The sequence below is a fragment of the Python bivittatus genome, unplaced genomic scaffold (genome assembly GCF_059951505.1).
Source record: "Python bivittatus isolate LINGU-HERP-01145 unplaced genomic scaffold, Pbiv_v1 ctg000700_np1212, whole genome shotgun sequence".
Taxonomy (NCBI): Eukaryota; Metazoa; Chordata; class Lepidosauria; order Squamata; family Pythonidae; genus Python; species Python bivittatus.
The window spans coordinates 17,747,696-18,004,908 of NW_028277098.1; the positions used below are offsets into that span (position 1 = coordinate 17,747,696).

General features: G+C 38.0%; 1 protein-coding gene across 1 annotated transcript; it reads left to right on the plus strand.

The window, feature by feature from the left end:
• The first annotated feature begins 49,589 nt into the window (after positions 1–49,589).
• Positions 49,590–242,016, plus strand: VAV3 (vav guanine nucleotide exchange factor 3). The gene is made up of 27 exons (XM_088153533.1): positions 49,590–49,961; positions 93,965–94,081; positions 121,235–121,293; positions 122,246–122,311; positions 124,253–124,361; positions 125,235–125,327; positions 127,774–127,842; positions 131,810–131,913; positions 133,158–133,257; positions 134,869–134,964; positions 137,064–137,132; positions 137,966–138,052; positions 142,449–142,534; positions 145,755–145,887; positions 146,354–146,463; positions 166,851–166,952; positions 169,617–169,717; positions 177,225–177,247; positions 181,703–181,748; positions 201,191–201,327; positions 205,492–205,557; positions 212,513–212,547; positions 215,638–215,754; positions 216,899–216,986; positions 222,216–222,345; positions 237,053–237,204; positions 238,524–242,016. Exons 1-27 carry the CDS (start codon positions 49,755–49,757, stop codon positions 238,563–238,565), a joined length of 2,544 nt encoding a protein of 847 aa, XP_088009659.1. The 5' UTR covers positions 49,590–49,754; the 3' UTR covers positions 238,566–242,016.
• The last annotated feature ends 15,197 nt before the right edge of the window (positions 242,017–257,213 follow it).

The following is a 257,213-nucleotide window of genomic DNA, read 5'->3' on the forward strand; positions in this document are numbered from 1 at the left end:
GGTGGTAAAAAGAAAGTGCAGAGCGGTAATGAATGTGACAAGGACGTGGAGAACGGTAATGAAGGTGACAAGAATGTGCAGAGCAATAATGAAGGTAACAAGAAAGTGCAGTTTTGTGGTAAGAAGAAAGTTTTGAAGAAAATAATGTTTTGAAATAAAGTTTTGAAGAAAAATAAAAAAAAGAAAATAATTGAAGAAGGAAATTGTAGAAAAGCATGAGCATAGTATTCGTGTGACTGATCTGGCCTCAGAGTACAAGATGGCAAATAAAGATGGTTAAAAAAAAATACATATGGTTCAGAACAGATTAACCTTATTTACATTGAACCTTATGGGGAAATTTGATTTGGTTCGCGACCAGAATCGTGGAACGAATTAAGTTCGTGAACCGAGGTACCACTGTAATTGACTTAAAGTGTGCATTCCAATTTCCAATAGAACATTTTGCCCCCTATTTTTAGAGTAGAGTTTTTTCATAAATATTAATGAACCTCAACATCAAAATTCAATCTAAGAGCCAACAAGGCCCAAATATGTCTGACTGCTTGTTAATCCAGGAACAAAATACCTTTCTGCTATATATCGAGCCTACCAATTGCCATGACATTAATGGGAATACATGACAAACTTTCCAACAGACCCCGCAAAGGTTGGTGGCATTAATTCTACAAAAATGGTATAAATCCTTTATAGATATACTGGCTTCTATATTGTTAGAAGTGCATAATGGTAATCTATACTGTTAGAGACCCAGTTTGGTGTAGTGGTTAAGCTGCTGGCCTAGAAACCAGGAGATTGTGAGTTCTAGGCCTCCCTTCAGCATGAAAACCATTTGGGTGACTTTGGGCCAGTCACTCTCTCTCAGCCTAATCCACCTCACAGGGTTGTTGTTGTGGGGAAAATAGTTTTTAGTTTTTAAACTTATTATTACTTGGGTAATTAATGTATTAATATGGTTATAGAGGAGTGAATGTAATATTATTATGTGATCTGTCTTTTAGTATATTATTCTATCAATTTATTTTACCCTGTCATTGTTCTCTGAAATTTGCTGGTCATTGACCGAATAAAGATATCTTCTGCTTTGTTCTGGAGAAAATAGGAGACAACATACAGCAACAGTGATTTTAAAACCTGGTAAAACACCCAAATTTTGCACAAATTAGAGCCCTAATTCATTACTTAATGTAATACAAAATTATTAACTTTTTTATTGGCTAGGTGATTGCAAAAGCTTCTTCTAGATATAATTCATCCCTCTTAGTCTGGATTTATTAAAATGAGAAAAGCATCAGATAATTTAGGTTTATTCATTGATATTTAAGATGCAGCTCGAGAGAATTGGTTCTGTGGTACTGTTATCTTTAAGTGCTGAAAAAGCTTTTGATATGGTCCAAATTAATTTTTTTAAGTGAGTGATGAGGCGGTATGGATATCCATTCTGTTTTATTAAATGGGGATGGAAATTTATTACCAACACACCTGTGTGCAAGTTATAACAAACTAATTTATTTCAGAGCCATTTAAGTTACGCTGCAGTCCCTGTCAGGGGTATCTATTTTCTCTGCTGCTTTTTGATTTAGTCTTGGAATGCTTAGCAATTTTAATTAGGCAATCTAACAATATTACTGGTGTTACACTGTTGAGTTTTGATTATAAACTATTTTTATATGCTAAAATAGATATTTTAGCAATTGGAGATAACATGCTAATTCATTGCCAAATGTCATACAGGTAATTCAACATTTTGGTAAGTATTCAGGATGTAAGATTAACTGGATAATTTTTTAAAATTTCCTTTAAGTTCTGAAGTCAGTGAGAACATAAGCTTACATTAAATTTTAAAAAGTATTCATTTTCAGTTTGCCTCCAACCTAGGCAACAGTTTATAGGTATAAACTGTAAAACAAATGATGTCAAAGGAGATACAGGGATCTTTATGAGAAATCTGTTTCTCTGCATTTTTCTAATAAATTTAATAGATTAACAACTTGAAGATTTTGACAGATTCAAAATCTTAAAATAAGAACATTTGGCTTGAGCAGCTGGCTTAAATTTGGATGTGAAATTAGATGTGATCAATCATTTTAATTTCCCTTTCAATGTGTTTGTATCTTGAAAGTTACTGCTGTGTCATATTTCACTGAGTGGACAGAAGGGATGGCAGTTGTATTCCTAACAAGGCACATGGACCCCCTCTTTGATTTAAGTTACACTAGCAATAGATGACTCCAAGGTCTATAAATCAAAACATACTGTGTAGCAATCTCCATTCCTGTGATCAGGAAAATGTTTGAAAAAAGTGATTGGGAAATAGGGACATTGCAATTGGAAATGGAAGATATAATGGCCAACTGAATTAGACATAGTGGTTGTACAATAAAAACCTCAGCTGGGGTGCCCATCAAGTTTAATATTTTTTTTCAGTGCAACCAAATGACTTTCTTTGACTGAAGCAAAAATGCATGTGTTTTTTAAAGAATGTTTATTCTGATATATCTCATAAAACCTCTCATCTGAGGTTCGATCAGATGTATTCTGACAGGACATGAGGGTGTAACTACTTTTTGCTGAATGTGTGTAGAGTGCTTTGTGGGATCTGGAAGGTGTGATTGCGTAAGATTCCCAGTCCTATGAAAAACTGCAATCACAACTTCCAGCTGACAGCCATGATGAGCTAAATGTCCCTTTTTGCAGCGGAACAGTGTTACAATGGAGATTGGCATGGCATGCAGGATCCTGGCTGCTGAAATGCTCTCTGGATTAAGAGAGATCTTTGAGATAGCCCATGTGACTCTGCACAGCTGCTTCTCATAAGTAAACTGCAGGAATAGTCATTTCGCAGTTTTATGAGTCAAGCAGCTGGAGTTGAGGGAGGAATCATCTTTGTTCACGTCTGTTAATGCAGCCTTTTAAAAGGACATTAAGCTTGACCAGGCCTCACTTCTTAATCACTTCGGATTTGCTTGTTGTTTTTTCCTTTCTGCTGCTTTAAAAGGATTAAGACCCTTTGGAATGGCAAGTTATATTGTATTGGCTAGGTGAGTCACCTTCTCCTTAGAGGAAGAACTTTTAAATACAATTTTTATAACCTTTTGAAAAATATTACTTTTTGGATTAATCAGCAAAAGGGTGCTCAGAATATGGACTTTAGAAAGTTTAACAATGGATTAAGGGCTCAGATGGATTTGGAATTATAATTTTAAACGCCCACAAAGAACTTTGAATTAAGTAGAAGAAATTTTCTCATGGGAAAAATGGCGATTGTTTTGAGTTTTTTCATATTTTTCATGATAAGAGGATTTTAAACGTTGGATACTAGAGGGAGCTAGAGGATAAACAAAACTGAGTAGAAATCTATAACACAAATTTGGGAATATTTGTCTGCCAAGTTTCTTGACAAAACAGATGAATTTCTTGACAAGATTGACAGAGCATGTCGTAACAAAACTACAGAACAAGAACAAGTTGCAATGGATGATTTTGAAATTATTTTGAAGGGTGACTTAAATGTAACAAGTAATGAGAAAGATATGAAGAAAGATATGGGCACACAAATGGAACTGACGGATGACTTATTCCCAAAAGGAGATTTACAAATATTGAACCAGTAAACTGACTTGGATAATTTTTGATACTGGATATACAAAAGAGTTCTGTTAAGGTTTTGAAGGACTTTATTAGAAATGACAAATAAAAGGACAAATTTTACTTATTGGATATTCAAAAGAAATCTGCTAAAGTTCTGAAAGTCTATAGCTATTAGATATCACTCATCAGAAGCTATCAATATTAATTTAAGCAATAATCTTCTGACCATCAGTGTTTGTTTGAAGAAACATCTTTAGCTAGTAACTGAATAAAAAACCTAAAGGAAAGAAATAACCTAACACTTTGATGACCAGAATATCAAAATGTAGACTTGTGCATATAATTACTTTATTGCCCAAGAATCGTTCCTGATATTGGGAGGAAGGGGTTTGTGTCTGAAGCATGTACCGCAAACTTTTTTCTTTAAAAGAAGTGGGACAGATGACCAAAGATGGGAAGCACTAAGAAGAGATGGCTGATTTATAAACCCTTGGGGGCAGAAAGCACACCTGGCCATTAGCCTAAACATCTCTTGGTGGCAAAAAATAGACAAATTCCAGCTATTAAAAATGAATTTGATGTGTTTCTACTCATAAAATTTCTTTTGAATATGTTTTCCACTTGCAATATTAATGGAATACTGCATTTTCCACAAAGTGTTGTTTGAATTATTTAGTAATTTCTCTTCTCACACACCACATTTTGGTCCAATAGCAACGGTAGAACACCATCTTTATTTATGCTTTTGCTTGTAATCAGTCAGATGAAATATACAGTCCTGGTTCTTCATTTTTTGTCTGTGCACAAGGGAGCTGATGCCCAAATAAAAATATAACATTTCCAGTAAGATTAACTATTTGTGTTAATCTTACTGGAAATGTTACATTTTTATTTAGGCAACAGTTCCCTTGTGCCCAAATGAAAAATGAAGAACCAGGACTGTATATTTCAAGCCAATTCTGGAAAGCCAAACAGCTTCATTTTGAGTTGCTGCATAAGTTGCTTAAAGCTCTAAACAATTATAGTTCACGGAAGCAGAGGACAAAGCAAGACGATATAACCAAACGTCTTCCATTTTTATTTTTAAAAGGTTGACAATAAATGCACGCAGAGAGGCTTCAAGCAACAACATAAAGAATGCCGCAAATTTTGTGAGTGGTCCCTTTTTTCCCCCTCTCACAGCAGAAATTCTACAACAATTTTAAAAATGGATTAATGTATAATACCCAACAATTTAATAAATCATTTCTAGTTTGTTCTAGTTGGGGGGGATTGGCTGTCACAGCACTACACCTTTCCTAGATTCCTAGTGTTCAATTAAGCTCCTGCTAACTGGGTTTCAAAACAGCCTTTGAAGCCACGTACTAAACAAGAAAGCAGTCCACATTAATCACCCACTGTCTACCAAGGCATATAAAAGAATGACCTTTACTGGTCCAAGCCTTCCTGAAAAGGGTAAGACTCTTCTGTTGCTTTCTTGAGAGTAAATTCTGATAGTGTTCCAGGTACTTCCAGACAGTCAGGAGCTATACAAAAGGAAATACTGGTGTAATCCATAATTCATGTCTGACCTTTTCAGAATGCCACTGTCACCTTCAATAGGCCTTTTGAGTGTGTGCATTTTGGAAAGAGGTAGCACCACCAACACCAGGAATTGATTGATCGTGAAGCTAGACAGATATAATAAAGATCCAGTGATGGAGATGTTTGCTCCCTGTTTATTCTTAGCAGATAATATTTAAAATTATACTCCTTCTTGATATGAAGATTGAATTTAGCACAGAATCACTGAAAAGGAAGAAAGATAAAAAACAAGGGAGCAGGGATAGGAAATGGAATAGAATATCCTGGAAGATAGCTTTGAACATTTCAACTATTATGTCAAGTCTTCATCAAACTGGAAATGAATCAGGGTCATCCAAAAATCCCTTTAAAACATTTCTACAGTATCAGGGATTCCCTATGTGAACAACAGTATATACATCTGTAAAATAGAATAAAACTGCTTTTTCGGGAAATACCCAAGCTGATTGACAAAAATCTATGAGGGATATAGTGTTGGGGGGGTGGGAAGTTAAACCCAGAAAGAGAGAATCTCTAAAGAAATGTCTATATATATTTAAATGATTGTTGTAACTCAGATACATTAAATGAAAAAGTGGCACATTACAAAGCAAAATTCTTATTTCCATATATGTGTCCCATTGGCATTTCTAGATAATGGTGATGGTGATTTTATTAGTACACTCCCTAGAGCAGTAAAAATAAAAATAATGGATGGCTCTAGTCTACTACTTCATTTAGAAGAGTGCCTTCGGTTCAGAAGAAAGAGAAAGTAAAATGATGGGATGCCTGGGGAGCATTTGTATGACTTTGCCTTCAGATAAATTAAAAAGAACAATCTGGTCATGCCTATCATTGCAGCTAAATGAACAAGCCCTCATTATAATAGCCATTTTGTGAGAGTGTTCATAACAAGCTCTCAAAATGCAACATATGTCCATTGCCCCCAAATTTTGGGAACTCCTGTATTAAAGACTGGAGAGAATGTATATACAATGTACCAGTGTCTTTCTGTCTGTCTGTCCATCCATCCATCTTTCTTTCTATCAACTGGTTATATGCATCAACTGTTATGTATTGAGGGCATAGGGAATGGCTTTGAAGGACAGGAGGAACAGCCACTGCCTAGGCAACAATCACACAAGTTGTAATGGTATGTAGGAATGACCTTGGGAGGCAAGAGGAAGAGCCACAGACTAGACAACTGTCGTGCAAAAGGTATTTCAGCCCACAGAAGGAAAAGAGGCATGAAAAGCATCTCAGAAGGGACCCTCCCTATTCTCTGGAAAGTAAAAGTAAGGGAGAAGAGAAATGCTTTCAGACTTGCAGGATTCTGTTACTGTAACCTTACAATAAAGGTAGTGTTAGTACTCATGGTTTGTGCTTTTTGTCTAGACTACCTCAAAGGGTTGACACAAGTGGGGCTTGAGCCCACTCCAAGAAACTAGTTTGAATAAACATCTCAGACAAACCCCTTCCTAGTTCTCTTGAAGATGAAGGGAGGGAGGGGAAAGCACATTCACACTTGCAAGATTCTGTTACTATAACTGTATAATAAAAGTAATCCTGATCTGTGGCATTGGTTTCTTGGTCTGGACTACCTTATAGGGCTGACATCATGTGAGGGAAAGACCACAGTTTATATGCATATATTGTATGCATATAAAAACTCAAGTTTCTGGCATCTTTACATAAATCTGGGAAAAAACTCCAGCCTTAAACCCTGGAATATTGCTGTCAAGACACCATATTCAACTGGGAACTTATGGAAGCTGAAGACCAACCCCTCTGAAAGATACAAGCACTAGACAGAGCAAGAATCTGGTAAAAGGCAGTGCCGTACATCAATGTGAGCCATTCATGGATATCACCCCTACTTGTAATTCAGGGGATCTGTGAGTCCCAAACTCCCGTTCTTTCTTCTAAGTGACACGGATTAGTGATGGCTTTTAGAGCTCCTGTAGTATGGGTAAGGCTATCTGATTGAGGCTGCAAAAATCCAGACAACTACCAGATGTCGGTGAAGAGAGGCAGGAAATCCTAATTCTTTGCTGCCATCTAGTAGCCATCTGGATGTTTGCAGCCCAGACCTGATAGCCCTAAGAGAAAAGGAAAAGAACAGAGAGTTCCCAAAAGAAGGCCCTCAGCCCTGAAAGATGCACATCAATATGAGAAGGTTTGTTCAATAAAACCCACATACTGTTTCACGGAGGAGAAAAACTTTGGCTTAGCTTTGTGGTTGTTGATGTCAGTAATTCAGTATGTAATTTTAGACTCTGAATTTAATGGTTTTAGGGAGGGAGGAGAGAGCGGCTTTTTGGACAGTGATGTGTACTATTTCACTTACCTCAAAATGTGGTAGGGCAGCGCTGCTGTATTCAGAGGGCCCCTTCGGCTTCCCCTGAGACAGACACTTTGAACTTTTGCTCTGACGCTCAGCTTGGACAAGTCTGCTGCTTAGGAAGCAGGGTTAATATTTTAATTGGCAAACAGCGTAGGAAGTCATTGTAAAAGTCAGAGGCCATAAATAAGTTGATTTCTGAAAGGGGGGGGAACTGGTCTGTGTGATCCTATGTGTATAGGGGGTTATTATACTTTGGGAAAATTGCATAGAAATGACAATGCTGTATCTAGGAACTGACTCTGCTGATCAAATGGGGGATCCTCCCAATCAGGAAACAGTGTGCAAGAATGATGATGTTTCCTCAGTAAAACCTATTGTTTTCTTTTTGGGTCAGGCAGAAATGAAAAGGGGAAAGTCAGCAACAATTCAGAGCATCGGCCTTCCGTTCTTTCACACAGCACAAGTCTACTATCCTGGAAGTTTCCTATTAAAAAAAATCGATTGTATCTCTGCCCAGCTTCTGGAAGAAAAGTTTCAAGAGGTGAATTTATTTGTTAGATTTTTAGGATATAATAATAATGATAATTTTATTCATTACCATTATAGCCTGCTATAGGAGCTGAAGGCACTACACAAATAACACTCCCTCCGCCCATCCCTACAACTGTGTGAGGCGGCCTGGGCTGAGAGGGAGAGGCCCAAAGTCACCCATGGAAACTCCACAGCAGGGGGTAGATTTGAATCTGGGTCTCACCACCCCACTCCAATGTCTTAACCACTATACCACACTGATCCCATATTTGAAAGGAAAAAGGATGCGTAGGTAAATATGCATTTGATTGTGTGGGAGCAAAGGTCACATATATGGCCAGGAGAATTGATACACCAAGTAAAATGCCCAAGATTAACGTAGCCACCTTCAGAGGCAGGGCTCCCCCATTGCACCCCAGAACCCTGTTTGTCACATGGCCTGTCTTGAGCCCTTTAGCAAATCTGCTATCCTTAGGTGTGGGGTAGGATATATCTCCATCCTAAACACAGAATTTGCCAGTCTGGTTCAGTCCTGTCCATTTCATCTATGTACATGGAAAGTTGGAGCGGGCACCATCCTGCAGTTTGTCTCAAGCAATAAAATGTCTTGAAGCAGCTCTGGAACGGTCCCTAAGAGATGCATGAAATGGAGTTGGTTTTGTTTATTTCCCAGCTTCAGCTAATTTCACCAACAGATCCAGATTTTTAATGAAAACGTTAAGGCAGAAAGAAAGATAATCCAAGAGAGACAAATACAACCTATAATTTAGTTGGCATGTTATCTTATCTCTCCCTCCTCCTTCACAGACATGCACTTCGCTAATGTAGCCGGAAAGGCTTCCTGCTTCCTTCTTGGCCTATATGCCCATTGCCATGTCTCATGGTCCAGAAGCTGGCTATGTACTGCAAAAAAAAGGCTGCCTTCATTCACCAGGGTTGCCTTCTGGATTTAACCCACTAGCAGAACCAGCCAGCCCAGCCTCAATGTGTCGACAGACTTATTAATTCCTCCAGGATAGGAAAAGAAGAAATGACCTGGCATAGACACATTGTTCCTGAAGCTCAGTGTGGGAGGTTAAGTTTCAAACTGTTTAACTTCCTGGGTTGTTGCTCAGGAATATATAATCACAATAATGTCGGTAACGAAATACCAACATTTCCAGCCCCTCACAATGTCGCACTTTGCCAAAACAAAGACAGCTGTTCTCCTTTTTTGCAAAATCATCCATTCATTCCTCAGCCAATGCTTTGCTGTGACCAGTTACTGGTATGTTTTGGAGAAACCCAGAAGGGCGGAAGTAGAAGCCGCTGCATTCAAATGCTCCTGTCAACTAAAGGGCTACAATAGGGGCGCAGATGCCTGACATACAGATCATAGTCAACCTTTTGATCATCTGTCATTTTGTTATAAGAAAGCAAGCCATCCTTTACCACTGTTTAAAATAGCTCCGGAGGAAGTTAAGTATTAATCTTAACCTCAAACACATTGAGCCTTGCATTTCCTTTCAGGCGCTAGAATGTGCTATCTAGTTTCCTACACCTCAGCCATGCTAAGTTTAGTTCCTTCAGGCCAGCTGCTGAGGAAGGAGAATAGATGGGAAGCGGGGGAAGGTAGGGAAATAATGCTTCCAATGCTTCCAGTGGATATAGCATTGCATTGCCCAAACCAGCCTCCTGTGTTTCTTTTTTCCTCAGAAAGAAAGAATACCCAGAAGAGAGATCTATATATGCAGATTTAGCTGTTTAAACAGCATGAGGGAAAAATGGAGCATTTTGTAAAAATATGCATCCTAATTTATTTATTTGATTTAATTTCCTGCATGAAGGTCTGTGGTTCTTTAGGTGTAAAAATAAGTAATTGGACATTCAAAGTTAGTTCAGTGGTTGATCCTCTGTTGTAAGGACTGCTTGTTAGGTACAGCATATAAAAGTCATGTGTTATAACTAACTCTATTGTAGTATGGTGAACAATCACAATTTCTCCCTTGAATTACTTTGGTGCTGCATTAATAGTCAGTACAACATACTTGCAGGAGGAGATCCCATTCCTCCTACATCCTTAATTCCATATATTGATTCCATATACAGGTATAGATTCTAACGTGCAATAAAACCTATCATGTGATATGTATGGCGCATTCTTCCTGTACTAGTAGATAAACTGATAAGTAGAGTTTTATGCTTATGCTGCTATGAGGTAATGATCATATGTTGGGGTGCAGTTGTGATTTATTCTATACATTTGTTAGATGTAGAGGACTATGTATCTGTCAGGGTTGAGGTTAGCAAAGTGGGAAGAGGGAAAGGTGGGAATAGAGAACTTCATTATGAAAATATTATGCAGAAGAGGGCAGCTGCGAAAGCTTTCCAATGTAGAGGCAGGAGAAAAAAAAAGAATAATCAAGATTGAACCCTTTATGCCTTATGCTTTATGCCTTTATTCATGTATAACTGGACTCTGGCTTGGTAGAAACTGCTGCCTTATTTAGGTTGCCATTACTTTGCATTTCCAACTCAAGTCTTAGATTTCCTATGAATGAACTGTGTTCCAAAGAGAATGATTACTCTGTGATCAGAACAGTTTTGTGGTCACTTTTGGTTGCACCCAAAAAGGGTGTCAACCAAAATGATTGGGGGCTTGAGCACCTTTCCTTGGGAAAAAACCTAGAACATGCGGGACTCTTTAGGACAAAAGTCAGCTAAGAAGGAATATGGACAAGTGTATAAGAATAGTATGGAAAAAGTACAGAAGAAGGTTTTGTCTCTCAAAACACTTGGACTCGAGCTCATCCAATGAAACTGACTGGGAAGGTTTCAGGTGAAAATATTCACATAGCACATAATTAATCTGTGGAACTGATTACCCCAATAACCTGTGGGGCTTTAAAAGGTGGATTGGATAAATTCATGGAGGACAGTCTAGCAAAGGCATTTATTTATTTATTATACCATTTGTATACAATTAATTCCATATGGACTCTCAGTGGTTTGCACAATATCCATCAACAAAAACATTAGTCATGTCATCTCAGTGTGACCTCTGGCTTGAGAGTGTCATTCTTCCAAATACCAGTTGCAGCGGAACAATGACAGGAGAGAGATATATCTCCATTCCCAGGCAAGGATGGATAAATGTAAAAACAGAGTCATGAAGTTGTGAGGTAGCTGCCCTCTTTGTACATGTGTTTTGTTGCATACATATACAAAAGGGGTGAAACTTGTATCAGGATGCATGATGCTGCCTTGTCATTTTGATGGAAGTATTGGATCCTGCAGACATCTCTGTCTGGTTGGCCCTGAGGGTAAACAAAATACTGGACTAAGACGGATCTTTGCTGATTCAGCTGAGCTATTCTTATGTGCTTACATACAAAGGCACAGGATAAATAAAGACATTTCATGCCTTTGTGAGTGGATGAATCCTTCAAACTTTTTCACCAGTCTCAGAAGCAGAAGGGGTCATTAGGAAGTTGAGAAAGGTAACATTGTGCTGGAAGGAACCTGTGAACTGTGATATAAATATAATGAAAGTAGAGGAGGCAGCTGCCTTGGGGCCCACATGCACAGGGAGCCCACTGAGCTCCCATTCCCTACCTGCACATTCAACAAAGCTGATCATGTAAGGTATGATGACTACCATGTTTGGGCTGCTAATATGTAGACATCTACTACATTTGTATGTGTTTCTTTGCTTCCATGCCTAGCGGTCATCTGGATTTTTGCAGCCCAGACAGGGTAGTCCAAGCAGGGTCCCTATAGGAAATGTAGCAGAGGTATGACAAAGAAAGGAGTGAAGGAGTGGGAGAAGAGCCATTACTGCCACTGCTGCTACTACCACTTCTTCTATTGTGACTCCCAAGTGAGCTGTTGTGACAGCAGCATGTATTGGCAGCTTCTGACTGGTCTCCTTGTAAAATCCACCACTGCTCCTTCCTAATTATGAAGGAACAAGGGGAGAGAGAACAGTCATATCACACCTGGGCTGCAAAAATCCAAATCACCACTTGATGGCAACAAACAAAGAGCAGCAGGTTTGCTGCCATCTCATGGTCTTTCTGCAGCACAGATGTGAGCTATGCTTTAGCATCTGCTTGTGACTTTCAATCTGATATAGAGATTCACTAAATGACACACTTCATTTAGTGAATAGGAAGAGCAGGAATTGTAATCTAACAATCCTTACTCATTGTTCTCCTTCTTACCTTTACAACTGAAAGTGCTGAGCTACATTGGGCAACACTGAGCATGTTGCTGGTTTCAAATATCTGAATAATAATAATAATAATAATAATAATAATAATAATAATAATATTAAAAAATCTATATAACTTGTGGTCCTCTCAGTGTTTCTGAATTACAACTTCCAGCATATCCACTTAGCATGGCCAATCTTGAAGGATGTTGGAAGTTATATTGTTAGTTATAGTTCAGTAACATCAGGAGTCCATGGGGTCTCCATTACTAATAAATAAACTTATCAATATGTTACCTAGTCTCATGGTTTTTCCCTCCTCTTAAAGCTCTGAATGGCTTATTTTACTATTGGACAATGAACCATTATTAGAAAAGGAACTGACCTTGAGTTTCTTCCTACTAAATAAATTCAAACAGTAATATGTGTAGTGCCCCCAAACTTCCTTTAGGGTAAGGAAAATTCTCCCATCCTTGCCCCAATTCTAATAACATGTAGGCCAAACTACTACTTTCTGTCAACACATATATTTAATACTATAGGCCATGACCAATCCCCCTTTCTCTTTGAGGAGACAATTTTCTGTATGGTACAACATAATTAGATGAAGCTAGGCTACACAGGTGATTTGACAGGTGCAGTGATTTAGCCTAGATATATGTTCACTTATATAGCAAGGCATCCCATAGGAGATATAAGTGTTGTCTTTGGAGAGAAAGATGTTGAAATTGGTTTTGTAACTGGAAATAATTTTTGCAACCAAAGTTTTTTGTTGCAACTATAAAATCTGTTCCAAAGACCCAAAACAATTGTTTTTGCATTTCTTTGGTATTCATGTTACGCTACACCTATCTAAAATTGTTCCATGACTGTTGTTAAATTTATTTTTTTTCTCCCCGTGTGGGTTTATTGCCATCTTGTCCTGGGGAAGAGCTACTGGAATCTCAAAAGTTGACACCCTGTTGTGTAAGCCCTGATTTAACCTGATAAGGGCATTCTTCTGAATAACTTTGGATATGAATCAGAGAATGAGAGAGTTGGAGGGGGGGTATCCAGGCCTGTTTTCTGAAATTCTTGTGTTGCTGGATAATTTAGAATTTACAGGAGGCTACTGAAGCAGGAGGACATTAAAGGAGGTGCCAGGACTGAAACACACAACATCATGTGTTTTTAAATTGTCCCCATTAATTACTTACAGCACCAGGGGTTCTTCCCCAATCTGCCAGTGGTAACCCCAAGTGGCAGGGATGCTCTCCAGAATTTGACTCACAAGGGGTTGCTTTTGTTGGGTGCGTTTCATAGCCCAGCAATTCCTCTTTCCCCTCTACCCCCAGAGTTGCTCAAGTTGAGGCATCAGCAAAGGAAGGTTACATATTAATCAGGATTAAGTATCTTGCTATTGCAAAAGAGGGAAATAACTATCTGATTGAGGATAGAGCAGAAAGTTTGTTACCTCACAGCTCGCAAGAGTAAATAGGAACAGCTAGCTTGTCTAAGTAGCCTCTCTTCCAGGTATTAATTAAAAAATGCAAGTCAATCACAGGACAAGGTCACTGAGTTCAGCACCCTGTTCAGTGCAAGATGGTTGCCCAGCCTCTGTACACATGCCGTGAAGGGAACTCACAACTTCCGTCACTTGCTGTTCTGCTATTGAACTGCTCTTAGAGTTATAAAGTTTTTCATATCTTCCAGCTGGAATCTGCCTTCCTATAACTTAAAACCATTATTTCTTGTTCTGCACTCTGAGAAGATAAGGAAAAAGCCCAGAACTTTCTGTGTGACATCCCTTCAGGTACTTGAAAAGTATTATCATATTTCCTCTGTCATCTTTTTTGAAGGTTAAAAACTTCTAATTCCTAATAACTTAATAAAGTTCTCATAACATTTTTCTAATTCCTTCATGTTCTGTATATAAACATTCAGTTCCCAATCCCCCAATCATCCTTTTTGTGGCACATGTTCCAGTTTCTCTGTAACAGTGGTACCTAGAACTCGACAAAATCTACCGATGTGTCTGACCAATTAGGAATATAATGGAGGTCTTATTTCCTATGATTTGTATTTCTACTGATGCAGTCTAAAAGTGCATTTGCCTTTTTAGTAGCCATATTACAGGGTTGACCCATATTCAGCTTGTGACAATTCCAAAATCTTTTCTACACATGCACTTAACAAGGGCATTATCCTCCATCCTATAGCTGCATTTGATTTTTTTCTTTCTTATTACTTATAATGAATCATGTTTGATAAGGGAAGGCAGGATCCCCCAAATGGTTCAATCAGATTAATTAGAGTGAGTTTTTTTGTTATAGAGCAATTTCATTCATATACCTAGATTGAATTCAAGTTGCCTATAACTAGAAGGTGTCATTTCATTCACTATGTCCTAGAAAGCTATGATGACCCATTTGAACTGAAGTATATTTTGGTGACACAGAAATGTTTTCTTAAATTATCCATGTAACTTTGCATAACCTGTCTTATCCTCATATAACATGCACAGAATTGTCCTCTTAAGAGTCAGGTTTTTAGATTTGAGGAACAGGCAGATACAGGTGTAAGTATCTCTAGAATATTTACAGAGAACCAGTTTGGTGTAGTGGTTAAGGCATCAGGCTAGAAACCAGAAGACTGTGAGTTCTAGTCCCACCGTAGGCACAAACCCAGCCAGGTGATCTTGGGCCAGTCACTCTCTCTCAGCCCTAGGAAGGAGACAATGGTAAACCACTTCTGAAAAATCTTGCCAAGAAAAGTGCAAGCAGTTGCTAGGAGTCAAAACTGACTCAAAGGCACAATGTATATTTTTTGGAGTATTTACAAGACTGAAAGGCTACTCCTGGTTATATGTAATAACAACACTGCAGTTTTATCTCCTCTAATTTGTAAGCCTGCTGGAATCAATAAAAGCTACTCCTGAGGAGACATGTATAAGCTTGCTTTACTTTTGCTTTTTTAACTATTATATTTCGAACAGAATTGTTTTGTGAATGCAGGCAAACTAATACCCCATTACAAATGAAAGGGATTTATCTATTTGACTCCAACAGTCATAGGCTATCCCACCACATCCCTCTAGTTTAGCCTCATATGTTCATTTAACCCTATACAGTAGTCTCCCCATATAACTGGAACCCTTATGTACAATTTCATATAGGTTGAAACAGATGAATTGGGGTGGGGGGTAGGGACTACCACAATGCCAGTACTTAAATGTTTAAGAGAATAAAATTGCTTTCCACAGCCTGATGTCCTACAAGTATGTTGGTTCAGAACTCCCAGGTTTAATCCAATTCTTCTAAAGGGCACGGCAAAAAATGGGTATAAAACATATTGGTCCCCACCTGCCCACTCCAAATTAATAAATGATGGTGCCAAAGAAGGAAATGCTATTTTTGATACAGCATACTTTATAAGCTTGCCTGGAACACATAAGAGGCCTTTTAACCTTCAAATCAAAGACAATCTTGTTACACACTATTGACAGAGTTCTCTTGACTCGCTGAAGTAAGAGATGAGACTTCAGTGATCACAGCATTAAAACATTATGGTTAAAATAGATTTTGTATAAACAGAGATTTGTTCATTTTCCAAGCATGTCAGGGTGTATGTTGCTGCTGCCAAAAGGCATTCTTGATTTCTATTAAATAATCTACACATTGATTAAACAGCTTAATGTGGAACATGTTTTATCTGTTTTTTATAAGTCTAATACATTATAGCTGCTGAAAAACTCTATATATTGTCTGAAAAGGATATACTTGATATCCCAGGTTCCTCCCTCCCAGGTATTAGGCCTGCATATAACCTAAATCAGGTGAGAATAAAAGAAGCACAGAGCATTATAGGATGTATTTTGTAGCACTAATCATTACTTTATATGCTTTCAGGATTCTTCAGAATTAGAATTTTGAAATGCTTTAAGCTCCATCTTCAGAACTGTTTAATCTCTTATTTCCCAATATTGGTTTTCTTGGGAGTTTTGACATCTGTTCTGGCCATTCCATGCAGCCTGAGGATAAGTGGGAAGAAATCAATTTCACATCTATTTTGGGTCATTTCTCCATAGGTAGAGGTCTCCAGCATACTCATCCCCATGAACCTGTCACAGTAACTTATTTGATCTGCAGTGGGTGAGGACAATGTGGAGAAGAAGCAGAGGAATGGTTTGTAGAATGAATGGGTTGAACCCTGGCAGAGCTCAGTCACTTAATGGAGTTTTAGATTTGGGGTCCAGGCATAGTTTCAGGTTTGAAGAGGCCATAGACAAAATCTCTTTTGATGGCAACTTTGAACATGAGTGGGTTCCTCATATACAAGGCAAGCAAATCTCGACAGCAATGGGAAGATCTAATGGGGACAAAAACAGCACTCCTTTGTTTTATATTAATACATCAATTTATTAAAAGTTTTAAAAGACTACAGTGTACCAAGAACCATGGGTTTTTGCAAATTTTGTATGTGGGCCAAAGAGAAAATTTCTCCTTGGAAGCTTATTTGCCATGATGGTACAAAAGTTCACAATTGTTGGGCAAAATCTGTTGATTGAAAGATCTGTAGTTCACCCCATATCTCTCAGGTTTAGGGGGAAGATTTTGCAAACTGGAGCTGGTATAATATATTTCAGAGCTTTGGGAGGGAAAAGTTATTGTTGTTGCTGTTTTTTAAAAGCTCAAAGAAAAACACTAAACTATACTTGAAGCCCCATGGTGAATGCTCGGCAGAGCTTTTATCCTACACAAATAAAGTTGCAATGTAATCCAATGATTCTGTATCTTCTAATAATTCATCTGTTAAAAGAAATATTAAAGCATTTAATAAGAAAAAAGCAGTGCTCAGATTTACAGTAAAAAAGCTTGCAGTTTTTCCTACTATTGAGAAATAGCCAAGTGTGCATAATGAGTGAAAGATAATAAAACCATAATTTGCAATGAATGAGGGTCATCTTTATTATAACAGAATTATATTGGGGAGGGTAGAGACACTGTGGAAAATTGAAGTGGCAATTCCCAGATCCCATTGCTTTGTGCTGATCAGAGCACTGGAATGCAGAGGACGAATAACATCAGGACAGATGTTCACAGTGGGTACTGCAGGGACACTATGTTCTCAGCAGCTTAACTGGGGTGACATATGCAGATGGTGGACTCATTGGCACTACTGGATTTAGAGCCACTTCTGTAGCCTTGGGGTCTCATTCTGGTCCTATTGTACCTGACTTTCAGTCATGAATTTGGAGTAATGCTCTTATATCCCTGCACTTTAGAATGCAAAGTGTATTACTTCCCTTCCTTTTATACATAATAGGTCAGCCCTGCTGCAACTGGAAAACATCCTGGGCTTGTGTGCCATGGTTTGTCCTGAGTGTTGCATTGCTGACTCCAACAATCTGTTTCTTTGGGCCTGAGTTCTGGTCTTTGTTGGGGTGATCCTCTAACTTCTGGTCCTGTTTTGCCTCTCCTGAATTCATCTAACCCTCATAGATCAGACCACTGTGTTTTATTCTGCAGATACAGCAGCACTGCACAGAATCAGGCCAACATTTATTCTGACATTATGGAGTCCTTTATACAATTTCATTTTTTCATCAGATCAAGGGAACATCTATAAATAACTTTACCACTATGCAGTGATTTTTTTTTTTAACAGTGCCTGACCTGAAATGTTGAAATCAGTAGAGCTCAACATTATATTTGCTGAAGCAATTACAGTCACTAGAGCACAGAGTAGCTCTTCATGGCAGAGACGCCAGCAATGACAATGGCATTTACTTTCCTACAGTAGCTGGACCAGCAGCATGAGGGTAGGGGGGAAATAGAGGGCGAATATAGGGCAATTCACAACCTTGTGATAACCTCTCTAAGCTTGCTGACTCGGGTTCTTCTATTACCTCAGAAAAGTTTAGAAATTACCCAAGCTCATCATAATGGAAGTTTTCAAAGAAACTTTGATATAAACTACAGTCATGGTCAAATCTCCTTCAAGTCAAGCTCAAAAGCTGATGACTTTATGAAAACATCCATGTTGGTTTTTTTTCAGAGCAGTACACAAGTGGTTTGCCATTGCCTTCTGGGATTTTTTTTTCTTTTTTCTTTTTGTCTTCCCAGTCTAGCCTACAGCTCAGTTTAATTGCCATTGCATCCTGTGAGATGGGGTGAAAGATAGGAACTGGCCCTCGATCAGATGGTAACCTTGTCAGATGAAGCTGAGCATATGGATGTGCCAGTGAGTCACAGAGAGTTAAACTCAGTTTGAAGACAAGTCCTTCTGTCCCCCAGTCTGAGTCTAACGTTATAATTATTTCTTTTTTATAATTTTTATTCAAGAAATTTGGATAGGTTTTGCATGTTGCTGGATGGCTGGCAAACTGGGAGGTGAATTTCATAGCACCTGGGTCTGCCCCATCCACTGTACATTTTTTAGTAGCATACCTGGGCCTGATGGCCTCCAAATGCATTGGATTATAATTACCATAATCCCATATTTCTCAGTTACTTTGCTATGTAGAACCTATGGCCCAAATGCATGACAGATTCCAGCTGAGCTAGTTAAAAGGCACGCTAAAAACCAGAGTTCAGAAGCATGGGATTTGCAAAAACCACATGTATTCATGATTTCCCATATTTCCTGATTTAATTAGATTAGAAAGAGTAGAGTAAGAGCATCTCATACTAAAGTTTCTGTTTTCGCCCTCTGTATCATTAAATGTTCACATAAAAAATTCACAGACAAATTAGATCTCACTTACAGGGTAAAGTATTTTTTTTTTTTTGGATGGGAGCTAAGCCAGCATCTGGAGTTAGATGCCAGGTTGCTCATCAGATCTGAAGTAGAGAAAGCAAGTACGCCTTGTAGTCTAGTTTGTTAATTATAAGCAGAAGAGGCATATTGCTATGTATGAGATGATTTGGGGATTTTCCTAGTTAACAGGAGGATTCCTCGGTGCCTCACTTCAAATGTATACTAGTTTTCTACTGAAACTGAATAAAAACTCGTTTTCAAAAAATTTTGTGAAGTCTTAAGGATCTGATAATTATAAAAAGAAGCAAAGTTCTTAATATACAGAGCTGTGGACAAAATATAACTTATGAACTGTATTAATAAGTTTCAAAACTAAGAAATTAATTAAAATAAAGATTTATGTTTTAAAAACAGCAAATGGATAAAAGTATGAGGCTGCGAATATCATTTAAAAACAAAAACAAAAAACAGCCAGTCTGCCTGAGTGTGGCAGGTAGGCTAAGATTGACAGCTGAGCCACAGTTCAATTTCCTGGTATGCACATTTTTCATCTTTTGCAAGGCCAAATTCACACAGCCGCTGAAGAATTTGCTGTGACCTCTCTTTTTGTGTTAACACTGCCTTCATTCTCATGAGTGACTAAGTCCTGTTGCATTTGTTTCAGTGACACTTAACTGCAATTTAATTTTACCTGGGCTGGGCCAGATACCTTTCACAGTTCAGTATTAAGACCACAACACACTTTTAAATAATATTAATTCATTCTGTATCTATGCCATAAAATGACAAACGCAGGTTCCTGTCTGGGGACTGTGTGAACTCTAGTTGTTTCTGTTCTCTAAATTAGGTCATGACCAATACAATTGAATCTCTGGGATCATAAAAGCACTGATTTATTGACTTTATTTCCTTTCTATATATATATTTTATAGTGAAATGCAAAGTATATGTACTTCAGTGATTAAACCATGAACAGTTATGAAATTGTAGCTGGAAAGCTGTTCCTTATGGCAAGAACAAGAGGGAAAAAGCAGGCCTTTGCATTTTGGTGCGGCTAATTTTTTGCTTTATTTCTTTTTGTTTTCCTAGGCTCATGTAATGTAATAGGACTAGGACTGGCAAGGTAGCTAGCCACCATTTTAGTGCAACTCTGTATTTCTAAATAGCAGCAGGCGGGAGTTTTCTCCTACAGAGTAAATCCAACCTGCTTTGTAGAAACCCCCCTGTGGTTGGCTAATATGCAAAGCCTGGAACGCTGATGTATGACAAATCTGTGATTGAAAATTTTGGATAAAGCGCCCCTCCTTAACCACATTTGAATCGGAAGACAATCTAGAATATGGCTTAATGAACATGGCTCCTACTTATAGTAGTGGACCTTAAAATAGATGAGGGACATAATGAGAATCAATATCCCTTAATGTGTTCAGAATCTTTACTAGAGGGTGAATCCTCTAACAGAAAGGCAGGATCTAAAAGTTTAGATGGACAAAAGACTGGTTATCAAACTCCTAGAATGAGGAATGAGGCCTCTAGTTTGGTAAGTGTATCTAAATAAAATGCAGGCATTTTCCTCACATGTATGAAAGGCTGTGTTCTGGTGTCATGTTTGTGATTTTTCCTAGGAAGATGCCATGTCCTCATCTGAAAATGAATTTCAGGATGTTTACTGGCTCTGAATGCCTCTCAAGCATGTGCAGGTGTTTCCTGAGAACTAGAAAGTGAAAAGACTTGTGTAACTCTAACATGTTTATATCACGAACAGTATTTCGTAGGTCAGCCATGCATAGAATACTGTATGCTTCTGTTACCTTCAGGATCCATAGCATGCCTACGGGTTCCTAGGTACAGGTTGCAGGCATAATTTGCCCACCTGTTCGCTTAACTAAAGGAACACAACTTCATGTTTATTTCTGTAGGAACGCTGAGCTTCTTATCTGATTAAACTGAAAAGAGAATCGTGTATAATCGTGTATATAGATCTCCATATTTAGTACAGTTTACATTACGCTCTAGACTGGGATGAATGAATACAACTAAATGTAAACTTTAATGCCATTGAAATGGCTGGAAGCCATAACTAGGATGGTCTGATTTAAATACTTATTTAGTAGAGATGGAAAAGTCAGTGCTTTCCTTTTTGCTTCAGAGACAGAATTCTGATTCAAATTAAACATCGCTACCCACCCAAACAGTTAAAAAATAAACGATCACTGCAACTGAAATGGAAATACTGAGTAAAAGATATTCTGAAATTTTCCATTGGTTAGCTATATAGTGCCAATTAGACAACCATAAAACTTCTGTTGAAACCCACAGTGCTGTTGTTTAGGGCAATAGTGCTACGTACAGGGACTAAACTCACTCGAATGCAATACATTACAGAGGTATTTTCTGTGTCAATTCCAAAGGAAACCGGATTCAAAATAACTTTTCATTATAGTATAGCAATCAGTGAAAAGGTCAAGAATGGGTTATACACTTCAAAAGATTTACTGTTCACCGTATCAGTATGGTATAATCTGAACAAGTTTGATGAGATGAAAGATATTCTTAGGTTTGTATTTTGTTTTCTGGAAATTGTTCAGAACCACATAAGTTTGGTTTTAAAATGTTGATGTTTAAAATAATAATTTATACTGATTGCTAGGGATGAAGTCCTTGTTTCTGAAATAATTACAAACAGTGTAGGTGACAGGGCAATCAAAGATGGATAGTGGGTTCAGGAATTATCCTGAATTTGTTTAATTATAGTTTATTGATTAATCCACAATTGACATGGTTCAAAAACATAGATTACCATAAACTGTTTATAGTGGCTAGATTTGCAGAAAACCCCTGAGTGAAAACAAAACCAGCAATCTAAATTGAAGCAGTTAAACTTACCAAGGCTATGCTGTTTCCAGATCATTTTCCACTCTGCAATGGAAAAGGAAATGATGCTTGGAGTTTGCTCATCATAGTTGGCTATAATCTGATTTACTTGGTGTGGCACAATATATGAGACTAGCTATAATGGTTTGTTAACCATAGTTTACAGCTTAGCTATTTTATGGGTATGCAGCTAATGGCAGTGTTATCAATAAACCATAGTGAATAGCTTAGCAGTAGGTGTGAACCAGATTAGTGCATTTGGAATTGCTTAGATGTGATTGAATCTGGTTCCTTTCTTTGTCACACTTCTACTCTAACCCTTTTTAAATTAAATTGACAAATCGCTTTAGCAGGCAAAAGGGGAGAAGTGTCTTGTGTCTCCTTTTCATTTTTTCCTGTTAATGCTTTTTTTTTTAAATGAAGATTTGCCCTGAATCAGCACAGATTATTCTTGCTAACACTCAAGCCACACCGGGATAGGAAAAACTCTATCTTGTTTTCCTAAAAGTAGGAAAACTTCAGAAATTATTTGAATTAAGACTCATGATTTGAAAGCTAAATTGGGAGCATCCTGTCCAGGGAAATTTTTCTTAAAAAGAAAATACATTGAATAAATAAGGGGGAGATGGGCGGCATATAAATTTAATAACTAAATAAATAAATAAAGTTCTGAAGTTTGTTCTGAGACCTTTGAATCTCTAGTTTCTGCTCTTTACAGTTGATTCCTAGATTACATGTATAACTGCTGGGAGAGTACCTGGAATATTTCAAAATATCAAGGGAGAATACCACTATTTACTGAATATGGTGCCCTTCTGATGAGATGGACTACAATTCTATTAATCCCCAGTTATTATGGTTACTGTCACCTTGGCTAGTGTACATCATGAGGCCTGTTACTGAGCAAGGCTCTTATTGCTTATAGAACTAATAAGACAAGATGAATATTTTGAGCAGGAATAGAGTTACTCAAAAAGCATATATAATTAGAATAATTTTGTTGTTGCAGCATTTGGAGGAAAGCAGGAAGGGGAAGAATTGTTAATTATTCATTAGTTTGAAGATCCACAACCTGCTTCAGACTGACATTTTCGCCATCTGCTATAACTTTCCTTGAATGAAAACAGAAATTAAAATACTTCCACAATGTAGGTACTCTGTGACTAACAATAATGCATTAAACACTACCATTAATGTCAACCCTATGTGTGTAAGTGTGTGTGTGTGTGTGTCTGTGCATGATTAACAGTCTAATCAAAGAGGAATATTTGATATTCCAGAGTACCTCCAAGTCCTCTTTGTAAATAACACCGAGCAAAATCTATTTGCCGAAATGGATACTGACAGTGTCCTATCAACTTTAGCTAAGTCTAAAGTTTTTTCCATGAGGATTTGCCATGTTTATGAAGAGTTAAACATTAAGCATATCAGTCTTAAACACATGTGCCATTATTGGTATAGTTAAGTGACAATGAAGTTGGTATCTCATGCAGTCCATGGAAGATAAGGAAGAGAAAGACACGTTTTATGATGAAAGTGTTTGTAATGAGGGTGGAACAATTAGAAACCAACAATCAATCATTTCCAGTCATTCATTCATTCATTCATTCATTTATTCATTCATTCATTCATTCATTCATTCAATTTAGGTGCCGCCTGCCATCCAACTACAGACTGACTCTGGGCAGCTCACAGCCCTTCCTTTGTATGGATGAGACAATGGTTCAACAAGCATAAAGTTGATAGAAGTACAGCATGGATAAGAACAAGTACTGCTCACTAGAGTTAATATTTTTGGAGGAGGCAGAGACAGCAAAGAGACCACAAATAATTACCATGGACATAAGAAGGTGGTGACATGTGGTTCTCCAGTTATTACCAAACTAAAGCTACCACGATCCCTCACCACAGTTGGAGCTGAATATTACATCCTATTAGATCTGGTAACTGCTCTTTTGTTAGCTTCCTTTCCTAGAGTTTTTTCCAGTCTTTCCCTCCATGTGAGTTTATGGAAGTTGAGATGCAATGTAACTGGAAGTCACTAGCATAAAGAGGGCTGTCTGATTTAGAAAGAAAGAAAATGGTATCAGTGTTCTGAGCTACTGTCCTGCTTGATTAGAAAATGAGGGCAAAAGCAAACTACAAAGAGACAAGTTATAATCTATTCTTAGGATATGTGTCAGTGACTATCTTTTTAAAATCATCATGAACATCTACATTTAAACATTAACCGCATGTTTAATATATTTAAATCAGGAATCTTACTTATTTATTCAAAGCATTTATATGTTGCCAGGTGATAAAGTTCTATAGACGTCTTACCGATAATAAGAACATAAAAATGCGAGAATATTGCCAAAGCAATGTTAAGGAATCAGCATAAGCATTCTGTGATAAGCATTCATCACTATTTTAAACAGGTATATTTCTAAATGGATTATCTCAACTCAAAATGCATATTTCTGAATGCATTTTGATATATTCTATAAATAGATACTTATGTGAAACGTAATGAACAACTATGCTATGAGCCACACATTAGTCTGCAACTAGGTAGCAATGAAAACCATACTTTGAAACAAATTAAAAACACAGTCATAAAAAAAACAACCCTCCCAACAGCTCTCCAACTTCAGCAGTCAAACCTGTTTACTCATCCAACGTTTTCCTGAATAAAAAAAAATGTTATAACAAAAAACCAGAGAGCTACCAGGGAATTCCACATCTTGGGAGCACCACTCAGGCACCTGTACAGGAGAATCTAAGATAAGCTTGTCCTCTAGCAGGTTAAGTTGGACACCTAAAGGAGTCTTGCACTCATGCTGCTACTACTTCCTTTTCTGCATTAATTCTGAGAAAGAGAAAGTGATGTCATGCTTCTCAACTGTCATATTTCCAAGCATTGAGATTTCACCATTACTTTTTTTTCCATTAAGAATGAAGAAGTACACAATTCTTCAACTTCCTCATCTTATTCATGCATTTAAGAAAAAGTACCCCACTTATAACATTTGGGATGATTAGGAAGCACTGGCCAACGTAATGGACAATGTCACTCATGATGTCCTCTCTTGCCCTCTCTATGATGAGATCGAGGGAGAAACACTGATATAGATAAACGTAAGGGGTTGGGTGCAGAATGATTGAATTACCTTCTTGGGGATGTGGACCTATTTAGTCAGCAATCTAGTTGAATGCTTTTGCCATTCTGTCTTTTAAACTCAGAAATACGTTTTTATGACTAAATTGTAGCATTGGTTTTAGTTCAGCTTAGTATGTTACATTTCTGTGTTCTGTCAGAACCTGCAATCACAATAATAAACTGATTACTTATTGTGATGATCAGGATGCTTATTTATAACATCCCCTAAAACAGCAAGGGTCTATATTTGCTGCCCACACAAGGAGAGTGTATAACAGATGGGAAGGTGCTGAAACTTTTTAAAAAATTATTATTAGCCCTGCTGATAAAAGATGCAGCATCCAAAAAAAGCAATATGGCTTAACAGTAGGTTAATCTGGCTTTGCTTTGACTATTCCTCCGCAGCCTGCAAGGGGATGGGGGATGGTACCATCTCTCTGGGGAATCTGCTCATGAAAAAAAAAAGCACAATCTGATGTGACATCTGTTAAGATGCCTGTATAAATTAGCATAATGGATAGGCTTATATTCAAGACTAAGAGGAGGTTAGAGGAAGAACACATGCTGCATTTCAAAAGATCTGTTTTTATTTAACCTGAAAGGGTTCTTCAGCGTGGAACATCTTGTAATCAGTCCCAAATTACTGGGTTTTATCAAATCCTGTGAATCATATTAAGAGCAGCATTCCAGAGCAATAAATGTAATCCTGAGGTTTAAATCTGAACCACATGTAATCTGATTTGAAACTTTGCCTGAGGTGGCATGAGGAACCCCAGATTCATGACTTCTCAGAAAACAAAGGCACCAGGTTCTTCAAATGAGAAACAAAACAAATCAAAACAAAACCAAAGCAAAGCAATTACCATAATAATAAGAAAATTTAAGCCTAGCAATAAATGATTAAAGTTGAAACATTCCATTACAAACGTTATGCATGATTTTGAGGTCTGGAACCTGCTCAGATTCAGCAAGGAAGCTAATGGTGCCCGTCATGGCCTGGTGGTTGTTCACCAGTATGCTGGCAGGCTTCTTTCTTTCCTTGTTTGTCTGTCTCACACAAAGCACACACAGAGGTTTAAATAGTTATTTTTCAGCCATTTTCTCACCCTGTACTGATGAAATGGTGGTAAGACCCAGTGGTATTTTAACTTCTCCAAAAGGGGGAGAGTTGAGGAGGTGGGAGGTAGGATGAAGGCAAGCATTCTTGGCAATTGGAATAGGCCTGCCTTGCAGCTCCTGAGTTAGGTCTGCAAAACAATATCCAGTTCAGTTCCCAATGAACTATGAAATCATGATATGTCAGCCCCGACAAGTAGACTAGGCCGAGAATCAACTCCTTTATTATATCAACTCAATTATACAAAGGTTACGTATAATGGTATGTGGGAATGACCTTGAGAGGCAAGGGGAAGAAATACTGTCTAGGGAACAATCAGATAAAAGGTGGAGGAGCCCGCAGCTGAATAATGGGCACAGAAAGAAAGTTAGAAAGGATCCACCCTAACTTCTCAAGCTGTAAAAAGAGATGGCGGGAGATTTGTACATTCAGACTTGCAAGATTCTGTTAACATAGCCTTACAATAAAGTAGAATTAGTTCATCTTGTCATGTTTCTGTCTGGTTGACCTGGGAGGCTGAGATCAATCTTGCAAGTCTGAAAGTACAAATCTCCCACTGTCTCTTGTTGGAGAAGCTCTCTTTTCTCGAAGCAGAATACATATAGCCATGCCATAGCATGAAAAAAGAGAAATGAGATTGTTCAGAAATTGGAGAAAAACTGAAATGAGATGTTAAGCCCAATTCAGTTATACCTGCTTTAAAAGAAGTGGATTCTGTCTGAAAAGATGTCTAATGACCCACCTCCTCATTTATGAATTAGGTCAAGAGCCATGCTCACTTAATTTTATTTATATTTGCCATTATATTGAATTGTTTGTTAGAAAATACAGTACAGTCTGTTTTGAAGAGCTTTATAGGTGATGACCAGTGCCTTAAATCATACTACAGCTGACTGGAAACCAGTGCAACTTGTGCAGCAGTGATGACACATGGGTGTAGTGAGGAGCATCTGTTACTGCCTGCACCATTGTATTTTGGACCAGCTGTAGCTTCTGGATGGTCTTCAAGGGTAGCCCCAGGTAGAGTGCATTGCAATAGTCCAACTGTAAGGTGTCTGGAGCATGAGTGACCATCTGAAGGGCCTCCTAGTTGAGGAAAGGGAGCAACTGGCACACAAGGTGAACCTATGCAAAGGCCCTTCTGACCACAGCTGCCACCTGCTCTTCAAGCAGTAGCTGCAAGTCCAGGACAACTCCCAAGTTGCATGCTAATCTTGAATGGGAAAGTACAGCCCCATCAAGACCAAAAGTAAAAATGTCCCTGACCCACGGTACCCAAAAATCCACAGCCACTCAGTCTTGTGAGGATTGAGCCAAACTCTGTTCCTCCCCACCCAGACCAAACAGCCTCCAGACACTGGGACAGTACAGTACATTCATGGCTTCACCTGTGCAACCTGGGGTTGAGATGTACAATTGGGTATCATCAGCATGATATGTCTCACCCAATGATTTCATTTAGATGTTAAAAAGTATAGGTGAGAGTGTAGAAACCCCCACAAGTGAGGGGCCATGAGTGCGATCTCTCCCTTTGTGTCAATACAGACAGAGGCTGACCACTGAGGAAGGCTGCAAACCACTGCAGCACAATGCCCCCACTTCTAACCCCCGCAACCAGTCCAGAAGGATACCATGGTTGATGGTACCAAAAGCTGCTGAGAGATCAAGGAACACAAGGATGGATGCATCACCCCCATCCTGGCTCTGCCAAAGGTCATCTCCCCGTCCTATATCCCAGTCTGAAAACCAGCTGGAATGGGTTCCGATATGGTTAGTAATTCCTTGTGCAAGAGACAATTTACATAAAATCTTTGTCACATTTTTTTTTCCTTTGTGCCAATAATACTTGAAAAAATAAATAGCACAGGGATGCAGGTCTTGCAACTGGCACAGAGAGATGGGTGGTGATTCTCTTTCTTCTTGCTGTTGCCCTGGTTAGATTCATCTATTGTTTGCACTGGATAGAAAGTTCCCTTTAGCACCAGTTAGAGCTTCCTTTCCACTACAAATAGAAGGTACTGTGGAGAATGCAGAGTACCAATTGGCTGTCCCACTCTGATTATTTATTTTAAAATAAGCAGTGATGGAAGGGAGGCGGTATGTGACAATGCCACATTTAATTTGGCCGTAGCAGATGGAATATTACTATTTTATAGGAATATACTTCTAGGAAAAGCACTGTTCTTGGTTTTATCAGTCCATTCAGTAAGTCGTTCTTCTGTGTTACAGGAAATAGCTCTATTGAGCAAGAATCATTATGATGCTGATTTAATGAGAAATTGAAGTAGCCAGAAAGTAAAAAGTTCTAAAGGGCAAGAAAGAAAAAGGCTCTAAAAATTGTACAGTTTATTGTGATCCATTTCATATTTTTGTTTTTAGAAAAATAGAAAATGATCTGGCATTTACATGTTTCATAAACAAAGTCCTTATATAAGTATTGTGGCACTGTCATCTTACAGTTCCTCCAATGTGGACATTTTGTATGGTGTTACCAGCTCTTTGGAATATGCTTTTCCTTGATATGGTGGACACCATTGAGTCTGATCTCTATCTTTATCATCATTTTTTAAAAAGTGCCAAAGGAAAAAAAGTTTCTAAGAGAAGGCAGTTCATATGGTAATGAAAGAGTCAGAAAGATCTTGAAACATACTTCAGACACATGATCCAGCTACTGGGCAGTCAGTTTCCACACTTAAAGCATTCCATACAGTTATGCTTTCTGTAAAGAGGTTTTCAGCTTGGATACAAATACTACAACTGAAGTTAGAAACTCATTAGAGAACTCAGCAGAAGGATGCGTTGCAGCAGTGTTAAAATAATTAAGAAGAATTAGAAATAATCTCAGTGTGAAGACGGCATCCAAGAGGCACACCTGTCCTGAACGATCCTTAGAAATGTATTTAATCCTCAAAGCAAAATTTAGTAGAGTAACTTGCAGGCAAGGAAAGAAGCGTCTTAGAAGTTTGGATCAATTGGTCAATTACTTCTGCTTCAGCCCTTGTTAGCTATAATTAATTACTTAGATATATATCTTGGGTCAGGATTAGATAGTGCCAAATACTGCTTCAGTCTTAGTTACTTATTTTGTAGGATCTATCCCTTTAGGGTTGAGAGACCAAATGAGTGCTGGGGAAATAAATAAATAAAAGCAAATGTTTGACATGCTATGTACCGTGCATTGCACAAATCATGCCTGCTGGGAGGTATGTACACTTGTAATTTAATATTGCTTTTACCTATTTTCATGCTGCATGCCAACTGAAAATTCTATATACATTGATTACATAAATAATAATAAATCACATTTGCCCAAAATTATCTATGCAGTTGTATTTGCCAGTCAATTTTTTGAAACCCCATCGATGGGGTATCCACTGGGTATAGTCAAAAAAGTCAAGATGGTGGCCATGGTGGTGCAATTGAGGCTCTACCTGATTTTTAATGTGTAGAACTTTTTATTCAACACACATTTTTATAAGAGCTGCTATCTTGACTTTTTTACCATACCTGGAGACACTCTTGTCCACACAGGAGTTCTCCCAAAGCAATCCAGATGTTACCAGCTTTTGTAAGGGCTGCAATAGCTTCTTAAAACACCCATTCAAGAGTCTTAGCAGGTATCCTACTAAATTAAACTTTAAATGTAGAAGGTTAAAGGTTCAGTTTCAGGCATCTCCAGGTAAAGATATTTATGCAACATGCAAGGAAAAACCTCTGCCTAGGCTCATGGGGCATCAGTGTCAATCAAGGTGGTCAGCATTAAGAAACATGGAACAAGTATAGGTTCAGATGAAAACAAACATCTTTGCTCAACAACTTCCTTTTGGACTATTGCAACTGTTACTTACTTACTCAGTGCCAGCCAGTGTATCATTGAACTCAATCCACATTTAAGAGCTAGTTCTCACTGAGGTGGTAGCAACTGTGACTGGCCTGAACCACTTCGAAGCATGTATTGAGGTTCACCTGATGGGATCCTCTGCCCCACAGAAACATAGAGCGCTGCATCTCAAGTGGAGAGCTAGACAAGGACTTCCTCTTCACAGTTTTCTATATTTTGCATGGAAGGGCGTTCAATCAACCTTTGCCATAGCAGCAAAGGTACACTAGGCAGAGGTAGTGATACTGAATGGACAGACGGCACATTCTCCATAGCATTAGCAGCTCCATTGGACAGATCACAATGACAGCATGATGAGCTTTTTCTGGATACTTCCCCTTTATATAGGAAAAAAGAGGAACGTGAGTGAAGCATATTGCCACATCGTTGTGGATCAATTCCAAACAACGTTAGAGCTGTACTTATATAAGGCAAGCGCTTCATAATCACAATTACTGCAGAAAAGAAAACCATCTTCCTTTGGGCTTTTTAATATTTGGAGAGGTAGAAGTGTGTAATCGGCAGGTTTTCTCTAGTCTGCTCTGTGCAGCAAATGCCAAAAGTGGGTGGAGAATATTTTTCCTCTTCTCCTTTCTTGCCCTTCTCTTTGTCTTTTTATCTTCTCTTCTGCTCCCATTTTCTCCTTTCTCTATCCTTTTCTTTTCTTCTCTCACTTTCAGCTGAAGGAGAGCTGGCAGTGTAAGGAAACACATGAGCTCTTCCTGTGCTGCCAGTTCATTTGCCAAACAGCAGGCAGAGTAGGGATAAAGCAGAGCTTGAAGGATCAGATGCAGGGCAAGGCTGAAGGACGTGGGTGTTCAGTCTAGGGCAGGAACAATGGGAAAGAAGTTCCTCACTGCTGGTGTATGGCAGGCACATGGGCCCCGGAGCTGGTTTTTATGCAACATGCGAGGCAAGTAGGAAAGACAGTGACATTTCTGGTGCCAGGTGCCAGGAAGCTGGCCATATTAATACATCGTTCATATAGAATATGTTGAAGCGCGCATACATTTCACTGTTTAAGTTTGGCTGCTTCCCAGTTCTATAGTGGTCCTAATACAGGGGTGCCCTGTTACCCAAGCTCTTCTGGCATTTTTTTTTAAAGCCAGTTCTGCAAATTGGTAATATCATTGTTTTATGGAGTGAAAATAGTAGCAGTGCATGGGGTATTCTCGTTTGTCTCAATGGCCGGGTTTCCCTGCGATTATCTGTGTCTTGAAAATCAGTCCAGCTGGAGACAACGGAATGTATCGTTGACATTGATACTACTGCACCTTCTCCCAAAAGGATCTCAAGAAAGAAGGACTGGACTCTGAGAGTAAACATTGGGCTGCCAAATTTTAATTTGCAACAGGTTGCTAATTTAAGAATAAAATATTAGACTCAGCCTGTATCTGTGGGCCAATTGCTTCCTTTCCTTCGAAGAGAATCTAGCTGTAAAACATGCTCTGCATTACATTCAGTCCTCATTGACTTTCCAATGTTAATTTGCTTGGCTCAGCAGTTTTATTGTCTTTCATATGTAAAGCATCTTTAAATGGATCTCTGGGGAATCTTTGATAGCAATATGGATTCTTCCTTGTACTTACTTTTCACAAAACCCTTTCATACTGGCATTGAACAGAAGGCAGTAGCCAAGGGCAGCCATCCTAACAATAAACCTACTCTATTTCTGTCATGTTTTTAAATCCCACGTGTAATTGTTCTTCTGTGATCCACCTTTCCAGTAAATCAGCTATCATATCTTTCTAATAGTACTTACAGCATGAGATTTTTCCTGGTGGGTCTTTCTTTCTGTGGCAAGTGAATGGCTATAATGCCATTTTATGGTTTTAACTTTGTAATTTTGTATGGGTTTATTTGTTTGTTTTACTGTATCACAGTTCAGGATTTCTTTGAATGAAAAAAAAAAGATAAAATCCTTCTAAATAAAGGGACAAATAAATACTTCTTGTTTGAAAAGATTCCTTCTTTTGAGTTAGCAATTTTCTTGTGCATTTAAAGACGTTTCTTATTAAAAGCTAAAGGTCTGTAGGTCAGCTGTCTGAAAAACATGTTTAATAATCAGTGGTTTTACAAGTTGAATATATGCTGTCAGAAATGAACACTATCAAAATCAATGGTCTGAAATCATGCTAATCTTAAATGATGTCTACAGACACATAGATACCGAATTCTTACGCTTCAGATGTTAACATACACCATAGTATCTATTTAAAAAAAAAACTCACAGAGGAAGCATCATTTAGTATTGTTAGTTGTTACAGTCAGTATGTCATGGCAAGTTGCCTGCAAGTGCCATTTGTATATCTTACCTCCTATTATTAGGCACCATCCTTGTGTTGATTTCACACTGTTGGTTACTATGCAGATAAGCAGATAACATACTTCCTCTGAGTAAAGGTAATTTATTTGGGACTTTAAAATAGTCTCACATCTAGGAGAGTTTGCAAAGGCACACAACCAACAGTTCTGTTCTGCATTCTGTACTTCCAACCTTTAGATATTCCTCCAAAATGCTGCAAAGGGAATTATTAGGATTTTACCCATTTGAAAACGGCAAGGTGCCCACTGAACTGTTGTAATATGTGTGAATGATGGTGTATGACTGAGGGACGTTTTGGCGATAAGAATGGACACGAACATCTCGGTATTCAGGGATTTCTACATTTAGGTGCCTGCTTCTGAAACCATAGAAGGCCTGTATCAATGTATGCATATGGGAAGAGTTCGTTGTTATAAGTGTGAATGTACTAGAAATGGCTGTGTGTAAGGTTGAGAATGACATGTGGCTGTATGTGAATGGAATGAAACATATGATTGTATCAGTTTAATAAGAGAGACCATCAGTTTAAGGGTCAGGGTAGGAACAAACTGAATGAAACCAAGCATGTGAATGGAATACAGTGTATGTTTATGAAAAGCGATAGAGATATGTAACAAAGAATGGTGTAACAATCAGAAATAAATGCTTAGTTACCACTGAGTGCAAAGCATACTAAGATTATTGATCTATGTTGATGGAGCAGTGACAAGAGCTGGGTGATATGGGAATGCAGACTTAACTTCTAAAATGTATATATCTGGTTGTTTTTTGTAGATATTTTTTTCTTAATTTTTTCCTTGCCTTGTAACACAGAGTGAGAATTTATTTGCTCTATCCTTATTAAGGTAACACAGGAGAGATTCAGATTCAGCTACTTTCACAGAAGGGTTATTTATTATATAACGCATGAGAAAATTCTGTCTTTAGAGGGGCCAAATTGCATATTCTCTTAGCTTGGCTCGGTCAACAGTATCTCTAGGTTTTACACTTAATCTCCTTTGAATAAAAAATAAACACTGTTACATTCATGAAGCTGAAGAATATATTCAAGTGGAATGCCTCAAATTTATATATCCTTGCCATTCTTCAAAAGAAAGCACAGAGATTGTAAGTAGCTTTCAAATTATGGTGGTTGTAAGTTAGCCAGATGTTTAGACTGGATTTGGCATTTTTGTCCATCTATCAAGTCCTTCCCAAGGAACTGGGATAGGCAGATGCTGTTGTTTAATAATATTTAAGGTATCATCGCAGGATGTAAGCTGTTCCAAGTAAAGCCACCTTTTGCAATTGACGGATGGTGATTTTGTCAGTGCAGGTGGTGTTCAAGTCGTATTCCAGATGTTTTGGAATTGCACCCAAGGCACCTATTGGTACTATCTTTGTTTTCTTTTGCCACAGTCTTTCTACTTCTATTTGCAGGCCTTTGTATTTTGTGATTTTCTCCAGTTCTTTCTGTTCTATTCTGCTGTCTCCAGGCATTGCAATGTCCACTATCCAGACTTTTTTGTCTTTCTTATGAACAATTGTTAAGCCTGGGGTGTTGTGTGGCAGGTGCTTGTCTGTCTGAATTCTAAAGTGCCAGAGCACTTTAGCTTCTTCATTTTCTGTTGCTTTGTCTGTTTTGTGGTTCCACCAGTTCTTGCTTGCAGGTGAATGGTATATCTTGCAGATATTCCAGTGCACCATTGTTGCTACTTTGTCACGCCGATGTTTGTAGTCAGTCTGTGCGATCTTCTTGCAGCAGCTAACTAGGCGGTCCACTATTTCTTCAGCTTCTTTGCAGAGGCGGCATTTGCTGACTGTTGCTGTCTCCTCAATTCTGGCTTTGTATGCATTTGCTCTTAAGGCTTGGTCTTGTGCAGCCAGAATTAGCCCCTCTGTCTCTTTGTTCAACTTTCCTACTCTTAGCCATTGCCAGGTCTTGTTGTTATCTGCTTTGCCTGCTAGTTTTTTTGTGTACTGGCCATGTAATACTTTGCCTTGCCATGTCTCATTTAGCCTTTTGTGTAGGCCAGTTTGGTCTCTTCAGGATTCAGTAAACCTTCATGGTGTATCTTCTTCACTGTCCTTCAAATATTCTTCTAATGCCCTTTTTTCTTCTTCAGCTGTCTGGTGTACTTGCAGCATTCCACATCCACCTATGCTCCTTGGTGAGTAGAGTCTGTTAACATCACTGTGTGGCTATTCAATTACTACCACTACTACTACTAACAAATAGTAATTCATAATTACTATTATTACTATTATTATTATTTTATCCTACCTTTATAGTTGGTCAACTCTGGCATATCATGTGCTCAGGAAGATTAGCTAGACAAGTGTATCGTGTTAGGAAAATGATTTACTCCAATGTGCTTTCTCAAGAAAAGTAAATGGTTTTCATAAACTTTGTAAGCTTCCTACCGAGTTTATTTTAAGAAACTCCAAAATATGTAAGAAATGCATAACTTTTCCAACTAGGCTGTTTTGGTGCTGAAGCCAGAGATGGAAAGGCTAATTTTCCTGGAATATTCAGTATAGTTTTACCTTAGTTTAACATATAGGCTATTAAAAATGCTACTGTTACCTCATATAAGGTTATAAAAAATTAACCTTTTAAAGTTAAGTTAATTTTAAGCTAAACCTACTCAGGAAATCAAACCTTTCACTATGTAATATATTCCTGAAACCATTTATTCCTAGGATTTAAAAATATTCCTGTAGTCTGTTCTCATTGTGAAGATGGAAGTCCGAGGCATTTGAAGAAATAGGGGAACCACATTTTGTGCAATGGTTGCAGGGCAGAGGGAGATATAAAAACAATTGGTCCTTCTTTGCCAAGGAGGCAATCGTAGGATGTGCCAGCCTTGGATGCAACCCCCTATTTGATTACCCATTAGTGCAGCTCGGTAGCAAATTTAGCTTGTCCCACAGAAAGTAAATCTGCATTCCCATTCCTAAAGTGGTAGAGGCAAATGGTTTGGGTTCTGCTTACCTGAAAGGCACCTACACCTGTCCACTCTATTGCACACTCCTAGGTCTTCAGTGGGATGACTTTTGCAGATCCTAACATGGAAGTGCCTAACATCATTTTCTAATTCTGCTTTTTCTGATACCCCGGCTATGGAATATTTTGTTGCTAGAGCTAAAGCTGGCATCTGTCTTGTTAAACTTTAAGAGATGGTTAAATGATTTATTTTACCCAGCCCTTTTAAAGTGGTTTTGAACTGAGTTTACTGCATATATGTATTTATATTTGTATAGGACTTGGCGGTATATCCATTTTCATGATAAATAAACCAATGCTCCCATTAATGAAAACATGGCATTATCTTTTACAGCTACCTCCTCATGCATTAGATTAAATGCAAAAGGCTTTGTGATCATAGAGGATCACATTCTTCAAATAGGTTCATTTATATTTAATAGAATTATGTAGTGCAGATTTAATTTTGGCCTGTGCTGTTCAGAACACTGTGATATTGATTGAGAAATATTTGAAATGATATTTTAATTTTTTTCTCCCCAATTTTTTTTGTTTTCATCATTCTCTTCCATTGTCTTTACTGTTGACAGTTTTAGGCTGTTGCAAACGTAAAGCTAAAATTTGCTATTAAAATAATATTTTGCAAAGTCAGGTTCAGATTTTAGAGCTGCTTCAATGTTTCTTTGGTTAAGAAATAGGGCAAAACTCACTTTATAATTCACAATAGTTTAAACAGTTAAAAACTGTGTTATCTGAGTGCAGTGGGGTGAAGGTATTGTCTGTCTGTCTATCTGATTAATTTCTTTTTTACTCTTACACAGGAGGGAATCTCCTTTGTAAAATGGCACTTGTAAACGAAAGACAGTATAGTAAATTCAAGAGACACGGTCTAAGCAGTTCAAGACAGAAGTACACACACACAGTCTTTAAGACCCAAGGGTTGCAGTAATACAAAAGAACTTTACAGGAAAATTATAAAAGGGAGGGGATCCAAAAACAGTCCAATGAGGACTGATAATGCTCAGTGTCCATGAAATATTAGTACTGATAGTAGTGGTGGAGAAACAGGAAACCATGGGGAGGAGAATGGAATGAAGTAACTTGGAAGAGGACATGCCTGCCTGGCAGAACCTGAACAGGAACACTTTGCACAACAACATTTTGTTGCAAGCCCTATTTATGTGCAAGTCCTGTTTTGTATTATTCATTTTGGCTGAAGATTTTTTTTTTCTCTCTCTCCAAAAGTATATCTCCCAGCAAACAAAAGCAAAGACCGTATTTTAGCCCAAGGCTTGAATTAAATCTGGGTAAGCATTTCACTAATCACATACCAGTATTGGGTGGGGCTATAACCCATAACAGTGCAGAGACATCCCCTGTGGGCATGCAGCTCCCTGTCCTAATGTGCTTCCTCCTACATGCTCCATTCATTCACTCATTCATGCAGAGACAGATACTGTAAGTGCGTTCTGTTAATTTATTAAGTGTCGTTGAACTAGCTTAAATACACAGTGAGTACAGAAGGGAAGAGATTGAGTTGTTCTGTAACATTCACGCAGTTACAGCGGGCCTCTCACGAGTGAGGGGAAAGAAGACACCAAACTGATTCTCCTTTGAGGGGGATGAGAGCGCCCAGACCGGAGTCTGGAAACCTCTTTTATTGAGTACATCAGAGGGCTGGGTTAGTACATCAGAGGGCTGGGTTAATACATCAGAGGGCTGGGTTAAGCATATATACGTCACACTACCTAATACAAGCCCATAACCATATATGATAATACATGAAACACAAGGGATCATGTGCTTCGATTGAGCATGTGACAAGCTGCGGGGGCTTGCCTCCTGAAATTTGAGGCTTTTCCCCAGGTTGTTGCTGGTACTTTTCCATGCTAGCTTCCTTGTTAGCGTACAACTGATTTTACTAGTCTGCACTAACAGAAATGCCTAGCATGTGATGGGGTGTTATAATGCAACATCTCCTCTGTTTTTATTATTTTAAAGAGCAGCTTCCTCCTCATCACTGATAAAGGTGAGTTGAGGTTTGCAAAAAAGCTGTTCAGGTGCCACTGGTTCCGTGGTTGGGAGAGGCAGGTATTTATGAGTGCAGACCATGTTGACCTGTGCTTCTATGGTACCCAGTCTGTCCTGAAAAAACCTTATAAGCCTATTAAGGACACAAGGACCAACTGTACATGCTATAATCACAGTCCAGCGAGAGTGCTAACCAAGGTTGTGAGCCACGGGGAGAGATTAAACCATCCCTCAAACCATCCTTGTTGGTCTTCGCGCTCTCGCCTGCGAGCATTCAGGCCCTCTCTCAGTTTGGTCATGGATTCTTGAACAATTCCAGAATGGTCAGCATAGAAGCAGCACTCTTCCTTCAAGGCCACACACACACACTTACCCACGTCCTTCCCAACCAGGCTGCCAGGCACTAGCTAGAGGGACGGAAGCCACCAAGTCTGACCTATTCCTCCCCTTGGCATCGAGTTAAACAGGAGATGCCACAAAATGGGGTTCACTCATCACCCACTCAGAGCATTACAGGTTTTTTTAGGTATTCTTGCCAATAGGTTTGCTGTCCAGTTGACATGGAAATACAATATTTCCAGAAAACAATTTTAACACATTAAAAGATTGAAGAAATTAATATAAAAACAAATAATACAAACAACAAGGTCTGAACAATTTTCCTTCCCCAAGATCCAAAGTCTGGTAACCAAGATGTGAGCCATGACCAGCTCCATCCCTCTGGATCTTGGGAAATGTGAGAGGCTAGAATTTTTAAGCTTGGCTAGTTTTGTCTCAATGTAAGACTTCTGATGAATAGCAAATGTAGTTTGATCAAGACACAGCTGGGTGACCCCAATCAACACATTAACAAAAAATGTTGATGGAATCACACCTCACAACACAAACATCAGAGGCTTTATAGACATTTAAATCTATAATCAGATAATACATCCCCTCATACAAGGGATTTTTGGGACGGTCTGAACAAGTGAAAGGTGGTTCTTAGGAAGGTGAACTTAAATGTAACTTTTTCTTCTGGTTACCAAGGGAATGGCATACAAGATTTTTCTTATCTCTCTCTGGAATGCAGGGTCTCACAACTGTTGCGAAAAGCTTGATACAACATTGAGCTTGTACTCGGCTAATTGCTTATTAGAAGACAATCGGGCATTCAGCAAAGAGATAAGGGGGTTCGGAAGAAACCAGTGCTCTTTACAAAGCAAAAGCAAGTTAACCCTTTAGAAATAAAATAGAGTGCACTGTTACAGGTATGGTTATACATTATGTGAAGCATATATAAAATATATAAAATTGTGTATATATAGAGTATGAAATTGTGTATCAAAATAATGCCCTACAAGGTTAAAACAACAAAAACATTGAAAGGATTTGCAGCCTTGTCCTGCTCTTAGTCAATAGCTACACGGTTTTGGAGGACTAATATCAGTCACTTCTTCATTGGTTACACCTGAAAGATTCAGGGTCATTCTCCTCTAGTTTGTCCATGGTTCAGGTTCTGGAGAAGATCCAAAGTGAAAAAACATTCCCTCCCACAAGTCATTAGTGAAATTCTTTAAAACAGTAACATCTCTTAATGTCTCTAGGCTGGAGGGTATTCCAAAGAAACAGGTAGATGTGATTCCTCCCACTGCCAAAAGTCACCCTACGCAAAAGCTGAGCTGTTCATAGCTGTTTGTGCCAGTTCTACAAAAAAAATTGTTGTTAGAACTGTGCTGCAGAGCTTCTAGGCATTGTCCCAGCAGGAGAATTTGGATGTACTGTAGATCGTCATGCTTGGATCCTGTGGATAAAATCAAAAGGGTGGGGGGACAAAAACAAACAAACAAACAAAAAGCAAAGGAAAACAAAGAAAGGGGGGAACAAAAAAAGGGAATAGAAAAGAAAAATAACCTAGCCTATTTACACAAGTTACACAGGCTTAACTTGGGAACGGTGCCACCATCTGTTTGTGTCCAGGTACACTAGATGGGGTGAAATTACATCAAGGACTGTATGTGGTCCCTTCCATCGTGGTCCCAGGGCTCCTCCTGGTTTTCCTTTTTTCACCATAACTTGATCCCCTGGTTTAATGTAATTGTGGATTCTTTGGAAACAGCATCAGTTTGTTCTAAGGCTTTAGCTATATCTGTTCTTAGTTCTGCTAGGTTTTTTAAGCCATTCGGGATTCCAATTCACATATCCTCCCCTTCCAGCTTCAGTTCCTGCTGGAGCAGAAAAAAAACTGCTCTTTCTCCTTAACTTTCCCTACATCTTCCTCTTCTGATCCATGCTTTCCTCCCTGACTTCTCTATAACTGCTTCACCCGCTCCTACAAGCTTCTAGTAGGAGCCCCATCCCATCTCTCCATGTTTTCTTTCAGCTTTCGCCACACTTGCACACGCTCCTCTCCATACCCTACTCTCTGCCCCTGATTACTCCACAAATTCCTATTCCTGCTGTCTCCCCCACTTCTTTTCCACCTATCTCTTATTATTCGCACCTCCCCCACAGTCTTTATTTTACTTTCCTCTCCAACATTTCCAACAGCTTTCCTTGCTTCTCGCAGATCTGTTTCCAAAGTGGCCAAGTCTAATGGGTATGTTACAGACGCTGCTCCCAGGTTCAGCCTATGGTCACTCACACACACACTCACAGCCTGTTGAGGCACGCGGATCTTGTCAGCCCCCTTTGCTTTCTACCTGGATTTCCAGATAGGTGCGGCTGGAGCAGACAGACACACAGCCCTGGTCAACAGCGTGGAAATAATTGGGGAAACACACAAATCACTTCCAACCGAGCACTGAGGCACGAGAGGTTCTTTGTAATACACAGAGACCCAGACAATCAGCATTTGCATTTTCATAGGCTAGTTTTAATAACAATTCATTACGAGCGTCCTCATTATCAATCTGACGCTCAATGGCTAATTGGAAACGGCTAAGAAATTCAGAATAATTTTCAGTAGATCCCTGCATGATTTTTGAAAAGGATTGTGTGGGGGTGGCTGAGGAATCATCAACTTTCCACAATGCAGATACAGCTGCTTGTGAAACCAAGGGAAATGAAGCCCTTCGAGAGTTGATTTGAGCGGCAGCAGTTGTAAAAATTCCTTGTCCCAGCAAGTGATCATTGGTTACATTTGCAGGGAAACCATCCTGCACAATAAGGGCAATTTGTTTTTGATATTCTGACCACCACACAACATACTGAGCAGGAGTTAAAATCATATTACACAGCATTTGCCAATCAAAAATCATCATGTCAGAAGAATTTGCAAGTGTTAGAAACAAGCCCATAGAATAGCGAGATTGTAAGCCATAAGTAGTTACAGCAGTTTTAATATCCTTTACAACTTTATAAGACAAAGGAGCAAACACTTGGGTAGGAGGGTTATTGGGGTTGTTGGGATCAGGAATATATGAGACAGGGAAGGCAGCACAAGATTGCATATCCTCCAAATCTAATTCCCCTCTAGCACGAGCCTCTATCATGGCGCGTACTAGGGGTCCGGCAGTTGAAGTTACCGGAGGAGGGAAAAGTTCCTCATCCCTTTCCTTTGTTGTTAGAGGGAGAGGGGGGGGCCGATGGCAAATGGCCCTAAATTCCTCATCCCTTTCCTTTTGATGTTAGAGGGAGAGGGGGGGCCGATGGTGAATGGCCCTCGTAAAGAGAAGGCGCTGTGATTTCAGCAGCAGCCATCCTCGGCTCCTCATCGTAAACTTCCAGAGCTTCTAAAAGAATACGGCAGGAGACAATAATTTGCTGTGGAGCTTTTGGCGGCTCATTTAAATACTTCAAAATCTTTCTCCACAATGTGGCTTTTGTTGACCCGGTCTCAGGATAGACCGGACATTTGAGCCAGACATATTTTAGCAGTTCAGCTAGCCTTTTTTTCTTAATTGGAGGCAATGGGGTGCCTCGATTAGAAAGAATAATGTTAGAGGCCTTGAGAAGGTTTCCAAGTTCGTGGAGGTGCACAATCTGAGACTTGGACAACCCACCTCCCATACTTACGAGGGGGCCGGCAGGCGGCTGGGATGCGTTGAGCCCGTTCTCGGGCGTAAGCACCAGAGGTCTCAGGCGGAGGGAGAAGGGGCCTTGAGAAGGTTTCCAAGTTTGTGGAGGTACGCAACCTGGGGCTTGGACAACCCGCCTCCGATACCTACGAGAGAGCCGGCAGGCGGCTGGGACGCATCGAGCCCTTTTCCCGGGCGTGAGTATCGGAGGTCTCAGGCGGAGGGCGATGGACGATTACCCAGTTATTGGGGATCACGTCGGGGTCACCAGTTGTAACATTCACGCAGTTACAGCGGGCCTCTCACGAGTGAGGGGAAAGAAGACACCAAACTGATTCTCCTTTGAGGGGGATGAGAGCGCCCAGACCGGAGTCTGGAAACCTCTTTTATTGAGTACATCAGAGGGCTGGGTTAGTACATCAGAGGGCTGGGTTAATACATCAGAGGGCTGGGTTAAGCATATATACGTCACACTACCTAATACAAGCCCATAACCATATATGGTAATACATGAAACACAAGGGATCATGTGCTTCGATTGAGCACGTGACAAGCTGCGGGGGCTTGCCTCCTGAAATTTGAGGCTTTTCCCCAGGTTGTTGCTGGTACTTTTCCATGCTAGCTTCCTTGTTAGCGTACAACTGATTTTACTAGTCTGCACTAACAGAAATGCCTAGCATGTGATGGGGTGTTATAATGCAACATTGTTCTTCATTTCTTTTCCTTTGACATCCTTGCCTTCTGCCAGCCCTCCCGAATAAACCAGATAGGAAACACAACCAGATGAGCTACTTCTATTTTATTGTTAGGTATATTAACAGAATCTTGCAAGTCTGGAAGTACAAATCTCCCACCGCCCCTTTTTAACCACCTGATCAGTTAGGATGGGTGTCTCAGTTTCTTTCTCGGCCCTTTACTCAGTTGTGGGTTCCTCCCCCTTTTCTCTGATTGTTCCCTTGGTAGCATCTCAACCCCCCTCATCTTCCAAAGTCTCTCTCACATTCTATTACACCTTCTCTGTACATTCCAGAAAGTTTTCTGAAAAGCTTAAGAATGAATTTAATAGAGAAATCATGGGGTTGAAAGAAGCAATGCACAGATAGAAAACATTGCACTGAAAACCTCAATAAAGGAAGTAGAAAAAGAAGGTTAAACAAATGACTCCTCGCAACAGCTGCATTTAAGGGAAATTTGAGCTTAGGATATAACACCTATAGCTTAGGTGCAACAGTTTGCAGGTCAGTATGAAAGTGCCAGGTTTTAAATACAATCTACTATATTTAGGGAAAAAAAATTAAAAAGCACTTTTATATAATTCAAAAATAAGCAAATCTGCTTATTATCCCCCCTGAAGGAAAAGAAGCAATGTCAAGTTCCTTTTAACTGTGTCTATAGATTCAAAATTTGTCCTCAATTATCCTCCTTACTCTATATGAAATGGTAGAATTGTACCAAACAATACATTCCAATGGTTACGTGGAACCCTAAGTTATTTAAAGTTTCACAATTCATGAGTATGCTCCAGTGAAGTCTGTTGGTAAACGGACTGATAAATAGCCATGTTAAGTCCTTGCTTTGTTTTCAGGAATGTCCTTAAAAAAAAATCTAAGAGGGACTTCTTGGGGTTGGGGCTCGCCAAAGATGGAGCTGCAAATAATGCCCCCCCCCCTTTCCACTTAAAGTGAGTTTACCCCAAGGCTGATTAAATTAGTTTGGCACTTGATGCAGAAAATAACAATAAATGGCTCTCTTCACATTTTACAGCAGTGTTGTCCAAACTTGGCCACTTTAAGATGAGTGGACTTCAACTCCCAGAATTCCCCAGCCAGCATGGCTGGCTGGGGAATTCTGGGAGTTGAAGTCCACTCATCTTAAAGTGGCCAAGTTTGGACAACACTGTTCTACAGTAATATTCTATTCCATATGCAGACCAGATCACTAAGGCACCCATCCTAAATACACATTTTACAGACTAAGTTCTACTCTATTAAGTGATTTTCTTTCAGTTATAGGTGTGTATAGAGTTGTAGCCTAAGGTATCGAAATACTACATAGGTTGTAAATACCGAAGCTGGTGAGGATGATTTTGCATATTTATGATAACAGCATAAAATATGTTTCAAACAAAATGCCGTCTCTCCCTCAACATCTTTTTGCATTTTAATCACTTGAAGGATTTTTTTTCCAGAATAAATAAATGAATAGAATAGGTGAAGAAGTCACTTCAGCCACTGAAAGAGTGGAAATTTCCTTAGTCTGTGATATATGTAAAACTGTTTTCATGTAGGAAATATTGAAAGATGTAAGTAAGGACAGCAAAACCTTGAGTTAAATCCAGAAGTGAAGAGGCAGCCAGTGTAGTTACCTCAAAATTGCATGGCTATTTTATTATCTTTTTGCATCTACCAAGAGGCGGGCAGCTGCTTTTTGTAACATTTGGAATGGTATAGATATTGCACATGAAATTATTAAAAGACAAAGTAACAATGCTGTTGCAGACCATTAGAAAGAGAACTATCTGCACAATGGATGGGTTCAGCTTACATAACTTGGTACCCACCAAGTCAACTGCAGTCAACTCTAGTTAAGTTACTGGGGCCTGGCAGATGTTTGACAACTTCCTTGCCTTTCAACCAGATATGTAGACTATTTTCTACTATAGTAAATTTTATAGTAATTTTCTTGACATAAGAAAATTTAAGAAGCAAAATAGCTACTCCACACCTCCGTAACAAGTGACATCAGTCCAAATTGTTTGTGCCAGGAGCAATGTATACAACGGCTGAGACTGTGACATAAACCACAGGAAGTCTAAGCAGGAAAAAAAAAAAAAAGAGCAAACTACTTACTCAGTATTTTCCAGTGTAATAACATCACATTGAAAAATCTGCTGAAATAAAACTTCCAGAAGCTCCATTACTAATGGAGACAGCAGGGGTTCCCACAAATGTTCATCAGGGTACTCAGAAGGGCTCAGATTTCCTCTTACATTTAATAGTTACAAGGTCTAATAGAAAAAGTAAGAATCATTTCTTCAGTCTTCATATTACCAGTTTGATTTCTAAAGAGAGAGGTCTGAATCTTTTAAAATTATTTTTGTTAATTTTCATTAACATTTTCCACTGTATACTAATTAAGAACCAAAATGACAATAGGAAAAAAAACAGTTTTTGAAGGACTGTTTTAATCATTAAGTTGAGGTGAGCTTTTCACAAGGTTGGAAACTCTGGCTTCCACCTTAAACAAACATTCACAACAATATGCTGCACTGAAATCACAGTGTTTCAATAGTCTAACTTTTGAATATTTGGTTTTTAAAAATTGCATGTCTGTGTGTGCGTGCCTTTGAGTCAGTGTTGACTCCTGGCGACTGCCTGGGCTAGTCCCTGGACTTTTCTTGGCAAGACTTCAGAAGGGGTTTGCCCTTGCCTGCTTCCCAGGGCTGAGAGAGAGTGACTGGCCCAAGGTCACCCAGCTGGCTTTGTGCCCAAGGCAGGACTAGAACTCACAGTCTCCCAGTTTCTAGCCTGCTGCCTTAACCACTGCACCAAACTGGCTCTCTTTTTATTTTTTAAAATTATTCTTATAGTAATTCTATTTATTTGTGACATTGAAATGGTGCCATAAATAAATATCAGACAATGCATCTGGATATCCCTTAAATATTTCTCTACTTTCACATTTAAAAAATAGCCTTACTTCTGCTTTCGACATAATAATCTGATTTAAAAAGATGCTAGCAGTACTCATATACATGTACATCATTTTAACTTTTAAGTTAAAAAAAGAGGCAAACTGAGTGGAGAAAAGATTTGGTCATTCATCATTTTTGTCTTTCAATGAATTTTCTGAAATATAGTAACCTTATTAAGTTCAGCATGTACTTCTATTCGCTTTCAAGTTGTGAAGTTCTAGCAATGTGATGAAGTGGCATTAATTTAAATATATTGAGCAACAGTTTTACTGTTGTCCTTTATTCACAGAACACTTATGTTTAAGAAAGTGAAATTGCAGCTTACAGAACCTTTTTACATTTACAATTGATTATGTGCCATCAAATTGGTCTTGACTCTTAGCAATAACACAGATAGACCTTCTGTAGGATAATCTGTTCCCACCCTGGGTCTTCAGGCCTTCCAATGCTGCACCTATCGCCACTGTAACTGAGTCAATTCACCTTGCTGCTGGTCATCCTCTTTTTCTCTTTTCTTCTACTTTTCCCAGCATTTTAGATTTCTCAAGAAAGCTAGGTCTTTGCATAATGTGTTCAAAATCTGATAATTTTAACCTGGTCCTTTGTGCCTTAATTGAGAATTCTGGATTGATTTGTTCTATCATCCATTTGTTTGTTTTCTTGGCTATCCTTGATGTTCTCAGGATTCTTCACCAATAGAAAAATTCAAAAGTGTCTTATCCTATCTTATCCTATTCTGGTTGCACTCTCTCTGGTTTTTGTCTCAAGGCAGTTGTGATGTGATTTGGCATTGGGGGATATTGTCATCAGTATTTTGCTATGGACAGATCACTTTCTAATTGTCCTTCAGCTCCCTGGTGTCACCTGTCCACACAAGGGAAGCCAGGGCCTGATCAGTCTGCCTCAGGTGACTTATGGACCCAGAGGGGTTCCAAAGGGAACTTGGGGTTGTTCCTAAGAATCTGGTGGACAGTTTGGCCAAGGACTTAGTCACAGCCTGGAAGGGGTGGGTGCTGTGGACCACAATGCCCCTGTGTGGCCTTTCCTTGCACACCGATTGTGGGTGCACTTTGGTTTACCAAGGAACTCCACAAGATGAAGCGCTAGAAGAGATGCCTGGAGTGCCATTGGAGGAAAATGCGGAGCAAGTCTGATTAAACATGAGGGATGAATTTGAGGCTATGACTCCTAATGAGGTGGCCAGGATTCTCTAAAGTGTGAGTTTGGCCACCTGCCTATTAGATTCAGGCCCCTCCTCGGTTGTCAAGGCTGCCTGGGAGGGGAGCTGTAGCTGAGTCTACACAATGACGTCACCTTCCTTGAGAGGTGCCTTTGGCCTTGAAGGAAGCAGTGGTGCACCCCTTTCCCAGTGTGATACTTATATTACATCAATGTCCCTATGGACATCTCGTTTACTAGCTATGCTGCACCTACTTTCTGTGATTTTAAAAAAAACACTTCTAATTTTAAAAACAGAAGCTAGAATGAAGGAAATCAAAGTATTAGCTTCTAGCACAGTTTCCAAAAATGTCTCTTCTCTCCCAGTGCAAATCTCCATAGAAAATAAAAATGGTGAATGGTTGGAGCCCACTTTGGAATTATGCTCATTATGAGAAAAAAAAAACCTCACAAAGATAAGTAAGAATGGTCAGTAGTATTCTGTGCCAGCAGATACAAGATTTCTAGAAAGTCTCCATTTTCACAGGACCTCTCTAGGATGTCATCTCAGTCTTTAGTGAGGAGAACCAACTAACTATCCAGTAAATAGGTCACATGGCATAGGGGAATTAGTAGATCAGAATGGAAGTAACTATAAGGAAAGGGGGCAGCATTTGGTATCTTGGTGCCCTGTCCCACTGTAGCCATTTAAAATGGGCAAAACATTGACGACGACATTTTATGTTCCCAGTATTCCAAAACATTCAGGACTTCTGTTTAGAAGCTATCAATGTTTTAGTAGAGGGATTGTAAAAACAGCTTTAAATATAAAACACTCAGATAGCAAACCTCAACATATTTATTTGAAATACTTTTAAGAAAAAAATCTATAAATATAGTATAGTATAAATCCTATATTTGTATAAGATATATATAGTATAGTATAGTATATAGCATAGTATAAATCCTATACTTGTTTGAAAATAACACCCTCTGAACTCAAGGAATTATGTACTATATACAATTAATAAATTTGCATTGCAGCTTTGCAGCTTTGCAAACTTAAGCAATATGAAATAAGCCTGACTGAATTTAATGTGGCTGATTGCTGAAAAAAAGATCCAGGAGGCAGAACTTATAACTGTAAGCTTTAAATATAAAACACTCAGATAGCAAGCCTCAAAATATTTATTTGAAATACTTTTAAGAAAAATACTATAAATATAGTATAGTATAAATCTTACTATATAAGATTTAAGAACTGTGTATCTTAAAAGCTAATCCTGTAAGCCATATATACATTCTGTTAAAGCAGTAATTAGGTAGGGTGTTACCTTTTTCTGGCAGCACTCCTGTAATCTCAGTAAAGTGCAGTAGTGAAACTTATTCATACTTCATGCCCTGTTGAAAATCTTCCTGGGATACAGAAGTCCTGCCAGAAAGAAAGTTAGTGGCTGAAATTCTCAACTTTGAATTGCAGTTCAGCTTTGGGATGAATTTAGTTTGTGAAGATAAATGGGTGGGAGGGTTATGATGCAGAAGAACTATGTACCAATCCCCAGGTCTGTGTATGAGATATAAATGAAATGAACAGAGAGATTGTGAAGATTCAGCTTCAAGTTCACTCTTAGCCATAGAAACCCACTGGTTGATTCTGGGCAAATTATTCAGTTTCTCACAGGTTTGTTGTTGGGAAAAATGAAGGTGAATCTCAGTGTAAGCCGCTTTGAGCTCTTCAAGGAAAGATAGGATATAAATCTAACAAATAATACAAAAACCCTGTTCATATAGGCTGCTTAACTGCTGGTGATATTTATGGGGGTAAGTTTTATTTGTAACTGAACTGCCCTGATCAACTAATTCCCCTATGCCATGTGGCCTATTTACTGGGTAGTTAGTTGGTTCTCCTCACTAGAGACTGAGATGACATCCTAGAGAGGCCCTGCGAAAATGGAGACTTTCTAGGAATCTTGTCTGTGCGGGCACACAAAAATGAATTTATTGACAGTGGGAGGAGGTGGCTCAATTGTTTTTGTCATGTGAACACAAAAAATGGCTTTTTCTTTGGATGCAGAGCATGTAAATATAACATACAAACATTAATATTAATGAATACATCATAGAATATATTTTAAAGTTTGGTAACCACATGTTTGATAACTACATGAGGTATGTGCTTCCTGCATGTAATGTCACTGGAAGCCACAGGCAATTTGCGACATAGCAGAAAGAAGAGAAAGAAATGTATGTGTAGGTTGCCCATCGTTTCTTACACTCAAGTTTTTTTGTCCTAAAAAACAGGATACCAAAATAAGCTAGACATGTCATGTTTAGGCTGCATAAATCTGGATGGCCACAGGATGGCAGCAAAGATATGTTATCTAGAGAACATACTGGTTTCTGTGATCCAAATATGATCGACCTAATATAAGTAGAGAACTCTCAAATTATTCATGGGTTCCTGTCTACTCTCACTGCAATAATTGTAATATCAAGTAGTAACTTACATATAACCCATCACCGTTGAATTTTGTTGCATTATGCGCACGGGCTGTTTCACCCAAATGAGCTAATTTATTGCAGATCTATCATAGTTTATTAAATTTGTGTTGGGACAAACAAACAAAACATTTTTGCTGCCTCACTTAAAGAGCAAGATGGCAATTTCCCCTCCATGGAAGCAGACCAATTTGAGAAGCGCAGCAGCAGGAACACGCACGTTTTATCTTCCACGCTTCACTGTTCCTCAACATCTGCTGCCTGAAAGAGCTGCGTTTTGCCAACGGAACCAGCCTGAGGATAGAGGATTTAAACCTGCTGACACCATCTCTCGCTTCGTGTATACAGCCAAACGTCTGACGCGCGTTTAAGTTCCAGTGCTCAGTTAGGGTCTGAAGTGCCTGCAATCAGAGGTTGAGGGTTGCCAGAATCCTTCCCTTCCCTGTGTTTTTTTTAAATTCAGATAAACAAACTTGTCTTTGAGGGCAAGCCCGTGCAAAGCAACTGTACATAAATAGCATGAAACTTATTTCCATAAAATACATCCAAGTGTCTCAGCGAATTCTTTGTGGAAACAGCTGAAGTGTACAATTACCATGTTTCACGAAAAGTGATGTCCCCGCCCTACTAGTCGAGGGAGTGTGATTGTTTTGTTTTGTTTTGTTTACAGAGGTGTGATTTAGCATTCCTTCTTCTCTTTTTCGGCCTAACGCTCGAGCTCAGCCAGGCCCACCCCCAGGGTGTCGTCGACGACCCACCAGGCGCCTGAGCGAGGAGAGCGCGCCTCGAGATTTCCGAAAGGGGCCCCGGACCGCTGCAGAGCGCGCGGGTGGGCGCACGCGCTCTTGTTTTCTCTCGCCGCCTCTCCCCGGCGGTGTGTCTGCGCCGGGAGGGAGGGGCCGGAGGGGAACTGCACGCGCAGCCTCTTGGGCTGCCTTTCAGCGGCTGCTCTTCGCAGTCTGCGCGAGGGCTGGAGGAGGCGAGTCGCTGCGGCAGGAAGAAAGGAAGGAAGGAAGGAAAGGAGAACGAGCGCAGCAGCAACAGCAGTTTTGTGAAGCCTTGCGCTCTTGGCGAGTTTTCGTGCTCTGGGCAAGCGCCTTGACGGGCGCGCATGATGGAGCCTTGGAAGCAGTGTGCTCACTGGCTCATCCAGTGCCGGGTGTTGCCGGTCAATCACCGGGTGACTTGGGACACGGCGCAGGTGTTCGACCTGGCCCAGACCCTTCGCGATGGAGTCTTGCTTTGCCAGCTGCTCAACAACTTGCGCTCTCACGCCCTTAATCTCAAGGAGATCAACCTGAGACCTCAGATGTCCCAGGTAAAGAGATGCGAATGCCTTTGCCCAGGTTTCTTCCGGGTCTCCGCGTGCCTTATTGTGCTTCGAACCACTTCCCTTCTCCACTTCCCACCCCGTGTGGGCTGCTTAATGTCTTTGTTTCAATGCAGGGAGTCTCCAGGATGTCCCTTTGGGTTATGTTGGGCTTTCACCGTGTTAGCCAGCAACCTTAGCAAGAGTTGTTTGAATTTGGTAAAGAGTTTTGAGATGCTTTTTGGGAGCGGTATGGAAAGCTGTTTTGCCAGATGATGTGCGGGGATGGGGATAAAGAAACAAAAGTATGGGTCCTTGCGGGGTTCCAGAAAGCTGGCAATACGTTTAGAAATAAGGAGCTCAGTTGTACATCCATAATTGGGGGGATGTATAATAACAGTCTCATTTATCTCAGCTACTTACATGCTTAATGTTGTTCGGTGTATTTTTCTCTTTGGTGATGTTACTTTTCATGTGAGGACACTGGAGGGATGGGGGAGATAATACAGGGCAGTATTAAAATACATAGTTTTGCTATCAAAACTGGATTAAACAAACAAACCCAAACCTCATTTTCCTGAATTCTGCCTGAATTCACTTGGATCAGCAAGTAGAAGAAAATGAAAGAGGAACTATGTCATGTAAAATGAGGCATATAGGAAGTTGACTGTTTCCATTACCGTTAATCTGCAATTATAATAGATGGTAGGGGGATTGCGGAAAAGCCATGAACTATTGTTACTTCCTTCTAAAAGTCTAAATTGAGAGATTAAACATTTATTAACTTCTCTCTTGATACATTGCATATATAGGAAATCATCTAACTGGAAGCAGCTTCAGTCAGAAAAAAAAAGTGAGAACTGTTGCTGTACATTGGAATACTGCTTTGGCATCTTTAATGATAGAATTTATTTAGAGTTGCAGATAGGATGACCTGCTATGGCATTTCAGACAAAGTAATGTCTAAGCCCCATTGATTGCAAAGGGATTGTTAAATGGAAGCTCAGAAGGTTTGGCTGTGTGATATTTGAAGAAACAGTCTTCAAGGTATCATTAGATTCCAAGTTCCATCAAGCTCAGGCATCATGGGAAATGGTCAGGATTGATGGGAATTGATCCATCTGCACAAAATATCTTTTTTAAACAAAACATTTGGAAAGCAAATAAATAAATAGGGGGGAGACAATGTAATTGCCTTTAGATATAAGGTATTGTAAAAATGAAGAAAGTCCTCTAGATTTCGGTGGGTTCAGGACCTGCACTATTAGAGTCAGCTGAAGCAAAAATAATGGAAGGCAGTGAAGTGTTGTAGAACAGAGCTGGGAATGCTCCATGGCTTGTCTTGCACTTTGTAGCTGTACGTGCTACTTCTGGAGCAGTGAGAATGCTGACTTTTACTGGTTATAAATTGCTAATTTAGCCTGACTCTGTATTTAGAAAGGAAGGATGGAAATCTTATTGCTTGTACTGGATGCAAACGGAACTTATTTTCAAGTAAGTAACCCAAGACTGTCAGTTTACCCAGGCAGAGTGGGAACAACTTCTGACAGTGATCCAGCTTGTCTAACTCACAGCTTGACCAGGCAGAGTAGGAGTGAGTTTTAACATCAGTTCAGCTGCATGCAGAAACAAGAGTTCTATCAGAACTCACTGCTACTCTGTCTGGACAAGCTGTTGATTAGCTTGTCCAAGCAAAATGGCCAGGAAGGTCTGGAGCACGCTCTGACATACTCCAGGTTTGCATGCACGAGCCTTGTGGCATATGCACACGAAGTTGGATTACTGTCAGAACTTACTCCTACTCTGTTCAGATAAACCAGCAGCCATAAAAGCTAGATTGTTCTTAGAACTCTTTCCCATTATGCCACGGATAGCTGGCTTGTCCAAATACAGCAGGACTCCAACTTTGCCTGAACATTTGTGCACCCAAAGCCAGAAACCTGTCAGAACTTGGAACTCTGTCAGAACTGGACAGCCAGCTTGTTCAAGAAAAGTATGGAGTGAATTCCGGCAGGATGCTGCTTTCTGTGTAGAAGCCTCGTGGACACCTGTCAGAATTTGTTCCTGCTATGCCTGAATAAGCTGCAAAGTCAGTATTTTCCACACTTTCTTTTGTAAAGAAGAACTAAGGAGCCAAAATAAATTTGGAACAAGAAATGAGAGTCTCCCTCCCCTGCCAAAGATTTTAGGAATTATACAAAACTACATTTTTAATTTTTTAAAATCTCTTTTAAAAACTTGGCTTCAAATTGGATTAATTATATATTTCTAATAAAAAGTTTACTTAGCAGAGTTGTAAAAATCTATTGTTTTAAAATTTAATTATTTAAAATGATACATTTATTTATTGCCCAACTCTAAGCCCAATTAAATCATGAGTTGTATTCATAGTGGAAAGGGTGGCATAATGGAATGAGTGTCATGAAAACTCATCTTTTTATCCTGTCACACTACTGCAAATTTGAATGCCTTAACTTATTTTATTACTATTAACATTTATTTCCACTGAAGTAGACAAGAAGTGGTCTAGTTCAGGTATACCACTTAAATTGACTTGCGGATCAGTCTGTTTGTCATTACAAAACATCTGTCCGCAAAGTCTTCTGATATTTTTCTGATTTCCAAGATCAGCATTTAGTTTTTAAGTTGCTGATTCGCAAGTCAGCTCTGCTGAAAATGGCTGCATGACGTTCATTCTTATAGTGTTGTTGAGTGCTTTATGTTCATTATCTCCGTACTGTAATGCTTGCAACCATACTTTACAGTAGGATAGTATCGACAATGTATTTCTGATAAGGAATTAAGGGGTTACGTAGTTTAAGGTTTAGATAACTGTCCATTTTGACCCTGAGGGCTAGACAGGTTACTAGTGCATTTATCTATGAGACCCTTCACTTCATAGACATCCCAACTTCTCCTTCCTTTGTGTCTTTGTTTCATACAAGAAAGGGGAAACAGTAAGGCTTCCTTCCAGTGACACTGCACAGATTGCTCAGTCTGTGAACTGATTAGATGATCAGCTGGCTGATGTGGATCAGATTGCATGATTTTCTACCATTAATGGCACCAGGAAACCATAGATCTATTTCTTGATGGCCAGGACATCATCCTAAGCAGCAGGCCAGTGGGAAGTCAAAAGCTCTGAAGCTGAACATTTTGTGACAAGGGTTGCATGTAGCTAGAAGTTGTTTACTCATGGCTGAAGGCCATCTACAGTAGTTTTATTCATCTTATTTATTTTTTTCTCTTAACCACTTCTCTAGCTCTTCATACTACATACAGGTAGTCCTCTCTTAATGACCATTTAATGATGGTTCAAAGTTATGACGGCCTCTGAAAGGGCGCTTTACAGCCCATAAAGCACTTCCGGCCATCGTAAAATATTGTGTCTCCCCCCCACGGTCACGTGGCCGCATTTCGGGTGCTGAGCTGAAATCCTTCAGCAGACAGCTCCTTCGCTCTGTCCACTTAATGACCTGGGAGATTGCTTAATGACTGCAACTGAGAGTGCTCGGATTGCAGTTGTTGAGCGAAGCAGTCAGGTGAGCATCTTGCTTAATGACCGCTTTGCTAAACAACTGAGATTCCGGTCCCAATTGTGGTTGTTAGGCAAGGACGACCTGTGTAATACATGTATTCACCCTATATAATTCCTTCATTTTAATTTATTGTTGCATGGTCTACTATTAGGACACATCAAGCTTCCTTATGTACCATTTAAATTACCATAATATCCCTGTGACTTATAATTAGTGTATCTATGTTGCCCATTGCAAATAAAAAAATATGAAAAGCAAAAGAAGTTGCATTGACATTTTAGTTGAAAAATGCAAGGCTTAACTGTAGCCTTGTTTATCAGAAGCCTTCTCTGGGATGGCTTTGTAAAGCATTTTTCATACTGATTCATTTGGAGATATTAACTGCTGAAGATATGTCACCAAACGTGTCATATTCTTGACAATGGGCCACTTTTTTTTTACAATAGTTTGCATATTAATTTCCAATTATGTCCAATGTAACCATACATTTCTGGGTAAAGTGTATCTTTGGACTGCTGTTTTATGCAACAATTTTGTTCTATATGAGAGTAAGTAAGTCCCAATGAAATCAGTTGGACTCCTAAATAAACATGAATAGAATTATGCTGCTACTCCACCTTCCATTTCTAAATAGCAGAAGATCTACAGAAGATTCCTGTGCATTCAGTTGTCAAACTTGTGAAACATTTTAGGAAGGTTCTTATATATTTAGAACTTTCTGTGGGATTTGTTTTATATTCCTATAAGCAAAGAGTTATAACAGGACAAACTCTTTATGTTTGTTAATTGCTACTATTTTTCAGAGCTATAATCATGAGTCTAGTTGTACGTGATATTTTTAAAACTCTGATTATTAAAACAAACCATTTATTTTATTGGGACCTATGTAAATGGCTTAGTGTTACAGTCTGGAGTTTTCTAGTTTTATTTACCAAAAAAACCCAACGCCTTGTATGTAGTTATCAACATTGACTATATTTGAATTGTTTTAGAAAGCCTGTTGAAATATTTAAGTGCTATTATATGGCTTACCAGGTAGAAAGGCAACATTTTAAACTATTGGATTGATAAGTAATATTTCAATCTTTTCTTCGATAGCTGCTGATTAATACTAGATATCCAGGCTAATAAAAAATTATTTGAGCCATCCTCATTAAGAAATGATTGTAGCTTTTTTAAAGAAACTACACTGAAAGACACACTGGCATAGTTTTTGCTCAAAGGCAGTTTGCTTAAATAGTTGCAATTGTTTTGATTTGTACAGGTATGTTGTGCTTTATTTGCAATTTCAGTTAAGATACTGTTCCATATTTTTATAGGCTATGATTGCAAAAAAATTAGCAATATGTTTTTTGAGAATTGGTTAATATACTGTATTGGTTTAAAATGATAGTTTAATTAACCTGGTTTTATAAGATAAACCCAAACTGTCTGGGTTTGTGAAATATGCTTCAACTAAAATCAAACAGATCTCATGGCTTATTGTAATGTGTAAATTGTAAGATTTTATATCAAGTAGGTATGCCATATACTTGGTAGTAAATTTCATCGAACTGAGAAGAACTTCCTCTGATAAAACTTGCAGAGGATCAAGCTGCTAATATGTAAACTAATGGTAATCTTTATTGTTCCACAAGAGTGATTCACATTTAGTATCAATTCACTTTTAGTACCAATTTTTGAGAATCATCCTATTTTTAAATCATTGGTTTCTAGGAAAACTGGTGCCTCTTGTGTCCTGATTTTGCAGATTGCAATGTGCTGTCTAGTTAGAACCAGAGTGCCTAAACTCAGTAGTAAATAGATTCAGTGATCATTCATTTTATCCATATGGAAAAACAATATGGGGGTTGCATCTCATTTGGTTTTAAAGCCGATCATATGGGCCAAATATTAAAATCATTAGGTAAATATTGTATTGTGTCCATAGCTTCTCAAAAAGAGTTCATAACTCTTCCAGTTTATTTCTGTAAATATAGAAGACAGGCAACTTCCTGTGAATATGCTCTGCATTAAATGGACTTGCTTTCTTCATATTATGCATCAGACTTGCATTTGAGTCAACTTGTCTATAGAAGAAGCTTGAAGAAATATATTCTTCTAGGTATCCTCTAAATAAACATCCATAAATAAAGGCTTGTTCCACTCTGCTCAAGGATGGAGATCTTCTTGAATATAACTCAGTCTAAATTCCAGTAAAGCAAATATTGTTTAGTTCCCCAGTCTGTTAGGTTGTGGTAATCTAATTTTATCTTAGTTCAGCCTGGCTGTTTGTCTGAAGAGCCAAACTATGAAGAAATATTGTCTTTTATTTATTTATTATTAAATTTATATGCCACCCGTCTCCCCCAGAGGGTGACTCTGGGTGGCTTACAATTAAAAACCAAGACAATAGAAACAATAAAAATATAAATACCCCCCAATTAAAACACAAATAACAAATCTATAAAAGCAATATACAAATCAAGAAGATGGGGGAAGCAGTATCAATCATTCCATGAGCCAGTTCCAGCAATTTGAGCCCCCATCAGGCCCCCAGGCCATCTGGCGTAGCCATATTTTTAGACCTTTTCGGAAGGCCAGGAGAGTGGGGGCAGCCTGCACCTCAGCTGGCAAGCTGTTCCACAGGGCGGGGGCCATGGCAGGAAAGGCCCTCTTCCTAGACCCCGCCAGCCGAAATTCCTTGATTGGAGGGGTCTGCAACATGCTCCTTCTGCTGGACCAAGTGGGGGAGGCAGATATAATGGGGACAAGACAGCTCATCAGATAACCTGATCCTGTGCCATGAAGGGCTTTAAAGGTGATGACCAACACCTTGAATTGGACCTGGCAGCAAACCGGCAACCAATGCAGCTCACTTTACAGAGGTGTTCTATGTGCTGCCCTAGGGGCGTTCAAGATTGTCCGCGCCACTGCATTTTGTGCCAGCTGTAGCTTCTGAATACTCTTCAAGGATTCATAGATTACTGCTATGCCCCATGTAGAGCGCATAGCAGTAATCCAAACGGGAGGTGACCAGGACATGAGTGACCGCTCAGAGGGCCTCCAGGAAGGGGACTAACTGATGCATAACACGAAGCTGCGTGAAGGCCCTCCTAGCCACGACTGCCACCTGCTCCTCGAACAGGAGTCATGAGTCTAGGAGGACCCCCAAATTACGCACCAGGTCTGTCTGGGGTAGTGCTACCCCATCTAGAACCAGAGACGATAAGCTCCTAGATCTTGAGGCTCCCCATATCCACAGCCACTCTCATTCATAGCAATGGGTGCTAGGGTTGGCTAAGTTTAGTATTATAACCGAGCTTGTGTGCTTAGTTTACAGTTTAATGTATTGTATGAATAGGAATTGTATCGATTCCATATATTATAAAAAATCTCACATAGTGCAAGGGAGAATGAGTAATTTTTTTAAGAAGGCAATTCCCCACTGAACTTAAATTATAAAGAGGGAGATTCCTTATCAGCCCTGATCACCTGATGACAATTTATATTTTTTACAGACTCAGGGAGCCAGGTTAATGATCACTTGTAGCTAGTCTGTTTTTTAGAGCAGGCTTCTCCAATGTAGTGATTTCTAGATGTGTTGGGCCACAGCTCCCATTATCTGGCATGGTATGGCTTTTGAGGATGGCAGTGGACTGAAGAAGACTTCTTTATAATATGAATTAAAATCACTTCATTTTTTTCAACATTCTGAGGCAACTGTTTTCTGAACTTACTTTGAACCTCTTTCCTTAAAGAGCTCTGTTAGATTATTGTGTTTCTTATCACAGAGCTACCACATCTGCTCTCAAAAATACAGATGAGCGCTAGATGGCAGCAAAAAGACATATATAGCCCTAACTTTTTGCTGCCATCTAATGATTGTCCACAGTTTTGCTGCCCAAGTCAGGTGGTTCTACTTAACAGGAATCTTCAGGTTTCTTAAGATTGTGCAGCCAGTATTGAAATGGAGACATTTATTTTTACTCTGCATAATTAAAAGCAAACTTTGGATTCAATGAATGTCCTTTGATGTCCTTTGACATTAATTCTGAGGAGTGGGGAAAATCCACCTGCCAAAGTATTTACTTTGAGGATTTAAGCACAAGAAATTAAAGAAAAAAAAATCTTCCTGAGGGGGGAAAAATGCCTGACCATATGAACTATGCTGTGGGTGTCTCTGGAATGAAGCAATATTAAAATTGTTTTCAAACCAAATATGAGTCAGAAGTGTGATATGGTTACAGAAAAGCAAATTCAGTTGTAGGCATTTCAGTTTCCCTTTATTTGGTGTTGATCAGACACTATCTTGAATATTGCATTCAGTTCTGCGTACCATAGTTTAAGGATTCAGACAAACTGCAGCAGGAAGATAGAAGGATGACTGGGGAGAGATAGTGAAGGAGCTGGGCAGGTTGAGTCTTGAGCAGATTGGGGGGATATGGTAGCACTCTTCAAATACTTGAAATGATAGTTGAATAAGGCCAAGATCTGCTCTCTATCATTACAGAATGCAGAACATGAAATAATGGATTTAAACTCCAGGAAGGCAAATTCTAATTGAATGTTAGAAAAAAATTCTGAATGTTCAGAGCAGCAGAACTAGTTATCCAGAGGAATGGTAACTGGATGTGTTTAAGCAGAAGCTAGACAGTTATCTGTTGAATATGCTTTAGTGTAGATTCTTACACTGAAATAGAAGATTGAACTCGATAACTAAATGATTCCTTCCAATTCTGAGATTCTCTGCAGCTGAAATAGAGGAAACAGTGCAAAAATAGGGACATACACAGAGCATGCACGTGTGTGTGCGCGCACACACACACACAGAGTAAATATATATCCTATTCCTATATATAAATATAGGAATCAAGCGTTGAACATAAGACACAGAAAGGATATAGTCTAGGAAAAGTCATACATCGCACTAAGTCATCCTTGTTTGGTTTTTGCTTAGAATTCTGTTAGGGGTCCCCAACTTTGAAAGGTCTCTTGTTCAGTATACCCTGTCTTGGAATCCAAACAGCAGCTTCAAACTCAAAGCAGGTTGTTTTGACCATACCAGAAGTGTGTTGAGCTTGAAACAGCCCTGCGTCTTGTATGAATCCAGCAGTTGTTGAACCAACCATGGCTTACCACTATAAAGTGAATCTAGCCATTACGTTCAATTTGTGGATTCAAAACAAGAGTATACCCACGCTCCTCCACTACATATATTCTGTGTAGTAGGGTTGCGTGGCACTTTGGCTTCAGAGGTGAAAATATGTTTTGGACATACACAGAGCACTTGATGGCAGTTCCTTAAACCAAGCATGCCTTTTCCTGGGATTCTGCTGCAGGTGCAGGGAGCAACCACATGGTCTCAGGAAGATGTGCAGCTGGAGTTGCATCTTTAAGGAATTGCCTGTAGGGACTCCTTGATTCCCCCTGTAGATTTGGCAAGGCCCGAGTTTCAGTTCAGCCCTTGAATGAATTAAATTTGAAAAGGTCTCCGGTGCAAGGCTGAGAAAGAATGACCTGGATGCCAGAAATTAGAACGTGCTGTAGTTAGGATTAGTCAGGAATTCCCTGAACAGATCCATGGTCTAACTTGTCTTAAAGTACTTTCACATGATCAGAAATAAACGTTCCAGTAAACTGGGGGTTCCCAACCTGGGGTGCCTGCACCCCAGGGGGTATGAGATGGAATTTCAGGGGTGCGACAAAAAGTGGCTTGTGTCCCTTAGTGATGAGTCATGAGTCATCACCCAGCTAGCTGCCAATGGGCCTTGAGCACCACATGTTCAAATACATTACTTTTGTAGGGGGTGGGAACATTAATCAAACATTTTCTAGGGGTGGGGGGGGCATAGAAAAGTTAGGGAACCACTGCAGTAAATAATTTGGATCAGTGTTTCTCAAACTTGGCAATTTTGAGGTGTGTGGACTTCAACTCCCAGCATTCCCTAGCCAGCAATTTAGATTGTCCTGTTTTCTGTGTTTTGCTGGAAGGTTCTGACTGTGCAGTTCGGTAACTTGATGGAAGTTCCTCCATTCACGAATTATCTTAGACAGGCATGGTACCAAAGTAGTGTCTTCAGAAAAGGGCAGATCAGATATTGGGAAGCATATCAAGAGCATATGTGTTCTCACAAAGAATTAGTGGTGTAATTAATTTGGGGTTGAATTCCTTCACGCTTCAGGTGGAATTGTTCGATGGAATTATTTTTTATGCAAAAACAATAATAAAAAACCTTTCATAGAGAGATTTAGGTTTTCAAGGAGAAGAACTCTAGCTTTTCTTTGAAGCCCAAGTTTTCTATAAAGGTAGTCTTTGCTTAATGACCAAATTGGGACCAGCAATTCTGTTGCTAAGCGATGCAGTTGTTAAGCAAGACATCCTGTGACTGCAATGGACTTATAACTTCAGTTTCACTGCGGTTGTTAAGCGAATCGCCTATGGTTGTTAAGTGAGATATCACGTGACCCTGACTTGCAATTTTACTGCCGACTTCTCCATTTTACTGCTTGTCGGAAGTCAGCTGTGAAGTGCACAAATGGCGATCACATGATCGCGGGATGCTGCAACTGTTGTAAACGCCTGCTGATTGTGAAGCACCTGAATCTCGATTATGTGACCATGAAGATGCTGCAATAGTTGTAAGTGCAAGGACTGGTCATAAAGTTTTTTCAGTGCCATCATAACTTTGAATGGTTAATGGAGCAATTGTTAAGCAAGGTCTATGTGTATATAAAAATGGCTTTTCACAACAGGACTTTATATGTGATTCCCTTTCCTTCGGTCAAATGCAGGCCCAGCTTTATTACCACATCTTCTGTTTCAGAGAAGTAGACTCTGGAACCAAGGAACATCAGAGCTGAAATGATGGCAGAGTATGGGTGCAATAAGCAGAAGTTCAGGAACAAAGTGAATAGTTTTATATAACTAATGCATATAAGTCTTGTAACTAATGTTGGGACCCAGTTTGATGTAGTGGTTAAGGCACCAGACTAGAAACTAAGAGGCTCTGAGTTCTAGTTCAGCCTTAGGCACAAAGCCAGCTGGTTGACCTTGGCCAGTCACTCTCTCTCAGCCCTAGGAAGGAGGCAAGGGCAAACCACTTCCAAAAATCTTGCCAAGAAAAGTGCAGGGACTAGTCCAGGCAGTTGCCAGGAGACAACAATGATTTGAAGCCACAAAAAAACCCCAACCCCAACACTGGCTATTCCTGTTCTCTAGAACTTTCAATGTATACTCAGTCCCAAAGAGTATGAAATGTAAATGCTCTCAAATGTAAGCATGCATATGAGAGGGAAAAAAAATTCTTTACTTAAAAGTAGGCCATAGCATTTTGCCTCTCTGTGTAGTGTAAGATAAAAAGCATTATTTTAGGCTTGAGGAGCAACAGGCAATATGACAGTACTATAATGGGAATAGATATGACAAATGTATCTTCTGGAAGGACAAAGATAACGAAGAAATGGAATGAGAGAAATGTTTGAAAGAAAAATCATTCATGACAGAATGAGGATTTGAATATGGGAAGGAAGAAGTACAATGGAGAATTAAATGTACCTAAAATAGTTAAATGTATGATGTGCATGAGTAAAAATAAAATGATGTATTAAGAAAGAAAAATAGCAATTTTGAAATCTCTAGAGCTGAAAGCAAGGCTCAGTTGACATTTGGGCATTATATGGCCTTTTGTCATGAGGCCAAGATTATTCATTATTGCTGCTTGCCTAACTGAGCATGTTGACGGAGGTTTATTGCCTGGGAAATAGCGTCTGATGCCCAGTATCTCCTAAAACCATATTTTTATTAGCAGAAAATGTGTGTTACAGGGAAGATAAGAAATCTTTGATTTCATCTAAAATCTCTTCATTTTCAGAGAGGGAATCGAGGACCATATAAAGGAAGACTATTTTATATGGGAAGATGAACAATTTATGTTACAGTGCTGATTTCTGTTTTCAGTCACTGGGCCATAATATGTGTTAAAACGTGTTAAATGTATTTAAGTTACCTTTCCCTGACATTGTCCTTTCAGAATTGCAAGTGAACATAGCCAAAGTATCTGGAGGGGACCAGATCAAGAAATGTTGGTTTATATAATATTGTAGCTAATTGAGGTTGTGGTTAAAAGAATGGGAGAAAAGGAGGATCTTCAGATAAGTCAAATTTAGTTATTCCTTCATAAAATATCTAGGTCTCATTATTTTGGACCATTTTAATTGGAAAAGATAAAGATCAATATCTGCTTCAGGATATAGTAAAGGATTCTCACAGGATTATATAAAACTCTTATGCTAAGTAAGGTAGATTCCTTTGAAAAGCTTAAAAACTTTGGGAAAATGATTTGGGATTTGAACTTGCAGAATCTCACTGGTACATTTGGGGGCACAGAATTCCTTTTAAATCTATTTTGGCAGATTGTCAAGAACTGATCATAATTCATAGAGTGCTATATTCTGCTGAAATTGTATCTAATAACATTTTTTCCAGATTGTGCTGGCAGGGTTGTAAATAAATTGACACATTTTATCATCTCTGATAATATGTCACCTTTCTTATTTGTCAAGTTGCATTTTAATTTGGGATGTACATTAAATAATGGTTGAAATGTTTGCCTTTTCAAAGTCTTGATCCTTTCATTGTCTTTGTACTATTAGGCAAAATAGCATCATGTGACTTACTTGCTTCCACTTTTACCTAACAGCAATTTGAGAAAGTAATGGTTTGGAGGTTCTGTTTCCTTTCATTTATACCCCATAGTTAACCTGTTTCCTACCAGGATCAAGGTAACTGTGTGTCAGACCTATAGTACTTTATAAACTCTTACAATGATTTCAAGTTACCAATGGAAAAATATAGTGCCAAACAGGCACTAATATTACTTATTAAGGTTGTGGTTAGTCACAGTTCCAATTTTTGTGCATCTTAGCTGATAGAAGATATGCATTTGTCATTTTTATAAACTAGTTGCTGTTGGTCAGTAGGAAATCATGTCTATTCTAGTTAGTGTTACACTCTTCCTGAAAGTTCAAATCAGCAGTGTGGGAGTACTTTTTGAGCCCATTTCTATATTCTCTAGTGGTAGTTATGATGAGTGTGTTTGCACACTTCCGTTATGCCAGTTAGGACTATTCATGAGTTGGTCAGACCTGTCAACAGTTAACCCATAGCTTAGTTACATTCTAGCTTGACTACTGTAGTGTGCTCCACATAGGGCCCTTGAGCAATATATAGTAACTCAGTTGGTACAACATGTGACAGCAGTCTGCTGACTGGGGCATGATACTAGGAGCGCGTTATACCCATGTTGAAAGGACTACACTGGTGATAATTGCTTTCCAAGCGTAATTTAAGATCTTTTTTTCCTCATCTTTAAAGCCCTAAATGATTTAGACTGTCACAGAGATAGTCTGACTTATCTCAATATGAACCTGGCCAAATATTATAGATAATAGGAGAGGGTCTCTTAAAGAAACCTTTACTTTCTCACTTATTGATTGTCTGTATGAAATTGAACACAATCATAGTAACATACGGGTTTGATGATTCATTATAAAAATAGACTATTGGGAAAAGTAGAAGTTAAACAAGGTTGTATGAAAAGTTTTGCAAAGGAAGACGGAAGTCACTTTGTTAAATATTCATATATGTTTGTATTTTTTCTTCTGTTGTTTTTCTTTTCTTCTATTTTCTAATCTACATTTCTACTATTTTTCTCCTTTTGTAATTCTATTTCTCATACTTTCATTATAATCTTTTTTTCTTTCCTTTTTAAAATTTGTATATTATGAAAAATAAAAATAATTGGAACAAGAAACCTTTACTTTCTGAGATCCATTTGTTGATCATATAGGAAAGGACTTTCTCCGTGTCATCCCTAGCTAGGGAGTGCACTTTCTGGGAGGGGTGTCTGTGCTCAGCCCCCATTCTTTCAGCTTTTAGGAAAGGAATCAACACTTCTAAGTCAGGTCTTTTCAGACTGAATCAATTAATCATTAAACTGTTTTTATTAGATGTAACTGTTTACATTTTTATTTTTTACTGTTAGCTACCTTGAGTGCCTCTGGGCAGAAAGATGGATATAAATCAAATACCATCTAATAAAAAAATAAAATTGAATTGGCAAAAGCCTTTTTATGAATATGTTAAAAATATAACAAGTTCAGTGTCCTCTATGGACAAAAATAACTAAATAACTAACATACTTCATAGGATTATTGCATGGGCATTCGTAAAGTACAAATGAAAGAGTTTTTAAAAGTCATAACATGCTATATGCATGCTTTGTATTGCCATCCTGACCTGTTATCTGTTTTGTACATTTAAAGCTAGAGATTATTATTATTTAATTATATGCTTTTCTTTTTAATTACTATATTCTTTGGATGCTTTTTGACATAGTGCAAACCCAGCCAGTATGTATATATTTGAAAAGGTTTACGTTATTGAAATCTGATTCACAGAATTTTTATAGTAAACCAGACATTGTCCAGTATTGTCGTTGTTTTTGTACTTACTTTTCCTGTGCTGCAATGCTGCTGAGGTGACCTGGTGAAAACCCATATGCTATAAATTTATGGGCCAAGGATTTTGGGAAGCAAACACAAGTTTGTAGGGCCTCCTGCAGAAATCTGGATGAAACATTGCTTTGTGATATTATAGCAGCATTATAATTGTCATCTTTCTGTAGCTGGGTTCCACCCTGCTGTAATGTAAGGCCTGCTGTGTAGGTTGTATCAATGACATAGTGCTATCTCATACCTGCTCTGCTTTCTCTAAGGAGCAATAATATTTGTGTAATTGATTCTCTAGAGTAGCAATCACATCATTCCAACAATATGTGAATAGCGTCTGCAGTTGCCCAAGGATCTCCATTAAAGTGAAGTACCCACTGAGCTTGCTGTGTCGAGATGAGGCGAATGATCCTCTAGGTATTGCTTGGTTTGTAGTGGGATCCTATAGCTTCTTCCTGCAGTTAACAGAGAAGAAAGCTGTAGATGACTGGAATATGATTGGAAGAAGTCTCAGGTGATGAGAAAAATCAGAAGTTTGGGAAGAAATATTATTCAAAGGCATAAGCTTTCATGGGCTGCATCTCACTTCACCTGATGCATAGAGTGGCTGCCTGCAGCTCATGAAGGATGAATGTCTTTGAATAACATTTGTTAGTTGGAAAAAGTGTTGCCAGGCTCCTGATTTTTTGCCACCACAGACTAACATGGCTCTCCTACATTGTTTGCAAGGTGATGAGAGAGGATCATGTGTGTTAGAACAGATAAGTTGTATAGGAGCAGTAGACATGCAAATTAATGTGCTGCTTCTTTTGAGGTGCTGGTAGCTTGGATTCTTAAATCCCTCATGTTAGTAAATGTATGTGATGCCTATTAGGGCTGTGCAAAGTGTTCAAGAGAAGAGCTTTGCAGTTATTGCAAGCTCAGGTTCATTCCTCAGTGTTTTAAAAAGGCAGCCTTGTGCTTTGGAAGGCTCATATAGCTGCTCTAAGGGTTGTCCCAGGTTGCCTGCCCACGTGTGTGCATGCTCGGTGGCTTTGCTGATACTCCTAGCTGAAATGTCTATGCATGCACACTCACGTGCAGAGAACGGGGGAACACCTTTGAAAATGTGGCACAGAGCCAAAGCTGCTTGACCCCTGTGAAGAGGAATCCTTTGCTCATGTTAGCACACTTTGCAAGGCACCTCTTATGAATATTTTGCCCAGCCGTACTATTTATCCACTACAAAATTTTACTTTCTGTAAACAGCTGGTGCGTATTTCATGGCTGCCCCTATGCTTTGCTTTCACTGGATAGCGCAATTGGTGATACACGGAGAGAGGTAGTAATATTGAACTGTAGTTTTAAAAATAGCTATTGCGTGGAAACCGAGAGCTGACAGTTGTTTCAGGCTTTGGGTTGCAAAACAAAATAAGAAGTGTTATGCTCTGGAAAACGTGTGCCACTGCTTCAAAGACCCTCCCTAGGTCTCTGCACATCAGTGTGCATTTTATGGTGCAGTCTCTTAGCAATTATGCTTAAAAGGGAATCTGTGGCGATTATTTTCTTAGTAACAGAGATTAGGATGGCAGCCTGATAAAGCTAAGGGCTAAATAAAGGACCCACCCTGCCCACATGATACATGTCTTTTGGCAAATGGTCCTCCTTATTCTTAGTTTCTGGGCAAAGAATAGTAAGTTCTATGTGGTCTTTGTATTCAAATTGGTATGCCTCTTAGCTGAAACATTTTCTGTCTACAGCCAGTAGCTTTTAAGGTGCTGAACCAGACTTGAGTTCTACTCTTCCCATAGGCATGAAAACCAGTTGGGTGACTTTGAGCCTCTCCCTCTCTCTCAGTCTAACCCACTTCACAGGGTGGTTGTTGCAAAGAAAATAGTTGTGCAAAAATAAAAGGCGGTATCTAAAGTAAATAGAAAAGTTGCACAAAAATAAAAGGCAGTACAATAAAATGAAGGAAGGAAGGAAGGAAGGAAGGAAGGAAGGAAGGAAGGAAGGAAGGAAGGAAGGAAGGAAGGAAGGAAGGAAGGAAGAGAAAGAAAGAAAGAAAGAAAGAAAGAAAGAAAGAAAGAAAGAAAGAAAGAAAGAAAGAAAGAAAGAAAGAAAGAAAAGCTGGACAGCTGTATCCTATGAGCTTGCTTGCACTAGTGGAATCTTGTCATCATCCTATGATCACTTACTTGCACTTTGCAATTATTGAAGGCAAAAGAATTTCTGACACCACAGAACCTCTTGCAATTATAGTTGCCTGGCAGTGATCATTTGGCTCACTGGCAACTCCCCTGGTTAGTATGCATAGAGTGCTCAGTGCTGGAGAATGCAGTAGCACTATTCTTCCATTGGCATGTTTCCCATAACCCACTAAACAACAATGTGGAGCATTTGGTTTGGGCTTGGGGTTATGTATGAAAGCAGCCATTGCAGTTTGTAAGCTATCACTTCTGGGTTAGCACAGTATGTGAATTTGGACATCGTCTCTTAAGTTCTTTCTGCTGGAGCTGTAGGCCATGGATGAGGAGATGTGGCCATACTTCCAGTAGTTCGTGTCCTATCTTTGCAGAACTATATAAAACAAAACCAACTAACCAGCCAAAAAATCTCAAGGGGGAATGATGGCCACTATCTTAGTTTTTAAAAAGAATTTACTACAATCAACATGAATATGTTTTTGCTTGTTTAATTGCTAGAAAAACACTACTGGATGGTGGTCATCTTCCTGCCCTGCTTGTGATTTTCCCCCAGAGGCATTTCGTTGAAAATAATAATGGTAGATTAAATGGGATGATCCATAAAGACAATGTGTATTTCTCTTGCGATTTACTGACTGTGTTACCTGCCAGTGGCATTGTCTGAAAGGTTGTACAGTGGGAATGAAACACTATAAATTATAATAACTGAAAAGTAATTAAAGATACAGGTATGTGTCAAACCAATAAAAATAATACCAACAATGATAAAAATAATAATCGTATCAATGACTATGAAATTGTAGAATTCTGTTTTTCTTTACTGCAATCACCTGCCGTGTATGAACCCTCCCCCACCCCAGGATTTATATATGCCAGACTCATAGGAAAGATGTAGCTAATTGTACTTCCATTAAAAATATTTATTTATTTAACTTTTATTCATTAACTTAATTTTTTTGTCCCCTGATCCTACAGCTCTGGTGGTGTAGAAAATTCCAAGCAAAGAAAGTATGGGTCTGAAACTCATAGAAACAGGCAGTTTTTACCACTGTTCAAAGCCTCTTGTAGCTGTGTAGATGGTCAACATTTGGTGGCAACCTATTGAAGTATGGTGACATAATTTCTCCCCAGATTTTAGTGGGAAATGCAAAGAAATAGGCACATTAAGCCTCAGTCAGGCTTAGCACACTTATTAATGTAAAAATTAACCCCTAAAATTAAAAAAACTTAAAATGGGCCAAAAAAATTCCTCCCCCACCCTGTGACATACTCCTATCATCATGGTGTGGCTTTGGGCTATGGAAATTCTTTATAACAAAGTGTGGCTTCAGGTGATACAGGTGATCATATAGAAAGGAATGAAATTCTTGGGTGGAAGTGAAGTGAGGCTATGTGACTTCTAAAGTACAGAGGTTATAGATTGTGAAGAACTTAAAGAATAATGGGCCAATAAGCAGTCAGTCCTTCTGTGCAGGTACACCATAGTTCCCAGTTGGTTATATACAAAGTTCTAAATCCAATAGAAAATGTGTATAGTACAAAATATTCCCCAGTATAGAAGCATACAAATTTGATAAATATCTGAATGGCAGAGAAAATAAGGCAGAAGTAGCATATTCACATTGCTCTCTCCTAATAAGTTCATTCAAATAAAAACCAGATTCTAAAAAAAAGGACATACTGAAGTATAAAAGTAATTTTAATTTTTTTTTTTAACCTTTTCTAGGGCGCATGTCTGTCTAGGTATCTTAGCATTACCAGTACTTCTGAGACAGGTGCTTAAAAAGACCAGTGAAGGCAGAGAACAGATTGTCTAAATAGTTATTTTTTTCCTAGAAGATACAGCTCTGTTGTCATTGTTAATTCAAGTAGTATCAAAATGTACTTGGGAGAGAAAACTTCTTTGCAGAAAGAATTTTTCTCCATTTAGACATTCTGCAACAGAGGAGGGAAAATCTGCAACATTCTTCCCTTTTTAGCAGGGCTAAAAGAGTATAAAATGTGCTTACCCGGGCATTCATTGCTATATAATTTTATATGTAGCAGGATAGAAATATTTCAGTGGCTATTTTAATGACTGTGATCAAATTGCACAAAACCAGAGATTCAAACAGGGAAACCATTTCTTTTGTTATCCAAAATCAGTTTTTTCCCCATAATTCAAAGAAGGACCTTTCTATATGTGTGTGTGTATGTGTATTTGAAGATTTTAATTACAGTAATAAAAGCAAATACAAACTAAACTCAGAGAGAGAAGGAGAAATAGAAAGAAAAAAAGAAAAAAAGAAAAAGAAAGTATGATAAAGAAAAAGAAAAGAAATATATGAAGAAGTAACTTCCGATTTTCATCATAACAAGTATAAACAAAGTTGATAACTCTTCACCCCTTATAAGGTTACAAATAAATATCTCTTCTTCCTATAACCTGTCCCTTATCTATATGCAAGTCCATAAATCATCAACTTTTCAGTCCTGGTATCAGCAAAAAATCCATAAAGGCTTACCAGAGCTTTATAGAAGCATGCCTTATTTTAACCTTGGTCAGAGAAACCAACTTTATATTTCTTCCTTTTACTTCTGACAATCTTGATCTTTAATTAATTTAGAAGTTGTCATAAGGTTTGATCCCTCTTCAGTTTTTTTTTTCTTTTAGGACTTTTCTGTTCAAAATGCAGTAATTTCTAAGAGCAAGATACCTGAATTGAACAAGAAAAGATTAGGGCTGTGCTTGCCTTGGAAATGGTTCAGAAGGAGTGCTTTGGACTTCAGGTGAACATAGCACCTCTCTGCTTAGACAAACCTATGTCTAAGTCACATTACAGCAGTATTTCTCAAGCTCAGCAACTTCAGGATGCTGCTGGGGAATTCTGGGAGTTGAAGTCCACATATCTTAAACTCACTGTGGTTGAGAAACACTGCACTGGAGGTTATAAAGCAATAGGGATTCATTGAACAGTATCTTTCAGTGGGATAGAAATAACTGATAGTTTTCAGAGGTGGTAGTTTCTGGTATGTGTGTTATTCAACTAGAAAAAGAAAAAAGAGAACAAATTGAGTGACTTTGGTATTACTTAGCCCATAATATTGTTCAATAGGATAAGAAGTTGGGTACTGACTGTTCTACTGAACTTTTACGTAATGGGAAATTACAAGCAAATTTGGAAGCTGTTCCTCAGATGGAACGTGTTCTGGAAGAGTTCTGAAATAATATAAAGGCCTAGTAAAGCCTCTTAAAGTGGTTTCATGCTATTTTAGTATTTTGCAGTTTGCTATATTAGGCATTACATTAAATATGACATAATTTTTAAAAAAGACAAACATAAATTATTTAACAACTTGGTTTGTGTGAGTGGATGTGTGTTTGTGTGTGTATACAGGTGCTGAGTAGTCTTTCTTTAAACAAATAAATCTATTTTTTATTATAAGAGAAGATCTGTGATTAAATACAACTCTTTTGGGGCTCACTTGGCCTAAGGATTGCACTACCAAGGGAGAAGGAGGACCTTAAATTTGATTTAATGTAAACTGTTCTTTATTGAACAAATTTAATATTATTACTCCTAGTTCAATTATTTTTCCTTCTGTCATATATACTCATCATTCCAATTATACTTTATTTCCATCATACACTACTCTTATCTCATTCCGCAGTCAACCTTATAAGGGCACAACATTCCAAAATTCACGACTATTCACTTTATCATACATTTTCTCTAATGTATTAAATGCACAATAAACTTTCTTTCTCATATTCATACATTTCTCAATGACTTGCAGAAGTGCAAAAATCTGGTCTGTGTATTTCCTGCCTCCAATAAAGCCACACTATATTTCCCAACTTTTGTTCATTGTCATTTCTTGTAGCTTTTCAGTCAGAATTCTGCCAAACATTTTCCTAGGCAAACTTAACAAACTAAGAGACTTAACAAGTTAACAGATTTTTACAAATCTTAACAAATTCAGTTTTGCTGGCTTTCTGTTTAGAAGAATGCTGTTCCTGTTCCCCCATACAATCACCAGGCACAGATCCAGTTTTCACACATAAACAAATCACACAGCCCACATGCATATTTTAACATTTCTCCAATTATACCACTTACACCTGTGGTCTTACCATTTTTCAACGTGTAAAACTTCTTTTTCTTCATTTTTCCTGGCATTAATAACATTTGTTTAAATTCAACTTTTCAACTTCACTATCATTCCCATAGAAATCTCTAAAATACTTCCATTATTTCCTTCTGTTTTATCCCAGATCATTTAATTACTTCTGCTTTTCCATTTTAATTTTCTCTCTGACATTAACAATCTAATTTGGAAGTGGTGTTTAGAGGGAATGTGATTTCTGCACCCATGGCTTTGGGGGAAAGTTGGAGAATACACACCTCTGGTTTAGGAAAAAAAAGCAAAATTGAAAGACTAGGTTGATAAGATAGATTGAATTTATCTTGAATTTAGTATTGGAGGTTGTAATGAGTTAACAAGTGGGGCTGCTGGGTTGTTAACAAGGGATTACTGAGTAGTATCATAGTAAGATTAGGAGGAGTAAAACATTCAGTGTACTGAGAGATGAACAGTTTCCTCTCTAGCAGCAGCTCCAATGAGACTTTGCATACTGTATTGAGAACCCAAGAGTGCAATCTGCCTGGCTTCTGACCAAGATTGTTGTCTGATGATAGAAGGACAATAATCTATAGCTTCCTGATTTACAGCCTTCATTAACACTTTCAACTTTAAGTTTCAAAAAGGAAATTATTTCTCTGGCTGAATCATCTTCCTTGCTATCCTTTCATGATGCTTTGTTTTGTTATTGGCTTGACAGAAAGCTCAGTGCTTCCCAGCTTCAATTTTTGTTTATTTGTTTTACTTCCTGCAGTGGGTGGGGAAATCTAACATTCTCTAATACCAATGCAGTTTTAATGCCAGTGCAGTGGTGGTTTATATCAGAGTTGTGGAATTCTTGCTTTGCGGCTGTTGTAATCTTGCTGAGTATCTTTTTTAGTAATATGATAAATCATTTCCATTAGTGCCATTTCCCTGTTCCGGCCTTCTGAAGTTGGAGCTCATCTCCCAAAATTCCCAGCCACCATGGGCCAAATATTAATGGAAGTTTTTTAAAAAAAGATTATTAACATTCATCCTTTCCCAGGGTTTCCAGTAGTAAGAGGAATCCAACCTCAGACATTTTTGTTATCATTAAATCAGTCTGGCAAATAATAGAAATGAATAACCATAGCTATGCTTTAAGTGTTGTCTTCTCCCTGCTTGAATTTGTGGCACGTGAGAGCATGAAAGAAAAAATCCAGTACTTTCCCAATTTATGAAATATTTTCTACTTGTTTTGCAGCCTCTTTGATTTCTAGCAAGTGCCTGGACAAGTCCAGTTTTCTTAGCAAGATTTTTGGAAGTGGTTGTCTGTTGCCTTCTTCATAGAGTTGAGAGAGTGTGATCCAATTCTCTTTCAACTCCTACGTCACCCAACTGGCTTCGTGCCCAAAGTGGGACTGGAACTCACATTCTTCTGGTTTCTAGCCTGATGCCTTAACCATTACACCAAACTAATTCTCAGCCTTATCCTAGCAAACAGCTTTTTACCAGTTTATTTAACATAAATTCACTGGATCACACTAGCCAGTATGAATCAATAGCAGCATCACTGGACACTACTGTCACATATTATCTTTGGAAACATTTCCTCTGATCAGATGTTCAAGAATCTGGAGATACTGAAAGTATGTAGACAAGCTCTATCTATAAGTGTCCTTTCAGCTGCTTAAATGGAGGAGTTGCAGGTATGTATGTGAGAAGATTTAGTTCACATGACTCTTTACAGGTTTCCTGTTGTCCTAGGAGGAATTTCTTGTGATTATAGGGGTTCTTCCTAGGGGTTCATATGAATGCATATAGATAAAGGACAGAGCTTCTTGCTATTCGTGTTTGTGTATTTAAATCTGGTGTTCCCACAAAGATCTTTTTTAAGAGCACCTTGTGTGCAGGCTGTCAAAAATGCTGGTTCTTTTTTGCATTTGTTTTAAATTATTGTAGCATCAAGACACCACTTTATCCTCTAAAATTCCCAATCCCCATCCACAAAATGATTCCTGAAACCACTCACTTTGTGTAATGGAATTCTCTGAGTCTGGAAATGGGAATGGACATTTGCAAAACACCACAGGACCAGAAGACTGGTTCAGTCCTCCCTCCTTATTTAGTTAACAGGTTGCATCATCTCCCCTGCATCAGGAAGCAGTTAGGGAGAGGCTTAAAGGCATCAGGAAAATCCCCACCTTAATGTACTCCCTGATTAATGGTGCTAAAGTATACACGGCCTGTTTCCAAGATCCCATAACCTGACCCCTTTTTCTTTCAATATATCTGACTAATGGGATTCTGTAAGAACGTAGCTGTCTTGTTTGTGAATGGCTGATAGAGGCATAACATTTTGGAAAATGGCCCTTGACATGCTGCACAAAAAGAGTCATGGCCCTTGAGCTGACAGAAGTTGCCTTCTACTTTAAATGTTTGAAGGAAAAATGTTTTATTATGTCTGTGTCTCTCTTTCAGGCCCATGTGATATGTTACTCTGCAACAGGGGTTCAGTGAACAAGACTTTCTTCTCTGCCTCCATTGTATCTGCAGAGAACAGGCCAATAATGCTTTTCTGTACTATGTGACCTCTCCTTCATCAAGATACTGGAGGAGGGAAACTTATTCTGAAGTTTTCATTGATTTTTGCAGACAAAATTAATCAGATTCCCCTCAGTTTGAACTATAGTCTTAGGATAAGTCATAGGGAGGTGACCTTGCCAACTTTTCAGTCAGATTTATACAGATTCTCTTCAGCTTGTAATTATTAAGGATGCAACAGGGTGGGTGGGCCATCACTTGCCTTCCTTGCTGTTGTCCTTCCTGGTTGATTAAATAAGTCAGATTGGGATTGGTTTCATAGTGGAGGTGATCAATGCTTCCTGAGCAAATGATGTTCCCTTTCATGCTTGAAAAATGAAAAAAAGCCTTCACTAGACCCAGAAAACCTTTCTAATTATAGGCAGTCTCAAATATTCTATTCTTGAGTAAGGTGACTGAGAAAGCAGTTGCCTTGAAGCTCCAGTTGTATCTCGATGAAACTGATTTTCTGCATGCATTTTACTTTAGATTTCATCCAGGATATGGTACTGAAACTGCTTTGGTCATCTTAGTTGACGACCTGTACTGGAAGCTAGAGAATGATGAGAGCATTCCTGCTAATTATTCTGGACTTCTCAGCAGCTTTTGATACTACTGACCTTGGTGTGCTCTGGGCCATCTGGCAAGCTTGGATCCTGAGTGCACTGTTTTGCAGTGGTTCCATTCCTTCCTGTTGGGACATACCCAGATAGTGGTGCTGGGGTCACTTCTCAGTACCTTGGTTGGTGACCTCTGTTGCTTCAGAAGGTTCTATCTTAAATGCTATGCTGTTTGCAGGAAACCATTGGGGGAGTCATTTGAAACTTTGGAGTAGGATGCCATCAGTGTGCTGACGATACTCTCAGCATTACTGTTCCTTACCTTCTAATTCCAAGGGAACAATAGGTACCCTTAAACATCACCTACTTTAGATAATGGGCTGGATAAAGGAGACCAAGCTGAAATTAAATTCAGACAAGAAGTGGGTGCTTTTTGTAAGGAAAAAGCTGGACTTTAGGTTTTATATGACGCTTGTTCAGAAGGGTGTTGCACTCTCTCAGAAAGAGCAGGTTTACAGTTTGGGAGTGCTGCTTGACCTCCAGCTGTCACTGGATTTATTGGTTACAGTTCATCTTGACTACTGCAATACACTTTCTCTGAATTATCCTTGAAAGGTAACTAGAAATTGCGACTGGTGCAAAATGTGATGGCCAGGCTGTTGACTGATGCTGAGTAAAAGAATCACATGAAGCCTGTACTGCATTGGCCTCCAGTTGCCTACCTGGCACAACTGAAAGCACTGGTGTTGACCTTTAGAGCCCTGAATAACTCAGGGCCTGATAATCTTACTTCCCCTATTATAAACCTGCTTAGTTATTTAGATCAGCAGGAGAGGTTTTTCTGAAGAAGCCTCAGGTGCCAGAAACTCAGCTGTTGGGTTTCCCATATGCGGGAAAGGGCCTTCTGTGTGACTCTCAGAGTATGGAATGTATTTCCTAAGGAGGTGTCTTTTGCTGCCACTGTTCCAGTACTCAGGATCGTGAAAACACTTCTCTTTTGTCAAGCCCTAACTATTAATTGCTTCAATGATTGGTTTTTAATGTTGGCTTTGGTCTTAATTATATTAATTTTGTTCTCTAGATACTTAGTATTTTTTTACTGTTGTGAGCTGCCTTGAGTGTTGGAACAAGCAAAAGGCAGGGCCCAAACTCAGTTATAAATAAATGTTTTTCAGGGAGAGGTGAAAAGATGGTTACAAAGTGATGGAAGTTGTAGTCCAGTATACCTGAGGTTGGGTATCATATGTGTCATGATGTCATAATTACATAATTCTCATTATTTACATGATGACATCATGTATGGGATATCATTATAGCTTCTGCTGGATGCCTGTAGTGCCACATTGAACAGAGATGTTTTAACAAGTATGTGATAATAGAGCAGTTATCATGGCTAGCACCTGAGATGTGATCTAGCTCTACTTCCTGTATTTATCATTTGAATGCATTTGCTAACATGCACATTGGACTTTAAAAATGATTCTCTTTGACTTTTCATACAGCACTAGCAACATTATATGAGCAAAGCGTTCTTGCTAAACCTACATACTCATAGTGGAATGTGAATGAGCTTGGAAACACACATTTGTGAATCTTGGAGACACACATTTGCCTCTCCTCTCATTCTTTTGACTTGATGAAGAAGGAATGGTTCAATAGCTTTCACTTCTGTTCTTGCATGCCAGGGCTCAGGTTAAGATACTCAGCTTTACCCCTGTGGATTGAAGTTGACTTGTTTGAACAAAGTGTAATTAAGATTAAAAAATAGTTTCCTAGACTTACATTATAGGATAAACAATCCAAAATGGAAGTGAAAACTCCTCTTTGTGGCTAAGCCAAAGCTTTTCATACTTAAAGTTTAGTATGTGGTCTCTGGGAGTTCTGTGTGAAACAAATGATCATCCTGACTGCTTGTTTCATCCATTGTGAATATTCATATCCAATAATCCATACATTAGTATTTCTGCGCATTTGATATTTATAGCTGTGGTGTGTCAGGAAGTCATCGTGCCCACTCATACACTTCCCACTTTCAAAAGAATCAGTAATGTCACATTACCTAAAACTGCAGATGGTGAAATAGATGTTATATATTGTTGTGTATAACATAAATGCTGAAATGCTGTTTTGTGCTCTTGCTGGGCTTCAGACTAATTATATTTTTAGTTGCTAACCTGTGGATTTAAACCTCACCATTTATCAACGAAGCTGCAGGTACAATGAAAACAGCATCTGTTTATTCCAAAACGAACCTTCTTCCTAGAAGTGTATGGTGACTGGCAATATGGTATTTTGATTTTTTAAATATAAATTATATATAAATTGATGAGTGGGTGATGCGTATAACTATTTCTATAATTTCTAGATTATAGAATTTCTAAAATCATCTGTCCAACAGTGAATTCAAGATGACTTATAGTATGTTAAAACCTTCAGTATTTTGAAGAGAGCCCCCTCTAGATTCAGTAAATAGAGATGTACCTATTAGGCTGCATTTAGTCTGGTAAATATTAAAGATTGCTATTCAGATTTCTCCAGTTTTGGTGTCACTTCTAAGATGCTTTGATATTTTTGTGATAGATGAAACAAGCGCTTATATAAGAACAGAAATAAGACCATCTGGAGCTCAAGCCATGAGTTACTACAAAGCAGAACAGACAGACCATTTTGACATGTATTTTTCCTAAATATGAAGCTTCTATAGTCCATTCTGTTAAGGACAATGCCAGGTTTTAGAAAGGGAACCTGGTCAGGTACCTGCAAATCCTTCATTGACCAAGAAACTGCTCCAGCTGAAGCTTTAGAAACTCATTGCATGAAGGAACTGTTAACATAGAATCAAAGGGTTTTGCTTCTACCTCTGGCAACTGCTGATAATCCCTGGTTCAAAATCTTGCCTCTACTCTGACTTAATTTAGTGTCCCTTGAGATGCAAGTTTCAGGTCATTATTGAGAATGACAGAGAGACAGTTTGGTGTAGTGGTTAATGCATTAGGCTAGAAACCGGGAGACGGTGAGTTCTAGTCCTGCCTTAGGCACAGAGCCAGCTGGGTGACCTTGGGCCAGTCACTCTCTCTCAGCCCTAGGAAGCAGGCACTGGCAAACCACTTCAGAAAAGCCTTGCCAAGAAAACTGCAGGGACTAGTCCAGGCAGTCGCCAGGAGTAAAAGTGACTCAAAGGCACCAAATAAATAAATAAAATTTGAACATAACCACAGTGCCAGTGTACACTACAAATTTGTTCTAGGATCACAAGATAATGTATGTCAAGTGCTTTGAACATTAAAAAAATATTGTGATTGTATTGTTTTGTTCTAAAACTATGTTTTTATATAATGTACAAATGATGGAAATTGCCTGAACAAAAAATGATAAAGTGTCTGTTGATTTGATATATAAAGGAACAGTTATCTTCTTTCTGGGTGGACATCTTGATGAGGTTTCAAAATAGAAATAATGCGAAATAGAAGTATTATTTAACCAGGCATTGTGTGTTCTTGTGCCTTAGTGTTTCCAGTTGATGTTTTTGACCTCTGCGTGAAAACTTGGGAAAGAATGTTAGGCTTTGTTTTGGTCTGGAGGCAGCAGACACTAGCATGGTGAATGCCAGTTTCTAAAAGTTAATTGGCAACAGGTCCTGTTCCTTTTGTATCTGTCCCCTTACACGAAAGAAGAGCTTCTGTGTGAAAACAGAACAGCAGAAGTTCCTTGTGAACATGCAACCATGTGAATCAAAGCAGTTATTTTTCTTAATCTTAATTCTCAACAGTAAACCAGTGTTGTTACATCATTTGTTACTTCCCTATCCTTGACTTTCCCTCTATCCTTCTATTGTTTTTCCGGTGTCTGCTTTAGCATGCAAGCAGCAATGACTGGGGTTCCCCTTACTCCTTAAGGCACAATTACACCGATTGCACAGTGATATTTTCCATAAAGAGGGAACAGTAGTTTTTACTCTTTGCTCATGGGCACATCTGCAGTGTTAATGTTAAACAATGTATTCAGGCATTTCTGATTAATTCCATATTTCTGTTTTAAGTTTTTCAATATTCTGCAACACAGAATGTTCCCAAGAACTTCCCATGTTCCAATTTGTAGTAGCATTTCTCCATCTGGAATGCTCCAAATATATGAGAATGACAACTTGACCAGTTCTGGAGATTACTGTTCCCACTGGGGATGGAGAGTGCCAGGTTGCATTAGCCCATCTTTATTGATGCAAAACGCATGAACTACTTACCATTCTGTCAAAAGCTGAGTTTAGAAAGCAAACAAATGGAGTAGAGCAGGGTTCCTCAACCTTGGCAACTTTAAGATGGGTGGACTTCAACTCCCAGAATTCCCCAGCCAGCCTTGCTTGGATGGTAATGGAGAAGAAGAAACTGTAATAGAAATATTGACATAAAACTCAAGTGCCAGCTTTTGTGTCATTTTTAGTTTCTGGGCACACAGAAGAGTAGGGAGAGTCATCAGAACTGCCACAAGATTGAATTTTTGAGGTACGAAAAATTTCAGATGCTTTTAGGCTAGAGCTATAAGAATAGCCACAAGCAATCAAAAGAGAAGCAATTTCTTTTGCTTCCTTTATCTTCCACTGATACAAGACACATGTCAGCTGTTCCTCTGTTACTACATTTGATGCAAGGATTGGCAGCTGGTATAAAGGCAGAGGGAGGGATCAGTTAGCTATAGGATGGCAGGCTCTAATCCTTAAAGAATGTTGTGAAGTATTAAAATGTAGTTATTTAATACCATCTGTATCCTTCAGCAATTGAAGTTTAACTTCCGATTCTGTCAACAATTTACAAATCTGTCTAGCGGTTGGTTTTATTAAGAATCCTGTTCCCCCTCCCAAAACCCCCCCAGATGTTTCTGGTTTTAGAGGTGAAATATGCAGGGTTCTAAATATTTATTGCCAACATCAGTTTTTAAATTTGGAAATTAATTTATGATGCACCCATAGGAAAGAAGTTTTGGGAAAATAAGTTTGTCACTATTAAAAGAGGGTGGTTAGAAATCCAAGAAGTTATCTTTGTTTCAATAGATAATAGCTTTAATTTGGCTGCACATTTGATGGAAGATGTCCTGTAGCTATAGGGAGCTGATTGGGAGGTATGAAGAGTTCCAGGCCTGCTTCCTTTGCCCACCAAACAGATTAGTGCCATATCTGATTAATGGACTTCATCCTGAATTTCTCCAGGGGGTTGGCACTCCCCATTAGGTAACTTTTTTCCTGCTGCTTCAAATGATAGCCAAACATTCACATCCCCCATAATGCCCCAGACCTTAGGAGGTGGCAATACCTGGTCAGCCTTGGCTGATCTCAGAAGCTGAGCAGAGTCAGCCCTGGCTAATACTGGGATGGGAAGGCCACCTGGGAATTCTGAGGCTGTGTCTAGACTTGGAAGTGGGGAAAAAAATCTGAGAATGAGGGAGTGGCAAACATTTCCCCAAAGTTGTTAAGAAAACTTCATGGATGTAGATGAGGGCATCTGTTCTTTAACTTATGATGCCCCAAACATAGTCGTGTATACGTCATAGATAGATTTTTCAGGAAAATGTGCCAAACGTTGCAATTATAAATAAACACTATCAGAGGGTTCTAATCGATATGCCAGCTGCTACTTGCTAAATGTTTTATGGAAGGTACTTGAAGGCCAAACAAATGGAGGTTCTATTTTTAGCTTCTGTGGTTCCATCCTAATGCCTCTGCTTTTTGTTTGCTTTTCTCCTTTTTCTTGCTATTTTCCCCTGATCTAAGCTGACTAAAACCCTGCTCAGGTAATAAGAATCCAAGTGCTCCAGATAAGCTAGCTGTCTGTCCAGGTGCATTTTGAATTTATTTCCCTATAACATTCCATGCTAATATTTATTTGCATTTATTAAGATTGTATCCTGCCCTCTCTTTAAGGAGCTGAGAGTGGGAGGGTTCTGATGTTATTTTTTTAAATAAAAAGCAATCCAATAAGATAGTGCTCTGATTCACAGGTTGCACTAAATCATTATATATTGCAAAACTCTAAATGATCACTAGATGGCAATAAAGAGATAAAGATATGCTCAAATCTTTGCTGCCCTCTGTCGTTCATATGGGTTTTTGCAGCCCATGTAGAATAACCCTAATATATGATCTCAGCCAATTGTAGCTTATTCAGGCACCCTCGGTTAAAATTATGGTGCAGAGCAATATGTGCATTAAGCTACCAACCTAAAGTCACTCAGAGAACTTCACTGAACTGGGAGCCATTCATAGCATTGAGCATCTAAATAAGGTGATGGTAATTTTCTTCTTTTCATTCTGCCTCCTCAGACTTCCTTCTTGCACTTTTCCTGTTTATTTTATATTATTTAGCTGTTCTCACTCAATCCTTGCATTTCCAGTTAAAAGGCTTAAGACAGCAGAATTGGGCAGGAGCAGTCCTCTGATGAAAACTGATGATGATGGTTAGGTGATTCTGCTACAAGTATGCGCTATTGAAAAGAATGGCTCAGTCTGTAATCCTATTGCCTGATAATTTATTCTACTCTGCCATAGGTGCTGTGAAGGGGCAGGGGGTCAATGTTTTTATTGTATTGCTCCCTGCCAGGGGCCATATTAACTGAAAATAGGTCTACTAGTTCTGGGCTGCAAAAATTGGGTGCCTAATTAGATGGCAACAGAAAACTACTATTTTGTTGCCATGTGGTGGTTATCCTGCTGTGTAATCCAGATCTGGTAGCCTTATCTTGGGGGTGGGGGGGTGGAATGTACATCTGAGAAGCAATATTTTTTAAAAAATAGGAATTAAACGTTTTTTCAGAGCAGAACTTTAGTCAGATTTAGAATTTCCTGTACCTGTTTTAACTTCAGAGCTAAAGAAAACAAAGTGAGCAGGAGACACGCTTATGGCTTTCCTACAAGTGGTTTGCTTTTCTACATGAGGCCACTTTGTTGTTGACCAAATATACATCAGAATGATGTATAAGTTTTTATGCTGGTTTTTTCAAGTCCTAGGTGGTGGCTATTGGTATTTCTTCAGTGATACCAGATTGTGTTTTTTTTTATTTAAAAAATCAACTACATATAGAACAGTCTGTTTTGCCTTTTGTGATGGTTATTGTAGGTTGTGCTAAATTTTCAGAAATTAGAGTATGGTCAGAATGAAAATAAAATTGGAATTTTGGAATAAATATGAGGTTTCTTCAAGAGCCCAGTGAAGTATGATCGTGTAGTAGATTTTTTAATGAATTTATTTTACTACTGTGTTCATTTTCAATCCATTTTCACTTCTAATTTATCATCTCTACTTAATTTTTTTCCTTTAAATTTGCCCAATATTTTTAAAACATTTCCTTTATAAACTCAGTAGGTTTTCTGTGTGGTACGTGCATTGATGCCAATGTAAAGATTTTACGTCCATCTTTTCCTTAATGAAAACATACCCCTCTGGCCAATTGGCTTTTAATCTCAGGAGGGAAATAGCAATCTTGGTCATTTGTTTAGAGGACAGGAGGTGTTCCACCAGCAAGCCAATACCTAGCTGCACTTTGTTCCTACTACTTTGCGGAAGGGCTGTCTGGCATAATGAGAGGAACAGAGACTCCTTACTATATCAGTTCAGAACACAGCCCATCATTCAGTGCCATATGCAATCCTTGAGGCCAAAATTATTTTCTTCCTCTTGCATAAATGATGCACAGCGTATAATATAATTAAATTTACAATCTTCTACAGCTATCTGTCACTCTTAATTGCATGTATGGGTCCAGTTCATTAACCACTTTACTAAGAACTCTGCCATAGTATTATCTATAGCCAACTTCTGTTTAACAACCTTTGTTTCCTAACTTAGATAGTCTTGTCTTTTTAATGCATTATAATTATTTCTAGAAACTTTCTAGAAACTCTAGTTTCAGTGTCATCTACTAGGGCAGCTATTTTTGTTTTGCTTTTGTTTTTTCTAATGTACTGATGTAGGTTGCTCATTCTAATACTAGATCTATTCAGTGTCCTCTGAGATTTCTCAGATTTTGTTTGTAAGCTCTGAAGTTTGCTTTCCCATTGTTCTTCTGTGATTGGGTAACCTAACTTTGTGGCACAAAAATTAGTTGTCACTCTTGAGGTGCTACTTTTTTCAGAGATTTCACTATCTGGTGACCCAAAGCAGTGCCCTAATGGTGGAATTTCTTCCCAATTTAGGTACAGCTGACAGCAGGTCTTATGAGCTTTTGGGATCGGTTTAAACATTCCTGTATTCCCAGGCTTTTAAAGTAATGGTCTAAAAAGTATTGATGTGGCTTGATTCTTTTTTACTTGTGTATGAGTCAAGGTAGTTGATTAGGAAAACCAATAATTCAATTCTTCTAACAATCTTTGCTTTGCTTTGCTTTGCTTTGCTTTTCCTTTCCTTTTGGGGCCTCATGAAGAATCGTTGGGTGCACTGTGAATTAGCATTTTTATGGTATTCAGTTAGAATGCTTTCAGCTATTTGTATTGAACATGATCACAATTACTTGTGGTGGCAGAGCAGAACTAATTTATTTGGTTGTTGAAAACTGTAAAAGAGTGAGAAATGATTTCTGTGGGGAAAAATTGTTAACTTTTGACAGTATTTTTAATTAGCTTATTACCCTACTTTTGGCTTTCTCTGCAGCACTGCATGTTTGTTAGGTAATTTACCAAAGTTATCACAAGTAGGCTTATCCAAATCCAGAACTGAATTAGTGTGATCCTCTAGCTTTTACTTCTGTACTACATAGGCTACAACAACTCATGTACAGATTTTTGAAACAGCACTTAGCTTGGATAGAAGTTTAAATGAATCACCCCCTCAGAGCAATTCTGTGAAGAACTGCGGTGTCCTACTTCTAACCAGTAGAGTGCATGTGTGGTATGCACATGTAGAGAGACCACTTTCATTGAAGCACCTGATTGAGGAGGATTGGCCTCACGAAGGCAGAGCCACATGTCTCCATGAAGTGCAATGCATTGTGGAGTGAGATCAATTGTAATCATACCCAGAAGCCCGCAGAGCACTTACTTGATCAGAGCATCTACCTAGGAATAGTGTCTGTTATGTCCTAGTGTGGTCATTACTTATATTTATATCTTTGATTCAACAGGAATTGTTCTTTTTTTTTTTTTTGCATCTTTTGCTCAGATGCATGACTATGGTTTAGTCTTGAAATGGGTTACCTGTGAAGCCCAACCTACTTTTTTTGGCAACCTCTGGAATTCCCAAACATTGTGGTAATACTTGCAGGGATAATTTTGTTAAAAGGTGATAATCAGAACCGACGTGTTAAAGCCTCTGCTGAGCTTAAGACACTTACTTTCCTTTTAAGTAACCTGAAACCACAGAGCAAACCAAACCAATATATGAGTTCTATGTGTCTTTGTCTATTTATTACCTATCTACTTATCTGTTTACCTAGCTTGTATGCTGCTGCAATCATAGAAGCCTCAGTAGCTCAAAGACAGAATTACAACAAAATGAAACAGCATAAAAATAAGGCAAATAAAGCCTAACCACAAAATATAGAACCAGGCCCTGAAAGCTCTCCAGAAAAGCTCAGTCTTCAGCTTTTTCTGGAAGGTGGACAATGTTGGCAACAGACAAATCTCCAGTGGGAGGTCATTCCAGAGGGCTAGCCCTATCATCAAAAAAACAGTGCTTCTGGCCACAGCATCCTTGACCTCCCAGAAATGAGGGACAACCAGCTGCTTTTCCCCACATGATCAAAGTGGTTGGGCTGAATCTAGCGGGGAGATGCGGTCCTGCAGATAACCAAGTGCCAATCTATAAAGGGCTTTATAGGTTAAAACTGGCTTTTTAAATTGCACTCAGAAGCTGAAAGGAAGCCAGTGTAGGACCTGCAGAACAGGTGTAATATGTGCACATGGTCTGCCCCCATGAGCACCTGGGCTGCTGTATTCTGCACCAACTGAAGCTTCTGGGTAGTCTTTAACTACAGCCCCATTTAGAATGTGTTGCAGTAGTCTAACTGGTTGGTGACAAGGACATGAGCCACCATAGTCAGGTTCTGTCATCTCAGGTAAGGCCACAAATGGCACACCAGCCAAAGTGTGGTGGATTGCAGAAGAGAGCATGGTTCTCAGGAAGGAGGGGGCGCATTCCAAGAAGGACAGAGAGACAAGAGACAACATAGTCTGGAGCAGGAGCATGGGAAGTGTAAGAGCTTTAGAATAGCCACTCCCTAGAATCTCCCAGGCTATATCCACTAGTTGCAGTAGTACAGTTTTAGTGTGGCAAGATTTTGTCTATATGGTGTAAGCAATAAAAGAACTGAACTTGGTTGGACTATTTCCCTGTTGTTCTTGGGCTGGGCCTGACATGAAGCTAGGCAAAGGTTCCCCCTGGCCAAGGCCTCCACATGCTGATCCAACAGGAGCCACTAGTCTAGGAAGACTCCCACGTTATGGACCTTTTCCTTCAGAGGCAGTGCAATCCCATCCAGAGACAAAAAGAAACAAACAAAACCCCTGTCTTAGAGGACCCCTGAAATACAAACAGTAACTCCATCTTGCTAGGGTTTTGTTGTTTTATCCCATCCAGACTCATACATGGACAGGACTTTGACAGCATCTGTAGCCTGGCCTGGGGTCATGATGTACAGTTGAATATCATCAGTATCTTGATGACACCAGACTCTGAACTGCCAAATGATGTCCCCCAGCAGTTTCATCTAGATATTGAATACCAAGGCAAAAGGAACAGTGCCTCCAATCTGTAAAGCTGGTCCAGAAGTATCAAATGCTGCTGAAAAGTGCAGAAGAACCAGGACAGGTGCACCACCTCCATCCAGATCTCAACATAGGTCATCAACCAGAGCTACCAATGCCATCTCTGTCCGATGCTTGGGTCTGAACCTGGACTAATATTCAGCTCCATGGGATTATCTCTGTTCAACCCATGGAGGCTGGCTGGCTGGCTAGCTAGATATGCCATAAAATGCAGTGCTCAGTGAATGGAGAAGAAATGGTATTTTGCAGTGCCAGCTGACTGAAATCTTCAAATGAGTACATGCCCTGTCCCAAAGGGTTTAGGGAATAGATAATCATGGTTCTGCCCAGAGTTCAAGACATACAGAGTTTTATATTGGCAGGCCAGACTCAGAAGAAAGAACAGTAAGTCATTTTCAGGTCCAGGCCAAAATTGAGTTTCAAGATAATCATGCAAGGTTTAGAATCAAGACACGTGATATACTACCTGGTACAAAGATATAAAAATCCAATGTCTGTTCTATTTGTTTGTTGAAGGTAGATATTAACTGAATGAGGCCACCCTGAGAGATTGGTCTCAATGTGAACGTTGAAGTTCCTGAAAACCAACAGTCTTGGGGTCTTCAATACACCTTCAAATTCAACTGAGGTGGGCTATTCAGCAGTGTATTACAGTATGCCAGTAGTCTGTTTCTAAGTTGCATACCAAGATCCTTAAGCTGTATCCAGATATGCATGCTTGTAGCCCTGATGGATACTCAGGTAGGACTCCTGCAAAGTTCTAAAATATTTTCAGTAGTGAAATTAGTGTTTCAGAATGGATTATCTAGTATTAGATCTTATTATAGTGATTCAGCTCTCCTCATGATTATGATAACATAGAAATTGTGACAGTGTAACTTTATTTAATTGCCTCTGCTTTTCAGGGCTGCATGTTTTGAACTGAAAAAACGAACAGCCACTGCTCTTACTTCATGCTTCCCTTTCATTTTCCATCATCTTGCATTGAATTTCAATATAAAAGAGACATCCCTGCCTATTGGCAGCTGAAAACTCTTCCTTTTTTAGTGTCTAATTAGCAGTTTTCACTCTGTGCTTCCTATAATGGGCTCTTTACATTTCCCACATCAATCTTGCTCAGTGGGATGCCAGATCGAGTAAGCAACAAATATATGGTCTCCTATATATCCATGCACAGACATTGAAAGTAGAAGATTAATCCTCAGTTCCTGCAAAGATACTCACTCTGACCCATGATTATTAGTTTTTATCCTAAAACACTTAATGATATCAGTGGTTATTCTTGTGAAATATCAAAGCAGTATTTTTTGATTTTTACATTTTTCAGTGGAGTGATGAATGGGATGGCATTGCTGGAATCCAATTTAATTTTCACTTTACTCTCTATGCTGTGTCTGTCTGGTTGGGTTCATTGACTTGAGACTGGAACTTGTCTCGCATGGAAGCATTTCATAATCTGCTTTTTCCCCATACTGTATCTATGCATGCAGTACTCCTCTTCTTAAAGGGAGAAGAGTATACAGTATGTGAAATGAATGGTCTGGGTGCTAAGTAGCATATCATGATTTAAAGACATCTTCAGATCAAGCTTGTCTCTTGGTGACTACATGGACACCATCATTTGGCTTTCATAGCACCACAGTAGAAGTGGTTTGCTTGGTTTGTCTCATGGTTTGACTTTCCAGCCTACTGTATAGTCCTGGTGTTCTCTGCTGCCAATTACACACATGTAATTACACTTCATGGTCTTTACTGCATTTGTAAATCTTCAATGGAAGTGAACCAAAATCAAGTTGCAGGCTAGAAATTCTGCTTAAAACATATGGAAGAATGTAGGCACAAATGTTTGCTTTTCAAACCAAAAGAGTTAGAAAAATCCAGAAGTAATTAGTTTCCAGTCTACAGTTCAGCCAGGTAATCCAGACAGTGCACAGAGGTTCAGAAAAGAAGGTAGAACATTATTTGCCACAGAGAGCAAGTCAGAAAGACATCCCTTTTTGACTGCCTGCTTGACTAATTTGCTGAGTCGCTTCTTTCTTTCAAGTAGGTGGTTTGACTTTCATTACTCTACTCTTATAATTTGCAATGTGTTGCAGGGTTTGGGGCCTTGCCTAGCTTAGTCTGTTGGTCAACTTTCCCAGCCTGCACTCCTCATTTTCCTTTTCTGTTAATTCCTGCAATGTAGGCTAAGTCTCTGTCTGATCAGACTGTCCAGGTTCTGAATCTGAAGAATCAGATTGATCCCTAACTCCAGGTGGTCATCCGTCCAAGTACCAACTAGGCTTGTCCCTGCTTAGGTTTTGAATCCAGACAAGATCAGCCAGGTGCTAGCAGCAGAGTGACATGGACAGAGAAGAGAAGGCTACATTTATAATACCAAAACTGAAACATCTGTATGCCGAGTGGTTTGCGTTTTATTCTACCAGTGGCCAGTTAAATAAACTTATTTCCATTTCAGATGGCCAGACCCTGTGAGATGGTCATATCAGTCAGGAAGATAACAAACAAGTAAAAAACAAAATTTTACTGCAGTCAATGACCAGAATTCATGCCAGGCCCCTAATAGCAACACATGGCCAAGGAAGCAAGAGTTCCACGAGTTTCATTAATCAGGTTTAATGAGAGGAAAAAAAGATTTAGGACAGAGAATCTTGGAAACTGAATAAAGAAAACCCCAGCCCACCTGTATTAATGAACACATTATGATCAGGTCTCTGTGAATTATTTGAACTTATTTCTCTGAGGTTACTTAACTGAAGCATCTTTCCATTCTTCTTTGTTATGTTTTGAAATACCCCCTTTCATAAGAGTTCTCTTACAATTCCACAAATAGGTAACAAAATGAGTGCTAAAGATAAACAAAAAGTGTGATCAAATATGGTGAGTTTTACAAACAATAAAGCAGAATTTAGCCATGTTCAAAGAAATAGAACCATACTGATTAGACAGCATCAGGGTCTGAATGATTAGGAAAATTTACTAATAAGGGAGTAATGAAATATAATCACACATCTTTTAAAAGAGAGCAGTTCAATAGAACATGGGTCATAGACCCAACTACTTTTTCACTACAATGCATGCAGAGCTTTTAAAAAATGTCCTGTAAGAACAGTTGCAGGAATCAGGAAGGTAGCCATGGACAACTCATGAAACTGCATACTCCATTTAGATAGAGCTAAATCCAGTGCCATCTATTGGCTATGCTAAATAATGACATTATCCACCTAATGACAGTAATCCATTTGAAGGTTATTTTAACAGTTACCTTTCACTTTCCCTGCACTTAAATTATAATATAATAACAACAATATAATATCTAGTTAAGATATTATTATAAGAACTAGTTAACATATACTTTTGAATCAATATTTATTTGAAGAACAGAAGGGTCTTTTATCTAGTTCCTCTGAATTCTGTTTTCTTGGTTTTTTATAGGTCAGTTGCTAGAAATTCTGAGAGTTAAAAGTCCATCCAATTTGGAAAGTAGATTAAGGCAGCTGGGCTATCAATTCTGCATACAAATTTAAGATATCTGTGTTTAGATAATTCCATTAGTCCCCATTGCAGTGCAACTATAAAAATTCCTTTTAGGTGTAGAAGGCAATACTGGCTATTTCAAAGCAGCATTAGATTTATAGTTTTTTTTAAAATTACGTATGTTTAACTTTTACGTAAATTTCTTTGTTAATAGGCATAACAGCATTAATAAGAGCCTCCAAATGTATAGACATTTGACAATTTCTGGTTTCAGTTTTCGCAGATATACATTACAGTCATTGGACATAAGTTATTGTACGATTTATGTTTACAAAGAAAATACATTTTATTTTATTTCATTTCTGTGGCAGTGAATATAGAGGTAACAAAAAAGTGTGCAAAATATTTTGGAATAATTAATTGCTAATGTTCAGCCAATGATGAATATAAAAAGATTTTCATAGTTGGCATTGCATATTGTTTACATTTATATCAGTAGAAAAACTGACTGTTCCACTCTGATTTCAGGATCCAAATGTATTCCAAGAAATTTATATAAATAAATTATATTTTAAGAATGTTTATATATAGATATTTGTGCACTCCAGAGTCAGCAACTGGAGCTGTCAAGTCAGATTTGATGCTTTTAATTTGAACTGCAGTATTTCATTTTAAAAAATGTTTCTCCACTCATGGAGTAGCTGTCCCTCTAGAATTGTGAAATAGAATAGCTTATTATAATAAAACAGCATACATTTTAAGATGTGCTTTGACATTATTACAAAATCTGCTGCCTCAGCCAAAACTTCGTGCCCTGTAAAACAATATAGTCTATTCTTCCTCCTCTTTAAATACAAGGCTTTATTTGTTTGAAAAGTGACATGGTTTCCACCAACAATATAATCAAGTTTACTCATTCTATCAATGTTTCCCTTTTGCAAAAAGTAATTAGTTGAAAAATGTTTAGCATTATACGGTTCTGTGTTTTGTTTTGTTTTTTTTGATCCCTGACAAATGATGAAAAATGAAAAATGTAAACCTCTCTGTTTTTCTATAGAAGCATTAATAGCACATTTGGACTTAATTGGATTAGGTTAACTGTTAAGAAGTATTCTTTTAATCTGTTTGAAAGACAAAGGAGTTGGCTATTGAGTCATTAAATCTGAAACCAAATGCTCTAAGTGCACTTTCAAGCAATAGGAGTGATTTCATCCTATTGTCAAGGGCCTTGTTACTTTAAAGGAATTACTTTTGAGTGTTGTAACGAAAGATGTGTCTCATTTTCCAATGGAGACAGGATTGGCAAATGGTGATAAATAGTTGTTTTAATGCTCTTAAATACTGTACACTGACTAGCTCCAACCAATGTCATAACCCCATTTCACCATTACTGAATTACAAGTTGATTTATTATCTACTATAAAATTGTGAGTATACATAGATTACTGGTTTTGCTTAAACATCACCCACAAGATATGTATATTAACTTTGTAGATATTTTTATGCAATTAAAAATTAGTAATTTCTGCCATAGAAACAACTTGAAAGGATGGGAAAAGTGAAATAGAAAAGAAACAAAACTCTTTCTCAGCTTACAAAACCTTCCCATCCTGATTATCTTTGAGACGTCCCTTACTCATCATAAGTGAGTAACTTACTTTATTTACAAATATATATTTACGTCTTTCTCACTCAGGGGTATGGATGAGGAAATCCTCTGCCTCTAGTTGTCATTTTTTCCAAGAATAATATTAGTCCTTTGTTTCGTCATAATGGAGTCATTTTGTCTTTGAAGAGCATAGGAAATGTCTTTTTTTAAAAAAAGAAAAGAGTAAATCACCTGTTTGTTTTTTTTAATACTATGAGATCTGAGATAGAAATTCAGTACAAATATGCTTGTTTTGTGACAAGTTCGTCTGTAATACTTTTCTTTTGTAATACATAATAAACTGAATATTTTATTCAGGGTCTGCTAGGCTCTTGTAAAGTGAGTGCATTTCTTGGACTATATTGTGAAATTCTCAGAGTGTATTCTAGAATCATTGTATATGATATAGATATTGATGTGGAAAAGGTTCCTTTAAGGTAGACTATTTGAAAACCTGTATCTCAGTGAAAAATATGTGAACTTTAGAACAAAATTGTATTAAGCAATGTGTGAGAACAGGTTCTTACAAGGTCACAAGGAAACAGCTTGATACCAGATCAATCCATTTGTTATCAAAACAAGAGACAGATGGGAACCATTGCTCCCACCCAAAAGAGATTGGCTTCTAGGAGGGAGCTAAACAACTCAGGTTAAATCCTGTCAAGTTGGAGTTCCTTGTCATCAATAGATATTGCAGTGATCTTATAACGTCTGCTCCAGTAGTTTATCTGGATGGAGACTTGCTCTCCTTCTCAACTTGCTGCTCCTGCTCACACCACAGGAAGATGTGGCCAGGGATGCCTGCACCCAGCTTTGGCTGGTGACCAGGTATGACCCTACCTGGACCAAGATGCTTTGGGCATGGGAACTCATGCCTAGCTCACCACCTGGATAGACTATTATAATGTTCTTTACATGGGGTTGCCTTGGAGATAATCCAAAATTTAGTTGATACAAAATATGACAGCTGGACTCCTGATGGGTCAATACCATCAAGTAAGAATAGCACCTATTCTGAAATTACTGAGTTGATTGCTGGTAGACTTTTGGGCCCAATTCAAAGTCATGGCTATCACTTTTCTAAAATAATAATGAATTAAAGATTACAATTGGAAAACATAAAAACTAATACAAACTATAAAAAAATATAAGAATAAAAAGAAAGAATAAGAAGTGTAGGAAAAAAAAGAAAAAGAAAGAAGTATATTAGAAGTGACTTCCCTCTTTATCACAGCAAGTGTGAAGAATTTTAGTAACATCACCATGTCTTAAAATACAACAAAATCTCTCTTCATCGCTTATCTCATCTCTTAACTATAAACAGAATCCAAAAGGCTTGTCATTCTTTTTTTCCATATAATTTCATTAATTGTTTTTAAAGTATAAAGACTAACAAAAACTAATATAGGACAAAGGAAAGACAAAGCCAAAAGTGCAGAAAAAAGAAAGAAAAGAAAATATAAAGAAGTAGCTTCTGCTTTTCTCTACAGTAGTTATAAGTATAAACTTACCTCCTAATCTATGGTTATAACATAACTCTCATTTTTTCTATAATCTATTTTTTTCTAATCATCAAAACCATAAATCATAAGTTCATTTTTTTTCCTGTTACATGCAAAAAGTCTGTCAGGGGTTTCCAGTCAGCACTAAACATAGATACCAAAAGCCTCATCATTCATTCTTTATCAGCAAAAGTCCATTAACAGTTATCAGAAATAACTACATATCTATTCTAACATTGATCAAATAAGCCAACGCTATATTCTTTCCCTGTACTTTTAACAATCTTGGTTTTTAATCCTTTCAAATATTGTATTAGAATTTGATGTATTTATTTATTTGGTCCCTTCTCAGAGAATCCTTCAAGATTTTAACATATCTCTTTTGTACATCCAGTAAGAAAAGGTTATCCAAATCACTCTGGTTTGATACGTGTATGTCCCCTTTAAACATTAAGACATCAGCCAGTTTCATTTGTATGGACAGTATATCATCTTTTTCCATATTGTTATTGTAACTTGTCATATTTAAATCCACATTCAAATCAATTTCAGTCTTATCCGGTATAGCTTGTTTTTCTTCTGTGACATCATTAACACACTATCTATGGTATCAGACATTCTTAAAATTAATTTCTGAGTCCATTGTTCAAAAATATCCTTCAAAATACCCACTGTTAAAGTATTTTGCTCCATTCTTTGTTAACAAGTCAAATTTAATTATTCTTCTCCTTTAATTGTAATCTTTATTTGCATCTAGTTCCCTCTAGTGTCCAACCTTCAAAACCCCATTCTATCATGTTATTTTTTCCCAAAGAATCCAAACAACCACAGTTTCCCACGGGAAGGATTTTTATAATTAATTTAAAATTTTTATTCCAAGTCAGTCTGGACCCTTAGCCCATTTTTAACTTTCCAAATCAAAACTCTAAACACCCTTTTGCTGTTTATTCCAAAAAATAATATTTTTCTAAGTCCTCAAAATCAAATCTAAAATCGTATTTACTTCTGGAAGGAGAAGGAGACTCACACAGTGAATGCAATAAAAACTTGCCACTCTGAAGGGTCCTAATATTTCCAAAGCAAGAAAAAATAGTTCCAGAGGGGATTAGGAAGCGAGGCTTGGTCAAGCTTTTTGTCCATAAAAGGCTGCGTTATGACTGTGAGCTTAGATGGTATCCCTCAACTCCCAGCCACTTGATTCATAAACTGGCCGTGAAACCTTGGTTCCTGTGGTTTACTCACGAGGAGTGACTGTCCAGAATGCACGTGGGCTATCTCACAATCTCTCTTTTCTCCAGAGAGATTTCGCCAGCCGGGATCCAGCATCCAGCTGCCGATTTCTGACATAAAAGCCTTCCCGCTTTGGTAGGGATGTCTAGCTCAACCATCAGAAGTTCCACATGCTTATCACTTTTAAAGCCATTTACAGCACAGCACTGGAATATATCAGGCAATACCTTGCTAAAACTGAATTGCCCTCCCTTGACTCCCTTGCCCTTAAAGTGGGCCTGCTGCAGGCCCCTTCTTGTGATGTTCATGGGGTGTAGGGCAAGTAACTTCTTACTGGTGGCCCCTATTTTAGGGAACACTCTCCACCCAGAGAGTATTTCAAAGGCAACTGTTTTAAAACAGGCCAAAGCAGCACTGTTCTAGAGGGTTTGGCCCTTAGGATAAGTGAACGGCACCTTTGATGTGTTCTGTAAAAATAAACAAACAATACTGCCTTTGGCTTACATTGGTCATTGATGTCCTAACTTACATATATGTGAGGGGAGATGTAGAAGCAGTTTCCTTGGCAGGAGAAATATCTTTTAAATTGCTTGCACTCCATTCTAGTTCAAGGGGAAAAAGGGAAGTGAAGGGTGGAGGTGGGGGGGGGGGCGGAAGCTGAAAAGGCTGAGTTTACATGTAAGTTGCTTTTTAGCAGTTGAAATGGAAATTTTTGGATCAGCAGATTTCCTCAAATCAAATTAGTTGTCTTTCATCTCCTTTTCTGAGTTGAGGGGGAGGGAATGTTCCTAAAATGCTAGTTGGTTCTGTTCTGTGTTGTTACTAGTTTTTACTCCTACCAGTGTTATAGTATTTGCATTATGTTGAGGGGGTACAATTACATTCCATTCTGCTCTTGCCATAAGCTTTTGTGGCCCTTTCTATTTTAAGTGCTGCAAAACTATTTACAGAATCTATTTTTCTTCTAACTGAGCATTTTGATTACATGTGGCCTTTTAACATTTGCCCCCCCCCAGTGTTAACTAATTATATAGTTAACAACTTGTATAACTGTATATTATATACCTACTTAACATTTAAGGCAATTTTTAAAAGACAACATTTTTAATTGCAGTTATAGTCTTAGGTAATTATAATTAACTAATTACAGGCATTTCTATGGCTTAGGAGTTGGACACTTGTTTTAATGGCAAGTTTCAAGGCCAAAAAAGTAATTTTACTATATCCTCACCATCAAGAAAGAGCCATTTCCTATATTAGGTGTCAAAATATCTTAGGTATTGTATTTTTACTGTATAGATTTGACTGTTTCCTATTGACCAAAGCAGTAGACAAGCACCATAAAAAATAGTTAATAATGATGCCCCCCCCCACCTTTGAGTCTTTCCTTTGCTCTTCAGCATACCAAGATAAAAGAGCCCTTCCTAGTTCTTTGCTGGTTTACATAGGCAGCCGTAAGATGTTCTTTGGAGCTTTCTCCAACCTTGTGCCCTTTTCCAGTGTTGGATTAAAACTCTTACCATCCTTAGATGGAGATTAATTAGAATATTAATCTGATTAATAGTAAATATGGAGCTACCAGTTTGGAAAGGCTTCTAGTGCTATAATCCACTATAATTGTGGAGATTCAAAGAATCATGAAACCAGTATCATAAGCCCAGGGAAACTGGAATTTCTTTCCTTTTTCTTGAACAGTAGACTTCCAATGAAAAACTTCTTTTTGAAATGGAAAAAGCAAAACGCAATTTTCTACACATTGGGAGGATCAGTTGGTCAAAGAAGATATCAAGCATTCTGTTACCTTCTCTGAGTTTCCTGTGTAAAAGTTTCGTGGTGTAGCCATAAAGGTTTTAGAAAATTATAGTGGTTGGGGAAAACTCCTCCAGAGGTATATGCTTTTGAGTGTAATTGAATATCCTCACTGATAATTAAATGGCTTACTAAAAGTATAAACTTTTTTTCTCTTTAGTTTCTGTGTTTGAAGAATATAAGAACATTCCTTTCTGCCTGTTGTGAAATATTTGGAATGAAGAAGAGTGAACTTTTTGAAGCATTTGACTTGTTCGATGTTCGTGATTTTGGAAAGGTATTTACACTTTTTGCCTTTATATGGTTGTGTTTGGTATGTTACAATTATTGCAGAATGGTTGCTCTCTTTATTGATGCAACTGATGACTAATTAATAGATATACTCATTTTTTTCACATGGGAAATTCATCTTGATTATGGTGTATTTACAGAATTGGCAGCTATTAGAAATTATCTTTGCAGTTCCTATGATTGTAGTTTGTTTTCTTCACATGGGGGAATGTTTATAAAGATGTATAGTCACAGAGAAATTAAAGGTGGCGTTATACACACTTAGGTTAAAATAGAAAGAATACCAAATCTTGAAACAATTTATTAGCTTGGCCCAAATGGAAATACCCCTCCCAACTTGCCATTGTGTTAACCGAAGATAAATTGTGATTGTTCCTTTGAATCACCAGAATATTTTAAAGGAGGGAGTGCTTAATGTAGCAGTGGACATTGTTTCATCAACACTTTTTCTTTAAAAAAAAAAAAGTTTAAACATTTCTTTTGGCAGCTCTGGCTGCTGATACATGATGCATTTCTTTCTCTGTGAGTTTTCGGAATTATACTAGCATAGACATGCATCATTTCTAAAGTAATTTGGACAGGAAGCATGACACGTAGCTTTATTCTCTTGTTTGGGGTTTTTTAAAACTTTTTTTAAAGGAAAAAATAGTGAGAAAGCTGTAGTTAAGTATCCATCATCCTGAAATATTTTAAAATTGCACTCCTGTTTCGAAGTGGGGAAGAATGCATTCTAGCCTGGGAGAATCCGCAGTTTTACGAGGCTTCAGTTGAACCCTATTATCAACCTGCATTGTTTTTATTCTAAGCTGAATGTCATGGCTACCATCAAAGTATCTTGGGAAGTTACTGATAATTCCTTAACCGACCTTTCCCACAGAACTCCAATTTCCAGGCTTTTAACGTAAACCATTAAATCAGTTGAAGCCTATAGTGTGGGCCCACATTTGGAGTCATTAGAAATTGTACAGGAATGTTTTTTTAATAGTGAGCCAGTTTTCTAGGACAACTAGAGATTAATGCTTTGAATAGGCATCATATTAGAATACTCACATTTATTTGAAAGGAAGAAAACCAAAAATTTAAGATAATTCTAACCCTCTCCCCCTCGAGAATGTAAGATAATTCTTTTAAAAAAAGAAAGACAAGGAAGCAGAAAAAATCTAAACAAAAATGCCAGACAACAACACCAATGTATGGTTGTAGATATACACTGGCCAGAGATTACACTACGTAAAAAAGACAGGGCCAGAACAAAAAGTTAAATTAATATTAATTTAATTAATAATACTAATTAAAAATAGAGCCTGTATAGCTGTTAAATAAGACATCCTACTGGTAAACTTATCTGATTCCCTATCCACATCTGTATACAAAGAAACTGCTTTTTTTTGTACATATTTGCACCCAAGTACACAAATCCACATATTCCTTACCCATCTTCCAGCAGAAAGAGGGGAAAAAAAGGAATAGTAGTAAACAGGATGGAGATGGGGTGAGGGGAAGGGGTACTGCAGAGGGAAGGAAAAGGAATGGGAGGAGAGCTACCCATGAGGGAAATGAGACAAGGTAAAGGGTGCAAGGGAAGGGATGGGAGAGGCTGTTTATAGTAAGTTCCACTGAATTCAATGGCTGTTACTCCAGAGTTAGATTAAAACTCTTATTGTCCTCTGGCTGAGGAGTGTCCTCAGGTAAATATGCTTAGGATTTCTAGTCCTGTTCAGCCACTGTGAGATGCTGCAATGATCTGTTCCCATTCAGCGAGGCAGGACAAGAGTCTAATAGTCCTACCACCCTCTTGATGCCCTTCATGCATAGAGGGGTCTGCAGGGAGGCAGGAGAAGATGCCCGGCTTTGCACGTGCCCAAGGAAGCTCCTAAGATCTGACGATTCTAGAGAGGTGGTTGGTGCTCACAATGAGAGAAGCTCCTCTGTTCAAGGACTGCATCAATTTTTCTAGATTCCTTAGCCTTAGTGAGGTTGTGTGGCTTATCCCCGTTTCTGCCTCCATTCTGTCTCCTTGCTTGCCTTAGTTACAGCTAAGTGCCTCTATCTCCTTCCCATCCCCTCACTTTCATAGCATTTGTCTGTATTTGGCAAATGTAGGGCTGCTTTAACAATTATTGTTGGGGAGAAATAATTTTCCTTTCAGAGAAATTCAGTATGCTTAGTATAGGCTAGTCTTAGATTCAGTATAAGTAAGTACAGTACCCATCATTGCAACATTTTCAAGTGGATTATTGTTCTTGATGTGCTTTTTGTTTCAAGCCTTTTCCTTTGCATTTTGTTAATGGCAAAATACAATTTCAGTTCAATCTATTTGCCTTGAACAAAGGCCATAGCGTTAAAATAAAAAAGCAGTGCAATTACTGATTTCCATCTCACTCTTTTTTGAGAGATGGAAAATAATGCAAGATTATGAAATTATAACTGCAGGCCCTGGCCTAACTTTAAAGGTAGACAAAAGCAACATTTGTCACAATTTTTCTTGTGATTTGAACTCTTCACTGCATATTTTCCATCTGTACAGCAGTGCTGTGTTTTATTCTCTTTACCTTTTTATTGTTTTTAAGAAATATAATGCTTTTTTAAACTGAACTTTTCTCGTACTTTGTGATGGCAAGATGAATGTGGAAGAGTTATTTTATTTCTTGCTTGTTTTTTTCCCCTCTCCTCTTCCTTCATTGCTACAGAGATAACTGTAGCATAAACATGATTTCTTTTCTGGGCTGCTACATATCTCCACTGTTTAGTACTCCAAATACTTGAAGGATGTTTTTGTGGTGAGGCGGGTATTTCTTGCATGTCTGGCTAACTTATTTTTTCATCTTCTTCTGCCCATTTTGCTTTTACTACATATTATTCTTACTCCAATTTTATGTGCCCATAGGCTGCTGGTTGCAGGATCAAACTTAGCTTCTGCTTCTTTTTTTCTTCCCTCTCTCCTTTCACCACACACTGAGCCAGGATGGATCTGCATACACTCCATAAATAAATGTGCATGAGCATGATTGCACCCAGACACTTGAACTGCAGTAAAAATGTGCCACATAAGAATACTCTGCATTCTCGATTTCTCAACTTTTAGCATCAGTTCTGCAAAACTTGGTAGTCCAATCGTCATGCACATGCGTTCCTAACATTACACAACATATAAAGTTGACTTTGGTTGATCTTGATCGGATGTGCAACCTCTAGGAAATTCCAGGGGGATAGACTAGATTAGGGGGTTGAAAAAACATACTGGAAGAAGGCAATGACAAGGTCTCTATTGATGGGAAGGAAAAACATTGAGAAATCCATGGAGTCACCAGGAGTTGATCATCAGTCAAAGGAGATGTCACAGTCAATCAATCAATCTAACATTACTCCGTGGAACACATGTTTGAATTCCTTACTTGGAAGGTAAAAAATATCCCCTGGAATTTAAAACTCAGCATACTGCAGCGCTAAAAATTTCAGTTGGGTAGGACCTAGGTAACTCACTGGCCCTTAACTGAATCAAGGTGTATGTTTTGTGAACTTAGTCAGCAATGTGTTAGAAGAATGTTATCTTAACCCAAGTCAGCCCAGAATTTATTTGGGGTTAAACTATCACCTAATCAACCATGTGGCATAACTATCCTAATCAAGTCCAAACCCTGCCCATTATTGTTCAAGGGAAAAGTTGGCGATTGAGAATTGCTGAAAAGCAAGCTTCTCCATTACAAAGTTCATTGTCAAGGCCTGGCAGTGCAGAAAAAAACTCCAAATACCAATTGGCTGCAGTGCCCAAGCTGTTCCTTTTACTTCCTGTCTTCTCCAAAGGGAAGCACTAGTATACCTTACTAGTACTGATCTGGTTGAAGGAAATCATGTACTTCCTGGAGAAAGATGAGGGTGGGGACCCAAAATAGCACCTTTTGATCCATTTAATTTAATTTAATTGGGTGCTGTCGGAGCTACCAATAAAAGGTTGATTGGAGAGTGGCTAACTGGGTTAATCATATTATATGAATAGAATCATTAAGTGACATGAAACCTCCTGGCTATGTATTGTTAGTGGCTAGTTGCTGTACAGCAATACTGCACAACCTCTCATTTTTGCGGTCTAGGTGTAAAACTCCTGTTATGTTGCTGTACAGATCTGGTATTTGGGAGGCCAGGCTTTGAAAAAGGAACCTCAAGATAGGATGAGTTGGGACATGTTTGGTTGATGAGTCTCCTTTAGGGTATCCTCAAGCCTTAGGGTCAGCTGTAGGCATAGAGGTGAATAAGATGCAAGATTGGGTCTGTTCCCTTGCAGGAACTACACTGGAGGAGGGTTGCCACCTAAGCTTGTTCCCAGAATGTGAGCTATGCAAGCAGCTGCTTGGCTTTAATTGCTGCCACTTCTTCCCAGTCTTCACCTATCTTACCCTCTTGTTGCATGAGTACTTCTGTATCCAGATTGTTGGATCATACCATTCAGGTCATTCATTTTCTTTAGGAAATTTTTGCATACACTGGCTAAGATTACCTGTGATTATAAATGTAGGAAGTGCTTTGCCACTGATCCATTTGGAGAAGATCATTCATGTGTAGAACTGAAAATGTGAGCAGTCCCTCCACTCTGCAAAGTCATGTTGTGATGTTAGTAAACAGCTGGTGGTCCACAGATATGAATGGCTTCAGTAGGCAGCCTTCGCTTGTGGGGACACCGCTATGGGAGGGTTTTTTATAGTTTTTTGTTGTGGTGCTTTTGAGTCAGTTTTTGACTCCTGGTGACTGCTGGACTAGTCCTCGCAGTTTTCTTGCAAGGTTTTTGGAAGTGGTTTGCCACTGCCTGCTTTCTAGGGCTGAGAGAGAGTGATTGACCCAAGGTCTGTGCCTAAGGCAGGACTAGAGCTCACTGGTGTTCTGGTTTCTAGCCTGGTACCTTAACCACTATACCAAACTGGTTCTCTCAGTATGGGTGTTGGAACCTCACATTATATAATGGTAGGTGAGAAAGACCTTGAGAAATGGGGCAAAGAGCTTCTGCCTAGGAAACATTTAGGGTTCCTTAAGAATCTTCCATTAAGATTCTGTTAATGTAGCCTTATAATAAAGTAGAATTAGCTCATCTGGTCATGTTTCCTGTCTGGTCTGCCTGGGAAGGCTGACATCAGTCTTGCAAGTCTGAAAATACAAATCTCCCACCATTTCCTTTACAGCCTGAGAAAGTAGGGAGGGTCCCTTCTGAGCCTTTTTCTCCGTCCATTATGCAGCTGTGGTCTATGCCATCTCTTATCTAAATGTTCCCTAGGCAGCAGCTCTTCACCCTGTTTCTCAAGGCCTGTCTCACCTACATTACACACTATCAATTCTCAGCTTATATAGAAGTCATGCAAAGGCCTCCCTACTGCAGTCATGTTGTAACTGTAGATGATGTCATAGGGTAAATTGGAAAGGAGAGGGACTGATCATAATTCCTTGTATATCAAGATGCTAACATTAACCCATCGCCTGAATAGAGTCATATTCTATTGCTAGGTTGTCTTGCATTCGTTATATTGGTTTCCTTTGTCCTGTTGGTTTCTGACATATTTTTAAAAACAAATTGTTTCCTGTGAGTTCAGTATCTCAACAGGATCTGGCTGTACTTATTCTCAAACAAGATGGACCTGCCCCATAAAGGAGTGCTTGTGTTCAAGGTTCCATCTCCCCCCTGAACTTTGCCCCATATTTTTTGTGTGTGGGGGGAGGGCTGGTCCTGAAAGAAATTGTGATTCCCCTGAGCAAGCTGATACTTTTTCTTGTTTCTCAGTGGTCCCATTTTGGCTACCATGTTTTTGGCACTCAGTATCTGACTTTGCCATTAGAAAGAGTGATATGTGCAACTACAGTGTACTCCACTATATTTATTCTCTTGTGTGGTGATGAAAGGAAGGGAACCTAGTGTTTTCTAACACAATTGTGACATACTGACAATCTGGAAGCAAAACAGAAACAGTAATTTTCTGAAAACAAGGATCAGAAAAAGAAAGATTGTCTCTGATAAATAGGGATATGGGTGCCTAGTTTTTTATGATCATTTCTCTGAACCTGTAACATTCATTAAAACTAAAATAATGTGTTATATGAGCATGCAATTATTATAGTTTTCTCTTTCTTAATTAAGGAGCTTGTCGTTATTTGATGCAGTGCAACAGTCTCTCTTGCCAAAGAATGAAAATGATGAAAAGAGGGTTATTTTTAGCTTAAGAGTTTGTTCTTAGAAACAGTGAAGGTACCCATTTGATATACAAAGCATACATAACAAGAGAGATTTAACTTTTTTTTAGACTTTTTTATCCTGCCTTTATTATTTTTTATAACTAACTCAGGGCGGCGAACATACCTAATACTCCTTCCTCCTCCTATTTTCCCCACAACAACAACCCTGTGAGGTGAGCTGGGCTGAGTGGGAGTGACTGGCCCAAAGTCACCCAGCTGGCTTTCGTGCCTAAGGCAGGACTGGGCAAAGATTTAACTTGGGTTTGCTTCTCAGTCTCTGCTTCAAGGGAACTGTTTACAGCTTTTTATAGATTATGTTGGCAAAGATCAAAGCTGATGAATTGTAGCTGTAGCTTTATGTGATTCCTTTATGTTCCATTCTCTGTGCAACAATAAACTCTAACAGCAGGTGTAACAATAGCTGGAATTGTATGCACGGTCTTTAGTATTGCATATTGAGTCTAGTTAGGTTTTTAATGTAATCTTTAAAACACAACTTATTTGTGCTTAAGGGTAGACTGAGTTTCCATTTAAAAAGCAGGAAACTCAATATCTATGCATATTTTGATTGGTTTTATGAAGGCACCTCTTGGTTCTGTTTAGCAGAAACACCACACGTACATTTATCTCAACAAGTATAGAACAATTGTATTAATGGAACAACGTCCCGTAGTTTATAGAACATTTTAGAGTTATTCCCTATAGGAGTCCTTTGTCTGGAATTATCTTATGCAATTCCACACACCCGCCCCTCCCCAATGTGTATTTGGCTTTGAATCTGTGGTTGACCTATTTCAGTAAATTATTTTACAGTAAAATAGTTTTGTGTTGCCTTAAAAATGTGGTGAGCTAAGCTTCACATGGAGCTGTCCTTTTACAGATATCTCTGTTGACTCTGTGGGCACTGAGATGCGGGATCAAGGAGGTTTGGGAATATGGTATACTGCTGATTTTCCTTTTCCTTAAGTTCCTTCTTAATATTTCTGTTTGTATGTATAATTCTGGAAAGGGGACAAAGGCAGCCCTGACATTTTTTCAACTCTAATTCTGCCCTAGAGAAGATTTAAAAGTGATGCATCATTGAATAGAAAAAGGAACTTGTTTAAAAATGATTTCAGGCCTAGTTCTTCTTCTTTAAACTTAAAGCATACCGTCTGAGCCATTTTACGAAAGTTTGAACTCTCTGAACTCTGCCTAATCTTAACCATGATCTGCCTATTGTTTTGGAGGATTTGTGAATCATTGTGTTGGTTTGTTGAGCTTGAAGGAAAGCTTCCTTCCCACACAGGAAGACTGCTGTTCAAGAAAAAGAGAAATTCCAATTCTCATGTGACTCACTTCCCCCCCCCTCTTTTTTTAATATATGTTCTTCTTGTTTCTGATGATATGTTGCCACACACATAAACACCAGGATATGGCAGAATTTTTCTGAACATTTTAAAGCCCTATCAAAAGTATCCCGCCTCGTTCTGGTGATTAGTTGTTTTCTTCAAAGTCTCCTTGTATGGGTATATTAAAAAAAAAAAAAGCTGACAAAGCCATAGCAGCCTTTTTCAGTGATACTGTTTGGAAATTAAGAAGATACTAAGGGATTCATTTTGTGGGAATTAATGTTTATACAGTGGTTGGTTTTTGACCCCCTCCAGAATGTAGTGGGGTCAATGAATAAATCCCTTTCTCTGTCTGGAGAAAGAGTTAAGTGGAAGGAACAGAGAAAAGCTACGAAGAAGAAAAATGGTTGTGGAGCAAGGAGACAGGAAGAGGAGAAAATGAAAAATTATCTGGTGTGAGTTGTAGAACTGAAGACTTTTGGTGGGACAGTGGGGTCCCTGTGTGGGAACCTGGGCAATGAATTTGCTGCTTCTGAGAAGGTTTAAGTTGTTCATCTCAATCTATGTTTAGTTATGCTTGTGTTGAAGAATTAAATAATACAAATATTTAATTTGTGGTATTATGAATCAAGTAGAAGAAAATGCAGTAAATCACTTCTGGAAAGAAGCCAGTGCTAAGTGGTTGCTGCTCCTGGAATTACTCATTTGGGCAAGTGAGAAATGTAATGCAATAATAATGTCTTCTGAAGAATCTTCTTCACTTTGAATGGTCTTCACTTTGTTGCCCATGGTGTTGTTATACAGTGCATTTGGAAAGTATTCAGACCCCCTTCACTTTTTTCAATTCTGTTATGTTGCAGCCTGATACTACAATCATTCAAATTCATTTTTTTTCTCATTAATCTACACTCAGTACCCCATAATGACAAAGTGAAAACAGAATTTTAGAAATGTCTGTAAGTTTATTAAAAATGAAAAACTGAAATATCACATTGGCATAAGTATTCAGACCCTTTGCAACAACACTTGAAATTTAGCTCAGGTGCCTTCCATTTCTCTTGATCGTTGCTGAGCTGTTTTTACATCTTGGAGTCCACGTGTGGTAAATTAAATTGATTGGACATGATTTGGAAAGGCACACACCTCTCTATAGAAGGCCTCACAGCTGACAATGCATACTGTACCAGAGCAAAAGCCATGAGGTCGAAGGAACTGCCTGCAGAGCTCAGAGGCAGGCTTATTGCAAGGCACAGATCAGGGGAAGGCTACAAAAAAATTTCTGCTGCACTGAAGGTTCCCAAGAGCGCCGTGGCCTCCATAATTCTCAAATGAAAGATATTTGGCACAACCGGGACTCTTCCAAGAGCTGGTTGCCCGGCTAAACTGAGCAATCGGGGAGAAGAGCCTTAGTAAGAGAGGTGACCAAGAACCCGATGGTCACTCTGACTGAGCTCCAGAGATCCCCTGTGGAGATGGGACAAAGTTCCAGAAGGACAGCCATCACTGCAGCCCTCCACCGATCTGGGCTTTCTGGCAAAGTGGCTAGACGGAAGCCTCTTCTCAGTGCAAAACACATGAAAACCTGCTTGGAGTTTGCAAAAAAGCACCTGAAGGACTCTCAAACTGTGAGGAACAAGATTCTCTTGTCTGATGAAACCAAGATTGAACTGTTTGGCCTCAATTCTAAACATTCTGTCTGGAGGAAACCAGGCACCGCTCATCACCTGCCCAGTACCATCCCAACAGTGAAGCATGGTGGTGGCAGCATCATGCTGTGGGGGTGTTTTTCAGCAGCAGGGACTGGGAGACTGGTCAGGGTTGAGGGAAAGCTGAATGGAGCAAAGTACAGAGATATCCTCAATGAAAACCTGTTCCACAGCGCTCAGGACCTCAGACCGGGCCGAAGGTTCACCTTCCAACATGACCATGATCCTAAGCACACAGCCAAGACAACAGAGGAATGGTTTAGGGACAACTCTGTGAATGTCCTAGTGTGGTCCAGCCAGAGCCCTGACTTGAACCCTATTGAACATCTCTGGAGAGACCTGGAAATGGCTGTCCATCGACGGTCCCCATCCAACTTGACTGAGCTTGAGAGGATTTGCAAAGAAGAATGGCAGAAAATCCCCCAATCCAGGTGTGCAAAGCTTATCGTATCGTACCGAAAAAGACTCGAGGCTGTAATTGCTGCCAAAGGTGCTTTAACAAAGTACTGAGTAAAGGGTCTGAATACTTAAGTACATGTGATATTTCAGTTTTTTCTTTTTAATAAATTTACAGACATTTCTAAAATTCTGTTTTCACTGTCATTATGGGCTAGTGAGTGTAGATTAATGAGAAAAAAAATGAATTTGAACGATTGTAGTATCAGGCTGCAACATAACAAAATTGAAAAAAGTGGTCTGAATACTTTCTGATTGCACTGTATATCATACTAGAGAACTCTGTGACCCATTGGGTCATCTTTTGAGAGAAAATCAGTGCAGTCTGATGTGACCAGAATGAACATTAAATTTTAGGCTGACCATATTTTGTTCACCCCAAAGTTGGACGGTCCCGTGATCATCTAAGAAGAGTATGTATCATAAATAGAAAAATAATTGTAGTGGCAGACATATTTGAATAAATAAGTCAATATTTACTTACCCAAAGAGATAAACAGAATTGCCACAGGCGGGCAAAAAAGCAGTGGGAGCGGAAATGACTTCTGACTTCCTGGCGCCTTTCCCATTGACTTTGCTTGTGGGAAGCTGGCAGGGAGCATCAGAAACCATGATCGCATTATTGTGGGGATGCTGCAACAGCCACAACTTTGTGAATAAAACTAGTCTGAACTTTGTGGAAATTTCAATCCCACAGGAGTGATGGGTCCCAGATTTTTTATGCCTTCTTTAAGTTAGCGGATTTTAGGTACCTAAAATTCAAAAATTGTTGCAGTATAATGCACCATTTGGGCTAACTTGAGGGTACAAACAGACAAACAGATGAACACAATGAGAGTTTTAGTAGTGTATAGATATGACTATATTATCTTATGACATCACTATAAGGTCTGTGATTGGCTGGGGTTACCCATGTACCAAGAAGGAAAAAAAAGATGACAATGAAGCTGCAAAAGGTTAGTAAGACAATGCCATAAATATGATTGGGAGAGGTATTTTCACAATTTGAAATTTGAGAAAATATGCATAATCTTGATTTGGTTGTTACCTGTATTGGTTCTCATTATCATAAATTATAAATAAATGTAGGACGGACAGCTTCCTCATAGAAATTGCTCTCTCTAAAATGTTTTGTCTGCTATTTTTTGAAATCAAGGCAGACATCTTGAAAGGTGCAAAAAGTTAATTTAAATACATTTCATTGTTGTTTGCCTTACTTTTCTGGGTGTGATCAGTTTGTGGTAATTTCACATTATACTGATTTTTCAAAGTCATGAAAGTGAAGACAAGCTTCATATTTTATTGGAATACATGCTGCAGTAGTCGCCTGGATTATTTATGGCATGACGTCAAAAATGTTACAAGGTCATTTTTGAAATGTTGCTACTCCTCAGGAGGGCCAAATTTCACCTGACAGCTGGAAACTTTGTTGTACTTTTCATATAGCTGTTTCTTTCTCAGACAAAAGGAATAGAGTGGAGTCCATAAAAAATAATGGAATAACAGGTCATGCTGTATGCAGTCATTTTAACTACTCTGTTGATGCTCCGGAAATCCTGGATATGATGCAGTGGAACAAGATGAGCCACCTGAGGTAGAAGATTACTAAGCTGGATTGACACCAAGCAAGTGTTATTTAATGAGCTGCTGGTCAGGACAGAGAAATACCTGCTTTGTTTTCTTTCACTATGCGTATACACAAGACACCAAGCTTTGGGAGTTGCAAATTATAGGAGCATATTTTCCAGAATAATAGAACCTGATACAATTCTTAAAAATGCATTTCTTACAGATTCAGAATTTCTGAACAGGGAGAACAGTAGACAGGAACTGCTGGCCTTTAAAGAAGCACTAGTTCTCAGTGCAACAAGATATTCATGACAGCAATTCTGACATTCTTTTTTCTTTGGTCAGATTTTAACTACCTTGAACTAAATGGGCAGGATGTGAACCTCTGTGGGAGCAGTCAGGACCCAGTCCACCGTATTTCATGCATGCTTGTATTTGTGACCCGTAACAGGCATCTTAACGTTTAAGATCCTATTTTTTAATGTTACTGCTTATCCTTTGCTATTATACCTCTTACTTTGCTGAGTCCTCCTGCTGGAGACTTAGATTTCTGTCTAAGCACCATGCCTTCAGATTTATTCTCTGAAGCAGCCTTCCTTAATCTAGATGTTTCAGTGTGTAGACTTCAACTCCTGGAGTGCTCAACAAAGATCATGCTGGTTGGGAAATTCTGAAAGTTGAAGTTCACACTTTTGAGAATGCCCCGGTTGGTAAAAGCTGCTTCGATGCTTACGCCCCTGCAGTGGAGAATAAGAGTTGGAGAAATATCTTTCCTCCTTTTCCACTCATGCTTTCAAATTTCTGTTCTGTGACATAGCCAGTGTTGGTTATGGGTCATATAGAAAGACCATTACAAAATAGATACCCTTCATTGGAACAGGTAGCTATTGTCTTTTTGCATGTGTGATTTTTACTGCCATTATTTCTAACCTGCCCAAGGTTTCCTTCCTGTTTCATTGAAGTCTAGAAGAAGGTCCCCTCAGATGACTTATCTTTCATTTATTATTTTATGTAATTCAACATTAAGCTCCTGGAATGGCTGAGTACAAACTATGTAATCTGTGTTCTAAAACAATATCCTCATTATTTCTGCAATGACAGGAAATTACTATTCTCAATGTGTTATATGTAGGAAATGAGGGAGGATTAGTTTTTGTTTTTTTTAAACTACTGTGTGTTTTTCCCACCCTAAGTTCCTAAATGGTCCTAAATCCAGTGAACATGTGCATGAAATTATGGTAGATAATATCTAATATTTTGTTGTGATGAGGTAAGACAATGTGGCTATTGCCATGCAGTTCTCTTTAATAGCATTCTGCTAGTCCTGTTCTTTCCTTCTGGCACAAGTCTATATGAGATTGTAATGAGATCTGTGGAGAATATCTTTCAAAATGATCAATAGGGAAAAGGTTTTAAAAATGTTTTCTGTAGAATGGGCTTTCTATATTTATATATTTATAGCCAAATTAATAAGCAGGAGGTGGGACAAGCTTTTGTCTTCTTCACTTTTTGTTTCTGAGAATTTTTTTTCCGTAGATGGAGAAGGACAAGTCATGGGAGGGTATTTTATTTGTGGTATTTATTTCAAGAATATTTATTTATTTATTTATTTATTTATTTGTCTACCTATCAAATTTGTCACCGCCCTTCTCATCAAACGACTGGGTCGTTTACAAAACAATTAAAATCAATTAAAATTACAAAATTACAATAATAAATAAAAAAATTAAAAGATCCAAAATAATTGGCGATCACTCAGGGAGCATCATCGAGGCGCTAGCCACCCCCAGGATTGGGTAGAGTTGTTATCCCCCCACACAAGCTGGCAGAGCCAGGTCTTCAGTTTTTTCCGGAAGGCCGGGAGGGTAGGGGCCTGCTGCGCATGGGGGGAGAATGTTCCAAAGGGCGGGAGCAACGGCAGAGAAGGCTCTCCTCCTGGGCCCCACCAGTAGACATTTCTCTCACAGACAGGACCCGCAACATACCCTCTCTGCTTGACTGGGTGGGACGGGTTGATGTGACGGTGTAAGAGGGTCCCTTGGGTAACCTGGATCCATGCCATGTAGGGCTTTAAAGGTGATAACTAACACTTCGAATGTATAAGAGCCAGGCTTTTAATACATGCATATTACTCTTACTTAACTGTTGCAATAACAGCTTACAGCAGTTAAAACTGCAGGGTCAGATTTAAGATGCTAATAGCAGTAAGAAAGAGCAAGTCTTCCATTGCTTTTTCAAGAAGGGTCATTGTCATATATCTGCGGGTCTGATTAAATAAAGAGCTGAAGGATGCGACTGCATTTGAAAAGCTAAATATATTGTTTTAAAATTTCACTAATTACATTGGAACATTAGAGCCAGACTATCAGAACTCCACATTGGAACAGTTATGACATCTTTAATTTTATTTCATATTTACTCATACTGCTTGAAGTAGGTATCTGTGAAAATGTCCATACTTCTGATAGCAAAATTTGTGCCTATCCAAAGAAGATAAAGTGTGTGAAACATTTACAGTTCTGTTAGGAATGTCCTGTTGCCCTCCCATTCTAGAGACGTCTCATGCTCAGTTTAGTGTAAATACTAAAGAGGAAAGCCAGTTTGTTCTAGTGGTTAAGGCATCAGTCTAGAAACCAGGAGACTGTGAGTTCTAGTCCCACCTTAGGCACAAAGCCACCTGTGTGACCTTGGGCCAGTCACTCTCTCTCAGCCCTAGGAAGGCGGCAATGGCAAGCCACTTCTGAAGTCTTGCCAAGAAAACTGCAGAGATTAGTTTGGGCAGCTGCCAGGAGTCAACATTGACTCAAAGGCACCGAGGGGGGGGGGGAGTGAGGGAGAGGGAAAGAGTGAGTATTGGAAAATCAAATCAGAATGACAAATAAAACAGGATTATTTCATGTCACTCACCAATCTTCCCTCGTGTCCTTGCTCCATGTAGTATTCCTACTCCCATGCTGCTTGGATGAATGTAATTTGCCACTGAAAGGATAGGCCATAAGACCTCTCCTGCAGTGGATCTTGGCACTGCAAAACCAAATCAGGCAAGCCTACTATACTTATATATACTACTGTACTACTATGAGCAGAACTGTAATAGATTCTCTGGCATGAAGTGGGTCTTTGTCCTCGCAACGCAGATTATTATGTTGAGTGTATCCTAACATTTGGAGCTGAAAGGTATAAGATCACCCCCTGCGTTCCTAGCTCTCATTCGCACATCAGCTGCGTGTCTTGTTATTATTAACATTCACAACTTATTTTTGTTTATGTAGTGACTGTTCATTTATAGGTTAGTCAGATAAGGAAAAATCAGTATAATCCTTAATTTCCTGCCTAATTGTTGCAACTCAAGACTTTTTAAAATAGCAGAGTCTATATGGTAATTTACCCCTAGGTGCAGGTGAAAGAAAACTGATAGACAATCAAGCTTTCCACTCTCCACATAGGTAGGTGAAAGCTGATAGGAAGATGGTAGGAGCTGGAGGTTACATTGTTAAAGAAAAAGTTGAACGAGGAGCTGTATTAATTGTCCTTTTTTCTCTTCATAAGTCAGTAAGATAATGTGCTGGACTCTTAGCCAGCAATTTCCAAATACAGTGGTACCTCGGGATACGAACACCTCTACTAACGAACATTTCGGGTTACGACCAGCTTCGGCAGGAAAAATTTACCTCGGGTTACGAATCAGATACGCAGCCATTTTTCCGCCCGTTACACGGTCCGCAGCCATTTTCCCGCCCATGCCACGTGGTCCGCGGCCATTTTCCGCCCTGCCACATGGTCCGCGGCCATTTTTCCGCCCCTTCCACGTGGTCCACAGCCATTTTTCTGCCCCTGCCGCGTGGTCCGCGGCCATTTTTCCGCCCTGCCGTGTGGTCCGCGGCCGTTTTTCCGCCCCTGACGCGTGGTCCGCGGACGCCAGAATGGATTAACGGTAATTACATTGAACCTTATGGGGAAATTTGCTTCGGGTTGTGACCAAATTCAGGCGGAGGGCGGAACGAATTAACCGTATTTACATTGAACCCTATGGGGAAATTTGCTTCGGGTTATGACTAACTCGGGATACGCCCAGGGCCATGGAACGGATTAAGTTCGTATCCCGAGGTACCACTGTAATCCAAATCTGGACATTATTATAGGTTTACTTCTTATTTGGAAGGATATTGTAGAGATGGATTTTGTCTGGTATCTTTTCATTTCTGGAATATTATCTTCTGATAACAATATTCCACAATATTTTCATCAGAATGAGTGTTTTGGCTTTTGATCACTATGTCGTTCTTTGATACAGGAGTGATGGTTTGGAATGGAATGTTTCCCTGTTCAGTCTGGCACAAATCCTTTTATTAGTCAGTCATGTTTGCAGACAAATGAATCATGCTAGCATGACTTCTTCATTAATCATGTAGTAATTACTTTCTGCTCAGTCATGGATGCTTTCTCGGATTTGGTCAAGCTCTCTGTGTCCTTCCATATTTTGTCCATATGAGAACTGACTCAGCAGTTACTGCTGTCCTAAAATCTGTCCTCCAGTTTTTCAACAGTTTTTTTTTGTTTTTTCTACTTTATTTTCAGAGATAATTCCTTTCGACTTTGGGTGGTGTTTTAGAGCTCACTTTATTATTAGAGTCAGGGATACTACCACCAGTGTTGTTTTCTCTTACACATATTTCTATCACTCTGAAGTCTCCAGGGGCCTATCCTTCTCAATCTGAAAAATGCCCAGTGGGAAGAGACCCCCTCCTGAATTTTTGGAAACTGGAATGTAATTGAATAATGGGAAGCCGGTGAGGCAGAAGACTTCTGCAATCAAGGAAGGGCAGTTTATTCATACCAACCTCTTGGCCATCTTGAAAATAAATAAGTATAGGTACATCACATTCCACCCATAACATTTCATTGAAATAACTTTTTACTCTGAAAGATGTTTTGAAAGCAAATTCTCTTTCATCAAACTAAATGGAAACTGAAAAGAAAAAATACTTTTTTTTTTTTTTGCACGGTGCTATTTAAGGCTCATGATATTAATCAAGGAAGTCTTGTAGTAGCCAGCTGTTAGGCTCCCTTGCTGAAATTCAGCAAGCTGTCAGGCTCACTGACAAACTTGGCAGAAGATACTCCCTGACATTCAACACAGAACAGCTAGATAAGAATTGTGTACTTGGACAAAGATACTTTGAACAGTGGATTGCACTTTGTCAACATAAAGTTGGAGACGCTTTTTAATGGTGGTTAATCGTAGGGTTTTTTCCCTTGCCTTTCTCTTCACTGGATGAATAGTAACCCTTGTGGTTTTCAGTCCTGTAGCTAGATTATATTGGAAGTTCAAAAATCAGGCTTCTCCTGATTTTTGGCTACTTACACAGCTCTCCTCCTACTATGTTGGATGTTGATATAATTGGATTTCTGACTTGAGAAACTTTTGCTCAATGTAACTTGAAGATCCCTAGATTAAAACCATAGTGAAGGGTAAAGAGCCCCCTCTGTCTACATAGCTAGGTCTCATCCTGATTTTTCCTCCAATTCCATAGCTGGCTATTTGTTATGACAAATAAGAGCCACTGTTCTGAGATGTGTGGAATATACATAGTTTAAGTAAAATAAAAAGTATATGGGTTTCTTGAAATATATAATCCATTTCTAGTGCAATGATTTTTCCCCCTGTAGCAATAATGTGAAATTGCAATGCCAGTTTCAGGAGGCACTGAAAAACTACTTGATGTATTAACATTTCAAGTGTAGTTAAATATTTAAACCAGTTGCAGAATGGAATAAAATGAAGAAAGAGGGCCAGTGTAGTGTAGTGGTTAAGTTACAGGACCAGGAGAGGGCTCCAATCTTTTCAAAATTGGGTAAACAGTCTTGCTTTGATGATGGTGGTATTGAATTTTCTTTGGGTGTTGACTGAAGAGAATTTAGGGTGATTAATTCATTATTCCACTCTGATTTGAAGTTTATGGAGCATAGATTTGGGTGGTGAACAAAGTAAATCCATAGGATATACTGTGACTGCTATTATCTATCTCACCTATATATTGACATATTGTCACAACTCACATAACCTATTTTGGGATGCGGATTGAGGCATAGACTACTGCAATGCGCTCTACATGGGGCTACCCTTGAAGAGTATCCGGAAGCTTCAGCTGGTCCAGAATGCAGCCGCGTGAGCAATTTTTGGGGCCCGAAGAAGGACCCATATAACACCTTTGCTCCGTGAGCTGCATTGGGTACCGGTTTGCTTCCCGGTCTAATTCAAGGTGTTGGTTATCACTTTTAAAGCCCTACATGGCATGGGGCCAGGCTACCTGAGGGACCGCCTCGCCCCCATGATTTCAACTCGTCCCACCCGATCTCACAGAGGGGGCATGCTCTGGACCCCCTTGGTAAAAGAACTCTGATTAGCGGGGTCCAGAAGGCGGGCCTTCTCTGCTGTAGCCCCCGCCCTTTGGAACATCTTGCCCCCAGAGGTGAGACAGGCCCCCTCACTCCAGGCCTTTCGGAGGGATTTGAAGACTTGGCTCTGCCATCTGGCCTGGGGCGGGGAGGGAGGATGTCAGAAATGGGGTTGGCTAGCCCCTTAGCGGCCTGGTGTGGCCTCTATTGGCCTCTTGGATCTTTTGATCTTTTTTCTATCTCTGTAAGTGTGATTCTCTTTTTATAACTTTTAATTATGTATTTATGATTTTAATTTGATGTAAACCGCTCAGAGTCCCCCACTGTGGGGAGATGGGCAGAGACAAGTCCACTAAATAATAAATATTTCCAGGATGAACTTTCCAGTAATGCTGTATATTGCCTGCAGGTTTTATTCAGACTGAGATGTACACCAGTCACTTACATATATTTTATAAGAATACCAATTCCAGTGTTGCTGTGGGTGGAGGAGCACAAGTTTTGTTTCATTACTGAAATACACACAAGGAATTAATTGTAAGCTGTTAACCTTCAATTGATTTGTATATTGGCATTTTGCTTTCTAGTGCAGAAATAGGCATTGTGATGCTGTTATTCAACACCACTCAGGCTTCCTAACCTTTTTTTTGATTATTTCAACAAAAATAGGTTAAATGGGAAACTGGCATGCCACCTGTAGCATTCATTTCCTTTATTTATTTATTTTTTAAAAAAGCTTCTTGTATATAGGTATTTTTAGAGAATAGAACGGGGGGGGGGCAGTTAGAATCCAATGCTTAGTGTAATAATGTGCCTGCCTACCCAGAAAAAGAAAAAGGTATATGTAATCTGAATTAGGACAGAGCATCCTGGGGACCTTGTGGGAATTGTAGGGCAGTCATCCCGAGGTTGCTTGCTGATAATTAATATAGAACTTTTCCTGTTGAACATTAATGGTCTTCTCTGTTTATATTTTCAGCTTCCATCACAGAGGAAGCTGTGACCAGCTATGATGGCTAGGTGCCTGGAGTCACTATACCAGCATTTTTTCCCCATTTTGTAGGCCTATTCCCATATTTTGTTCAATCTTGATATAAAGCAAGGATGGACACATGCCTCCATGCTGCCTCTTTGTGGCTCCTAAAACCACTCTTGAAAACATTGCTAAAAGTCGGGCATGGTTTTCTGCTGGCTACCTACTTCTGGCTTAGCATGTTTAACAGTTTAATTAGTTGCTTTTCATTGATTTAACAGTTCTAGAGTTCTTGGAGTTTTTGAAAAAATAATGATTGGTGCTGGTCCTTCCTATTTGGTTACCATCATAAACATTCTGTGATCAGAGCAAGTAAAGCAGTTCTTACCCTCTGAAAGATTTGCCACCCTTGATTTGATTTGCAAGACTTACATTATGACCCTGTTGTACATTTAAATCTCTGACAGCATTTATTTATATTATATTGCTCCAAAGCTTCCAGCACCATTTTTGTATTACTAATGCTACCCTTAATGCTCAGAAGTGGAGTTCACACAGGTATTTCATAGGTATATGGGGATGAATTTACATGTATTTTCAGTATCTTAGATCTTTGTATATAAAATTTGGCCATTCCAGAAGAGCTTCTTCCAGTGTAGTTTCATGGGAATTAATTATAGCCAAATAGTCAGTACCTTCAATAAATAAGCAATAAATATGAGCACTTGCTAGGAGTGCTGTGCGATATTAAGTGCTGCTTTTGATGAACAAAGTTATGTGGAACAAGTCAGCACACTAGGGAACAGGCTTGTTACAGTATGCAATTGCTGTAAAATATTTTTCAAAAACTTTAAAAAGTACCATAATAATTGAGGAGTATAAAAACATTTCTCTGAAGACATTCACAATGCAGCATGGTGGACTCTGATAATTATGCATTGTAATATCTTTTGTGAAACAACTTCTTTTTATAACTTACTGCTTCCCACACACTGTGCTAGGGGAGCTGTCATGCAGTTAGTAATTGCAACAAAATGTCTGTAAGTATACGTTCAATTTTAACGCAATATTGGCTGAGTTTATGGAAATATTGTAGATTATTAGGTAACAGTTATATTAACTCCCAACAAATGTGCTAAGAAGCTTTTTGAATAGAGTAAACATTGTAGCTGGAGTTGAACTTGTCAATTACTAAATTATGGGACAGAATTTGATAACATATTGTGGAATTATTTTGATAGGAGGAACAAATTGGTTTTCTAACAACTTTGAAGCCATTGTTCTGAAACTACTCCACTTCTTAATGGTTCTAGAAATTCATAAGAATTCTTTGATAAGTGATTTATGGATAATAACAATACAGTGTTATATTTGTTGCATACGCTTGTAAAATTGCCAGTGATTGAAGCCTTTTGGGAACAAAAAGTTGACACAGATTGAAGTCTGTAGGGATAAAAGGGTTTGTTAGAAGATGAATGACAAGAGGCAGTTTGGTGTACTGATTAAGACATCAGGCTAGAAACCGGGAGACCGTGAGTTCAAATCCTGCCTTAGGCATGAAGCCAGCTGGGTGACCTTCGGTCAGTCACTCTCAGCCCAGGAATGAGGCAGTGGCAAACCATTTTCAAAAGTCTTGCCAAGAAAACTTCAGGGACTTGTCCAGGCAGTCGCCAGGAGTCAACATTGACTCAAAGGCACAGGCATGTGTGCCTGTGCAAGCACACGCACACACACACAGAGAAGATGAATAGGTTCTGGGGGATAGAGAGATTTAGCCAGAGATTCCAATAGATAAGTGATTACAAGAACGGCGTAATAGAGTAAGAAATAAAAACTTAATGGAAGTTAACAGAGGAGTTTGGGGGAAGAGCAGATGTGGTGAGCAGGTATGGTGAAAGAAGATTAATATAAGAGAGAAAAATGGGTTAGGCTCAATTAAGTACCAGGACAAATGGTTTGAACAACTGTGGCACCATCCAAGAGTAAGTCTGACCAGATACACTGGAGGGTACATCACAAGATCTATGATACAACAGTTAGGATGGAGAGGAATTTGTGGTTTTCCTCTCTGTTGAGAGTATAGTGGAGAACCAGACAAATAAACAAATGGATCATCAAACAAATCAACCCAGAGTTCTCACTTGAGGCTCAAATGACTAGGCTTAAAGTATTGTACAGGTAGTCCTTGCTTAACGATCACAACAGGGACCAGAAAATTGGTCGTTAAGTGGGGTGGTCATTAAGCAAGTCACCATGTGACCGGACCCGATTTTTACGACCATTTTTACGACAGTCGTTAAGCAAATTAATTTGGTCATTAAGCAAATCCAGCTTCCCCAATGGACTTTTTTTGCTGGAATTTGCTTAACAACCACGTGATTCGCTTAACAACCACGGTGATTCACTTAACAACCATTGTAAAAAAGGTAGCAAATCATGATCACATGACCACAGGGGGGTGGTGAGATGGTTTGCAGTGGTTGTAAGTGTGAATACAGGTTGTAAAGCACTTTTTCTGAGGCCGTTGTAACTTTGAACCATCGTTAAATGAACAGTCATTAGGTGAGGACTACCTGTACTTCAGCAACTTTATAGGAAGACCCAGCTCCAATTCTGGGAAGAGTGGAGGGAAAAAAGAAGAGGGCCCAGCAAGATGGATAGACTCAGTTATAGTAGTGATGAATGTACTGTTGGAAGACCTGAAAGACCAGGTTAGGGACAGGTCGTCATGGAGAAAATCTGTATGGTTGCTAAGAGTCAAAACTGACTTTATGGCACATAGGCAATCAATCACTGATTGCATCTGTGGAGAAGTATCCAAGGTAGCTCTTCAAAGTGATTGAGCGGATGAGTCAGTCCTTATTGGCTCTAGCTAGCTGGTGCTATGGTTCAGTCTGAACTCCACTGTGAACAGTTGGGTGGCACTTCATAGAAATGACTGCTCAGATTCATGCTGAGCTTGATGTCACTTTGAGCAATACATACTTAAAATGTCCACTGTATCATCTAATAGCATCCATCTGGGTCAGTTAAGTTGTTTATGTGGTGGAGAAGTGAGTAAGATTCTTGGATTTGTTCATGCCATTACTTTGTGTTGGATTCTTATCTGGCCTGGCTTATAAAAGTTTCTAAAGGCTATTTATAACTTTGCTTTTTGTGCAGTAGAAATGCAAGTTGCCCCTAATATAATGGAGTGTCTTCTTATTGAGGCCCTGTGTAGTCTATCTCCAGGATTCCCAAGTTTGCACCTTATTTCATAGGTACTTTTCCCAAACTGACATTAAGAGTGAGGATCTCTTACAAGTCTCACTTGTATCTGAAGCATATGTTGCAAGAACTATGAATAATCAACCTTTGATGATGTATCTTTGGTATTGGAGTTGCATCTTATCAGAATATTTTTTAATAACGTTTGGCCTTTGAGGAAGGCTATACTTAGGCAAGTCTTTGGACTGTAGCCCTGAGGAAAAGCTTTTTCCTTTCTACTAAATGTGTTTTTTTGGTATATATTGTAGTGTGAGATCTTCATTTCTGAGTTACCGATCTGGGCTACGGACTTTAAAATAATCATGTTGGCTCTGTTTGAAGTTAATGAATTCTGCTCAGTTGCTAGGGCCATTAGACGTTTTGGGGCTTTGTTTTTATTTTAGAGGACTGCATGGATAATGTCAACTGTACTGGAACATTTTCTCCAATCTTCCTTTGTTAGACTGCTTCTTTTATTGTGCATTCATTGTGGTTTTGTTTTATTATTTTTAGTATTGGGTTTTGACTATAAATCAATAAATTAATCAAGATTATGTGGTTTGTCTGCCTAGTTTGCACTAGACCCTGGATTATAGCTTTGCCACAAATAAAGGAGAAGCTTTAGGGCTTCTCTGATTGGCAGAAATTGCCTCACATATAGTGGATGATCGTAGAATATAGCAGTGACTTAATATTTTAAATCAGCGGGCAAGTTAAATCCTCCTGCATTTTCTTATTCAGTTTTATTCTGTGCTTCCTCAACAATCATTTGCATTTTGTTATTAGAGTGTGAATCTTAAAAATCTGAAGCATAAAGGGAGGTTAATTGTGTTGCTGGAATAAATTTATTGGTGCCGAACCTGATAATGGTTTGTCCTTTAGCGCCCTCTTTTGGTGATTATGTAGAAATGAACTAGCATTTTTTACTCTGGGTGAGAGACAAGCACAAGCACTATGATGGGTGATATTTTGTTTTGGTATAGTACAATGTTGTCCAAACTTGGCCACTTTAAGATGAGTGGACTTCAACTCCCAGAATTCCCCATGCTGGCTGGGGAATTCTGGGAGTTGAAGTCCACTCATCTTAAAGTGCCCAAGTTTGGACAACACTGGTATAGTATTATAGGTGATAATGTTTTCTGTTGTCTAGTTTGCTTTCTCCCCTTTTGTTTGCAAATTTTACTTACCAAAAGTTTATTGAATGCTTACAAAGAAATGTGATGAGTCAAATAAGACAAATGCCTGACATGTGCTTTTCGTTTCTGACTATAAACAAACAATCTCTTATGTGCAAAAGAAAGAATGAAAGCAGTGGAAAAGATGTGAAGGCTGCCGTATCTATTTAGCTGCTAATATTAACCTTGTGTGTTTTTGAACAAATACATTGAAAGATAACCACACTTTGAGAGTGCACTAAAATATTTCAGGAACATGTACATTGTGATACAAATTGCAAGAATAACCTTGTATGTTAGGTCATTATTACCATCTGTACCTTATTGAATAAGATTTTAGGCTTAGAGATACTGACCAAAATCTGGCTAGTGAGTTTATGCGACTTGAATTTAGAGATTTCATCTCCTGCAAATCAGACAGATGGACTTGATGTTGTAATATTCTTCTTTCCTTGCTCCTTTTTAAATTTGCTACACTATTAATAGATCCTTTGTGATCTTGTTATGTCCCTATACATTTGCCATTATGAAGCCATTTTTTTCCCCCAAAATTAGGACATGGGTAGATAGCCGGTGTCTGACAGCAGTGCGTGTGTATGGATAGAATAAAAATTCTGTTTCTCCACTACAGCTCGTGTTCACCCAAATTAGTGATCTCATGTTTCATTTACTTATCAAATTTATATAGCCACCCATCTCACGAATGTAACTGGGCAGTATACAATAAAACCATCAATTAAAACAATCTTAAATAACCATGAAAAACAATTAGACATAACTACAAGCAAGATTATGGGAGAACGTGTCAGAGTTTTATGCATAATACAACCAACTTGCGGGCTCCATGCTACCAAGGGATCCCCAGACCCGCTGGGGGGAAAATGTTTTGAGAGATTTCTGGAAGGTCAGTAGAGTTGGGGCTAATCTCTTCCCAGGGGGGTTGATGTTCCAAAGGGCGGGTGCCATGGCAGAAAAGGCTCGTATCCTGGGTCCTGTCAGGTGGAACTCCTTAGCAGACGGGAGCTGTAACGTGCCTCTCCTGCTGGACTTGATGGAATGGGTGGATGGAATCGGGGAGAGACGGTCCCTCGGATAGCCCGGCCCCATGCCATGTAGGGCTTTAAAGGTCAAAACCAGCCCCTTGAATTGGACCCGGAAGCAAACTGGCAGCCAGTGTAGCTCATGGAGCAGAGGTGTAATGTGTACCCTTCTAGGGGCACGTATAATTGCCTTACCACCATATTTTGCCCCAGTTGAAGCTATTGTCAGTATTCATAAGCGGGACACAATTTTCCAGTGCCAGTAGTAATCAAAGTTTAGCCCTGAAGAGTGAAGAAACTAGCCCATGTGTTGCAGGGATCCTGAATATTTGATTATGAAACAGCATCCCACTGAGCCATGCAGGGAAGTTCCATACAGTATTTGATTTTTTCCTCCAAATAATTACCTGGGAAATGGAGAGGGATTGTCTTCCATTTACTGGGAAGAATGATACTTTTGAAAATAACTTAATAGGTGGGAGGCACAAATAACTTTGAGGGTTAGCTTGCAATTGAGTGGGGTTGCTTATCTAACACATTTTAATCTTTTTTGTAAAGCTTAATGAGGACTGTTTATCTTTTCATTCCACCCTTGTTTAGCTACTCTTTATTTTGCCTCATCTCCATCCAGTTTGCTCCCTTGTTCTGTTTCCTTCTTTATCCAGATTGGCTACCCCTTCCCCATCCCACTCTGTTTTTCTTCTGTTTTTGCTATTTAAGCAATAAAGTGTGTGTGTGTGTGTGTGTGTTTGTGTATGTGTACTTGTGTGTTTCTGTGGTGGTTTGCATGTTTGAGAGAAAATGGTTGAAATATTGTGAGAGTCACATTTGATTATGGGAGTATAGAAATGTAATAAATTAATTCTGCCTCTGCATTTATTTATTTTATTAATGAGGTGGCTTTGTTTAGAGGCAATTAATTTAATCAGTAATTGGTAATTCAGTTAGTATTAACTCATTTTTTTCCTTCCTCTGCTCCCTGCCTTGTAATGACAACCCCCTTTTGTTATTTGATAATAAAATACAATAACCTACTAATTATACAGCAGCATTTAGGATGCATTTGATGTTAATTCCTTTTATACAAAAAAATCTACATATTGAATAATCTATTTGCCTGTTGAATAATAATTCAAAGAAGTCATTTGTGTCAAATTAACAGCTGCTCTGACTATAAGTACTTTAATATTACTTCACTAACATGAATGATTGATTGTACCAAGAACTTATTTGGAATTTAGAGAACATTTTATGAGTGCTACCCCAAAATGGCTGCCAAATGCAAAATGCCCATCTACCAAACTGGCTCCCCAGGATCTTCTCTGTCATTGCGTACAGAATGCTGGAGGCTGGTCTTTGCTTTGCTTTGGTTTGCAACCTGCTGTTTCTATTTAATACTTTTTATCAAAGTAGTATTTGATTATTTTATTATTTTTAAGCAATAATAATATGAGTAATGTTAGGTTTTTTAATTAAAAAGAACTGGATAGGCACCAAAGGGAGGTATCTAAGACGTTGGCATCCAGGGAAGTCATCCTCCTTCGGATACATTTAATGATGTAACTATACAGCTGTCATATCCCATTAAATTAAGTCTGGCTTATTCTCAAATACAGGTAGTTCTCAAGTTACGACTACAGTTGGAACTGTGTTTGCCATCACTAAATGATGCTATCATAAAGCATAATGTCACATGGCTGCATCACTTAGCAATGACAATCCAGGCAGTGCTGGTTGTCATCATAACCCATAACGTGTGGGTTGTTAAGCATAAAGTGGAGGAAGTCCCAAATAAAGAGTGTGGGGGTGCCACAGGTGGCTGGGGGAGGCCCTGGGAGGCCTGGCACAGGCCACGGGTGAGTCGGGGGAATGGGTGCTCGGTGTGGCATGAGTTCAGAAAGGCCAGGGAATGAGGGTGTGGGGTGGATGCGATCATAGTGAGGCTGAGGAAAAAGGGTGTGGGGTATGTGCATGTATGTGATTGTGGGGAGGCCATGGGAAGAGGGTGCAGGGTACATGCCTGCTTGTGTGAGTGCAGGGAGGCTGTGGAAAGGAGGCACAAAGGTGCGTGTGTGAGAGCAGAGGGAGGCCAAGGAAAGAGGGCGCAGGGTGGGTGCAATTGCAGGAAGGCCATGGAAAGAGGGTGCAGGATACATGCAAGTGCAGGAAGGCCAAAGAAAGAGGGCCCGGTGTGTGTGTGAGCGGAAGGGGGAAGAAGGGTGCAGAGTGTGTGAGCAAAGAAAGGCCAGGGGGTGGGGAGACTTACCCCAGTGACTTGCAGCCTTCCTTGCTGGCTTTCCATTGACTTTGCTTGGGGGAAGCTGGCATGGAAGGTTGCAAATGGCGATCATGTGATCTCCGGGCACTTGGAACCAGTCATAAGTGCGAATGGGTTGCCAAGGACCCAGATTATGATCACATGACCGCAGGAATGCTGGGATGACTGCAGCTTTAAGGACCGGTTTTAAGTCTCCTTTTTCAGCACTGTCATAACTTTGAATGGTTGCTGAATGAATGGTCATAACTCAAGGACTACCTGTAAGTTGTTATAGTAGCCTGTGCATTTTGGACTACTTTAAGAATAGCCATATCATATTTTAATCATTTCATATTTTAATAAATATAAAAGTAAAGTACTGGTAGATCATTTTATTTTATGATTATGAAATGTTCAAATATTAAAAATTATTAAATTAATTTAATTATCAAATTAAATTATGAAATTAATGATAAATATCAATTATTAACTAAAGTAGGTAATTTTATTCTGGATTATAACAAATGATACAAAATATTTATGAGTAGTACAATTTCATTTTAAGAATAGTACAATTTTAAGAATAGTATAGTTTCTTTTTAAATATGTTTGTGCTAGGTCTATTTAAAATCAGTGTTACATCTAAAAATGTATTAAACGGAAATGGCATGTACCTTTTTTTTTTATATCTTAGCTAATGGATCCTGTTTAAATGGTATTTGAAAGATGGTTTTTTTCTTGTGACTAAACCAATATTTTCTATCTCCTTTGCAGGTTATAGAAACTTTATCCAAACTTTCTCGTACCCCTATTGCATTAGGCGCCGGAATAAGGTATAATATAGTTGGATTTTTTTTTAACTTTGATTTTTGTCTATAACATAAATATTTATTTAGTAAATGAACTGCAATTCATTTTTGCCTCAAAGTAATTAATCCTATTTTTTTAAGCAGCTGAATTGTAGAATTGAGTGATCTGATTTAAATTAATTACATTAATGTACAATATACAGATGAAATGAAAAATGAAATACTTGCTCAAGGACACCACAGTGTATTGTTTATGTGTGGTATATGTATATATACACATGTTCACACACAGACTACCTATATACATAGAAACAACTTAGAATGCATGTAGTTTACGGTAAAATCTCTCTGAACAAGTTAAGAACTGTCCTCGAAAGCGAATAATCTATCTGTGAGTATAGTTGCATTCAGGAGAGGTATCTTGCATTCTGTTTTAAACTGTTAATATTTATGTAAGTACAGAAAATGATACCTTGCTGTCTTTCTTTAACATAAGATAATTTGTGAGGGTGGGGGTAGACTGTCATTATTATGATTATTAACTCAATTTGTATGGCCGCCCATCTCATCTAAGTGACTCTGGGTGGCTCACAACAGATAAAAACAACAACAATCCCATAAAACAAGTTAAAAAACCAACACAGAAACTTATAAAAAGCATCAATAATAAATTTAAAATAAAAAAAATTCATGATCTATCCTTACATCAGCTCAAAAGATCCCCACCATTGCCACCCCCCCAAGCACAGCAGCAGAGCCATTGTATGATCATATTTATTTATTTATATGGCCTTATATGGCCTTATATGGACTTATTTATATGGGCTTATATGGCCACCCATCTTATGTACAATAACCCTAGGTGGCTCACAAAAGCAGCAATAAAGAAACATAGAATAGAACAATAATATGATTAAATCAGGTTGTTCTTTATGATCATTTTAAACCTTTGTTTCTTTGTTTTTTGTCTCCATAGGCCGTTTCCTACAGAAGAGAGTGTGAATGATGAAGACATATACAAAGGCCTTCCAGATTTAATAGAGTAGGTTATATTGTGTTAATTTTGTATTCTAGTTTGCATGGTGTTAACTTTTTGCAGGTCCTATGAAGAACAACAGACTTTGTTAAGAATTTTAATTACAGTATTAAAAACTAATACAAACTAAACTTAAAGAAAGAGAAGATAATGGAAAGAAAGAATAAAAAGTGCCAGAAAAAAAGAAAAATAAAGAAAAAAGAAAAGAAATAGATAAAGAAGTAACTTCCAACCTACATCACAACAAGTATAAACAAATTTAATAACTCTTCATCCCCTATAAGGTTAAACAGGTATCTTTTCATCCCATATCCTGTATCCCATACCTTATCTATAAGAAATCCATAAAACATCAACTTTTCAATCCTGGTGTCAGCAAAAAGTCCATAAAGGGTTGCCAGAACATTGCAAAAAAAATGTCTTGTTTTAATCTTGATCAAATAAGCCTTATATTCCTTTCTCTTACATCTAACAGTCTTAATCTTTAATTCAATCAAATATTGTCATAAGATTTGATTTCTGTTCAATTCTTCTTTATTACATGGCACAGATTTCTTCAAGGCTTTAATAAGCCTCTTTTGTAACTCCAATAAGAAAACATTTTCCAGGTCATTCTTTTGGTTTATCATTTGTATTTCTCTTTAATTTTTTAAACTTCAGCCAGTTTCTTTTGTGTATCTAGTAAAACATCCTTTTCTAAATCATTTCTTTGAGTTGTCATTTGTAGTGTCTATTGTGTACTTTCTCTATCTTGTCAGATAAAATTTGTTCCACATCTGTCATTCTTTCATTAACATCTTTTAGACATAGTCTGTCCTTAGAAGTAGACATTATTACTGACAGAGTTGACATTATAGTTACTAACTTCTGGCTCCATTCTTCAAAGATCTCCTTTAATATTTCTGAGATTATAACATTCTGTATCATTTTGTAAGTATTAACTGACATCATTAAATGTCCAGAGCACATTAAAAGAGAAATACAAATGATAAACCAAAAGAATGACCTGGAAAATGATCATCCCCAGCCTGCATGCACTTGCACGGCGTTGCAGCAATCCCTCCACAGCCTGCATGCACTTGCCGCAGCACTCCCTCACCTCAGTCTGTAGTACTCACCTGCCTCCTGCCTGCTTGCAAGCCACCCAGGATTTGCAACTTCCAGCCAGTTTCCCCATTGACTTTGCTTGTGAGAAGCCAGCAGGAGGTTGCAAGTTGCAGTCATGCAAGGCTGTTGCTTAATAACCTGCAATTTTTGCTTAATGATGGCAACAGGGACTGTCAGGATTGCTGTCGCTAAGCAATGCGGTCATGTGACATCGCGCTTTACGACCATCGCTTAACAACGGAAATTCCAATCACAATTACTGTTGTTAAGCGAGGACTACCTGTAAGCTACTGGAAAGGCTGTATATCCATAGAACAGTAAAATTTAAAAAAAAAAAAATCAGCATCTTTGAACCCTCAAATGTTCTTAAAATATGGCTTTATCTACAAGGATGATTCATAATGCATCAACTCTCAGACCCCCAATAAAAAAATAAACTTTCTCCTGGCCGGTGAAGAGTTCTTCTATCCTGATTTAGTGTTACAAAAATGAGTATAGCCTTTTACTGAGCTCTGTCTCCTACATTTGTGGTATTGATGAGATAAGAAATTAAAATTTCTGTTCTATCCTAGCTTGTTGTCTTCTTTTAACCTAGAGAAAATGCATTAATATTAATTATAATTACCATAGATTTCTTGTATTCACTGACCACAGTTAAGATTAACCATAGTTTAGCATTTGGATGATCTCAGTTGTTTCCAATCTCTGCCTCCTGGCAGTGACAGAAAAGGAGAGGAGTCTAGAGGGGAAACTATACAGTATTTTCTGATAACCATCCAGATGTTTAAAATAGGTCCTATTGTACATTCTTAATTTTCTCTTTTTGCATTGTATTTCTAGTGAAACGAGGGTGGATGAAGATGAAGACCTTTATGATTGTGTTTATGGGGAAGATGAAGGTGGTGAAGTGTATGAAGACCTCATGAAAGCTGAAGCAGCACATCAACTTGTAAGATATAAAAAGATTGAGCAAGGCACAAAAGAAATAGTGCGGTAGTATATTTAGACCATAGTCCAAAATTAAACACATTTCAGTCCCACTGATCTCGGATGGAGTATTAAGAACATATTAATCATATTGAAGTCATTGGGAACTTGGTTCCAGTTTTCTTCCTAATAAGCTTCCACTGTCGTCTACCTAGTGAATTCTTTTTGGTTCTTTTCACAGAAATGTTTTGACCTGTCATAGTTCTGCTCCATTACTCAGTCAATTAACTGAGTGTTTGAAATGTCTTAACTGCCCTATAACAAAAACAGTATAACTTACAGTATTTTGAAGTAGCGGTAACCCATATGTACTGTTCTCTTTTAAGATTTTTAAAAAGTGAAGCACAGAGAATAAAACAATGTTGGTTCTTTCTGCCTGTTTTTGCCTGCATTCTCTCTGTCCCTTCTCATGGCTTTCCTTGACACCTTTTCCCACTTTCCACTTGGCAGAAACTGTGCTTTCTTTCTCTCTTCCTTCTACCATGTCTTTGATTGATTGATATCCTGCACAGTGAAGACTTGGTTGAGATCAGCAGCTGCCTTCTTTTCTCATCATCTCAAAGAGTCCACATGGGATATGATGGGAGCTGGAAGCCAGAGATTGTTTATTGTGTTTCCAGAAATCCTGGGAGAGATTCTCTTAAGATTGTTCTTTAAATTGGCAAGGGGTGGGGCAATGCAGATGTGCCTGTAGACAGCATGTTGCTGAATTCACGTCTACAACAAAATAGATTAGGATGCTGACTATCACTGACAGTTGGCAGAGAAATATGGTCCAACCAAAAAATACCCAGAAGTGTGCTCATATTCAAGTAAACTCTTATTGATTTGGCAGAAAAGTCCTGAGAATGACATAAGAACCTGCTGTCTTTCTGAAATAAAACAGACTGAAGAGAAATACACCGAAACACTGGAATCCATTGAAAAGGTAAAGTGATATGATAAAACAATCAGGAACTTGTTTCCCACTTATTGGCAAGGGACCTAGGAGAGCAGAGGTTTCAGGCAGGGATGTATACATAGTAGAGGTGTGCACAAAATAGAAAACATGTTTTGTTTTGACCTTGAAACAAAACAGCTCCACTTGAAATGTTCCATCAGAACGTTTTGAGTTTGCTGTGTTCTGAAAGACAGATCTGTCTGTCAGAAACAGAAGGCGCTTGAGACCAGTTACCAATCCCTTATTTTTCACCATTGGGCCACAAGAGTAAGTACTGCAGAAAAATTGGTAAATCTGGTTATAATTATTACCTGCCATAATCTAAGATCCTCAGTCGTTTACAGTAAGCAAGCATTATATGTGTGTGTGTGTGTGTTTTATTATTATTTTTTTTAAAATAAAGACTTGTGGGAAACAATAGGAATACATTCTGTTCTCCTCCATTGAAATATCTGTTTGTCAAAAAAAGCCCCCACTTCTTCTCAACAGAGAGTAGAGATAGAGATCTTTTCAATGTAAGTAAAACTCTGAATTACTTAGCTAATATTACAGAACATAGAAAACGGATATCTCTGTAGTATTTCTTTCAATGAGCACATCACCTCTGTTAATTAAAAAAAAATGTTTTAGATTTTTTTTTGGTATAATCTTTCAGCCATTTTTTTCTGCAGCCACTGACACCCCAGTTACTTAGAAGGACCAAACCACATATGAAAATGTTTTGTTGCACTTGTCAGATAATTGAAACAACTGTTTCAATGTTGAAACATTCTGAAATCCCTAATGTACCAAAAGTTTCAAAATTTCACTGCTGGATACATTAAACATTAAATGATGGAACAGTTTTTCATCTTAACAACATATGCTGTAAGGTGTTTATTTTATATCACAGATTAACAATTTCCCTATTACCAACACATAGCAGATCACTGACTTTTCTTTTTTTAAAAAAGTTATACATCTAGTCATTATTTTATTTATTTATTTATTTATATTTTGAATTTAGACACCACCCATCTCACCAGGAAGTGAGATTAGGCAATTTCATTGCAGTTTCAAAACTTTATGGCTTGAGAAATAATTAAATGTAATACTGAAATATTCACCTTCTCCCTGTCCTCCCATAATCTCTCTATGGGAACTACAGTACTGATTTTACCCTTTTCCAGCAATTTTCGGTTGTAGAAAGAGTTGCAAGTTATTAAATTATTTAGATCAGTGTTTTTCAACCTCAGCAACTTTAAGATGCGTGGACTTCAACTCCCAGAATTCTTAAAGTTCTTTTTTTAAATATAATTTTTTAATTAAAAGTTTTACAAAGCACATAAAAATTAACACAAACTAATAAAGAGTAGAAACAGTAAAGAAGAAAGTAAAGAAGACAGAAAAAGCAAAAGTGCAGAAAAAAAAGAAAAAAAACCCAGAAGCTTCTGATTTCCTTTGCAACAAATAAAAGTACAATTGCAAAATTATCTCTTACTCTGTGATTACAAAACTCAATTTTTTCTATTATCCATTTTTTTTCTAGCCATCAAAACCACAAATCATAAGTGCATTTTTTCCCATTTTATGCAAAAAGTCTGTAAGAGGTTTCCAGTCAACCATAAATGTAGATACTGTTTTTCTCTGATCAAAGGGGTTAATTTAGCCATCTCTGCAAGTTCCATCACCTTCACCAACCAATCCTCTGCTGTAGGTAGAGTTGAACCTTTCCACATCTGAGCATATAATAAGACTCGCTGCAGTTGTCATATGTAAAAACAAAGTTCCATGACTTTTTTTCTAATTGCTTGTCCATTAGTCCCAAAAGAAGAGTCTCTGGGTTCAGTTGTAGTTTAACCAGAATTCTTAAAGTTCTGAGGTTGAGAAACACTGATTTAGATAAAAGGGACATTTTCTCTGGGGAGAGGAACATTTTCATGCAGAGTGACATTTTCTTTGGGGGAAACATCCAAAGACAAAAGATAATGAAGCACTCTTCAAAAAATGACAACAGTTTGCTACCAAGATGAATTCTGTTCCGAGTATTGCCTTTTATAGCTACACTGGGTTCATAAACAGCTGCCCAGTGGAGAAATAATCTATGACCTCCTTAAATATCCATTACAAAATCTGGGCCAGTGTAATTTTATTTAGTGTTAGATTATTAGTGCTAACTTTTGGGGGAGTAGGTCATTTAGAGATACAGTGGTTATACCTTTTGTCCATTGGAATTAATCAGAGGAAAGTCATCTTCATGTATCAGAAGTTTGGGAAATGCTGTTTTTCATCAATCAACACTTAATGTGCAAGGCCCAGTAACTTGTCCAAATGATAAGGTGTTCTAAGACATATATATTTAAAACAAGGGGTGGTTATCAAACATCCTAAAAGCAAGTTGCATTGGGCAAAGTATATTAATATTGCTTGTGTGTCTGTGTTTTTCTCTTTACAGTTTTTTATGGTGCCATTGAAAAGATTTCTGACTCCATCAGAATTTGAAACCGTATTCATCAACATTCCTGTATGTAATATTTTCAAAGGTTGTGATATTCATGTGAAAATTGTCTACAAGGCAGTGCTGGAGAATTTAGGTAGCATGAAGACAGATAGGATGTGCAAGAAGGATCCTTTGAGACTTAACAATTGAATTGACAGATGAGCTTAGCAGATGGAATGTTAGCTCAGCTATCGGTCTTACTCCTTCCTGCTTATTTACCTACTTACTTACTGCTGCTACTTTGTCTCGCCTGCTCTCTTAAGAAGGAAGAGTTTATCAGGAGAAAATTAAGGCTTCTTACAGAGAGGTTGGGAAGAAGTGAGCCAATTTTTCACTTCATGCAAGGCTTCAAAGGGAATAGCAACAACAAAAGGGTCGAGCCTTCTTTTGGTCAGAAACACTTAGCTTAGGGTGCTTCGTTGACATTGCCTAGGAAAATGCAGGACTGGGGAGACTCCCATGGTGAGCCATTGTTGGCTTATCCTTGCCATTCCTGTTTAGTCACCTGAGTTAAAGGGACAGAGTGAAGGACCAGGCTGGCGTTTGTTTCACTGATGGGGCTACTTGCCTTGCCTGCCAGGCCTAGAATGTGACTTAAAAATGTCAACTCAAAGCACTTGCCCGGGGTAAAGGAGGGAATGGTATATTTTCCCCTAATCAGTGGGTACCTTAAGTGGGTGAGTTTCATTTTGTAAGGTAGAAGTTCACAGCCAACTCTTTGCCATGAAAAATACAATAATGTATTAAATAACCAAACAAATTAATAACTTTTCCTAATAGCTTACATTAGCTGTCTGCTGGATTTGAATGGATTGGTTAATTAATTATACTACTAACTCATTTTTCAGCCAAGTTTTTTTTTCTTTTTATGTAGGGTTTATAAATAGGTGTGCAAAGGGATTCATTGTCCTGCCATTCTCTTCTCCATTGTGTTTAGAATTTCTCCTCTCATACACTGCTTGGGTAGTTTATTCTGCCTTAAGAAAGAGAAACACAGTCAAATACTTGATCTTCAAAAAACACCACCAAAAGAGTGTTCTGCTCAGTTACTGGAAATGATGGTGAGAGGAGCATATTAGATGCTGTTTCACAGCTCTTGCTTTTCCTCCCCCGTGTTAGAAGCTGCTAGTCAGCAATCAATAGTTTCTTGTCTGTTGATGAGGGTTTTTGTCTCAGAAGTGTGTCCCCTGCCAGGAAAATTCAGCAACCTTCCTCAGGAGGGTTCTGCTAGCTGTTGGGTTGAGCATTCGCACATTATATCTGTCCTGACAGGTAGTTTTTCAGTGATTAGTGAAAAAAACAAAATTCTGGCAATATGTACACCTATTTTTTTGAGGTGGAAAAACAGGGACAAGCAAGGCTTTGGGATTTTATGACTCAGTTGTGTGGATTAGAGCTTTAGTTAACAATAAGAAATTTAAAGTGCATTTAACTTTTGAGGAACAAGACCTTAGTATTAAATATGCAGTGGTAAACCAAACTTCCTCCATGAAGTATCTCTACAGACGGCTGCCTTGTGTACTTCTTTGCATAAGAAAGAGTTTGTTGTTGCAACAGTGAATTCCAGGTTTCCCCCTTTTTAATGTCTTAATTGCTCAGGAACCAAGAAGCCAAAGATCAGAGGACTTTAGATTAGATGTAATAAACAATTATCTGCAGGTTAGAATAGTTTATTTAAAACTATGCTCTGGTTTTCTTTATTTCTTAACATGCCCAATTACCAATAGAAGAGAATGCCCGATTATGTAAGGTTTTCAGTGTGCCCGATTACGTGCCCAACTACATAAGGTTTTCAGTATGTCAGATACATAAAAAAAAAAACCTTAAATATTTCATGATATTTAAGGCTTTTCTAAACACAGTGTGAAAAGGCACAGTTGATGTGCTGTAACCACCACAGTTGATGTGTTGAATGGTGCATTATTGAAGGAAGTGTATATTTCTGTATATAAATAGGTGAATATGATTATCTGTTAGAGTGCCCAGATCAAGACATATGAAGGATGTAGCTGAGATTAGGACTCTACTGCAGAATATATTTATTATTCTTAAGACAAGGTTTTGATAGAGACCTGGAAAGAATATTTGACCTGATTTAATCATTTGTGCAAAGGGTGAAATGCATTTAAAGAATTATGATGCTCCTTCCTCAGTGTGTTGGAGTGAATTGATGGAGGAAAAATAGAAGGGATTGATTCATTGCTCTAGCAAAAATAGAAGAGACTAATTCATTGGTCTGCTTATCCAGGTCAGTTGAAAACCCAGCATCTCCATTCACACAACATGCTAATCATGGTTAGTGTTTATCGGGGTTGGTTTTATTGTTGCTTAACAGACTACAGAAAGGTACCCTCTCTAGTTAGTGTATTGTTCAGTGTGTTATGTGTATCCAGGAAATTGATTAGTTTAGTAACCAAGTTATTCAAATACTGTTACTGAGCTTTTCCCCCATGAAGTAAACAGATCACTAGATCAGGTGAATTAGTTAATAAACCTCTTTGAACATCAGACAAATGCTCCAGGTGATCCATTTGGCATAGGAACTGGTAAAACAGATTTTTTTTTGTCCTACATGAGCTTTCCATGATCCAAGACTTTGTGATTGAAATGAGCAGGAGTAGTCTAACCATAAAGATCATAAACCATAAATTGTTGTACGCCGCCCAGAGTCACTTTGTGAGATTGGTGGCTGTATAAATGTGATGTATAAATAAATAATTAAAAAAACCCTTGACCTCACTCCAGGTTTTATCTCAACATAAATAAGGATTGGGAATAAAGCCACAGTAAAACAGATTGGATATTATTTGCTTCTTCCATGGGAAATTATATCAATCAATCAGTCAATCAGTCATTACAAGATGAGCTTGAAACTAGCTCTCATAGATTTGTTTAACTAGTTCTGTAACTGCAAGATGGCCTATCCAAGCTGTAACTGGAGAAATGCATTTGTAACAGAGGGAGGAACTCAGATTAGAGATTTCAGGATTCTGGCCTGGATTGGGTATCATTATACACACAGTACTGTGCGCTGTACAGTAAAAGACTTAGTACTTTAGCTTTGAAAAGTTTGATTGTTGCAGGAACATAGTTGGATTTCAACATTTCAGTCTGGCTGTATGATAAAAGTGTAAAGCAGGGTTCCCCCAAAGTGCTCAATATTGACCCCCAAGGGTCAATAGAACTATCCATTGTTGTTGTTGTTGTTATAGATAGTACTATCAGTTAAAGTAGTATTTATTAATTATTTTCATATAATAAATGTTTGGGGGTCAATGAACAATCTGAAACTTCATGAAGGGGTTGAGCTGAAGAGTTTAGGGACCTCTGGTGTAAAGGCTTCATTGCAGCACCATGTGAGATACAGAGAGGATAGCAGCAGCATACACTAATATGGAGACTGGATTATGAGCTAGAGATGGAGGATAAAGTTTAGCTCTAGTGAGAACCTGTATGTTGTCATTAATATAGAAATTAAATAATGGGGGAATAATTTCCCTGTGTCTGGACATTAAACCTGATTGTAGTCAGGAATCTAAAATGGAATTAAGATGTTTTCTGAGTTCATTTTGACTGAGTGAAGCCTTCCTATGCAACCATGGGTCTGGGAAGAAAGAAACTGAGAATTAATGCCTTAGTAGTAGAAGATAAGGAGTGAGGTTATCCTGTCCTTAATCTAAGGTAAGTAAGCTATGAACAAGATTTAATGTACCCACTTGACTTAAAAGCTGAGATAATGATACTTTTATGTATTTTACTTCATACTTTTACATTTATAAGTTTAAGGTCAAATATTTAAGGGAATATAAATGCTCATTTTAATAACCACAATGATAATACCTTTGACCTGGGAATGATTTCTAGTGTGAAATAGTCAAGTCATTGTACTTCATAATTTTATCTGTTGAAAATGATGACTTTACAATGAAAAGTTGACATGATAGCACTGAACTTTCTTATAGAAGGTTTATAGATTATATTTTTGTTTCAGGATTTGGTGAAAATCCACAGAACTTTAACACAGGATATTCATGAATCCATTGTAAGCAAAAGTGACCAGAATTTGTATAAAATTTTTATTAGCTACAAGGAAAGGTAATAGCCCTTTATATATAAACATGTATATTGCCAAAAATGTGAACCTGTACTGCTGTTGTTAATTTATCCATGAGAAGTTCCCAACTGTATTTAATGTAGTTTTAGTAAAAGTTCTTCCATTCCTATGAATTAAGGCTTTCATATTTAGCATTAGTGTGTAATACATGATTTAAGTGCATTAAAAACTAAACTGAGTTCCATAGAATGTTATTCTGTAGAGTGTGCTATATCCATCCCTTTTTCCTTTTGCATATTTCAGTATAGTTTTCTTGGATATTAACCTTATTTATATATATCACATTCTCTGGTTTCTAGAAGCACAATATAAAATTGGCCACATAAATACTATGTTCGTTTCTTCATGTTATTACTTCAGGGTGGGGAACATATGGGAGAATTTGACTCTGTAGACAGGACACTATTGATGCAAACGCTAATTGCAATTGCGTGATTTCTTCCCATCTGCATTGAGCTCGTTGAGGGCTGTATTTCATGTACTTATTTTTCCCCTGGAAATATAGTCTCTTTTTTATTTATGTCTCCTTTATACTTAGGTGAGATCAAAAATGGATAGTTACAAGATCTAGGGAATTTCAAGAAATATTTTTATTCTCAGACATTTTTAGTGAGAAAGAATGAGTTATTTGCAAGAAAATTCAGTTTTCAGTTTACTTGACCAAAATCCATAAAAAATAATAATCCATAAAATAAAATTGTCTTAATTACATTTTTTTTTCCAATCATAGTTGGAAGGGCAATTTTTTGAAAGCCATCATCATATAATCATGACTTCATTGCAAATACAACATCAACTTGACAGGCTGGGAAATTGGTCTTCTAGGTCTGCTGTTTCAGTAAAAAAAAAATAAAAAAATAAAAACCCAAGAATCAACCTAATTAATCTGGTGCTAATCCTACCCTACTGAGCAGCATTCATCTCATTTTTTGAAATTTGCCCAATTAATAATAAATACTAATAATATTGTATTGTCGAAGGCTAATAATATTCTTTAAAAGGGGTTTACAGTTGTCTTTTCAGCCTGATTAAAGTCACAACACTTGCTTTTCAGAGACTGAGATTTTTAAATATTTTGATTAAAATTAATAGCTGCAGAGGTGGAACCACATGTGCTTAAGAGGTTAAACTATAGTTAGGGATGAAGTTAAAATAAACTTGCTGAATGTAACATTAATGACATAAAAATGAACTGCTTTCCCTCTTTTCTTCTGTATTGTTCTAGATTGGTGATTTATGGGCAGTATTGCAGTCAGGTAGAGACAGCCATTTCCTGTTTAGATAATATCTCCAAGATGAAAGAAGATGTTAAGCTGAAACTGGAGGTGTCTGGGACATTTTATTGATTTATTTATAAATAAAAATGTTTAAATTCAAATCTTGCAGTCGAACTGTATTCCAATCTATGTCTGCTAATTTTATTTCTACAATGAAATTGGAAATTATGATTGGTGTAAACATTATGCAGAATATGGTAGTAGAAGGCTGAGGTGGTAGAATGGATGAAACTATTTTCAAATGCAAATGGGGCCTGAAGGCCCTCCATAGACAACATTTGTCACTGAAGGGGATTGGGATGAAGGGCTGAGTGCAGTTCATTCTTTATTTGTCATAGGGGAGAGCAAATCTACAAGATTGGGGGAGGAACCACAATTCTTCATTGAAGAAATGTACTCTTTTCCTATTACACTTCAGTGCCACTTCATTCTGGTTAATGTGTAGACCAAGAGTTAAATTGCCTGTGAATTTATTTACAGAAATAAATTGTAGAGCTATCCCTGCCAGCTTTAATTACTTTAAACTAAGGGTGCTCACCCAGGGCTGCATGAGCCCTCCAGAGTCCTTCTCAAAGTTGTTGCTGAACTGCAGTTCTTAATATCATAGAAGAGGAAAATTATTAAATACATGGGGAGTAATCATGTTGACTATTTAATTAAGTTTAAATTTAATTATATTTACCTGGACATTAAATTAACTTTATCCTGGCTCCATTTACTATTCTGTCCTGGCTCTGCTTACTTTTTGGATAACATCCCCTGATATCCCACCCAAAAGAAAAGGACTTCTGAGCCATCTAATCAAATATTATTGGGTTGAACTGAATTGCCAGCCAAGCACTTTTTTATAGTATCAGCAGAGTTTATATTGTAGCTCCATCTGTATAAACCTTGTGACTTTTTTTAAACACTTGCATACTATTGAGCTTGATATCTATGTTGTTGTTGTCGTTGTTGTTATTGTTGTGGCAATGTGGCAAAATAAGTGCAGTCCTTGGCCTGAAGAGTTGTCTGTTCCTACCATAGAGGAAGTGTGGGTGATACTAATATAGGGCACTGCCACTAGCTGTAGGATGGGGGGGGGGGGACTAAATCTTTGCCATTTAGAAATTGCAATTAGATATGGAAATTATTATTTTTTTTCTTAAACCCCTATAAATGGGATGGAAGATTTGAAAAGAAGAATGGAAATTTTAACCATCCTCACTTGCTTCTGGTAGTCCTGACCAGATCATAATGATTTCTTCTAAGCCAGACTTGCTTAGTCTTTTTTGGGCTATGCTTGATCTTTGAATTACAAAACAGTGGGTTGGGTGAGGAGGAAGACTAAATCTGAGGTCCCTGATATTCAAACTTAATCAAAATTCAGTATAGTTTCTACTATTATTCCAGAGTCAGATACATAATAATGATTTAAATATAATTATTTTAAAATTAAATAGCAATTAAAAATACAATTTAGTCACAACTTCTGAAGGGCTTAGAGGGTACTCTAGAAGTGTTCTGGAGCCCCATGGAACCTTGGAACCTGACACTTTTCACCATTGTTCTAAGAAGTTAAATTAATCTGGGTCAGCTGCATGAAATTGTTGTAGTATTTCATGCCAGAATCATACTGAAACCTTTTATTTATTCATTTTTTGGTTATTCTTTAATTAGGAATGTTCCAAAAGAGCTAATAATGGGAAATTCACCCTGCGGGACCTCCTTGTAGTTCCAATGCAACGAGTTCTGAAATACCATCTGTTACTTCAGGTATTTAATTTTTCTAGTGACTGAGTTTGTACCATGCCAGTTCTATTTCTGTGGAACTACAGTTGACCAGTTACTGTTGTCTGTGAATGACTACTGAGAGACCACATTCTATTGTGAGAATTGCAGCTGTGAGGGTGTCACAAAACAGATTGATTGATTGGTTATTGATTATGTGCCATCAAGTTGGTGTCAGCTCTTAGCAATCACATAGATAGATTTTTCTTCAGGAGTATCTGTCCCTTACCTTCAGGTCCTTTATTTTAAAATACCCTGTCATTTTTAAGCTACTTTTTTTCCCTGATGTTGGTTTTTTAGAAGCACTGCACTCATGCCTCTCATAATAGCAACAGCTCATTATCCTACTTAGAGTAAAACTATCCCACAGGATTGGTGCTAGTTTGCTGTGATCTAGTCTCAGCCATTGTGTTGTTTAGTATGGTCTTACCTAATCTGGTGCCTTCCAGATGGGAATGTAATGCAACACATATAGAGGACATTGGATTGAGGAAGACCGATGTAATATGATGTACTGAGTAGGTCTGTGCTAGCATAGTGTTAGTTTTTATCAGCCAGGATCCGTATCAGTGTAATTTATCAGCGGGAGCATAAAAAGCTCGTAACGACTCTGACCCATGCAGAGAGTTGTATTAAATCGTATACCTGGAGGTAGTGCAAAAGTTGCCCTAGGGATCTTAGTTGCTATGAAGAGTATAATGTCTAAATCAGCTTAGAGAGATTGCAGATTCTCATAGTTTGTAGTAAAGATGAGGAGAGCTGCAGTACATTGGAAAGCAAAGATCCTTTGTCTAGAAAGATTCTCCACCCAGCTTAACCCTATTGGAATTCAATTGATTTCACAATAACTGAGTGGTTTTCTTTCTTTCTGTCTCTTTTTTTTTTTTAGTATGAATTAATACCATTTACCGGTATTAGCTGATACTTGAAATTTGTGCTTTTCGACTGTACATAATCAAGGCTGGACAGGAAGCAGTCACTTCTAGGTTATTTCTGTTCTGTGTTGGGTTATAATAATGCCATATTTATTTAGAACATTTCCCATTAAAACTCCCAGAGCACATGGCTCCTGTGCAGTTAGTACTATAATGGGACTAGAGAGTCTTATAAATATCATTTGATAGCTTTGCTGGGAGACTCATTAGTTCAGCAGCAGAGAAATACACCATTGCATTAGATTGTCTGCATTGCTCATAAAGTGTCATTTTAAAAAGAACTTCTGTCCATGCAAGAAGCTGTATTTTGCTTCTGTAATGCCTTGTTTCATGCAATATATCAAGGTCCCTGGAATGTATTTTAACTGCATTTGTAATTAACATTCGTTGTAATTAACACATGTAATTACATGCATTTGTAATTAACATATAACACACAACTGTGTCTAGAAAGTTCTGGCATGATTTTAAAAAGCATAATGCAGCGTAACTTTTATTTTAAAATGTTCATTTGAATAAAAGTCAGTATCATGCTGCTTACTTTCCCAACTGGCGAAACTTTTAGGGATGTTAATTTTTTTAAAAATAAATCCTTTCTTATATATTTTGAATGAATATACAAAATAAGTAGCACAAAGAAGAAAATAAGGTGCAGATGCTGAAATACGAGCAGATAAACAATACATTTGAAAGACCATAAAACTAATATATTCCAGTACATCATTAGAAGCTTATAGGATTATGAGATATTTCATATTCATTTTCCAGCCACAATCCACGTATCTCTATTGAGCTTTAAGTGTGGATTAGTGTTACTGCAAAAGTAAAACTAGTACATCCTTTTTTTTTAAATGGAGGTTGGGCATTTAGACTGTGTGCCTTGTAGAGGAAAGAGTATATGCATCTAAATAAAAGCTGAATTAGAAATAATTAGATCTTGTTAATCTGGAATCATGACACATTTTGATGAAATTAACCAATGTTCTGAAATATTTGCTGTGCTGACATAGAAAAGCTGAAACCCAATAGCAAAACCTGAAATATAAAATTGGCTAAAAGTCTTTTTTAAAATTTCTAGCGCATCCATAATCTTCTGAGTTTCTCTCCATTATAATGGGTTGATAATAACTATGGTATTCTGTAATATAGGAGCTGGTAAAACATACTAATGACATAGCGGAGAAGGCAAATCTAAAGTTGGCCCTTGACGCAATGAAGGTAAGTGTGATTGATTGAGTATACCCTCTCTAATATAAAATGAGAAGAATCTTTTCTAGAATGAAATTGAAAATTAAATATTTTGAAACTTGCTTGGTTTCTATCTTGCTGTACGCTGGCATCATATGCTTATAAGTGAAAGGAGAGATGCTCCTTTCAGGATTCACGGATCCATTTTTAATTATTATTTAATTACTTGTCAAGCTATTTTCACTCTGTCTTTTGAATGGAAAAGGCTCTACAGTCTTGCTGCACATCACATGCATATTGACTATAGCACACTGCACATTCTGTATCATGTATCAGGTAGTCTTTTCAGTGCAAAATGAGTATAAGGTTTGTGCACATTCAGCAGAGACTGAATCTTTTCCAATGGTGTTGAAAGATTTCAGGACTTGGGCCAGCAAATATGACCTCATTTCTGCTTCCAACAGATGTAAAGGTGATAATAAGGTTACTTTGTGTAACATAGTTTGTCCAATATGCACATGCTGATACTTAATTGTTTCAGCTGTAGCATGGGGACAGGGAAGAATTAGTCCATCTTTTTAAGCAACCTGATCTAAGTCACGCTCCCTTAATTAAATTGAGAATTAAAATACACCTATCCTTTAGATTGCATTTTTTAAAATGTGTGATATTGTATTTGGCTCGTATACTCTATACAGAAATTTGTATATTAGGGAAAGGTTCATATAAAAATAAATGACTTTTTTAAAATCATAGACTAATGTTGAAAAATTGGACATGAATGGCTGTTAGCCCTTAATCAAGTGTAAAAATTTAATCTATCATTGTTATACTTCACATTTCTTTATCTTTCTGTGTTTTAGGACTTGGCACAATATGTAAATGAAGTGAAGCGAGATAATGAAACCCTCCGTGAAATTAAACAATTTCAGTCATCAATAGAAAATTTGGTAGGTCTTTATATGATGCTGCTTTTTAAAAACTTTTAGTTTTATTTTCCTTCTTCTGTCCATCTAGCAAGAGAGCTGAAAGTGAGAATTCTGTCAGGGTTAGGATTAAAGTCAATGTCGAGCACAGGTAAGCCAGTTCAGAGGGAGAGTCAGTTGTAGGTAAAAAACTGAGCCAATATATTCTGAAAAAATTTGGAACAAAGATTCAGGAAAACTGGAATATTGAGAGTAGAAGGGGGATAGCAGAAGAGTTAGAATATAAACAGGAACTCTAAGGGACAAATCTTTGGATCAAAAAAAGACAAGAGTCTGATGGAGTTAAAATATTAGAGTGTTTGAATTTGCAAACATTAGGGTGCGTGTTAATGTGATTTACTGGTTTTGGCTTAGCATGATTTGTGAACTCATCCAATAGTCAACAAACCAAGGCTTGGTATGATGTTTGTTGTCCAGAATTTATCTTGCAAGGATGTTTTGCAGAATGGTCAGATGAAAAGTTTGAGTATTTATGGATAGATTAAGAAAATCTTAACAGTTGAAAGCTACATTGAGGTTACTTGCTTCTACTCCACTGCCAACTGAGGCAGCTTGCCTAAATGATCAAGAGCTATCTTTTCAAGTCTGGGCTTATCATACAAAGCTGACCATATTTATTTTGCTTTGCTTTAATTATTACTATAGACCACTAAAATATATTTTAATTATATTTATTCTTTATTTCAAATAGCAGGATTTCCTATGGAAGTTACCAAGTCCCACAATACAGAACTAAGGCACAGCTCCTTAAGATAAAGACTAGTCTCTGGCATAAAAACAAAGCTCTGAGTATTCTTCAGTTGCTTTTTAGTTCTCTAGCATAAAAACTATGAGAGCATCAGGAAGATAAAGAATATCTTGTTTCCTAGAACTCTTTTTTTGTCTCAGGCTGAAGAAAGGTTAGATCTCTGACATCTTTACTAATTTTCCCTAGATGAAGAAGTGTGAGGCAATATTGGGCAGAAGGAAAAAGTGGTGGGATGAGAAGCTGAGCATAGAGGATCAAACCTGATGTCTTTATAAACTTACATGCTAGTTCTGTTGTAGGGGATAAGGATGTGCATGGCATGGAAAATGTGTTTTGCTTCCAGCTTAGAACAAAACAATGCCATGAAGCATTTTGGGTTTGCTGCATTTGACAAGACAAAACCTGAGATGGGTTGAGGGTTATGACCATAAGAAGCATTGGGAACTTGAAACAATCCCCTTGCTGCCTTATTTTACACCCTGGAATCACAAAAATGGTGGGGTGACTGTTCATTCTAGCTGCTGCTAGACAACTCTTAGAAAGTTTGGCAGGTTTTTTTTTTAATACTGTCATAGGATTAAAAAAAACAACCCAAACCTTTTTAGGAAAAGGAGGGGGGAGAGAATCAGCTGCTTAATAATTGATACATAACAGATAACGTATCACAGAATCTGCTGTATGAAAAGCTGTCTAGGATTCTCAATAGAAGTCTTTTCAATTTCTTCAAATAAGCTCTCTGGGATGTTTAGCCAACACATTACTCTGAATGAGATAAACTTGATCATCAACCTTCCTTGGCCAGGTTTTACTAGTTAGTCAGCAGAAGCCAACCAGCTAAAAGCAGCAGAGACAGTTTAATTTACTTACTGGGACCCCATTCCTATCAGGTTTGTTTTGTTCTTAAATAACTTGTAAAAAATATTTTTAAATGCTGCCACCTGTTGCATATAAGAACTCTTACATGAATATTACAAGAGCTTGCTGATGATTATAAGAAAGTAGTACCGCTTCAGCAGACCACTTAAATGCATTCTGAAAAGCTCTGATCAGGCCAAGAAGCATGGACACAGACAGAGATGAGTTTGGAAAAGTTAAATAGAACCTTTTTAAAACAATAAAGGGAGAGAAAGGGAGAGCAAAAGCCCGCCAAACAATCTAGAATGTCAGTCTTGGCGAAAAAGCATTCTGGAATGTCAGCAAGGCATAGAAGTATGCTTAGAGTACCCTGAAAAGCTCAACAAAACAAGCCACTATTGTATTTGCAGTTTTCACACGTTCAGCCTCAAGAGCAATAGCAACATTTGTCTATGAAGGAAAGTTATACAAACTGCTTTCCCATGCAAATTCCAACTTAGCAACAAATCAGTAAAAACAGCAGTGACTGATCTATCAGGTATTCATCCATTGCTTATAGCTGTAAGTGTTCCTCTTTTTCTGCCTGGGTTATGTCTGTTCTTAAGAGTGTTATCACTTTGTGGATAATGCAGTAAATGTTATGTTTGGTATATGATCTTATGGCCAGCAAGCTTGCTTGATATAGCCAAATAGGACCCAGCAACGTGATCGCTGGCCATGTGTAAAGGGAGAGGATGGGATGTGGGAGGGAATTGTTGACAGAATCCCTTTTCAGCTCAGGTGGAACGATGATTTGAGAGGCTGTAGCTCATTTGATGAGCCATGTGGTATTGACCAGTTGTTCTTAAGCAACTGATGCTGCATCACTCAGGTGATGATGGTGTGGGGACAGGCAGATGAGGAACAGGACTCCATCCAGTCTGTGCATTTATTTATTATTTATTAACTAGATTTATAACAAACAATGTGACTCTGGGTAGTGTACAGCAACAACAAAAAACAATAAATAAACACCCCACATATAACATTAAATCATATATAAATAAAAGATACAACATATAAAATGGCAACCAAGTACCGTAACTAAACCATCAGAAAGGGACTCCACTCAACTGGCCCCTAACATCTGGGGAAAAGCCAGGTCATAAAGGCTCTCCTAAAGGAGAGCAGAGTTGGGGCCTGTCATATATTGGGGGGATCATTCCAGAGAACCTGGGCAACTGCACAGAAGCCATGCAGTTGAGCTACATTTATTGTGCAACTCTGAAGTGACATAAAGCAGTGACTCATCCCAGTATGACTCACTGAGGTGAGTTAGTGACTGGCTCTGAGAGTGACCTAGGTGAGTCTGAGAAGAAGTGAAGTTTGAATCAGGGGCTGCTGCTTTTAATAGTCCCAGGACTTACTTCCTGCATTGCTAATAGAGAGTACTACCTCCCTGCTGAAGGTGGTATGTAAAGGGACAGTTAAATGGAGGGGGTGCTAGAATCTAACCTCTTTCACCAAATGGAAAGTTCTTTCACCATCCAAAGCTATTTCCTGCCCCAAACTCCATAGGGGGTCTGGTGTGTTTGGAATACATCCTCTTCCTCTGATGACCTTGGTTGCCTACTGCAGGGATCAGTAGTGGGAAAAGACTAGGATGATTCCTAAGCAAGTGCTGAAGCAACATCAAAGCTGTGGGATGCTAAGTGAATGTCTCCATGCTAATCTGTATCTTGCAATGGTTGAAGGCAATGTACGTAGCATGGTGGTTCAAATGTAAACTTTAAGGATTCATGTATGGTGCTTCCCTGCAGAATGTCCACTGTGGTTACCACCACCAGCTACAGACTCAGCATCAAGATTCCTTCCCTCCTACCCCCATCTGTTAATTTGCTAACTAAGATCAGTGAGATAGCTGGGGAAAAGTGCCTCTCTATCAGTGCAACTATGTTAATTACTGCATATTTTTCATTAATCCATTTGTTATTTTACTTGGTTATTATTGTGTGATGTTGCTTCTACAGTCTGGAGAGTGTACAGGCTGTAAATATTTCAAAATAAATACATAAAATGAAGGGAAATGGAATGGCAAGGAAGGGGGAATTCTTCCTTCCTCTTCCCTGTAACCAGTGCCCCTTACTGCAGCTTAAAGCTGGAAAGTTAAAACCAAGACACAGCAAGAAGAAAAATCCTATTAAAACAGGACAGCTTGCAGCTTGCTTCAGAAACAGCCTGATATATTTCCTCATCTCCAGCGGAAGGTGTGGCGATACCAGTACAGTCACAGGCACTGACTATAACCAGACTCCCTAGTCGTCGTCTTCAGCAGCAGCATTCTGGATCTATGAGTCATGTGCTTCTGAAACACCTGTTCCTCAGCACTCCACTGCCGTTCAGATCACCCCACCCTGCCTAAGCCAATAGCAGTAGGTTCATGATCTGTGCCTGTGGGCTAGAAAAGTTGAGAAAAAGCTAATTGCAACCCTCAACACAAGGATGCAATTGCAGTGTTCTGAACAGATGCAACACTAGAATGTTTCAGATGACCAACCTTGAACTGCAACCACTTGAAGCAAGTGCTTTGAGGTTGAAACATTTTGAACACCCCTTGCAGAGTAGGTCAGAGATGTTACTGGCCCTGCTGCTAGTTTTGTATTTTTATTTGCCATCTGCCTTATATCCAACTGTTTTTCAGAATTTTGAATGCAGCGTTTTCCTCCAGTACATAGTCGGATATCATTTAAGTAATTAATGTAATTTTTACTTTTTCAGAATCAATCCCTTTTACTCTATGGAAGACCACAGGGTGATGGTGAAATAAAGATAACGACCCTGGACAAACGAGCAAGGCAAGATAGGTGAGAAGAGCTTCAGTTTGTTTTTTGATGTACTATTTACAATGATCCTAGATCACTACTTCTGAAATGGTACAATACCTGCTGTTCACTAGTTGCACAGGGGTAATGCCACTGAATGCAGTGATCTGACCACAAGAAGAAAGTAAATGTCCTATCTCCCACTCAGATCACTATATTTCTTTTCGGATGAGAAAAAGAATTCTAGAACGGCACAAAATCAAAGCTACCAACCATTAAAACAAAGCAGAATCCCAGAGAAAGACATAAGAAAAATAAAAATATTAAAACTGTCAAAGGCTGTCAAACTGCCTGGAGGCTGTGAAGGCCTGGATGGAGTGGAACTGTCTTCAGTCCTTCCAAGACTGAGTGGCTGTAGTTGTTGGGACCTTCAGAATTTTGCAGACTTTCCAACTTTGATCTTGGGTGGGGTTGTACTAACCCGCTCAAGGCCTGGATGGAGTGGAACTGTCTTCAGTCCTTCCAAGACTGAGTGGCTGTAGTTGTTGGGACCTTCAGAATTTTGCAGACTTTCCAACTTTGATCTTGGGTGGGGTTGCACTAACCCGCTCAAGGGTGGTGTGCAATCTGGGGGTGTTCTTGGACTCACAGCTCCTGCTTGATGAGCAGATGGCAGCTGTGCTTAGAAGGTCTTTGCACAGCTTCATCCTGTGCACCAGTTGTACCCATTCCTGGATCGGGAGGCCTTTTAGACAGTTGCTCATGCTCTAGTCATCTCATAGTTTAATTATTGCAATGCACTCTACATGGGGCTGCCCTTGAACACCACTTGGGAAGCTTCAGCTGGTCCAGAATCCATTGGTGTGGGCAGTGATGGGCATGCCTCAGTGTACCCATGTGACACCTCAGTTCTGTGAAGTCTCTGGATACTCGTCTGCTTCTATGTACAATTCAAGGTGTTGGCTATGACCTATAAAGTCCTTCATGGCATGAGGCCTGGTTATTTGGGAAGATAACCTGTCTCCCATGGTACAGTGGGGCAAAAAAGTATTTAGTCAGCCACCAATTGTGCAAGTTCTCCCACTTAAAAAGATGAGAGAGGCCTGTAATTTTCATCATAGGTATACCTCAACTATGAGAGACAAAATGGGGGAAAAAATCCAGAAAGTCACATTGTCTGATTTTTAAAGAATTTATTTGCAAATCATGGTGGAAAATAAGTATTTGGTCAATATCAAAAGTTCATCTCAATACTTTGTTATATATCCTTTGTTGGCAATGACAGAGGTCAAACGTTTTCTGTAAGTCTTCACAAGGTTTTCACACACTGTTGCTGGTATTTTGGCCCATTCCTCCATGCAGATCTCCTCTAGAGCAGTGATGTTTTGGGGCTGTCGCTGGGCAACACGGACTTTCAACTCCTTCCAAAGGTTTTCCATGGGGTTGAGATCTGGAGACTGGCTAGGCCACTCCAGGACCTTGAAATGCTTCTTACGAAGCCACTCCTTTGTTGCCCGGGCGGTGTGTTTGGGATCATTGTCATGCTAAAAGACCCAGCCACATTTCAGCTTCAGTGCCCTTGCTGATGGAAGGAGGTGTTCACTCAAAATCTCACGATACATGGCCCCATTCATTCTTTCCTTTACACGGATCAGTCGTCCTGGTCCCTTTGCAGAAAAACAGCCCCAAAGCATGATGTTTCCACCCCCATGCTTCACAGTAGGTATGGTGTTCTTTGGATGCAACTCAGCATTCTCTCTCCTCCAAACACAACGAGTTGAGTTTAGACCAAAACATTCTACTTTGGTTTCATCTGACCATATGACATTCTCCCAATCCTCTTCTGGATCATCCAAATGCTCTCTAGCAAACTTCAGATGGGCCCGGACATGTACTGGCTTAAGCAGGGGGACACGTCTGGCACTGCACAATTTGAGTCCCTGGCGGCATAGTGTGTTTGATGGTAGCCTTTGTTACTTTGGTCCCAGCTCTCTGCAGGTCATTCACTAGGTCCCCCTGTGTGGTTCTGGGATTTTTGCTCACTGTTCTTGTGATCATTTTGACCCCACAGGGTGAGATCTTACATGGAGCCCCAGATCAAGGGAGATTATCAGTGGTCTTGTATGTCTTCCATTTTCTAATTATTGCTCCCACAGTTGATTTCTTCACACCAAGCTGCTTGCCTATTGCAGATACAGTTTTCCCAGCCTGGTGCAGGTCTACAATTTTGTTTCTGGTGTCCTTCAACAGCTCTTTGGTCTTGGCCATAGTAGAGTTTGGAGTGTGACTGTTTGAGGTTGTGGACAGGTGTCTTTTATACTGATAACAAGGTCAAACAGGTGCCATTACTACAGGTAATGAGTGGAGGACAGAGGAGCCTCTTAAAGAAGTAGTTACAGGTCTGTGAGAGCCAGACATCTTGCTTGTTTGTAGGTGACCAAATACTTATTTTCCACCATGATTTGCAAATAAATTCTTTAAAAATCAGACAATGTGATTTTCTGGATTTTTTTTCTCATTTTGTCTCTCATAGTTGAGGTATACCTATGATGAAAATTACAGGCCTCTCTCATCTTTTTAAGTGGGAGAACTTGCACAATTGGTGGCTGACTAAATACTTTTTTGCCCCACTGTATCTGTCTCCCATGGTATCTGCCTGGCCAATATGAACTGACAGTGCTGGTGTGCTTTGCATTCATTCAGTTAAACAGTGTCATCCTTTGGGACCCTGAGGTTCACCTTCTTTGTCATGGTGGTTACCCTCTGGAATGAAGTTCCCTCTAGATCCGGGTGGCTCTGTTCTGGAGCCTTGAAGACCTGGCTGTTCCCCCAGGCCTTTGGACTACAGTGGCTAGAACTCTTCATGAGTTTTGTTTTCAATTGTTGTTATTTTATCTTTTTTTTTTTTTTACATTGTAAGAGTTGTTTGGTGTTGGGTGGCACCTAAATCAAATCAAATTAAATTAAAACAGAATCCAGTCCTCATCTATTCCTCTTCCTCTTGATAGGGACTAAAGTATTGTAGAATAGAATGAGATTTATAAGTATGCTGCATAGAACTCTGCAGTGAAAAACTAAAATTGCAGTTCAGAATACATATTTTAAAATTTGAGAGAAAATTTCAGTTTCACAATCTGACTTGACATTGTAATGTTTATTAAGAATTTAATCCAGATAAACTCTACTTAAATATTTCTCAGATAGCATTGTTAACCGCAAGTTTGAATTCTTAGTTCTTATTATACTTTCATTTCTCCCCCAGGCATATCTTTTTGTTTGACTTGGCTGTAATAGTATGCAAACGGAGAGGTGATAATTATGAAATGAAGGATATAATTGATCTTCAGGAATACAAAATAAACAATAACCCTACCACCGACAAAGAGAATAAAAAGGTAAAAATATAGAATGTGTGTAAATCCATGACATATTCTGCTCTAAAATGCTAAAATTCCTAGATACTTGTGATATTTAAAAGTTCTGTAAGCCCTCTTCTCTAGATTTATTTATCTACAGCCCTGTGTAGGAAACTGGGAATCAAGGAAAAATGTTTATCTTCTTGATGAATTGCTTTTCTTTTTTTCCTCAGGAACTTTTTAATATGGGGAAACATTAAAAAGTTTAAAGTGGTGCGGTTGTGCATCCTACAGCCTTGGTTTATCTAATTTTTCCAATGGGATTAAAAAATATATGAAGATTCTAGGAAGCTCAAAAGTGTTCTGGAATGTTGTAATGATTATTGTTGTTACAATTCCCTGGAATTTTGGGAAATTAGAAATGGGTGTCCTCCAGGCGTTTTACAACTTGGTTGTCTCTCGGTTCTTAAAAGCTAACTACTGAATTTTCTTCCTGTTTAAACAGTGGTCTTATGGTTTCTACCTCATCCACATCCAAGGACAAAATGGCCTAGAACTATACTGCAAAACCAAAGATTTGAAGAAGAAATGGCTTGAACAGTTTGAAATGGCACTGTGAGTAGCTGTAATACATTCAGAAATAATTTTCCAGATTGATTGGCATTCACTACTCAGTAATCTAGCAGTGATTTAAGATTGCTTATTTGAAGCAGTTTCTGGCACATGCAAAATTTCTAAACATATGATTAAAAAGCTTTGGAGCTGAAATTTATAGGGCAAAAAGTAATTTTTTCCAGTGAAAGGAAGAGGGAGCTCTAAGCTATGTTTTCAGAGTGCCTCACTACCCTCTGAAGGTTATATCATAGTGCTTTGGTGCCTAGGGAAAATATTAATGGATTTAGCAATAAATATTTAACATAATTGTAGCTGATTTTGCTATCATTGCCTTGGTAAACTAAAATGTATTACTAAGGGAGATGGGGATGTAGGCTTTTTTCTTAGTGGCTTCTAACTAATTTATTATGTGGTATTTGGATCAGATTTCCTGGTTTATTAAATTTGACTTCAAGAATTTGATTCCTCTCTCTCCTTAACATAATAGCAGAAGTGTGCATGTACCACGGAATCCTTTCAAAGAAATATAAGCAGTTGAGTTGCCTATTGAAACAGTGACGTTTTGCGCAGTATCTTTTTTTGTCATTTTCCTAACCGAAAAGTAAACCCCTCCCCCAATTCTGCGTTCCATTATTGTTGTTACGGTTGGTTGGTTTATGAAGAACTTAATTAAGCACAAAAGAAATAAATAACTTGGACTCAGTGGAATGGGTTCAAGTAAGTACAGACGGGAGACTGTCTATAACTCAGGGAGTTTTATCACAATTTCTCTAGTCTGTCATATTGCATACAGAAAATTTACACCGGCATGTTTTACCTGTATAATATCTGTAACTGTTTAACTATAAATAATGAATATTAAGTATTTATCAGAAGAATTTTTTTAGACAATTCTATACATACCTTTTAAGCATTTAATTATATCTCATGAAGTAGCAGATACATTAAAAGGCAATTTTTCAATTTATTTCTTGCCAAATGCCAGCCTGTTTTTCCGAAACTGAAGAATTAATCCTAATTTGGGATCAAATCAGCTAAAGAATTTTATTCCCACTCTTTACATAAATATGTTTCTTCACTGTTTAAAGTAAGTACCAGAGGCAGAAACTTTTGAGGCATAATGATTTTTTTTTTTGGTGAAATGACCAGCATGAGTTTTCTTCTGCTTGCTTTTATTACACACACACACACATCCTATTCCATTCCATTTCTCTCTTTTCTCCCTCTTTCATCCAAAAAGCTTGATGGATATATTTTATACTTAGATAATTTAAGGGATAATAACCGTCTTATGTCACTTAGTGAACTTTCATGGCTGTGGGGAAATTTGAACCCCAGTCTCAGTAGTTCTTTTTTTCCTTTTTAAATTGTATTTGATTAAATTTTTAAAAACAATCAAGAAACAAAAAACTAGGAAAAGCAAAAAAAAAAAAAAGTAAAGATTTTAAAGTATTATGAAATTAAATAAAAATTCAAGGTAATATTGGTTTAGTTCTACGGAAATACCTTATGTCAATGTAAAACTTCAGATCATTATTAAATTAAAGATAATATGCAAATATAATATAAATCATGAGTCAAATTGAAAAATTTTAATAATTTTTGCTCAGTCTAAAAAAAAAAGATGCACTTTTTAAAGTCAGACAAAAAGGTTAAGTGTTAAAATCTTATGTTAGAAGAAACCCAAACTTCAGATGTGATACAAGCCCATATGTGGAATTATAATCCAGGAATGGTTTCCATGTTGAATTGAATTCTGTATTAGATGCATTTTTCAAACCCAAGGTTATTTTTGACATTGAGGCATACTCCTGCAATTTAATTCCTTAATGAGAAGCATAGAATATCCTAACAGGTGTAATCATATTGTATGCAAAGCCAGTTTAGTATACCATGGGGGGAATCTGAGGTTTAATAACAATAGGAAAATAACAGGTTGAAAAGAGAATGAACTTTTAGAATTTATTTCATTCTGTTGCAAATCATTTTCAGAATTGTGGGCCAGCAAATATGGGAAAAAAATCCAGCCAACAATGTTTAGTTAATGAATTATCTGTGTTAGTAATCAGTACCGGCCTAATATACCATTACGAATTGGTCTTGTAGCAGTTTACTCTAAGTGTAGTATTCACTGTAAATTTTAGGGGTTTTTTCCCCCATTGTTGTTACCATTGTTATGTGTTTGTTGTTTTGTTTAAGTTCTGAATCACCGGTTCTAATCTGATATTCCGACCACACTGGCTTTGTACTTGGTGATCAGGCATGGTTTATATTTCAGAAGTTATTTAGACTGTATGATATTTGATTTGGGATTGATGTATTCCTTTTTGATTTAATGTTTGTTCTAATGATGCTTTTTGTATTTCTTACTTGAATGACTGTTTTATCTGGTTAGTTGTTTTTAAAAACTCTTGCACTGAAAAATATTTATTTAGAAGTAAAGCAAAAATCTGTCATGGATAATAGCTGCCTATGTGTGGGAATAGAGGGGAGCTAGATAATGTAAACTAGGGCTATTAAATGGCAACTCTGCCCAAGTTCTCTATTGTAATTAAAGCTCAAAAAGAGCTGTAATCTTGTTCATGTTGATGTAGAATTATTGTTATGTTCAGGAGGGGTTGTCTGGAAAGATTCGCCTTTCCATTGCTAACAGAAGCCCCAAAGATTCTTTTTCTGGGTTGGCTTACTCTTCCCTTAGTCCTGTAGGTATTCTGTATGATTGCAGTTGCCTCTTTAATTCCAGTATGACTGCAGTTGTCTTTAATTCCGGACTTAATTTACTACTCCAGCAATAGATGCTACTCCCTTCTAGTATTCTTGAACTTACCTGATATTATTAATTTACAGATCCAGGGTGATAAGATCTGTATAAAAGATATATCCCGTAACTTGGCCTAGATATTGTAATAGCGAGTTGAGTGTTGAATATTTAATTATTGGTTCAGATTTTGTACATAGCTGTTCCTGTTATATAATCCTTTCCTATAATGATCTTAGTTTTCTAAGGACTGAAGGACATATACCCACCAGTCTCATGCCTCGTCTTCAGTTGTAATTTCCTGTTCTTCTCATCCAAAAATATGCAGATTGTGCAGTTCCATCAATTAAGCTAGTGTGATATATTTAATTGTATTGAACTTACAGTTATACTTAATTATAATCATGTAGCGCTTTGGAGTGTTGAGACATTTCGCATGTGCCTCATGATAATAGTCCTGAAATGCAAGTCAGCTTCATATTTTAGTTAGATAACTGAAAATGCGATGCCTAAAACAGTTTAGTACAGTGGTCTTCAAATTTGAGATAACCGAGGAACCCTTCTCAATTGAAAAATCAGTGTGGATTTTTCCCTTTAATAAATAAGTTTTATGTAATGCATTTTATTGGAACCAAACGTTACAATTAATGTTGCAATAATACATTTCATACAATGTAAAGAGAAATGGTCATGTTCAACCACTGGATGATTTTCACAGAACCCTAGGGTTCCAGGGAACACAATTTGAATACCATGGGTCTGGTGAAATAGGTCCAGTAGATCTGTGTGAAACTGCCAATATCAAAGTTACAGTACACTGTCAGTGTGATTGGAAAATCCATTTGATTCAATTAAACAAATCAGATAATCAGTCTGATTCAATTTGGATATTTGAATCAAATTGTTGATTGGGTTGACTTGATTCAGATTTTTTTTCTCCAGATGTGTTGAAATTTTGGAATCAATTCAGAAGTATCTGAAGCATCCAAATAAAATCAGAAGCAACTAAATCAAGTTGGGGATGCAGCTGAATCACATTTAAATTGAATCTTCAGACTGATTAATTACACAGCTTTAGGACCCAGTGATGTAGGTTTCCCAGAAAATTTTGAACTGGAAAATTTTCTGGAAAAATTCCCTATGCAAAATTGCATGTAGTAATTTACATAGGATAGTCTTTAGTTTAAGTATGTTAATGTACATTACCGTATGTTAATTATTGAAGTTTACATAAGAAGATTTGCATTATTAGTGATGTGGGAGGGACAATTTTCTGCAAAAAACAAAGCACTGAAAAATTCTCAGAAAAAAATTACAAGACTTATCACTGGTTTTGCCAGATAGAATATTCATGTTATGAGCTTCCTTGTCTGTCTGTCTGTCTCTGTCTTGCTTAGTTTCCTAACCACTGTTGGTGTCTCCCAATTTTGCTTGTGATATAATAGAAAGTGTTGTTTCTGATTGCATAAGAGCATATTTTTCAAAAGCTAGCACTTTATTGTGTGTTCTAAAAGGAGGCAGTGAGAATTTGATGATTTCCACTAGGAGTTTTATACCTCATGCAGCTCAAATGACCCAATAAATGTATTCTATACATTAGAGTGAATCAACAGTGGATGCTCTGAGTGATTTACTTAGCATTTGCTGCTGTTTTGATGACGATATTAATGCTTTTAAAGCCTTCTAGTTGTCTGTTTTCCTGCACATAAGCTGTGCTTGGGAAACTTGGGTTGGGTATCAACCACAAGCCACACCACTCATAACCATCCTTCAGCAGAGATGATTTATAGTTGTTGATTATCATAACTGAATAGAACCAAGGAATCTAGTGGGTCAGTAGCTTAATGTGCTTGTCTTCTATATTTTGGCTTAGATTCAGGACTTAAAATTAGATTAGTTGTGTCAGTCAATGGAAGTCTTCTCCACACCACATCATGACTGAACACTCTTCTTCATAATTGGCACCAATAACATGGAAACATATAGGACTACAGCAATGTACATTTGTTGGATCATTAAGGGTCATTTCACAAATAACATAATAACCAATTTTGACTTCCTGACGTATGTTTTTGTTTGGAAACTAAAGCTGGTTAATAGTCCCCTGTATGGAAATACCTTTTATATATATGTTTGTTGCAGTCGAAACATTGTTTCTTTATTTTTCAAAATTTAGTAGCACTAACTTTCAGAATGTTCAAGTTAGGGATGTCCTGTTTTCTTTCCATACAATTAACACTTTTCTCTATTCCCTTATGACTTTACATCCCTTAAAAGGAAAAGGAACTCTGTCACATTCATTCCAAATCAGGGATATTTGAGATGGAAGGCAAATTGAAAGGTTGGATTTTTTCAGAACTCCAAACTGCCCCTGAAAACATTATTTTTCCATTAATTTGAGTAGCACCTTTTCTGACTAATAAATTTTATTAAAAGGGTTTTAATAAAAGTTGTTAGTTGGAAAAGGCGCTACCAGACTCCTGATAGTTTGATTGTGTTTCTTTTCCCCATATATCTCTATGAGCATTTGTACTAAGACTTTTGATGGGTGCAGCTAGCAAAAGTAGATTTTCAGAATTGTCCAGTGTACTTGGTGCCCTTATTTTAGCATCCATATTTATTTTGGTTTGCTAATGCCAAATTGAGTAAGCTGCTTAAGGGTAGAAAAAGATCCTTATTTTCCAGCAGAAGGGGATGCCTATTGCCTCTCTGATCTTATACCCATGCTTTTTCTTTGACTGATACCCTGATCCTAAGAAATCTTCAAACACAATATGAGTAATACATATACACAGCATGAGGGAATACTGGACTTCTGACATACCAAACACTGAGTCATTAAATTAAAGCTGTTCACTGTGAAATTCAATGCATATTAAAAGCCTAAAAACTCTTGTGGACAGATATGGGAAGGCATTTAATGTATAACATCACAACAGATCTATGTTTATGCTTGCTTTTATTATGCTGATATCCACTTGTGCTTCTTAACTTTTCCAAGATATGATCCGTCACTTTTCTGCAAATGGTTTCTAAAAAACTGATTTTTAGGAAGAATATTTTTTTAATAATGACTGTGTTATATTTTTTTAAATAATGATTGTTTTTCTGTATTAAATTAATTGCTGTATGCTTCCCAGAGTTGTGAGATGGGCAGCCATATAAATTTGATAAATAAAATAAATAAATGGTCATTTCTAATTTCTGAGAACAGCACTCTTCCCCCTTCTCCCAAGTATTTTATTGTAGATTCCAGGTATTTAAGCAGAGTTGTACCAAGGAAAGCATCCACACATCAGAAAGAGAATGGAGATTGATTTTTTAAAAAATCTTAAACACTGTGGTAATTTTAAGTTAGCCCATGTTGTAATTACTTGTGGAGGCAGAAAGAAAACTTGTCTTTCTTCTCTGCTTTGAGCACCACTCCAAAATCAGTTCCAGATTTATGTGAGCCTATTTACTTGGGCTCAGCTGTGGTATATCCAACATCACACAGTGGGCAGTGGTTGCCATTTGCAGCCCTGAAGCTCACACTATCTTTGATTCCTTGGCTTAACCCCGGCTTTCTAAGCCCCTCCAGAACTTTAGCTCCTATAGTGCCTTGGTAGCTTTATATCTTATCCTTCTTAGCAAGGTGGCTTTGTGTATCCCTTTATAAATAGCAACCACTTATTTTTTGGAGAGGGAAATCAATAGGTAAATTCATATGATATGGATGAGGTGAACAGGGCATTAATTGAATGTCATTTTTTGCACTTTCCTACTGGATAACTAGAGGAATTGACTGTCTGATGCAGAGCTTATCATTTTGAAGTCCATAACATAGAAGAAGACAGCAGGTCAGCTTCAAATTGCTTTTGAAGGATTGGGTGGAAATAGTAGTGGTGCAGAATTGCCCACAATGTCAGTACTTGGCAGATAGATATTGTGATTTGACTTAAGCATCATGGATTTGAACAGTTCTCTGTCCAGTTCCTCTTAAAACTTGGGTCATCCAGCCATTCTGGGCAGATATGTATCTGTTAACCAGAGGAAGTCTCTTTCTTCTTCTTGCTGTTTACATTTCAACCTTCTGGAGTCAGTTTTGGTTAGCAGTCCTATATGAGCATGTCACCAAGGCCTAAAATTAGGTTTCTCTATTTAAATCCAACTTGAACCAGGCATGCTATTACTTGCATATCAATATGGTCACTATGTTTTCTAAAAGATTTTAATATCCTGTTAAACTAAAAGTTTTATTGATTAGCTTGAAACAAAATTTGTTACACAAAAGAAACTTGCAAAGAACTCCCAGGGAGAAATGATCACTGGTATATCACCTACCTCCTAGAAGATCATAAGATCACTATAATGCAGCCAAATGTTTTGCCTTGCTGCCAACAAATATTGTCTAATAAAGCTTCATTTCTTTGGTACCCTCAACATTTTATCTACTCCCTCCTTTTTTTTTCTTTTTAACTCTTTTAACCTCTTTTAATTGTTATTTTTATGATCTGTGGAGAACTTTATGTATATATGCATACTTCTACATGGTCTAAGACCATATTAAAGTTTACAAATTGCAAAGCCATCGTTGCCTAAAGTGGGATTAAACACCAATTATCTAACAGTCAGTTGAAAACAACTTTGATACAGTTTGTGGTCTTTATCCACAGTGGATGGAATGAATGAAAAATGGTGTCTTCATAACTCTTTCTTATTACAGTTGCTATATAGTTACATCAATACATCATTGTGAACCTGCTTTTCCATTGGAAAAATGAGGTCAAGGCATAGTCATTGTCTTGACTGAAACAATTCACCTCACATCCAGAAAGCTTGTAAGATTAAATTTGTTAACCTCTGAAAGGATAGCCACCATGAAATAAGCAAATTCTTAGCAAAGACTTAGAAGTAAATTCTATTCTCTTGATCAAAAACATAGTTTACTTGTGATACAGTTAATTTAATTAGGCAATATGCCTTTCTCCTAGAGTCTGTATTCTGATGTGACAAATCTGGGATATACAAGAATTAACCTAATGGAGATTTGATTGATTAATTCATTAAACACTGTTTATGAATTATTATGAAATTATTTAATGAAAAATATTTCTGAGCTATTGTTACAAAGTGTAACCTAAATAAATAAAACAAAAAAAAAAAAACCCCAAGTTAATCTAAAGGAAATAATTTATTTTGTGAAACTAATGAGAGAATAATTTACCTTATTTCTTCTGCAACAATTATGTATTCATTTATTATTTGCCCAGATAATGATCATGAAAATATTATTTACTAATTCATGTGGTTTTCTTGGGAAACCAGAAGACTGCCAGGCTTTAAAAATAGGAATTTCCTTGATTATTCCCAGATTCAAATACCTTTATATTAAAGATCTGTGAGGAATATTTCTATTCTTTAGGTAACTTCATTTTGTATAGAGCTGCCTCTGTAGGGCCATAATTATAGCAAAATTAATCAGCAGGCTGATAAGTTGCAGTGTTAAAGAAGTCTCATGTTACACTTGCTTTATAATAGTTTGCCAAATAACTCATTGCTCTCTGACTTTACACTTTTGTTTGTGTGTGTGGGGGGGGGGTGTCAATCATATGTGACTTCCTGGATGTGAGTAATATTTTTGCACTGATCCTTTTCCTTTAGAGCAGAGGTCTGTGAATAGTTTTCAGGAGGTCTGTGAACTTGAATGAAAAAAAATTGCAATTTTATTTTCACTAACCTCTAAGTGAAATGTAGAGGCAACAAAATAATTTATGGCCTATAGACTCCAAAAATGTTTGTTAACTTCAATAAATCTCACTATTTAAAATTATTATATCCCAAATAAGGTATTGCCTTATTACTTGATTAAAGGGATTAATCAAATACTATGTATTTGTTATTTTTAATATTTTGATTATATTTGAGCCTAATTGGTTTCCTTTATAATACAGTCTTTATCTATGTATTTAATTTCATGTATTTAAATACATTTTTCTGAAAAGGGGTCTACTGGTTTCATCAGACACTCAAAGGGGTCCGTGACACAAAAAGGTAATGGGGGGTTGGAACGTGTGGCAGAACGCATGGGATGGTTAAGTTGATGGGTGTTTGTGGTTCTACCTTGGCTGATGATTGTGTATTTATTATTGTGGTGCTTAATATGTCATCCCAATCAGATGGACAGCCATATAAACTGAGTCATCATGATGAGATGGGTGGCCATCTATACTGTAACAAACAAATAACCCCTTCTTTAGAGTTATACCAAGTTTCTGAATTCAGATCCCTCCCATTTAAGAAATAACTAAGTTCATAAAATCAAAGTAAAAAACTGTTCACAGCCTTTCTGTTGCTTAAAATTTACCTTCTAGCACTAGTACAGGAAAACAATTGTGCAGCAATAGATGTTCTTCAGAACTTCCTACATTCCCTGCTTACCTGGCTCCCATTCCTGTTTTTTCCCGTTTCTTCCTCAGCAGTTCAGTTCCAAATTCCTGCTTTTGGATTCCTTCCTTCCTTCTTCCTTTTTATGTTTCAGATCCAAATAACATCCTCTTGCTGTCTTTCAGCATGCATGTGGGATTTTCCTGTGAAACTAAAACTGACATTTCAGTTGTTGTGATAAGTGAGATGTAGGACTTGAGAATTCAGAGTAGTGGTGCTTAAGTACGTCCACCCCATGTCTTGCTTCAGAATGATGGAAGCAGCATCAGAATGTAACAGCTCTACCCCTTCATCCTGATTGTGTTTCCATCCCAAATCCTTTTCCTGGAAAACTCAGTATGGGGAAGGTGGCAGAGTAACAGCCATCATGAAAAAGGAGTTGATGCCAGCAAGAATAGGGTGGTTTCTTATGGCTGGAGCAGAACTCCTTAGTGCATTTTCTTAGCAATCATTGAAAATATCTATTTGGTTCATTTGAGACATGCTCTGAAGGATAATCTATTGTAGGAGGCGGCAGTGGAGACAGACCATGCTATTTCAGTGGCCCCAAGTGGGGAGAATGCCCTCTTATTTCAGTTTTGCCTTCCTTTGGCTCTGTTGAAAAGATTCTTAGGGCTCCAATTATCCTTGTAAAAATAACAATTTGAAATTTCCTTTTATTCATGAAGGCCACAATAGTGAGGGAACAACTAGAGTCTTGTGGGCATTTTTTTAGAACCATGCTTAATGATTTTGGGTGTACTCTAATGCTTGCCCAAAAAAACCAACAACTAATAATTTAAAAACTCATTTGTTTTTGTGTTGATGTCCACCTCTCTCAACATTACAAATAGCTGCAAAATATTACCATGCCCTTCATTTTCAGAATACTTAGAAAATAACTCCTCGTCCTCAAGAACAGCTAGGTGGATAATATTTGTTTTAATTGCTTTTTAATTGAAACAAAACCTTTAAAAAAATTAAGAAACAAAGAAAGAAACTTGGGGATATGTGCATGGGGGTATATGTAAAATACACATGCACACACCCTTTATTTTTGAGAAATATGAATATTCTAAGTATGCAGTATTTCTATCCAGAACAACTTTTGTACAAATGAAGGCATTCTAGTAAAAAGAAATCAGTCAAGCTAAGAAATGGTTACCAAATTTCAGTACCTGCCTTTAACTGTTGGATAGTTAGTTTAGTGATCAAAATGTTTGTACACAATTTCATGAGTTGTTTAGGGAATATGTCAAGCAACTTTAATTCTGTAGAATTAATAAAGTCTTTACTTAGTTAATTAGGAGGACATGAAGGCTTAAAGTCATTTATTTCTGAACAAATAAATCCATGTTCTTTTTATACTAGGGCAGAGTGACATCTTCCCTATTTATTTTGGACCAAAAGGTACAGAGAAGGAATTCCTTAAGCTTCTTCCATAATAGCTTCTCCATCAGTCAAAGTGCCTAAGGGTTCTGGAAGCTGGAGTCTCAGCACACGAGGAGGAAATCTGGTCTATTCCATTATGTTTTATCGTAAAAAAAATCTGACTGCAGGCTCAGATTGTGAGAAGTTCCTAAATGGAGGGAATTACATAGTCATATCCAGGCTGATTAGATGTGCTGTGAAAGACAGTTGATTTTCTCAGGTGAGCTGCTGTTTGTATCAACTAGGCCTTGCTTAACTTGCATGCTGTGTTATATCTTTTTTAGCTAGTATTTCATTTGAATTAGAATTTAGCTAGGTTTGTTAAAAAAAAAAAAGGAAAATACCCATATATGCATATTTTATTACTGAACGTTTTGATGGAAAGTATTTTACCCCCATAAATATATATTATTTTAATTCCTGGGAGTGTATTAAGTTGAAATCACTCAGCATATAAGTAGGAGGAGGTAAGTTGTTAATTAAGTGTCTTGGGAAAGCAGTTCCTCAAGGTTTAATTGAAATGTTTGTAATAAGTTTAAGCAATGACTCTACTATGGCCTTGACATGGGAAGATGAGAATAAGCATTGTTTTTAATTGCTGCAGTTTAGCCAGTTTTGAATAGTAGCTGGAGAAGCATAGTTTAGAAGAAAAGGGGACATATGTGATAGGTTGTGCACGGATCTGCAGATTCATCAATGGAAGCAAAGGAATTTAGAATAGACAAATTGTGTATATACAGACAAAAGGCCATTAAATGTAGTCTTGACCCATTATGGCTGCTGGAAATAGGGAAGTGTCCTTATTATTGGAAATGTTAACTCTCTGAAACAGTCTCCCCAGAACAGCTATGGGAGCCAAACCACCTTGAAAATAACCTACTTTAAATCCCATATTTTAAACAGAAAATCTTTTAGAGCCATGTGGTAGAAGAGAATCACTTTCATGCAATGAGTGAGGCTATAAATGACTTGAAGGAGAACAGGGTGTTTGCTCATAGGTCCCAAAATTGTATGGATGTATTTTATATAACTTACATGAAGAATGATGGTTTGACCATCCTGGAAGGCAAAATGGATGGCATGTGTCACTTAAAAGTGGAATTTTTAAATGGCACATGTCACTTAGAGGTGATGTTAAAGAAGTTCAAGAAGTGAATTTGGGGGATGGAGAAAGTTGCAAGAAGACTAAATGGTGAGTCCAGAAGTCTCCACTTTTAAACTTGACTTTGCCCTGATCTTTCTTAGGCATCCTTTGGTTTCAGTCTACCATTTCAATAAAAGGCTTCATTAGAGTCTCCTGTTTTTGTGCTTGAGAAATCAGGCCTGTGATTCTTCATACATAAGTGGCGGCTTAGCATATTGTGTATTGTGTATTATGTGTGTGTGTTTTAAGTCTTGTATTCAGACTCTTGTAAGTATCAGAGCCAAAGGCATTCAAGTAGCATAAATGCTTGTGTTGAAATACATATTTCCATTTTTTTCTTTAGCACTTTTTAAAATAGGAAAACCAGCACACCAAGAAAATATTTACCAGAAAGGATTTGAACATTTTATTTTATTTATTTATTATTTTATTTTTAGGATCTTGACCTTTATGAGAGAGAAAAGATTTAATGTCATTCCTCCCCCATAGAATTAAGATCCATTCTATTGTACCGCACAACCCTTTTCTAATATTTTCTCCTTTGACAAGCTATCAAACACCAACACATTAGGATGATGCATATGAGAGTTCTGCATGATGGGGAATATTACAGATAAAAATATAGTGGCTTTCTAATGCAGCCTTTTTGTGATTGCTACAGTGTGGTAGAAGCTTAAATGGGATGGCAAGTTAAACCATGTTCTCCAGAGGTGTCAAGGGGCCATGCTCTGAATGTGAAGAATTAATCAGAGTTGGCAAAGATGCAGATTTTCTGATTGCACAAAAATGCCAGTCAATTTTTTGCAGGTGCCAAGGAATTTAAAAATGCCTTTCTCCATTTTTCAAGTTAATGCAGTCCTAAGCTCTTACGTTAGCTCAGGTTTTGGTGTTAAGACATCAGCTCATCCTGTTGATTTCCTTCTCTGTAGGAGTATTATTCCCCCTTCCCCATCCAATTATAGTCATTTACATATTTATTGATTTACTGCTTGTACTATCCCCGGGGTTCAGGGCAGATAAGTTGCATTTATGCATGACAGATAAAATCCAGTCTCCCACACCACCCAGAGGCAAACAGTTCATTCCGAATGCTGTCAGGCAGCAATGTAATGAAGATAGCATGACTGATAGGATCTCTCCCAGGCCAGGACATTTAGAAGCAGCAGGAGAGCAGGCTTTTGTCCTGTCCTGTCCTCTATATTGAAGAGCTATCAAACATTATTCCAACCCACTTGATTGACTCTTATTGGTAAAGTTCTAGATAGAAAAAAATGAAAGGAAAATGTCAATACTGGGGTTGGGTGGGGTGGCACATTGTATCTCATGCTTTGTTCAGTGTGCATGGCTGAAGACACAATATTATGCATCTAATTGTCCATGAGGAAGAATATCTTCAGAATGCAGTGAGCCAGTACAGTACGCATTTTGTGAAATGTTGAATATCTGAAACTTGAGTGTATGTCAGTACACTGCATATATCTCCCAGTTGGTGGGATGCAGGCAGTGGTCTTTTGGCTTGGAAGATAATTCTAGATTAGAGAGCATAGACTAACATAGGGATTTATTTGTTGGTTTGTCTGTCTGTCTAATTTATATGGCCACCATCTCACACAAAGTGACTTTTTACCCAAGTATGCTTGGGTAAAATAGGGCTTTGGTTGTGTTCGTAATATACTGGCGAAAGTGTATCAAAACGTATTGCCATTGTTCTTACAGTTAGCAGGAAATACTGCATATGGCAAGGGAATAACTAAGACAGGTAACCTAGTTTGCACTTTCACTAGCTTACTAAAAAGCATGTGAAAACTTTAATTGATGGAAGTCACGATGGGTGGTAGTGGTCAATATCTGGTGATGACCATGGCTTATGGAAATTTCAGCTTGGAATGTAAGTGGATTTAAGCAGAAATAAGCATAAATTAACAAATAAAATGAAAGAAAGAAAAATTAATGTGTTTTCTTTCTGTGAAACTTAGATAAAGGGGAAAAATGTTATAAATGCGAATGACCTAAGTGGCCTAATGTTGTGGAATGGAACTGATGAATTGTCAGCCCTACAAGGTTGTCCAGGACAAGAAACAGATTCCATGATAAGATTGCTAAAGGCTATAATAACAAAATTTTGCAAGTCTTACTGCATTTTCCTTTCCCTCCCTCCCTTCCCTCCAGGGAGTCAGGAGAGAGCCAGTCTGAGTCTCTTTCTAACTCTTTCCTTTCACCCTGGGCTCAAAGCACTTACATACCTGTCTTTGTCTTAATGATTTCTGGATAATTTATCCAAGGTCATCTCCATGGCTCCCTCCATGAATATCTGCAGGAAAATAAAGATGTACTGTAGATGTAGATATAGATTTTGAATGAAAGGTCAAAAATGTATGTCAGAAAGAATGAATTGGTGTCATTTGGGTTGTATTAGGTAGGTATGTATGAAAGTAGGAATCCATAGGTTGGTAAGAGTTGTATGTAATAGGGAGGGAGGGAGGAAGGAAACTTGCTTAAATATTAAATATGTTGGCTTACAAAATATAAACATAATGCTATAATTTTAATTGTTTATGAAAAGGGAAAAACTATTGAAACAATGAATTTCCTTCTCCATAGGAAATATTATTTGAATATATTTACAATTTGCCACATCCTGCTCTTGTGTTTCATATCACATTATTTCAGTCTTATCAGAAGTGACATATAATTTTACTGTATAAACCCCTGTGACACAGTGCATAATGTCTGGTCAAGTACTGAAATGAGGAAAAGAGTTTTCAAAGCCATGCTTAGTGCCACATTATATTGTCATGTGAGGATTCCCCTTCTTTCTTTCATAGAAAAACAGGGATGGTACATTTTGTTATCCTCTTGACATTAATGCTTTTTCTTCTGATACATTTAGGGTCCATCTCTGGTGCTGACAGGATAGCAATGGTAAAATGTGGCAGTAGCTATACTTGCTCCGGAGGTTCCTGACAATACTGGGCAATAGATGGGCCCCTAGAGGAGTGTTTCTTAAACTTTTTGCTCACAGGACTTCTCGCTTTTAGAAATTATGGGCCCAAAAACAGCTTTTATTTGTATGGTTTATATTTATCAATATTTACTGTATTTAAAATTTATGCCTTTGTGGAATATTTATTTATTGAATCATGTAAAAATAACAACATCAAACCCATTAGATATTAACAGAAATGAAATAATTTTTCATGAAAAACCCTATTTTTTAACAAATAAAAAAAATGAGAAGAATGACATTTTTAAAATTTTTTGCAAATATCTTTAATATATTGCAAAAAATTTTGATTTTGTGGACCTCTGAGAGAGTCTTGGGGGACCCCCAGAGGTCCTTTGACCACACTTTAAGAAATGCTGCCTAGAGGAAATAATTGTATGGAAACCAGTTTGGCTAACAAGGATTCCTTTTAAGAACAATAGATTGTTAGCGTATGTGGTCAGGTTAACATTCTATATTAACCCAAAAGGAAACCACTCTTTAAGATGACACGCACCCCCCTTGAAGAAGTGAGGGGGAAGATAATAAAGATAAGCAGAAACTTTGACAATCACTGTCTCGCAGCCCACATTAACTTGCAGGATTGTTGTGAGGACATGAAAATGGCATCCTAGGAAAGTGTATGTTTGTCATGATGGCATGCTTTCCATATTTACTTTTAAATTTAACAATTTAAAAAGTCTACATTGATTAGTGATAATACAGTGAAGACACCCCCCCCCAATATGCTATAGTGGTTAAATGAACTGAACATAACAATTACAACAACAAAAACAAGTAACAAAAAAGAAAGTTCCATGTAAGTATAAATATATCAATTCAGTTATTGAGCTTATCATTAAATCTATAGCAACGTAGTGTGTTATTTTCTCATTTTTAGAGTGCAAAGACTTTTAAAAAATAAGTATCATACTCATATTCTGGATCCATCCAATCAAGAGAATAACTTTCTTTCCAGTTACTTAGGAATATCTTCTTTGCTGTACCCCAAGCTCAATAAAGCCAGACCTCTTCACAAGATAAGAAATGCCATATTTTAGGAATAAAATTTAATATCATATTGAAATCCTTAGATACAATACTTCTACCCCAAATTATGGTAGCATACATGCTAATTTGAAACCCAAACAAAGCTGTAATAGAACAAGACCAAATCAGGTGTTTTAAGAAACTTCAAATTTCTTATATCACCAGCATAAGTCTAATACCCATCCCCTTTTAAACATTTTTAAGGGATTCAATAGACCCACCATAATATTTTCTGAGAATTAGTTTCATTTTAAATCATAAAAAGTGTATTTCACTTTTTAAAATACCTGGATCCATTGATTTCCCAAAACTGGGTATTTCTGTTCTTCCTTCCACAGGTCAAATATACAATTAAGTTTCATTTCACTTTTTAGTATGTTGTAAAATTGAATTGTTAGTTTCTGTTCAAGTGCAGCATCCCTTAAAGAAGCTAAAATTGCAGTACCTCAGAGGCTGCTAAGTATCTGGGCCGTGCTGTTCATTTAGTTGTATAAATTGTATATTGAAGGCACCTCAAACTGAAAAGACAGTCCTCTCAAAATCTTTAAAATGACCATTAAAAATAAAGCGATTTAAAGTATCCACCCATTGTTTAGCTGAAGTGTTTCAAGAAAACACCTTCCTTGCAATTTTCAAATTTGAGTGTCATCACAACATTAACTTCTCATGTGATTCAGGATCAAATCCTATTGCTTCCCTATTAATAACCTAATACGTCTAGCAGTTTCCAAAGCAGGAAATGAAGATCCTGCTTTCCTATACCTAGACCCCAATACCTACCAAGATTTCTAAGCTGTCACACATGTGCTTTCTAAATGGGTCCAGGGAGTAAAGTAATTATAATAAATCCCTTTCCCCAAAAATAAACATGTTAAGATAAAAGGTCAGTGATATACGAGTAGTCCTTGCTTATGAACTGCAGTTAGGACCAGCAACTGTCGTAAAGTAAGATGTCATGTGACTGCGCCTGACTTATGATGTCAGTTTGTCAATCTGGCTGTGGTTGTTAAGCTAATCACCCATGGTTGTTAAGTGTGGCATCACATGACTGCAACATACAACTTCCTGCTGGCTTCCCCATTGACTTTGCTTGTCAAAAGCTGGCTGTGAAAGTCGCAAATGGTGATCACATGACTGCGGGATGTTGCGACTCATAAATGTGCACTGGTTGCCAAGTGCCTGAATCATGATCATTGGCTGCAACTTTGAGGACTGGTTGTAAATCTCTTTTTTTCAGTGCTGTCATTAACTTTGAACGGTTGATAAGCGAGGACTACCTGTAGTTGAAAATCTGGTAGGTTAGAGCTGCCATCCTCATAAGGTAACTGTAGTTTGGCTGCAAATATTCATGGCAAAAGCCCCAAGACATTTCCCACACAAATGGTTAGCAGTTCAGGCAGGGAAGGTGAGGGGATGGGCTCTGAAACTAAAAAGCTGCTCTTGTTTCTGCCTTGCCTTTATTCTGGCACTTCTCTTCAACTTGCTGCTGAGCGATGGTTAATTGGAAACAAAAAGGAGAAGATAGAAATAAGAAATTAAATATTGATCTAGGGAATGGAGCTGTGCTGATTATAGAATTTCTAACAGTCCTAGCCAGTAGTTATTTGGGACTGAGATCAGTGGAAGAGTGTTGATTAAATTGGATGAACTTATAGGCGTTCTCGTCATTTTCTCAAGTTGAGAGTTTTCAGCTGCAGATGAATGGAAGTGGAAGCATTTGGAATAAATATCTGCCTTGTATGAAACCCTCTTATTAAGCAAGGATTGTGCATAGAGGTTGGCTGGTGGGCGATATTCAAAAGTGAAATAGCTTAAGTGTCTGGCATGCCTTTACTGATGGATATACTTATTGGGAAATTACTGTGGGTAATTTCCAGTTTCATGTGCACCCAGCATGCTCCAGTCAGTCCCTTTATCCTGATCGGAGCAAGCAGACATGCTACTCAGTACAGTTAGCAAAAATACAGTATAGCTTAATGGTTTTTTTTTAACTTGGTAAACATCAGCGAACATTAAAAAAAAGTTAACTGACAAGACAAAAAGGAGACAAAAGCAGGGAGAGAGAGAGAGAGAGATGGACAACAGGCAAGGGGGTAAAAGGGCAGCAGCAGACTTAATAATAATACCCTACATGATAACTATCGATCAATCAATTAAAAGATGTAGAACTTTCCAGAGCCACTGGCAACAATACTGTGGGTAATTAGCATGGACAGTTCCAAAGGGAGTGGCCTTTGATTGTTCCAGCCTTAACCCTTTTATGTCCATAACAGCAGTAGAATAGAGATGGAAGTAATACACAAGGTGATCTCTTTTCTGTTCTACACCATGAAAGAAAGTATTTGGTGGATGCTGATGATGTATCCAACAAAACCACTGCTGATTATCAGCCCATTTTCCCATCTGTAATCTATTATGACATTGTCATTATATCTCACTTCTCAGATCTGATGCTTTTCAGATGTGGTCAAAAGAATAGATAGAGGCATGAAATAATAAACATAATAGAATCCATCCTGCCTTTCTGAATATCATAACAGAGTAAAATGCAGAGCATATGTGTAAGAGCTTGAGATAAAATTAATTTGCTGCATGCTACTCAACAGCTTTGCACTTTCTTAATATTTCTGTTCACTTATTAATGTGAAAAGGCAAAACAGAAAACTATAAATGTTCCATGTTGTGACAGGAACTACATTTTACTGTGACTAGAAATCAATGTTGGCATTATAAAAATTGCACATGTAGGTCACACACATAAGGATAATGTGTTCCATTAGCAACCAATGTGTTCATTTTAAATTGCTTATTTGGACAGGTCTGTTCGCAGATGACAGTTTGAGCAAATATAGCTTTTGCTGGAAAATCTATACAGCAGCAAAAGATATAACTGATAGAATTCTACTCTGCATTACTGTCACGATCCCCTTAGTTAACCAATAAACATTTGAAATGCAATCTTGGATTTTTGCAGTTAAAGAGAACAAGGAGCATTAAAATAGGCACAAATCAGGTATGTCTCTGATAACACGGGACATTTTAGAGACTTATATAAACAACTAAACCATTTAGGTGTATTATAGACATCAGAATTCAATATGCAGGTCATATGATGGAAAACAATATGAACAAGACAATTGCAGTCATAACTTTTTCACCTGTCTGAACATTTCCTTGCCATTATACAATGCTAGGTATAGCAGAAATTTGACTGTAGATATAGTTTGTTATTAATATTGTTTTTAACATAAAAGAAACTTCCCTGAGCTCCAGAAACATTATTATTTCTTCCACACATACTATGTGAAGTTCATTTCTCTCCTTTTTTTAAACTCTCCATTACAATCTGTTTCCTTTGCTAATTGAGCTAACCATTGCTAGTGACGATAAACCCTGTAATTTATTGGCTGAGCTGGTCTGAAGTTGAAGCATTTATAATAAATGGCTTTGTCAGAGGGGGAAAAAAATGGCATTTGCAGGGCAGCTTCTGTGAGGACAGAGAAAAGGATCACTTTCATTTGGATTAAAACTCACATTAACCTTAGAAACAGAAGTATATTTGTGGCATGGCCCATGGACTTGAAGGAGATGTGGAAGATCCTAGTGAAGGTATTGTTGAATATAAGCAGTGTACAGTGCACAGGAATCTGAGAAAAGAGTAGGTGAAGGATCAGGAAAATTCTAGTGAAGATAGGTCATTTAGTACCCTCTAGATATTTTGGGCTCCAGGCCTCATGTTACTTGCTATTGGCCATGACTCTTGATGGGAACTGAAGTCCAAAACATCTGAAAGGCTTCTTTGGAGAACTCCCACAGTGCTCTGAGGTCAGAAAAGACAGTTTGCCATGGCTCTGCATTCAGTGCTAAGTTCTGATCCAGATTTTATTTAGGACTCAAATGCTCTCTAGATATGCTCTGGTCCAGATATGAAAGAGTCAGTTTAGTTCCAATTTAAGAACTATAGTATTAAGCTACAGTCAAACCATATTCTGCTTAGATAATATATTTGCATTTCCCAAGTAGTTTTTTCTTTTTTCTTTTTTTTGGGGGGGATAAATGAACTTTACGCTGCCCATGGGATACAAGGCTGGCCATGAGATAGAAATCCCATGAGACATGAGATAATAATTGGGTTAATAACCCTCTAAGATAAAGCAGGATTGGGGTAAATTCTCCCATCTAGTCACAGTACAGAAGAGGCTTTTTTTTTTTAGTTTTAACAAGAAATACCAAGACTAATGAAGAATGTTTAGATGGCAAGAAAAAAGGATGCAGTTTCCAAATATAGAGTTTCAGGCTATTCCACTCTGCCATTGTCATTTCTACAATTATTCTGAACTTGATCCTGACAGGGGAACAAGGACCAAGAGTGGGTTTTGAATTTCACACATTGGCTTGAGCTAAATTACATTGTATAATATATCAGAGGAATAGAGCACAGGGCTCTCCTTCCTCAGGAGAGAAGTAAGATATCAGAACTGAGCCTTCAACTAAATATACCCAACAAGTTGTTAAAAATGGATATCTAAATATTATCTGCAATTGTTCTGGTTTGAAAGTAGAATCATTGTTCCATTAATATTTATGAATATTAAAGAATCTTATTTTTATTCTAGGTCCAACATAAGGCCACAGTATGCAGAAACAAGTACGCATGACTTTAAAATGTATACCTTCACTCGTGTAACATCCTGCAAAGTCTGTCAGATGCTTCTGAGGTACGTGTCAAAGGGCTGATGCCTAAAAATTTACATTATACCTGGGAAAAACAATGACATTCAATAAAGTCAAATTATCTAATGGATTCTACCTCTCTCTTTTTTAAAGCTGGCAAGACTTAAAACCTGAAAGTAGTTGCATAATTCAGCATTAGCGTGAATCCAGGTAGTTTGTTCAAATAGTAAACATGGCATTTCCCTCCCTCTGATTATTACTGCTGTGCAAAATCAGTGACCTATAATGGGCATTTGCAATGAGGAAGAGGCAGGAGGGATGGTTAGCCTCCTTCATTTTTCTCATATAACCAGAAAATGTTTTAAAATTATACTGACCACCTCCAAAAATGAAGAGCTTTAGAAGATTAAATCCACTTTCCAACTGTCCCCTGAAAATGCTTTCTTCAGGTTAGCTGAAGAGCCATTGGGTGACAAACATGAGATTTATTATTTTTGCAAAGTATGTATACTTCCACCTAAGATAAATCACTTTGTGCATGTGATAACCTTTGGAAGAAAGGGGATATACAAAAAATATTTGGAGTCCCTACTATGTTAATTAAGGCGTGTAATTAATGAATTCCTGGGTAATTGGAAAGAATTGGCAACATTCTCTATGGTAGCTAGAATTTCAAAATTTAGAAACAAAATATTGGGTAACTAGTTGGTATCATTGGTATCATCAACATCACTTTTTTGTTAAAACAGATAGACAAAATACTAAAGGTGGATGTCAAATTAGTATGTGGTGTGGTAAAGTTTGTTGTTTGAAAGTTTTGATGTTGGAGTTTAGTTTTGAGCTTAATTGAATGCCAGAAGTTTCTATATGCTGTGCCAAATAGCAATCAAAGAAAGATATGTACGTGTGTGTATGCATTTATTTTCCCAACAGTTCTGTAGTTGAACAGCCAAGTCTTAAATGAATTGTTGCTTCAGAACTAATAGTAATGAAATGAAATCATAATTATGTCTGCAATTTTCTTTTGCTAAGTTTTGATGCCTAGAATTCTGCTTTTCTCATTACTTCAGTTTTCAATTAAGTTAGCATTCTGATGGCATGCTCACTGAATGAGCCATAATCTTCATTTGCAGTCTGTTTGCTGCCTAAGTCATCCAAATATGTTTTTCTTTTATGGATTCCATTACAGCCAGAAAATAGGTATTTTCCTGTGAAAGAGGCATGATTAGAAGGTTAAATGTCCATGAAAAGATTTTTATCACTTAAAGATATTAGGGATTATTTAATTAATTTATTATAAAAACAACAACATTGAGTCTTGGTCCTTGAAATAAAACCATTGAGATATTCTTCTTAGAATAAGAAGTGGGATACTCCAAAAACCCTGAAGAAACTTTTATTATTATTGAACCATTTATTTTTCCTTCATTGTCCCTGAAAGTTTAACTATGTTTTTTAAAATGTATTTATAATGGAATATGTTCTCAGGTACTGAAGATAATTAATGAATTGGGGTGATTTTGTGCTTTTCTGTGGAAGCAAAATAATAATAGATCTATCTAACATTTTACTAAATTTTTTTGTGAAGAGTAATTGCTACTAGTAGCATTTGTATTGCTTTTTATGTTCATTTCTTTTAAACTCAAAAATGTTGCTTTCCAAATTGACCTTTCAAAAAGAATTATTTCCACTAAAGCCATTGCAAGCCAAGGAGAAAAAAGGGCAATTATGATACAAATGCTGCAGGTTATTATTAGTATACTACAAACTTTATATGAGTCTAACAATATTCCAATAGTTGAATTTTTTTTAAAATACTATGGTACTGATTAAAAAAATACCCAGCATTTAATTTACCTTAATTCCTCCTTGACAGAAATAGGATCTTACAAATCTGGGATTGTGCAGAATAGCTCTGTACTATAAGAAAGCAGTTTAAATAAAATATTAAAATATTTAGTGGGAGTTATTAAGCACAATTCCATTTGATAAGCGGAAAAATAGTAAATCCTTCACGTCCAATATTATTAGACTACTTGGAAAACATCCTATATTTTCCTGTAAAATATATCCTGTAAAATATAAAATCCTATAAAAATGATATCTATAGTGTGAATATGGCCCTGTAGTTTTTAAAACATGAAACGATATACAATACCATAAACATACATATTATATAGTTGTGTTATTCCATAATATGTGAAGACACCAATGCAGTAGTCATGAGCTCTGAATATATAGTAACGATAAACTTTACGGAGCTACATGCCACATGAGCAACCTCTGCATAGTCATCACATTTCAATTTGTTGTGATTATCTGCATATCTCTCTCTTGGTATTAAAAGTAACAGACATCATCAATTCTGAGACTGCCTCTCCCAACATCCCAGTGCTTTGTCTCAATATACAGTCCAGGATTCAATCAACACTAAAACCAGATATACTGAGAAAAAAAAAGTTTTGGAATGATCACACTATTGTGGATTGTTCAGCTTCCAAAAATGTGGCTGTTTAAATAACCAATGTCCATTAGAGTCGGGGAGGAAAAACATTGCTGGTTATTGGTATTTGGGGATTTATTATAAGCATCTGGAAGTATATGTGAATGCATTCTTGTCACACACATTGAACTGATTCATATTTTAATGTTGGTTACATTATATTAAAAGTTTGCTAATTTTCGTACTACCTAACTTTATATTTCAGGGGAACATTTTATCAAGGCTATTTATGTTCAAAGTGTGGGGCTGGAGTCCACAAAGAATGTTTGGGAAGACTAGACAATTGCAGCAGAGTTAATTTGGTTGGTAAGTCATCTGCATTGTTTGGGATTCCATTTTAATTAGGTCATAAAACTTGCCAGATTTAATTAAGACTTAATTTCCCTTAAGTTGTTTTCATTGTATTTTTGTGGTGGTACATTTATAAACATAGCTATAATTGCTTTTTTGGAATCATAGTAACTTTCTTTAATTTACTGTGAGGTAAAAGAACTATTACAGCCACTGGAATACTGTGTGAAGCTCCCAAGAATCATATAATTAGATCTAGGTATCTGATAGAACTTCCTATACTTCTCAGATGACAGTCATTTCTGGTCTCCCATCCCCTGCTATAAACCACTAGCACTGAAGAAATTTTTGGGGGGATCACTGTTGAAAGTGGTCCCTGTGGGCGTTCAGAAGTTCACTTAGAGGAATTTATATGCTGGATAAGGCAACCGGTAGTTGTAAATTATGATAATCATCATTGTCATCTATTTCCAACGTTGATGATAGTTTCTAGGTGTGAAAGTGGAAAAGGTAGAGGACAATTATATCCCTCATGCCTTTATTTAGCCTTCTCAAAAGCATCTGTCTGATTACTAAAGGAACATAGCTGCTGGTTTAGATAGGCCATTAGTCAGGTTCACAACGTTATGTGGAGAACATTTGGAATTTTGAGCATGCTTTCATTTTTTAGCCAGATTATTGAAGCCGAACATGACATTTTAGATTTTCACAAAGCACTTCCAGCAGGTATACAGAATAATAAATCAACCTGTCTGTGTTCATAATTTGATCATTTAAATAGGACAGTTTTCTAATTTTAGAAAATCAGGTCAGAAGTTTTAAATAAATCGGAGAAGAACATCTTGCATCTTTGATGTTATGATATGATAATTTATTCATTAATCCATAAAGTTGTCTGCATGTGATCTTTGCCTCCAGCAATTGAATAGAAATTGTTTAATTATTACATCCCTGATAGGACTTGAGAGAAAATCTGCAAACTTTTGTGACCATTTGGTGGGGGAAGTCACAGTGCTATACATTTTAATCGGTGTATGAAAGAGAAATGCCATATAGGATAAGAAAGGCTATGTATTAGGAGTGTGCAAAACCTTTCCCAGAAGGACAGGTTTTACGCATATCTGCTGCCTACATAACTGTTTGAGGAATGGGAGCTACGTCATGCTTCTATAGCCGGTCATCCTCTTTGCTAATTAGACGTTGTCAACTAAGAGTGCTGATTTGCTTTATTTTCCAGACTTGTATGCTGTCTTGCAGATAATTTAGCAAGCAGCCAGATATTTGCATGTCATTGTTTTAAGATAATCAGTTAATAAAATATATCTTAGGGATAATAAAGTGCTATAGCTATCAAAACAGGAATTCTGGTGATGAGACTGAACTCCCTTATTCCCTACACTACCTTTCCCCAAACAGGTTGCTCTTTAGATGTGTTGAGTTCAGGACCCAGAGTTTGCCAGCCAGCATGGCCATTGCTGAGAATTCTGGGAGTTGAAGTCCACACATCTGGATTTTACTAGAGTAAGCTGTCCTGCCATCAGGAAGCTGCAAGCTTGCCATTGCTGTGGTTTCACTGCCAAGTTTTTGGATGGTGAAAAAGTCTAGCAGAAGGCAGTCAATCTGAAGGACTAGTAAGAGTTCTGTTTTGACTGACTGCTTATTGGTCCCTGTTCCCTGTCCTGAAGTAAGTAACTTGGCTTCCTAACAGTAATTATTATTTTATAAATATAAATGACAGAATTGCCTGCAAAGGGGAAGTTAAAAAAAAACAAACACCTTAATTATCACTGTTTAATTACACCTATTTCTGTTTTAGCAAGATAGATTTTGGCTTACTTCCAGAAAAGCATTTATATAAGCACAGAAGTCAGCAGGTCTGAAGACTGTATAGGGTGTGACTGTGAATGTTTTTTTTAAAGTTAATGGAATGAAAGTGAATGGCAACACCAGGACACCTGCACTGAGCATAGGTTAGACCTGATTGCCTAAATTCTAGCTTGTTAAAATTTAATCTTACAAAGTCCTTACTATATTAGATCAATAGTAAACTGCAGTTAATTTAATTGGTAACGGAATAGTAATTATGTTTAAAAAAGTAGGAACTAATGGGCCCAGTGGAAAATGTTACACCAATCCCTTTGCCTTGTTTTCAAAGGACATTTAATAAAAAATGGGGAAACATTCAGACTTTTTGACTGTTAGGACATACTGTTACATTATACAAAGGCAAATGTGAGACAGATGTAGCTTCTCATAATTTCCTATGAGTGTGCACATATAGTACACAAATTTTCTGCATTTGGATTTTACATATTTAGGTGTATTTTTAAAGTAGGAGTCAGCAGCTTTTTCAGATAGAAAAATACGCAAAAATACAATTTGAAAAATGTGATGGATACCAAACAAAGAAAATTTAAAATAAAAGAAAGGAATATACCCAAGACACCATTTCCTTTTAGAGTAAACAACATTATGCAAAGTGGAAGTATGAAATAAGGAGGTGATAAGCTAAAGAAATTCAAGGCATGGGGTAAGAAAATAAAGAAAAGGCAATTTAGCTAAATCTAATTTACACAGACACAATTTGCTCTATCACTCCATATCGTTCTGTCCTTGTAAACCATCTTTGTTTCTACCATGTCATGTCCATATACCAATTCAGTGTCTTTTGTTCTTTAAATGGTCTGTTTTTCAGGATTTCAACAGCTCCATCGGACCACAACTTTCTCAGTCTTCATGTATTCCATCCTAACTCCTTCTCCCTGTGAGACCAAACCAAGATACTCAATACTTCATACTCATCATAATACCTCATTCATTCAGCACCCTTTCCGTCTCGATCCTATCTTGTCTTGTTTTACCACATGGATTTTAGCTTCCCATTCCCACTGTATTCAGCTTATTTTTATACTTCTCCTGATATACTCCAGCTCTCACTTCTATATAACAAAAGGAGCAAAAGCAAATCAAACCACTTTCAACTTCTTTGACAAACATTCATTCCTCACAAGAGACTACATACTCCCCACTATCAGCAGTTGCATGACTTAAAATTTCTCCCTCTGTTTCCCTCTCTTTAGTAAACAAGGTACAAAAATTCATCTACTTGCTCTAGTTTTTCCACCCATTTATGCATAACTTGTGCACTCCATTTTGCCAAGGTCTTTGTATGATGCAATGAGGTGTGTGGATCTGAAAATGAATGCGCCAAGTTAGATAACATTTATTGAAAATCATTTTGATTCTCAGCAGCATGGGGGGAAAAATGCTTAAAATTTAAATAAAAACATGCAAGGTGTTGTCTATTTTTAATTTTCAATTTAATTTTTTTTTCTTTAAAAAAATTTGGTCAGTGTGCTCCATCTAGTGGTGGGCACTGCCTTGCTAACTCTTTTTACTTTATTTTTTCTTTTCATAATTTATATGCCAGCTACCTGCCTAGTTTGTATGCAAACAGATTTTTTTTGCTTTACATAATTCATTTTTATTTCCATTTCTCTTACTATTAACATAGATCACTGTCATTGCAAAAGCTTAATTTGTTGAGACGTACTTACCTTCTCTGGAAATTTCTTTAATTCTTTTATATTTATCTCATCTAAAATAGCTTGCATTTTCTCTTGACTCTTCTTTTTGAGTTCACTATTATGTTGTATAAAATAACTTCTAATAAAAGCTTTACTTAATCCCAAACCATTCTTAAAACAATACCTTTACCTAAATTAATTTGAAAAACATATTTTAATTTCTTTTTACAATCCTCCACTATTGTTTCTTTTGGTAGCAACATTTTGTTTAGTCTCCATATAAAAGAACAAGATTTTCTTTTATAAATCAAACTCACAGGATTATGATCTGAAAAAATCTCTACTTTAGAAACCTTAGTAGCCAAATTCTTTGAAATACAACTCATATTTATTCTCGAAAAGGATATGTGTCTTTCAGAAAAGTACATATACTCTCTTGAATTGCCATTGTTGGGTCTCCATATATCAACCAGCCCTAAATTGTCCATCAGATCAAAGAAAACTTTTGGTAATTTGTCTTGAGTGATTTTAATATTTTTCTCGAAAGTTCTATCCAAATCAATTTTCATAAGAGAAACCCATTAGTCTTTTCATAAGTTCTTTATAGAACATTACTTTATCCTCATTTGGGGCATAAATTCCCAGTATCAAAGTCTTAGTCCCATGCAAATTAACTTCCACTCCAACAAATCTACCATGCTCATCAGTCAATACAGGTTCTGGTTTTAGTTGCGGATTTATGTACTGTACAAAACAACTCCATTTTTTCCCCTGCTGAAATAAATTCTTCACCCAAATTTTTATAAATCAAACATTTAATGTCCTTTTTTCTAATATGTGTCTCTTGTAGGCAAATTATAACTTGTTTTAATTTTTCAAATAATGATTTTTTTTTCTCTTTTGAGGAGCATTTACTCCATTTATATTTTATGTTAAGCATTTGTAATCCATAGTCAAGCAAAAAATTTAGAAAAATCTGTTGAAGTTTTTGTGTAGTCTCATCTGACACCTCCATTTGAATCGCCTCCAGTTCCTCTTTAAATTTTTCTAGAAATTCCCTTACCTTCTGGACAGAATTCTGTTGAAATGCTCTAGCAATCCTCTCCTCCCCTCTGTTATTTTGGCCGCTTTTCTGGTGGTTGCCATTGTAAGATTATAATCCAGAAGTGAAAGTGTCTCAATTTCAAGGGAAAGAGTAAAAGGCAAGCTTTCTCTTTTTTTCTGTTTTGTCTTCCTGTGCCCTTCATACTTTCATCTTAAATGGCACTCAGTAGTTACAGTCAACATCACAGTCTGGCTCATATTACCATTACCTTTTGTTTTGTAAAATTCACCAATTGTCTGCACCCTTTAATAGTAGACAAAAAACTTTCCCACAAAGGTCCAGTTCATTTGTCTGTTTTATTCCAATTTGTTTAAAAGCACTTTCACCAAAAAATAATCTTTCAAAATATCTTTATCCATTTTAAACTTTCTTACATCCATCCCTTGTTAAGCTTTTTGCCAAAAGCTTTTAAATCTTTGAAACCCTTTTTCTTTTCCCTTTTTAATCGAGAAAGAATGTTGATTTGCCAAGTGGAATTCTCTTATCCTGCTGCTCAGAAAATCTCTCTTTAGCTGTGAATTAATTACATCTGAAAGTGTTTAAGAAATTAGGCTTGTGTGAACCTTGTGTCCATATAGGCTGCATTACAGCTATGAGCTTGGTTGAAATCCCTCGACTCCCAGCTGCTTAACTCAAAAGCTGACTGCAAAAACTTTCGTTCCTGCAGTCCACTCACAAGGAGCAGCTCCCCGGAGTGCAAGTGGGCAATCTCATGATCTCTCCTTTATCTGGAAAGACTGCACTGGCCAGAATTCATCCTCTGGCCACCAATCTCCACTGCAATGCCGTCCTTGCTCCTTCAGGGACGTCTAGTCTGCCATAAGTCCTCACTGGAAGCTCTACTGTCTTGCTAACTTGTGACTTCAAGCATTTCAACTATGTGAAGTGGTCCATAGCCAAACTGTATACAGCTGTTTTCATAAGATACATAGAGCAGAGAATTGTGGTTCTGCTTACCGCATGTTAGGTTATGTGTATTCATTAAATGCTATAGATGCACATATTTTGTTTCATTAAGTTGTACTCTTAAGCAGATACTACAGTCAGTTTTGTCACATGAAATTCTCTGATTATGATCTTCCTGTAGATGTAAGCCATGTTTCTCTCAGATCAGTGCTGGGATCTACCAAGGAGATCTGTAGGTTCTTAAAACCATTTTGTAGAGCTTTTGTTGGAGTTAGTTTTTCAATTGTGCAAGTGCTGCTGGAAAGGAGAAATTCCTGGAGAACTGCCTGAAAATAAACAAACCTAGCATGTGCATTACCACATCTCTCTTGCCAAATTAGGAGAATCATATTTCACTTCATGAGAAGCTATTCAAATAAAATAGAGGGCAGGCCCACTCATGTCTTGAATTGTGTGTTACTTTGAGTACATATTAAAAATGCTCTAATTTGAAGTTTGTTGCTCATAAGCCATTTTATGATACATACATGATTCAGTTCTCCCTTGCTTCTGCCTTTATTCTTACGGTATATAATATTGTTGTATACCCTCCAATGAAGTGAACAATCCTACAGTAGTATAATAGGGTCAGTGTTTTCTAAAAAAGGAGAGAGCTAGCCACCATTTCATGATCTTGTGAGAGCTTGATTACTTTTATTTTTTTAATATTAATTTAATATTGTTTGAATTTTGATTTTGTAATAAATAATTGCAAATGTGAAGTTTATATTTTGCTTTGTGACTCTTCCCCCTTTTTAATATTGCAATTCAGAATATATCATGCAGAACACTGCTTATGTTTTTCCAAGGAAAAATTTTTGCAATATTTTAATTTCAGTAGCTTCCTTTTGATTATCTATCCATATAGCAATCAACAGTGACTAGTTCCTACGTGCATATCCATCACATGATTTCTTATCATTGATTTATTCAACATTTGATGGCTCAGAAATGAATGTAGTGAATTGGTTCACATTTTTTAAAAAGTGGCTAGGATATAAAAAGCTTTTCAAGTCAGATTGGGGGATCTCTGTCAGTATTTTTGACTTAAATCCCCCTCCTTCCCCAAAACCAAATCAGGATTCCTTTAGAGGAGAACTATAATTTGATAAATGCAAAGTCACCCTTCCTTGAATGTTCAAAGGTAATTCAGCTATTCTTTGGATCTAGCCTGCTGTTTTTGAAGTTAAAAGAAGAAATACGAAAATTCTGTTTGTAGAACATGTTTCGTAATGCCTCATTCACATGTGCCAATCACTTCTTGAATCTACTGCGTATAAGTGACAATCATGCATGTGTACATCAGTCCAGAGCCCTTTCATCTTTGGTTTAAGATAGAGTAGGATTTGGTATGTTTTGTCTTTCAGAAAAATGTGTGCAAAATATATGCATATTGTATAATGGAAAAGCTGCATACAAATCTTATGTCAGAATGCCAAAGCCATATTATTAATATGATATAATATAATATATAATATAATATAATAATTATATCATCATAAATATAATGTGATAATACTATATAATATACTCTAGATATATTTTTCTGGGAGGAGAAACTGCAGTGCTTGATACTAAAGTCTAGATTCAAACAGCTGTACACATTTAAAACTGGAAAATTCTCACCTCCATAAGTTTCTGTAGACCTCAGAGCGTTTCAGAGATTTTAGGCAATCTGTTGGTTTAGAAAGCTGTGTGTCACAGAGTTAAGCATAAACCCAAAGCTTTTTATAGCTGTTCAGTGCTGCCTGACTTGAGCCAATAAAAGTGAACATAGTTTGCAAAATAACTAGCTGAGCCTCAGGGTGGTTGGAGCATAAAAAAGGTTATCAGCTAGCAAAACAAAGTAGTTCTGTGTGCTCTCACCGTATCCCTGAGCTAGGGATTACTGTTGTACAGTGTGAATGCTCGCCACTGACCATGCCAATTTTTACATTTGTTCCAGAGCATGGAACCCTGAAATATGAGGTAAGTGTGCCTTTTTTTGAGATTTGATGTAATATTTGTTATGGATGTGAGTAAAACGCCTCCTTTTTTTGTATCGATTTCATTAGCCCTGATGGAAGGTAGGTGTCTGTCTGTGTATGCAATCTGTATGATTTTTGAAGTAACTTTGTGTTTGCACTCCTAGCTTAGAAAGAGAAACAAAGGACACAATCTGCTGAAAAGGAAGCATTTTAAGTCCTATTGATTTCAAGGAATGAAGTAATTAAATGCATAACTGTTGTTGAAATAAATGAATCTTGCATGTTCTTCATCGATACTGGATCATGTTTTAACAAATACAGGATTTGCATGATTTTCTTCAAACTTTTTCAGTGTTCCAGAGATTAACAGAAAATACGTAGTAAAACCAAGCAAGAAAGAAATATCTAAATTCACATGTAAGGGCTACTCTGTGATGCAGCAGAAGAGTTATGTGGTCTAAATTTCCAAGAGATAATGAAGGAGTACAATTTTCTGCCATTCTCAGTTGGCGTGCAGTAAAATGAGCAGCAAAATGCTGATTTTATACAGCTGTCTTAGAATTACTTGGCAAATTTAAACATTTTGATTGAATGATCATAGTAATTGACATTTGTTCAGTGAGAAATTAATCTCAGAACAATGGATCATTTGGGGGTTTTATGAAAAGAACCTAGGGTGGTTATTGTTACGGTGTGTATGTGGGGGGACAACTATATGTTAATTGTGTAGTTTCCTTCTGAATATAGCTCTGAAATATAAGAATCTGAATTAATTGGGGGTAATGAAAAGACAAGTTGGGCTAAATTACTTAATCATTTCTTGTTTTATATCTTGCTTTTATTAAGAGCAACATGTATAATTTTTGGAGTGTACTTCATTCGCATGTTGAAAGAGCTTTAGGTGAATTGGAATGTTAAGTGTTGGTTTCAAAATATGGCTCTCCACCAAACAATGTTTGCCATCAATTCCGCAGTGAAGTGGCAATTATTAAGAACTGACCGCTAACCTGAGAGCAAATTAAACTTGTTCATAGAACAATTTTTTTTTTCCTCTTTGAAGGGAATTATTTATATTTGCTTTCCATAATATCGTCTGTGAAGCCATGTTATTCATCTTCAGAGGAAACTATTGATGGACAAGTTTAACACAGCTGAAATTGCACTAAGGATGAAATTGCTGTAGAGGTGGTATATCCGGAATGGCAATGATCAGAAATTGGAAAGCTTTGAGGGAATAGGCAATTAATCATTAACCAATTATGAAGGCTAGGAGAGCCTGAGTAAATTTGTTATTAGAATATGTAGTTTGCTCTCTACCTATGCAGTATTTCAATTGTGAAGTGAATTTCAGGATATGGTGATGTTACTGGGCCTAAATTGTTACTTACTAATTCCTATTTAGAAATAATAGCTGCTTAGTTAAACAGTCTAAGGTTAGGGGCATGAATATAAGATTACTCTGTGTTTATTGGGAAAATGCATAATGTCATATTAAAGAGTCATTGTTGGCAGGGAGTAATTGACTGCAACTTATTTGCAGTATATGCTCGGACTTGCTTTCTTTATGATATTTCAAGCATTTGGCCATGAAATTAAGGCTGTTCGGTTTTCTTTTTGTTGGAGCTTCCCAGCACCCATATACCTCCATGGAAGTGCTCTTGATGGAGACATTTCTGTCTTGCTCCAGGATAGTGCATGGTTAATTATGTTTTAGAAAAAGTTGTTACTTTTTTCAAGCAGGTCTAGACAAAATTATCCTTATTTTTATGCAAGATGTTCTTTGAGTTTTCTGCCTAAGACAATGAATTGAGTAGAGTGACATCTGGGCCATGAAGTTCCTGAATGAATTTTTGATGCCCAGCCCTACTTGGGTCACCAGAAAAAAAATCCCAACCCCTTAGTTTTAATGGAATTTGATTTACATTTATTCTTATAAATAAAATTAAATATACTAAAATTAAATACAGTTCATATGACTATCGCGTAGCAACAATTAGTTTCTTTCAGTACTTGGAGGTCTCTGGGAGCTCTGACCTGAATGAAGACAAGGTTTTAAAAGGTGTTTTAAAACACTCTTTTTCCTCCATCCAATCTTAATATGGAGATTATGAAAGATTTTTATAATACTATATCGTCTCAGTAGCTTATATACTATGCAAATAATATGGGTCCCCAATTTTAGCAGTCTTACAAATCTCTTAAAAGTGAAGGAAAAATTACCTTTATTATAACTGTATTTTGCAGAAGCATTCTATTCTTTTATGTAGTCAGGTAGAAAGTCCCTCTCAATGAAAATTAGAGCTTTTGAATCCCTGCTTTTAAGAGGAAGCTCTATGTGTTTTAGGAAATCAAACACTTTTTGGATGGAATCATGGTCATGCAAGAAAGTTACCCACATGGAATAATTGATACTTCCTTTATTTTTCTTTTATCTTCTCCATAAAAACTATCAAACATATAGATATACTGTTTTTTTAATATCGTTTTTCTCTTCTCCAAATATTATCCTTGGCAAGACATTGCCAGTTGCTCATTGTGTCTGTTCTCTCCCATAAAACCAAATATTTTTCACATGTTCCTTCTAACACCTGCTCTCCAACTACATGATTACTGCTTCATATTGCAGTGACCTTTTAATATGCTAAGTCCTCTTATATGGTGAAAACATGTTCTGATAGAAGGTGAACTTTGTAATTGCTGTTCAAAATTTTTACACATATTCAAACATTAACTATAATAGCTTACAAATACAGCTCAGAAACAATTGATATTTTTGTGTGATCTTGTAGGATAAGGCTAATACTATCACACATTAGGATGAAGTACTACTGCTTCAGGTAGTACCATGGAGGAGGCAAATAAATGATGGCAGAAACAGATGGTTTGAATGGGCAGCATAATTTTTACAATATGGATCCTAATATTGTAGGGCTGGTACAAAAGTCTTTGGATTCTGTTTCAGGCACATCTTTCCTACCACCTAGTTAGAAGTTTTCAGAGCAACTTTTAATACTCAGCTTTGATTAGTAAAATGTTAAAAACATATGAATGGATAATATTCATAAACAATCTAAAACCACTGCTTTGAAATGCTGGCTGGGGAATTCTGGGAGTCGAAGTCCACACATCTTAAAGTTGCCAAGGTTGAGAAACACTGCTTTAGAATTTATCTTTTCTCTCCAGACACTTCACCATATGCAACCCTGGGATAACCACTCGGTTGCAAAATTGTCCAAACAGTATCATTCACTTTGACAGGTTGCAGGTAGCTTTAAATGTAGGAGAAATGACAGCTTTGCAGCCAGGACACTTCTTCTCATTGCAGCCACTGAGAAGTTCTTGTAAACAACTAAATGCAGAAAACATTAGGCATGTACAGGCCTTCAGGGGGATGTTTCACTTCAACAAAGATAAAAGTAAAGCACACCTGAAACTGTTTAAGCATCATTTCCTCTTGCATCTAAGAGTGAAGCAAATGGCTGCATTGCTTCATTTCACTCTGCTTTGCTGTTCTTCACAGCCTCCTACAACTTCTTGCATTTGTAGAGTGTCTTGGTAAGGCAAATCATATTCCCACTCTGCATCAGTGAGATGAATTGTCCCACTTGTAGCGGGAAACACTTTGTCAAAGAGAATCAGTGCTGCCTCTGCAGGCCAAAATACCATGAACTGAAAATGTGAATGTGGGGAGTGCTAGCATTTTTTTTTAAATTTCGTTTTTTTGTGGAGTGGGGTAAATGATGAGTCAGCTATAGCAGGAGACAGTACAGTGGTACCTCAGTTCACGAACTTAATTCGTTCCGCGACTCTGGTCGCAAACTGAATTGGTCGTGAACCGAATCAAATTTCCCCATAAGGTTCAATGTAATTATGGTTAATCTGTTCTGAACCATATGTTGTTGTTTTTTAAAACGGCAAAAATATGACACAAAGTACAGTACGAAGAGAGAGAACCTTGCTCAATGCGACTTCTGGCGTGGAGGACAGGAAGACGGGTGGGGAGGTGGTTACTGCTTGGAGAGAGAGTCCCCCTCCCTACAGGAAGCTGTGACCATGTGTCATGGGAGGGAAAATGGCCGCGGATCCTGTTCGTCACCCGATGCGGAGTTCGCGAACGGAGGCAAAATTTTGCGACCGGAGCTGTTCATGAACCGAATTGTTAGTGAACAAAAGCGTTCGTGAACCGAGGTACCACTGTATACTGATTGAACTATGTTTTTTACATGTTCGTTTTGGCCAGCCAAAATGACATTAATTGGCTGATAGAATTCTGGGCATGTTCTTAGCATTTTGAGGTCAGCAGAATTGAAGACAATCTCAGGTCAGCATCAGACTGGGAGATCTGGGGCAGGAAACACTGGTGTGCAGTACTCAGATTGGGCAGGAATTACATGAAAAGAGGAACTATGTCTATTTTTTAAAAAAATCTGTAACTGGCATGTCTTTAATTATACAGAAGCGACTGAATGGACTTCGAAAGAGCTCCAGGCATATGGACTCAGGTTTGTTTGATTTTTTTTTCCTAATACATTTTTTGAGTTGCTAGGAGAAGCTGATGAGACTGGAATTGATTTGTATTATTATTGGTCACAAAGTCAGCCAGATGTTTAGACTGGATTTGGCATTTTTATCCACCTATAAGGACCTGGGATAGGCAGATGTTGTTTGACGGTGTTAAAGGTATCGTCACAGAACATAAGCTGTTTCAAGTAAAGCTGCCTTTTGCAATTGACTGATGGTGATTTTGTCTATCCTCCTTCTCCTCTGTTGTCTGAGTTACTGCCAACTCAAGGGCCTTCTCCACGAGTTATTTTAAGCAGATTGCTGAGATATAATTTGTTGTGTGTTCTAACCTTATGCATGTTTCAGGCCTGGCAAGATAACAAAATATTGCTACATTTAAATATTACTTTTATGTATTATTATAGTAATGTTTTTATTTACCTGGAGTAGGATCGGGAAATCCACAGGCTGCATGTAGCCCCCAGGTTGCCCGAATAGGGACTTGGGTTTTTTTTTAGGTTTCTGATTTTTAAAGGGCCAGAATGGATGCCATAAGCAGTAGCAAAAGGTGCCAATTTAATCTCCCCCAACTCTCACCCCCCAAACTGGGAGATGTTTCCCATTGGGGCAAAAAATTCATTTTATAAGCAGTACAGTGGTACCTTGGGTTACGAACTTAATTCATTCCATGACTCTGGTCGCGACCCGAATTGGTCGCAACCCGAAGTCTTATTCTTGCCAAGCCTGCTCTGCAGTTTCTTTGGAGCCATGCTAACAAGCACACCAAAAACCTTCCAAAACGCCACGAAACACACCACAAGCCTCACCGAACGTCTCCTTGCTACCGCGATCTTGCCCACAGGAAGCCACGACCGCGTGTCAGCAGGGAAAATTGCCGCGTATCCTGTTCGTACCCCAAGGCGGAGTTCGCAAACCGAAGCAAAATTTTGCGGCCAGAGCTGGTCGTATCCCGAAAAGTTCGTTAACAGAAGCGTTCGTAACCCGAGGTTCCACTGTATATAGGTTTTGTCCCATAAACCTCCCCAAACCAGATTGGCCCCGCCCACTTTGCTAATACCATGCAGTGTGTCACCAGCCATGTCCTCTGCATTCCCCATGCAGTGAAAAAGCAAAGTGCAGAGCCCCAGGCTGAACATTATGGCCCAAGTCTTGATTTAGACTAGAGGCTATTTAGATAACTTTGACCTATATCAGGCCTATGTCTGATACCCTAGTGCTAGTACAATGACTTTTTTTCCCCCTTCTGTGGCACTTCTGTCCTGCCTTTGCTGCAGGAACTTGGGGCAGTGTTTCCAATTTATCCTTGAAGCTTATTAAATTGAGAGGGACAGATTGCACCAGCCAGGCAGTGAGTATGATCTCCCTAGTCCTACATTCAGGTTTTGATTGGGTGGTCAATTTAGTGCTATTACAGTTGTTAATGCTGCAGCAGTAGAAATTTTTGACATTCCAGGCATTCCAATGGTAGAGCACCTTTTTGTGACTGATGCTTTTCAATCTTGCTGAATTCTGCAGCTTAGATTCAAATAAGCCATTGAGCTTCTAATTACACTCCTGACTATGTTTTCAATGGTTCAGTCATATGACTAATTGAACTCGAGATCTGTCTTTTTGCTTTGTTTTTTTACAGATGGTGCTCTTAAACTGTGTTTACATTCCTAGCAGCTTCTGAGCTATTGGTTAACTCTCTCCCCACCCCCTTAAATAGAGCAACCAGTTTTAATCTTGGAGTTAATCACGCAAACCATGTGTGTTCTTAGAGATTGCTGTTTCCCCTGCAGGTGAAGGTAGTAGGAATCTTGAGGTGTGACTCCCCAGGCAGAATTCAATTTAACTTGCATAATCTTAATTCTAAATAATTCCTTATAGCTTATAAATGACTATTTTGAATGCAGTTGCCAGGAGTGTGTATGCATGCACTGATTTTATGTCTCTTGTGAAAGGTTTTATTTTATTTTATTTGTTTCATTTATTAAATTCATAGCTTGCCTTTCAGTCTAATTGTCCCATAATACAAATACAGTGAAATATAACAAAATCAAACAGCAGTAACAAACAAATATAAATACAGAATCAGGTAACATATCATTCCCAAAAGCCTCTTAAAAGATAATTACGCTGTATTTGCAAGGCATGAATAAGTACGTCAGGGTCCAACATCCACATCTTAAACTTTGGCATCCTGGTTCTTCTAAAGTCATCTTCAAGGAAGGAGTGGATGAAATGATCAGAAGGCAGAAGATCTAGAGGGATCCAAAACAATGACCCTATATCATCTAGAACATAACTGATCCTACACAGAGATGACCAAGACCGGAATAGTGATTAGTGGCCACATAACCAAACATGGTTGGGCTCTTACAGGTGTTTTGCCATTGATATGAGGAACAACAACTCCAAAAGCAAAATTGCCATGAATTGATCCAAATGGCTGTACCGTGTTATAAGAGCACAATATGCAGACGTGAACAAGATCTTAATTCTAAGATCATTGTGGTCAAAAAGCAAATAATTAGGCTGAAACGTCATATTATGAGACCAAACTGTTTTTTCAACCACTGGTCCATACTTTGTAGTTGCAGAAGTTGGGCATCCTGATCCCTCCAGATGTATTGGTTTTCAGTCCCATCAGCCCCAGCAGATATGGCCAGTGACATGGAATTACAGTCAAAAACATCAGGAAGGCATAAGGGTGCCTGACCCTGGCTTTTTTGGCAAAACGGTATGGGAAGATAGGGGATTGGTGTGGGATGAAGGATGCTTTCTCTACTCATAACTGATAGCAATATCTCCCTTGTCAGGGATTCTAGTTTCATACCTGTGTAAAGAGTAGTGTTGGACTTGATTGAGTAACATGTACTTCTGGCCTTTCATCTAAATCAGTAATTCTCAAACCCAAATATTTTCCAGATATTTTGAATCACATAACCCGTAATCTCTTTATAGTATAACTAGTAGATTGGGGAAGGCTGCTCTGAATAAATAAAAGCACAAGGTCCTTTTTCTTCTTTAATTCTGTTAAAAGTTAAAAAAAAAAATCATGCGCTTTACAGTAATTGTGCAAGTGGGTTTTTTTGGTTCCATTTTATGAGTTCTTTTTCACAGTTTAATTACAAAGGGTTTCAGATCTATGCCAAGTTATGAGTTGTTAAATGCTTCTAAATCTAGCAACCTGAGAATATTTGCATTTAATTTTAAAATAGGGTTTCAGCCTAGAATCAATTACTTGGAAAAAGTCTTCTCTCTGCAAGAAAAAAGGAAGAGAGTGATGTATACTATATTACTGCTATTCTGTGCTTGTTTGCATGGGAAGGCCCTCCCTCTTTTTTTTTCCCGTGTTACCATATGGAATATTTTGGAAGAAATAAGCCTTCTTCATTGTGTTCTAACACCCTTTTTCTCTCCATAGAATTTTGCTCAGAGGTTAATGAATGAAACAGTGTTTTGGAAAATATAAGTTTCCAGTGCCATTCCATTCTTTTTTGTCAGGGAGCAGGAGTACACTTATCTTCTGTGTGCCTAATTGGATGGGATAAAGAGAATCATTGGTCTGATTTTCCATCTCTTTACATGTAGCAAAAAGCATTCCATTTTCAGGAGCACAGTATTAGTTGAACATATCAGTTTCCTTTGGAAGGGGAAATGATAACTAAGCAGATTTTTGTCCCAAAATGACACTGAACCTAATGCTGCAATTGTTATGTCCATTAATAAGATTAACTTTAGCCAGTGGTGCCTCAGTGAGAAGCATGATCAAGTACCTTTTATTCTGTCAGTGAGAGAACAGGAGTGGGAAGACCGAAGGTTTGCTTTCTCCATCTTTTGGAATGTTGATAGTTAGATATTACTGAAGTCTCTAATATAAGTCCTCATTGGGTTGCAATTTGGTGTTTGGAGGGAGAAGGGAGAGTAGGATGGACAAGGTAAAGGAATATGTGAGACTAGTAAGAGAACAAGTGCCATTTTCAGGAATTCTGGATGGATCTTTGGCTACTCCCTTTGCTGATTCTGGTGAACTATTAGCTGGTCATGTAAATTGAGGCAAATAAAACACAACTGTACTCCAGATTCCAAAATTGTGAGAAGAGAGCTAACTTGGCATACCACGTAAATATTGTTGGATGATGTTGTGGATCACGTTTTGGTCCTGTTTCTTCTAGATGGATTCCCTGTCTTCTGTTGAAGTTGGACAGAAAATGAAATGTCCAGGTTTGCAGATTGCTTTAAATCGAATTAATATACTTGGTTCTTGGGATTCTTGCCTCCACATGACTTGATTCTGTTGCATCCAAAAAATCTAGTTTAATCCTTATTTCCCTATTCTAAACAGACATGATTTTTTAAACAGAGTTCTATACAGTTTGAGAATCATCAACCTAAAGTATATTTTATTTGATTCTCTGATGCCCAGAAAGTAATAATATTTCTTTATTGAATTCATGCTGCCGGGCACAACGGGAATCTGGCCACACAGGTCCATGCCAATAATTATTCATTGTGTACCATGTCTTTATTCCAGAAGTTGGCACGATCCTGGATTTTAATCTCTCAATGCCTCCATTGTATTTTTGTTTTATGAGGATTACAAGAAGTGCTCGACCAAATCAGACCAAAAAGTTAGACTACCTCCCATCATTAGATTGAGCCTTTAGGTAAGAAGTTATATTTTGTGTGCCCAGAGATTGCAGCTGGATACATAGATGACTCAGCAGCAGTTAATGAGCTCTGTAGTTTCCTCATCTGATATGCTGATTTTCCATCAAAGTACTTGTTTAATGCTTGTAAGTATCACATTAACTATGGTGTTTATGCCAGCTGTAGAGCCTCTCCCCAAATGAATACATTAACTCTCAGTTGAAGACAAGAACCAGCATGCCTCATCCCTGCCAGTAACTTTTGGAAAAGCCATTTATTACTAGGTGTTTTGTCTTCAAGTTTTTCTCAGTTTTATTTCAGTAGCATATGTGAGACAGTAGAAAGATCCAGATGCTTCAAAGATACCTAGTTACATAATTTTAGGATGGTTATCTTAAACTTTTAGCAGTTTGGTTTTGAAAACTATCAGTGCATATTGTGCAAGTTGTGGGAGTGTCATATCCACTGATATCAATGACTTGGGAACACATCACTCCCTATAAGATGATTTGAAAGTGAGAGCAAATAACACCTTTAATGTAGGGAAAGTGAAAAGGGGAACAGTCACAGCCAAATCCACTTCTTGTTTACATATGGATGAATCTGTAGTACCATATGGTCTGCTTTGGTCTAAGAAACTTACTTTCTGGTCTGGCTTTCTATAAATCCCTGTTAATAGAACTTGATGACATATAGGTTGATTGCCTGATGTTCTTCAGGTTCAAGGCTTGCAAAAATCTTTGTGAGTCATCTTAAAACAACCAGCAGTATTTTCTGCCCTCTTAACATTGTCCTGTCCTTTTCAAAATAATTTGCAGTTTTTCTGGTAGTATATCTTCTTCTGAAAGCAGTCAGATACTTTGTAAATATTAGATTAGATAACCCTTTTAAATTACATTTGGTTCTTATTGCTATTTCTATGATAACAAACTTCCCAGATAGTTCTTCATAACCTCACTCCCATTCATCTTAAACTTCAGAAGACCCTGGGCTGTCTCTGACACAGAGCAGAGTGATGAAATCTCTTTCAATCAGTAGCTTGAGAAGTGGAGAGGAGAATACAGTGGAAATGGATATCTAACTTGTACAAATCTTTATGAAATGCTCACCTTAAGATTTGGGCTCTGTTTTAAACAGCAGAATGCTTTGAAAAGCAACTGAGGATATTTTAAGGTAAATTCTGTTTGACTTTCTACATTTCATGAGACCCACAGGGATGAAAACATTTTTTATTTTATTCAATTTTAAATCTTGTTCTGAAATCTAAAAATGGCACATTCTGTTCTGAGATCTAACAATGGCACATGTGTAGGGCTTCTCAATTCTTTTCATACAAAAAGTGTGGCAAAAGTGTGGTACTCAACCCTAACTAAGATATAAATCACGGAAGAATCATAATGTCTTTGATGATGATTTACTAAATTTTAATTTAAATGAAAGGAGAAGGATTCTTCCTCCAAAATTTGAGTCATTTATTGAATTTATTAATGATTTAGCAACTACTTAAGAGTCCAGACTGTTCACGTAAAGAATTAGGAAGCCCTGTAAACTATGGAAAGCTAAATAATATCTCTTATTGGTAGAAGATGTTGTATAGTTGTTGAAACTTCTATTGTTTCCTAGAGGGCTAGAATCCAAATTATACATTAACTTAATATATAGCATACAGCTGTGCGTGCTCATTTTTCAGAGTAGCTCATGCAGAGCTTTGGAGCAAAGCACCACCAATTTACTGATGACACCTGTTTGTCATTGAATACCAAGAAACCATTCCAGATCCCTCAATGCTGTGAGAATTTCATAATGGGCTAGATGAGATGAAGAAGATCAGATTAACTCCATATTATTTCTGGTTGCTCTTAATAAGAAAGAAATCTAGGCTGGGAATTTGGATGCATCCAGTTCTGGAAGAGTTGGGTATCCTTAGGAAGATCACATTCACTGTTGAAGACTTTTCTGTCTTTCACTGTCTCTGAATTTTCAGCTGGTAACAGCTGCAAAGGAAGCATTTCCAAAATTTGTTTATTACAGCAGTTGTGATTTTTCCTAAAGCAGATGTGGTCACAGTTATCCATGCTATGGTTAAATCACATTTAGACAATTGGAATACTACACTATGCTCCACAGTATGCTCCCTTGAAAAGCATCTGGAAGATTAGTGCAAAATACAGCAGTTAGACTGCTTCCTATTACCCTGTATGGAAATCAGATTATACTAATAACAAAAGTTCTACCCAGTTGTTTTTCTGGGTCAGTTTAAGATTTAACCTTTAAAACTTTGTACCAGGAACGGGGAATCTCCAGATTCCATATGGAATATGTCCTAAGGAAGTTTTTCTACCTTTGACTGTTTCATTCTCTCAGACTTCATTCTTTTCCTCTCTCATTAGCGCTTGCTGTGAGCCTGTTCAGTTATTAAGGAAGGTCTTTCTTTCAGTGCTGGGCACGTCTTTCCTTTAGACTCGGTTATTCAGTTTGCCATAGTCACTTCAGCCTGGGTATCTGAGGGACAGTGTCTCTGGTTGTGAAGTCGACCTTGTTGACCATGTTGCTCACAGAGGCTCATAGGTAAAACATATCTATTTGACCTGGCCTTTGAAACTGTTTTCAGTATGTAGAATGGCTCTGTTGATTGTTTTGGGTATTTATTACTGCATTGCTATTTGTCTTGGCTATTCAAATAGAATTATAATGTGTGTGTGTGGGGGGGGAGATACTGTGGACTAAAGCTTGATAATCCCACTTGCAATTCACATAGGAAAAAAATGTGGGGAGCCTGAGACAGCATAGCGTGCTGACTAAAACAGTGAAACACATTGCTATCACTTCCAGTCCACCCCAGTTTGTATGATTCAATTATATTTAGGGTTTATCTGATTAATCTGCAACTTGGAACATTGCATTTAATAGGTATTTCCCAAGAAACATTCAAAATATTGGCCCATTCACACTAATTTTCTTAAGTTGTTGTTTAACTTTGTGAATGGATTCCCTTGTCTACTCTCTTGGAGGTTGCGGTTGCAGTTGAAGTTTATTTGAATCAAACTGGGCAAAATAAAAAAAAGGTATGACTTGTGGTGATATACATGATTATGTAGAAGGTCATAGCTTTTTCTGAAACAGAGTAATACTTATCCAAACTTCACTTGGTTAGTAGTGGATGGAAATCAATTTCTGCAAGAACTTCTGCAAGAACGTAGACTGTTAGAACATATTCCCCTGTGATCTGCACTTGATAACAAATGGTTGAGAAGTTTCAGCTTTAAGTTTGAAACCCTAGCCCACCACAAACAAGGCTGGCAATGGCGTGTTTATAATCTGTAAAAGATTTAGACCCAACATAATATATTTTGTAATACTCATATTTTTTTTATATTGTCAGGGACATAACCTTTAGTTTTTACTTTATATTGAATTTGGTTTTATATGGCTTCTGTCATGTGAATCACCTTGTGTACAGTTTTATCAAAAAGCAACAGATATAAACTATATAGAAAACTCTGCACCCATTGTAATTCATATGTCAGACTAAGGTCTTAAATGTACCATTGATGAATGGTCTTGGTTTGTGATCATATGTCAAGTACAAATGAAACAGAAATGATGATGATGATATGAGATAATGAAGGATTAAAGTGGGGATAGGGATAGGATTAAAGTACAGAGACATCACACTGACAACAAAGATACAAATTGTGAAGACCATGGTTTTCCCAGTTACAGTATAAAGCTATGAAAGTTGAACTAGCAGAAGGGCTAAACAGATTTTTTAAAAAAGTGCTGGAGAATATTTCTGAGAATTCCTTGGACCACAAGAAGAACAAATCATTCAACACCAGAAGAAGTAAAACCAGACTGGTCAATGGGAGCAAATTAAGCTAAGTGTTTTGGATATATCAGGTAAATGCAAGAGTCATTGGAGAAGAATCCCATCCTTAGAAAAAGCAATAGAAAACAAGGTGTCTAGATATTAATAGCACAAGCAGGATCTTATAAGAACTCAAAGAATCAGTCGCTGGCAGACAGTCCTAGCAAAATGAGATTCACCAGGTAACAGTCAGAAATGACTGAACAACTGAGCAAAGGAAGAGGTTAGCATTTACAGTGGCTTTTGATGATATACAGTTTAGTATGTTTAAAGTTTATGTATGGATGTCTATGATTATTGTTAACAGCTCAGACAAGAAGATATATAATGCTATACTGAATTGAGACTAGTTGGCATTATTTAAATTTATTCATTCATTAAAGACTTAGCAGGTGCTCATTTAATAAATTGTTAAGGCATTGAAATGGTAGCCATAATAATTTTGTTAATCAGTTATTAAATGCAGCTATCAAATTTATAATCTGCACTCAGAAAGAAATGTTCTATTTTAGCTATAACTGAGCAAGAAGCTTATTTGGCAAAGGTACTATTGTGAAGATGCTATATAAGAAATGGGCAGGTAGTATTTTTATTAGGTTCAATTCCAAATGCCTAAAGTTGTGAGTAAACTTTAAAAACCACCAAAAGGATCAGCAGTTTTTATATCAGACTAGCCATTATGTTTAACTTAAATGTTACTTTCTGTGTGCTTTACCTACATTTGGAGGTAATTCAAATAACAACTGGATTTTATATATTCAAAAATAGGGGAAATGTTCGTTTCCCCAACAGACCTAGGCATAACTGAAAATGTGCCTTCTCCCCGTTACGCAGCATTTCATCCCCCACCCTGTAGGTCCCAACCCTGATGGCTTTTTATAAGCCATTTAAGACCAGGAATTTCCCCAAAGTATTGTAGCTTGGAGGTTAAGCAAACCATATTGGTTGGCTGTTTAATTATTGTTTGAGTGATGAAGTGGAATCAGGGTTTTTTTTCCCTGACCCCAGGCATATGATATATTTGCGGGGAGGAGGACTGTATATCATTTTATATACAGGGGGTGGGTGCTGCAGGGGTTGGTGCTCTCTTCACTTCTATTCAACACCTACACGAGGCTGCTGGGTGAGCTCATCTGTCACCATGGGGTGAGGTATCACCAGCATACTGATGATACCCAATTATATATTTCTGCCCCTGGCAAATTAGTCAGTGCTGTGGACATCTTATCCCAGTGCCTGGAGGCTGTGGGGGTCTGGATGGGGAACACAGGCTTCAACTAAACCCTGGCAAGATTGAGTGGTTTTGGGTTTTGGGGCCTGCCAGTTCTAGGATTATACCATCTTTGGTGTTGGATGGAGTTGCACTGCCCCAAAGAGACCCTGTGCACAATGTGGGGGTTCTCCTAGACTTACAACTCCTGCTCAAGGAGCAGGTGGCAGACGTGGCTAGGAGGGCCTTTGCTCAACTTTGTGCTGTGCACCAGCTGCGCCTATTCCTACACTGAGGGGCTCTATTCATGGTTACTCATGCCCTAGTCATGCCTCACCTCCCAGTTAGACAACTGTAATGCACTCTACATGGAACTGCCCTTGAAGAGTATCCAGAAGCTTCAGCTGGTGCAGAATGCAGCAGCACGCGCAGTTATGTGTGTTTCTAGAAGAACACACATTACACCTCTGCTCTGCGAGCTGCATTGGTTACCAGTCTGTTTCCAGATCCAATTTAAGGTGCTGGTTTTTACCTTTAAAGCCCTACATGACCTAGGATCAGGTTATTTTAGGGACTGCATCTCCCCAATTACATCTGCCCATCCCACCAGATCCAGCAGAAAGGGCATGCTGTGGACCCCTTGGCTAGGGAGCTTCACTTGGTGGGTCCTAGGCAACAGGCCTTTTCTGCTGTCGCCCCCGCTTTATGGGACTTCCCCCCTCCCCGAAGTGAGGCTGGCTTCATCCCTTTTAACTTTCTGGAACTCCCTCAAGACCTGATTGTGTCATCAGGCCTGGGGACCCAGGGGACTGATGAAATATTGAGATGGATCCAGTGTAATTAACACCTGTCCTTTACTATTTTTAATTTTTTTTAGTTTTATGCCTTTTATAATTTTACATTTTTAATAATAATACTAATATTTGTATATATTGTTTTTAGCTTTATTGTACACCACCCTGAGTCACTTGTTTGTGACATGGGCAACCATATAAATATGACAAATAATAAAATAAATAAACTGTCCATCTCTATATGCTGCTTAGGTTCACTTTGGTGAGATGGGAGGCTATATAAATCATATAAGTAAATAAGCTAGCTAGCTAGCCTTTTTCCCCTTCTCTCCAACATTAATGTTTTGTGTCTGATGAAGAAATCTGGAATGCTAACACTGATACTGCATTGCTAAACTCAGTAAACGTCTTCTAGTCCTTTTCCCCCCTCACACTCTACATTAATTCAGCATGGCAACTTGGCGTCTCCAAATCAGGCTGAAAAGCAGCAGGGTGATTTATACCCCTATACTCCTGTGTGATATAAGCAGTTCTTTATTTATCCAAGAAGAGGGACTACAAAGCAATGTGAAGGAGGAGGATTATCTGAGCGAATAAAATGTCACAGTGCTTAGTTTATTGACTAGAAACTGTAGCTTTGAATGGTAGACATCTCTGTTTTGGGGAATGATATTTCATCACTCTGTTAGTCAACATAAAAGTTACAGTATGTAATTAATGTCTGTCAGCTATGAATTTGTTATTTATATATCCCACCTTTCCCCCAGGAGCTTAAGGTGATGTAGATACCATTCCCATCTCCAATTTTTGCCCACATCCTCAATCCTGTGAGGTAGGTTAGATTGAGAGAATGTGACTGGCCCAAAGTCACCCAGTGAGCTTTCACAGCTAAGGGAGGACTTGAACTTGGATCTTCCTGGTCCTAGTCTAACATCTCATTCCGCTGTACACAATTTAGATAAAAGGATCAAACTGCTTTCTGTATACTACTAGAGGATTCCTTGCTCATGGAAGCAAGCTGTGCACCCATAGCAAGAATACAACTGCTTAGTACAAGTTCAATGTACCCCTGAAATTGGAAAAGGAAAAATGCAGGAATGCAATGCTGAACCACTTGAAAATTCCATTGAAGTCAGTGAGATTTTTGTCTGCTATATTTGAAATGCACGTCAGGCGAGCCTGCTCAATTTTTGGCACTGACAGTGTTCTCTTCATCCTGATATTGAGAGAGACTGTTAGCAGTGGTGTTCTCCAATGCAATCAGTTATGATAAACTACTCCCTTTCCCTGGAATATCCAGTCTGCTTGAAATTCAACGCAGGCCCTAATATTTGAAATGAACGTGCATGCAGCTCTCCTTCCTGTTTGCATAACCAGCAGCAGTTACATTTCTTCAGGGCAAATCTATTAAGGAAAATCTTCTAGAGACCTTTCAAGGGATTATTCCCATTAAGTGCAGATGACAGGAGCTGATAAAGCACAAGAAACCAAATTTTTCTCTTAGCAGTTTTATTAACACCAGCAACAGAAACAAAAATAGCTAGAAAACATTGCAAATGGAGTAAGAGGTGTGATTTAAAGCATACTTAGTAAATAGTATTGCTCTATAAAAATTATTTTGTCTTGTTTTCTGCCATCTCCATGAAAATAGATGCCTTATGATCAGAATACCGGCTTCCAAGGCTATAGATTTTAACCAACTGTTTTACAACTAGGAAGATGAAGTCTGATGTGGTTATTTGACATTTGTGCAGTTCAGCTTAATTTAGCTTTATCCTTTTGTCTGTCTATTGGTCAAATATACAAGTTTTAAGGGGTTAAATCGTAAAGTATTTTGCATGGGCTAGGAGAACTTTAATAATGACCTATCAATGCTGGTAGGTATAGGGTCACTATATATATTCCATTTTTAAGAGATTTACTTTGTAAACTATGTTATTACAAAAATTAAATTGGAGGTTTCCAGCTTTTTCACATTCAATGGTGAGCTAATATACAAAATCTCCCAGCATGTAGAAATCTGTCATGTCAGCAAGAAGACTAGGCTTAATATGCAAACTTTTCATTCAGCTCCTTTTCTTAGCAAACATTAGGGTGAGCTTCCTGTTATGTGTATATTATGATTTTCTAACTGTGTAGTATTTGGAATGGCCAGTGCTAATAAGAATGTTTAGAATCTTGCCTAACTTTACCAGTATCTGTATTTTTAAGCAAATTGTCAACAATTGTGAAGCTGTTAGATGAAAAAGTACAGCTCCTTAGATATTAATTATATGACTCATTCCATCTGATTTCTAAAGCTCAAGCCTCAACCCTTTAGATTTAAGATAAAAAATGGCTCCAGAGCCCTTGCCTCTGGCATACAGCCTTCCATCCATTTTCAGTTATGCTGAATAAGTACACATTCATGGAAAGGTTGAATAAACATTTGCTCTTAGGTTCCATGTTATCTATATAATAGTAATGAGCTAGAAGGCTTCAGTGTCGATGGATAAAAGATTATCTTGTAAAGCATAGCTGTATTATAGATGCACCTGCAGAAAGTGTTATTCCCCCATAGTGAGTGAAGTTCAAACTACGTTTTGAATTGTGGTTTTTGTTATGCTGTGTTTCTTGTGGGGTCTATTTACTATCCATGTCACTTCTTCCTGCTTCTACCTATGGTTCTGTTACTTTCTAATCCACATTCATCTGCAAATTAGTGATAAATAATTCAGTATTTAAACGCCCTTTTAATCAATCTTCAGCTACATTGCTTGTCTACACACACACACACACACACACACACACACTAAACTTGCCAAAATGTTTACATAAATATAAAATCTTGGTTTTGAGTGCTATGATTTAAAACACATCTGAAAAGGGGGACTTGCAGAGGTAGGTTTCCTGAAGTATTCTCGCATGGAAGTTTTACATCCAGTTTCAGATATGTATAGAATGATCATGGGGACATAGGGGAAAAAAGACATTCCGCATATGCTCAGACATATGTTTAAGAGCCAAGCATTGATATATTCTGGATGAGTTTTTCCTTAGTTTAAACTTGTAATCAAAAGGCCACTGAGACCAGAGCAAATGGAAGGTGGCAATCTTAAAAAGCAATCTATGAATTTACTGCTACTAACACTGTGGTGCAAAACACAGCTCCAGGCTGTAGGATCATACTGATTTGCAGCAATCTCTTTGGGCCCCATATATTACCTTTAAAGCCCTTCCTGGCTTTGGGCTGGGTTACGTAAGGGAACACCTCTCACAGGTGGTGTCCACTCATCTTGTGAGATCTGGCAGGAGAGGCAAGCTTTGGGTCCTGTCTGCAAGAGAGTGTCATCTGTTGGGACCCAGGAGGAGAGCCTTTTCTGCCATGGTGCCCACCCTCTGAAAGATCATTCCCCAGAAAATAGACTTGCCCCAACCCTGCTGGGCTTTCATAAGGCCCTAAAAACCTGGCTTTGCCATCAAGCCTGGGATCCTGATAGCATGAGTGAGATCATGTCGTGGCTAGATTGAGTAGTTGTGAGTCTTCTGGGTTATTTTTATGTTATTTTTCTTGTTGTTAACTTTGGTTGTTTTTTACTGTTTTTATTCAGTTTTAATTGTGAGCCGCCCAGAGTGATCAATATGAGATGGGCAGCCTATAAATTAAATGAACGAATAAATAAATAAATCCCACTGGAATAATAGAGAGCATTTTGAGTAGCTAGTTCACCTTGGGGTGAATGAGTATTTTACACCTGGCAGGGCCCACTCTGGCAGCTATTTTGTGAATAGTCAAGCTTCCCCTGGCCCAAAAACGTTCTTACCCCTGGCCTCATGAATGATTCACTAAGTGGATATTGTGGGCTTCCTGTTTCTTAGTAGATAAGTACTTAAGAAGAGGACTGTAGTCAATAATCCATGGTTGTAGGCTCTTTCCAGTTAAGTACTGTACTATTATATATTTATGATAAGGCTCAATTAATATAGCAAAGTTATGTTTTCTTGATATAGCTAGATGGGCTAGTTAAAAAAAAAATCAAAACTAGTAGAAACTATCTTCACTTAGGATTAGGTTTAGGTTAAATATACCACACTAACGTTATCTCTGATTCTCGCCCTGCTAAATGGGAACAGTCTTCCTGCTTATTAACAGGATGAGGCTGCTGTACGTGCCTCCTTTTAACATTTTAAAGACTTTGAATAGTGTATGATATCTCCAAAAAGACTTTTACGTATCTATAATCAATATAGGCAATTTCCAGGGGTGCCCTAACATAAGGACACCCCTGGAAAAGGGACACAGGGTTTCCAGGAGAAACATGTAATGATTTGCCTTATAAATATGGACTGAGCTGAAATTGAATGTGGTATATGGAACTATTGTGCTTGGGACTTCAAATTGGCACATGGAATAATGTGCATGTAACACAGGACGATATACTGAAAGTTATCACCCTTTGAACTTTGTTTGTTTTTCTTTTTCTTTTAATGGAAGCTTTTGGTATGTTGTAGGAATGTGTTCCATGTTTGTTTGTAATATTTGTTCATTTATTTAGAGCAGTATTCTTCACTGTCATGTTTTGGGACTGCCAGAATTCCCAATCCCTTTTATGGTTGTTTCCCAGTAAAGGCTGAACAGATGGCTTCATAGAAGCAGGATCTAAAAGGGTAACTTAACATACAGATATCCCAATGTTCCCGCATACGTGCCATACTGGAAGTATCAAGGTTGCTGGATTTGCTTTTAAAAACTTGCATACCTGGGTTGAACTGTGGACAGTGCATTATCACTCAGAAAGAGGCATTGCTTCTTTTTCTTCAACTGTCTGAGCAGACAACTAGCTGAGCAGACAGTTGCAGATGACAGAAGAACACAGATATGTTGCTCAAGTAGAGGAACACCCTGAAATAGCTTGCTGAGACTTGATGAACCAACTTGTGCAGGAGCTCAAGCATGCCCATAAAATGAAAATACCGCCACTAGATGTTTGTGTCTGTAAAAAAAAAAGTCCAGTTAATAAATAAGCTTCTGGAAACTAGCCCAGATTTTTGGTTTTATATAAACACACAGAGAAATTCTAGCAGTTGGCCCAAAGGTCGAAAGAATTACTGGGCCATTTATTTTCTGACCAGTTGGTAAGCCAAAGAAGCAACTAAAAGCGGGACTTTTCATTAAAAAAAAAATAACAACTCAGGTGCCATGGGTTTAACACATTTATTTTTCAGGTAATGTGATGGACATGATGCTGTAAAAAGCCATTGCAAATAGAAGCTTGTCTTGTAAAAGCTGTCACATCGTGTATTGTTCATATTACAGCAGCAATTTCAGTGAATTATTTTAAACAGTGAATTATTTTAAACTTCACAAGGGCAAACTGAGAGCAATATGCTAAAAACTGACTCAAGAAGTTTACTGTCATCTTGGTTTTTAGACCTTCTTTATGGGTTCCTCAGTCACTTCCAAATGAGTTTGTGCACAGCCTGCATGCACTCAGAGTAAACATTTGAGGATTTATTTGTTTTACATCACTGGTTGTAATCTTCACTTGTTAAGCAAGTACCGGCATATTAATTTACTTGTTTGGCTCAGACTTAAGTTCTGGCCAGTTCTAAGGAATAGCAAATGGGCTAATAAATAATGTGATTTGGACACTGTAGAGTTCCCTATATTATTTTTTTTTTAAATGAAGAAATCTATCCTCTATCATGATCATAATGCACCTTAAAAAATCTTTGCTGAATCTCAGCAATTCCTTTATTTGATGATATGCCATAATATAAGATTCAGTGTGTAATAACACTCGGAACTGGGGTCACATGAAAACAAATATTGAATATTCATCCCTATACATTTGCTCATTCCTTACAGTGATCTGTTGGATTCTAAACACATTCATTCCAACACTTAGGCCCAGAGTTCTGACCTTCCACTATGGGAGAGATAACTGTTCACATTGAATTAGGAATATTGTTCAAAGTTTAAAAAAGTATCTTGGGCAAGATTTAATTATGTAGTCCTTGGTGTTCTCTGAGCTTGGTTGTTTTCTTGCAGATGTCTTGTTAGCCAACTAGGTAATATCTTCAGTGCTAGCACTAATTGGGTAACGAAACGTCTGCAAGAAAACAACCAAACTCAAAGAACACCAAGGACTCCACAGTTCAACTCTGAGCTACATATATTCTCTTCTGTTGGTAAGATTTAATTAGGTAAGAAGTAATAGATAATTAGTATAACTTTCTAAGAGAACAACTCATTTACCTTTTTAAAACTTCAGAAATAATTGAGAGGCGATAAGAGTCTCTTTTATCATTAGAACAGATGCTTTTGACCATCAAAATTGTTCATAATGTACAACGAAAGGAGAAATTACTGTGAAAATCTAATAACACCTAGGAAAAACTGATATTTTCTTTTCAAACAATTACATCAGAAACATGGAATATTTTGTGATTCCTGTTATCTTAAACATGTTTTCTTTTCAGTGAGATTTGAGTAAAAATATGTGTTTTATCATATCAGGATCTAAAGCATTATTTTATCAATCTATTGCCTGTTTTCCTCTTTTTGTCCTAAAATTAGATAACCTTGAAATACAGTCTTTTACAAAGCTAGAAATGTACCCACTCTCAGAAAGGCATGAGCATTCATAGTGATGAAAATGACTACCTCCTCAAAAACAGACTGAACTGTTGACAAAAGATTGATTCTTTTCCATTTAAACTAAACATGCTGCGGTTTTATGAACTAGGCAACAGCAAAAAGAAAAATGTTTTCTTTAAGCAAGTAAAAGATGTGCAGAGGGTGCTTGTATGAAAGCATGTCCTAGGCTTTTATTACTTACAGTGGGGCAAAAAAGTATTTAGTCAGCCACCAATTGTGCAAGTTCTCCCACTTAAAAAGATGAGAGAGGCCTGTAATTTTCATCATAGGTATACCTCAACTATGAGAGACAAAATGGGGGGGGGGGAATCCAGAAAATCGCATTGTCTGATTTTTAAAGAATTTATTTGCAAATCATGGTGGAAAATAAGTATTTGGTCAATATCAAAAGTTCATCTCAATACTTTGTTATATATCGTTTGTTGGCAATGACAGAGGTCAAACGTTTTCTGTAAGTCTTCACAAGGTTTTCACACACTGTTGCTGGTATTTTGGCCCACTCCTCCATGCAGATCTCCTCTAGAGCAGTGATGTTTTGGGGCTGTCGCTGGGCAACACCGACTTTCAACTCCCTCCAAAGGTTTTCCATGGGGTTGAGATCTGGAGACTGGCTAGGCCACTCCAGGACCTTGAAATGCTTCTTACGAAGCCACTCCTTGGTTGCCTGGGTGGTGTGTTTGGGATCATTGTCATGCTGAAAGACCCAGCCATGTTTCATCTTCAATGCCCTTGCTGATGGAAGGAGGTGTTCACTCAAAATCTCACGATACATGGCCCCATTCATTCTTTCCTTTACACGGATCAGTCGTCCTGGTCCCTTTGCAGAAAAACAGCCCCAAAGCATGATGTTTCCACCCCCATACTTCACAGTAGGTATGGTGTTCTTTGGATGCAACTCAGCATTCTCTCTCCTCCAAACACAACGAGTTGAGTTTAGACCAAAACGTTCTACTTTGGTTTCATCTGACCATATAACATTCTCCCAATCCTCTTCTGAATCATCCAAATGCTCTCTAGCAAACTTCAGACGGGCCCGGACATGTACTGGCTTAAGCAGGGGGACACGTCTGGCACTGCAGGATTTGAGTCCCTGGCGGCGTAGTGTGTTACTGATGGTAGCCTTCGTTACTTTGGTCCCAGCTCTCTGCAGGTCATTCACTAGGTCCCCCCATGTGGTTCTGGGATTTTTGCTCACCGTTCTTGTGATCATTTTGACCCCACGGGGTGAGATCTTGCATGGAGCCCCAGATTGAGGGAGATTATCAGTGGTCTTTTCTGTCTTCCATTTTCTAATTATTGCTCCCACAGTTGATTTCTTCACACCAAGCTGCTTGCCTATTGCAGATTCAGTTTTCCCAGCCTGGTGCAGGTCTACAATTTTGTTTCTAGTGTCCTTCAACAGCTCTTTGATCTTGGCCATAGTGGAGTTTGGACTGTGACTGTTTAAGGGTGTGGACAGGTGTCTTTTATACTGATAACAAGGTCAAACAGGTGCCATTACTACAGGTAATGAGTGGAGGACAGAGGAGCCTCTTAAAGAAGTAGTTACAGGTCTGTGAGAGCCAGACATCTTGCTTGTTTGTAGGTGACCAAATACTTATTTTCCACCATGATTTGCAAATAAATTCTTTAAAAATCAGACAATGTGATTTTCTGGATTTTTTTTCTCATTTTGTCTCTCATAGTTGAGGTATACCTATGATGAAAATTACAGGCCTCTCTCATCTTTTTAAGTGGGAGAACTTGCACAATTGGTGGCTGACTAAATACTTTTTTGCCCCACTGTATTTCATGTACTGATGTACAATAAACTTTTGAAACATCTTTGACTTCTCTTCATCCAAGCCTCTTGTTGGAAGAACAGGTTACTTAAACTTTTATTAATTTTTCCCTTGAAATTTATAAACCAAACCCTCTTTTTCTATTTCAGTAATTGCTTTTGTTTTTCATTTGTATGCTATGTTATAGTCCTGGTAGAACTTGACAATAGGTACAATTATATATGTCCATTTAATTTATTGAAAGCATTAAGGATAATATGCAATGGAGTTAGAGAAGGGAGCAGCGTAAGTTTCAAAATGCATGGTGTAATTTTTTAGAAGCCTAAGAAAATCCATCAGACTGGTGAATTTCTTTGAGGAAGAATGTCCAAGGTTGGACCTGCCATTCAGGAAACAGATTCAGTGATGGGAAAGTGGGGTTTATATGAGATAATACACTGCTGTAGCTTTTTATCAGGTGTAGGTTACTAAACTTTCTCCCTTTCTCTCAAGGTTTACCAAAAATGCAAGTGATTAGAAACTATACTGGGATTCCCCAGCCAGCTCCACCTGATGGCCCTCCACTAAACATCCAGATTGGAGACATCATTGAACTCATCAAAGGAGATGCACATAGCTTATTTTGGCAGGTACAGTACCATTTTATTAGCTAAATTTGCCTTTCTTAATCTAGTGCTTTCTAGTTGGATTATTCTTCATGCATTTAGATTTCAACTCCCAGTATTCTTAACAATGGGCATAATGGATAGTTGAGATCTTTATATCTCAAGCATGAGAAAGAGTAGACTATCAGTATCAGGGCACTAGGCGAGCTGAAGAATTTTAAAATTTCTTTAGCTTCTGCAAAAGACCTAGGCAATGGCTTTTCTCAAGTTATCTGGTTCGAGAAAGGAGAGTATACAAGAAGCCTCAATTTCTACTGGATCTTTAATGCAAAATTTAATGCAGTAAACCATTACCAGTGCAAAACAGTTGAAAGAATCTTAACTCTCCTGGAGAGTGGATAAACTCTGTACAGAAGTCATAGTAAATCTTGAAAGTCAGCTGCTGACAATGCGTTTGCACTTTCATACAGCTACAATACCTTAATATATAGTTTGACTTGTTGCTGTTCTCCTGGGTATGCAACACTTTCTATTCTGCATAAGTGATCCTCTGGTTAGCATTATAAAATCAGTTACTTTTGTTCCTCTCCTTTTGTTTTCCTTCCTCAGCTCCTAGTGAGTTGTTTTCTAATACTCACTAGGTTTTCCTTAGTCCACACCTTTTCCTTTGCCTCACAGCTTAATTTGTACCCTCCTTTCTGTCCTGTACCCTGGCAGCCAGGGAGTGTGCATGTGACTTTGTCTTTGCATCTCTTTCTCCCGATCACCAGTGCTGCTTTTCAGCTTGATGTGACATTGTTTCTGTCTAATGGATTCTGACCTCACCCTTCTTTTCTGAGTTTACTCCTTGCATAATTCGCCTAACATTGCTTATTTCTGGATGATCTACCTACCTACTTACCTGATATGCCACTCCAATTGAGTGGCTTACATATACTTTTTATGTAGCTTATGTAGATAAGGTTAAAAAGCAGAGTCTAAAACACAGATAACAGTATAATATGAGCTTTGGTGCTAAAGGTATGTAAAATTCTACATTCATTAAACTGCAGATGACAGGAGGGAGCAGCTCACACACACACATACCCCATTTTGAAGGAGACACAAGCCATTGGGACTTCCTGACTTTTTTGAAGAGTGGTATATTTTGATTTTACTCATTTCCCTAGTGACTGCTGATCTACATTGAGATTTTTGAGTCACATTTCTTTCACAACCTTTTAAGAGAACATTGTATTTGAATAAAGATCTTTATTTGTATCATTCCTAGGCTTTGCCTTCTATATATACTCTACATTTAACTAAAATACTGAATCAGATATGGTCCTGCTGCTTTCCAATTTCTACAATGTGCTCCTCTTGATTAATCAAAATAATATTAAGTTGACTTATTAACAATTAATTCTAAAGAAGGTTACTTCAGTGTTAAATTCTAACTAAATACAATAGATCTTACATGCTAATAAATTTGTTTCTGAGAGTAGAAAATAACAACAAAGAATAATAAAAGCAAAGAGTTGGATCCAAATTTACCTAGAGCACTCTAAATACTCTGAATTACTCATCCAATTCTTCTTTATTTATTTTCTGGTTGTAGAAGATACCACTATAAAGAATATTTGTTCTTTTCTAAAGTTCTCCATCAGCATAAAAAAGGCCGTGTATAGAATATTATGCAATATCAAAGAGAACCTGCAAAGTTAGAATTGCATCACAATTTATGCTAAATTGTTTGGCATCCCTGGGATTTATCCCCGGGGTTAAAAACAGACCATTCAACTTTATATAAATTAAAAAGAAAAAACAGCATGCATCTGTGATAAAAGTCCGACTATACTTCAAAGGCCCAATATTGCAATTGTTCTCTGAGTTCTGGAAGTTGTCTTAAAATTCAGTGTAAAGCTCCAAATTTCTTCATTCCCTCTGTTTTTTACTATAATTAATTTTGAAAGTAACGTTAATGCTTATTTGAAATCCCTAGTACTGGTATAACCAACAATGTCTTGTTTTGGAGAACTTTTCCATGGTAAACAAAGTCTAAATTCATTAAGGATGATCTGTGTGTTCAGCCAAACAATGTGGTTGAGCTGTCTTGGGATCAAACAAGCCCTTTTTAAAAATGCTTTCCCAAGTAGAACCAACACATCATGAAGTAGAATAGATCTGAGCTGCTCTTAATGGACACACACATGCTATTTTTTACATATAGGGCCACATGTAGTTCATCTGTAATGTATATATGTGTGCTGGGTAATTGACAGCAGTCTTCTGGGAAACATATGGCCATTCATGGATGGAGGAACTGGGATCCTTCTGGGTTGCCTGTGAGAGTTGGGAATAGTGGACACCTTGTTATGGTGGTTCTGCTCCTTTCCTAAGTGAGTGAGTCCAGTCTGTCATTTTGGGGAAGAAGAGCAGGGCAGTGGGCACTCCTATATGAAATCCTGAGCCTTGTGGTTCATATTTGCAGATAAGGATCAATTAATGTTGTAATGAGGTACCATATTTAGAAGTGTTAATGTTATTTGCTAGTTATTATTTAAATTAATAGACATTTGCTTTTTGTCTTGGCCTGTTCTTTTCTGGTGTATGGCTTCTGATTTATACACGTATATAAGTGTGTTGTATGCATTCCTTCGTTGAGAAGGGAAATTCTCCAGGATTGTCTGTGGGTAATATTTTAATGTCTAATTACCTTTGAGGGAGAGGATGTGAGGTCATCTTAAATTCAGAGACATCTTTTCTGGTAAATTCAGTAAGCAGCACTCTGTATTCTGCCCAGAAACAAAATAGAATCCAGTGTACCGTTCTTTGCTGAGATATAATGCAGTCTTTCAGAGTTCTGAACCAATTGAAGTTTCTGGAATAGCCATACAAAGAGCACATTACAGTGGTCCATCTGGACATTGCCAGTGTGTGTGTACCATAGTTCTGAGGTCATTTTCTTTCACAAAAATAGACAGTACTTGTAACACCATTGTAACTGATAAGAGAGACTCCTGACTCTTGCCTCAATCTGGAAAACCTGAGAGAGATACTAGCTTTTGCTTCAAGGAGCAACTTAAGCAACATCTGAACTCTGCTTGAGAGACAGGAATGCAGCCTCTGAAAGTATACCTCCTATTCCAAGCTCCCCCAGGCAATCCGTGGTCAATAATATCAAAAGCCACTGAGAAGATATGAAGAACTAACAGAGTTGCACTCTTTCTATTCATCCCCAAAAAGGGATTGTCCATCAGGATGACCCAAATGATCTCAACCCTGTAGCTTACTTAGAAGCCAGCTTGGAAAGAAATAAGAAAAATTGCTTCCTCAAGAATTCTTGTAATTAAAAGCCATCACTGGCTTAATCACTTTATGCAATCTCAGAAGGTTGGGAACTGGCCTATACAGTAATTGTCTATTTCTGGGGAATCCAGAGCAGACATCCTATAATCACCTCCTTTAAATAAGGGAAACATTTTGTCTTCCTGAGAGAGGAATGTTATGAATTTAACTAAGTTACCTTTAATTACCTCCCAGCTGAAAGTTATGAGCCAAGTTGAGCAAAAATCAAGAGAACTAATGATGACATTTACCACTCCAAGCAATCTGTCTGCATCTTCTGGCATCGCATACTGAAATTGATCCAGTCACTAATGACACAAGAGGAGCTACAAGAGGAGCTAATGCAATCATTGTTACTAATGGGCTGTTAACATTTGAAAGTCCAAGACATCCTTGAACTCAAAAGACTTGCAGTACCTTTACTTGTTCAAGGATTTTCTAAGCCTGAAGTGATTTCCATATGAACAGTGGTTCTTCCAATGGGCCTTCAAGTGGGTGAATAGAGATAGTGTTAGAAGAATCAAGGAACAGAAGTTTCATTTGAGAGATACAGGTGACATGGACTGGACATAAAGTGATTCATTCATCCCTAGCCAGAGATTAATAAAAAATAGATCCAAAGTAGATGTCAAACTAATGTAAATTATGGAATTTTATCCCAACACTAAGAAAGCCACAACTTTCAGAGTTTCTGTATTAGCTATCAGTCATTCTAATCCATGCAGGTATTGAACATGAATGAATTATTCAGCAACATTTGGCAAACCATAATGTGCAAGTTTAAATTGCTGTGAATACAGATGGCATTTATATATATATATATATATATATTTTTTTTTTTTTTCTGTTGTCTCTCTGTAGGGTAGAAATTTAATGACCCAGGACCTTGGTTTCTTTCCAAGTGACGCAGTAAAACCTTGTCCATGTGTAAGTAGCGCTACATAATTATGTTTGTCAGAATAATTGCTTTTATAAAAAGGTCTGCAGCTAATTTGCCTGCTTCTTACTAAGTTTTTTAAAATTAATCTTTCATGATGTCTGTGTGGTGGTGGTGCAGGTGGGGGAGGTTGCGTGCTATCTTAATGTTGTTTAAAAAGGCAACTTTATTATGTTGTGGGTTACTAGACTTCAAACTAGAAGTCTGAAGGAAACCAGCACAAAAATTGGATTAATTGATCAGAATTTAACTATGTAAAACTTTAATTTTCAAATGTTATCTCTCTCTTTCTCCCTCCCTCCCTCCCTCCCTCCCTCTCTCTCTCTCTCTCTCTCTCTCTCTCTCTCTCTCTATATATATATATATATATATGTGTGTGTTTCTACATAAATATATATATAGTCCTCACTTACCGACTGATTGTTCAGTGACTGTTTGAAGTTGTGATAGTGCTGAATGCGTGGTACTTATAACTGGTCCTTGAAGTACCAGCCGTTGCACCACCCCTGCAGTCTGTGATTGCTATATGGGCGCTTGGCAACTGACTCACACTTTTGATGATTGCAGGGCCAATGGTCACGTGATCCCCATTTGTGACCTTCCTTGCCAGCTTCCCCAAGCAAAGCCAATGAGGAAGCCAGCAGGGAAGGTTGCAAGTTGCTTGATAAGTCTCCCCCACCTGGCAACAGCCGCCTCTGGGCCTGAAATCACTCACATGCGCCGCTGCAACCCCCTGTGCATCCCCACCTGGCAGCAGCCACCCCAGGGTCTGAAATCGCTCATGCGCACCACTTCTGCCTGCTGGCCTGCTTGTGAGCTGCCTGGGACTTGCAACTTCCTGCCAGCTTCCCCACTAACTTTGGTTGTTGGAAGCTGGCAGGAAGTTGTGAGGAGGTTCTTGCTTAATGACCCACAATTCTTGCTTAACAACAGCAATGGGGACTGCCAGGACATTGTGCTTTATGATTGCATCATTTAGCAATGTAAATTCTGGTCCCAATTACTGTCATTAAGCGAGGACTACCTATATATATCTGTTTGTGTGTATGTATATACACACACACACTCAAAGCCTAAATAAACGTTTTGTGAAAGAAAGTGGCTGTTCATAACAGCGAGGCAAGAATGCTCCAGTTCTAATATATTCACTAGTCACATTGGATTATGAGGAGTTTCACCATAACAATAGGTTCATAATGAATCTAAAAGCTATCAGACCAACATTCTTAGTCCATATGTTTACATGCTTTTTGACTCTTCTTGATTTTTTTCACCTTCTTTCTGTCCAAATGATGTCAGCTGCTCTCACAAATATTTTTGCAATTAGTTCTGTTTGATTAGCTTTTCTTATATAGGTGTGGAGGATTGGGGGGTGGGGAGGAGAGCAAGGATTCCAGCTATATCCATCTATCATTTATCTTTGTACTGCAGTAGTCCAACTAAGTGATCAGGGTGTGAGACAGTGTCACCTGGCATCCTGGTCCAGGTAGAGCCATAACTTGCACATCAGCTAACATTGTGCAACTCCTCCCCCCACCCTCCTGGCCACAGTTTCCACCTGCTGCTGAATAGAGGAGCCATGAGTCCATGAAGACCCCCAAGTCATGGACTTTGGGAGAAGTATGACCCCATACAACGTAACTACCAGGGATAGTGTCATCAGATCACCCAGATGTCTGCAAATGTACAGCAGCTCTATTTTAGTAGAATTCAATCTGAACTTGTTTCTTCTTATCTAGTTTCTTCAGCCTCCAAGCACCTGTTTAGTAATTTAAAGAATTTTTTCGCTCAGACTGTGATGATGTACAATTGAGTGTCATCTGTGTTGATGAAACCTCACTCCATACTGACAGATGACTTCTTCCAGTAATTACATATAGTTGTTAAATAACATGGGGGTAATATTGTGCCCTGTGGCACCATCCATTGGAACAACCAAAGGAGTAAGCCCTCGTTCCATGTGATTGCTGTCTGAAACCACCCACTCTAGGAGTAGAACCATCATAGAATGTTGTCTCCTATTTCTAACCCTTGTAGACAGTCCAGTAGGATATTGTAGTTAATGATATTGCTGAGAGATCTAGTAGGACAAAGGCAGCACACTCTTCTAATGAAGCTCCTGATGAAAGTCATTTCCTAGAGTGACCAATGCTGTTTCTGTCCCATGACCAAGCTTGAACTCTGATTGGAAAGAAGGTAGATAATACATTTCCACTAGAAATATCTGTAGCTGATTCCCTACTGTCCTAACCCCAATCTTCTAGAGGGAAGATTGGAGACAGGACAACAGATACCAAGGATGACCTGATCAATAGATAGCCTGTTCAGTACATCACTGCTTCTTTCAAAGCAAGTGGCATGATTTTTTCCCTCAAAGAAGCAATAATCACCTCAAAGAAGCATTGATCAAATCCAGTTGTTCACACTCTTGTCTGGTTGATGAAGGAGTCAGGAGGGGCATGCATCAAGCCAATAGATGGAGAGAGCCCTATCCAATCAGTGGATATGAGTGAGTTAACCTGCAAAGAATCCTGCAATTTCATCCAAACAACCCATAGGCCATCCTTTCCTATAAAGTTCTAGAATTCTCTGAACAGGGCTGATTGGTGGGACTCTTCAGTAAGTGTGGAAAAGAATCGATGCTTTGCTACTTTTATCATGACCATGTAAACTGGAATATTAACTCATACCAGTGCTTAGTCATGGCTACTTGGGATCAGTGACTGGGAAGAGGCCTTGCCTTGGGAATCTTATCCAGTACTCTGGCCATGTTCTGTTGATTGGGAGTGAGATGGAGCTCCCTGCCAAATTATTGGGGAAATCCTTAGGTACCTTCTGGAAACTTTCTGGATCCATCTGGTATCATTTTAAAGAGTCCTCCATTCTTGCAAAGGTTTAGCGTTGTCATGATCTGCATCTTAAACAAAAAGTGATCTGACCATTGCAAAGGACAGTTGTAGTGTCCTCCACTCTTGGATCATGTTTCATTTACTAAGTAGTAAAAACCATGTGCCCATCTACATGTGTTGGAACTGTTATGACTTGTGAAAAGCCCCAGAGTCACCACGGAGGATGAATTCATGAGCTGTCCAACACTCCCAAGGCATGAAGGTAGAAGTTGCAGCTTTATGGATCAGCCTTATAAATGTCAACACCAGTCCCGAGATGATAGCCTATGAAGGGCTGTGGCTGGACTGTTAAGTGGTGGTACACCAGCAACAGCATTGGGCTTGTCTTTTTGTTGTTTTTTCACATAGGCACTCATAGCCAATCACTTCTAGGGCAGTACTTCTATGAATATATCATGTAGGATCATGGCTATCTCTCCACCTCAGCCTTGACATTCCAGGACCTCAAAACCTGGGACAACAGATTTCTGATACAGCTTCACCTCCATTACTGTCCAACCATGTCTCAGAAATACATGCAGAGTCTCTTTCATTGTTCATCACCATGTTGTAGATGGATGTGGTCTTATTTCATGAGACTGTTATTTACCAGCAACAGTCTGAGATTGAGGTGCCATACAGTTTAGCTATTTGGGCCCTTGAGCTGGGGCTTAAAAGATGCATCAGTATTCAGGTCTTTCTTTTCCTGAATGGTCTTCCTGATGTTTCTACTGGCTTACTTACTTCTGCCCAACTCAGTCTCAGTTGGAGTTCTCATCCTATTTCCCCAGAATACAATAATAGCACTGTTCCCATGCCTCTTCTTATATGCCCCTGCTATCATCTATCTTGCCAGCATCAGTTGCCAAATGAGGGCGTAGTCTAGCACATATCATTAGCAATCACTGATACAGTAATCACTACCCTCTATCTTAATTCACCTGCCAACCAGCTGGCCTAAAAGAGTCCTATCTCCCCTTCTTTTCAATCACGTAATGCCCCATATAAACTTGCCAGCTCCCCTCTGTTCTCCATGATTAATGGTTCCTCCATTCCTCCTGGCCTTGCTATTGGGGTCAAGGTTCTTCAGCATTCCATGATGTGCAATAAGTCTGGGTGCTCTAGGAAGTTCTTAGTAGTTCAAACTTGGTTCTCTTGGGCTGGTTGATTAATTCAAGCCGCTCTAATTGGTTCCTGGACTACTTCACTTTCAAGTTCCAAAGGTTGCTGCTATCTTGTCACATCTCAGAATTTAATGGTGACCATCACATTTCTCCATCCTCCTGTGACTTACACAGGGGTATCAAACATATGTCTCACCCCCTGCCAGTGTCTCTGTCACTAATTATGGATGGTGCATCTCAGATGAAATTTTTCCTTCAAACTGGAATCAAGTCTCATAATGTCCATCTATGTCTTCCCTTTTTCCATCCAATCTCTTATTCATTGATTGTCTCCATGCTTTCCAACTCACTGTAATCCCTCCTTCATGCATATTTGGGCATTATTTTCATAGTTACCCCTATCAATCTTCTCTTCATAATATTCTCCTTCTTTCACTTACCACAACCAATTCACTATCCCCCATAATACAGTCCTGCTGCAACATAACTAAAAAGAATAATGGCTAAGTTAATTAGCTCCATATTTAACTCAGGTGTAATATAGATATAGGTATAGATATATAGATATTATATATAAGCTAGTAAACTATATTTTTGTAAGGGAGAAGTTTAGTTTTGAAACTTGCAAGAATTGAGGTATGAATAAATATCAGTCCTGGTATGTTAGAAGCATGGTATTACTAAAAAGATAAATTGATGTTTTACTACTGCTCCCTTGCAAGTGGCAAGTGTAGCCATTCTGTTTTGACAAATGATAACAGTTGGAAGATTCTGAAACATCCATCAAATCTTCAAGGCACCATCACTTTTACTATTATTATTAAGTAACAACGTTTATATCTAATCCATATAGAAGTGCCCAGAAACAGCATAAAATACATACATCAAAAGACACAAACAATAAATATTGAATGAAAAATGGATGAGAACCTAGAATATCTATAGCAGGGTGTGTTCTGAGATAATACTGATAGGCATTTTTTTGTCTGCAGTATGAAATATGTGGCAGCAAGACATTTTCATATTGTATGAATATGGCTTATATTTACTAGCTTTCATTCTGTTTTTTATTGTTGTTAATAAACATTTGAAGTCTGTTATCATTCATTTCCACAGAAGGCTTTTGTTGGTGTACGAATCCTGAGTTAAAGATGATTTCATGTGTTATAATTCAGCAGCTTTTTCTAGGACCTGATGAAAAGATATGTTAGACTGTATTTCCCATAATCCTTCCCAGCAAGGACATGGATAAGATCCTTTGGGATTATGAGTTGTAGCCAGTAACTGTTGGTGCCTGATAGGGCTTATGGGGCAGAGGGCAGGTGGCAGAAGGAAGGTGGATCCAGGAGGATGGAAGTGGAGACTCTTCCTTTCAATTCCAGCACCTGTCATTTTACCCCATCTCATCCTGTTCCACCCCCAAGAGGCCTTAGGGTTTGCCCTTGTGTTCTGTTCCTGTGCTTAGCACGGTCTGTTTGAGTAATCTATTCATTTTCTCTTGGCTGCAATGAAAGTCTGGGTCTACTCTTCTCAGCAGCCACACACAAAGAACAAATGTTCTTATTGAGCATATGTAACTCTCACAACATGCCTAGAGGCAGTATAGCTTCTCCTCAGATATAGGGTCACCATTTCAGGAATGGGCAACCCCTAGATGGCAGCAAAGATATACAGAAAGCATTAGCTCTTTGCTACCATCTAGTGGTCATGCAACCCTACTGGAAGCCCTATTTGAACATATTGCCTTTATTTCAGTGCTGTTATGGGAGCTGACCTTCCAGATCTCCCGCTGTTTTCAATGAGCTAGTTACAAACTCTAAAACTTTTCAGTGGGGTTGCCTGTAATTCCTTTTAATACACCCACTTTCCAATCTGGACTTTATTCCTGTTCAGAGTTGGTTGGGCTGTGATACAGGAACACAGAGATACTAAGATTACCCTTGCCTGTAATTTGTGCTTAAAGGAAACATCAGGAACAATAAAAGAATAAGGAGAAAATGAAAAGCAGAATGATTGTGGTGTGCTTACACACCAAGAATATTCAAGCCTGCATCCTTTTACTTATCTGAGTTTGGGGTTACATTTTCCCTCAATCACTACCAAACAAAGGAAATAATTTACTGAGCATCATAGGCTTCCATGGTGGAGGCAGTGGGGCAAGTGACGAAAAGTGCATTGTGATGTCATAGTGCATGTTTCACCATGTTTCCATAATTGTAGTTAAGTAGCAAAAAATCTTGATTGGAGGAAACAGCTGTCCTTCATTTCATTCCTTTATCTGATTGGCTATAAGCAGAGGAAGGGTCTGTCATTTTGGCCTGTGTGTCGTCCCTCCCCCCCGGGGGGATTTCTGGTTTGATTCTTTCCTGTTACTTGAACAGAGACAAACTGAAGCACTGTCTTCTCTGATTTGGAACAGTTGCTAAATCAAGAAAGGAGGAAGGAGGCCTAACTGAGGCCTAGTCAAAGACAGGCACAAGTTAACAAAGTTTTCCTGTTTGGTAGCCAACCTAAATTTGCTATAAAATCTTGTTTTTTTGCTTGGATGCTTACTTTGGTACAAATTCTAGTAAATGGGCATTTGGTGGTGAATTCAGTTACCAAATCTAATAAGAAAATTATTAGAAAATAAGAAATTTTCTGTAATAAGTCTTTACATTAACTGAAACAGCTAGGATTATATCATGTCACCTAAACATAATTTTTGTAAACTTAATTGTATAAACTGAAATATTGAGCAACAGTGCCACAAATAGTGCAGAGTAACTGATTTAATCATTTTCATAAAATGGGTGAAGATCAATATGTACTTTTCTTATAGTAGGAAGCTAAAACTTTATACATTTAATGGTAATTTATTTTATTGATTTTTTTTGCAATTTGTTTTATTACATTTAATTGTATTTTGTTTTAATATGTTTATCTTATTTTAGGTTCCTAAGCCAGTAGACTATTCTTCCCAACCATGGTGGGTAGCTATAAACTGTTATATTTGTATTTCTGTAGAGCTGGGACTTATAAATAGCTTGAGAGAAAAAATGATATTAATAGAAATCTAAATTGTTGTAGTTTAACCTTTCTGATCTTCTACAGAATGTATCTTGGTGCTATATAAGCAAAAATATTTGAGTGTATATACTGCATAACAGTGTTTTTACATGGATAAATCTGGTTTACAACCAATTTTGTATCTCTGTGAAATGGTACAATATAAGAAAGAGATGACGACTCCTTCAGAGCCTAAGAACTCTATGCTTGAGTGATGAGAGTGATAGTTTCCACCCATTCACACTTGCTGATCTCCCTATTTTCCCAAATCTAAGTCCAGAATGTCCAGCCACTCCATTATACAGCAGAATAGTCCTTTCATATAGATGTCCTTGATCTCAGTTTCTGAATGAGGAGAGCAAGAAATAGACTACAAGGTATCACATACAGTTGGCCCCTAATCTACATGCAATTTACATTCTTTTCCTAAGAATATAAATTCTTACATTTTTAATGTAAATTACATAATTCTCACATTACATAAATTCAACAAGGTGCCAAGAAAAGATGGCGAGAATATACAGAAGAGCTATATGCCAGCAGCAAAGAGGCAGCAGCAAAGAGGCCCAGCCTCCTCAGGATGATGAGGAAAGGGAAGCAGAGATAGAACCAGCCATCCTTCAGGAAGAAGTCACATGGGCAGTGAGCCAACTGCCAGACAACAAGGCCCCAGGTGTTGATACCATCCACTCAGAATTGCTGAGACCTGTACCACCCACAAGCATCACAGCCTTGTGCCAGAAAGTTTGGGAGACAAGCACATGGCCACAGGATTGGAAACTATCAATGTTCATTCCATTGCCAAAAAGGGGTGACTCCAAAGACTGCTCCAATTACTGCACAGTCACCCTCATCCCTCACGCTAGCAAGATTCTCCCTAAGATCATACAACAATGTCTGGCACCAACCATCGAAATGGAATTACCAGATGTTCAAGCTGGCTCCAGAAGGGGTCGTGGCACTCATGACCATATTGCAAATCTATGCTGGATCATGGAAAAATCTCTAGATTATCAAAAGAACATCTAACATCTTTATTGACTACAAGAAAGCCTTCAATTGTATCAATCATGACAAGCTGTGGAGAGCCCTGGAAGGTCTGGGGGTGCCAACACATCTGGTCAAGTTGGTGCAGTTGCTGAATACAAATCAGGAAGCCACTGTATGAACATCATGTGGAGACACTGATTGATTCAAAATAGAGAAAGGAGTGCGGCAAGGTTGCATTCTTTCACTTTTCTTATTCAACCTGTATGCCGAAGTGATCATGAGGAAGCTGGAACTTTAAGAATCAACAATTGGAGTAAAGATTGGAGGAAGGAATATCAACAATCTTTGATATGCTGATGATACAACTCTCCTCTCAGAAACCAAAGAAGGCCTGAAACATCTGATCAGAAGGATTAAAAAAGAAAGCAAGAAATTTGGCCTCTTCTTGAACATCAAAAAGGCCAAGCTCATGACCACTGTGAGGAATGTAAATGTCAAAATAGCAATTGACAGTGAAGAGATTGAATGTGCGCAAGAATTCACTTTCCTAGGATTGCAGATTGATCAAAGCAGTGAATGCAGCCTGGAAATAAAACATCGAATCACACTAGGTCACACAGCAATGATGCGCATGAATCGAATATGAAAAAGCAAGGACATCAGCCTGGCAACTAAATCCAGATTAGTCCACAAGCTACTTATGGTTGTGAAAGTTGGACCATGAAAAAACTAGACAGGAAGAAAATTGACTTGTTTGAGCTGTGGTGTTGGAGAAGACTCCTGTGCATTCCTTGGTCAGCAAAGGGACAAACAAGTTCTGGAGTGTAAAAAAACCAGACATATCACTGGAAGGCAAAATCACAAAATTCCACCTCGCTTAGTTTGGCCATGTCATGTGATCATACTCATTGGAAAAGGCAGTTATGCTCAGAATGGTCTGTGGTAAAAGGAAACAAGGCCATCAAAAAACACGATAGCTAGACACCATCGAAGCCAACACCAACCAGAGCATAAACAACTGAAAGAAGCCATACAAGATCAGAAAATGTGGAGAAAGCTGGTCCATAGAATTTCTGAGAACTGGCCACGATTGAATGGATAACATCAACATCATCTTAGGAAATTTGTTTCTGGATACCTCCTTGAATTGCCTAATTTCTTGAGAGCATCAGTATGGCTGTCCATGGTAATGAGAATAATAAATCAATACTATATGAAGCATGCCAGCAGATAATGTAGTATTTTGCCAAGATCTGCTGACATCTCCTATTCTTTTCTGAATTAAATCGGATGCAGGATTCATTTATGCTCCCCAAAGACTTAAAGTACATATACAGAGGAGTGATTTCGTTGGCAGACACCTTCTGGTAAATTTCGTTGGTTAATTCTGGTACATTGGTATCACTGATTTTGGTACATTGATTAAAAATAGGCAGAAGAATTATTCGTTCTCATAGGTGGCTGATAGACAGAAGATTCAACAAGCACCTCACAAGCCATTGATCAGTTATCATTGCTTATCATTCCCTTAAATCACTGTGATATGCCTTGGAGAGTTTAAGGAAGACTAAGGTTTTGTTTATACAAGAAAATGGCAACTTAATCTTTCAGCTATATGTATATAGGAGTACCTGTTCTAATCATGGAAACAAAGTGTCTTCAAACTGGCAAAAAGAAGTAGGGTTCCATGCACAGAATATCTTTTGTGGATCTCACAGAATTCCCACATTTTGCAATTGGTTGGATGCACCTGTGGTCCAAGAAATGTAGTTCCTGGTATTGAATGGGTTACTGAGAATGCCATAGCCAGCAGAATGGGAGATTTTTTAATTTTATTTTTTGCTTATGAATACCCCAGTTTTTTCTATGCACTTCTGCCCATGATTGTTGCATGTGGTTCTAGCCATTACTAAGATATAACCACCAAATTCGCAGCGGGTTGGCATAATGAAAAAGTTATGGTTCTTTTTAGAGCAGCAAATAAAATAAATAAAGTAAAATAAAATTCACTTTATTTCAGGTATGCAGGAACAATGGAAAGATTACAAGCAGAAGCAGAACTTATTAACCGGGAAAACAGCACTTACTTAGTGCGGTATAGGACTAAAGAATCAGGAGAATATGCCATTAGCATTAAGTAAGTGACTTATGTATTTCCTTACATTGTCTGTGCCGTTGATATATGAATATTCAGTGTGGAAATTTTCTGATAAATGCATGCTAGTTACATTCCATTTGTTAAAATGTTTATGAAAACTTTGATGGTTTGGAAAATATTTTTGGCTTGCCTGCCCTGCTAAACTTTTTTGAAGTTAGCGTCCCTAGCCAAGCAAGGGTATTCTGAGGTTGATGTTCTCCCCTCACCCCCCTTTTAATACAGTCTTGACTCCTGGCAATCACATGGACCACAGGTAGTTTTCTAGGCAGCATTTACAGAAGTATTTGCCATTGGCTTCTTCTTCCTAGGGCTAAGGGAAAGTGACTGGGCCAAAGTCACCCATTTGGCTTCTGTGCCTAAGGCAGGACTAGAACGCAGGTCTCCCTGCTCTTAATCCAGTAACCAGCAGACCAAACTGGCTCTCTGAAATCTTACAGTTATGCATTGGGAACAGCAGAGTTACAGAAGTTCTTACACCCAGCCTTTCAGTGTCCGTGTTTGGAGGGAGTCCTAATCCAGGAATCCCCTTATGCAGCCATAGCACTCTGGGCAACCTTTATGTCTTTCATAGAGTCAACTCTGTTCTCTTCTTCTGGAATCCAGTTTTTATTACCTTCTGCAAGTAATCTCTTCAGCTGGGAGAGTGTACTAAGGGATCTGTGACTTGGAACACAAATGATTTTATGCTAGCTAGTAAAGGGTGATTTAGAGGTCTATTTGCATTTTAACTAGAAATTTTTCAGAATTGATTAAGCTATCAACTGAAGCCAAACAGAATTTTTCCCTTGAATCGAGTGGGAACAAGGATATCATGTCAAAGGAATAATAATTTTTGAAAAGCTGTTGGTATCTTTGTCAATATGAATTTGAATGCAATCAGCATGGTGGGATCCAATAATTAGAAATTGCTGGGAGGCTTTTTCTTAAATCTGAACTTAGATGGCGTGTTTAGCCAGACTCTAATAAATGTCTTTTGTTAATTACGTGTCAGCAGTGTATTGGCATGGATACGTGTTTTGTCTTAAGAATTTATTCATGGAGGGTTTGGGCATGCTGTCAAGTAATTATTGATTTTTCCTGATTGAAAACACATTTATATTCATAAGTTATTCATTGCCCATAGGTATAATAATGAAGTGAAGCACATCAGGATTTTCACAAGAGAATGCTTTTTTCACATTGCAGAAAATAGGAAATTTAGAAGTTTAATGGTAAGTATACGTTTTTATTTTTTTTCCTACTTCCAAAAATACTTTAATCAGACTTTATCTTACTGAATGCCTAATTTTGACATATCTAGCTTAATGTTACTACTATCTGATTTGATGGATTTGTTAAAAAAAGAAAAGGTAAATAAAACTAGATTGGTATATAGTTCTCATCATTATTCATGACAAGTGCTCTGGGGTAGATGCCTTCAGTGAATTGATTAGTTTTTAACACATATTAACCACAGTTGCACTCACTGTCACTGGAAATAAAGAGGTGATTAATAAGTGAATCAATCTCCCAACATCTGCAAAGTTGTCAAAAAACAAAACAAACCAGGGCAACTATATGAAAAAAGACAATGTTCATTATTGTTTGAAAGCATCGAGGATTATGACTTAGCATGTATTAAACAGATTCCAGTTCAATTGGCTTATTTATATTAAAATGGTAAGAAAGAACACTGATAGATATATATTTGCTTGTGGTTTTACAGTAATGAAGATGTGATGATTTCCATGCTAAGGAGAAAGTACACATTATTCCTGCTTCATTTTTCCATGCTACTTGATTAGTGTTTGAAATGGAAATTCAAGATGTTCAAGAACAGGAAGTGTGAATCCTGTATGCTTCCTGTTTACTGGGTAGATTACTTCAGTAACTTTCTGAAATAGTCCTGAGCCAGGATGATCATTCAGGAATGGTCTAGTTATGCAGTGTTTCCATTTTATAAATAATATTTTTATTTCAACTTGCTTAGTCTCAACCTGGCCTACTCAATTGACTTTAACTCCAGAGACTTAAAACATGGCTGAATAGCGTGAGTATATTGAATGAATTGCTGATGAATAGCAATTTATATTAAATAAGCTATCTTATATTTTCACTCTGGAAAGAAATTGCTGTGGTTTGAAAGAGCAGAATAAATTAGAGTCTATGTTTTTGCTTTGATCTTTTTACCTATTTCTTAACCTCTGTGTTGGTCCCCTAAGGATTTCTTTAAATAATCATAATTTGGAGTGGGGCGGGGGACAGAAAACATGCTCTACTTATACAAAGAATTTCAGGGGTTTTGTGAAATGTATGTCTTGCATTATTTCTAGATCCTTTGTCAATAGTGTTGGTTTTAACCCTTATTCTAATTTATATGATCATTTATTCTGAGTTGATTTCATTGTACCAGGATGTATTGATTCCAAAATGAATTAGAATGTTGGAAGATTAAGAGTTAGCATTTGTACAGTTATTTGTAAGATAATTAGTTGTTTTTAAAGTGCAAGAGTTGCATTATTGCTGTAGAAAGACTTTGGTTAAGCAAATGCTAAATATGCTTTACAACCTGACCTGTGCAGGCTTACTCAGAAATAAGTCCTGCTAGAGATCAGTGGAGCTTACTTCCACATATATACAAGATGTAAAGGGACATCTAGGAACCCTAAGTGAAGGATGTTTGAAAAAAGCCCAGAATGTAGTTTTTCTAAATCCTGTGGGCAGGCTTGGAACTCTTTTGAGTAAACATGGTCTTTTTACATATTTTTATTCATTTATTTATTAAATTTGTACACTGCTCAACTTCCAGTGACTAATTTTACTAAATCAGAAAAAACCCAAATACGCAGACCTACACCATAAGACATAGCCATCAGAAGTTTGAGGAACAGATTATCTGATTCCACCAGAAAAATGAGGCCTTCCCAGAATTCAAAAACTGCTATTTGAAAATGTAATATTTATATCAGTTGATTTTATTACATTTTTGTCATGCCTTCTTCCAAGAAGATTGAGGATTGATGACAACCCTGCGGGCTAGGTTAGGCCAAGAGACATTGATTGCCCCCCAGTAAGCTTCGTAGGGAAGGAAAGATCTCAGTTAGAATTTTGCTGGCCTTAAGTTTGATATTCTGGTCACTGAGTCAAATAATCTCAAAAGATAATTTAGGATTATGATTATTATGAAATTCCAGTAAACTATAATAAACCCATCTATTTTGGAGAGAAGACATCTGGACATAATTTTATCTCACACGCTGAAGCCTTGAGTCATGTGCATTATCATTTTGATATCACATTGGATTCTCTGTGCATCTTCTGATATAAATATAGCTCTTGAAAGTGCACTGTATATTCTTTAAAAGCTACACAGTCTTGATCCTCATGCCATCTGATGAAATACAAAGAATGTCTTCTTACAGGCCATTGACTTGGCAAGCCACAGCGATTGTTTACTAGGACCTGTTGCTAGGGGCATGCTCTTATCTGATAGCTGTGCAGCTACAGTCTTGAAGCTAAACATTTCTGCTATTTAAAAGCAAACAAATGGAGGTAAGCAGTGGTAGCTGGTTCACAGATATCTGACATATCCATCTTAGAAGTATTTGCAAGACAGTTATTTATGTATACTGCTATATGAGACATGCAGTCCTTTGACAAGGAAAACTAGAGCTTCTTTTATCACAGACATTTACTCTCAGGTTACTGAATCAGGAGTTGAAAACAGGTATCAAACGCTGGTATTGCTTTGTCTATCAAGAAATTGTATCAATCTGAGCCTTTGTGCCGTTTACTTTCCCAGTACTTTTCCAGTTGATTGCAGAAAATATACCTTACGATAAGAAATATACTGTTGCACACATAGCAATAAAAGGAAAACATGAACATGAACATTGTGTTTGAACAGGGCTGTGACCTTTCCACATAGAGATGGGATCAGCAGTAGTAGAAGATTTATCATGCCGTTGAGAGCTGTATATATCATGTACTCACACGTAATAGAAGACCAGCACTTCAAAACTAGAAGCAATAAATGCCATCAAGCCAAACCTAAATATATTGAATCCCATTGATCCCAGGGAGCATGTGCTTGAATATCTGCCACTTGAAATTCATGAAATTTACATGTTTGGATTTGATGCAGCTGTGACAATTAATCACTACTATATTTGCCAGGGATAATCTTTTTTTTTTTTCTTAAATCAATTTTTAATGCAAATGTGTAAGCCTGTATCAGTCACAGATTTATACATTTTCATCAAGCTATTAGCATGTAAGGAACTAAAAAATGATTAGAAGTAAGCTGTTCTGAATGTTTTTGATAGTTGCTTGTAAGCATCTGTCTTCTGAAAGTTCTTTCCCAGTTTGTAAGGTACTCATTATGCTATATGCAGGTTCATTAAAAAACAAACAAGGACAGGAGAAGAACAAGAACTTTAATGAAATGTTTCAGACTGTTGGGAGTTACTGCTACTTCTTCATATGTTCGCTCTTACAGTCATTGATTTAAATGTGATTAAAAGCATACTTCCTCTCAACATGCATATTTCTAATAATATTCTCTGTCATAACAGTTGAAAATGCAGTTTGATAATGCTTTTAAGAGAAATTTACTATATTAGTTGAGTTTGTTATTATTATAGCCATAGACTGGTCTGTACACAGAACTCAAATATACAATATAGCCAAAGTGTCCACAAAGAGTTAAAAGGCATTATTATTATTATTATTATTATTATTATTATTATTATTATTAAAGCTAAATTACTTTAACCAACTGATGACATGCAAACTCTTGTGGTTGTTTCAAAGGCTGTCACTACTTGTGAAACCACTACATTCAAAGTGGTTATGCATACGTGCATGTGGAGAGAGACAGCTGGAGATGGCTTTTGAAGCAGCCATGTGAGTCTTGGAAGAGATGCATTGGCTTTGATAATTTGAACAGAAAGGATTGTTTGTGAATATGTGTTGTGAAACATGTTTTCTGAATGATTTGCACAATTCAAGTAATATCTGTCTGTCTGTCTGTCTGTCTTCCATCCATCCATCCATCCATCCATCCATCCATCCATCCATCCATCCATGTAATATTCTAGGATAATCATGTGTAAGCTATTACAAAATTAACGAAGTATAAAAGTTGTGGATAACTAGTTCTGATCCATATATAGGGTAGTTTATGTAACAACTAAAAAAAGACTAAATTCCCTGAAGGTCTTTGCAAGGAATTAACTCACATAAAGAAAAAACTCACCAAACAGTGGGATTGCTTAGGTACCTTTACCATGTAGTTAACAAAATACTCATTTAGTATTTGATGAAGAATGAAGATAAATGCTAGAATACGTTCCTATTGGGTCCTGCATTTGGCTCATGCATTGTTAAACCAGAAAACTTTATTTCGCATTTTGAGCTGATGTATATATGGGGGAAATGACATTTGATATTTAGATGAGCTGTATGTCCTGGAGAAATTTGCAGTAAAAATTGATCTGGGCAAATAGGAGCTTCAACATAGCTGCTCACATTTCTAGCTCTTTCCCAGTGTGGTTGCCACTGTTTCCATGTGTTTATTTGCAGGTCAGTTCAGAGTGATTATGTTTCTGTGTGCAAACAAGTGTGTAAACATGTGTAAGCAAAATGCTTCATATATGTATTAAAAGAATAAAGGAATAACCAGGATAATAACAATGGGCAAATATATGTACATGAAGATCCAAACGCTAATTAACATATTAGGTAAAGTCATAAATTTGTGTTGGGACTGTTGTCCACATGAACAAAGGATGGATTTTTGTCCACATGATTGTATACTCCCATGCGCATTAAAATCCAGATATAGGGAGAAAGTTCTGTTTTAATCCATCCAAAATGTAGTTGCTTTTATGTGTAGATGTTTTTAAATATAAAAAGTGTTTAAAGCTGATAATACCATTCAAATTGTTTTAATTCGTACAGTATCTTTTGATAAGAACTAGGCCAGCCTTGCATGAATAAATGTCCATTTCTACAGCTATGAACAGGCAACAACTTTCATGAATGAATCAAAACTCATTAGGGATGTGTTCAAAACATTTAGAGTGTAAAATTTTGCCAAATGCCCTTTTCAGAGCAAAGTGGGCAATTCTGAGCTTGCTGGAAGCACTTCAAGCCTGAACTTGTGAAGCTCTGAGCTTCAACACTTTAATCTGAGGTTGGAGCACTTCCAAAATGCTCAAAACAGCCCATTTGACATTCAAGCAGCAGTTTCATAATAGGTATGGGACATTTTGTGGAATTCGTTTGCTTAACGCTTTTTGTTCCCCTTCCCATCGAATTATACTCTCCCTGCAGCAAATCTCTGTCTCGTGATGGAAGATGCCTTCTGGTGTTGATCACAAATGTCATCAAATACCTTTGCAATAAAAGTTTGAGAGAAATTATTATTAATGTCTATCTATATATTTGTATTCTGGAAGGAACTTGTGGAATATTACAAACATCACTCTCTCAAAGAAGGCTTCAGAAGTTTGGATACAACTCTTCAGTACCCATATAAGGAGTCTGAAAATACATTGGAACAAAGGAGCCACAGAGCAAGTAGCAACTGTGAGCATTACCATTTGTTGTTGTTTTAATAACACAGAAATGAAAGTCAGTTGAAAACGTCTTCATTTTGCATTTTTGACATATAACCTATTAATATGATAATGCATTTAGCCAGACTTTTCTGCAGCTAAGCAGAATCAGCATCTGCTGACAGGTTTATGAACAGGTCCAGTTAGACTTCCTGACTGCCTCTCCTTAAATCAAATTGCTGCTCAAACATCTATTAAAAATGTAAGTGAGCAATTGATTTGTAAACAGGCATTTTGCATTGGCTAAGCTGCTTTCGGCTACATGAATTAATAAACATGTAATTCAGATTTGCCATTTGGCATTTAAATGAATTATTCTTGTTGTTTAAAACCACAGCCTTATAATACAGAGTTTTTCTGAAGAAGCTTAAGGTCAGAATGATTTCCTCTACAATGCTGTTTATTAGTGTTCCTAAATATGACTTATTTTAGGGTAACAAAATGGGGGCTGGACAGAGATACACACATTTACATCTGTATATGTTTATAATTTATTGCAAAAATCAGTAGTGTGGAGTTTGACATAGGTGACCTATCCTGTTCTTAATATTTGGTAAAGCATGAATACTAGTACTGATAACTGATTTAAAATTGCTGAGGGCATCTGTTCTTTGGCTTTCCTTGACTCATGATAACTATAGCCACTGGTGATTGATGCCACATTTCACAGTAGTGGAATTGGATAGTTTAGATTTTATGAGCAACAGAAATTTCTGAAAATAATGGTAGAAGATTAAAAATCGTGCTCCTCTCATATCATGTAGACATACGTAAGCCCCCTTAATACACTGCTAAATTACTGAGAAGCAGATGGATAATTTCAGATCCTTTCTAAGTGCCCATTAAAGACAGGGAGATATTTTGAAATGTTTAAGAGTGGGGCGTCAAAGCTGTGCCATTAAGTATTTTGAATGGGGCCTGTCCCCCTTCAAGCCAACCCTTATACACCCAATGACTAGGGAAATGGTATGCTTAATATCTATGGAATGATTATAAGAGATTCTTCATCAGAAAACAGCAACCGGTAGCATTGGCAGGAGAGAGAATGTATCACATATTTGGGGGAGGAGTGTGCACAATGGAAGAAACAAGGTCAATCAGAAAAGTCCATCTTTGGACAATGAACACCTCCAGTCTTGGCTGCAGAGTGAGGACGCACTCACACGATCAACCACATATCTTGACAAAAATGGAGAGAGCCAGTAAAATCTGTTAGAGGGTAGTTAAAATAATCATGGAGGAAATTATGTGAGTAAATGACATTTCCACAGAATTTCTTCATTCCTGAAAAATCAAATTATTCCTACATTCCTAAAATCAGTACACTTTGCAGGAAGAGCCTTTGCAGCTCAAAAACTATTTCTAAATTTGGATTTAGTTCCTTCAGACAATTAATTTCTTCCCAAAATGCAAATGATGTAATTTTCCAGAAAGATAGAATTACAATAACAATAAAACATATAGAAGTGTCCAATGTGAGAACATTTTAAACTTAAATAATACATGTTGAAAACCCATGTAGGAATTATTTATTGAAGAGCAGGAAACCTATATTTCAGATTTTTTTTTTTAAGAAAATACTAATTATAAGACACGTTCATTGGAAGTTAAAGAATGGCTCAGGGGAAAAAAGGACTAAGATGTTTTGAGGTCAGTTTATGAATTAAACTATATATTAATAAATCTTCCCCTTGTCGTCTTTTTTAAAATTTTGTCTTCTTAAACATTGTGCTGCATTGAAACACAGCATTCTGCTTGCATAACTAGTTTCCTTTATGTACTGCATGTATATATGCATGTATATATATACAGTAATCTGTAAATGGTCAATGACCAGCACCAAATAAACAAAGATACAAACAAATAGAAAATACAAAGCTACAACCTCAAACCAAAAAAACACTTCAAGAGGCAGAAGAAACTAGCATAATAGTATATTACATCACACACCCCGTAAGACCAGTTATTCTCAAGAACATAATATGTTTAACATTAAAACTACAATTGAAGTCTAGAGCACAGTGAACCTAAAACCATTACAAAATAGTTCCTAAAACCAAAACGATAGTATTTTAACTATATAACTGTAATCTATAAAACTGCAACATGATGAAACTGAAGGGAAAAAAAACCCCAATAAAGTTATCCCTGCATCAGCTTTTGCCTAATTTCTGTTGCAGCAGCACCAAACGTAGCTACTGAGCAGGTGATGTAGAGTTTCAGATCTTCTAAAAGCATCTTCACCAGGTGCTTGTCCAATCTTCCAGCATAGTTGCATAATAGGGGTAAAATAAATTTGGCCCAAATGGCCTTGTAAAACATACAGTGTAGTAGGACGTGGCTGATTGTTTCTATCTCATTAGCAATGCAAGGGCAGGGACACTCTGTTAATGGAATGTTAGCAAAACTGCCCCGCACCAATACGGAGGGAAAGATGTTATGTCGAGCTTTCTCAGCTTGGGGATTGAGAGAGTGTGTAAATAGTTTGCAGGTTCCCATATACTCTTCACCCAATTCTATTATTCTGGGACAACTTATTCCCTCAAATTCTTTCTTGGGAATCTCCTGACTATCCATTTCACTTCTCAATGCCCTGTTCTTTTTCTTCCTCACCAATATAACACATGGATTTTTAAATCTCATACAACATTATTTTCCCAAGGAGCACTTCTTTCCTCTTGAACATCGTGATCTTATTACCTAGGAACAGCAGTCCTCATCTGGGGTGGGGTGGGGGGAAACCAAGCTTGCAGGGAAAGTTTCAGGCTGTTTCACTGAAAGGACATAGGCAGCCAATTCTTCCATCCCTTATAGCAATCACTTCCAAATTAAATAATGATCTGATGGCATCAACAGCAAGAAAAAGTTTCATATATAAAAACCGATAGTTCAAGTCTTTGCATGTTCACAAAAATTAAGTCTCCCCACGACTTCATAGGATTTCATTTTCAGTTGTTTAATTCTGCGGAACACAACTGGAACTTCAATTAAAAAAACAAACCCTCACTATTTAGTACTTTCTTTTCATTTCCCCCAGATAAGATTTCCTTGTTTTATTATAGACTTTTCTACATTTTTTGCCAATGTCTGTTTCATTGTAATGAACCTGGGCATCATTCTGGAAGTTGTAATGCATTCTTTTAGTGCTTAATGAGCGTATACATGTTCTTTCTTTGCAGTTTTATATATTACCTCTTACTGATCTTGCATCACTTTGCTATAGGATTAGAGGCATAGCAGCTTGGTGTTTTATTTTCTTCTTGGGTTGGTGTGATACAAATATCATATATTCGTTCATCTTCAAGTAGTAAAGGCAGATAATGTCAACATCGTGTTTTCTGGCATTCTGGACACACAACAAATAAGGGAGTGCACTGAAGCAGCAAGCTGTTAAATAGTTCAGCTGCAGACACTGAAATAGGGCTGAGACTCTTTCTCGTCCTTCAGCTTTCACTCTAGGTTACACTGTAACCTGGTTTTTCAAAATTCCCCCACATATTAAATAAATAGGTTGATTTATCAGCCAGATAGACTATAGTGCAAGAATTATAAACATGAAAGCCACAGCACAATTATTTGCAATTGTTTCACAAGGACCAACAAATCTGTGAGCTTGTCTTAAACTAGCATCAAGTCCTCTCACCCATAGATCATTTGTGAAGGGACCTATAGCACCAATTTCCCATTAATAAACAATCCACAAGGTGAAGAACTAATATGATAAACTAATCAATAGCTAATTAGTATTTCCTCTGGCAGTTTCAGTGGCTTTCTAAAGAGTCGGTCCCCAGCTCCCAAGTTATTCCATCTTTTCATCCTGAACAGTATTGTTTATAACTTCTTTTCAACAAACTAAAATGGAAAAACATGCTACTGATAGAAGATAATTCCTTCTGGACCTTTTGTTAAATTCTGTAAATGGGAAGGCTTAATTGTATGATAAACAGACATAATTATGTTTCTGTGCTATAACCCTATCGGTAATAACAGAATATGGTGATGGCTTCTGTATTGAAAACTGTGAATTGTTGCTAATGGGAGATGGATGTTGGATTTTCTTATGCCCCACTGCCTGCTAATTTGGGGAAGGGATAATCTGCTTTCTGATAAACTGGAAGCAGCAGGAAGATGTTATAGTATTAAGTTTCTGCCCCAATAGCCAATAAGATTCATGGTTGAATGTTGTAGTTCTTGGCTAGGTGTGGAGCTACTCAATAAGCTGAGATATTAATAAATATTTTGCTTACATGACCACTTCCATTACTCTTCCCTTCCCCATCAGATCAGGAATTAGTATAATTTCCTATTTCATCAAAATATGAAACAATGAATCAGATCAGACTGAACTTACTTTGGCTAGCCATTGAAATCATCAACACTTTTAAATCTCATTTATTCCGTGTGATTACTTTGACTAAGCGTGGATCCAACCTCCCAGTGACCAGTTTCACAATCAATCAAACAACTCCAAAGTGTGGTTTAGTATCCATGCTTGTTCAGAAATGGATGTCCGTGATTTTCCAGTTTAGATGAATTAGGAAACGATTGTTAGAAACACCTTAGCTTTATCACAGCAGCGTTAAGGGACAAGAAAGAATGTGCGTGCATGGGCAAATACTTGGTCAACTCTTCTGCTTATTGTATTAAAATACACTAACTAGTTCATAATCTTTAAGATCTTTGACAAAGCCTTGCAAGTTGCCCTTGTTAATATCCCTGCTTTGTGGCTGTTGAGAGAATAAAAGTGATTCAGGAGATGCATTTGCGCATCTCATGACAATTTTTTTCTATCTCAGTGATGCTGCCCCCCATGATACTAAATGGTCCATGTGCTAGGGAGGATTCCATATCTATTTCTAAATGTTTTTAGAACTTAAAAGCAGCTGCAAGTCCCAACATTTTGCCAGCATGCCATGTAGACTAGTATTGAAAATACCCATTCATTCATCCTTTACAACTCTTTGTGGGGTATGGAAATAAAATAAACCCAACACTTCCTTCAGATGAGATGAATTCAAGATGAGATGCATGCTCCTTCTCCAAACCCATTGTTATCCTCACAGTTTGCTATGGCTGATCCAGGGTTGCCCAGGGAACTTCATGGCTGACTGGAGATCTGAGGCATTAATTTGACACAGAGCTACCAAACTACAGTTGCTTGCTAAAATGATTGCCGCTTCAGCATATAGGAGGCATAAGCATGTGCCCAAAAATGAATTGCATCCTTTTGCAATAAGTTGCAGGAGGGGGTGAAATGGCCAAAGCAGAGGAGTAAACTATGCCTCTAAGCAGGTAAGAGGTTTTTTTTAAAAAAAACAACTGTAAAACAGCCAAGAAAATGTTTGTTTCTTCTTAAAACAGATGTAAGTGAAAAGAATATTTCAATACTATTCTTGCCAATTGTACAATGTCATTTTGCTTCTCTCTTTTTTCTTCCTTTTTCTAAGACCCTTCTTTGTTCTGTGGGTTTTCTTTTGTAACTCTGCCAGACTACAGCTTTGTCCCCCCTTCCTCCACTCCTTTCTGGTCAGGTACTGCTTTACTGCTTTCTATTTATTCTCAATTTGCTTGTTTTGCAAGTTTGGTATTTCAGTTTCTATGTGCGGTGCAAGCTAGGGAAGGGACGGATTCATTTCCCACCCCTGGAACATAATTTGACTTAAAACACAACCATGGTTTACAGACGTGTTATCCGAGCCACATGAAAGCGATTTACTCTCAGCAGCTCTTGCCTGGCTGGAGAACGTTTAAAGCACGTGAAAAAGTGAGTGCGGTGGGCTGCCATGTGATCTTGCCCTTTTACGTTCAAGAAGGTCATCTAAATGTTCTGCCAGCTATGCAGGGGGTGCCAAAACCTGGTCTGGAATGTTATGTTTTCAGAATATTGGTAAAAGTGGCCAAGTTACAGAATCAAAACTAAGCAAAATCTAATCTAAGATAATGATTATATTATGCGCAGTTATTGACATTCTTAAATTGTTTTACTCTATTTTCAGTGCCATGCTTTTGTGATTTAAATATTCGTCCCATCCCTTAAAAGCCTTATTGCCAAAGCATTTTTGGATAAAGTACAAGAGGGAAGAATACTTTCCATATACAGTAATTTTGCATGTGCATTGTCTATAAGTTAATTTTATCCATCCTTCTATGCATTTGTGTTTCCCTTATTCACTTCTCTCATTGTGCCAAAAGTTGCTCTCTAAAGACATTTGTGTCTTAAAAGGAAATAATACTTTTTTTCTGCAAGAAATAGAGGTATCAAATCTCTTGCGTTATATTTAGGTAGATGAATAGTTTACTCAGTTCTGAATCCCAGCTTTATGATGTGTAGGACAGAAAATGGAGGCTGATTAAATCAGAACATGATGGGAAGTACCAGACCTGCTTGTGAAGTTCCCTGTTTCACAAATCCTCTTCATTGTAACCAGAGGAAGCTAGAACTCAATCCGATGGAAAGTATATTATAATACACTGGATTAATTGATGATAGGTGCAACTTGCTTCCTTCTCACATGGATCTAAAGCCACATCTGGCAATGTCCAATGTTAATAGGAGAAGACAGTGAGTCAGAGTGAGTGTTCCCATTCAGGCAGATCAAGGAAAATAACTTTTCATGCAACACTTTTTTATGCTTTCTATCACAAGATGTGATGATGCTACTAACTCACAGTGAATGCACTGACCAGATGCTCAGCTGTGTGCTTTGGGATGGGAAACTTAATTTGTTTACCCAAATTTTCTTTCTTTTTAAAATTCACCTTTGTTTATTCCTGTGATGGGGAAATTAGCTGCACAAGCTCCAGTCTGGCTAGATGGAAATAATCCTGGGATGGATGAAGAAGCTTTGATCTGCTCTTCCATCTTGTCTTTGGAATGTTTGTTTGAGTCCTAACAGTGGCAAAACATGATGGGCAGTACTTGTATAGCTCCAGATGTTTCTGTGAATATAACTTCAGCCTCGGAGATGTATGCCCTCCCTGCATGGTAGAGCTTTCCATAAGCAGAGGGGGGTCTCCATACTTGTGACCTACTTGGACAGATAACCATTTATATGGGAATTAAGTGAATATGTGAAGATCACTGACAACTGAGAAACCTAAATAGAAGCTTCACATATACAGCCAGTGGTATCTCAGAGGACAGATGCTGGGCACAAACTTTGATCTCCTTTTGTTGGCCTTCCAGAATACATCTTTCTGGCTGCTGTGGGAAACAGAATGCTCAATAGATTAGATTAGATTAAATTAAATTAAATCAAGCCAAATCAAATCTTGTTCCATTTTGGAACATCAGTGACAATGTCTTGCCTGATTTCAGTAATCATTTATATAATGTTTTTCTTGCTTTGCCTGTGTGAATTCTTGTAGCTCCTTTTCTTTTTCTTCTTGCTTTTCTCCTGTCATTGTTGGTATATGTTTTGTAACATGACATAGTGAAAGAGCTATGGCATTTGACAATTTTTGTGCAGGTGTTGGTTTAATGAATGTATGTGGACAGTATGTATCATAATGTAAGTTAATATAAAATATTGGATTCTATTACTGCCCTCCTTTCTGTTTCCCTAAAACATTTTTCTAGTTTTGTAAGCATATTTATAATACCAGCTGCTTAAAAGGATTATGCATTAGGTTCTATAGTGACCCCCCCAAAAAAGAGCAGAATTTGTTTTCAGGGTATGAGTTCATCTTAGGCATTTCAATTTTGGTCACTGAAGTGTGTACTGATATTATTTTTTTCAGTATCTGTTACTGTTATGGGAAGGCTCACACAGTGTGTAAAATAATGCATTTTTGTACCATATAAGCCCATAATAAAATATGACACAAAAGCATGTGCAGCAATTTGGGGGTATAAATGGTGATTTTTATCATAGCTGTCTGTATATTTTTCTGTTTGGATGCCATTTTTATAAATATTCAGTTTTAAATTGAGAAAAAAGCACTGCTAATTGTGAATACTTTTTATGTAGGTGGGAGGTAGAGTTTGAATGCCTGTGAAGTATAGACGTTCGCACAGAAGTATTTTTGCTATGATGAAAGGATTTGGGTTCAAATGTGTTTGCTTTATATTCCTAACTTTAGCAGCGTGGTAGCTCCCTTCCAAAATTGTTATCCCTGTACCTTAAAATTAATAGACGTAGCTTTGGTCCATATTCCATTGTTCAGTGAATTTTGTGTTGATGGGGAACTCTGTGTGTGTGTGTGTGTGTGTGTGTGTGTATTTGTGACTATCTCTGTCTACCAATCTGCAAATTATAGTATGCAAGTTATTTTATCCCTGAAACTTTTTAGAATTGTGTTCATTGGCAGATTTTAATGCTTTGTATTACTGATTTGTTTTCAGTAATTCTATTATTTTTATACTTTGCATATTTAGACAGGGAACTCAAAATCAGATATAATAGGAAAAAGCTACATAAGAGAACAGTGACTATTTTTTTTTTTCAATTATCCTTCCTCTCATAGAACTGTGGGCATCTAAAGCCAAGAACCTCAGAGTCTTATATAGATTTTGATGCCTTTGAGTCAGTTTTTCACTCCTGGTGACTGCCTGGACTAGTCCTTGCGGTTTTCTTGGCAAAGAAGGTTTGCCATTGCCTGCTTCCTAGGGCTGAGAGAGAGTGACTGGCCCAAGGTCACCCAGCTGGCTTTGTGTCCAAGGCAGGACTAGAACTCACAGTCTCCCAGTTTCTAGCCTGCTGCCTTAACCACTGCACCAAACTGGCTCTCTTTATATGGATAATTGCAATCTAATTGAGAACTAAAATTAATGTAAACCTTACATCAGGCAGATACAAAACATTTCTCCAAAATCAGTAAGAAAGATTACTATGCTAGCATTTAAAACAAATAGAAAAGTGAGATTCATTGAAATCACATGTGCAGTTATGTGAGACTTTTAGGAACTAATTCATACATAACACTGATCCATAATATGATTTGTTAGTTTTTAGTGTGATGTCTGAATCCATCCACAGGGGTTTATCAACCACGTTCAACCATGTTATCTTGCTTAGGATGGGTTCTCCGATCCTGCTAAGCCAAAAATTATAGTTGAGCATTGTGCATGAACTTGTCTGACTGAAAGGGATAGTGTAGTCTTTCATTTTAAGATACATTATTTAACAATAGCTAAGTATTTTACCAAGGAGAGACCACCTAGCATTTAATTCAAAATTTACTCTCAAGAAAGAGAGGGAAAGGCCTAGGGTTAGTCCCACATAGCAGGGAAAATATATTTGTGGCATTCATTAAGGTTGAAGAGCCACTCCGAAGATTTATTGGATTCAAGAAATCAGTTTTAAAGTGCCAGAAAGACGGGGGAAATGGAGATTCCCCCTCCCCTTCTTTTCTTTCCTGTTGTGAGAGTACTATGGAGAAAGGTGGTCTTACATTAGCATCTCTTGCCAAAGTCTAGAGCATATTTTCAGCTTTTCCCAAGTGTTCAATGTGAAAGGAAAAAGTTTATAGCACTTCCAAAGGCCAAAGTAAAATCCCTCATTCTAGGGATATACTTCGTTCCTTTCCCCCAGACAGCCACATTTAGGGGTGCTTTATATCAAGACAAATCTTGGACTTCTGGGGGAGGTATGGTGAACTGAAGACAGCTCTGCAAAAGCAGAGCCGATGACCATGGCAAAGACCAAGGAACTGGTGAGTAGACCAGTCCCTTAGAACCTCTTCAGATAAGGAGAGGATGGGAGATTGTCCATATGTGTTCCAGACAGCTGCTTCCTGCAAGGAATCCACAGAACAGCAGATTTCCATGGGTCTGAGTGCCAGGAGATGAGCCATCTTGCTCACAATCATGGTGGAGACTCTTAAAGGACAGTAAATTCGCGAACTTCACTTGCTAATCACTTTCGGAAATTGCTCATTAACTACTTCTAAGCTATTAGAGACATTTCGAATGACAAGTTTGAAAACTCCGGGTGTGTCTGCTTTCAATCCTGAATGAAAGAAAATGTTAATAATAAGTTTAAGGATTTAAAGAATCTGAAATAAACAATAAAAAGCTAAATAAGATTTGATCTTAGAAAGTTATAAACTGACTAAGAGTCCAGATAAAATTGGAATATTGAAACTTTTATAATACGATTTTGGAAAATTATAAAGAACAAATGGCTTCTTGTGGGAAATAGATTCTGTTTTGGTTTTTAGAAGACATAACAAAGATAAGCAATTTTAGGATTTCAAAAACTGAACGCTAGAGGGGACTAAAGTTTTTAGGTAGAGGAAAGATTAACAAACCTATAAGATGATGCAAAATGTTATAACAGTAAAAATACTAAAGGAGACTTTTGAAGAATGGAATTAGAAAATAGCTACAATATCAGCACTGTCAGTAATGATGTCTGATAGACTATGCCCAAAAGATGTTATTGAGAAATGACAGATATAGAACAAATTTTGTCTGGCTAAATAGAGATGGTATCGAAAGTGGATTTGCAACAGACAGGCCAAGAGAATGACTTAGAAAAGGATGTTTCACTGGATTTACAAAAGAAACTGGCTGAGGTTTTAAACTTTAAAAAGGAAATACAAATGACAAACCAAGAGAGTGACCTGGATAATTTTTTTCTATTGGATTTACAAAAGAGGCTTGTTGAAGCCTTAAAGAACTGTGTGTGATAAGACAAAGAAGAAACCAAATCAAATCAAATCCTACAACAATATTCGAATGAACTAAAGATTAAGACTGTTAGAAATAAAAGGAAGGAATATAAAGTTAGTTTATTTGATCAACGTTAAAATAAGATATGCTGGTTCAGGCTGTGGCACGGTATGGACCATGTAGGACAAATGTCTGGCTGGGATGCCCTTATTGGATCTTGCTGATTTTCTGACTGAAAGTGTAGATGGTTTACATTCTTCTTTTTCAGTACTTTTATCATTTGTGTTTATTTCAATCTCAGTGCTTTGTTGTAGTGGTTGGGGCTCCTCTTCAGAATGGGCAGCTGATCTCACTTTATGAAACTTTAAACTGACAGAGGTTTCATCAATAATGACACTCCTATTGATGGTTACTTTATTGGTGTTTTGATGCAGGATTCTGTGCCCTTTCTGAGATTCACTGTAGCTGACAAGGATACCTTTATTAGCATAGGTTTCCCACTTTGTACATTTTTCTTTGGGAAAAGATTCATAGGCTTTACTACCAAAAATCTTAATGTGTTTCAGATTAAGTTTCTTTCCATTCCATAGTTTGGATGGAGTTTTCTCTGTTGTTTTGCCATAATTGCTTCTCCCCAATATGTGGTAGGCCTATCTGAATCAAAAAGCATGCTCCTTCCGCTTTCCCACAAAGTGCGGTTCATCCTCTCCGCAACACCATTTTGTTCTGGATTGTATGGTACAGTAGCCTGGAACATAATTCCGTGTTTTCTCAGGATTGCTTGTGTTTTGCCACTTGTGTACTCAGTCCCATTATCTTCACAAAGTATTTCTGGCATTTTACAAAACGTATTGCTTACGTAGGCAAGATACTCTTCTAGCACTTCTGGTACTTCATCCTTGCTGTGTAGCAGGTAGAGTATGGCGTGCCTAGAGTAGTCATCAATAAATGTGAGCAAATATTTCTTCTTTCCTGGAGTCTGAGCTTTTCTTGGACCACATAGATCAGTGTGAATTAGGTCCAGAGGCTGTTGAGCTGTACTGTTGCTGGCTTTTGGAAAGGGTTTCTTCATTTTTCTTTTTATACAACTAGTGCATTTCATTATCTGACTGCATGGGCCAATTTTTATGCTCCTGGCGTGCTGCTCTTGCACTAGTCTTTTTGTCACTTCAGGATTTCTGTGCCCAAGCTGACAGTGCCCTGCATGAATACAGTTCCTCTGTCTTTCCTCTTTGGCACCCGTAACCATTTCACTGCAGTCCAGCTGATGCAGGTCATCTGTGATTTTTCCTTTTGGAGTAAGTGACTCCCTTTGGGGATAATACAGCTGTCACCCCTGAATGTAACTACATTCCCTTGCTTAGTTAGTGTCTTCACAGATAACAAGTTATTTTCAAGAGCTGGTACATATAGCACATTTTTGACAGGTATCTTTCTGGTGACTGTTTGAAAGACAGGGCAGTGAAGGTAACCTTCTCCCACTTCTTCTAAGACCATAAACTGTCCATTAGCTGTGGCAATTCTTTCCGTTTGCTTTGGTCCAGATGAGTGAAGAAATTCTTGTCATTGGTCATGTGACTTGTAGTTCCTGAGTCAGTACACCAGGCATGAAATGATGAGGCACCCTCCTTGGAGGAAAAGGCGGACTCAGGGTCTGAAGTGTCTTCTAATTTAACACTTTTGGCCTTTTGGTGGTTAGCTTGTCTCTTTAGTTGATTCATTCTAGCTTTCCAGACTCTGCAGTTTTCCTTTAAATGACCTGGCTTTTTGCACACAAAATATTCACGTGTTTCATGTTGCACATTACAGTTTTTAGTCCGATCCTTAGTTTTTAACGGGGTTTCTTTTTCTGGAGCACCTTTGCTGTTTGCACTTTCTGTTTTGCACTTGTATTCGTCCACAAGTTTGCCTTTAACGTACGCTAGTGCAAGCTCACCATCTGGGCGAGCATCAAGTGACAGGTGTTTCATACCTCTCTGGGAGACTGCTGAGCAGTAGTGCTGCCACGTGGAAGTCTTTTCTTTCCTCTCCTACGCCTCGCAGGTGTGCCACCATTTCTAAGGTACATCTACTATAGTCCTGTATATGCTGGCCTTTCCACAGCTTCATCTGGTTCAGCTTTCTGATTAAGTATAGTTTATTGCTGAGGTTTGTTCTCTCATGTACTTTATGTAGCTCCTCCCACATTTCTTTTGCAGTGTCACAATGGCATATGTACGTGATTTGATCATCATCTATGCTAAGGGAGATGGTGCTTTGCGCCTTTCGATCTTTCTCTAGCCACTCCTCTGTGGGGGTTTAGCGTGGCCCCTTGTATACACTTCCATGTGCCTTCTCTTATTAGCAGCATCTTAATTTTAAACTTCCAAGATTAGTAATTCTGGTTAGTCAGGTTAGCTACTGAGAACTTTGCCAAAGCATTGTTAGTAGCCATTACCTCTGCTTTCTGACCTTCCTCTTGCCAACAGTTTCTGCTGTGTAGCTGAGCTGTGACTGTCACTGCAGCAGGATTCACACAGACTGAGGCTGCATCTGGGCCCAGAAGCTGTTAGCAGAGTATTTTGATATCTGGAGATGCTGGTTCAGTCAGGACGCTTTCCAATCAAGATGATACTTCAAACATGGCTGACACTTTATTCTTTATACAGTGACGTGAAGAAGAATATGACATCATATCATAAAGTCTTAAACACAAAATAACAGTATTATTGATGAAACCTTTGACAAAACCAAACAACACACTATAGAACACAATATATCTGTGAGATGTTATTTGTTGCTTATATGACCGTGTACACACACTAGTCTAACACATCTAAATAGGATCTTCATATTGGGGAAGGTCTCAATGGCCATGGTTGAAAAGAACTTGCTCTGCACTGGAGAAAGAGGAGCATGAGAAGGAATGACTGAGAGAAAATAGCAAATTATACTGTCATCCAGAATATTATGTCTGTACCACTTTCCCCTGTGTGTTCGTTAATACTAGTAAGTTTATCACACAGTTAAGCCTGAGCATATAATTCTAAATAAGTTACAGCTATAGTATGTTTAGGTATAGTCATAAACACAGTGCCGTTACTTGTATCTAATTGTATTTAATGGGGGCAAGGTTTCACATTTAGACATCATTGTTAAGTGCATGAAATATGTAATTTATTTATTACATTTACATCTTTACATTTGTAGTACATTTGTATCCTGAGTTTCCTCTAAGGCAGCCAAGGCTGCTGAACAGTCTGTGAAATAATTCGGGCTGAGAGACTGCTAAACCTATCCAGGCCATGGTCTAGAGGGGACTTCAACCTGAGTTTTCCTACACTTAATTGATTTCGATGGAAAGTTATTTTTGTGTGTGCTAAAATCTCCTAAAGAGAAACAGCAAGACATTCAAAGGGAAAACTTTTCTAATTCTTTTTAACTTGTTTTATTTGTTATTTGAACATCTAATCCAAACTGATTTCAGTTAGTAAATTCTGTAGTTTTTCTTTGTACTTCTTAGTGACATTGAAACTCCAGAGCTTTACATTAATGTCCTGGAAAAAGTGTTCTCAGTCCAGAAATATTTTATTTAGGAATCATTGGGGAATATCTTGCCCTTAGAAATATGCCTCATTGATTTCAGTAGAATGGTCACGTTTCAAGGAGTCACATTTATCAGTATCTTTGAATCAAGAAGGGAGAAAAAGAAGGTGCTATCTTTTTTTGGTTCTTCCTACAACTTTGGAGGATTCATTGACATCAAGAAGCAGCTGCTTTAGAGAAATGCCTTTGCCATGAGAGAGAAGAAGCAAAAAGCCTTAGATGTACAGAGAATATCTTTAGAGATCCCAGTAAATGATCTTCTTAGAAAGATGTAATTTTAAAAAAATCTAACCAATAAGATTGATTTAATGGAATGAATTTCATTCATGTTGTTCCATAAGGTCACACATTTCTGCATTAAAAAATACTTCTGCTTGCACTTGTACTAGACTTGTATACAGAAAGAATTGCTGATGTTACTCAGATGCGGTGCAGTTATGAAACTTCTAATAATGTTGCCTTCCTGTATTTTCCCCAGTGCTGAGTCCCAAAGTCCTAGGGATAGCCATTGCCCGCTATGATTTCTGTGCAAGGGACATGCGTGAATTATCCCTGCTCAAAGGAGATGTGGTCAAAATTTACACAAAAATTAGTGCCAATGGCTGGTGGAGAGGTGAAGTCAATGGAAGGGTAGGTTCCTTTCTCTCTCTTCCTCTTGATTCTTAATTTTTATGTAATGTATTCATATGCTATTAAGAATATTGGAACTGAATGTTTATTAATTTCCCATGAATATTTTGATATTAATGTATGCAAAACATTTTTGCTGTCTTTCTGAAATTTAGACTGCAAGGTTATATCTACTTGTTTGGGTCTATACCCCATTGAATCCAGAGGGATTTCACATCTTCCAACCATAAATTATGTGCTTAAATTAACAAAAGGACACCATAAGAATTTTTTCCCTTTGCCTTTCAAAACAAATCAGAACCTCCATTGAAGGCCCAAAACAATTTGTACTTCATTTCTGAACCAAATTCTCACCTTCCAAATGAAGGCACGTGTAAATGGGCTCATTCAGAAAGGGGCTATCTCAAATGACAGCCTCTTTGCTAAATCTGCCTGCCATCAAAGTCCTTTTATCTGGTGAACAGGATAAGCAAAAATCCTTCCTCCTAACACTGAAGCTAAAGAGGGGGGGGGGGGTTTACCCTAGTGATGTTGCAGCAGTCCAGCATCTGTCCTCCGTTCCAGAATTGGACAAAAAGCTAGAGGAGGAAAGCACGCACCACATCTTTCTTTCTAGCAACAGAGAATGAGAAATGGGAAGGTCTGACTCGTATAAGCACTACTGTGCGTGTTCCCTTGGGAGAAAGGGAAAGAGAAATGCAGAGGGAAGGGAGTTTCAGCCACTGCCCCACCACGGGACCGAATGCTTCTCTTTTGCCTATCCCGTAGGAAAGATGATTGGAGCAGCAGGAAATTCCTTTGCTGTCGGGTATCCCAAAAAAAAATCAAAAGCCTGGGAGCACCTTTTCTGACTAACAAAAGTTATTAAAAGGCATAAGCTTTTGTGAGCTACCGCACACTTCATCAGATGCTCGCTGCCCCTCTAGCCAACAGGGGAAAGGAGCAAAGTGGCCCCATCTGTTGGGTTGCAGCTATGCTTTCATGCTGCCAGAAAGTATGTTAGCAGGTAAAGCTACCCTATTTTTCATAGAAGGAACAGAATTTAGTTTCCATCTCCGTTCTGAAAAGGTTGAAACAAGCATATTGGCTGAGAACCACATCTGATTTTCAGTCAGGCCCATTGATGATTAAATGCGTATTTCTCCAAAGAAACAGTAAATGTTCTGCCACAACAATGAGTTTACTGCACACTTTTTATCCTTTTCTCACTGTTCTGAATCATTTTCTGTTTGAATGGAGGGTCATACACAAAAGTACCTTGAGTCAAAGAAAGTCCAATCGGATCACGTGCTTCTTTTTTTCTTTCTTTTCTCATTTAGGTGGGCTGGTTTCCATCTACCTATGTAGAAGAGGATGAATGAGTTTCAGATCCAGTTGGTACTTTTGATCATAAATTTCAGGGACCTTAAAAGCCCCATTGAAGCATCGGCAAAGCATTTTTCATCTTGCTAAGTATTTGAAATGCAGCCCTTCTGTCTGTTGAAACTTTCCAGACCTAACACTGGAATTCCTGAAGACGTTGTGCTGACAGCTTTAATATCTCAGTCAGAGCTGTGCAAAGAAGCTGCTTTACAGCCTCCCACCACTGGGGACCAGTACAAAACTCTAACCTCACCTTCCTGAAAAATCATTTCAAAACAGACTTCTTTTAAAAATGCTTCATTTCATTCCATCCACAGTGAATACTAAATACGTCTAGCAGTTTATCAGCTTTACCTTTCTGTTAATTGATATCTCTGATGACAGTTATCAGTTATGACTGCTTCCGGAGAGAAATGTTTGAGCATTCCATTAGTCATGCGGTCAATATTATTTCTCTTGAAATATCTTATGGCACTAATTAACTTGGCCAATAATTGCACACCTCACCAGTTCTGTAATCTCTAAATACACTTTTTGGGGACTAAGCATAAATTCAGCATGATTTGCATGCCATTTAGTGAATGGTGGTGGGGAGAAAGAATACAGGCAAATTTAGAATTGAAGTCCAGGGTTGTTTTAACTGGCTTATCAGTGTCTTTTATTAAAATATTTTATGGAACCAAATTTTTAAAAAGGGATTGTGGGATATGTTTGAAAAAAGGAATTTATAGAAAAAGCTCCCTAACATAGAATATTCCATACAAAGCTGTAGGTTTTAATACACAAGTCCATACGGTATGCTAAATTCTGTATATTTAAGAGAATTTCTACGATTTTATAGAGAAAGCTGTGGGAATAGTTTGATTATGTTCCCTGACCATTATTAAAAATTCTACTAATGTTCAAGGTATCTCTCCTATGACCTTGCTTGGGTCAGAGGATTAACAGCTTTGCAAAATGCATTGAGGGTCCTTAAGGTGATTGTATTACATAGAAAAGAAGCAATTCAGGTGAATGATACTGTGTCCGATCCTCCATTTTTTTAGATGAGCTGAATGATTTCTTAAGGATATAACTTTTTTTCCCTTTTGTTGGGTTTCATAGTTTGGTTAAATTGAAAGCCATGGCCACATATAATATTTCATCTGAGATTTCCATTGTTTTAAGCTATTGGGACAAAATAAGGCCCTTATAGTTTCCAAAAACAGAGCCTCTGAGGATGTGTTTATGCTCCAGCCCTTAGTTTTGAAAAAAATACACAAGTGGTATTCTTAAAACAGATTGAGCAGTAGTGACTTACATTTTAAGCACAATACCCAATGAGAAAATACACAAGCAGCTCATAAAAGCTCACAAAATATTGGGTAAAGTTCATATAGAGACTTTGGAATTTGTGAAGATCCAAATTCCTGCATAGTTCAATTTCACATTTCCCAGAGAAGCTCCTCTGGTGTGTCCTCTATAAAGGTAGCCCACTTGTGCAAGGCTACAATTAGAAATGCAAATCAAGAAACATTTATCCTCTATTGATTCACAAAGGGACTCTGGATTGATTCTGGATCAGATATAATCAATAGTCTCCAGTTGACTTTCCCAGACACTGAGGTTTGTCTTAATGTTAAATGAACCAGTTATTTAATTATACATAAGTTGTAAAATCTTTGTTCCACTATGCTTGTATAGAGTATCTAGATAATCCCAGAAGATACAGGTTTGATTCTTCCTTCCTTCACACTTGCTTCTAACGGAAAGGTTGCCTATTGCTTATTGAATATTTGCAAACACATGTAGCACATTCGTTTATCAGTCTGTCATCAAGCAATGATAAATTAGTAGGGAGAAAGGAGAAAGGGCAGATGTCCATGTTAGAAATGCTCTGAACTTCTCTGGAATTTTATCTTCATAATTTAATACCAGCAGATAATAATTTAGTCTTGAGAAGTGCAAAATGGTTTATTGGGGGCATTATTTTGATGCAACCAATGACAGCCTTTATCTGTGGTTCCAGAATTGTATGTAATAACATGTCCTGTCCTGAAATGTTAGTCTAGGAATATAACCTTGGCACTTCTTTGTCTAGTGGACTGATCCTTAAGTGGGCAAAACTGCTTGATCAGGAGATTTGCCTGTTTTTAATGGAGCAGGGTTTTGCCTTTAGTTTGCAAGTTAAATGCGTTATGCTGTGTCGTCATTGTTTATATGTCTTGCAAGGGAGAACCAGCTTAATGTAAAGGTCTGGAGAAATGTGTTGCTTGACCAAAACATTTTTGAATAATAGTTTAAAAGCCACAAAGTTGGTGTTTGGTAATATTTTGCAACTCAGGGTCTAGTGGAACTTGGATAAATGAAGCCATATCTAAACAGTTTCTTCCAAGATGCTTTCTGACGCAGCTTCTGCATTAACTTCCATAAAGAGAGAGAGACAGATGCCACTCGGTATGCTCAGTGGATCTGGAGAGACTGCCCATCTCCATTTGTGGCAGATAAAGCACAGGCAGCAATGTCACCTCACTTGCCTGTCCCTTGGTGTCATGGCTCCCCCTTTCTCCTGCCTTTCCTCCTTCTGTGTGCCCCAACCGAAGGAAGGAGGTGGGGCCATCTTTTGCTGCTTGAAGTGGTTTGAGAGAGATTGCGGGTTGGGTCTGGGTGATCAGTGTGAATCCCCTTGCACACGTTAGTCTTCTCATTTCAGGAAAGGGAATGGGGAATCCAGTCATTGAGGAGTTACATAAGTGCGCAAAGTGTTAGGACTCTGCTCTTCCTTGTCTTCACTGAATGCCCTGTGTTGAGTAAGTGAAATGCTGCATTGTGCTATATTTCAAATACCAAAGATTTAGTAGGCTGGAAGCCTTGCTGCTTCTTTATTTCCATGCAATGCCTATTTATTTTCCCTGTGTCAGACCCTGCTCTCATGCAGCGAGCTGGGGTAGTACTTTAATTTGTAATGTTATGTAAATATGTGAATATATTAATAAACTGGTTAATTACTTGTTTAATGAGTCACAGTGTAAGACAGGTAATTTGTAAAGATTTGATTTGCTTTTCTTAAAAAGAAAAGATTACTTGTCCTTTCTAACCATTTCCTGCACATTTCTAGCAGTGTATTTTGCATTGTAAAGCTGATATATTTATATTTGAGGTTGTATCTTTTCCATCAACGCTGAACTAAAATAATCCCTTTTAACTTCATAGCCTTTCTCCTCAGCTATAAAGTTGGATTCCCCTTCATCATTTGGGATAGAGGACTGAACACATTATTTTAGATAAACATAATCTGTTTCCTCTTCTTCTGTTACTTATCTTTCGTCCAATGATTGGTTTTTGCTACATCAGTAAGATTCCAAAGAAAATAACCTTATATTCATTTTTTTCCTGCTAATTTATATGCAACACCATTCTTTTGACATAAGGATGATCTACATGGTCAAATTAATAAATGTCTTATTGTTCTATGAACTAGTTCCTGAATTTTGTAATATTTCCTTCCCTTTACCACAATCTTGAACACTCTGGTATTCTTAAAATATTGCACATTTAAATAGATAAGAATTCAATAAGAACAGCTCTGCTGGGGCAAACCAGGAGTCCATTTGGACAGCCCTATTTTTAAAACAAAGTCCGATGCCACAAGCAGTATTTTCCTGGAGTTTGTCTCTTACACTTGGCAGTCAGTTATACGAATGTTGTGGCCAACATGCCCTGTCCTCCATTACTTTGTAAAGATAGCCAGCTAAGCCATGGAACACTGCCACATCCTGCAGGAGTTAATTCTACTAATTTAACAATGAAAGTCTGGATACATTGTGAATGTATCACTGAGAATATACTGGGTATCTAGTCTTGATATAGTTACAGACCAGCAGACACACTGATGGTGGGAGTATTCCTGATAAATGTAGAAGATCTATAATTGTGAAGACTAACACACTGCAAATTGCAGCGCTTGTGTCCTGGTTCAAAACTGGTTCTCTGTCTTGTGTTGAAATCCATGTGAGTTCTTGCCTAATAACAAAAACTTATGAAGAGAAGGATACGAGCCCATTACATATCTTCCTGTTCTATATACTGACATGTTGTGAGTGACTGTGGGGAACAGGCGGTGCAGGAGGTTGGTTTCTGTGAGAAGAGCCAACACAGCCCAGATATGGGGCCCAGAAATTCTGCCTTAATTGGCTCACTATAAGGCAGAATTGGGAATTCTTAGGGGTTTCAAGATTATGTTTTCACTCTTGCTTAGCATGAAAGATGCCTTTCTGAAATCTGTATGGTTCTTCTGGGGTTTGCCAGCTACATGGGGCTTGACACATACATACATGGGTGTCCACAAGGAAGACAAGTCACATGATGCAATGGGTACAAACTACATAATCCATGTTATTTGCATAACAATGTCATGAAGTGTGCAGCATCACTGTGGCTCCTACCAAAGGTTTATGCCCCTTAGGCTTTCATTGTGTTAGATGATAATCAAGCATCTGATCAAAATGGGGATTCAGAGTCACTGATATAAAACAATGTTGGACTTGGATGAAAACTTTTATCAATCACAAAGCTTTTGGAATTAAAATCAGCTTTGGCTGATTTCATAAATAGAAATCCCTTGGTAGTTCTTGGTCGGCAATGGATTAATTGTAGTTTAATGTGCTAACCGAGTCCACTAAAGAAAATATTTATGAGGTTAACATGAGTTTTGTGGATGCCAGCTTGAACTTAAAGAAGGATCAAGATGCAAGTGTCATCAACGAAGAAGAGTAACAGAGCTTTTGAGAGGCATCAACTTACGGGTTGTATTTATTGTGGCAATATTAATCACAACAGACATTTAGGAACACAAGACATTTTCCCTGCAATGAAATACAGCAGAAGGTACTGCTTTGAAAATGATCATTTGGAAGGCTGTAAAAAGATAACTCAGGTACCTGAATGTGTGAATAACTTACACAATTAATAGTACTGAGTCTCATTTATGCATGTATTCTTTAATTGAAGATGTCTTTTCTTTAGAAAAAAACTTTCTTTAAATGAAAATTATTCATTGTCAAAAAGGAACCATTCATCTTGTCAAAAAGACATACGATGTTAGCCTAAGGGCAATTTTTAATAACTAGGTAAGTGACATTTGCCTGCATCGCATTGGCAAGACTACATATATCTTTGTCAAACTGTCAAGATTTGGCACGTTTTACTGTTTGGCCGTTTAAATAGCAAAGAAATACTAATTGTAGTCCAAATTTCTATTGTTCTTTTTACAGCTATCATCTGCTTGTTCTTTCCTCTGAACTCAGTTTTTGCCTTCCATGTTTAAATAATTGCTTTGCTGTTTGGCCTTATTAAGGCCACTGAAATGAACAGAAAAATATTGGATGATCATGTCACTTTCCAAGGAATTGGGATGGGGGATGTTCTGAGATTAGACTGAAGATGTCTACACTGGTTTCTGATGAGTTTTTCAACACCTTGCCCTGATTATATTTTGCAAAAATAAAAATAAAAAAAATCCCAGATGTACTTAATACTTAACGTTCAACAACTGGCAAAGTGCTTTGTTGTTCCATTTCCCCTTTTTAAAATTTTGGATTTCCTTAGCACACGCGCCGCTTACAATAGAACTGCCACCAAAAGTAGAATCTCCAATGCAATCAATTAGCCCTATCATGCAGCAGGAGGGTCTTTGCTGCGTGGATGTGGGCCACCCCTACAGAACTGTAGAGCGACTGGGGATATTGAGTGTGACATCTGAAGACTTCAGCTACCTCTTTCTTGGAAACAGTATAATGGTCAACATTCCTGCTGTGTTTGTTGCTGTGGGGAAAATAGGAGGAGGGAACATGACGCTCTGTATGCCATGTTGAGTTGTACAAAAAAAAAGGCTGTATATCGGACAGATAGATGTAAAATCTCCCTTGAATTATCAGTTCCAGGTGACCATGTGAAGTTTTCATTACAACAGGAAGGAAGCATTTGCCATCGTCTTCTGGGTTTGCTTTTTCAACTGCCCAGAAAAGTCTCCAGCCCTAGGGTTTTGGGGTGGTTTCCCATCCAAGACCTAACTCAATTAGCCAAAGTCAGCTGGGTCTTGCTGGTCTCTACACCATTCCGCTTGCATACATTGGAAGCATGAAGATGGACTGCATTCCTTCCCTTTACTCTAAAATTAGTGAACATCAAGCTATTGGGGGGGGACTACCTTTCTCGTGGTTGCTGGGGCCCAAATCCAATTATTTTCTTCACTGCTATTGTAGGTCAACAGCACAATCCACAGAAGAGGGGACGCAGGGAAGATAATCTCAACTAGTTTTGATCAAGGTGATTTTTTTTTAAAATTCTCTACAGGGCTGTGAGATACCAAACTCCACCTGCTGAAACGTCTTATGCTCTGGAAGTACATAAAGCAGATGTGTTCCTTATTCCTTTTTCTTTTTTTCCACCATAACATCACGTTTTATGTATTTTTGCCTTTGAAACTGCTATTTTCCAAACGGGTGTTTAAGATTCTCCAAACCTTGTCCCCTCCCCTCTGAAAAGCTAGTTAACCATGGGGCAGCATTTCTGATTGCTGCATTTGAATCATTCCAATTATGCTTCAACTTGTCTCATCTGAAACAGCACCAGATCTAATTATGGGAAATAATTGCATCTAACATTGCCCAGATTGTTTTGTGTTTTGTTTAAATGATAATGCAGTCATTAGCATGCTTGCTTGTATCTGAGAAAGCATACAGATGTTTGGTTAATAGATTTTCATGATTTTGACAACCACAAGATGTCACTGTTTCCTGGTCAATACCTCAAGAAAGCTCAAGAAAATCAGCCACAATTCTCTGGAAAGTAATGCATTCTTACGCTGCTTTTCAGAGGGGAAAAGAGAAACTGCACAGTCAACAGTGCAAAATAAGAAAGAAAGAAAGAAAAAAGGAAAATCAAGCTATCTAAGCTACATCAAAATCGAAGTCACATTAAATTAAAATATAGTTTTTTCAACAAAAAAAATCAGTAGAGGAAAACCAATCAGTTCTATAGACCTCGTGTGATTTTTTTTTTTTTTAAGTTTGCCCATCAGCAGAAAGGCAAAACGGGGAATATATACTCCCCCCACCTTCCACTCTCTTGTTTCCAAGTTAGGCACAATCACCTATAAACTGTTTTTTAATCTCTCCAAAGAGATCAAAGCCTGGGAGGTCAGAAGTAACTTCTGTAGATCTCACCACCTGCACTGTTTCCTTTGTGAGAAGACAATCTTTTAGATAATATTTAACCCCTTTAATTCCTAACAGTACTCTGAATTGTGCTCAGAGGCAGCATGGCAGCTGGTGCAGCTATTCTGATCTGAGCATTGTGTGTTCTCTGTAACAACTGAAGTTTCAGAACATGTACTGTAACAGTCCAGATGAGGTACAGTGTAACTAAAACCTGAAACGTGTTTCACAAGAGCTCAATTGGATGCCTCATCTATGGAAATAGGTGGCCTGCTGACCTTGGCTCAGCAAACACACTCCTAAAATTGGAGCATTGAGCTCTAGGTGTAGATCTAGGAATGTTCACAAACTAGCGGAGTTCCCATAACATGCTGGGTTAAAATATGGCTGGTTAGTTCTCAGTTCAGGAAGTTGTGCAAATTGGGTTAATTTGATAAACCACAATTCTGTTAACCAGGGATTAATGTATTGTGTGAACCAGAGCATTGTGCCCCTCATATTTCAACGGGAGGTCAACCTCTTTCAGAATGGTCAGGCTGACTAAGAGTGACTTTGTAGTGTTTGCATTAAATATCAGTTTGTTTCTGGTTGTTGTTAATATCATAGTTCCTAGCTATTGTTGCATTTCATCAGACTTTTTGTATTGTGTATCAGAACAAATTTGCTAAAGTGTGGCTTTCTGGTGCAGCCATTCAAATGCTCTAGAAAAGCATGACAAATTAGAAAAAATTAAAGTCTTTTCTTTCTCTCCCCATTCCTCTCCACAGCAACACCATCTTAAGTAGTGCGGCTCAGCTAAAGAGATTACATACTCAAATGTTTTATCATTTCTTCTATACATTTGATTCACACTGAGTTCATTTAAATGGTTGAAATGTGACGAATTTGGTCTGAATAGAAAAGGTTTGATAAGGCACTTGAGAAAGCTTAAAATATTGGTTTTCTTGACTGGATCCCCCTTTGTTTTTATTATTTTTTTCATTCCTTGATAAATTATATGGATAGTGAAGTTCAGTCAAAGGCATCATTTTGATTTATAGGTGAACAAGATTGCAGAAAAATCCCTTTTTCCTCACAGTGCTTTTCCCCTTCTTATCATCATATTCTTTGTTCTTTGGCCTTGCTCTTACACTTTTAAAACCTGCTGAATGCATGTGTGATGCCTGCCATGAAAATAAGCAATAGGGAAATGCATGAACCTAGTAAAATGTGAAAGACTCACTTCTCCATGCGAATCTCTGAATCCTTTAAGACAGTGTTACTCAACCTTGGCAACTTTAAGGTGTGTGGACTTCAACTCCCAGAATTCCCCAGCCAGCATGCTGGCTGGGGAATTCTGGGAGCTAAAGTCCACACATTTTAAAGCTGCCAAGGTTGAGAAACACCTCTTTAAGAATGTTGCTGGAATCATCTTTAAGACGTCTTTGACCTCCAAGGCTTCATTCCTGGCATGTCCTATAGTCTTCTGGCAAGCAGAAAAATATTTCTAAGCAAGCATTTCATTCTGCTGTTGTTTGATTCTATTTATCAGTATTTGGGGCGGTGTTTCTTGTTTTGCTTTCTTTGCTACTGCTTTGAGTGTGACAAATTTTTTTCTTCATTTTTTCCATGTGGCTTGAGCAACTTCCTTTTGGAAGGGCCAAAAAAGAAGTAAAAATTAGGGCAGTGCAAAGCATGCAATGGGTTGCTTCACAAAGGATATGGCTGCAAATGAGGTGCTCCTCCTGGAAGCACAGAGGCAATGGCACCCTTCAGAAGGTCTGTGAGTGTGCACCCAAGCTGCTTTGCTGGCAGTCCCTAGAGGAAGCATTGTTACCTGAGCGCACGCATGACAGACAACTTGGAAAAGCTCTCCAAGAAGTCAACCCAAAGCTTTCCATAGAACATGGCTGCTTCCAGGGTTTCAAATGCTTTACATGGGCTAAGGAACCATCCTGTGAATGTGGAATTACTGCATTAGCCCATGATGGCAGTAAGTGGCCACAATCATTGTGTCAGACACTTCACTCTAAACTTCAGTGTAAGTTAACTTACAGTGTAAGTTAATGCTTAAAGCACTTGTGTTTGCAGAGCCAAGATGGGTGGCAAGTGCTGAAGGTACTTCAGCATTAGCAACTTCTGTGCTAACCAGATGGATTCTAGTTCAATAGACAACAGGTGATTCAAGGAGGGAAGTAACAAGGAAAGGCTGCAGCCACCTAAAAAGCTGTAGAAACAAAACATAATTATTCCAGCTTCTGGTTGTCAGTTAAGTCAGACTGCCTAGCTTCTAGATCAGTGTTTCTCAACCTTGGCAACTTCAAGCTGTGTGGACTTCAACTCCCAGCTTGAAGTTGCCAAGGTTGAGAAACACTGTTTTGGATGTTAGAGACCCATGGCTGGGATTTTTCTGCATAGCAAATGTGTTGATGGGCCAGTTCAGAGTTATTTCTTATTTACAGAATTGCTAACAACTTTCTGCTCCCTCTCTGAATTGTCCCTGGACCTTAGAGACCTGTACCTCCCACCTTTCCCCTTCATAGGACAGCAATCCTCTTCCTAAGGTTGAAGGAACAAGCCAGAGCACAGGCAGTTGGGAAATGTAGTCTAAAGATGCCACAGATGTATTAAAATGTTATATATGCTTCCTGAAAGTGAAGAAGGAGACATAAGAACATTTGCGGATGATCTTGTCTTGATATTGGAAAATCCCCTGGAAGGAATACAAACACTGATGAAAGATTTAAAAGAATTTGGTGAAGTTGCTTCATTTAAAGTGAATAAAGAAAAAATGAAAATGTTGAATAAAATATGTGGACAGAGGACAAAAAAATTGATTGATAAAACTGGTTTTCAAATTGAAAAGAAGGTAAAATATTTATGTATTACTATGACCAATATGAATTGTATGTTGTACCAGAATAACTATGTTAAATTGTGGAATGAAATTAAGAAAAACTTGTTAAACTAGGAAAAGTTGAAATTATCATGCTTGATAGAATATCAGTAATAAAAATGAATGTACTACTCAGAATGATGTTTTTATTGCAGACTATACCTATATTGAAAAATTATGTACCTTTTAAACAATGGCAAACAGATTTATCAAGGTTTATATGGCAGGGGGGAAAAAACTGAAGGTAAAATATAAGATTTTACAGGATGCAAAAGAAAGAAGGATTAGGGGTACCTAATCTCAAACTGTACTTTGCTGCATGTTGTTTAGTATGGATGAAGGAATGGATATTGTTAAGAAATAAAAGAATGTTGCAGCTGGAAAGTCATAATCTGAGATTTGGGTGACATGGTTTCTGATGGTATGACAAAGTGAAAGTAAATGTACATTTTAAGAATCATTACCGTACCTGAGAAACACATTAAGAATATGGAATAAATACAAACCCAGATTGTGTCCAGAAATATCATTATTGACATTCACACAAGAAGCTTTCTACAGAAGAGAAACAGCAGATAAAGAACAATGGTTAACATAATGAGCTGCCCAGAGTCACTCTTTGGGGGAGATGGGAGGCATATAAATGTAATAATAAAATAAATAAATAAATAAACATAGGAGGATGTATTAATACATGATAAGGAAGAAATTAAGAGGACGACAATGGAACAATTAGCAACAGAAGAACATCCTTTTCAATGGTTTTGTTATAATCAGATGAAAGAGAGGTTTAAAATGGGTAAAAGGACAATTGGAATTAAGAAGAAAACTGAATGTGAAATAGAGTTATGTACAATTGATCATATAATAGCTAAAATGTATATATTGTTACTAAGATGTGAAATAGAGAACAAAAAGATCAAAGACTGTATGGCGAAATGGGCTGCAAGTTTTGGTTATAATATAAATATGGACATATGGGAAACAAGGTGGGAAACTGGTGTTAAATTTACATTGTGCTATAATTTAAGAGAACTTTTATAAAATGATGTATTGATGGTATATAGCAGGGTTCCTCAACCTCCGCAACTTTAAGATGGGTGGACTTCAACTCCCAAAATTCCCCAGCCAGCCAGCCATGCTGGCTGGGGAATTCTGGGAGTTGAAGTCCACCCATCTTAAAGTTGCTGAGGTTGAGGAACCCTGGTATATAGCATCAGCTAAACTATCTGAACTGTATAAAGGAACATCAAACCAGAGTTGGAAGTGTGAAAAGGAAGAGGGGACTTTCTATCAAGCATGGTGGACTTGTGAAAAAGCAAAAAATTTTGGGTGAAAAGCCATACAATGATGCAAAAGGTATTGCTGGCTAATATCACGATGAAATCAGAATTATTCCTACTGGGTTTTATGGGCAAGGAATTAGAAAAGAAATATGGGAAGTTAATATTGCATATGATAACTGCAGCAAGAAAGCTTGGAAAAGCAACGAAACAGCTACAGTGGAAGATGGGATTATGAAATTAACTGAACTTGCAGAAACGGCAAAGTTGGCTGGTCTGGTCAGAGAAAAAAATGACAGTTGTTTTTTTTTTTTGGAAAGACTGGAAATCTTATGTGGACTTTTTGCTGAAAGAAGAAAAATGATGATTTTTGGAATTCGGGGATTAAGAAGGGACGAAAAGGATGGGGAAAAGATTAAGGTGATAATTACTAGATAGAAAGAAGGGTGGAAGGCATAATTGTATTTTTCCTTTTTTATTTCCTTTCTTTTTCTCTTTCTTTTACTTTTTATCTCTTTTTTGTTTTATATACTTTTACTATATTGAAAAATTATATATGCTTCCTTGTGAAAAATATATATGCTTCCTTATGGAGATGGGCAAATCAACCTGGAGCAGGGCTATTGGCGCTGGACTGCAAAAGCCCAGAAGTCCACTGGATGGCAGCAAAGAGCTCAGCTGTCTCTGTATGTCTTTGCTCCCATTTAATAGCTCTCTGGATTTTTGCAGAGTTAGTGTAAACCTAACCCACACTTCTAGGTCCTCCTAATGTATATTTGGATGCCACTACTAGAAGGACAGCCACTGGCTGTGAATGGAGATGGAGTTTGGAGATGACCACCATTAGATTAAAGGTAATGAGGAGGAGGATGGTTCCAAGGGGAAGGAGGGCTGCAATACTATCAGCAATGAGGAACAGAGGACTGTATAATCAGTCAGAGAGGGAGGAGCAACTCTGCAAGGTTCAGACTGGATTGGCATCTGGGAAACAAATTTGGCTCCATGAAGTAGGGGTTGGGAAGGGAAAGGATGGAGGAGACTATTAGGATGCGAAGTGAGACAAGGGGTGGGGGTCTCTGAGAACCCTGGATCTGTGTGAGAGTAAGGGAAAGGGCATGGAAAGATATGTTGTGAGAGGTGTGGTATGTTGATTGGGTGGCCGCAGAGTGATTTTGTCCCAGGGCAGCCACAGGGCAGCCACAGGAAGCGGGGACAAGTGTTTGTTAAGGTCTTTTGAGGGGTATGTGATCCTGGGGAGTGCCCTGGTTGGGGTGGAGCTGGGGAAGTTGAAGGAGGTGCTGAGGGTGGGAGAAGAACTGTAGTAGTGTTAGGCAGAGGAAAATATGGCAGGAGTCATGCTGGTTAACACCTTAAACCTGGTTAGCTAATGTTGCCTTACGAGATGAGTATTTTCTGTCATGAACCCTCCCCAGTGGAATACTCTATGGAGGTTGTAGGTTCTCCATCTTTGGAGGTTTTTAAGAAGAGACTGGACAGCCACCTCTCATGGATGGTTTCATTTGTTTTCCTGCACATTGCAAATGGTTGGATTAGGTTGTATTTCCTTCCATCTGTACAATTCTGTGAATCAGCGCTGGCTAGCCTTTAAACAAGTAGAACTGGATAGGGATTTTTAGGCGATAAGTTTTTGGCTCCTCTCATTTTAAAATGAGCCATGACATCCAGGTGAATGTCACTGTTGTCATTCAAACTGGCATCAATAATCCCGATTGTTCAAACCACACAGCCTCACTACCACCATACTTCTTGTACTAGCTTCATGCTCCACACAGAAGGGCATTTACACAAGCGTGAATCAAAGTCTTGCCCTCGATGGATAGACTGGGAAATTACAGTAATATCCCTTACCAAGGGTGCCTTTGTTCACTTACAGCAGTGTTGTCCAAACATGGCCACTTTAAGATGAGTGGATTTCAACTCCCAGAATTCCCCAGCCAGCAAGTCCACTCATCTTAAAGTGGCCAAGTTTGGACAACACTGACTTACTGCAACTGAACCCACTGCCCTTTATCTTACACCGGATATCTTAGGGACATTGTGCCGCTTACCAGCGAGATCTCAATCCACTCCCAACCAGCAATTATAGAACAGCTATTGCAGGATTAATCTGTTGAATTATCTAGGAAAGTTGTAAAATCGCTACCAACTCCTAGCTGTTGCTATTACTATTAGAAGCTGTTGAGTATGTCCTATAGCTAATCATGTCCAGATTCCATTTTGCACTGACATTTATTTATTTATTCATTATGCCAGGCCTGATAGCATAACCAGGTTTTGAGGGACTTCCAGAAAATCAACAGGGATGGAGCCAGCCTTATGAAGCTTGCTTGTTTTGTCTTTTTCTATCAAAGTCAGTAGATGATTAGTTTTGTCATCATAATCCCCATGGAAGGTGTTGGGTCCAATCCATTTTTGGTTATAACTGTTTTGTTGTGCTGTATGTTGAAATAAATAAAACTCTTGCCCCGTGAGGTAAGCCTGTGTTATGACCTCCACATTGCAGAAAGGTTGTGGGCTGAGGCTGAAACAATCCTGGCTTGTGAAAGGGAGAATTGCTGATGTAACTGTTCAATGGTGGCTCTTCTGCTCCTCTTGTGGTCTGAGCTCCACTTTCGCTTGCCAGACATGCAGCTCAGCCTTCAGAGATAAGAATGCCAATTAAGCACTAGACTTCAGTTTTAAGGTGAAGAAAAAGATGGACTGAAGACTGCCTGGAGCCCCCCTAGAAAGAGGCCTCGTTCTCCCAAATCTAGTCTTGACAGCACATCTGGCATTTGCAGGAAAGCAAGCCCGTTCCCGTTGGCGGAATGGTGGTCTAGCGATAAGGACATAACTAAATACAGAATGGTTTGGCAGGGTTGGGGGAAAGGTTGCTTTTCTCTGACAGAAAGTGTGCCACGTTCACACAGGGGCTAAATGTAGGGGGTGGGAAGAGAAGCAACAACTACAGCTGGCAGTGAAACGGTAGGTGAAAGCAACAACTTCACGGCTCTCCCCCTGGACTGAAACAGCATTTGCTCCACTGTCCTTGCTTTCCAAATTAAGACATTTGTCAGTGGTAGTTCGATCGCGATGGGAATGCTTGAAAGAAGATAATTTCTGCACTGCAATAGTATAATGTACAATGAATAGCACAAATGCAGCAGAAAAATCGGATTGGGAAAGAGAACACTGCTGAGGTTCTTTTTGACTCTGCCTTGCATAAAATCATTATTTCCCCACTTCGCAGCTTCAAGCCAATTCAGACGTGGGCTGGAATTGCTATGGTGTTCCTCTTTTAAAAGTTGGGCTACAAGACAGAGAAAACAGGGTATTCAAGCCAACCCAACTCTTAGATAGGATGAAGTGGCCATTAGGAGAAATGAAGTCATTGGAGACAGTTGATTGACAGCTCTTTTGTTCATAATTCCTTTTGTTCGTGTTCACTGTCCATTACTGTGTGGGACGTTAACATGTCTGGGTAACATCTGTTTGCTGATCCATAAGTTACTTATAGCTGGGCCACAGCTTTCTCCATAAATTACTGCGTATGCAGGAAAATATATGATTTTCAAGCTATGCTGACAGTTTTGAACTAACCCAGGCAGCTGAACCGATGTTGGGAGAAACCTCTGGATGGCCCCTGGTTCTCCACTCCTGAGCTACACAGAGCAATAGCAGCATTTCAGAATCTCAGACCTAGGATGTTCCTATTTCTACTTGGTTCGGTCCAATGCTTTGGATTTGATTCCAAAAATGTGCTTCAGAGCATATGAGGGCATCTGTATAGCACCTGACTGCAACTTTTTAAAGCAGCTGTGCCTTTCCCCAGGATCACACAGGTGCATATGCCTTAAAAAGTTGCAAAGTTCACACCCACCCACCTGGTACACTCTGAAACACACTTTTGGACACCAAAATGGTGTCAAACCTGTCTTCTGGAAATGCATGGGAGTTTGCCCGTGTAAACCATGTTCTGCTACTCAGCTGTAGTTTTTCTGCCCCCTGCACTCCCACCTGTTAACAAAACCAGACTCTAGCTTTGCCTTACCATGGATGGGAGAGAAGAAAGAGTGGAACAAGAGAGGGGGGAAACCAGTGTCTGTGTAGATTTTGACCTACAAAACTGATAAAGTAGTTCCGTTTCTGCGTGACAACCTGAGATAGTTTGTGCGATGCTTTCCACTATGTATGCTTAAAACAACTATTTCAGATACCCTACTAAAAGAAATGTGCCATTGAACAATCAACTGGGAGGGGTCTATCTTTAAACACGTTAGCACTTTCTTCAAACGTGTTGCATGGTGCTGTCAAAATGTTGCCTGCAAAATGCTCCGTGGGCACCTTCATTCAAGGTCACAATCCTTTTATTTTTAAATCTGTAGTGGAATTTGGAGATGAGGCAGCTGGGATTTCTACTGGTATCTTTTTCTCCAGTTCCTTTGATCAGCCTACCTCCCCTGCCTGCTGAGCAGCGCTTCTGGAACCTGCTTGCTGCAGGAAGAGGTGGATGCGTGTGGATGAAAAGATGAGCAGAAGAAGGCGTGACTGTCTCACCTCCAGTGCAGCAATGAGTTAAAAAGTGAATGGAAACGTTTTGAATTGCAGCCTGGCATACCTGCCCTTCTGCTATCTTCCTTCCCTTCCTGCTGTGCCACCAGTGTCAGAAGAGAGCAGTGAAGATACAGTAACAGAGGTGGGTGGGTGGGCAACATTAATTGCTAATGGTCTCTATTATTCTCTAGTGAAATCCTAGGCACAAGACATAGGCATCTCTCATATCAAATACCCCACCAAGCAGGCTGGTTGAAGTTGAATTCCACAGGCCTTGCTGGCATCTCATTCCAAATTGCACCAAGGGACTACTGACAAACAGTCCTGACCCAGACTTCTGGGGGAAGCCCCACCTAAAGAGAGCTCACATAGAACCCGCATTCCCGCTTCCTGTTTTGCAAGTCAGCTTCTTGCTCCCATTTCCTGAGTCTTCAGTAGCAGTTGTTGAACTATGTGAAGGGGAAGGATGAACATTAATGTATTGTGTGATTTATTTATTTTTTAATAAGGAGAGAGAGGCTGTAGGGAACCTACAACTGAAGTTCATCCATTATGTTGGACAGAAATAGGGGAATACTGGAAAATGGGAGGTTTGAGGGACAACAGAAGGAACTATCTATTTCCCCTAAGTAACTGGGCCATTCCCTTCCTGCCTGCTTGTGGTGAAGATTCCATTGTGTAGATATACAAATACATTGGACTTAAAAGTGAGTTGGGTTTCCAGAAGTAATCCTCAACTCTGGAAAAGGAGAATGAAAAGATGAAAAAGGCTTTCTTACTAAGCCCTAGGAATGAAGAGATGTGCTTTGTGTAAACAGTCTCACTGTTAATTTTGATTTCCAAATCAATGTTTAAATGTTCTTCCTGGAATAGGAAAGAATGAATCTTATGCATTGCTGAGATTGGAGTGTGGTACACATTCCAGACACCCATGGAGACAAGTTGTCCTTATTCCTCTTAACCTGTCAAAAGTTGAAGCCTTCCCCATGACTTGTACTGGATTTCTGTCATGCTTCGATGTTGGCTATATTTGCAAGCCAAATGGTTACTTGTTCCTCAACTGTGGTGTATTTGCAATTGAAACTAGTTGTTCTGACCTTAGCAGAAACATTTGACTGTATTCTGACTATTCCAGACTTGTTCTGATCTTGAAATGACCCTAATTCAAATTTAAAAGGGGGGGGGGCGGTGTTTTGAGCTTGAAATGTTTTTGGTATGGTTTGAACAGCGTCAGAGCACTTCTGGTAAGGTTGGAATAACAGCTTTGAATTCAAAGCCAAATGACCTTGAAATAGGGCAATTCAAGGTCAAAATATTTTGCATATCAGTATTACTTTTAGCTTCTCTTAATTTGCATTTTACTCTTAATTGGGCATTTTTAATTGAATTACTAATTTCCCCAAATAAAGCCAACAGAATTGGTAGTAATTTTGCCATCCTCTCAAAGACATTACAGTGGTACCTCAGGATACGAATGCCTCTACTAATGAACTTTTCGGGTTACGACCAGCTCTGGCCGCAAAAATTTACCTCGATGTGCGAACTCCGCCTCGGGGTACGGCCATTTTCCCGCTGCGCAGCGCGGCGCCCGGCCGTTTTCCCGCTGCGCGGCGCGGCGCCCGGCCGTTTTCCCGCCCCGCCACGCGGTGCCCGGCCGTTTTCCTGCCCCGCCGCGCGGCGCCTGGCCGTTTTCCCGCCCCTGACGAGTGGTCCGCGGACGCCAGAAGGGATTAAGGGTAATTACATTGAACCTTATGGGAAAATTTGCTTCGGGGTACGACCAAATTCAGAGGGCGGAACGGATTAACCGGATTTATATTGAACCCCATGGGGAAATTTGCGTCAGGTTACGACCAACTCGGGATACGCCCAGAGTCACAGAATGGATTAAGTTCATATCCCGAGGTACCACGGTACTTGAATACTCTGATTCTGTGTGGTTTATGCATATCAGTTAAAACTCTTTGAATTGGAAGTGACTGTTGTATGTGTAGTAACTGAGTTTAATTTCTCGAGGACTGTCTTAGCTATAGTTCAAAGATCCCTATATTGACAAAGTCAATACTGGAGAATATTATGATGTATCTTACAAGGCTCCTGGTTTATGGCTAACTTTGGTGCAAATTTGAGGTTTGGGATGAGAAAGGGAGAAACGGTAGATAAAAGTAGTTTAGAGCTGCTAGCCCATATCGAAGAAGAAGAACAGGGCTGGAGTGTTTAACAGACTTTAGCAGGTACAGTTAGTATATCCACGGACATGATTTTTCCTTCATAATAAGCCCTTGTGTTATCTCTATTTTGACATCATTTGAAGCAAGTTCTTGATAGAATTCTTAATAGAAATAGTTCAGCAATTTTTGTAAGGGGGGAGGTCATCTGCCCCAGCAGTAGCATATAACTATTAAATAATCTTACCCATTTTTTTTCTGTTCTGTGCAAAGTTTTGAATTCTCCACTGGAAACAGCATATTTGGATATAAAGTCTAGAATGTATTCCAAGGTTTGTGTACAAATTTAGAGACTGAATGAGCTAGACATAAAGAAAGGGAGGAGCAGCGGAAGCCTCCAGAGAGCTGAAATTTTAGGAGGCAGAATAGAAATCTGGTGAGTTCTCACTAAGTGCTTAACTAAATTGCTACAGAAAAGTGAATAGTCTGAGCAGAACGGCACATTAAAGAGAGGTAAAAAGGTCTTTAAAGTGCAGTTACATGCATGGCAATTCACTGTGGCCTGGCTTTA

What these genes read in the sequence shown, in the direction of transcription:
- VAV3 (XM_088153533.1), top strand. Translation starts at nt 49,755, where the DNA reads ATGATGGAGCCTTGGAAGCAGTGTGCTCACTGGCTCATCCAGTGCCGG. An exon ending in GCATTAGGCGCCGGAATAAG is followed by an intron (nt 121,294 to 122,245) that starts GTATAATATAGT and finishes TTGTCTCCATAG; the next exon opens with GCCGTTTCCTACAGAAGAGA. An exon ending in TGGCCCTTGACGCAATGAAG is followed by an intron (nt 137,133 to 137,965) that starts GTAAGTGTGATT and finishes TCTGTGTTTTAG; the next exon opens with GACTTGGCACAATATGTAAA.